Raw genomic sequence first — 288358 nt, forward strand, 5'->3', positions numbered from 1 at the left:
GCAGAGAAGGAAAGGTACTCTGAGAGAAATCTGGTCAGAGTATAGTGAGTACAACCTAGGGTGAGGGCAACAGGGCAATCAAGAAGGGCTTCACGAAGGAGGTGACTTTCCAGCTGAGCTTTGAAAGAGGAGTGATATCTGCATTTTAACAAGAGCTTCAAGTGGCTATATTTTGAGGAGCACTGTTCTAGGATATGAGTCCTCCTACCTGGCCTTCTCTTGAGGACTAGTTGAAGGTGTCCTTCAAAGTCATCGTTAAAATTCATTACAAGTCATGGATAAAGAAGGTGTGGTAGATATATACAATGGAATATTACTCAGCCATTAAAAAGAATGAAATAATGCCATTTGCAGCAACATAGGTGGACCTAGAGATTGTCATACTGAGTGAAGCAAGTCAGAGAAAGAGAAATATCGTATGATGCCTCTTATAGGCAGAATCTAAAAAGAAATAGTACAAATGAACCTATTTACAAAACAGAGACAGACTCACAGACTTAGAGAACGATTTATGAGAACAGACTTATGGTTTCCAGAGGGGAAGGATGCGGGGAAGGGATAGTCAGGGAGTTTGGGATTGACATGTACATACTGCTGTATTTAAAATGGATAAGCAACAAGGACCTACTGCATAGCACAGGGAGCTCTGCTCAATGTTATGTGGCAGCCTGGATGGGAGGGGAGTTTGGGGGAGAATGGATACATGCATACGTATGGCTGAGTCCCTTTGCTGTGCACCTGAAACTATCACAACATTGTTAATTGGCTATACTCTAATATAAAATAAAAACTTAAAAAAATTTATTACAAGTCAGACATAGTTTGCTTATTAACGAATGGCAAACTGCACCTCAACCATGGCCTGCTTTGCCAACTCATCTAATAGCTGCTGTTTTGTTATCTGGGCAATGTTTAACAACTTTGGGAGGGACTTTCTTTTTTCCTTAACAACAACAAGAAAACCTTTTTATTATGTAAACTTTCAAACATATTAAAAAATTAACAGAATAATGTAACAAAACTCCACGTTCCCATAACTCAGCTTCAACAACCACCCATTAGTGGCCAATCTTGTTTTATCTATATCTCCCATATTATAACAAAGCCATTATAAACTTTTATCAGTAAATTAAAATGTTTTCTTTTCTTTTTTTTTTTTTTTTTTTTTTGCGGTACGCGGGCCTCTCACTGCTGTGGCCTCTCCCGTTGCGGAGCACAGGCTCTGGACGTGCAGGCTCAGCGGCCATGGCTCATGGGCCCACCCGCTCCGTGGCATGTGGAATCCTCCCAGACCGGGGCACGAACCTGTGTCCCCTGCATCAGCAGGCAGACTCTCAACCACTGAGCCACCAGGGAAGCCCTAAAATGTTTTCTTTTACAGGAACACACAGATTATCATCTTGTACCTCTAATAATCTAGGACTCATTAGATTGAAAGGACCTACTGAAAGGATCCTAACAGCAGTTTAAACTCTATGTTCCCAAATACCAAATGTCAGTGGCCACCCTCTGCCACATATTGGGGAAACTTATGAAAGTAGCCATCCAGGCAAGGGGCTGCTTGGGTGAGGCGCATATCTAAAATTTATGGGTATTGGGGCTTCCCTGGTGGTGCAGTGGTTAAGAATCCGCCTGCCAATGCAGGGGACACAGGTTCGAGCTCTGGTCCTGGAAGATCCCACATGCCGCGGAGCAACTAGGCCCTTGTGCCACAACTACTGAAGCCTACGCGCCTACAGCCTGTGCTCTGCAACAAGAGAAGCCACCGCAGTGAGAAACCTGTACACCGCAACGAAGAGTAGCCCCTGCTCGCTGCAACTAGAGGAAGCCCGCGCACAGCAACGAAGACCCAATGCAGCCAAAAATAAATAAATAAATTTATTAAAAAATAAAAATCTATGGGTATTTATAATAGAGCTTTCCAACAAAGCTGACACAATTCAGGCAAGGTCTCTGTCACCTGAAACCATCTTAACACTCTTCAGAGCTTCAAGCACAGGAATTCATAAGAAATAAGTCATAGGTGTCCATAATATTAATAACCTATTTCTCAGATGACAATGATGTGGAAAGAGCCACAGAAAGAAGAGAGAAATCACACTGAGAGACCCAACGAGCTACAATATTTAGAGCTTCAACGTGTAAGCAATGTAAGCCTCCTGGGTCAGCTACCTCGACCAAGATCTGTTATTTCCAAGTTCTGCCTTGGTCACTGAAAACAACAACAAAACCCAAAACAAACAAACAAAAAACCATCAAACCCCCCAAAAAACGTACACAAAAAACACCCCCTTCTAAACCTACTGAAGTCCAGTTGAAACACAGCGTTGACGGATGAGCCCTGGTAGATAGAAAGAATGCCCAGTTTGGTTTGTCTTTCATCCTGTGGATATTTACTTTCTTTTTGACCACAGACCTTGTCTTCTAGAGCAGGTGTGGTCAGGCTCTGGGCAGGACTGTGGCTTACTGTGCCAGCCCATGTCCAGATAATGGATTTTGACAATGGCTTCAGATCAATCATCCATTATCAACTGCATCTTCTGCTGGTTTATGAGACCTGTTGCCTTGTTTTGAGGATTTCTCTTTGCCTTTTTTTTTCTGTGCTGGAGCCATTTTCTGGATCCTGTGTCTTTCTCTTTCCTGATTTACTTCCTTGTATTCAGGGAGCACATCCTCCCATAGCTTTCTGAGAAAAGGTATATGTCAGATGTTTTTTTGAGGTCTTGAATGTCTGAAATTAATATTTACCTTTAGACCACAGCAGTTATTTATTCCAGTGACACATTTACTGGTCACTGTTTTTATTTTTTATCAAATTTTGCTAGTCTCAATAAAAACAGAAAAACTGCTACTGCTACTGGAAATGGTAACGGCTTGTATCCCTAAAATATCTGCATCATCATCCTTATTGAGTTCACCATCATCATCATCAATACTTATGAGTTCTAGCTGTGTTTTAGGTAATGCCATGAAACCATTTAACTTCTATCGTTTAATCTCCACAACAGCCCCTGAGTTGGTACTGTCACAACCCTTAGTTTACAGGGTTGAAAAATCAAGCCTCAGAAAGATTGAGACAGCTGCATGAAATCACAAATGTAGCAAAAAGCACAAAAGGATTTGAACCTCGCTGGTTGGTATCTAGACAGATTCTGTTGGTGTGAGGGACAAGTTCTGTTGGAAGAAGGCTTATAATTCACCTAATTAAAACTCATTGGCTATTTTGTATCCGTACTTTGAGTGACTGAATTGGTTCAACTATGCAAAAGACTGTATCATAACATCATAAAAAATGGAGGCTCGGCATGGACTCACTTCCAGTCTCTTGAGCCAGGCAGCAAATTCCAGCTACAAAACCAACAGGCTAAATTTGCCAACACTCCTGCAACTTGCCTGGAACCTCTTTTCTTCCAGAGGGCAGAGACCTTGCCGATCTTATTTACCACTTGACAGAGGTAAAGGAGTATACCAATGCCTGGAATAGAACCTGGCATATAATAGGTGCTCAATAAATATTTGTAGGATGAGCAAACATTCTTTCTCCAGGGTAAAAGCCATGTGGATAGTCTCCAGCATTCTATCTTTCGGATGGAATAAACAGAGATAGCCAGGGATGAGCGGGACCACAATGCATGAGGCCTGAAAACCACCCTGGGCTTTACTTTCCAAGCCATGTGCTGCATCTGTGTGGAGGAAGGGTGCCATTTTCAAATTCACATGTGCAATGGGGGCTGGCAATGGCCCAGTCTGGGGGAGATTCTTGAGATATGTGTCCCTGAAATTGAGTACAGTTAAGTGCACTGCAACAAACAGACTTTCAGTACTTGGGGGAAGCAAAGACTTTCATGTCCCTGCCTCTGACAATGCTTGACCCACCAGTGTTTCAGTACAACAAACCATATTGTACTGATTCTCATGGGTGGTGCACTGCCTCACAACCAGGACTCTGTTAGCTCTGCACGGGATGGTTAAAAGAGCACAGATGCCCACAGCTTGAAGAACACTCTTCTCCAATGTATATTTTTCAAAGTAGTTTTATTATCCCCTAGCACCTACTTCACCTCTGCGATTTTACAGAAGACTTCTCAGGCTTGGTTTAATAAATAAAGATATCGATTGTTTTGAGATTGCTGGCTCTTTTTACAGTTCTGGGAACTAGTTATACGGAGCCTTGTCAGTATGCATCATCTCCCAGTGTTTACTGATCGGGATGCTATTGAGTTTGGGGTAGGTCAGTTCTTCATTCCGGTGACAGCCTCCAGCACTGTAGAATATGAATACTCTTAGCCCCTCCCCAAATGCCAGTAGTGCCCCAAATCACTGAGATACACAAATACTCCCCAATATGTCCAGGTGCTTCCATGGGGAATAGCATCACTATTTAGTGCCTCAATTTATCACAAATTACAGATGAGTAAGATCTGAAAATAGCCAGGATTGAATATCACAAGACTCCCTAGGGAAAGAACACACCTGGCATTTGGTGGGCCACCTTCCTCTTACACACCCTTCCACTTCCTCTTCATCCTTTGGACTTTGGAGTTTTTATTATGAAACCTGTCAAATCAGGATGTGCACTGTTTCAAAGGGAAAAAGCTTCCAGTACCTTAGAGGGAGTGCAATGAGGAGGGTGTAGGAAGCTGTTTCTAGAATTTGGATTTCATTAATTCGATGTTCTGTTTGTTTTCATACATGGCATATGATGTTTCCAGATTCCAAATCTATCCATCTGTCTATTATTGCCCGTACCTAGCACAAAGCTGGTGGCTTGACACGCTTTTCTTCTGTTTTATCCTTACAACAGTTTTGCCTCCACTTAAAACACCTTTTACATTCTCATTTTCTAGGTGAAGAAACCAAGGCTTTGAAAGGGTATGGAACTTGGCCATAGTCAACTTTCTGACTCCAGTGTCTACTTTCTGACAACAGAATGGACTCTTGCTGTAAATCTAGTGAAAAAGTCTTGGTGGAGGGAATGGGGATGAGGGGGCCAGAAAAAGCTTTCTATTCGAAACACGTACAAGTCTTATCCCCCAGGACACACCAAGTAGCATCGCTAGCGTCCAACCTGTCACCACCCGCTGGAGTTTTAGCTCATCTCAGATGAATGTGGGGTGCGGGGAGCCTTTGCAGGCAGTTGGGAAAGGGGTAAATCGGCTGTCGATTCATTAATAAACCAGGACAGAGTGTGGACACCAATACCAGCCAGAGAGTCTGCTGCTGCCTGGAGAATGTGGCTGCTGCATCCTCCACCCTGCTTTGCTGCCAAAAAACAAAAAGAACCCAAGACCGGATATCTTGGGAGAGGAAAGGAGGAAACTGGCTGGTTGGTCCAAAGGAACCTGAAACGGTGGTCCCGGGGCTCCAGTACAGGATAGAGCAGCAGGAGTAAAACAGACATTGTGATCCATTAACACCATTCATTCAGGCATTCATTCAGGCATTCATTTTGTAATATTTATTGGGCATCTACCACCTGTCAGATTCTCTTCTAGGTAAAGGTACAGCAGCAAAAAGCAAGCAACAAGCAAATATCCCGGCCCTCAGAGAGCTTATATTCTAACAAGGGGACACACACAGTAAGCACATTAATAAGTGAAATAATATATCAGATGCAGACGAGTGCTCTGGGCAAAAACTATCGGGGAAGGGAGAATAGAGCTTGTGGGGGTTTGATTTTAAACAGCGATCAGAGAAGCCCTCAGCCAGTGACAAGTGAGGAAAGATCTGATACCTCCACCATGCTGGGCACTGTGCCAAGCGGGTCACACTTTATCTCATTAATACAACAACCCTAAGACATATGGCTTTGATTATTCTCATTTTACAGACAAAGAGACTGACGTTAAGAGAGATGCATACAGCTAGTCAGTACATGGTGGCACTGGGATTTGAACCCAGGTAGTCAGAACTTCAGCGGCTGAACGCTTGAATGTTGGTGCAGATAGCGTACAAACGGGGTCTGAGAGAGGGCAAGCTGCGCGTGCAAATGAGGTCTTCGCGTGTACCCACGAAGCGAATACGGAACCACCCACGGGCAAGTGAGGGCGGGCTTGAAGGGGGGAGGGGGGCGGCGGCTCTTGATCTTTACTGAGCTGAATCCGGACTCTCCCGGGTCTGCGGCTGGAGAGTTCGGTCAGGAGAGGTGGGGAGGGAGCTCAGTGCAAGGGTTGTCCCGGGACAGTGCCCGACCAGCTGCTCCAGTCAATAAGGTTAGGACCTCGCGGGCGCTCCTTGCCCTCCCGGTGGGGTTCGCACGGAGCTCCTACCTGGGCGGAAGAGGGCGGTGGAGGCGAGCTTCGGAAGGGGGGACTGGAACGGTCAGAGAGAGGCGCGCAGCTCGGGAGGCCAGCGCAAAGGGCGCGCGGAGCTGCACGGGGCGCAGGAGTCCCCAGTGGGTTCCCGGGAGCTCCCAGGCCGTAAGACCCAGCGGTGGAGGGGCGCCTGGGAGCCCTTGGGGGACACCAAGAGAGGCGGGCATAGGGCCCCGCGCAGGAAGTGAGAGAGGGACTACGACATGCTGGGGCAGAAAGAGTAAAAGGTGTGCTCGCACACTGCTGGTGAGAGGGGCACAGGGGTAGCCCAAGAAAGGCCTGGAGAGCGGGCTTACTGGAGAGCGGGGTCAAAGGGTGCCGAAGGGAGCCAGGCAGAGGGAACTGGCGTAGGAAGAAGTGCGAAGGGACGGGAGCCGCAGAGAGGGCGTGCTGAAGTGTGGGACCAGGGGCCTAGAGGACATCGGGGATCGCCTGGGGACCCTCAGAGAGTGGCGGAGGCGGCGCTCCGGCGCGGCAAAGAAAGGACTCCGCGCTAAAAGACAGAGACAGTGCCACGCCCTGGAGAGGCCGAGCCCCGGCGGGGCGAAGAGCGGCGCGGAGCCTGCGTGCTCAGGGGACGGGGCGTGCTGCTGCCTGTGAGGGTGGCGCGCTTTGAGGCTCCAGAAAAACGGGTTGAGAAGAATCGGATGGGTCCCAGGAATGTCGGAGGAGGCCGGGAGAGAAGCGGGAATGTCCGGGGAAGAACCTCCCCGGGACGGAGAGAATGCACCACGGGCGCTGCTGGAAGAAGTGAAAAGCGGGCCTGGGGGAGGCTTGGGCCGGGCTCTGAGAGCCACAGGGAGCGCAGTGGCGGCGCTGATGGTTGGGGGGAGAGTGCGGAGAGCCCGAGAAAGGTGAGCAGGGGCTGCGGAGGACAGAACACCCCCGGTGCACGCGGGGCTGTGAGGAAGGGAGCGGCCGAGGGCGGAGAGTGCGAAGAGTCCCCAGGAGCGGCCCCCAGGAGGGGCTCTACACGCCCAGGTCTCTCCTCCCTGGCTGCTGCGGGCCCTCGTTCACTCACCATGATGGAGAAGACTAAAGCCACGATGTTGATGGGGTACGCGGGGCAAAAACACGAGACGATGGCGAGCCACAGGTAGTTCTTGGGCATGGGCACGTCCTCCTCGGTCTTGTCATTCTCAGTGTTGGCCTCGGGGCTGCTGTCCAAAGCCCTCTTGAAGTCCGAGCTGGGAGCGGACTGAGACATGGGCGAGGCGCACGGTGCAGGGAGGCGGTCGGCGCGGTCTGGGGCTCTGGCCACGGGCTCCCGGTGAGTCGCTGAAAAGCCAGCGGCGCGGGGCTCCAGGGAGACGTAACCTCACCCCTCCGGCGCCCTTCACTTGCACCCGCCTGGCCTCAGGGACCCAGGCCAAGAGCCTCCGCAGGAGAGGGAGGGAGGGAGGGAGCGAGGGCGTGGGGGAGGAGATAGGGAGCCCGCCAGCCTGAGAAATAGGGGGAAGGCACTCCTTGACGACACACCCAGGGCCCAACAGGCAGACACCCAGACTCACACCTAAGAGTCCAGAGTAAAAGGAGGCTCAGGGAAGGGAAAGCAAAGACTCTACATTGTAGACTGGCTGACCTACAGGCTGAAGATGACCAGCTCATCTTTTTAAGCAGCTGAATTTGAATACATTCAGCGTCACAGCAGACGACACAGCTCTATCCAGTTGGCTATCCAACCCTACCGAGGTGCCCAAAGACTTATTACTTCCTCTTGACTTTAAGGATTAGCTTCCCCTGCCCCATCCTCCTTCTTCTAAGACTTTGAACATTGAGCCCCACTGATTTCCTTAACAGGTGGGCAGGGAACAGGGTGCTCAGTTTGGGGCCGAACCCTTCACACACTGCACAGGGGGCCTCTGGAGACTGGAGTGGAGTGTAGACAGGCAATGGGCACCACCCGGTCAGGGCCTGCCCCGGTGCCCTCCACTTTCCCCCAAGCGTGGAAACAAGGAGTCCTTCTCCGCTCCACTTTCCCACCTACAGGAAAGAGAGAAGCAGATAGATCTAACTAGTGTAGACAACCCAGGTGGTTACTGGGATGGAAAGGAGAGACAGGGATCCACTTTGGGAACTGGGGTGAGGATAGCAATCATACCAGTATCTGGGCAATTTACGAAAGACGGTATGGACCAGAACTGGGGCTCCGAACCCAGATAGAGCTGGGAAGTCATCACATCTGAGTTGACTGACCTCAGGAAAATTCCCTCACCTGACTGAGCTCCGATTTTTTCATCCAAAAGAGGCGGAATAATGAGAGACCCTGCCTTACAGGGATGTTGTAAAGACTATGAGACTGCATGTCCAGCCACGTGATCCTAAGGGCTCAATAAATGTTAGCTATTATTAGAATGATATTTCCCCCAAATATAGTCGTTATACAGTATCTCAAACCCAATATCCCTTGTTGCAAATATTTCATGAAAAATCCAGATAGTCTCAGCTGGCAGGGTCACAAAGAAGTGCAAATAATTTTAGTGTGTAGAGTCTCAAAAAAAGTTGCTCACACCATCATACGGAGAGATGAGGTGAGAAAGTATTACTCATCTGCTTGGCTTTCCCAGAACATCACTTGATTATCTGGGATGCTCTCACTCATTTCATGGGCCACAGTGATTTGAATATCTACCTCCCTCACTGGACTGCAAACTCCCTGAGACAGGGAACTGTCTCGCTCATCTTTGTGTCAGCCCTTGGTACAGTATCTGGTATTGTGCTTAGCATAGCTTGCTGGGTGAACGTATAAAGATGAAACATCACCTATATGTGGAATCTAAAAAAAAGATACAAATGAACTTATTTACAAAACAGAAACAGACTCACAGATACAGAAAACAAACTTATGGTTCCCAAAGGGGATAACAGGGGTGGGGTACGGAGACAGAGATAAATTAGGAGTTTGGGATTAATGTATACATACTACTATATATAAAATAGATAAATAACAAGGACCTACTGTATAGCACAGGGAACTATATTTGATATCATGTAATAACCTATAATGGATACTGAAAAGGGATATCTATCTATCTACATATCTATCTGAATCACCTTGCTGTACACCTGAAACACTGTAAATTAACTGTACTTCAATTTTTAAAAATGATTTAAAAAATGATGAAACAGTACAACAGTACCTTTCCCACCATGCCTTCTCCCCCATTTTGGTTGGTTAATCAAGTGAGAATAAGCCAGAGAACTAGATTCATCTACTGAGCTCTCAAGTAAGCCTTCACCTTGGCTGTTACCTCTGCCTGGAATGGTGTTCCCCAAGACTGTCACATGGCTGCTCCTTCTATGCCTCAGCTGTCAACTGAAATGTCACTTCCTCAGAGAGACAGGGAGCTCTTTAGGTTTATCTAGTGTAGGTCCCCATAATTATTATACATTTTACCAGCTTTTTTTGCGGGGGGGGGGTGACATGTATCACTATGGTAATTTACTTTGTTTACTGGTTTGCTGTCTGTTCTTTCTCGAGACTATAAGCTCTGTAACCTGTTCAGGGCTGTGTCTCCAGCACTTAGAATTGTCCTGGTACGTACCAGGAATGCAAGCAGTAGTCTTGAATGAATGGATCAGAATTACCTGGGAGAAATGAAAAATGATTTCCGGATCTTGACCAAGATCTATTTGAATTAGAACTTCCCAGGGTGGCACCCCAGAAATCTGTATTTTGAATGCCTGAGAAGTCCGTATTTTTAGAACACTCCCCAGTGATTTTGACGGAACGGAACGTTTTCCCAAATCCCAATACGGTCTCTAGTTCGCAGGATGTAGGTCTGGATCTTTAGTTTTTAGGTTGCCTCTGGTGCCTCACACTCAGCATGTCAAATGTGAAAATGTCCTCCCCAAGAACCTGCTTCTCAAGGCTTGGTCCTTGGCTAATTAACCTCCTCCCCGGCCAATCCTCTCCCCTCACTATGCCCAGTTTCAAGGGCCTTTTTTTTTTTTTTTTTCATTTTCATTTCTCAAGGAGTACACCTAGCCTCTTCCTATCCTTCTTCCCGGACTGTATCCCTCCCTCTCCTCACCTTTTGTCTCCTCATTTTCAGAGCCCATCACCTCATGTATTTACCTCCTGAGAGAGTCCTTCCCTGACCATCATATCTAAAGCAGGCTTCCATAATCTTGTTCTCCATCCTTTTATCCTATTTATCTCCTTCACTACATTACCACAACCAGAAACTGTCCTGTTTATTTGTTTACTAGTTATTGTCTGTCTCTCCCACTAGAAGGTAAACTCACAAAAGCAGAGATTTTTGTTTGTTTTGTTCACTGTGGTGTTCCTCGTGCCCAGTTCCTGGCTCTTAATAGGTGTTCAGTAGATATTTGTTGACTCAATAAACTGTGCATGTAGTCATCCAAGTTAGGAACTTGGAGGGCATTATTACTCTCTTTCCTTCAGCTTCTACATGAACAATTCATCACACCCTACTGATTCCATGTCAAACATGACTCTTCACTCCATCCTTTTTGTTCCCATCCCCATGGCCAGTGTTCTAGTTGCAGCTCTTATCAACAATGGAAAGGCTCCAATGGTGGCTGTATGAGCCATATTTGTGATGTGAGCCTGGTGATATTAGTTGGTGTGACTAAGCCCAAGGATTGGGTACCAAATGGAATTTTGCTGTTTCAAGGTCATGAACTGCACCATCCACTCCAACCCACTTGTGTCATCCAGGGAAATACACACAAAAAAGGGGTTGTTGACTCAGCATAGCCCATCTCCTCTGTCAGGAAAACAACTGTTCAACACCGGTCCAGCACTCTGGAATCACCAAACATTTACTGAGCACCTACTGTGTGCACTCAATGCACTCCCTACATGCATCATCTCATTTAATTCCTACAGCACCATTTGTAAGATATGTGGAGAGGTTTCTTTTTTTTTTTTTTTTGCGGTACGCGGGCTTCTCACTGTTGTGGCCTCTCCCGTTGCGGAGTACAGGCTCCGGACGCGCAGGCTCAGCGGCCATGGCTCACGGGCCCAGCCGCTCCGCGGCATGTGGGATCTTCCCGGACTGGGGCACGAACCCGTGTCCCCTGCAACGGCAGGCGGACTCTCAACCACTGCGCCACCAGGGAAGCCTGAGAGGTTTCTTTTTACAGCTGAGGAAACCTAGGATCAGATAGGTAAACTATCTTGTATAAGGCCTTATAGCTGAGTGGAGGTGCCAGGATTTGAACCAGGTCTAAGATACTTGTTCAGCTAGCAGGTCCAGGCAAGAGAGGTAGTTTGACATCTCTGAAGTTTGCTGGAGTTATTATATTCTGCTCAGGGAAGATGGATTAATAGTTTGTTGACTGGTCTAAAATACAGCAGTGAAATCGCCATCACTTGAAACATTTACCATTAGATTGAAAAGAAGTGCCCATACCAGAAAGTGCAATGTATATGGCGTTGATTCTTGAGGGATGCGTTAGACCACTCAGTAGGGGTTTCTAGCTCTAATTTCCTGAGCTTCACTAATTTTCTCTTGAGAGGTCAATTTATTGCTCTTGAATGAACCCTACTGGCTGACTGCTTAATAATGTGGAAATACCTTCCCTCTTTTAAAAGGAGAGAAGAAAGTGACTTCCTAATAGCCAGCGTAGGAGAGGGAAAAAACTCACTCCAGCTTTCTAGATCCTGAGGTAGCAACTTACCCTTTTTGACCTTTGAAAACAGTTTTACTTCCAAATGTAAAACTAATATACCTTCATTCTAGAAAAGTAGGGAAATGAATAAAAGCGTAAATAAGACGAGATATCACCTATATCCTACCATCCAGTGTTAACCACCATGAAAATAAGGGAATATTTCCTTCTAATCCTCCTACACGTTATATCACTATTAACGTTCTTTGCAGCTATTTTCATAGTCTGCATCGTTTCCTGTTAATTAGATGGATTATTACTTATGTAACCATTCCCTGATAATTAGCTATTTAGGTTCTTTTTAGTGGGTTTCTGTTGTTACACAAAGCATGAAAAATGCTGTGATGGACATCTTGTGTACCCAGGTATCAGCATTTGTGATCGTTTCTTTATGACTCACGATTTTACAGGGTAGACGTCTGTCTTTGAAAGGCAAAGAAAACAGACTTGCTGGTTGAGAAATTATATTATAAGGTATGTACCAAAGGTAAAATTAAAATGTAGGCCAAGGAAACAATCACAGATTCAATGGACTACAGAAATGAGATGACTCAAATGAGATGAAATGAGATGGATTCAAAGAACAACTTCTCAGGCTTCCCTGGTGGCGCAGTGGTTGAGAGTCCGCCTGCCGATGCAGGGGACACGGGCTTCTGCCCTGGTCCGGGAAGATCCCACGTGCCGTGGAGCGGCTGGGCCTGTGAGTACCACAAAAAAAAAAAAAGAAAAAGAAAAAGAACAACTTCTCAATGCCAAATGTATCCCTAGATCTACAATATTCAATGGGGTGATGTTGAATGTATGCTTTTTGATGTTAGTTGTATCTAGGATTCCATAATAGAGGAAGGGAGGGAGAGGGAAGGCGGGAAAGAGAGAGGGAAGGAGGGAGGGAGGGAGGGAGGGAGGGAGGGAGAGAGAGAGAGAGAGAGGGAGGGAGGGAGGAAGGGGGGGGAGAGAGAGAGAGAGAGAGAGAGAGAGAGAGAGAGAGATTGATTGATTGATTGAGAATCTGCTGATCTGTGAAAATGCAAGAGAAAGGTTCCAGATCTTCAGGAATGGTAAGAAGTTGAGTACATTTGCTGCCAGATTCTGCATTAGTCTCAACTACCTGGCTTTAGCAGTCATAAAGTAACTGCTATGGTCTCAGGGCTTTGCTACAAAAGAACAGTGCCTTTTTGGCTAATATTATTAGAAAACCATTTACGTTTCCAATTTCCAACAAGTTTGATCCTCTCACAAGGGGGAAAAATGAGCAAAACAGGGGAGAGGGAGTATGAGGGTGAAACAGATTCTGTCCTGTTAATTTTTTAAACCACACCACCTTTTAATGAAACCACTTGAAGATGGAGGGGCATAAAACACAAACTCTCTGACTTAAAAATCTTTTTCCCATTCATCCTCCATTGTTCCAGAGAAGAACTGTATCCAGCCTATAATTTTATATATATATATATATATATATATATATAATAATGATATACACACATACATATGTGTACATATAGAGAGAGAAAATGCTGTGTTTTGGACTATACTCTGCAACTCATGGATGAACCTGCTATAAAAAATTAATAAACAGAAACTTCAACTAAATAGAGTTGGGAGACCAGAAGGGGGAGCCCTCATGCCCTGTGATGATAACAGTGCCCAACAGGAGGAAGAAAGATTCCTCTTTTTTCCTGGCAAGGACTCAGCCAATGACAAGCCATGGACTCTTTGTTTCCTAGAGCCCTCCCACTGCCTCTTCCCCTCTATAAAAGCCTTCTCCTTCCCTTGCCTAGTGGGGACTTGCATGTGGCTCGCCATGTTCGCAGGAGGTCTCCTGAAGCAGAATCACTTCCAAAGAATCTGGACTGCAAACCAGATTAGGTTCTGAAAGGCTGAAAACTGACCCGTGGAATGGCAGCCTGGAGTAATGGGTGGTGGAGGTGCTAGGGGTGACAGCTGAGCAGGCTTGATCTGGTGGGTATTAGGAAGACTGGAGAGTAGACAAGGATTGCACCTACATGTGGGCTAGAGAGCGAGAGCTGAGTCTCTATGTTTGGAGTGTATCATTTGGTGCACCTGAGTTAAGGAGACCAGATGTTCTGGTTTTGTCAACCTGTATCACACTTTGTCAGTTAAGTCTTCTTATTCACTCAGTAATATTTATTTGAGAAGCTACCACATGTCAGGCACTATTTAAGGTGCTGGGGATATAGTGGCAAACAAGAGAGCCATGATACCTACTCTGATGGACAAACAAATGAGATACTTACAATCTGTAAGGAAGGCAATAAAACAGGATAATGTGATAGTGAGTTGGGGGAGTGGAGTATTTTTTTAATTATATTTTTTAATTTTAAACTATTATTATATTGAGATACAGTTGATTCACAATGTTATATAAGTTTCAGGTGTACAACACAGTGATTCAGAATATTTACAGATTACACTCCACTTAGAGTTATTATAAAATATTGGCTATATTCCTTGTTTGGTACAGTATATCCTTGTAGCTTATTTATTTTATAGGTAGTAGTCTGAACCTCTTCATTCCCTACCCCTATCTTACCCCTCCCCTCTCTCCATTGGTAACTACTAGTTTGTTCTCTGTATCTGTGAGGGGAGTGGAGTATTTTAGATGGGGTAGCCGGAGAAGGGATGCTAGATACATTCTGTTGAACCCTAGAGCCACTCCCCACGTTTTTCCACCCTGTCCTCTGACCCCGTAGATTATCTTGAATGTTCTACATCCAGCCCAAGCAAATACGGCTCACTGCTTGTTTTTGTTAATAAAGTTGTACTGAAACACAACCACACCCATTCATTTATGTATTGTTCGCCTTTTCTCATGCTACCATATCAGAGTTGAGTAGTTATGACAGAGACTGCATGGCCCCTAGAGCTGAAAATAGTACCAACTGGACCTTTACAGAAAAAGTTTGCCAACTCCTGTTCCATTTCAAGAGGCTTCCTTGCCCTCTGGTTTCAGATGGGTTTGGTCAACAGGGAATCCTGGCAGGAGAACAGAGGGAGAGAGGAGAACGATTTCAGGGTATTTTCCTCCAGGGCTCTCTCCTTGCTTGAGCTTGGTTGCCTTGAGCTGGTGACTCACTGGACAGAAGGTCAAAGCCCCTCTGGGGGCAGCCCTCTCCATGGAACTCTCCTTTTGGGTCCCAGACAGCCCCTGCCTTCTTCCCTTCAGACTTAAGAGGGGTACCAACCCCTCTTTTGTTCCTGCGGTACTGCACTATTGCTCCCCACACCTTTGTAAACAGTCCTTCCTCTGATGTTCTAATGTGAATGTGTCAGTTGAGGAGTGCTGGGTCCAAGACTGACTTAGAAGGTCTCTCTGGGGAGGTGACACTTGAGTGGAGAGCTGATGGCTAAGGAGAAGCCAGACATTTGGAGAGCTGAGGGAAGAACATTCCAGGTAATGGGAATAGCACGTGCAGAGGCCCTGAGGTGGAAAACAACTCAGATTGCTTAAGAAACAGAAAGAAGCCCACTGAGGGTAGGAGAGGTAAGCAGGGCCAGACCACACAGGACCTTTCCAGCACTGGTAAGGAGTCTGGATTTCATTCTAAAACAACAGGAAGCCACTGAAGCCAGATTTTGATGTGAGCTGATTAATGCTTTTTTGTGCTGATCAGTTGCATTACTGAGTTGCTAGATACAGAGAACGATTAAAATTGCCTTTGGGAAATTTATTGGAAGGAAGATTTGTTTCATGAGCCCCAAAAAGAGTTAGACAACCAGGCCTAGGGACAGGCAGGAACTAGGGCAGATCTGGGGACCTTACCATTGGAGTCACTTCCTTCTCGTCTGTCTGTGTCTATGGATCAAATTCTAAACTCTTGGGAGAGAGAATCTGGCTTAGCTCAGGTCTAGGGTTCCAGTCAGTTGGTGGCCAATGTAGTGAAGAAGCCATCTACTCCTTGACTCATTCACAAACCCTGTGACAAATGGATGCCTTGTACTGTCATGTGTGCTGGGAGTGCATATAATGATGAGCTAAACAGACCTGTCCATGCCCTCATGGAACCTTTATTCTAAGGGGAAGAGAGCCCCTCCCGCTAGAAAAAAAAGCGAACAGGTTATTTCAAAATGCTCTTTGAGGTCAGGGCCTTTATTTGGCCACAGTTTTATACCTGGAGAATGAACAGCCTGGCACAAAGTGTTTAATAAATATGAGTGGACTGACAGAGAGATAATAGCAAAGGATTTACTTAAAAGAATGGTCAAGGAAGGCCTCACTCATAAGTTAACATTTAAGGGCTTCCCTGGTGGCTCAGTGGTTGAGAGTCCGCCTGCCGATGCAAGGGACACGGGTTCGTGCCCCGGTCTGGGAAGATCCCACATGCCGCGGAGTGGCTGGGCCCGTGAGCCATGGCCGCTGAGCCTGCGCGTCCGGAGCCTGTGCTCCGCAACGGGAGAGGCCACAGCAGTGAGAGGCCCACGTACCGCAAAAAAAAAAAGAAGTTAACGTTTAAGTTGAGATCTGTAGCATTAGAAGTAGGAGCAGGGTATAATCCCACCAGGCAGGAAGAAGAGCACGAGCAGAGGCTCCAAATGAGAAAGTGCTTGGACACACACACACACACACACACACACACACACACACACACACACACCACACACACACACACACCCTTAGAGAAAGGAATTGAGGTGAACTGGACATACTCTCTCCAAAGGGACATAATTCAACAAGTATCTTGGGAAATGGCTGTGACAATCTCTACTTCAGGGCCTCTAGTGGACCGACTGTAAAGTGCTTCAGTTGCCTTGTGAACAACCAAATCTCAGTAACCCTAAAAATGGGTTATTCGTAACTGATTTTAAGTGCTTCAAATTTGAAGATGGAACTTTTTTCCTTTCCACACTCCTACTTGTGGTTTCTGAAATACTTTGAAGCAAAAGCACCCGGACTTGGGGGTCACATGAGTTCCAGGAACTCTTGTGGACTGGATCCTTGCGATCCTTCAACCACAGTGGAGAGCATGCATTTTCATCTTTTCTGGATTTTTTTTTTTTTTTTTTTTTTTTGCGGTACACGGGCCTCTCACTGTTGTGGTCTCTCCCGTTGTGGAGCACAGGCTCCGGATGCGCAGGCTCAGCAGCCATGGCTCACGGGCCCAGCTGCTCCGCGGCATGTGGGATCCTCCCGGACTGGGGCACGAACCCATGTCCCCTGCATCGGCAGGCGGACTCTCAACCACTGCACCACCAGGGAAGCTCTGGATGTTTTTGCTCTTTGGTTCTCTGAAGCCCCTCTTCCCTGCCCTCTTGTCTTTTTGCCTCTGAGCTTCTGTACCATATTCCACTGGTTGAAATAATGACAGACACTTTCCCTAAGGCACCAATCTCCCACTCAGAGGTTGTACATCTGTCCTCTGCTCTTCTAAATAGCAAGGTCCAAATCATTTTACCTCCTAACTGCTCTCTGCCATTATCTGTACATCATCAGTGCTGATAACATTTACATTTCGTTCTATATCATAAAGAGAAATTAATTCTTTGAGGCTTTTCTACAAGTTAAATTGAAATCATCAACTGATAGTTTCAAAAGTGTTACATAAATATCATTTACTGCAGAGTCAAGTTGCGTGACTGGACTTATAGAGAAGGACTTAATCCTGTGTTATTACAGTTGTGTTCATCAAAGAAGATACAATTAATAAAAACTGGGTGGAGGGAGGCTTTGCGGGGGAGAGGATATAACATAACCATATACTATTGTTACTTTTACTATATGCCATCCCATTTCATCAAGTTCATCTGGATTCTGTGACAATATATTAAATGATTTACCTATTTTTTTAAGAGCCCCGACTTCCTGTTCTAATTTTTTTTTAATTGAGGTAGTTAATTTACAATGTTGTGTTAGTTTCAAGTGTCCAGCAAAGTGATTCAATTAGACATATATATATATATATATGTATTCTTTTTCATTATAGGTGATTCGAAGATATTGAATATAGTTCCCTGTGCTATACAGTACGTTGTTGTTAGTAGATTGAAATTTAAACGAATCTATTGTTGATGTGCAAGCTGGCAGATGAGGCCACACATCATTCAATTCCCTGTCACATTTATTTATTTATTTATTGGCTGCATTGGGCCTTTGCTGCTGCACGCGAACTTTCTCTAGTTTCGGCGGGCGGGGGCTACTCTTCGTTGCGGTGCGCGGGCTTCTCATTGCGGTGGCTTCTCATTGCAGGGCATGGGCTCTAGGTGTACGGGCTTCAGTAGTTGCAGCACACGGGCCCTAGAGCCTGCGGGCTCAGCAGTTGCGGCGTGAGGGCTCTAGAGCACAGGCTCAGTAGTTGTGGCACACGGGCTTAGTTACTCTGCGGCATGTGGGATCTTCCCAGACCAGGGATCGAACCCGTGTCCCCTGCATTGGCAGGCACATTCTTAACCACTGCGCCACCAGGGAAGTCCCTTCACAGATGTCATCCTGGGATTTGTTTCTACTGCACCTGCCTTACTTGCTACGGCTTTATAAAACACCTTGATATGTGACAAGACAAACCCAACCACCTTGCTTTCCTTCTCCAAAATTCTCTTGGGTATTCTCGGCCCTTTGTTCTTCCTTGTGAAATGTGTTTTTTGATCTCAAGTGCAGAGGGTAGAGTTAATAACACACTTCTGTTCATTTAACGTATTATAACTGGCCCATTCAAGGCGCTGCCCTTGTTTTATTTGTTGACCCCTCCATTCTCATATTCTTACTCCCCTTCCATGTCTTTCCCACGTGCCCTCACCTTAGACACACACTCAAATGTGTTTGACATATGTGCCTGGATCCATGTGTATCACGGTAAAATGGATATTATTTTGTGTGAATATGTGTTTATATGATACAAACAACAGAAATAGTTACTTCCTACTTTTTAAAAGTAACATCATGATTTTCAGATGTATTTATGCTGCTGTTTCTACTTCTCGTTAATTCCTTTGAACTGCTGCATAGTATTCCAAAGCATAAACCTGTATAGTTTATTGTTACACTTCCAGCATTGATGGACATCTAGTGGTCTTTAGCTCCCTACTACACAAACAGTGTTGCAATACACATCCTTATATACGTCACTTTCTGGTTGTGTGTGAGAGTTTCTATGGAGTATATATGTTCAGGGGAGGGGCTGCTAAGTCCTGGGGCATACATAGATTTGCTTTCACTAAATACTGCCAGTTTGGAATGACTGTACCTACTTACATTCCCAACAGCAATGGATTAAGATTCCTGTTATTACCTTACTTGCCAGTCCAATGGAAGTAAAGCCATACCTTACTGTTTTAATGTGCATTTCTTTGGTTACTAGTGAGATTGGGCCTTTCTTCATTTCACTGTCAGCCATTCAGGCTTCCCCATCTACAAATTGCCTGTCAGTATCCTTTTCTGAATTTTTCTTTTGGAGTTCACATATTTTCTTACTGATTTTAATTGTTTCTTTTATTTTCTAGATGTTAATCCCTTGTCAGTTTTATATGTTGCAAGCACCTTCTCTCAGGTTACAATCTACCTGTTAACTATGTGATTTTTTTTTAAACAGGAGCCTTTAATTTTGACGTTCTCAGAACGACCAGTTTTCCACTTACGGCATGAGATTCTGGATTTCATTTAATAAGTCCATCTTCATTTAGAGACTACAAAAATACTCTCTGACGATTGCTTATATTAGATTTCTGGTTCTACATTTGACATTTAGGTCCTCAAGGAATTTGGAGGTCCTTGTAAAGGTGTGGGTAGGGATCCACCTTCATTTCTGTCCAAATAATGAGCTAGTTTCCCCAAATCATTTATGATTATGGATTTGTTTGATAGCCAGTTCCTACACCAGCACTTCATGGTTTTTATTGCTATGAGTTTGTATGATGCAGTAAAATATGGTAGGGTGAACCCTCATCATCATTTTTATTTGCAAAATTGGTTTAGACAATTCATATTCACTTTTAAATAAGTCTCTTGAAACCCATAATGCACATATATTACATGGATAGGAACCAAAAACATAAAATTTCCAAGTCTTCCCTAATTTATACTTATTTAGGACTTCTTTTAGGTATTTTTATAATGTTTTATAATTTTCTTCATAAAGGCCTTCTATTTCTAGGTACATTACATTTTTTGTTGCTATTTGAATGGGATATATATATATTTTTTGACATTTTCTCACTGGTAGTTCTTGGGATATGGAAATTTCACTGATATTTATTTTACACAACAACCTTGCTGAACTTCCTTATTGGCTCTAATAGTTTACCTATAGATCCTCTTGTATCTTCTCTATAGTTAATCATATTGGTTGTAGATTTTTTCCTCTTTTTCTTAAGCATCGTTTATTCTTCTCGTCTGACTGGAGGGGTTAAGATCTCAATGACAATTTTGATTATAACTAGCAAGTTTTACTGTTATTGCTCCTGACGCTAACGGCGATGTGCCTAGAGTGTCATCAATAAACCTGTTTGTGGTAGATTTTTAAAGAAAATGTTAATCAATTCTTTTTATGAAACTTACGTTTTACAAGAAATTCAAAGTATAACTTTACATGTGTATCATTCAGGTTTGACCAAAACAGACTTCAGTAAACCTAGATAATTCAGAGTAATGTCTTACAATCAGTTGCTCTAGCTTTATTTATTTATTTTTTGGGGGGAGGGGATATCCTTCATTGCGTTAAAAAAGTTTTCAATAGTATTTTAAAAATCATTAGGAAGTGTTGGATTTATTGAATGCTTTTCCTGCATGTATCAAGATGATGTTTCTATATATCTTATTTCCTCATTTGCATTTTCTATTCTCATTTTTGGGATATTTTATTAGATGAACTTTGAATCTCCTGGGTTGTACCTTTATGTCTCTTAGCAAAATACCCTACTTTGCATCTCTTTTTCTCCTTATGTTCTGGAAGACTTTCTCAAAATTTTTCCCCGCTGTCCATTACATAAAAAATTTTAGGTAGTAACATTTTAAATTTCTAAGAGCGCCTTCTTATTTACTGATATCTTCAGAATGATTGGAGCCTATACTTATTATTATTATTATCTAAAAATGAATATCTTCTTGAATCTCTCTGAAGATACTAATAACTTTGAGGACATTTTCTTTTATACTTTCTTTTCATCGTAGGTCGGTTGTGCTGCTTTCCTCTTAGTTCTCATGTCTGGGGAGCTTTGGTTGTCCATTCATATTTATAATGAAATTGGTTAGCCAAAGCTAGCAGCTATTGTGGATTTCCTCCGCAATATTTCCAATAGGACTTCTCCCCTGAATGGAAGACCATTATCTTGTATAACCCTCATGATAACTATATTTGTTATCTATTACTGCATAGCAAATTATTTAAAAGTTTAGCATCTTAAAACAACAAATATATATTATCTCATAAATATGTATTATGTCACAGTTTCTATGGGTCAAGAATCTGGGTGTGGCTTAGATAGATAAACTGTCAGTGCCTCACAGGCTGGGACTCTAGCCGTCTCAAGGCTTGACTGGGGGGCAATTCACTTCCAAGCTCATTCAGATGGCTGTTGGTATGGCAGCTTGTTTCTCCAGAATAAGAGGGAAGAGGGAAGAGAGAGAGGGAGAGACAGGAGGGAGAGAGAGAGGGGGAGAAAGTCTTTTTGCAACCTAATCTCAGTAGTGACACACCATCATCATCATAGCTGTATGCTATTGGTTACAAGTAGTCACTAGATCCAGCACACACTCAAGGGGAGGGGATATATGAGAGCATAAATGCTTGAAGGTGGAGACCCTTGAGGGCCACCTGAGAAGCTGCCTACCATAATACCCTAGGTCCTATTATTAACTCCCGGTGAGGAACTGGGGCTTGGCAAGGTTAAGCCACTGGCCCAACATCCCACAGCCAGTGAATCACAGAGTTAAGTCTGGGACCCAAATGGATCTGCTTCCAAAGTTTGCCCTCTCAATTGCTGTGCCACCATCTTCCACAGTGTAGATGCATCCCTGGTGTAAATATAAAATCATATAAGGTGATACAGAGGGTCGCAGTTTGGTGCTAACAAGCCTTTAACTCCTCAAACCCTCATTAATTTCCCATTCAACTGAGACAGGTCTGTCCTCAGGCTCTAAGTCTTGGTAAGGCAATGGTATCTAGCTAGACTTTAATAACATTGTTTTCTTTTAATGGTGTTTACTTCCAGTTAAGGCAAGTAGAAGTGGCTATAAATTAATGATAGTGACATAACATTTCCTTTAAAAACATATCTTGGGGGCTTCCCTGGAGGCGCAGTGGTTAAGAATCTGCCTGCCAATGCAAGGGACGCAGCTTTGAGCCCTAGTCTGGGAAGATCCCACATGCCGCGGAGCAACTAAGCCCATGCGCCGCAACTACTGAGCCTGCGCTCTAGAGCCTGTGAGCCACAACTACTGAGCCCGCATGCCGCAACTACTGAAGCCCGCACACTTAGAGCCCGTGCTCCACAACAAGAGAAGCCACTGCAATGAGAAGCCCACGGACTGCGGCGAGCCGCTTCTGACCAGCAGAATGACGAGTCACCACATGCAAGATTCTTCTCGTATCACACTTTATTGGAGCACAGCTTAGTTGAAGAAAGATGGAAGGAAGACCCTACGCAGCAGAATATGGCAGGCTTTATACTGGCCAGAAGGTCCACACAACAGCCCTGGATTGGTGTGTGTCAGTACATGTGACAAAATATTGCTACGCCTACAATCCACGGGATGCACGCGTGGCGCCTTACGCGGCACTCCCGGGTAGTGCAAGCAAGATGCAACAATGTAACTTCGCCTTCCTCTGGACCAAGAATCCAGCTCCTTCCTGGCGGCGTCCCACATCTCCCCCTTTTTGTTTAAGTCCTTAGACCACACGACGGCCGCCCGTACAAGTCTTGCCCCCAAGGGGACATGGCTGTTCAAGGGCTATTGTCATGGGCGGCAGAAATCACCCTCCCATAGTGCAATGCTGCTTACAGCGCGGGGTGCAAGGGCTGATTTCGCAGAGGCTCCCACTAGGAGTGCAATGGCTCACGGCCATCCTGTGCAGGGGCAACCACTAGGACTTGTTTAGCAGGGAGATCCAGGCACCGGCAGGCTGGCCGTTTTCAATGGCCACCAAGGCTTGCATCAACATGATCTTTTGTGTATGTGACTTACGTTTCAAACGACACACCAACCATAGGCATAGTGCAATCCCCACTGCACAAAGGATGCCAAAAGTCCCCATGCCTACCCATTCTTTAAAGAAAAGAAAAGTAGAGGATAGCCATGAAGCAAAATTCCCAAAAGAAACAGGGTGTAACTCGGTAGTATTAAGATGAATAATCTGTAATCGTTGTTCAAACAGCAGTCTCTCTGCTTCTTCGGACCAATTGCCTTTTAAATATTCTCCAATCAGTTTACTTAGGTTCAAGCGTCCTACAATTTTATAGGGAGTAACACAAAGATGATTAAATTTAGCAACACAACCAAGCTGAAGCATATCATACAATTCTTCAAAGGCATCCTCCAGCAAATCCATCCGTTGATTCAAAGATAAAATGCCAGCATGTAAATGTGTATTAAAGCGATTCTGATTTTCTAATGCTAGCGACGTTTGCTTTACTATACCATTAATTACAGCAGCTGATTGTACCTGATTCACCATTGCTGCAGCAGCAGTGGCGGCCGCCGTCACAGAAGCAGTTAAGGCAATTATAAGTGCAGCAGTAATCCCAAAATCCCGCCGCTGCCTCACCAAATTAACTAATGGAAAAGTAGCGGGATCTGCCTTAACTGGAATGGGAACAAATGTAGGTATACGTAGTACTACAGCAGTCTGCACGATTGTTCCATTCCAACATTGTGAAATCCAGCAAGAAACGCCTTTATTACATCCTTCTGTATCATTAGACAATAAAAACATAAAAGGGGGTTGTACACATATCATAGCTGCAGGCTTGGAATAATTATGCAAAGAATTTAGTATATTACGTATTTTCAATTTATATATTTGACTTTTATTAGCTACCTTTAAATTAGCTAATTTAACCTCCCCGCTTACATTATACAAGGTGCCATTACTAGAATGAATCATGGCCAACGCAGAAAGATCCATGCTAGCGCCAGCATCATTAGTCACAACCCAAGAATAAAACGGCCACCCTTCAGAATACCAGGTAACATTAGAAGCATTACATTCTTTTCTGCCCGCAAAAGACTTTATATTAAATGATAATCGAAAACCATGGGCAACTTGCAACGATGCAAAATCCTTACCAGCACAAGATGTAAATACCGGAGGGAACCTAACATTTGGAACACAGGATAAAAAATTTAACGTATTATTTCCCTTTGGTCTGATTAACTTTTTTATTCCTTACAGGAATCACTCCATCATGATAAAATAATAAAGTAGTCACATTCATTAACTCTGAGCCATTTGCTCCATCACCTGAGCCAGATTGAGCACCTAAAGATATTTTGGATAAGGCTTCAGACAGCATATTAAACGGCATTGGATTATGTTTCAATGGATTATCCCAGGCAACAAGTCTTTTCCATAACAAGCCTATACAGCTTACATTCAAATCCCAACTAAAACAAAGGGTTCTATTAATTCTAACAGAACTGCCATTATATGATATCCAATCCATATTTTGTGGATCTATACAAGGAGTATGTATAGAGCAATCACTAGTATATAAAATTGGGAGTATTCGACTCTTAGCATGGACTGTATTCATACTTTAATATCCTTTCCTTTAAAAGGTGTAATGGCTCGGCGGCATTTTTTTGTACATTGTTCATAAACAAGTTGTTTCACTAGAGGCATCGCTTCATCCACATTACCAAAAATTCTTCCCGCCGCTTCCATCATCCGGGCTACAAAATCAGAAAATGGCTCTGTGCCTCCCTGTATTATTTTTGTTAAATTCCCTGACACTTCCCCTTTATTTGGGAGGGCTCGCCAAGCACGCATATTAATCTCATTTATTTGATTATAAACTTGTACAGGGAACACAGTCTGGTTATTTATCCACTGTCCTTGGCCTAGTAACATATCTACATTCCAGGCAGGCTGCCCATTGGCAGCATTTTCCCTTGCTTGACTATGAGCCAAATCAGAAACAATAGACTTCCAGTCTAAATATTGCCCCATCGTTAAACACGCACGAGCAATATCTTGCCAGTCAGTAGGGGTCAAGGCATTTCTTGTAAGCCGTTGCAAAAGCATAATAGTATAATTAGCAGAAATGCCATCTCGTTTGGAAGCTTCTGCAAGATCTCTAATTAATTTATGATCTATCATATCATAATATCGCTGGCGTGTAGCCGGGTCTTCAAATACTGGAAATGCATTGGACAAAGAAGAAAAAGGAACTTGGAACCAAGCCTCGCGGGGAATAAAAGTACTTTTCGGGGGAGGAATGGAAGGCGCAGAACGCCTAGGTTGAGCAGCACTCCCTAAGGCAGGGGACAAAGCCCCAAAAGGGCCATAATGTTCCTCCTCATATTTTGCAGCAGCTTCTGCCAACTCTGCAGCGTCAGCAGGATCCAACTCCTCATCCTCTGATAAATACATGGCTTGCAAGCCAGACAATAGTGGATACAATGATTCTCGCCCAGTCTCTTGGGCGTCTGGTTGTTTAGATTTTAACTTTTTCTTAACACACACTTTCTCGTTATTATCTACTAATTCTTTTTTTGTAGGCCTATCATCTGTAGCTTTATGACTGCCTGCTTCAGAAGCACTATCTTGATATGACCGCAAAACTTGCGTCGCTTGTTTCACTATGTCTGTACACTTTCCCTCCTTCAGACAAAATCGAACTAAGTTCCACAAAGGGAAAGTCCCACAGCACAGCTTACCCTCCTCATGAAAACGGTGCAAATCCTTTCCTAATTTCTCCCATGAAGGGATTGTCAAAGTACCTGAAACTCCAAACCATGGCGCTGCTTGATCTATATCATTCAGTAAACGGCCAATAGTCTTGTGAGATAACGTCAACCCCCGATCCCGTAGAAGTAGCTGTATCGGCTCATAAAAATTTGCCGTGGGGTTAACATGAGTATTCCCCATTATGTACTTGTACTGACCTTCACTAAAAGATTTACACCATTACACACACAAACAAGATAGCGCAAGGCACAAAAGCTACTTACCGGCAAGATTACCGGTTCACTCCGTGTGTCGAGTTCTGAATCGGTCCTCCATGCAGGGTGCAACGAAGTTCCCGGGTTTCGGCACCACTTGCGGCGAGCCGCTTCTGACCAGCAGAATGACGAGTCACCACACGCAAGATTCTTCTCGTATCACACTTTATTGGAGCACAGCTTAGTTGAAGAAAGATGGAAGGAAGACCCTACGCAGCAGAATATGGCAGGCTTTATACTGGCCAGAAGGTCCACACAACAGCCCTGGATTGGTGTGTGTCAGTACATGTGACAAAATATTGCTACGCCTACAATCCACGGGATGCACGCGTGGCGCCTTACGCGGCACTCCCGGGTAGTGCAAGCAAGATGCAACAATGTAACTTCGCCTTCCTCTGGACCAAGAATCCAGCTCCTTCCTGGCGGCGTCCCACAACGGACTGCAACGAAGAGTAGCCCCCTGCCTGCTGCAGCTAGAGAAAGCCCACGCGCAGCAACGAAGACCCAACACAGCCAAAAATAAAATATAAATAAAATACATATGTATCTTAAAAGTAGAAAATATGTTAAAGTAAAAATTTAAATAGCGAAGATGACACTCAGATATGGAAAACATAGCGAAGGTGGTCTGTGGATTACTCAAGTTTGGGAAATACTGCCTAAGTTATAATGCATCTATCTGAAAAGAACCTTAGGGATAATAACCGCATTCTTTTGGTTCAATCTTTTCCCACATTTTATAAAATGTGTAGAACGAAATTGAGAGAGGGTAAATGACTTCCCTAAGGGCACAAAGTCCCCATGATCACAGCCCAAGTTCCATGAGTCTTTTGCCAATGTTTCTCTTTCTCTTTTCCTTCTATTGTTTATCATCTTGAAACACTTTCTTTTTACTTTCCCCACTCCCACCCTACTATTTCCAATTCACTTTCCTTTAATCAGAGTTTCTCAAGAGCAGCAGTACTGACATTTTTGGTCAGATGATTCTTTGCTGTGGGGAACTGTCCTGTGCCATAGAGGCTGCAGAGCGGCATCCCTGACCTCTACCCACCAGAATACAATAGCGTCCTCACCTGCAACTGTAACAACCAAAAATGTCTCCAATGCCTCCTCGGAGGCAAAATTTCCTCCAACTGGGTATCACTGCTCCAAAGCAGTGGTTTTTTTTTTTTTTTTTTTTTTTTTTTTTCAGTACGCGGGCTTCTCACTACTGTGGCCTCTCCCGTTGCGGAGCACAGGCTCCGGACGCGCAGGCTCAGCGGCCATGGCTCACGGGCCCAGCCGCTCCGCGCATGTGGGATCTTCCCGGACTGGGGCACGAACCCGTGTCCCCTGCATCGGCAGGCGGACTCTCAACCACTGCGCCACCAGGGAAGCCCAAGCAGTGGTTTTTATTTCTACAAAACATTAGGTCCTGTTGGCGCTGCTGGACTGTAGATCACTCATTGAGTAACACTGCTCTAAACTACACAGCCTAATGAGGTAACCAATTTTTTCCTTCCATTTTTGGAGACTTGTGTATATCACAGATGAAATGCAAAATAACACTCCATTCAGTACAACATTTGCTATGAATTAAATTAGGTTTCCTATGTGGAAGATGAAGATTGCAGCATTACAATTTCAGAAGCAAAATTTTCCTGAGGGGGTGGAGACCACACATAATATAATTTTACCTCCTACACTTGGCAAATTAGAAATCAACTGGATAAATTAAGAGGAAATGCTTATCAAAAACAATCTTCACTATTTGTGTTATTTTGAAAAAAAAAGTAATGAGCCTTATACATGTTTAGCAATCGCAGTTTGAGAAAAGTTTGCAGAATGAGTACAAGTGAAGTGAATAACTCCTTAGTGTGTTGCCACAATCCACGCAAAGGCTAGGATGAGCTCAGACTCTTCCTAGGCAGCAGAATAACCATTTTTAATTGCTTCAGAGAGCTTCCTGAGATAGCTGCACATTAGCGACGGTTTGGAGTCTGTGTGTAAGCAGGAAGGGTTGTATTGCTGCCCTAAACGTCTTCAATTATACATGAAGGCGTGGGCTTTCTGTCACAATCCAGCAAAGCAGCTCTTCTTGGGCTCTTGGGGAATTTTTGTGCATTAAGGATTAAAACTTTCCTGGATCTTTTGGGCCAATGAAGGTACAACACTCTTGGTAAGGGAAAATTTTCTCTATGGTTCTTTTGAGTAAGAGTGAAAGTGGGTTTTAAAAATTCAGAACTAGTCAGTAGAGCCCATATTTGACCTAATCTTTCTTCTTTCTCTTTCTATCCCCATCGACTTCTTCCTCCCCTGTTCCTCTTTCCACTTCCTTCTCTTCGTTCTGTACCTTTGATCTTTTTGCTAAGTGGATATAGTGAGGCACACATGCTTTTCTTTTATGATTTGCACTCTGAAGTGCTGTGTTTGCTTGTGTTTTTTTTCCCTTACAAAAATCAGAACAAAGCAGCACAGTTCTAGGAAATGGGATGTGATGTTGTTTATCAGCTATAAGAATTTTCAACCATATGGCATTATTGGTTGACACTGGATGACCTCATTTCTTCAGGCAACCAAAGTTTGGAAGGGCAGAGTTCAGGCAAAGAAGAAAGAAGGTTCCAAATACTAGGTCTATCAAACTGGTATGTGATCATCTCTCCACTTCTGAAAGTTTCCTGGCACAGGCTGCTTATATCAGGAAGCTCAGGCTGGATAAACCTGACCTCTTCTTTGCTGCTTACCAGAATCACCTGGGGGAGCTTTCCAAAAGAGGCAGATGATTTTTAGCCTTGGGTTCAAATCCTAGCATCTATTTTTTTTTTTTAAATCCTCCCTTGAGACTCAGATGAAGTCAGCCTGGATCTGGTCCCAAACGGCATTTGGAACCAGTAAACTGGCAGAACTGAAAGGTCCCTTAGAAGAGCCTGAGGACTCCCTGAGATCCTCCATGATTTTAGGAACTGAGTTAGGTCAAGGCTCATGTCCATCATGTGGGAGAGAAGGGCAGCCAATAGAGTGCGGCCAAAGGTAGCATGGCAAACTCCTGGACAAGGCAAATTTCTGTTCCCCCACTTCTTTCTTTAGTGATTTTGAACAAGTCATCCAGTCTCCCTGAGCCTCAGTTTTCTTGCCTGTAAAATGATACCATCCCTAACAAGGTTGTTGTAGGGATTAAAGGAGATAATGCATGTCCAGTGCTTAGCAGGGCACCTGACACATGATAAGAGCTCACTAAGTGTTAAGTACTGGGAATGGAAAAAGGACAAAGTTATTTTTATCGAGAGGACTTGAGGTGGCATGAGATAAGCTAAAACCACTGGGATGCTTCAAGTTAGAGGATGAAGCTTAAGAGTAGCCATGATCCAAACCTAAACTCATGAAAGGGATAATGGAGAAGTTACTTGTTAACAAGAACGAATGTCCTTTCCTAGTTCCCAAATGCTTGGGAGAATTCAGCTTAAACCAAATGACAGAACATACCATTCTGGACACTTACTGAACTTCTGATACTCAGAGCCACACTGAACTTATTTTCTGTTCCTCTAAAAACTCTTGTTCTTACCTCAGGGCTTTTGCATATTCTGTTCCCTTCAACTGGATTATACTCTGATCTTCACATGGTTTTCAATTACATTTTTCAATTATTCTAATTATAATTGTTATTATTTACTTAGTATCCATCTCCCCACTAATACATAAGCTTCATGGTAGCAGGAACCTTCTTTCACTGCTGTACATGAGGTCTTAGTGCCTAACACATAGTAAACACTCAGTAAATATTGATCAGATGAAAGAATGCTGAATGAATATTGATCAAAATAATAAATGAATAAATATGAAGTGACAGATATCAAAGCCATAATTTTATAAACAATAAAGGGTATCTAGAGATAAGCAGTCAGACTGAAAGGGACCAGTGAGATGATTAACTCCAAAGCATGCATATTTACAGGTGGCGATATCTTTAGAGAGTAGGACCAGGTTTAATATTCCGATATCCAAGCTTTATACCACCATTTCCTTAGTTACCAAAATTTGGGCATGTATTCCACTGATCACAAGGATATATGTGAAGACAATGGAATTATATATTTGAAATTAGGACTCTGGCTATAAGGGTTGTCCTGACCTGGAAAATTGGAAATAAACGGCTATAGGTCAGTTTATCCTCCTACCACATATCATGACAATCGAAGTATTTCTTAGGGTGGTGGTTGTGTGTCTAAACGTGTTCTACAGGATTTGTGGACTGGTGAGGGTTAATTTCCAAAAGCTGACTGCATCTGACACTTGAAAGCCTCCTTGGCACTTGGAAAATTAGCCTCAAGGTTTAGTGCTGGAATATTGAAGATATCAAAGCAGTAGCCATAACATAAGTAGACTGTATTAGCACTAAGCTTGGCTCGCTGTGTCCCACTGGGGATGGCTGCACCCTCCACTTTGTTTCACTGGCTGAAGAGGAGGGGTCCAGGACCATCATAAATGCCTACATACTCTCTGCTCAGGCATCTGGGCTTCAAACCTTCTTTCAGAGAAGAGATGTTGTAACGGAGGCATCTATCATTCACTCACGCACTCATTCACTTACTTAGCACAGAGTGTCAAATGGGCTGTATCGTACCCCCCAACGCTTTCGTGTGTTGAAGTCCTAACCCCCGGGACTGCAGAAAGGGATGGTTTTTGGAGACAGGGTCTTCAAAGAGGTGATTAAGTCAAAATGAGGTCATTAGGGTGGGCCCTAATCCAGTATGACTGGTGTCCTAATAAGAAGAGGAAATTTGGACACAGATACACAGAGGGAAGACCATGTGAAGACACAGGGAGAAGCCAGTCATCTACTCGTCAAGGAGAGAGGCCTCAGAAGAAACCAACCACACCGACAAAGGAATTCCAGCCTCCGGAACTATGAGAAAGTAAATTTCCGTGTTTAAACCACTCAGTCTATGGTACTTTGTTATGGCCACCTGAGCAAACCAATACACTTACCCTATGCGTGACACTGAGGACACAGAGGTAGATAAGACCTAATTCAGACCTACGGGGAGCTCATAGCTTTGTGTTCCTGTGAGTTCAACTGGAGTCACTTTTTGTTTTTAAATTAATTAATTAATTATTTTTGGCTGCGTTGGGTCTTCATTGCTGTGCGCGGGCCTTCTCTAGTTGCGGCGAGCGGCGGCTACTCTTTGTTGTGGTGCACGGGCTTCTCACTGCGGTGGCTTCTCTTGTTGCGGAGCAGGGGCTCTAGGCGCATGGGCTTCAGTAGTTGTGGCACATGGGCTCAGTAGTTGTGGCTCACGGGCTCTAGAATGCAGGCTCAGTAGTTGTGGCACACTGGGCTTAGTTGCTCCCCAGCATGTGGGATCTTCCCGGACCAGGGCTCGAACCTGTGTCCCCTGCATTGGCAGGCGGATTCTTAACCACTGCGCCACCAGGGAAGCCCCCTGGAGTCACTTTAACAGTAATATCCAACTGGCCCTTGCCTCCACCTGCTCACCCAGAACTTCTAGAATACGGCAAGGGACCCTCCATTCCTGTGTGGTAGACCCTGGGGGCATGTCACATATGCTTGCAGACAGGTCTGCCAGCTATAGTCACTATATCGAGTCTCCTATGTACCCTCACTGCTGCTGGTCCCATTCTGAAACCCTGATTTCCATGCCAAAGTTGGTGCAACTTAAGCCTGCCAACAGCTGAAGTGCTAAGTGGTAACCTGCAATCAGTGAAAAAGTGGGGAGGATGTATTCTGTCTCCTAATTGTGAATTCAAGCCTCATAGCATCCTTTATGAAAACAGGATATTTAGTGAAGGGGGTGAGAAGGGGTCAGTATTCTTTTTTCACGTGGATATCTAATTAATATAGCACTGTTAATAATTTGTCATCAATCAAATGTCTAAATACATGTGGGTCTGTTCCACTGGTTGGCCTATTTGCCTCTCCTCACACAAGTACCACTGTCTTAATTTCTGTAACTACATGAGTCTTCTGCCTGAAGAACCTACTTTGTGTTTCTTTTAGTGGATGGATTCCTTCAGCCTTTGCTAACATTTAACTTTCATTGTTTCAAAATAATTTATTTTGAAATAATTTCAAACTTACGTAAAAGTTGGAAGAACAGCAAAAAAGCATCCATATCTCCTTTACTCAGATTCTCAACGTTTTAACATTTCACTTCATTAATTCATTATTCTTTTTCTTTCTATAATGTCTGTATGTGTGTGCAAACTCATCATTAGTTTTTATGAACCACTTGAATATAAGCTACAGATGTGTTGCCTTATCGCCTCTAAATTCTCCTGTGTGTATTTCCTCCAAACAAGGACACTCTCCTACGTAACCATCACACAACCCTTCAAGGAAGGAAATCAACCTTGATACAACACTGCCATCTCATCTACAGACCCTGTTCACATGTTGCTACCTGTCCCAACAGGTGGTCCTGATTGCATCTAGGAACATGCACTGCATTTTATCGTGTCTCCTTCAATCTGAAATAGTTCTTCAGTTTGTCCCCATCTTTTATGTCCTTGACCACTTTTATGATTTTAATTTTAAAATTTTTGTGGGGTTTGTTTTATGGACCAGAATACAATCTATCTTGGTCAATATTCCATGAGCACTAGGGAAAAAAAAGTGTGTATTCTACTGTTGTTGGGTGGAGTGTTCCATATATGTCAATTAGATCATGTTGGTGGACTGCATAGCCCAGATTTTCTATATCCTTGCTGACTTTCTTGTAGCAGTTCTGCTGCTGAGAGGGGGATGTTGAAGTCCTAACTACTACTGTGTATTTTTCTATTTCTCCTCTCATGTATCTTGAGGCTCTGCTGTTTGATATGCACATATCTAGAACTGTTATGTCTTCCTGATGAATCGATCCTTTTGTCATTATGTAATGTCTTCTTTGTTTCTAATTTTCTTTGCTCTGAAGTCTATTTTTTTCTGATATTATAGCCACTTCTGCCTTTTAAAAAAACTGTTTGCATGGGATATCTTTTTTCAGCCTTTTAATTTAACCTACCTACGACATTGAGTTTGAACTGAGTTTCTTGAAGGCAGGATATAGTTGATCTTGCTTTGTTATCCGCTTTACCAATCTGCCAATCTCTGCCTTTTAATTGGTGTATTCAGACCACTTAACATTTAAGACAATGAACTTAAGAACTTAAGTCTTCCATTTTATTATTTGATTTCTGTTTGCTTCCCTGTTTCTCATTTCTTGCGTTCCTGTAGGTTATTTGAATGCTCTTTAAGATTCCAACTTGATTTCTAGTGTTTTTAGATGTATCTCACATGGTTTTTGTAGTGGCTGCTCTGGATATTACTATCTACATATATTATAAATGATATGTGTTTATTATAAATTTTATCATACAAAGGATGTGTAACATTCAATTTACAAATAATTAAAAATACAATATTCTTTACTGTAAACTCCAAATATCCAATTAATTCTTACAGAATCCTTTTGTTGATTTTCACCAAACTCTTGTGTCCTCAGTCAATCTCTGATTGCACGGATGAATGAGTGTAGCTTTGACAAGAATGTTAGTTGAGCTTTTTAGTTAGTTTAGTTAGTTGAGCTGTAGGTTAATGAGAAAGGCAAAACTGAAAGGATGAAGACCTGTGGGAATTTCACTTATTTGTCAATGATGTGAGCAACTTTTTTTTGAATTGGAGAACAGTTTCAAATAGTAGTAGAATATCTCCTCCTTTTGTTATTCCTAATGTGCTGACTACTTTTAAGTTTAACTTGTATTACTATTTTTTTCTAGCTTTATTGAGCTATTGTTGACATGCCATGTTGTATCAGCTTAAGGTATACAATGTGATGGCTTGATATACATATATGTTGAGAAACGATTACCACGATAAGGCTTTCACACAGCCTTCAGCTCACTGGCAATTATCAATATACTCTCTATTTCTATGAGTTTGGCTTTTCGAGATCCCACATATAAGTGAGATCACACAGTATTTGTCTTGCTCATTTCACATAAATATAATGCCCTCAAGCTTCATTCATGTCATCCAAAACTTCAAATGGCAGGATTGCCTTCTTTTTTATGGCTGAATAATATTCATATATACATAGACACACATACATATCTATATGCATGTGTGTGTGTACACACACACACACACACACACACAACGTGCAGTCAAAACTCTGCAGACGGTTTCACAGTGGGCTTCCATATCTGCAGCTCTGCGTCTGCAGAGTCAACCAACAGCAGACTGTGTAGTACTGCAGTATGTATGCACTGAAAAATGGACCCACATTTCTGTCTATAAATGGACCCACATGGTTGAAACCCATGTTGTTCAAGGGTCAACTGTATAGATATAATCATTTGTAAAGCCTTGGGGAGTGTTCACATTCCCATATGACAGTATTTTAAGTCTATCTTTTTATACCTCATGAATAAAGTATTACTATTATGTTCACTTTTTTTTACACAATATTTTATATTTACCTATTTACCAATGTATTTGGTATTGTTCCTTCTTAAATTTCATATTTTCTTTATGGGCTTACTTTTCTTCTCTTTGAAATATATCTTTTAGAAATTATATTAGTGGGATCTCTTGGTAATAAACTATTCCACTTCTTGAGTTTTGGACAATGTCTGCATGTAGCCCACATTCTTGGAAGATGGCTTTGCTTGAGTGCACAAACTAGTCTGACAGTTATTTCTGCTTTGTATTCACTCACAGCTGGCTTTCCATGTTACTGATAAGATGTGTGCTGTCGACTTGTTTCCTTTACAAATGACCTTCTTTTCGTTCTGGCTGCGTTTAAGATCTTTGTGTTGCTATTTGTAATTGTACCATGATGCGTAAGTAAGAGCTTTATCTACTCTGGTTGGGATTTGCTGGGCTGATCCAGATCTCTATCTCCAGATTCATATCTTTTACTAATTTCTAAAAAACCACAACCATCATACCTTCAAATATTATGTTTTCCATTCTCTCTATTGTTTACATAAACTTTGATTAGATATTTGTTAGGCCCTCTTATCTTCTATGTCACTTAATATTTATTTCATATATTTTATCTCTATGTCTCCATGTGGCTTTCTGGGTAATCTATTTAGAATTTTTTAGTTCATCAATTTTCTATTTAGCTAGGTTTAAATTGCCTGTTAGTCCCTCCTCTGGGTTTTAAATTACAGATTAAAATAAAAAACTTCTAGTAGTTCCATTACCTTACTCTTCAAAATTTCCTGATTATCTAAGCAGGTTATTATTTCTCGTCCACTCTTTTTTTCCCCCCTTACATTTTGTTGATATATTATAAATTTTATTTTTTAATTAATGCACAGAAAAACTGGCTTTTGGGACTGTTCAGTCCTAGGAATTTAAACACATGTATAGATCTGTGAAATCACCACCACCACAAGTTTTCATCGCTCTGAAAAAAATCCCTTCGAGTCACAGTCTTCTCCACTGTTCCCACCCAATCCCACACTACCTGAAGTGTGAGGTGAGCCTGAGAGGATTTTAAACTAGTCCCCACTTAGTGTCCAATTCAGAGAGAAACTTACACTGATGAACAGCAAATCCATCTTGCAAAAGTTGTGTGCTCATCTTTCCCACAACATGGGGACAGGGCTGAGATGGAGACAGATTCCTGATGGTATCATTTGAACACCTGGATCCTGCTGTATCTGAAGCATCTACCTTTGGATTTTTTGGTCACGTGAGCCAATAAAATTTTCTTTTGGCTTAATTAGGCTTGCATTGGATTCTGTTCCACATAGCTGACAGTCTCCCCAGCAGTGATCTTCATTTATTCAAGAAGTTGGTTATTTTTAAAACTCACTTTTAAAAACTGTGGTAAAATACATATAACATAAAATTTACCATCTTAACCATTTTTTACGTGTACAGTTCAGTAATGTTAAGTGTACTGACATTGTCAGCCCTGGCAACATTCATCCTATTTTCTGCTTGTATGAGTCTGACTACTCTAGCTACTTTATGTAAGTGGAATCATACAATATTTGTCTCTTTGTGATTGACTTACTTCACTTAAACATAAAGTCTTCAAGGTTCATCCATGCTGCGGCGTGTGTCAGGATTTCCTTCCTTTTGAAGGCTGAATAATATTCCATCGTATGTTACACCACATTTTGCTTACCTAGTCGTCCATCGATGGATGCTTGGGTTGCTTCTACCTTTGGCTGTTGTGAATAGTGCTGCTACGAACATGAGTGTAAAACGATCCCTTTAAGATTCTGCTTTCAATCCTTTTGGATATATACCCAGAAGTGGAATTGCCAGGTCAAATGGTAGTTCTATTTCTAACTTTCTGAGGAACTGCCACAGTTTTCCATAGCAGCTGCACCATTTTACCATCAACCATGTACTTTTTTTTTTTTTTTTGCGGTACGCGGGCCTCTCTCTGTTGTGGCCTCTCCCGCTGTGGAGGCTCCAGATGCGCAGGCTCAGCGGCCATGGCTCACGGGCCCAGTCGCTCCGTGACATGTGGGATCTTCCCAGACCGGGGCACGAACCCGCGTCCCCTGTATCGGCAGGCGGACTCTCAACCACTGCGCCACCAGGGAAGCCCTGCTGTTTCTTTTGACAGGAGCCATCCTAATGGCTGTGAGGCGGTGTCTCATTGTGGTCAGTAAGTTTTTACCATGTGCCTGGCACTTTGCTAGTACAGCACAGCACACAGGCTTGGGGCTTGCGTGTATAACATACATACAAGTGACTAATTACAGTTCTGCAAATTGCTCTAAAGAAGTTACAGGGCCAGGGTGGAGTGGCTGACTAATTCCTGGAGGAGGGGCACCTCTTAAAGAGACGGTAGCTCACTCCCATGCATCCTCTTTGGAAGTGGAACTTTTCATGCTGCTCTCTTCATAGGCTTCTGGGGAGGTAGCCTTTCGGCTGCTCAGTTTTCAGAGCCCCACAGATTTTTTTTCTCAGCACACGTCAGCTTTTGGGACTGGGCTTTGCCAAACATCTTCAAAGGTCCCCAAAGAGCTCTTAACCTGGCAAACAGTTTTCCATCAATAAACAGGGCAGTGTTTCCTGCCCAGATGCCTGTTAAATCTGTCTCTCCCCCCGCCCCAGAGAGAGTCACTCTTAGCTGAATGTTCCCTTGTTGGGCAAGATGCTCTGTTGACCCAAAGCCACCCAGTTTTCTGTGATCCCATTTGCCAATTTGTGACCAGAAGCTGAATGGTCACTGAGGATGGGGAAAGGCAGCGGTAAATGGGGCCAGGAGATGTGGCAGGACGGCTGCTGTGTTTGGGTGCCCTTTCTGTAACTCCCTCTAAGACTCGGATGTTCTTTAATAAAGTGGCAGGATTGGACTTGATGATCCCTTCTTGCTTGGCATTTGGTGACTTTGAGAGATGGCTAGGTCAGCTATTTCAACGCTTTATTTAAAAAGAGATAATCAAAACTACAATGAGGTATCACCTCACACTGGTCAGAATGGCCATCAGCAAAAAATCTACAAACAATAAACGCTGGAGAGGGTGCGGAGAAAAGCAAACCCTCTTGCACTGTTAGTGGGAATGTAAACTGATACAGCCACTACGGAGAACAGTATGGAAGTTCCTTAAAAAACTAAAAATAGAACTACCATATGACCCAGCAATCCCACTACTGGGCATATACCCTGAGAACACCATAATTCAAAAAGACACATGTAGCCCAATGTTCATTGCAGAACTGTTTATAATAGCCAGGACATGGAAACAACCTAAATGTCCAATGACAGATGAATGGATAAAGAAGATGCAGTGTATATATATATATATATATATATATATATATATATTACTCAGCCATAAAACCAAATGAAATTGGGTCATTTGTAGAGATATGGATGGACCTAGAGTCTGTCATACAGGGTGAAGTCAGAAAGAGAAAAACAAATATCGTATATTAACACATATATGTGGAATCTAGAAAAATGGTACAGATGAACATATTTGCAGGGCAGGAATAGAAACACAGAGGCAGAGAACAGACGTGTGGACATGGCGGGGAAGGGGAGGGTGGGATGAATTGGGAGATTAGGTTTGACATAAATACACTACCATGTGTAAAATAGGTAGCTAGTGGGAACCTGCTGCATAGCACAGGAAGCTCAGCCCGGTGCTCTGTGATGACCTAGATGGGTGGGATGGGGTGGGGAGGGAGGTCCAAGAGGGAGGGGATATGGGGATATATGTATACATATAGCTGATTCACTTTACTGTACAGCAGAAACTAACACAACACTGTAAAGCAATTATACTCCAATAAAAAAAAGTAAAAAAAAAAAAGAGACATATAGTGGCTGATGTTCATAGAGTGACATCACCCACAGCTATGCTCAATACTTGGAAAAGTAGCTGCACTGTCACTCTCTCCTTTCCCACTCAAGAAAGTCCACTGGAAAGCCAAATTGTAAGTGTAATATTATTATAGTGAAACATACTTAACATAGCACCTGACACTTAGCAAATTCTCAAAACCACAGGCTTTTAAAAATTATTCTTATTTATATTTAAGGTTAACTGACAACCTGAGATAGCCAGACTACACCCCAGGAGCCAAATCCAGCCTGCCACCTGTTTTTGGATAACCTGTGAGTTAAGAATAATTTCTGAATTTTTAAGTAGTTGAAAAAAAACAACATTCTGTGACATGTGAAAACTGTATGAAATTCAAATTTTGGTGTCCATAAATAAAACTTTATTGGGATACAACAATGCCTGTTTTCTTACTCATTGTCTGTGACTGCTTTCACACTACAGTGGCAGAGTGGAGTGGTTGTGACAGATACCATATGACCCTAAACCTAAAATGTGCATTATCTGGTCATTGATAGAAAAAGTTTGCTGACACTTTCACAGACTGTAGTCTCTATTGGAATCAACCTCATATTTGTACATAGTTGTTGTATCTGTGAGGTTCAAGACCATGTCTATCTTGTTCACCATGGTCTTTCTAGTTCTGGATACAGAATTGATAGTCAATACTGTTGAGTTCATTGTATCCCAGATGTCCTGGGATTCTCCAACTTCCATTCATAATTGCATCACAATTGTTTGAGCTCTTCTCCTAGTTGATCCACTGCAGTTGCAGTCTTGTACCAAGCTGCCCTTCCCAGGTACTTCTGGGGGTTCCTGCAGAATGCTTCCCTGCTCTCCCTATCTGTCCTAAGGGCCTTCCTCTGGGCTCCCACTCCTAAGTTCTCTGTTGGGCATCTCTCATCACCTTAGCCCTACTTCATTTACGAGATGCGTGGAGGTGAGAGCAGGAAACTGTACCATAGAAAGGGTGACCTAGACCTTGAATCCTGGCCTTGAAATGTCCCAACTGGCCCCTCTTCTCCTGCCTCAGTGGGGTCAGCCTGTTTCCCAGAGTTGCCAGTGCTTTGGATCACCTCTCCCCCAAATCAGGGTTGAAGCTGCCAACTCCCACTTTGTTCCAGAGGAAGGAGAGTCTCTCCTTTCCTGCTGACACAGAAATCTCTTTAGAGAGACATCTCTGACCTTAATGAAGACCTTTTTAGAAGAGGCCTTTGTTTCTCCTTTGCTTAATTCAAAGGCCTCTAAACAAAATAGAAGTCTTGTCTTCTTCCTATGATGAACTCAACCTCTATCTCAGGAGCAACTGAAAAAATACTATGGCTTTAAAATAGGTGTGTCTTCCACTTTAAGACGAGAGGTGGTACAAAATATCATGTGAAAATGTCCAGTTTCACAGCACAAATGAATAAATGAATGAGTGTACTTTCTATATACACACATATATGTACATGGTAAACTATAATAATCTATATACTTTTATATATCATATATATTGTGTAGTGTATAGTACTGTATAAATACATGTACTTTTCTCTATACAGCACATCATGTAGTAAAATATATTTACTACATATAATAAACTACATACTAAGTTACTATAAATATTATTTTAAAACTTGGTACTATATGTTAGTGACCCATGACTATAACCATGACTATGCATAACTCGCTTCATAGGAATTCTATCCCAGGGGTGTTTAGCCTCTGGTTCAGAACTCTGGGACCTGCGTGTAGGTATTAATACCCAAAGTTGTAAGATGAATCTGAGTGTTTCACCAGCAAAGCCCATGAACAATTCCCGGGAAATAAAAATAGAACGTGGGTGATAAAATCTAACTGTTTTCCCCTTTGTGCTTAGTGGAGTTTCACTTGCTCACAGGGTACCATGTGCAGAGGCCTTGCACCCAGCACTTCAGACCAGAGTCCCTAGAGCGAAAAGGCTGTGCCCAACACCTGGCGTACCGTGTGCAGAAGTGCACATACGTGGCCCATAGAGAACAGTACCCGCCCCATCCGGAGGCCTTGCTGGGCATCGCCCCTGTCATACAGGGCCTAACTGACCAGGGCCTTATTAGACCAGGCCAATAAGCCTGTAACAACTGCATTCTCCCTGGAAAGAAACTCAGGGGGGAATACTGGATGGTATAGGACCTCAGGGAAATCAGTGAAGCCACCGAGGATATGCATCTAGTGGTCCCTGATCCCTACACCCTGCTGACCACTCTGCCGTCCACCAGGACCTGGTATTTTGTATTAAATTTAAAAGATGCCTTCTTCTGTATTCCATTAGCTCCAGAGTCACAGAATTTTTTGCTTTTGAGCAGCAGGACCCAAACTCACAACAAAAAGCAATACTGCTAGACAGTCCTGCCCCAAGAGTTCAAAAATTCACTCACCATCTTTCGGGAAATCTTAGCTAAAGACCTAAAAGATCTACATCCTGGATGTAGACATTCTGATAGCCAGCCCTACTGAGGAGGCCTCTGAGCTGCTCCGAACCGCTTAGCCAATAAAGGATATAAAGTGTCCAAGAAAAAGGCTCAAATATCACGAACTAGGGTGAGTTACCCAGGCTTCCTTCTCACAGAAAGTCAGAGAGGCCTATACCAGGAAAGGAAAGAATACACGTGCAGCCTCGTCCCTGCCAGAACTGGAAGACAGCTTAGGGGTTTCCTGGTGATGGCTGGGTTTTGCTGCACCTGGGTCCCTAACTATGATCTAATAGCTAGACCTCTGTATGAAAGGTTGCAAGGAAAGGATGATGATCCTTTTGAATGGGATTCAGAATGTGAAGGGGCCTGTCAAAAGTTGAGAAAGCAATTAGTTCAGCCCCCTGCCCTGGCCCTCCCACATTTAGCTAACCCTCTTAACCTTCATATTCACGAGAGAAGAGGAATTGTCATTGGGGTATTCACTCAAAACCTAGGACCCCTTTCTCAGGTGGTTGCTTATTTCTCTAAACAATTAGATCAAACTGCTAAGGGGTGGCCTCCTTGCCCACGGGCAGGGACAGCTGCTACCACTCTGCTACAGGAAGCTGAAAAGTTAATGTCTGGTCAACCTGGACTTCACATCAGGTTCAGGCTTTGGTTAAGTTCTAAGGGAACAGAATGTGTATCCTCCGGAAGGTTGATCCAAGCTCAGCCTATGCTTTTAGACAAGCCAGCAGTTACCATAAAAACCTGTCCCATGCAAAATCCTGCCACCCCGCTACCCACAGAAATGGGACCGCTTGGAACACGATTATATAGACACCATAGACATGATCTACTCCTGTCACTGTGACCTAGGAAGTGAGCCTGTACTAAACACCAAAGACGACTGGTTCATAGACAGGAGTCATTTTATGAGAGAAGGAAAAAGCCTGGTGGGATACACGGTGACCTCCCAGACCCAAGTCATGGAGGCACAAAGCCTTCTGCCCTAAAAAGCCAAGCCGATAGCCCTCACCCAAGCCTTAGAGCTCGGGACAGGGAAGAACTTCAATGTTTACACAGACTCCCAGTACGCATATGCCATCCTATATGCACACGGGGCTATCTGGAAGGAAAGAGCTATGCTTGCCGCAGAGAATAAACAGGTGACGCATGGCTTAAGCATACTGAAGCTCTTAGAAGCAGGACAGATGCCAAGAAAGGCGGCAGTGATTCACTGTGGGGGTCACCAAAAGTGGGTGCAGAGGTAATAAAGGGAAACAACAAGGCAGATTCAACTGCCAAAAGGGCAGCCTTAGAACCAGTAACTTGGCAACTACCCCTCATACCTCGAAGGCCAGATCCATCCAATTATTCTCCACACCACACAAAGGAAGAATTAGACAAAGCCCGAAAATGGGGCTTCAATAGAGATGGGGGTGGCTAGTTAATGAACATGAACAATACTTCTGTCCCCCAAGCCGCAGCTTGTCAAGCCATCATGAAGGTTCACCAAGTAACCCATTATGGGAGGGAAGCCCTTTATAACTGGTTAGTTGAGGTCATGGTAACTCCTGGCATGAAAGGTATAATCGGCCTGAGAGTTGAGACCTGCCCCATCTGCACAATGAAAAACCCAACACCAGACCCCCCAGAGGCCTCCAGATAAGAGCCATTCAGGCCAGAGGAACATTGGCAGATTTTGATTTCACTGTCATGCCCAGAGTACCTGGTAATTTCAGGTACCTCTTGGTGCTGACAGACACATTATCTGGGTGGATAGAAGCACTCCCCGCTAGACCTGAAATGGCAGCTGAAACAGCTAAGGCATTACTAAAAGAAATAATCCCTAGGTCTGGGGTCCCAGGATCCCTACAAAGTGATAATGGTCCGGCATTTGTGTCTCAAGTGACGAAGCGAATAACGAGTGCCCTGGGCATAAAATGGACTCTGCACTCTGCCTGGAGACCCCAGCCATCCGAGAAAGTAGCGAGATCCAATCAGACCTGAAAACAAACCTCAGCTGAGCTATGCCAGAAGACTCAAGAAAATTAGATTCAGTTGCTTCCAATTGCCCGGCTGGCACGCAGTTAGCCCCAAGGATAAGGTAAATCTAGTGCGTTAGAACTCACGAATGGTAGACCCATTCCCCATGCCTGAGAGAAGAGACACCTGAGCCCCCTTGAAATGGACCAACTCAAGTGGGCCCTCCGGGGGGAGAAAACGTGAAAGCCCTCATTGAATATGGTGCCCAGGTGCTGCCCGCACCCACCCACCTACGTGGCCCTGCACCCCCTCCGGCCAGGAGTCTGGGTGCACCTAAAACCCTGGCAAAGCGGCGGCCTCCAAGTCCAGCTCACCCCCAAGTGGACGGACCCCACTTGTGACCCCAATCACCCGTCTGCCCTTAAGTCGCAGGGGTCACTCCGGGGGGGCATCACGCTGGAGGGAACCTCCAGAGACAACCTGGGGCAACGGCCCCCCTTGACTACTCGCGCTAACCTCTCTCTGACCTGAAGCCTCTCCTCCGAAAAACAACCAAAGTGTGACCAGGGAGAGTCTGCCCCAACCGAGCCTCCACATCAGGCACAGTGGCCAGCAGGCTGAAGACCAAGAGCTTCATGTTTAGGAAAAATCTGACATGTGGCCATTACGCTCTTGCTAACGTCTGGGCCACGCACCCGCAATTGCCTGGCGTCCTTTGTCTCCAAGAGGTTAGACAAATGGGGGTCGCTCAGGGGCAAACAGTCAGGGCCGAGGCCTGCTCACCATCAAACACATCTAAAGGCGGCTGGGGGAGCTCTGCTCCTTCACCCAGGCCACGAAGACACCCAGCCTCGGCAGGAGGCAGTTACAGAAGACGCCCAGCGCCGGAAGAAAGGCAGACGAGCGAGCTGCCGCTCGCAGAGCGCAGGCACAGTTCCCAGGAAATGATAATAAAGTCTAACCTTTTTTTTCCTTTTGTGCTTAGTCTGGCTTCCCTTCCTCCTAGGTGGCTGTGTGTGGAGTCCTTGCTCCCGGGCCGCGTGCAGGACTGCTGCCGCCCGGCTCTGAGATCTGGAGCCTTGAGCAGCGCATGCGCCCGACTTGCGAGAACCCCGCCCCCTCCGCTGCCCAGGACCCTATAAAGCAGCCCCGCCCACGGCCTGGCGGGCTGCCGGGAGAGCTTGTCGAGGTGGCACCTCTCCATTCTTTGATCAAAGAATAAAGCTTTCCTTTGTTTCTGAACTGAATTCAGTCTGCTTCTATTGGCCCGAACAACACTGGGCAGGAGGACCCTTGTTGGGGCCCAACTCCGAAGGGTCAGAACAAGCGGTCTACCTGCCTCCATTCTTACTTTTCCGTGCCCACAGCCTGAGTTCCTTCTCCAACCTTAGCCAGCTCTGGTGTTTCATAATGATCTTCAAAGTCCTCAGGACCGGGGGCAAAGGAGGTGAGGGGGTGAGGATAGGACGAGCGTGGGTACAGATTGGTCACCTCCTCTTCCTGGAAACATTCTTCTGAGTGTATGCCCTACCGGTGGCAGGTTACTCTGGGCTCCTGCGTCTATGGGGGTGTGATGGCGTTAATAACATCCCCTGTACCGAGTGGGCACAGATGGACAAAGTGGGCACCCAGGAAGCTGGAGAAAGGCGAGAGACGCACTGGGTGGGTTCACAGGCTGAGCAAAGCACTTTGATGTTGTGCTAGTGGTGTCTGGCGTTAGCCTCTGACTGCGAGGTCCTTCTGGGGACCACGGCCATGATCAAGGAACCAGTGGCGTTGGTGGCGCTGGTGGTGATAGTATGGCCAGTGGTGAGAATGACACCTTTTAATGTCTTGCTTCTTTGCTATTTCTTCTTATGAATTCATTGTATACATTTTTTAAAATAGGTAAGAAAAAAAAGTGGGATCTCATCACTGAGCAACTTCGCTGGTATCTATAGAGCTTTTCCTATGGCTTGGTTCTAGGTTCTGGGAATAGAGGAAGAATGAAGGACTCCCTCCCTCCTGGAATTTATAAACAGATGAACAAATGGATCAGACATTTTCAGAAAGCGTTAAGGGCAACGAAGAAAATAAAATAGAGCATGGAAAGTAACTTCTTGGAAGTTTAGCTTAGAAGAGATGGTCATTATTCGCATCTTTACGTGTGTGCTTTTTCAAGGTCTTTTTTCCCTCAGTATCTGCCCTCCTGATCTAACTATATATCATCCACCTGAAAATGGGATCATGATGTACATTCTGTATTGTAACCTTTTTTTTTCACTTAATATACTGTGAACATCTTTTGGTTTCATTACTTATTCATCTGCATCTTTATTTTTATGGATGTAGAGCAATTATTCAGACAGGCTGTACCATACTTACATGACCCTTATGACTGCACACAGGTTGCTTCCAGTGTGTTGAAGGCATGATGCCTCTGGAATCTGTCCTTTTCCTTCCGTCATCACTGTCACCTCCCTGGCTCAAGCTTGCGCTGACCCCGGTGGACACTTGACCCAAGCTGGGTCAATTAGAGCTTTTCCCTGGAATTTGAAAAACCAGAACAGAGGAGAACAGCCTTGGGAAGGCCAGAAACCATACCGCCATCTGCGTTAAGAGGATGGCATGCTGCAGGATAGCTTACGGCTGATGCACAGACAGAAGTAAAGGGGAGGCACAGGAAGGGCCCCTGGTACCAGATGCATCAAAAGATCCAGATGCATCTTCGTCCATACCAGAGCTTGCTGTTTCAATCCTTCACTGTATTCCTTGAGGCAACAAATTTCTCTCTAGTCCAAGTGAGTCTGAGTTCTGTCGCTTGCAACCAACGTGCTGCAATTCTCGGAGCCTCAGCTTTCTCATTGAAAGTGATGACGATAACGCTTTCTTCATAGAATTGTTATATTTTAAAAAGATATTGCGGGCTTCCCTGGTGGCGCAGTGGTTGAGAGTCCGCCTGCCGATGCAGGGGACATGGGATCATGCCCCGGTCCGGGAAGATCCCACATGCCGCGGAGCGGCTGGGCCCGTGAGCCATGGCCGCTGAGCCTGCGCATCTGGAGCCTGTGCTCCGCAACGGGAGAGGCCACAGCAGTGAGAGGCCTGCGTACCGCAAAAAAAAAAAAAAAAAGATATTGCATACAAAGTGTTTAAGAGAGCACCTGGCATGTAAGTGCCCAATAATTGTTAACAACGATTATTATTTAAATCAGCACCCATGGGGCCTAGAGGCATTGCGGGTGCTCACTATAAGTCTGTTGAATAAGAAGAGAGTTTGGACTCTTCTTTCCGCTCTGCCCAAGACAGAAGGCTCATTCTTCATGACTTTAGTACCTCTCTGTCTTCTGTCCTTATTCGTCTCAGCCACGCCTCCTTCTCTGATGACAACCTGAGTTCTGAAGGTCCCTCACCATTTTCAGCCAGTTCTCACTGAAGCATCTCCCACCGTGGGGGCCTGAGACAGACGACTTTATTCCATGCTCCAAACACAGCCTCACCTCACTCCATTTCCATTTGGCTCCGGCTGGTAGACACCCAGTGCACAGCTCCAAGGCTTAATTGCATTCTGCTTGTATGTTGCCAAACACTAAAACCTTATTGCTGGAGTTAAGTGTTTTGGGAAACGGGCTGCACTATTTCCCCAACCGAGGCTTTGAAAAGTTGGACCTGCTGAATGAGCCGCCAGATCCCGCCTTGGTCTGATTGGCGCACCTGTACTTGCCAGGGAGGACGTATCGAAACACTCACTGTGAGCTCTGTGAATGGACTTGGAAGATGCCCTGCTCCTGCAACGACATGACCGGCACATAGTAGGCTCTCGATTGTTACCATAATATAAACACATTATGAATTATTCAAGACGCTAAAATATAATAGCAGCAAACACTTAAATCAGGGTCACACTGTGCCGGTGTTTTAAGCTGTGTATACTAACTCAATGGTTCGCAAACTCTGCTGCATGTTAGAATCACCTGGGTAATTTTTAAAAGCCCTGATGCTCAGGCCATACCTTGCATCAGTGAAATCAGAATCTCTGGGCAGCAAGAATTTTAAAAACTCTCCAGGTAATTCAAATGTGCAGTCAAGGGTGAGAATCAGTGAACGAACTCATTAAATCCTCACAGCAAGTTTATGAAGCGAGTACTGCTACTACCCACACTGTCTTATTGAGGACACTGAAGCACAACAAACAGGGTAAGTGACTTGCCCGAGGTCACACAGCTGACAAGTGTCAGAGTCAGGTTTGGAACCAGGCTATCTGGTCCCAGAGTCCATACTTTTAATCCTACAACAATACAACTACAACACTACACTACATCCTACAGCAGAAGCCTGAGTTTCTCCCCCTTATTCTCTGTCCCCATCCCACTGCCCGGGGATGTCTCATCCTCTCCTGATTTCTCCTGGGTGTTTCCAAAGGCTCCTCCTTGGTCTTCTCACCTTCAGTCTCAAGCCCTCTACTCCAATAGGATCATAATGCCTGCCACATGTGTAATTCTGAGTTTCCTATGGGTTACATTAAAAAAGTAAAACAAAAAATGGATAAACAACGTCCTACAGTATAGCACAGGGAACTATATCAAATCTCCTGAGATAAACCATAATGGAAAAGAATATTTAAAAAAAGATTGTAGGACTTCCCTGGTGGTCCAGTGGGTAAGACTCCGCGCTCCCAATGCAGGGGACCCAGGTTCGATTCCTGGTCAGAGAACTAGATCCCACATGCATGCCGCAACTAAGAGTTTGCATGCCGCAACTAAAGATCTCACATGCAGCAATTAAAAAGATCCTGCATGCCGCAACGAAGATCTTGTGTGTTGCAACTAAGACTGGCGCAGCCTAAATAAATAAATATATTTTTTAAATGTATTCAATATATATAACTGAGTCACGTTGCTGTACGGCAGAGACTGGCACATTGTAAATCAATTTTACTTCAATAAAAAAAGAAAAAGTAAAATGAAAGATGAAGTTAATCTTAATACAATATTTTATTTAACCTAATATATCCCAGATATTATCCTTCTGACAGGTAATCAACATTAAAAAATATTAATGAGATATTCTACATTTCTTTTTTCATACTAAATGTTCGAAGTCCTGAGTATATTTTCAGTTACAGCACAGCTCAATTTGCACCAGCCTCATATCACGTGCTCAGTACCCACAAGCAAGTAATGGCTACCATATTGGACAAGGTAGCTAAGGGCATAGAGCTTAAAAGTGCCCATCACAAGAAAAAGATAAAAGTAACTGTGTGAGGTGATGATGGGTGACATCTAGACTTACTGTGGTATATCAAATCATTACGTTGTATACCTAAAACTAATACAATGTTATATGTCAACTGTATCTCAAAAGACAATTAAAAATAGAAAAAAAGAAGCAGTATTGTAGTTTACTGGAAGACTGAGGATGAGAAGACGATGATGCCTTGATGAACCCTTTCATACTGTGGAACTCTCCTCTCCTCTTGGGTTTCCCGGCTTGACTGATACCAGACCCGTAGAGCCATTCTCAGTACAGACTGAGTGAAGGTTCCAGGGTCAAGCCACATCTAAATTACTAGTAGTGCTTAAAATAGACTTTAGTTAAGATAACTCTAAGTTCCGATATTTTCTTCTCCCTAATGGATCATCTAGTGAACGGCCACCCCTTCCAGCCCCTCACCCCACACTTTGGAGACCACGGAGCTGGGGACTTCACTTATCCAGCATCTCCTGTCACATACGGGAGGGTTGGCTCTGATCACAACCCCTACCTTACGTGTATTTATGCTCTTTTAAAGCTAAATTGGCACTTTCACACCTGCTGCAAAGCTGAGTGATAAAACATCTGTGTTCCTAGTCCGTCCTTTGTGTCTTGATTGGTGCCGTGGGGTTTAACTCAGGATTTTCTCTTAGCTTTACCTGCATGACGTATCTGATGTTAGTCTCTCCCACTACTGTCCCACCAGCCCTGTGAAAGGAAGAGCCCTTCTTCAGGGCTGTCTAGAATTTGGTCACACTCATACACGGATCCCTTTTCTCCTTTTAATTAGGAATCCTTTTGTTGCCAGTGAAGGAGACCAAGCTCAATCTGGCGGAAGCAGGCTTTATCCCCATGACTCAAAAGTTCAAAGGTCTGGCTAGATCCAGGTGCTCCCATGGTGTGACCAAGATTTGGTATCTCTCTCACTGCATTCCTCAGCTGTGTTCTCCTCTCTTTATTGGCAGTGTCCGTGTGGTGGCTTCCACAAGCTGTAGGCTTATTTTGTCCTTATTGTCAATAATGCCAGCAGAAAGCCCCTTTTTCTCGCCAGTTCCAACACAAGTTCAGGGGGTGACTTTTATTGGATTACTTTACATGTCCATCCCTCTGTTCCACTTCGGCCCATGGTCCAAATCTGTCCTGTAGTCTACTTTAGTGTGACCTCCAACCTCAGAAGGTTTTTACATTTTTAAAGGGCCACGTACATAAGAAGAATATGCAACAGATATGTACTATCTGCTCCTTTACAGAAAAAGCTTCTTCAGGGCGCATGGGGTTTTAAAAACTCTCATGATAACCACTCAGGTGGCTCAGTCAGGGCAGTGGAACAGAGGACCACCTGGCACGGGCTTGGCATACAGTAGGGGCTCAATTATGATTCTGATGAAAAGGCTCACAGCAAAATATTTCTCCCTGAGAAATATTTTTTGAGCTTGGGAGCTGGGAGGTGATGTATTGCCTCCTTCTGGTCCCTAATCTATTTTAGTAGTAAAAGAGCTTCCTTTGTTTGGATAAATACTCCTTGCCTAAGCTGTTAATGCTTGCTTTCTTCCTTTTTGGCAGGTTTTATTTTGCTGGAGAGCATGACGGAAGCATAATACTAATATATACCACTAGATGGCGCTACAGCTCTTGAGCAATAGGCTTTCCCAGAAAGCGGCAAGCAGGAGGGTGGAGTAAGTCTTGTAATTCCAGCATCTCCCCTGCCCAAGACAGACACGTTCTCCACTTGGCTCTGCCACTTGCTGCCCATGTGACTGTTGGCAAATGACTGTAAGTGTTGGCATCCTTACTTGTAAAATGGGGATTATAACAATGCCCACAACAGAGGGATGCTGTGATCATCAAGTAAGATGCAAACCGTAGAATGCAGAGTAAATGTAAGTTAATGAGACGCCAGGAGGCCCCATCATTAGAGCTATTCCTGGGACATGATTCCAAAAGCCAGATAACTTTCATGACATTCTTGTCTCATACAGTCAGGGCTGGGGCGTTAGAGGGCAGCAGCAGAAGGGAGGGAATTCAGAGTCAGCTGGACGTGAGTACAGAACACCTTTTGGAAGCTCCATTTCATCATCGGTAAAGCAGGTGAGCCCTGCCTTGCAAGATCACGAAGATGAAATAACACATGGCAAGCATTCTGCACAGTGTCTGGAGCGAAGCAGTCCCTCAGTCAATGCTAGGCTGGGAGTGGGCTGCTCGAAGCTTTTTGTGACCCTCAAGGGTCCTCAAGACCCTCCCTCTCCTCTCCTCTTCTAGCCTCTCCTCCCACTTCCTGCTTTAACAATCATGGCCCATAGGATGTTGGTGTCATGTTTCTATCCCTAGTGCTACCCTGTCTCCTGAGTTTTAAGTCCCCCGACTCGACTGTCCCACAAGCATCTCCCACTCAATATGCTCAAAACAGAACTCCTTACCTTCTTGTTCTGAACCTTCTTTTCTTCCTCTCCTCCTGGTACATTAAAGGCATCATCCTCCACCCCGTGCTCTGAGCTGAAAAACCGGACATGATTCCTGACATTCCTGTCTTCTGTCCACTTGTACCACGCCACACCAACTTCTGCTGATTCCACCGTTTAAATACCCTTCTAATACCTCCCCCCAACCACTGCCACCCACGGTCGCTGCCGTAGCCTTATCTCAGTGCCCTTCTCCCTGCCTCGTCCTCACACAGGCGTCTTTTTTTTCCTGAATGCAAATCTGATTATTCCCCTGCTGAAAATCCTTCCATGGTGCCCCATAGCCTAGAAGGCATCTAAAAATCTGGCTTCCACCTCCCTCCCCAGACTCCCTCTCTTCCCAACCCCTGCTCTGCGCTACCAACCTGATCTTACAGTCCCACCAGACGCGTGTTATTCTGGCTCCTCAGATGACATTAAGCTTCTTTTTGCCTCTAGGCCTTTGCCCTCCTCCTTTCTTCTCTGCTCCCCCTCACCCCAATTCTTACTGAATACAGAGAAGTTTAGGATCTCTTAACTTTGCAGACTCCTGACAGACTGCATCTCACCTCTGTACCCTAATGGCTGTCCCAGAGTCACACTAAACAAAGGGTATCAGTGTGGGTGTCATGCAGTCCCTCTGCCCTCCCCATCAGCCTTTGCTGACTCCATGTAAACTGTCTCCATGTAAACGCTCGAGATCAGGAGCTTGTCTGCTTTGGTCACTGCTCTACCCTCAGAACCCAGAACCCGGTTGATGCATGTTGAGCTCTTGATAAATATTCATTGAATGAGTGAGTAAATAACTGAATAGGTGAACGGATGAGTCAGATGTTTCTTAGACAGAAGAATGGTTCCAGTTCAACTCTCTTCCTTTCCACCCCTTCTGGATCATGGAGAGATGCTGGGCTCCAGCCTTTATGAGTGTTCTGATAATCGGGGCATAACCGCAAATCAAGTCCAGTTGTTTCATTGTTAATTCAGCTTGGCCATCAGTAACAGAGTTAAAATGACTACAGGTCCTATAGCTTAGTGAGGTTGTAGGGAAGCAGAAGATCAAGATGAGAAAAGAGGTTAAATGGCAATGAGCCCACACACATTTGGAGACGACAGGAAGTTAAGCTCCTTGTACAACCCAAACCAGCACAAGATATTACAAGGACTCTTAAGAACGAGATTTTCTGGCACACTATTTGCCTTGTTGGGAAATGCCCCATCCATCCACCCATCCACCCATCCACCCATCCACCCATCCACCCATCCACCCACCCACCTCTATCCAGGACAGTATATGCAAAGCTGAGAAATACACTCTAGCTCCAGTGGTGTGAAACGGGGATAACATCAGTACCTACTTAACCAAGTAATTGTGAGATTTAAATGATATTATTAGGCAATAATACCACCCAGCGCTGGGCCTGTTGTATAACAAAAACTCCATAAATGATAACTGTATGTTATTATCAGGATCTGAACACCACGCCCAAATTCCACAGCTCCAACTTTTTCCCAGCTGAACATCAAACATTCGACTCAATTTTATTATCTAGCATTTAAGGAGGAGAAATAGAGCGAAGGATTCTGGAGAGGGAGCAGGTAGAGTCAGTCTAGACCAGTGAGGAACGGAGGCTGGGAGACTGAGGCTGGCGTGCGAGGCAGGAGGGAGCTCCCACCTGGGAGGAGCTCCCTCTAGACGCTGGCAGGGTCATCTGGTCTCCAGATGCCCCTACTAGGTCATAACGAGTATCCATGAGAGTAGGTAGGAAACAGGAACACAGTGCAGACAGCCCTCCTCCACGGGGATCGCTGGTCAACCCAGGCCCACTACGTCTGGGCACTGTGGGGCCGGATGGGGACGTTGACTCGGTCCTGCAGCCAGCTGATATACTCCTCGTGAGGCATGTGGATGACGTGTTCTCGCACAAACTGAGGGGCAGACACAGTGACAGCCTCAGATCTGGTCTGAAAGCTAGACTCCATGCCCCCGCCCTCCCCAACAAGATCCTGGGAGGTCTGTGATTGAGGCTGTGGCCCCAGGATCCTTCCAACCCTTCAGGCATTCAGAATGCTTGGGGCATCACGCTGGGGATGGTCCTCTCAAGAAAAGGGTCTCTTTCCAGCTTCCCGGTTCAGCAGGCTAATGTTAAGTCCCTCATTGTCACCACTGACCCCAAGAAATTTGGAGAGAGCAGGAAAACCCAGTTGTCTGCATCTTTCTTTCCTTTCTATTCCTGAATATCTTTTAAAAAAGTCATTTGACCCTAAACTTTTTTGGGTTCATAGGCCCCCTTCGAGAATTGAGGACAACTATGGACTTGCTTCCAGGAAAGGGTTAAGACACAAAACATAGAGCTTCATGTAGATTCCAGGTTGAGAGACTCCCACACCCAAGTTAACAGAAGTTCTGTGATGTTCTCACGGGGAGTAGAGCATGCTAACCTTTATTAGCTAGGGCCACGAACTCAGCTCAGTGCAAGGGGAGCATCCGGGCCCCCTCCCCTCTTACCCACTCAGCGACTGCCTTTTCCACGGCCTCCACAATTGGCAGGGGGAATGCAGACCCCGTAACTGGACAGATGCCCTAGACTTAGTTTTGGAGTAGCCTGCCAGAGCCTCTCCCGAAAGAGCTTCCCAGGATGTGGGAAGTAGAGTCTGGGCGGATGAACTTGCCCACAGGGTCATCCTCCCTCCCCCACTCCTGACCTTGTACCCATATACACAACCCAGGTCAGCCTGTGGAAGGGCCAACCTCTCATGAAAACAGCGAGAGGACTGAGAATGCTACCCCTTGAGTCACTTCTTCACCTTGAGGCACTGAAAGCCCTATTAAAATGGACATGTGCCATCAGATATAGCTAAGGAGGTGACTCCACTGACACCTGTTAATACCTTAGTGTGGGCCGTCCCCGTCCCCATCTGCTGGCCCCTTTTGATGCCCTAAGGGAACTAGGAACTTCTAGGGTAGGTAGGGAAGGTAAGCCACTACTGCCAAGCCTTCAGTGGTTCCTCAGCACCCTCCAGATAAGACCTAAACCCTTAACCTGACCATCAGAGATCTGCACAGACTCCTCTTCAGTCCCCTTGGAACTGTGCATCTTCCTGTTCTCTTCCTCCCAAACCCACTGACTGCCGCTGAACAGGTCAAGCTTTGTCCTGCTTTGGGGCCTTTGCACCAGCTGTTCCCTCTTCCTGGCCTGCTCCTCCCCTTCTCTTCACGGCGCTGCCTTTACGTTGTTCAGATCTCAGCTTTAAAGTCATCTTCCCCAGTGGCTCTAGTTACGATGAGCCTCCTCTACGTTTACCTTAAGTCAGGGCTCCTCAGACTTTATTGTCCATACACGTCACCCGGCATCTCATTTAAATGTAGATCCTGAGCTGATGAGATACGCTTTGGAGCCTGAGATTCTGCATTCCTAATGAGTACCCACGTGAGGTCCATGGGCCACAATTTTAAGCTGCCAGAGTTAGAGTGCCCCTTTTTATGATCGCCAGTTATTGTATTCACATGTCCATTTATTTATGTCTCTCCAAAACCTCCAAGTTTCCAGGGGGCACCGTTTACACAGAATATAACGTCCCCTGGAGTTGAACAACCAAGGTCACGTGACAAGAGCTCTCCTATTAGATGATGAGTTCCATGAAGGCCTTTATGTCTTTTTAAAACTTTAAAAACTTAAACAGTGCCTGGATGTTGAGAGAGGAATGAATGAGTGTGCCGGAGGCACTGTGAGGGGGAAGGAGGGGGTCAGTACCTCGACAGCCACCGCGATGTCCGGAGAGCACAGCTCCCAGACCCTCATGTCCTGCAGCACCTTCAAGAGAACATGCGGCCGGATCCTCAGGTCCAGATTTTCCCCAAACTTCTGCAGTTTCGCCAGGATCTTTTTGGCAGGGCGGAAATTCTTCAGATCCTCAGGGAGTTTGGACAGCAGGTCAAAGTACCTTCAGTTCCAAGAGGAGAGGGTCAGTTAGGAAACTGCTGGGAGATGGGTCTGGGCACCACAGGGACCCCATCTCCACTATCTCTATCACTCATGTGGTGTCTCCAAGGCAGCGTCTGTCTTTATCTGGGGGACTTTCCTCCCCCCTCAATGTAAAGTGCCCACAGGTCAGGCAAGTCTTTACTTTTATGGATAGTAAAAGCTGGAGCACGATTTGCATCGCATTAAAAAAATTAAGGGCATGCTTTAAAGTGATGCGTTTATGATTTTTCTACCAAGCAGACAACGTGAAAAGTTACAAGAAAGGAAGAACGCTGGTATTCTGAAGCTTCTCTTTTTTTTTTGAAGGTTTTTTAATTTATTTTTTTAATGTCTTTATTGGAGTATAATTGCTTTACAATGGTGTGTCAGTTTCTGCTTCATAACAAAGTGAATCAGATATACATATACATATGTCCCCATATCTCTTCCCTCTTGCGTCTCCCTCCCACCCTCCCTATCCCACCCCTCTAGATGGTCACAAAGCACCGAGCTGATCTCCCTGTGCTATGCGGCTGTGAAGCTTCTCTTTTGAGAGTTAATCAAGCCAGGGAGGACACAGACACATCTGCGGGATACCTTCTAGGATGCAAGAGGCTCTCACATACAAGGTGCTGCTGCTGCGGGGGGGTGTGTGTGTGTGTGTGTGTGTATTTTCCGTGTCCCTGATAACGAGTAAGCAGGAGTCACAGCTTTGTGTATTTCAAGAATCTCTATTAATATGATGACAGCGTGTGAAGGTAGTCTGGGAATCCATCCTTGAGATGGTGGGAACGAGGTAGGTTCTAACCTGGGGGTTCAGGTGTGGGTGATGGCAGCAGTGGTACCTCATGAAAAAAAGGTTTTTTTCCCTGATTGCAGAAAAAGTTGAAGAACTTGATCCTCCATCATACATTGCGGCTGCCCATACTGCTTTCTATCTGTGATCTACGTTTAGATATTTATTCCTGTCTCTTTGTAAGCCCCCGCTCTGCATTATTAGCATTTTTGGAGGGATTCTGGGTGCGTTCTCAGGCTTCCCCATCTTACTCGTAGATCCTGATTTACTCATCCTGACAGGATGGAGCTTTGGGAAATCAGACTCCACTTTTTTATTGCTGCTAAGCATAGAGACAGGTCAGACAGAGGTTTAAAGCCTAACATCTCCTCGTTTGTAAAGCGGGGGGTTAATATGTACCCTTCGGGATTTTTGTGGGGAATAAAATAGATAATTTAGGAGAGTGTCTGCCATCCAGTAATCACTCGATTCCCACTGCTTTTTGTTGTACTTATTATCCCCCCTGTGCTGGCGCACAGGGGTCCTGGGATATGCCTGTCTGGCTTTGTATCTTTAAGAGTTAAATTATTTGGAGAAATATAGTTCTCCCCCCATAGACCTCAGAATCTGTAGAAGTTTCAGATTGGTTTGCCTCTTCTGCCTCTCTTATAGGAGATAGCTTGGATAGGATTTGCAAGCTGGATCAGACAAGGTAAATAGGAGAACACAGCTGGGTAGATTATGTGCCATTCGGGGACTGAGGGGTTCTTGCCTGGTTGTACTCTGGATATAGCCTGGTTTGGGGGGGTGGTGGTACTGGTGGCCAAGGACAGTTCTGGAGTGATGCCTCTCTGTGTCTTGAAGGATAATGGGATCAAAGGTCATTTTGTCACACCACTGCCCCCTTCACCCACTTCAGGGACTGTCTTATCTGGCTCTCAGGATCTTTACCAGTGCTGTGCAATTTCTTCTGCATCTCCTTTTGCCATGGAGATGTGGTGTCTCATTTTTGCTACATCCTTTTGGAAATTTGAGACAAGGTCAAAAGAACGGAACTTCTGGAGACCTCTTTCTTCTTGGCGCCTGCATCACAGGTTGCATGAGAAAGAGGAAGAAGAATCAGATACTCTTCTCCTTTAACCATCCTAGCTGCCCTTCGAGATCTGAGTTAAACACCTCTTCCTTCTTGCCGTCCTTCTTAACCCTCTCAGCCACTCTAATATACAAGCTGGCTTTGGGCACAAGGGCATACAGCTCTCTCCGAGGTCCTGAAATGCTCAAGTCTCGCTAAATCCAGTCACTTTCTAATCAGCCCTCGTTCTCTCCCTACTTTTGATTGTATTTACACGGCTCTCTCGTCTGTAAAATGAAGGATAATAACGATTCCTAGATCCCAGTGGTGAGGAGGAAATGACAATGTGGGTATAGTGCTGCGCTTGGTGCCAGACACGCAGTAGGTGTTTAACTCACGTTGGTTCCTCTCTTCCCCATTCCCTTTATCACTTGGTGTATATGTCCTATCTCTCCACAGAGACTGTATTACAAATATAACCATGTCCTCACCTATATATTATGAATTTCAATGGCTTTCCATTGACTCAGAGTAAAGTCCTCTGAGTGACTTGCCCTCCAAGGCGCTGGATTGTTCAGCCCCTACGACATCCTCCAGCTTTATCTCTATCCTTTCCATCCCTTTCCTCCCAGCATTTTACGGTTTGGCTCGTGAACAAAGACTCTGAGATAAAGTTCAGCCTCCACAGCTGGGTTAGGAAGGCCTTTTATGATCTGGCCTCTGTCTGTCTCTCCGCTTACCTTGTAAACAACCTAAGCCCCAGCACACCCGACTACTGGCAGTTTATGGCCCACTGTGCCCCTTCTTGCCTCTGGGACTTCGCTGTTGCTTCTCCCTGGAACTCTCTTCCCTCCTACTGTTCCTGTGTGACGGTTTAGGTTTGAATTCCACCTTTACTATTAATACTTAACCACTGTGTGGCCGTCGACAAGAGACATCTTTGAGCCCACTTTTCTCATCTGTAAAATGGGTCTAATAATAGCACCTACCCCACAGGACTGTTGTGAGGCCCAAGTAATAAAAACGAAGCTCTTACACCCATGTCTGGTACATAGTAAGTGCCCTGGAAATATCACCTATTTTTATTAAGCTGAAAATATTGTTTCCTCCAGGAAGACCTTTCTGATTTCCCTTGGACCTTTCTGTGTTCCCTTAGCCCCCTCCTTATTCCCATGCTGGCCCTCATCACCCTGTGTGGTAATCGCCTCTTTATTTGTCTGTCTCTCTCACTAGACTGGGAGCTCCCAGAAGGTAGGGGCAAGTCAACTTTGGACCTGTGGCCCAGAGCAGCTGGTCCCTCCACCCTGAGAGGGCAAGAGGGCAAAGGGTCATCAGGAAACCTTCGCTGAATGGATGAGTTCATTGGGGTGAAAATAGTCACTGTAGTCAAGGGGTCAGGTGGGAAGGGAGGCAGTGACCGGCTGGTTAGAATAGAAAAGAAAAGCTTCTAATTGTCTCCTGCTGCTTGGAAAGTCAAGTTCCAAGTCTCAGTCATGACGTTTATGGCTGGGCACGATGCAGAGCTCACCTACTACTTCTCCCTCCTCTTCAAATGTTCTATGTCCCTTCCTACCTCGGGAGTTTGTCTGTACTTTTCCTGCTGCCTGGAATGTCTCTCCACCTTCTCACCATACCACCAGCTCCTCTCCATGTGTCAGGGCTCAGCCTTAACACCATCTCCTTAGAGAGGTCTTCCTGGATTACCCAACCTGCATTAGGAGGACCCCATGGTTTCTCTCTCTCTCCGAGAACCCTGTTCTCTTACAGTATAGCATGATCATAATTTGTACCTATAAATTTATCAATTCAGTTATTTTGTCTCCGCCCATATTTTCCAGGAGACTACAAGCTCCCTGAGGGCAGGGAACAGGTCCTTCTTGTTCCCTGTTATAACCCCAACTTCTAGCATCTGGTGGGTACAGAGTAAGTGTCAGATGAATGTCCTTTGAGTGAACGGATATATGTGTGCCCTTACTTCATGAGGATTTCCATCTTGTCCTGTAGACAGAGGCCAGCCTCCTGGGCCACATTGTTAAACTTGGCCCTCAGGGCGTTACACACCCCACTCTTGCAGTGGATGATGTCACGGTTGCTGCGGCTGTGGACACAGATGAGAAGGGCTTGGGGGATGGAGCCCAAGGGACAGGCCCACGAGGCTGGCCTCCCCGGGCCCCAAGGTGCTCTGCAATAACACCCACCCAGGTTCTCCACCCTCACTCGAGCCTCCTTCAGCACTCCCCTGGAGGTAGGAAAGATAGATCTTCCCAAAAACATCAGGCTGGTGGGTCAAGCCTTATTAAACGAGCCCACAGAGAGACATCTGGTCTCTTCAGCCCAGCAGGTGTTAAGGACGGTGTGATGGAACTGAGAGTACCACCACTTCTTAGCCGTGTGGCCTCTGGCGAGACATTTCACCTGGCCGGGTTTCCGTCTGTTCCTCTGCAGAATGGGACACCAGCCCTGGCTCATAGGATTGGTTTTGAAGAATAAGCAAGATAATGAATACAGAATGCTTTGCCCAGCGCCAAGCATGAAGGAAGAACTTGCTGCCGTTGTCGGTCTGGTTGCTCAGCATCTTGGCCGTGAGCCCCTTGCCCTGGGAGTCCTTTGTCCTTCAGGTGTGTCTATGGCTTCAGGGAGTCTGGTGTGCACCGGGTTATTTCTACATCCCTGGGAAGATGGAGAGTTGCCACAGTCCCTCTTACCTGGCATCTTCCGCTGCCCAGCTGGCCTACCTTTTAGACTTCTTCTGGGGCACCTGGGAGTGGCTGTCTCCACTTGTACTGCTGGATCTGTCACTGAAACACAAAGGTTGGTTTCAAGTTGCCTGGAGCCTTATATTTCCAGAAAGGGTGACTTTAGGGCCCCCATGACACCTGCTGGCCACCAGGATTCAGGTGAGGGCGGTGGTTCTAATCGAGGCATCAGAAATAGAACACGATGTGCATTTCCCCCGCGTCTTGGCCTTTACTCCTACCGGATGCACTGCCTGGACAGTCCTCGTTTCTTCTCTACCTGCTCAGATCCCGCCCTGTCTCATGGCCTAGAGCAAGCTCTGCCTGCTCTGACTCTCCAAGTCCAGCTGTGGCCTCTTGCCTCTGCATATTGTTGGGAGGACACATTGTCTGGATCCCAGCTTCATCTGGATGAGATCGGTCTCTCCATCTGGAGGACAGGCTCATTTCGGACCCTCCCACCATCCTCCTCTCTGCACTTGTCAGCACTTACCCTGGGGCTGAGTGCAGACCTGCTCGAGGCGGGAGCGGGGGTGGGGGTGGGGGTGGGGGGTTGAGGGGGGTGGGGGGGGGTCGAGTCCTCCTGGGCACATTGTCTGTGGTGTTCCCGGCCCCAGGCCGCCTCCTCATTCAAGGCTGCTCTTCTCTAAGCTGGACCCTGGCGCTGAGCACCCACTGCACTCAACTCTGGAGGCAGGCAGAGCTGGGTTCAGAGCCCAGCCCTGGCGCTGCCTTCTCCCAGGCTGTGGATAAGCACCTCTGCTCTGGGTCATCAGTTTCCTCATCTGTCATCAGTCAACTCCTGGTCATCTGACCCTTTCTAGGTGGGGGTGGGGTGGGGGTGAATTCCTTAAGCAGCTGCTCCCTCCTGTGACTCTGCCTGGGTAGGGTCCCTAGATGGGGGTGAAGGTCTTTGCCCGCGCCCATCCCCCCATACATTCTTCCAGGTCCTCCTTCAGTGACCTGGGCCTGCAGCATCTTCTCTCACACGCTGCCTCCCTTTGTTTCTCTGAACATTTGAGAAACTGACTTGACTGCTTTATCTGTGTGACTCTAGAGGGTAAGACTGTTTTTCTTATCCCTATGATGTGTGGCTAACCCTTCCCTTCCAGCCCTGTGGCAGGCGGGGCTTCTTCAGGCCATTTCCCAGACCACTCCCCATAGGAAAGGGCCCCGCCTTTGCTGCTTTTCCCAGAGGCTCACTGGACTAGACCTAGAGACCTTAGGTCTGGCAGGTGATGGAGCAAGCCCTATCCCACCTTGCTGGGAAGCAGAGCCCTAGTGATAATACCCAGAAGGCCATGTGTTTGGATTCCACCCAGCTGCCCCAACCTCTGCTGCTGAACTCTCTGGGGGAGCAGGCTGGCTTTGACCTTCCTCCTGTAGACGGCTCTCTTCTAGGGCTGATAGTGTGACTTGGCGGGGAGGCAGGAGAGGAAGGAAGCAGTGTTATTAGCTGTGATAAACAAACCAGCAAACAACAACAAAAGACCCTTCTGCCTGTCTCAGTCTCCCCTCTCCTTGGCCCTCCTTGAGTTTCAGCCATACTGGTCTTTGCTCAGTGCCTCTAAGCTTCCTCCTGCCTCAGACCCTTTGCACATGCTATTCCCTCTGCTCAGAACACTATTCCTACTATTCCTTCTAGAGCAGGGACCGTAGGCTCTACAGGGGGAAGGGCATAGGAATCACCTGGAGAGATTGCTCAGAATGAGAATGCAGATCCCAGATCCCAGACACAGGCTAGCTAATTCTTCTTTCTTCCTTCAGGTCTCAGCTTAAATGTCAAATTCAGCCTTGGTTAGAACCCTGATGCTCAACATTCACCAAATCCTCCATAATCCTCCTTCAGAATGCTTTCCACAGTCACGATTATACAGCTACCTCTGTGGTGTTATTTGATAAACGCATGACTCTCCCATTAGAACAGCAGTTCTCAACCATGGGCAGGATGCAAGGGGTCCATGAACGCAGATGGAAAAAACAGCTTTTACCTCTTCACCCAGCCTTTCACAGAAATGGAAGTCACCACTTCTCCACATCACGTTAAAATTGTGGGAGAGATTTTGAAAAATCATTTACACTTGACACTAAAATTACAGTAGTTATTAGACCTGCTGCTAAGTCTTATTGTATAAGGTATTGCTAAAGAAGCTCACAGACGACTATATATCTCACGTTTGGTTGTAATATTGTAATCGATATTACTATAGATTTCTTTGTAAACCTTTGTCATTTATCGTCTGCATTTGAAAGCATTTTTTCTGAAAGGAGTCTGTAAGCTTCCTCGGATGGTCAAAGAATCTATGTCACAAAAGGAGTTATGACCCCAGACCAGACAGTGGGATCCACCCACGTGGTCAGACTGCTCCTGTCTTGTTTGCTGCTGAATCTCTGAAGAGCTGAGCACAGTTCCTGGCATACAGCGGGGACTGAGGAATATTCTATAGATGAATAAATGAATTGAGGGCAGACCTTTACCTCCCCCATTACAAGTCACCCAAGTAAAAAGGGAAGAGGTAGTTCTGTAACATACCCTCCCCACTTCATCCCTCCACTACCAGAAGATTGTAACTTCATGGTATACGATTATTGGGAAGAAATGGCTGAATACTCACCCCCAAGACCTGGGAGTTAAGGAACTTATTTCCAGGGAATAAGGAAGAAGATCCCCCTCCCTGCCCCACTTTCCACAGTCTGGTGAGGGGCATCTCTGCAACGCCACCCATAACTGTGCGGTGCCTCCTGACCCACCTGCTAGGGCCCCAGGCCTTCCTACCTTGATTTGCGGGTGGTCTGCATGTCTTTATAGGCAGAATCACTCTTGTTTTGTCTGAGCGTTGAGAAGATACTGCAAAGCAAGATGAGTCACTTAATAAGGCGCTGAACAAATGATGCTCCCCAAGGCACTAAACATCTGTGGGAGAGTGCTCCTTCTAGGGCAGGGACCCTAGGCTCTACAGGAGGGCATGAATCACCCGGAAAAATTGCTCAGAATGAGAATGCAGATTCCTGAGCCACACTCCCAGAGATCTGGATACATCAGGCCTGGAGTGGGACCCCAGAAGCTGCATTTAAAACCACACACACAGACTTCCGATGCAGGTGTGCAGGGAGCATGCTTCGCAAACCTTAGCATTTCCTGGCATACCATGAAATGACGCCTGCTTGAAGTGCCTGTTAAAAAATGCGGTCTCCTCTAAGGATTCTGATCCAGCGGGTCTGGGATGAAGACCAGAAATTTGTAGTTTTCACAAGCGTCCCAGCTGATTCTGACCTTCAGGGACATTTGTAAAATACTGCTAGAGGATTTTAAGAAAAGGTCATCTTCCTAGTGATGTTATGGTCTGAATGTCTATGGCCCCCCAGATTCATCCCAAGAGGATGCTGTTAGGAGGTGGTGGCCTGTAGGAGGTGATTAGATCATGAGGGTGGAACCCTGAGGACTGGAATTGAAGCCCTTATAAAACAGACCCTTGAGAGCTGGCTTGTTCTTTCTACACGTGAGGACACCGTGAGAAGGCAGCCGTCTATGAGGAACAGGGTCCCTGCCGGACGCTGATCTGCTGACACCTCGATCTCGGACTTCCTATCCTCCAGAAACTGTGCGAAATAAATGTCTCTTGTTTACAAGCTACTCAGTTATGGGATTTTTATTACACCAGCCCAAATGCCCTAAGACAGGTGACCAGAGCGCGGTCTGGCCCTTGAGGCTGAGGGCTGGGAGAGAAGGCTTTCAGGGGTTCCCAAGATCCCCAGAATCCTACGTCAGTCTTGATGGGAGCAGACCTGCTGTCTAAAGTGAAATAGGAATCTACACTTCTAAAGTGCGGAGGGCAAAAGCAAACCTGCAGCTTCCCCTGACTGTCTCTGGGCGGCTCCACAGAGAAGCCTTCAATATCTGCTGCCTTAGCAGGGGGTTAGGGAGATTCTTCTCCCAGAGGAATTGAAGAGGATGGGAAATTTCAACAGGTTCTTGCACTGTAACCGTGGTTATTTTATCATTACAGTGGATGCAGAGGCCACGTGATGAGTTCTGTGAGAACCAGGTTCTTGTGTGGTTTTGTCTTTGAGGACCTGAAGCAGGTCACTCCCAGCCATCCTTCTCCATCTATGAGATGGGACCATGGTACTGGGTACTGGTTAATCAACCTGTCTCAGCGAGTGGCTGCAGAGGTTCCACAGGACGCTGTATGTGAAACAAAAGTAACCACCACCACCACCACTGTCACCAATTTTTGCTTGCTTACAGTATGCCAGGCACATGCTAATATGTTAAATGCATTATCTCATTAAATGCTTCAAATGACTCAGTGACGTAGACATTATTTCCACAACAATAAAAACACTTTACTAGGAAATTATCATCTAATTCTCATTACAACCCTTTGGGATAGGTTGTTAACGAGCCTCATTTTACAGAATTGGAATCAGGTTCAGAGAGGTGAAGCAACTTGCTCAACAGCACACAGCAATTAAATCACGGAAATGGAGATTGACCCTAGTCTACTTGGTACCACCGCCAGTGCTTTGATGAAACACAATCTCATTTTACAGATAAGAAAGCTGAGGTTTAGAGAAAGGCTGAGGGACTTGTTCAAAGGCACTAGGTCTTGAACCTACGTCGGTCTGACTCCAAAGCCAGTTATTTCATGGCGTGAGTTCTTGCAAAGGAAGGAGCCTCTTGGAGCTGATGCTTCATCACTGTCATCTGTCTTTGACACTGATAAATCAGGCGCAGCGACCGGGGCCTTAAGGGCCAACGCTGTCTCTGAGAGCCTTCAACGCCACCCTCCAGAGCCCCGATGTGAGCTGAGGCAGCAGCAGCCAATTCATCATTAACAAGCAGAGGCGGGTGTGATGCATATGAACGTGCTTGGTGAACCGTACTTATGCTAATAACAATAACCGATAAGTCATAGCCGGCATCCCAGGAGGCTGAAGGTGACGATGAACCTCTCCAGTGCCTCATTTATTCTCAGGAAGTCCTCTGCTTACTCTTGGAAAGGGAACTTCAGCTCTAGCCTGCGTGCTCTCTGAGGCTTTTAGAGGCCAGAGGTCCAGGGGACAGGGCTTTCCGCCGGAAGGAGGACACCTCAGGTTCAAGTCTGACTCTCTGAGCCAATTACATTGGTTGCCGGCTTGAAACTTCAAAGGGTTCTTTTTGTTCCTAGGATAGAAATCAGAATCCTAGAGGTGGCTTCCAAGGTCCCCAGACAGACTTATATCTCTGCCCATCCCATCTGGGAAGCATTTCAGTTCCTTGAAGGTGCTACGCTCCCTTTGGACCATGTTTGCACATGTGCCGTCTGCAGTATTCACTCCCCGGGCTGGCTCTCCCGGCGACCCCCCAGCGACTCTGGCCGGTGAGCTCCTTCTCATGCTTCATCCAAAATCTCAGCTTAAAGTTTCTTCTTTGGAGGGAACTTCTCTCATCCCATCCCGGACTAGATCAGATGCCCCTATTATGTCCTCTCACAGGTCTGAGCTTTTCTTTCATAACACTTCCTGCAATAATTAGTACGGTCCATCCATATTCATAAATACTCACTAAAAGGATGAATGAATAAACCTCTGGGTTCCTGGGAAGCAGGGCAGCGGAGTGGATAAGAGAACAGTTTTTGGAATACGAAAGATTTGGATTCGAGATGCGGCCTTACCATTCGTTAGCCTCTCTGAACCTCATTTCCTTATTTGTAAAATGAAGACAACAGTACCTACCTTGTAGGGTTATTGGAAGAACTCAGGGAGGTGATACACATGAGCAAAGTACACGGCTCAGCGCTTGTCACAGAGGAAATGCTCAGCCGTTGGGAACTGCTGTCCTTTCTGTTATCACTATGATGCTGACATCCTTTATTTGCCCAGGTGTCAAAAGAACATACCTGGCCGCTTGTTTTTGCATCCCATCTGCCATTGTGACTGTTCTCTGAGCATCTTCCCGAACCATCTCCAGGAGCTTCTGCAGATCTGATGGGAACACAAGAGGTCACTGTCCGCAGGGTGCTCGTGAGACAGGACTGCGCAGGTCACGGCCCAGCCCCCAGGCCGATATCGCCTCTGCTCTGGCGTACTGGGGAGCCGGAGAAGGATGTGACCGGGGTCTAGAAGTCTGCAGGTTGTAAACGTGACTCGTCTGCTTCCAACCAGTGACTGGCCATCTCCTCTGGGACGACAGCTAAATTCCTCCCCGTGGCCTGTGAGGCCTTGAGGGTCTTGGCTTCTTTCTATTTCCTGTTTCATCTCATTCCTCCTGGCCGCAGCCCCCCTCCACCCTGCCCTTAAACACTCTTCTGTAGCCTGAGATAACTGTTTCCAATTCCAAGAAGAGATCAACTTGCCCGGGAAAACCCTCTCTGATCCCAAAGACCTGAAGCTCCAAACTGGCGATTCGCAGGCCGACTCTAGCTCGTAAATGTGTTTGATTTGATTTGATGTAGACGCTCAAACTTTTCGTAACTGGAAGTTTTCACATTACAAATCTGGGACTCCAGTTTCCCTGGAAAAGACTCTGAGGTGGGGCTCATCCCGTGCTGATGGGGCCCTTTAGAACTTCCAGTGCATTCTCCAGCTCCCCGTGCCCCCCGACTCCTCACTGCATTAGTTGATTTGCATATTCATACTTCACATTGTTGCTTTTTACACGATGTAGAGATATTTCTTTGTGCCTGACTATTATGGGTTGACTTGCGTCTCCCGAAAGATAATGTTCAAGCCCTAATCCTCAGTACCTCAGAATGTGAATTATTCATATTCTTATTTAGAAATAGGGTGGCTGCAGGCGCAACTAAGATGAGGTCATACTGGAGTAGGATGGGCCCTCAATCCAATACGACTGGTGTCCTTGCAATAAGGCGGGAGAGACACAAAGGGAGAAGATGGCCATGTGATGACAGAGGCAGAGACTGGACTGCTGATGTGTCTACAAGCCAAAGTGCCAAGGCTTACCAACAACTACCACAAGCTAGAATAGGCAGGGAAGGGTTCTCCCATACAGATTTCAGAAGAAGCATAGCCCTGCTGACGCCTTCATCTGGAGTCTAACCTCCAGCACTGTGAGACAATAAATTCCTATTGCTTTAAGCCAGGAAATGTACTTTGTTAAGGCAGCCCTGGGAATCTAATACATGGACACTCTTAAAAGTTGGAAAATAATATATATTTGGAGTAAGCTAGGTGCTTCAAGAAAAGTGGGAGAGTGGAAGCCCTAAGTGTTTTGTACAAATACAGATGGGCAAGCAGTTGGCACCCTGCTTGTCATACAGGCATCTCTGTCGATATTTGCTAAATAAATAAGCAAACGATTAAGGAGGGAAAAAAAGTAGGAAGGGGTTTGGGAGACTATGAGCTAGATTTGGAATATCAATGAAGGAAGACAGGGCCAACATGGACACCTTTCACTCTTTAGTAGGTGCCTGTAGTCGGCTCAAGGTCAAGTCCCAAAAGCCGTACCTGCAAGGGTGAAGGCAGTGCTTCCCAGCGCCATTTGTGTCCAACCTTGTTTGTGAATGCAAGTCACTGGGTGCTAGGGAAAGGGTGCTCCCGTCAGTGACCTGGGAGCCATCTAGGCTGTGACAAACGTCAGCATTTAGCCACTTTCCACTCCCCCTTCCTCATTCTCAAGTACTGATAGTTTATCTTCCCAGTAACTGGTGGGCATGATTCCATCTGACCTGGATCTGATCTTCACTTTTGTCTTGTCACGCCCACCTTCCCTACTGCCACGCATCCCAGAATCCTTGGGGTGTGTCCAGAAGCCTACTGATGAGGGAGCCCTGGATGCTTCCTCCACTTTCTTCCCTTCTCTTGGGGACCCAGCAGCACCATCTGACCACTCCCCCACTCCTGCCCCTACCTGGAAGCAAACCAGTCTAGTGGGTGGATACCAGCAAATGAGCCCAGAGACCTGGCACACTGGGCAGCTCTCCTAGAGGGTCCCCTATAAGGCTCCATGTGCCGTTTAATGCACCAAAGGTTTCTTTCTGCCAGTAATGCCTCTGGGCAGGAACGGTGCCCACCGACATCAAGCTCCACCCGTCACGTAGCTGAGGTTGGATATGTATGAACTAGAACAAAGCCTTGGGACTGTGAGGCCCATAGCTACCCGCCAAGGCCCATGTCTACCCACCAAGGCCCATGTCTACCCACCAAGGCCCATGTCTACGCTCCAAGGAAGGAGAGATTTCTTTGGAAAAGGTGCAGGTGCCACAGAATAGAGTCTCCCTGAGGAAGACAGTCTTGTGATGGATGTCCACACTCAGAGGAACCTGCTTAGTTCTCAGTCCCCAGGGCTATGGGGATGCCATTGCCCAGTGCTCAGAGATAACAGCATCCTCTGTTTCAGCGCCGAATCACACCCCTAAAGGAAAAATTCTAACTCCCTTCCTCCATTGCCCATCCCCGGCCTGTCTAAGAATCCCCCTCGAGAGCAACTATACGCATTTCTTCCTCTCTGTTGGGGGAAAAGAGAGGAAGTTCTTTTGTTGTATGGGGTTGTTTCGGTGGCGGAGTGGGGGGAACAGTAGAAGGCACAGGACCCCTCTTTTTGAGTTACTATTTAAGTGAGTTTCTCCTCTAACAGTTCCAAGACTGGAAGATTCAAGACTGGCAGAAGGAATGGTCTGGGCTTTGGTTCCTCCGGAATCCCCTGGCCATTGATTTGGGAAGGGACCGTTCCACAGAGAGGCCATGGCCTGCTGTCCCCAGCGATCTGTGTCCACAAAGACTTCATTATGCAGCCAGCCCTGGAAATTAAACCTTGGTCAGATGGCATGTCTCTTAGAATAGGATTCATGAATTCAGAATCAGTTGGAGGAGGTTTTAGAAGGCAATGGAAGTCTGGGAAATTAATCTACTTTTGTGAAGGCTCTGACAAATGCAATGGAGGTTAAGGTATAAATAGAGAAAAAGGGTGAAGAGGCTGAGGGAGAAGGACTTTCTCTCCTGGGTGTTGGTCTCTGGTGGGAATGCATCTCCCAGCCATTGCTGTGCACCTGCCGTGTGCCAGGTAGAAGGTGAGTAAGACGCTGTTCCACGCCTGAAGGGAGCTCACACTCCTTTGTCCTTTCTTTAGTAACAGAAATATATGTATGCATATGTACTTTTGTGTGTGTGTGTGTGTGTGTGTGTGTGTGTGTATACTTTTGTGTCTGTGTGTGTGAGGGAAGCATTTATTAGCCCAATTTCCCAACATGCTTTGTAGCTAGGTGTGCCCCTGTGACTAAATTCTGGGCCATGAGATTTTAGGAGAAATACTGTATGAAGCTTCTGAGAAGACTGCTTAAAACTCAGCTGGAAGTGAGCACTTCTCTACTTCACCTACTTCCTTCTGCTTCCCTCGTAGGATGTGACTCTGATGACTGGCATTCCAGCAGCCATTTTGGACCATGAAGTGATCCGTGGTGGAGAAGAAAGACAGAAGGAAGTAGGATCCCTGATGATCTTCTGGAACCACCCTATCTCTAATCTGTAAGAAAAATTAGTTTTTATCTTTTTTAAGCTACTCTTTTTCAGGTCTCTGTACCTAGCCAAAAGAAGTTCCTACCTGATACAGTGAGGTGTAGTTGTAAATTAAAATTAAGTACTTAATACAAGCAAATACAAAATACTAAGAGAATTGAGAGAATGAGAGTCAGGGAAAACTTTACAGGGGAGGGAATATTTGAGCTGGGTCTTAAAGGTTGAATAGGAGTCCATTCGACTGAAGGGTTGGAGGTGAAAGGGCACCACAGACAGAGGAGGGCATGAAAGAAGATGCATTGTTTAGGAGGAGAGAGTATTTTTAGTGAGGCTGGAGCACCTGGTATAAGGTGTGACATGGCAAGAGCGGAGCCCATTATAGGCAGCCTGGGACAAGATCAGATGCAGTGTCTTAGAGGCAATGGGGGGGGGGTCTCTGAAAGATATTAAGCTGGGAAGCACTACGTTAAGTTTTTAATTTAGAAAGTTCCTTCTGGTTCAACATGGACAAGAATCTGCAGGCAAGGGAGGGTAAGACAAGAAGCAGAGGTTAATTACGAGGCTACTACTGTCATCTAGATGAGAGATGATGAAAACTGGACCAGGGCTCCCCAGCCTAGGTGCCTACAGGGAGCAGATACCACAGGTGAGTGACAAAAGCTAGTGTGAGAAAAATCAAGCTGCTCTCTTGGTCCTTCATTTCCCACTTTTTCTAGAGACTTGGGTAAAGCATAGAAATTAAGTGTGACATGAGGGCCAGACTGCCTGGTTTCAAACTCTGGCTTCATCACTTATCGGATGTGTGCCTTTGGGCACATAACTTAACCTCTCTGTGCCCCAATTTCCTCATCTGCAAAAGAGGCAAAAAAAGTTGTTGTGAGGATTAAATGAGTATGTATATCTGTGTATATTCACATACACACACGCACACACACACACTCACATATACAGTGCCTGACACATAAAAGTCCTCTTAGGGTTAGTTATTGTATCATCATCATTATCATTCTAAGACAAACAAGAGGGCAAAGGAGATGATAAAGGGGCAAGCACTTGGCCAGCTGGGAGCAATGTAATGATTGGGAGTAACAGGGAGTGGTGGGGACTGTGGGAAACTAGAGAGCACATGCCCCACCTAAGAAGGGCAGCTCCAGTTGACTGCTGTCATGCAGGGTTGCAGGCCCACTGTTGCCACAAAGAATAACTTTTTTAAAATCAGAATTTTGATGTCCAATCTCTCAATCTTAAAAAGTCACTCCTACTTTTTTTTTTTTAAACAAAGCCTTGTGTGGTAAACAAAACACAGTCTGCAGGAACCAGCCCATGTGCCCCAATTTTCTATCTCTAAACTAAGACAAAAGCAATAGGATGAAGAGGGTAGGGTTCAAAAGAGCTTTGGGAGATGGCACTGGTTGGGGCAGGCAACTGGTTAGACTGAGAGTAGGAGTAGGGTGGCCGTTAGGGAAGGGTCTGTGGTGTCTCAGGTGCCTGGAGAGAGGGCACTATTCTCCCCTCCCCTCACTGCCAAGTCTCTTCTCCCTCTGGTCCCTCCTCCCTTCAGCTCTCAGGTTGCCACTGGGAGAAGCACACGTGAACTCTGGTCCCTCCTTCCTTCAGCTCTCAGGTTGCCACTGGGAGAACCATACGTGAACTCTGGGACTGAGACACTTCTTGAAGCTGGGGACTCTTCTCTGCTTGTCTTACTTGAGAGCAAGGTTTTCAGAGTTAAGAGACACAGCGTGGACACAACATTAATAACCACACACAGACCTTTGAAAAGAAAACCAGGTCTTGTTACCCCTACACTTGCAACCTTCCAGAGCCTTCCTCTTGCACTTGGAATAATTCTGAAGTCCTTACCTTGCTCTACAAAGGCCACGCATGCTCTCACCCCTGCATCCCTCCCCAGCTTCGTGTCTTCAGAAACTCAAATGTCAGGGCTGAGAGAGGCTTCCCTTGCCCACCCTGTCTAACCTAGCTCCATTCCCACCAATAGTCTCTCTCTAGCCTGAATCTTGTTTTATTATCTTCCAATCATGTATTATCTGCAATTGGCTTGCTATTTATGGCTTTCTTGTTTATGTCTGCTTTTTCCTTGTAAAATATAAGCTTGGGGAGGGTAGGTACTGTCATCCTCGGTTCCACAGTAGCTGCTCAATAAATACATTTTGAATGAAAGAAGGTTCAAGAAATCCAGAAGAGTCATACATCTGATGACGGTTTATCTCGGTTCCTCTCCATCTGCGATAATACTTCTGTTCAGCAAACAGCTTTTCAGGGCTTAGAACTTTTCTTGGTCTCCTGTTAGCAAGGGGGATGGTGGAAAATTTTCTCATTGGCCATCATTACTATGAGTCCTGACCACTTACTGAACTTTTGCACTTTTGCCCATTTCTGGCTTTGATAATCGGGGCCCTAATCAGGCTTTCTGGTTTACCTTGACCTTTTTTTTCAACCTCCTTGTATCTGTACTAAACCTGGTCCAGCTTTGGTTGCTATGGGCATTCTAGATTGTGTGAAAGAACACTGACTGAGCAGGCAGGCCTCAGCTTAGGTGGCACTGAGGGGACAAAGCATGTGGGGATATGGCAGAGAAGGTGTTTCATGCACCAGAGTCAGTAGTTCTGCAGTGAGCCTTCCTCTTTCATGCCCCTTTCTCTTTCTTCCTTCTGCCTTCTCCATCTTTCTGCATAAATCCTTTCTTTTCCTGTCTCCTTTTACTATAGAAGCTCAAGCCAGAAAGTCCTGAAAATGAACTTTTTAACACGACTTATGGAACCCAGTCACAATTCTACCTGGTGGAGGTCCACAGGGTCCCCCTAAAAGAGTGTGCAAAAACATGTATGTGTGTGTGCTTGAATTTTTTTCCTAAAGAGAGGCCCATAGTTTCCAACAGATTTTCTAAAGAACCTGTGTCCCCCAAACAGTGAACCACTGAAAAGGCTTGTTTCAGAGCGGGGGGGGGGGGGGGGGGTCACAGAGTGATACAACTTCCCTATATAAAATGTCCAGAAGAGTCAAACTTCCAGAGACAGAAAGTAGACTTGTGGTGGGAAAGGGGAGGGACTGCCAGTGGACATGAGGTTTTCTTTGGGGTTGACTGAAATGTTCTAAAATTAGATGGTGCTGTTGGTTATACAACTCTATAAATTTACAAAAAACCGTTGACGCGTACACTTAAAACAAGTGAATTTTATGGTATGCAAATTATACCTCAATAAAGCTGCTGGCACCGAATTTCAAAAACATAGTATGAAAAAATGTAAAATATCTTATCAATACTTTTTTATATGATCACATGTCGAATGACAATATCTTATAAATTGGGCTAAGTAAAATATACTATTAAAATTTTTTAAAAGAGCAGTTGATGACCATGGGCTGTCTCCCAAGGAGAAATGGTTCAGAGTAACCCAAGTTAGAGTATATTTCTGATCTCCACTGAGGGAAAGCAAAGGGGTCCATGGAGCCTGAACAGGGCTAGGGGACCTGTGTGTCTCCTTTACCTGAGTGGGGCGAAGGTGGAGCACATGGGGCTCTTGATATCTGGCTTCAGGGCAGAGTCAGGGCAGACTCGTCAGATCTAAGGAAGGACTTACTGACATGGAGAGGTTCTTCTTCAGGCTTGGCCGAAGACGATTCACTGTCCTCAACGTCCTTGCTGCCTGTCGCCTGGGTGATCACACTCTGGGGCTCATCTGAGCCCGGGTTCACGGAGACCATGCTGCTCTGGGGGGATGACCCTCCACTTGTCCGAGACAGACTGAGGGTGGAGCCTCGCCGGCTTGGTTTGTAGCTGGTGATGCGTGCTACAGGCACCTTGAATCTCTTGGTCTGAAGGAAAGAGAAAATAAAGAGGGATTTTAGAAAGGAAGGAAGGAAGGGAAGAATGGAGGAAAAGAGGAAGGGAGGGAGGAAAGTAGGAAAGAAAAAAAGCGAAAACCTGGCTCTGAATGTGAATTCCTTTTGGCTCTTTCCAAACACCATGAGACATATCCTGGGTCTGGAAAGACCTTCTGTCACAAATCAAGATAATTTATACACATGTGTTTATTGGAAGCGAGTTTGATGGGACTTATTCTACTCAGTGAGTGCAATGGTTGCCCAGGTAGTCACCACAGGAAGCCAAACATGTATTCCAATGATGTTGCCTTGGACGACAACGGTTTTTTACTTTTCTTTTGTAATAATCATCAGAGTTGATTTTTAAACTGGGGGAGGATGGGTCTAATTTCTTTAGCTGCATCTTGGTTTCGACCCCCAATTCTATGTATCAACCTTTTGTTCACCAAATGACACCTGGGGCTCAAAGAATAAAGATTTATGTTCACTGGGGTTTTCTGAAGAATACAAGATGGAGAAAACTCTAGGCTTGACTCTCAGGAGGTGCAGGTGAGGGATGCAGATTTGTCTGATGAGGGGGCACTCTTGGGTGGAGGGGGGAGGAGCCATGATGGAGGTGGGTGGGAAGACCTAGATGACAAGTCCTAGGAGGTGAAAGGGGGCAGGTAGGGAAAGTCCTGCGAGAAGAATGGGGATTTTTGGAAGGAGTCAGAGTGGACAGGTTACAGGAATGTGTGCGTGTCTGTGTGTGTGTGCGTGCGTGCGTGCACACACACCGTCTTGCATGACTGGTGTCACTTCAGAATGTACTGTGTGGGCTTATGTCTTCATTTAATTCATGCTTCATGTCTAACTTGCCCTAAGTTGCTCAGCTGCTCCAGGATAAGAGCTCAGTGAGGGTCTGGGCTACAGTTTACACTCCATTAAAAGAGAAACAATTTCATTTGAGAACATTTGAAATGAAAGCCCTTGGAGGGCAGTCCAAGGTCTTCTTTGGATGAAACTCATAGTGTGTGATACCCTAGGGAAGAAGATAAGGAGAAGAGGCAGCACTGAAGACCACACAACATTTAATAAATATCTAACAGGGTGGAGAGAATTGTTTTCAGCAGGACTCACTGAGAGTCCACTGTGTGTGATCAGAAGTAATGTTTTGATTGGCCACCTCATGGGGCCCTGAGTGTAGGTGGAACCTCCCTGCTCCGGAAGAGCGGAGGGATTTCTTGCTTGCACAGGGCAAGGGGAGGGTGGGGGAAGAGAGACGGAAGAAGGTTGTGGGGCTTAAGATGTGATATCTTCCTGGGAAGGCCACCTCCCCCAATGTATTCAGTGAAATTCTACACAAGTGACGAACGCTTCAGAATGTGATAGCCTGGGGAACTGGCGTTCAAACTGGGTTTAACCGGATCTCCAAGGGAGCATGGGAGTTACAAAATGACTGTGATAAAGAAAAAGCAAATGCCAAAAGTTGGCATGTTCTTCCCTTTGATAAATTAGGGGCTTGATGCAATGTCCCCTTTGTCCTGGCATCGCAACTGGACAAGAGCTTGCCAGACTGACAGCCCCTCTGCTCTCCGCCCCCAGAGGGAGAGAGAATGTCAGCGCTCAGGGATAATACCTGTAGAAGACAACTCTTCCTGTCTCACCTGGTACGACATGAATTCTTGACTCTGGAAACCACACTCTTTACATCAATGTCATTTTTGAAGGCTGGACAGATTGTGTCACCAGGGCAGCCTGGAGTCTTGCAATGAGCACCAGACTCAGAGCCAGGGGACCTCAAGGGGGCCCTGAACAGGTCACTCTCCCCTGCTTCCGTCCCCTCGTCTATACAACAGAGAGGACGGGCTGGGATGATCTCAGAAGAGCTTTCCATGCCCAGAGTTCTGTGTGCATCTTCCGTGCATTAGGATTTCATCCTGTGCTCCTAAAGTTGCCATTAATTAAAATTCAATTAAAAGCCACAGACAGGAAACCCAGAATGAAGGGCTGACACTTCTCATTAATTGAGAGTGGCGGAAAAATAAAATGTGGGGGGAAGATGTGACAGGCAGTTTCAGCATCCTGCTTGCCCTTTATTGAACTGACTCTCCCTGAATTGACTGAAATCCCCAAATGTTTCTTCTCTCTGTTTTGTATTTCACTCAGGAGTGGTATTAACTGGCTGCCGTGTTGCACCTCCTTTGGCAACAAAGGAAAAGATTTCCCTGAATGATTCCTTGTACTTTCTTAGAAGGAGGGATTTCAAACTGGTGGCCCATGGGGAGACATGTTCAGCTGCCCAGAATTCTACAGATTGGGGATATCTTTATATAAGAACTGAGGTTACTGGTCTCTCTTGAAAATGATAAGCCCTGGGTCCCATCTTCACATGGCAAGATGAGTAGAACTAAGCAGAGGTTCTTCCCTTTAGCTGTGCAGAATTCCTGTTTGCCACAGACCTCACCACTCCCTACTGTGTTACCCAGCCTGATTTTTTTCATTTATGCCATTTGTCCGGCTCTTAATGATCACTGCCTTGGCACTGACAAGCTCCACACATACAGAAGACTATCAGTTGCTGTGGAAGTTGACTGGAGCCTCTCTTTCAAAGTCCTTAATTTACAGGTGAAGAAACTGAGGTCAGGAGAGAGGAAAGGACTTCTCCAATGCCATGCAGTGAACAGAGTCACAGTGGCTAAACTAGGTCTCCTGATTCCTAATTCAGTGCTCCCTCATCCTCAGAATGGACCACACTGCAGCCCAGAGTTTGATCTGCAAACTCGCCCAGGGGGGATTTCAATTCAGTGAGAGTTCAAGTGCAGTGACTCACTCGTCCTTCCTCCAACTGTAGTTGTGACTATTCCTGAAGGACATTTTTTTAAAGGTTTGTGGCTCCTGCTTTTTCTGTGCATCTCTGGAGACAGATACACACGATATCTCCATAGCAACTTTCTGTGATAAAAACAAAGGCTCTCCTTCTCAGGGCACTTAGAAGTGCCCTGATGAAACAGCAAGAAAACGGTGAAACTTCATGAGGGGCAGTGATAATCCTACCAGAGAGAACATGCTTTTGAAGAGCTCAGTGTTTTAATAAACAGGGTTTAGTAAACAGACCCAGGATTAACTCTGGGCTCTGCCACTGCCCAGCTGTGCGGCCTCATGCAAATCACTTAACCTCTTCAAGCCCTAACTTTCTGCTCTCCTACCTGGAAATAAGAATACTGCCCCCATGGGGTTGGTTATTAGGAGGACAGGACTGGCTAATACACCTAAAGAGCTTCCTTAGCACAGAACCTGGCCCACTGTAATTCTGTTCAAGATTGGCTTCTAAAAATTACATAACCACAATAATGCTCAGCATTTTCACATTTTCAAAGTGAGATTGCATACTGTTTCCTGGGGTTCTTTACTAATGTAAAATAGATAGCTAGTGGGAAGCAGCCTCATAGCACGAGGAGATAAGCTTGGTGGTTTGTGACCACCTAGAGGGGTGGGATAGGGAGGGTGGGAGGGAGGGAGATGCAAGAGGGAAGCGATATGGGGACATATGTATAACTGATTCACTTTGTTATAAAGCAGAAACGAACAACAACAACAAAAAGAAGTGAGCAGAAACCAGCATTATATCCATTTTGCGGGTTGGAGCACAGGTTCAGCAAAAGTCTCATCGTGTGTTCTCTCAACTGCCTTTAGCTCTCTACTCTTGCCATTATTATTATTATGGTGCTTGTTTGTTAAGTGGATGAGTTTGGGGGTTTGGGGGGTTAGGAATGGTTTTGAGTGAAAAGAATAGACCTCTTGATTTTCTCTTAATAATAAACACACGTTCTAGTTTGTAGAAAACCCTGTCTGTTCAATCACTCACTTATTTTCTGACTGAGTTTGAAAGAAAAGGGAGAGCGAGAGAGAAAGAGAAGTGACTGTTACTGATTAAATGTAGACAGTGAGTGAATCCATTTCCTTCCAGTGACATCTTATGGGGCGGCTGCTCGGCCACCCCTTCCCTGCTGCGTGAGGTGGTGTCCAGCCAAACGACATTTCTTCTAAAATCCCCAGATAAGCATTTTAATTAAAATTTATAAAAACCATCCAACAGCACGAGGTTCTGACTTCCCTTCACTCAGAGAACCAAGTAGAAAAAAAAAAATCCCATCAGAGAGAAGACTGGCGAAAATGCCTCCCACCCAAGTTGGGGCTGGTAGCCAGGCGGCAGAGTCACGTGCTGACAGTTACCTTTGGGGCTGTGATGAAGCGCTCCCACCTCTGTCCCATGGACTTGTCCTTATTGATTTTTTTTATTGTGCTCTTGCTTCCACCTGGGTCCCTGAGTGAGAAACAGCTTAATGAGTTTTCCATTTCTAGAGCCTCAGTTTTACTACAAGTACTTTTAAGAAATGCAATAAAGAGATGATGGATGGTGGCTGTTCTCTGCTCTGATTTTTTCCCCCTCCTATACTCGGGAAGCAGTGGAAGGGGCAGTTCTTCAGAGCCGGGTCTCGCGAGTGGGAATCGAGGTTAGGAGAGACCACCGCTTACTGGGTAGGGACTGAGGGAGGTGGAGTGTATTTGTACACATTCCGCATCTGTTTGCGTTTCGGACTTGGGTCCTCTCATAGACTCCAGCGCAGGTCTGCGGTTCCTCTTGGGGGTGAATTAAAAAGCATGTTCATTTCCAAATCTCTGCCTGCTCTGGTGCCTAAGGGTCCCACCATCAGGGTCACTTCTGAGTAAACGCACAGAGAGAATTACTAACTTTGCTTGGGCGGGGGGAGCTTACAGGGTGCGTTGCACAATGAAAATCACTGGTTTGGAGTTTATTGAGTGAAAATTCTACACAATTCTACATGCAAGACGCTTCTGTGCATTCTCGCTGAATCATCTCAACAAAACCTTGTGATGCAGTCATTTATCATCCCATTTTACAGATGAGAAAACAAACTCGGGGTCTTAAGTCACTCATCCAGGTGCATATTCACAATGAATCTAATGACCCTCACTTGCATGGGTCCCGCCAGGGCCCTGTACCTAATTTTGTATTTTAACTTTGTATCCTTTTTCTTAAAGCGCCCCTCTCCCCAATTAAATAAACTGCAGGTTGCGTGAAACCTGGATCCTCCCTCATGGGTTGGAACTTTCTGGGTATGAGACTGAAGCCCCAGCAAGTTTGGATGGTGACATACCTATAACCCTTGATCAGAAACCCGTGGGACCGGATGTGTTGCCAAATTCAGAATCTTGGCATTTTGGAATGGAAATATGCTGCACGTAGACCATATGTTAACATAATCCTTCCAGTGGGGTCTCGGCAGCATCTTATAATCAAACACATTAGTATTTCTGCAGTGATATATATGAATATTTACACTAGGTGGGATAAAGACCATAAATAGCTTCAAGTCAAGTTCTGCCACCAAATCAGTTTGGTTCGTGTCAGATTTTGCTGTCAGATTGAGTTACGGCAAAACTGAGTTTTCAGAGCCTTTTGGATTTTGGACCTGTGGCTATGGGGTGGCGGATCCCTGTGGATAAGCAAGCTCTCTCAGCGACCTCTACCTATCTATGTATTGACTGACTGATCTGTTGATCTCTCCATCCATCCACCCATCCATCCATCCCTTTCTTTCTTTATCTCCTTTTTCTCTGCAGAAAGGGTTTTAGATGGCTGGGAGCCTTTAGATCATTTGGCTGGCTGTCATCCAGCGTAGAGGAGGGACCTGAGGGAATGAGATGGCCGGACCAGTTTGATGTGGGGAGGCACCAACAGGAGTCTAGACTTAGCAGGGGCTGCCAAGTGCTGGTGGTGGGGGGAGATGCTCAGACAGGAGGCAAAGGTGATCAAGATAAATAAAGCTCGATTCTTATGGCATGGGGGTCTGAGCCGCAGAATCAAAGGTTTCTACCAGCCCAGACGGGGAGGGGGATGTGTGCGCTCTTTACTGGCAGAGCCCTTGCTGGGCACCTACCAGCTCACAGCCACAAACTGAGAAATGCACACAGACGACAAGGTGAAAGTCAGGCTGGGGAGGGTGGGGTGAGAATGCGCCTCCAAGCTTTTTGTAAGACTTTATGTTTGATTACACAATAAAAAGCCCTCTGAATAATTAACAGTGAAGCTCATGTAACGTTGGTTCTGCCTGCCTCTCCCCAGAGTAATCAAATTAGGGAATATTTAAAATCCAGCTGGAGGAAGGAGCAGCAATACTTCAGTCCTATAAACAATATTTAAACTAGCGGCACTTTTGAAGTCTAATTTAAGGCTCACCAACTGGAAGCTTTAGTGTTTCCGCTTTGGAGCGTTTCTTTCAAGACCACAGGGCTTTTCTCGCTTTTCCCCTTTGCTAACGCAGCTCCTGCTGTGCCTCCAGCCTTCTTCTTGATGTTCAAAAGCAAACCCTCTTCTCCTTTTAAAATTAAATCTGGTACGGCCAAGCTTTCAAAATCTTAAATATTCAGACCCGATCGGGAAGATGGAGGTTTCTCGTTCACACAGACTTCCAAGACGACCCAAAATCTATTGTGACTTCAGGCAACAGGTTAAATGAGCTAAAAATGCAGCAAGGTCCCAGGGATCTTAAAAAGCCCTGAGCATCGTTCTTGCAAAGCCACTGATAAAGAAAGGGCCTGGTTGGACAGAATCCATCTCTCTGAGGTTTCACTTTCAGTAGCAAATAAACCAAAAAGGAGGATCGATAGGGGGAGAAAAGGCAATAACCCAAGCGTCGTCATCCACAGTGGGCTGACTGCACACTACTACACAGGCAAGCTGAAGTTCCTGCCCACGGCCTGGAGGGACAGTCAGGGCCCTTCACCCACCAGAGTCCCAGGTCTTCTCGGCTTCTTAAAGTTGGGGGTCGCTCCGTGACTTGCTTTGTTCAAAAATACTTGAGCGAAAGTGACACGTGGCCTGTAGGGCGATGCTTTAAGGGCCAGTGCTCAGGTCAGATTCCCTTTCCTGCTGGGTCCTTGGGCCACTATGGTGAGCAGAGTCCCGTGCGGTGGACACGTAAAGGGTGAGCGAGAAATGAACTTGCGCTGCGCTAAGCTGCTGAGATTTGGGGGTTGCTCATCACGGCAGCTTAATTGACCTTACCTAATTGATGCCTCTGATTTACTGTCTGTGTGACCTCAGGCCAGTCTCTCTTGAGCATCAGAACCAGGAAAAGGGGTGCACCTGGGTGGTTAACAATGGGTTTAAGAATCGGGTGGACCAGCTGTTTGAGTCCTCCGCCTGCCCTGCTGCTTCCTAGATGTGAGATTTTGTGTAATATTTACCCTCTCTGAGCCTCAGTGTCCTCATCTGTCAAATGGGGGAATATCAACTAAGTCAGAGGATGATTAGAGTGAAGATGCAATGAAATGGGGCTCGTTAGGAGCTTTCCAGGGTGCCTTGTATACACAACTGAATACAGCTGAACTATGAACAACACATGCTTTTTTCAATAGAAACCTTAATGTGGCTTGGAGGAGGGGCTGATGGTGGGCAAGGAGGCACTAGGGCACATCCGTGGGGGAGAAGTGGCTGTGATTTTGAGACCACATTTTCTCTCTGCTGAAGCTTTCTGGGGGATCCTATCTGCCAGAAATCAAGGGAAGAAGTCGTTGAGCACCGCTGCATCTCTTTTAACTGTACCGCCAAGCACATTTTGTTCCTAGCAGCCACTTGAAGACATCTATCCACAGCGGCAATCAGAGTAATTTTCTCAAATACTTCACTCTTTCTGAATCCGCATTCGCTCCTCAGGGTTGAAAGTCTGCTGGCTGGTTTAGGATGTGTTCACGTGTCCACAACAAGATGAGAGAACGGACGTAACTGCTGATTTTGCAGCAGGGAGGGAACAGAGTTCAAAGCTCCCAGGATCTCCCAGGCCAGGGTGCCCATCCCAACTCCTGAGTGATAGGTGCTCTGATGATCCTGCCACGTTTTCCCACTCCTGTAGAGATGTCCACTTGAGAACAGGCATGGAGGAATAATGCAATTAGGTCAGTGCAGGTAAAATCAGAGACTTCACTCAAACGTCACCTTCTCTGTGAGGCTTTCCCTGACGATCCAACTTAAAAGTCACCCCCCCCACCCTGTCACTATCACATCACCCTGTCAATTTCTTCATGACGCTTAATGCTATCTCAAGGAATCTTGATTATTACATGTTTATTATCTGTTGCTCACCTCCACATCCCTTGGAATAGAAGCTCCAGAGAGCAGGAATGTTGTTTTGTTTTCATGGGTGAATCCCCAGTAGTGCCTGAAAAAAGTGGGTTGAAGGAAAACGAGACTTTCTGGGGTCGGGGTGGGGGGAAGCATTGCTGCTAATGTGTTGTTCAGAATGATGCCGCCTTTTTTTCACAAGAGTGACAATCTGGCAAACACTTAAAAGATTTGGGGGGAATTGGTTAAGTATGTTGATAAACTCCACAGTCATTAAAAGAGGTTTTGACATGGAGAGATGTTTAACTTATTTATTAAATAACAAAAATTTAGTTGCAAAACAATAAATGTAGAACAGCCTTTTTTTAAAGGAAATTATATATTTAGATATCATATGATCTTGGTAAGTTGGGGTCCCTTTTGTATCCTGGCAAATAAATGAGTTATTCTTTTTTTTTTTTTTCTTGACACCAGAGTGTTCCCTAAATTAATTGAAGATTTGGGGGCCTTGGCTAGAAACAGGGGAAACAATCATTTAGTGGTTAAGTGCACATGCTTTGCATCTGGGCTACCTGGGTTCAAGTCCTGACTTCTACTAGCTGCGTAACTTGGAGCAAGTTACTTAAATTCTCTTTGACTCAGTTTCCTCATTTGTAAGTCAGAATGAGGCTCAATTAAGGTCATATATCCAGAGCAGTGCTTGACAAAGAAAGCACTCAAATGCCAGCTATTTTCCTTATAACACAGTAGCTGGATTTAGGTGACTGTGTCATATTTGAAAGGCTTTATATATAGAAAGGCATCTACATTTTTCTAAAGCAGGTGTGGGTTCTTTGTGCCTGAGAAGCCCAGCCTTTGAGCGTATGGACTCTCTTAATGAAAATCAGGATTTTCCACTTGGACTCTCCACTTAAGAGTGGGTCCAGGAGTTCCCTGGTGGCCTAGTGGTCACTGCCGTAGCCCAGGTTCAATCCCTGGTCGGGGAACTGAGATCCTGCAAGCCAAAAAAAAAAAAAAAGAGTGGGTCCAATGGTGTCTCTCTGGGACAGCCCGAGGCAGTAAGACATACCTGACTGCCCCAGCGGAGAGCACATGATTACCTGCCTATGGAGGCTCAAGGCTGCCTGGAAGGTACATCAGTAACTCTTCACTTCCCTCTTAGGCCCGGGGTCTGTCCTGTCCTGCCCCATTGGGTGGGGGTGAGTGGCACTGGGAAGAGGTGGCACTAAGGCTTGAAGTGCTTGCTTACACCGGGTCTTGTCTGTTTCTCTGTAAAGATCCATTCGTTTCTAGTCAGTCCTTGGAAAGTGAGTCTCTAATAAGAATAAAACCAGTAGAAGTTCACAACCCCTGAACCAACTCCAAAATCCAAAGGGTCTTGACAACCAAAAAACAAAATTAATAACCTATTTGGCAGCAAAACATGACCTGAACTGATGGGAGGCTATTGATGACCTTTATTTACCTTTGAGTATCCACTTAGTATAAATATTCATTCAGTTTTTTTCCTGCAGAAATATGTTTGATGATAGGGTGCTGCCCCAGTTCCCTCTGGGAGTAAGATATTCTATACGTTATATGTCCCATATTTCTTTTCTAAAATGTCGAAAAAGAAAAAAATCATCAGAATTCTGAAACCCAGCTGGTCCCAAAGGTTTGAATAAAAATCTGTGGGCCCTGATATATGAAACAAGTCTTACTTTGCCTAAACAGAAGCCTACATCTCTCAGAGAAGGGTAATTAGTACATTCATTATTGAAGGCTCAGTTTCTGCTCTGCGTGGACCTGATCATCTTGTCAATTGAAATAAACTCTCCTGCTAGGAGCAGAATTAATGAGGATGCTGGGAAATGATAATGTGTTTCAATTGCCACATGATGAAATTGGGAAGGCCTTTTTTCCTTTTATTTTTTTTCTAAATAAAGCAGAGACTCCGGTGCAACTAAGAATGCAATGCTAAAGTCTCTCATCTGTCCATTTACCAAACCATTCGCCAATCCATCCAAATATGGGATCTTCCTGCAGTGAACAAAGATCATCTGTTTGTAGCACGCTACATGCCAGTTAGTAAAGTTTTGCTGCCTGTAGAAAGCCCACTTTGAGGTGTTGAACCACCCCACTTTCTTACTATAAAATCCATAAGGGGGCAGGATTGGACCTACAGCCATCATAATGTCTGACAGAAACGAAACCTCTGGGATCTACAGGTCCTGGAGAATGGATGTTTCCTTCTGGAAAATGCATGGTGGGTATCAGGACTCAAGGTTTATGTTTCGAGCACTTTAATAACAGAAGATGCTTGCTTGACGGTGGAAACTCTGAGAAACACAGTCAGGGGAACTGAAGATGTGGTATTTTCCTCTTGGGGTCATTCCCTGGATTGCCCATCTTTGCAACCAGATTTTGGTTGAACTCACGTAGCCTTCCCCCCGCCCGCCCCCATCTCGTTGTATCTGTCCATTCGCTCAGTGAACATGGATCTCAGCTGTTGGTAAAACTCTGCTCAGAGGTTTATTTCTTCCCTAGCCCTAAGTCTCAATGGTATTGACAGTCATAGCCCTAACTGCTCTTTAAAATCGCGATTTTGATCTTGAATAGCTATCGTCTTCTCAGACATCAGGCTAAATGTTCTATGTGCTCTGTCTTGCTTAATCCTTACAAGAACTCTTCTGAAACAGGAACACATTTGACACAGGAAGAAACCAAGACCCAGAGATATTAAGTGACTTTGCCCAAGGTTACACAGCCATTAAGTGGCAGGGCCTGGACTCATCCATGTCCTTCTGAGGTCAAAGTCCTTGACCTTAATCACTCTACTCCCTCTGGACCTTAAAAAATGTGTTTGAAGATTTGGGGGAATTCACATTATGGCATAAGTGTGAAACATCATAAATAGGGATTAAGCATTAAAGAGAAGACACCCTTTTCTTACTAACTAAAAAAGAAAAAAATCTTTCTGGCACTTGCTAGGGAACATAACACTCGCCCTGCCCCCATCATTCCTAATTTTTTTTTTTTTTTTGCGGTACGCAGGCCTCTCATTGTTGTGGCCTCTCCCGTTGCGGAGCACAGGCTCCAGACGCGCAGGCTCAGCGGCCATGGCTCACGGGCCCAGCCGCTCCGCGGCATGTGGGATCTTCCCGGACCGGGGCACGAACCCATGTCCCCTGCATCGGCAGGCGGACTCTCAACCACTGCGCCACCAGGGAAGCCCTAATTTTTTTTTTAAATCAATCCCAAACAATGGTATGCTAGAGTCAGCTCATACTGCATCACAAGAACTACATTTGTGCATCTCTTCCCAACTCCAAGTTAGTAACATCATGGTGGTAAGCTTGAAATCAACCAGGGTGGGAGTATTTATACCATGGAAATCGGCATGGCTGCAAATCATGGTTTTTCCCTCTCTGGAGAACTGGTGATTAAACACTGACCAGCATACCACTGACCCCCAAGTGAAATCACCATCAGGAGCAAAGGGTTCACTGAAAAAAACAACCCCCAACAAATACTCTGACTTCCTGGGGGAATCATTCCTGGGCTGCATTTTTCCGTCAGGTCTGGCTGAGGTTCTGGTTGGTTGAGGTTCTGCTCTTACAGAGCTGGACATCCTCGGTTCTCTGATAGGATACTGTCCTGACGAGTCACAGGAAAACCTCCACTTGACTCAATGTAACCACTGTCTTTTTTCTTTTTTTGGATAACAATTTTGGGTCCCCTTATGGGCATATTTCTAAAACCAATCAAAGGAAATAAAGATGGTCCTTTTTGTCTTCTCAATCCAAATTCTGTATTATGTTCTTTCCTCAGTTTGGGAGAGTGGTGCCCAAATGTCAGAGGCAAGATGTCGCCGCTGGTAGCTCACTCAGGGAGATACAGTGCTTTTAGAGGTCCACTGGTTCAGGGGCCTTTCTCTTAGAATCTAAGTATCAACTGTGAAAAAAATTAGATGTTGCACGGACCCATAAATTCTATTTCTCAGAACCTAGCCAACAGAAATATTTTCAACCCGGCACAAAATATATGTGCAAGGATATTCCATGCAGTACTATTTGAAATGGCAAAAACTGGGGAACAACCCTAGTGTCCATTAGTAGAGAAATGGCTATCTAAAATATGGTCTGTCCAGACCAAAGAATACTCAAATATGAAAAGAATATGGTAAAAATGTTAAAAGAATGTGGAAGCTTTGCCTGTACCATGTTGGTAAACAAATGTTTGCTGGGCCAGGCAGATTCAATGGGACACAGGGTGGACTCACTCACTACACCCAGCCCGTGTTCTTTGCAGGCATCTCTGGTGATAGCTCTATTCCAAGAAGAGGCCCTCTGTTTAAATCCTGTTAGGCAGTTAGGGGGAAGGTCAAAGTTTCTTCCTGAGTCTTTTGGGCCTTTATTGTTTTTAGCTCAAAGTAATCCACATGCCAAAGAGACATTTTGGGGTGGCAAATTCTGCTCCCCTACAACCATGATGGAAAGATGTCCGTAAGACACTGTAAAAGGGGGAAAATCACATGCAGAACAATATGCAGAGCATGATCCCATTTCTGTTAAAAAAAAAAAAAAGTGTGTGTGTGTGTGTGTGTGTGTGTGTGTGTGTGTGTGCAGCATCAGAAAGGAGGCGGAAGGAGGAAGGACATACCTCAGACTTTAAAAGGATTTCCTCTAGGGAGGGGAATGGATTTGGGGCAGGAGGAGATAAAGGCTTTCACACTTTATATGCTTCTGAATTTTTTGGAAATTTTTAATAGAAATAGATTGTATTCATTTATTACTTGAGCAGTTTTGTTTTACACAAAAATAATGTGTGGGAAATGTTTTAAAGCTGTGGTTTTCAAACAAATTCTCTATGCCGCAAAGTATCTTGGAAGTAACAAGGGTGCCTTGGTTGGGGTGGAAGTGAGTTGCTCTCCCAACCTCCTGATTCATGTAGAAGGTCCATTTTGAAAATTTTTTTAAACATTATTGGGGTTTCTATTATTAAAAAAGGATTTCTGCTGCTTAAAAAAAATTAAAGTTATAAACCACTGCATCAAGGGGAACTGCAGTTTTAAATTCATCCCAACCAAACACATGGAATCAGTTGGAGTTACTGATCTATCAATAGATGCATGACTTATATTTCTGGTTACATTTGAGGTTAGTAGCATGGCTGGGGGAGGGGAAGGGATCCTTCGCCCCAAGGGGGAAATTGGGGGAACACTGGGAGGGCAGAGGATCAAAAGGGAGTGTGGCCAGGTTCCCCCTGCCCACTTGGGCCCCCAGGAACCCTGCTGAGATCCTGGGCCTGATCCTCTGCCCAAGGAGGCGGCCTCCAGCCACGCGGGTCCTGAGGGAGTGGGAGGGAGGGAAGGGGGAGCAAAAGTAAAGGCCAGACCTCTGGGACCAGCACCCCTGAGGGGTGGCTGGGGGAGGGGAGGAGTTCCTACACCCAGGGGGACCCACCCACGATTAGGGGTCTAGCGACGGGAAAGACCCTGGGGGAGATGGTGGGTGAGGGGCGTGAAGGAACGGAGGGGAACGGGGCCAGCGCTTTCCCTGTCCACTTAGGCACCGGGGAGCCCAGCAGGCTGGGTCTTACTCCTTTGCCCTGGGAGCCTCCCTCCTGCCACACAGAGCCCAAGCCCCACCCCACACCCCCACCCAGGGCCCCCCAATTTCCCGTGTCCCCTGCATCGGAGGGCGGACTCTCAACCACTGCGCCACAAGGGAAGCCCTGATTCTTTTATATTTTTATTTTTCCTAATAAAGCTTTTATTTTTCTAATTTTATTTTATTCTTTATATTTTGTTAGTGTTCTCTCCTTTTGGCTTGTCCCCCCCCCCACACCTTTTTGTTTCTTTTCTCTGTTGTGGTTTTATTTTACCTTGTTGCAGTTGTTTCAATTATAGTTTTATTTTTCCTAATATATTTTTATCTTTCTAATTTTATTTTGTTTTTTATTCTTTGATATTGTACTGCTCCTTTTAATTTTTTTTCTTTCTTCCTTCCTTTTTTTTTTTTAACTGCACCATGAAACTTGCAGGATCAGGTTGGAGGTCGGCCCTGAGCTCCTGTGGTGGGAGCTCTGAGTCCAAACCACTGGACTAACATACAACCTCAGACCCCAGGGAATATCAATCGTAGTGAGGCCTCCCACAGGTCCTCCTCTCAGCACCAAGATCCAGCTCTATCCAACTGCCTGCAAAGTCCAGTGCTGGACGTCTCAGGCCAAACAACCAGTAAGACAGGAATACAGCACCACCCATCAAAAAAAAAAAAAAATGAAACGCCAAAAAAATATGTTACAGACAAAGGAGCAAGGTAAAAACCTACAAGACCAAATAAATGAAGATGAAATAGACAACCTACCTGAACAAAATTCAAAGTAATAATAGTAAAGATGATCCAAAATCTCAGAAACAGAATGGAGAGAATACAAGAAACATTTAACAAGGATCTAGAAGAACTAAAGAGCAAACAAACAGTGATGAACAACACAATTACTGACATTAAAAATACTCTAGGGGTTCCCTGGTGGCGCAGTGGTTGAAAGTCCGCCTGCTGATGCAGGGGACACGGGTTCGTGCCCCGGTCCAGGAAGATCCCACATGCCACAGAGTGGCTGGGCCTGTGAGCCATGGCCACTGGGCCTGTGCATCCAGAGCCTGTGCTCCACAACAGGAGAGGCGACAGCAGTGAGGGGCCCATGTATCACAAAAAAAAAAAACTCTAGAAGGAATCAATAACAGAATAACTGAGGCAGAAGAACGGATAAATGAGCTGGAAGATAAAATGGTGGAAATAACTGCCAGGGAGCAGAATAAAGAAAAAAGAATGAAAGGAATTGAGGACAGTCTCAGAGACCTCTGGGGCAACATTAAATGCACCAACAATCGAATTATAGGAGTCCCAGAAGAAAAAGAAAGGGTCTGAGAAAATATTTGAAGAGATTATAGTCAAAAACTTCCCTAATATGGGAAAGGAAATAGTCAACCAAGTCCAGGAAGCACAGAGACTACCATACAGGATAAACCCAAAGAGAAACACGCCGAGACATATATTAATCAAACTATCAAAACCTAAATACAAAGAAAAAATATTAAAAGCAGCAAGGGAAAAGCAACAAATAACATACAAGGGAATCCCCATAAAATTAACAGCTGATCTTTCAGCAGAAACTCTGCAAGTCAGAAGGGAGTGACAGGACATATTTAAAGTGATGAAAGGGAAAAACCTACAACGAAGATTACTCTACCCAGCAAGGATCTCATTCAGATTTGATGGAGAAATTAAAACTTTTATAGATAAGCAAAAGTTAAGAGAATTCAGCACCACCAAAACACAAGGAAACACAAGAGAAGGAAAAGACCTACAAAAACAAACCTAAAACAATTATGAAAATGGTAATAGTAACATACATATTGATAATTACCTTAAATGTAAATGGATTAAATGCTCCCACCAAAAGACATAGACTGGCTGAATGAATACAAAAACAAAACCTGTACATATGCTGTCTACAAGAGACCCACTTCAGACCTAGGGACACATACAGACTGAAAGTGAGGGGATGGAAAAATATATTCCATGCAAATGGAAATCAAAAGAAAGCTGGAGTAGCAATTCTCATATCAGACAAAATAGACTTTAAAATAAAGACTGTTACAAGAGACAAAGAAGGACACTACATAACGATCAAGGGATGGAACCAAGAAGAAGATATAACAATTGTAAATATTTATGCACCCAACAGAGGAGCACATCAATACATAAGGCAAATGCTAACAGCCATAAAAGGGGAAATCGACAGTAACACAATCATAGTAGGGGACTTTAACACCCCACTTTCACCAATGAACAGATCATCCAAAATGAAAATAAATAAGGAAACACAAGCTTTGAATTACACATTAAGCAAGATGGACTTAATTGATATTTACAGGACAGTCCATCCAAAAACAACAGAATATACTTTCTTTTCAAGTGCTCATGGAACATTCTCCAGGATACACTATAACTTGGGTTACAAATTAAGCCTTGGTAAATTTAAGAAAATTGAAATTGCATCAAGTATCTTTTCTGACCGCAACACTGTGAGACTAGATATCAATTATAGGAAAAAAAACTGTAAAAAATACAAACAGATGGAGGCTAAACAATATGCTACTAAGTAACACAGAGATCACTGAAGAAATCAAAGAGGAAATCAAAAAATACCTAGAAACAAATGACAATGAAAACATGACAACCCAAAACCTATGGGATGCAGCAAAAGCAGTTCTAAGAGGGAAGTTTATAGCAATACAATCCTACCTCAAGAAACAAGAAATATCTCAAATAAAAACCTAACCTTACACCTAAAACAATTAGAGAAAGAAGAACCAAAAAAACCCAAAGTTAGCGGAAGGAAAGAAATCATAAAGATCAGATCAGAAATAAATGAAAAAGAAATGAAGGAAACAATAGCAAAGATCAATAAAACCAAGAGCTGGTTCTTTGAGAAGATAAACAAAATTGATAAACTATTAGCCAGACTCACCAAGAAAAAAAGAGAGAAGACTCAAATCAATAGAATTAGAAATGAAAAAAGGAGAAGTAACAACAGACACTGCAGAAATACAAAGGATCATGAGAGATTACTACAAGCAACTATATGCCAATAAAATGGACAACTTGGAAGAAATGGACAAATCCTTAGAAAAGTACAACATTCTGAGACTGAGCCAGGAAGAAATAGAAAATATAAACAGACCAATCACAAGCACTGAAATTGAAATTGTGATTAAAAATCTTCCAACAAACAAAAGCCCAAGACCAGATGGCTTCACAGGCGAATTCTATCAAACATTTAGAGAAGACCTAACACCTGTCCTTCTCAAACTCTTCCAAAATATAGCAGAGGGAGGTACACTCCCAAACTCACTCTATGAGGCCACCATCACCCTGATACCAAAACCAGACAAAGATGTCACAAAGAAAGAAAATTACAGACCAATATCTCTGATGAACATAGATGCAAAAATCCTCAACAAAATACTAGCAAACAGAATCCAACAGCACATGAAAAGGATCATACACCATGATCAAGTGGGGTTTATCTCAGGAATGCAAGGAGTCTTCAATATACGCAAATCAATCAATGTGATACACCATATTAACAAATTGAAGGAGAAAAACCATATGATAATCTCAATAGATGCAGAAAAACCTTTTGACAAAATTCAACACCCATTTATGATAAAAACTCTCCAGAAACTAGGCATAGAGGGAAACTACCTCAACATAATAAAGGCCATATATGACAAACCCACAGCCAACATCGTTCTCAATGGTGAAAAACTGAAAGCATTTCCTCTAAGATCAGGAACAAGACAAGGTTGCCCACTCTAACCACTATTATTCAACATAATTTTGGAAGTTTTAGCCACAGCAATCAGAGAAGAAAAAGAAATAAAAAGAATCCAAATCGGAAGAAAAGAAGTAAAACTGTCACTGTTTGCAGATGACAGGATACTATACAGAGAGACTCTTAAAGATGCTAACAGGACACTACTAGAGCTAATCAATGAATTTGGTAGAGTAGCAGGATACAAAATTAATGCACAGAAATCTCTTGCATTCCTGTACACTAATGATGAAAAATCTGAAAGAGAAATTAAGGAAACATTCTCATTTACCACTGCAACAAAAAGAATAAAATACCTAGGAATAAACCTACCTAAGGAGACAAAAGACCTGTATGCAGAAAACTGTAACACACTGATGAAAGAAATTAAAGATGATACCAACAGATGGAGAGATATACCATGTTCTTGGATTGGAAGAATCAACGTTGTGAAAATGACTATACTACCCAAAGCAATCTACAGATTCAATGCAATCCCTATCAAACTACCAATGCCATTTTTCACAGAACTAGAAGAAAAAATTTCACAATTTGTATGGAGACACAAAAGACCCTGAATAGCCAAAGCAATCTTGAGAAGGAAAAACGGAGCTGGAGGAATCAGGCTCCCGGACTTCAGACTATACTACAAAGCTACAGTCATCAAGACAGTATGGTACTGGCACAAAAATGGAAATATAGATCAATGGAACATGATAGAAAGCCCAGAGATAAACCCACACACATATGGCCACCTTATCTTTGATAAACGAGGCAAGAATATACAATGGAGAAAAGACAGCCTCTTCAATAAGTGGTGCTGGGAAAACTGGACAGCTACATGTAAAAGAATGAAATTAGAACATTCCCTAACACCATACACAAAAATAAACTCAAAATGGTTTAAAGACCTAAATGTAAGGCCAGATACTATAAAACTCTTAGAGGAAAACATAGGCAGAACACTCTTTGACATAAATCACAGCAAGATCATTAGAGAAATGCAAGTCAAAACTACAATGAGGTATCACCTCACACCAGTCAGAATGGCCGTCATCAAAAAATCTAGAAACAATAAATGCTGGAGAGGGTGTGGAGAAAAGGAAACCCTCTTGCACTGTTGGTGGGAATGTAAATTGATACAGCCACTATGGAGGACAGTATAGAGTTTCCTTCAAAAACTAAAAATAGAAGTACCATACCACCCAGCAATCCCACTACTGGGCACCTACCCTGAGAAAACTATAATTCAAAAAGAGTCATGAACACCAAAATGTTCATTGCAGCCACTATGGAGGACAGTATAGAGTTTCCTTCAAAAACTAAAAATAGAAGTACCATACTACCCAGCAATCCCACTACTGGGCATCTACCCTGAGAAAACCATAATTCAAAAAGAGTCATGTACCAAAATGTTCATTGCAGCACTATTTACAATAGCCAGGACATGGAAGCAACCTAAGTGTCCATCGACAGATGGATAAAGAAGATGTGGCACATATATATGCAATGGAATATTACTCAGCCATAAAAAGAAACGAAATTGAGTTATTTGTAGTGAGGTGGATGGACCTAAGAGTGTCATACAGAGTGAAGTAAATCAGAAATAGAAAAACAAATACCATGCGCTAACACACATATATGGAATCTAAAAAAAAAAAAAAAAAAAAAAAAGATGGTGAAGAACCTAGGGGCAGGACAGGAATAAAGACGCAGACGTAGAGAATGGACTTGAGGACACGGGTGAGAGAGTGGCGTGGACACATATACACTACCAAATGTAAAATAGATAGCTAGTGGGAAGCAGCCGCATAGCACAGGGAGATCAGCTCGGTGCTTTGTGACCACCTAGAGGGCTGGGATAGGGGAGGGTGGGAGGGAGATGCAAGAGGGAGGGGATATGGGTATATATGTATGCATATAGCTGATTCACTTTGTTATACAGCAGAAACTAACACAACACTGTAAAGCAATTATACTCCAATAAAGATGTTAATAAAAAAAAAAAAGACACACAACAAAACTTTGAAAGGGAAAACACAAAAACATGGAGAATGAGAGGAGTAAAAGGGAGCGGGAGAGGAGGAAAAAGAAGAGGAACAAATGAGGAATAGCGCTGGGGAGACATGGTCCAAGAAGGGAGTGGAGAGAAATCTAGCTGTGCTTCCAGGGCAGGGCTGGGCTAGCTGGCCAGTTTCTGTGGTGTAAATACTCCCAACGTGGCTGAATCATTTCAAGCTTCCGATGTAGAGTTGGGGAGAGATGCTGGGAGGGATGCTGGGGGGGCCGTCACCACCGCATGACCCGTATGACCTGGCTCCAGCTCACCCCCCGTTTGGACCCCACATAGTAGCACTCCTAAAGCAACCCACCCACCATGAAACAGCAGTAGGAGGAAGGGAACCCATGGGAGCGTCCTCCCCCACGGCCCAGTCTCTTGCTAGTTACACGGCAGGTGGAAGGGCTGAGACCTACTTCGGATTCCAGCAGGTGATCACGGGCTTCATGGTGTGGTGGGTGTGGTCGATAGTCAGGGCCTCCAGGAGCCAGTGGAGGGCACAGAGCTGGCGGAAGATGGGCTCGCTGCAAAGACAGAGGGAGGAAGCCCAGGGGGCTCCTGTTAGAACAACATTCTTCACAACAGTGGCGACAGAGACAGGAGTGGTGCTGGCTCCCGGCTGGAGAGCTGTCTCCAGGCTCCAGGAGTGTGGCAGCATTTCCCACGCACCAGCATTAAACTTTCCCAATGGGCTCCTGAGCTATTTATTGGCCCCATTTTACAGATGAGGGAACTGAGGCTCAGAAGAGGTGAGGAACTTGTGCATGTCACTGGGCCAGTAGGCGGCAGAGCTATGATCTGACACAAGGTGACCCTATGCCAGTTACTGGGGATTTGCATGCACAGTGGGAAGGGACAAGGGAGGGTGTCCCACAGGTAGAGGACTGGATTCAGACAAATGAGAGGACTGAAGGAAATGAACATCCTACAGGCATCCGATTCTTCATCTGATAAAAATACAATAAATACACTAGCAGGGTCCAAAACGTCCGGAAACACAGGAAACTAGTGTATTTATTGTACTTTCTCTCCACCCCAATTAACAACTAGACCCACTGCTTTAAATTTATAAATCCTTTGCCCCAAATGTAGCTGGATGTTGAGGAAAACCACATTGAACACATGATTTGAAAATGTAACTAAAACACCATTTAAAAATAGGTCTAACCTGTATTTTCTGATTTGGGGGGCATTCTGTATTACGATGAGCCAGGCATTGGGTAGGACACCTGACACATGTTATTTATTTCTCCCCAAACCCTGCCGGATAGGAATCATTATCTGAATTTTAGAGAAGAGGAAACTGAGGCTCAGAGAGGGGCCATCGGTTTGCTCCAGGTCACACAGCTTGTTGGTGGCAGAGATGGGGCCTGAATATCCCACTCAATGCTCTCGACAGCCCTATAAGAAGGGTGACTTTATTCCGTCCTCTTTGCAGACAAGGGACTGGGAGAGGTAGAGTTGCCTGAGGTCACGCTAGGATTAGTGAGGATCTGAACCCGCATCTGTTTAATCCCAGAGACGGTGCTTTTGTGGACCTGAGCTCTTACTGTTTGAGGTGCTGATGGGGCCAAATGAGTGGCCACCCCCAGAGCAAGGTCAGGAGAGGGTTAACCTGCTGCCTGCGTTCTTCCTGGAAGTGAGGGGGAGTCCTAACTAGCCGGCCCCTCCCTGCATGATTTCTCCTCTTACACTAATGGGTCAGATGCCTCCATTACCAACCTGTGTAATTGCTCTTCTCTGAAACTGATACTGTATTGATCGATACTCCCCAGGGCTCCTGGGCCTGTGCTCAGAGGGGCAGGCAGGAATCCAGCCTCCAGCTTCCAGGAAGGCCCCAGCTCAGAAGGTGGAGTGCGAGCCCTGGGGCTCAAGTGTGGAGCAGGCCCAGGCGTGTCCCGGAGAGCCCCTTGAGAGGCACCCATGTCACTCTGCTTGCAGGGGAGCTACCCCCATGCACCCCACACCTCCGCCCCCATGCTCTGGGGCAGCCGTGTCCACCCGTCTTAGGAAAACTCGAGTCAGCAGCTCTGTCTCTCTTTTTTCATCTAGAGCGCCTTCCTTCCTTTTTTTTTCCATCCACAAGTTATTTTCTAACAATAAGCAGCCACGCATCCCTCCCTTCTAATTTACAGGACCCGCAAGCCCACAGCCTTCCCAGTTCTGTGTCTTCCCCCTTTACACCAGCTTGGTCCCTACAGGTAAGTGCATTTCGGCAGCTCTGGGTACCAACAGTAGCAGTGGCTGTCCCATGTGCCCAGCCCTGTGCAGACACCTCCCTGTACCCTCACTGTGACCCCAGGCAGTTGTGAAAAGCCCAAGGAGACGCCCCCTCTTCTGTTCACGACTCAGAGCCCCTGCAGGCCTGGGCGTGCCGTTGTGTCCATTGCGGGTGGGGAGGGATGGGTAAGGGAGTTAACTGGTGAGGTGGGATGTGCTTCGTCACAGGGGCCGAGAGGCATGTGAGCATCAGACTCATTTCTGCAGGTGACAGGAACGGGCACAAACGTGGCCCTCTCCCTCCCTTGCTTAAGATCTTCAGACTCCCTAAACCATCTGCTGTGGATTGAGTTATGTCCTGAAGTTCATATGCTGAAGTCCTAATCTCTAGTACCTTAGAATGTGACTGTACCGGGGACCTTTAAAGAGGTGATGAGGTTAAAATAAGGCCAAGAGGGTGGGTCCTAACCCAATCTGACTGGTGTCTTTAGAAGAAGAGGAGCCGTGACCCACGGAGAGACACTGGGGTACACGTTCACAGAGAAAAAAGCGTGTGAGGACAGAGCGAGAACGCAGCCCTCCGAAAGCCAAGGAGAAACGACTCAGTAGAAACCAGCATGTGGGCCCCTTGATCTTGAACTTCCAGCCTCCAGAACTGTGAGAGAATACATTTCTGTTGTTTAGGCCACCCAGTCTGTGGGGTTTTGTTATGGCAGCCCTGGCAAACCAACACCCCATCACACGGGAGACTCCCATCCACCTCCCCAGCCTCGAGTCTCCTCTCTCACCCCTGTGCCGCCACCTGCAGCCTCGTGAAATTCTGCTCTGCAGCGCAAGCTCACTGTACATACTCTCTTTGCACTGGGTTAAAATCCTAGCTTTGCCATTTATTAGCTATGTGGTCTTGGCCAAATTACTTCATCTCCCTGAGCCCCAGTTTTCTCATCTGTACAATGGCAGTAATCGTTCTAGTGAAAGTGAGGTGAGGTGCTCGGCACTGTCCTCTGCTCCTGATACACATTCCCTTTCCTCCTCCTCTGCCTCTCCGTGATTGGGTCTCAGCTCGGATGTCGCCTCCAGCAGGAAGCCTTCCTTGATTTTTCGAGCATCCTCTCTCCGAGGGGCTCTAAAGCACCCCCCACCCTACAATGTGTCCCTCTGTCCCTACATTTGGTGCCCCTGCTGTCTTGTAACTACCTGTTTACTTGTCTCTGCAGCCCACAAGCCTGTGAGCTACAGAGTCTTGTCCATCACAGGTATGCACAGAGTAGGCTCAATACATTTCTGGTTACTGAATGGGAGATGGCGGGAATAAATTGGCTGGGATCTGACACTTTCCAGAGCTGATAATTTGGGCACAATTCTCATATGCACAACCACAGAGATAACAAAGAATAGTAGCAACAACAGCAAAATAACAATAATAGCAAACACTTCCCATAGAGCGCTTACTCTGTGCCAGACACTGTTTTAAGTATTCTACATCCATTAATTAAAGTCATTCTCATAACAACACTGTGAGGAAGGTACTATTAGTACTCCCATTTTTCAGATGAAGAAACTGAGGTCATATAACTTATCCAAGGTCAGAAAAGGCAGCAAACAGCAGAGCTGGAATCTAAGCCCAGACGGTCCGGTTCCCGAATCTGTGCTTTAATACAGTGTTGATGTCTCTTATTATAGGGTAGAGCCCTCACGCCCTTTTCAGCAGAAGAGGGTTTCATCCAATGGGTCTGGACCTTTTTTCTCTGCTTATAGAAAGTGCCTTACAACACCTGCACACAGATGTTTACAGCAGCTTTGTTCATAATTGCCAAACATTGGAAGCAACCTTTAGAGATGTATGGATAAATAAACTATGGTATATCCAGACAATGGACGGTTATTCAGCGTGAAAAAGAAACGGGCTACGAAGCCATGAAAAGCCGAGGAGAAACTTCAAAAGCATATCACTAAGTGAAAGAGGCCAATCTGAAAAGGCTACGTACTGTATGATTCCAACAATATGATGTTCTGAAAGGACAAAACTATGGAAACAGTAAAAGGATCAGTGGTTGCCGGGGCGGGAGGGGGAGAGGGATGAATAGGCAGAGCACAGAGGAGTTTTAGGGCAGTGAAAATACTCTGTATAATACGTGAGTGGGTGGACACATGTCGTTATACTTTCATCCAAACCTACAGAATATACAAAACCAAGAGAGGACCCTAATGTAAACTAGGGACTGCAGGTGACTAGGATGTGTCAGTGTAGCTTCATCAGTTATGACTAACATCCCACTCCGGTGGGGGATGTCGATAATGGGGGAGGCAGGAGAGAAATGGGAAATCTCTGCGCCTTCCCCTCAATTTTGATCTGAATGTAAAACTGCTCTAAAAAAATAAGGTCTTAATGAAAAAATACAGTGCCTCAAACCCGATGATCTCTAATCTAACATGCAGTGAAGCAAACTAAAAGAGAGAGACAGAGAGAGAGGAAGGGAGGGAGGAAGGAAGGAAGGAAGGAAGGAAGGAAGGGAGGGAGGGAGGGAGGGAGGGAGAAAGAAAGAAAGGGAGAAAGAAAGGGTCCCCAGAAACATGCTTGATAGAAATCGCTCCTTTCTCATAATGATTGTATGTCAGGTCAAAGCACAATACCTTGGATTTTGTCAAATTAAAAGAGAAAGCATTTATTTTCTTAAATGTGGGGCATAATAGATGAAAACGCTGACCAGGGTGCACAAAGCCTGCTTCTAAAACCCCTGTGCTCAGAACCCTGGGGGAGCATCTAGCAGTCAGTGCATCTGAATAGCCCTCTCTGTTGAAACCGCTGTACCAACCAGAATACGAGTGGGCGTCAACATCCCTGAGAAAAAAACAACGTTTTTTCAAAACTTTTACTAAGAGAAATCAGAAAATGCTACAAAGCACCCCATGCCGACTGCCAAGGGCAAACCCAGACAGTGGCTGCAGGCACTGTTTTGTCGCACAGTCGCTCAGGAAGGGCTGTAAGGACAGGCCAGCCATCTCTCAGAGGAAAGGAGGGGCTATCCTCCTTCCTGCAGACTGTGCCCCACCTCTTTTTTTAAAAAGATAAAGGTCCCGTCTTCCTTGGCATGACTGAATTGATCCCCATACAGTCGATTCAGAATCTTCAGCTGGTTTGGGGATCAATCGCACTGGGATTGAAGGGACTGACCAGGCTCGGATCCACCTCAGCTGACGTGAAGACTGAGAATTTGAGAACTGACCGGGCGGGCTCTGCCCGGATGCCTCTTGGCAGAATGATGATAAAACTGCTCGGATTCTCCCCTCCCCCCTGCATCCATGCACTTCCCACGGTGATTCTGCATCCTCTCACCAGGCGGTGGAATCTTTCTTTTCCCCGTCGCTTGCATCTGGGCAGGCCTGATGTCTTTTGTGGCCAGCAGAATGGGGTGGAAAGGTCCTTGGCCCGTTCTGAGACTAAGCCTCAAGAGGCGTGGAGTGCTTGGGCTCTTGTCCTCGGAACCCTTCCTGACAGCCACGGAACAAGCTCGGCTAGCCTGCTGTGTGAGACAGCGACAGTCACTCCTGTCGCCCTAGCCAACAACCAACCAACCAACAAACCAACAGGCCTGGGCATGAGGCCACCCTAGATGGGCCAGCCTCCAGCTTGCCACACACATATGCAAGCCCAGCCAGGACCAGCTGAACTGATGCGGACGAGCAGAGCCACCCAGCCGACCTGCAGACTTTGAACAAGAATAAATGGTTGCTGTTTTAAGCCACTCCACCTCGAGGTGGTCTGTAATACAGCAATAGATACCGATACAATCATCAAATGCAGCCAGAGCCTTTGAATAGCCAAGGAGAAGTAGGGGCAGCCTTCAATCTAGAGAAGGAGTGTGTGCCTCTGTCTGCAAATAAAACTTTATTGGAGCACGGGCCCATCCATTCACTGTAGCTTTCCTGTTGCGACAACAAGGTAAAGTACAGTTGACCCTCTGCATCTGTGGATACAGAGGGCCGACAGCACTACCCCATTTTATACTCATAAAAGATTTGAGCATCACAGATTCTGGTATCGGCAGAAGGTCCTGGAACCAATCCTCCGCAGATACCTAGGGATGACTGTAGTTGCGAGAGATACCATCTGGTTTGCAAAGCCTAAAATATCTACTGTCTGTCCCTTTAAGAAAAAGGTTGCTGATCCCTGGTCTAGGGCATAACAAAGAATAACAATCACCACTGTGATAATCACCACCATCACCATCGCCATCATCGAACAAACCTGATACAAAGGACTGACTGAAGAGTCAGGAGATCAGAATTCCTGTTGTGGCAGGTTCTGCCTTCTCTCTGGGCTTCAGTTTCCCCATCTGGCACTGAAGGAGGATGAGCAAGAAACTCTCCAGTCACTTCCACAGTTGATTTAAACCTCAGTTTGCTCAGACCAAAGGAAATGGGGGTGGGGCCTAGGAATACACACTCTCCCAGGCATCTCCTTATTTTGCTATCCCCGCACCCAAGCCCAGAGCCCCAGATGATTCAAATGCAAGTGAAAGCCTAAGAAACACTGATTTACACCATTTGGTTTCAGAGGGCTTGTCCATGGAAAAGGCAAAAGCGCAAGTGTTTCCATGGGACGTTATGAGAAATTGCAAAGACTGCTTTGGCAAGGAGACGTTTTAAGAACATCAAGCTGAGGCTGCCAGTTGGAATGTCCCCGAACGAATAAGTCTATGAAGAAGCCAGTCCTAATATTCATCAAAGGCAGATAGGAGGAAAGTATGGAGTGGGGCTCAGCAAAAGCTGAAATATTAGTAAGGGATAGGAATGTGTCCAAATACGTGGTGGTGGTGGTGGTGGTAGGGATGATGATGGTGATGGTGATGATGACGCCCATGGTGTTGGTGACAGCGCCATCTTCCACCCACGAACTAGGTGCTCTTATTAAGGATCTGCCATCTTGTCTTACAGTTTCACTCTTGCATTATTTTACTCTTCAAGTACATGAGACTTGGCTGTCCAAATATATCACTAGCTCCTCAAACGTAAGGCCTTGGGATATACCTTCTGTGTCGTGTGTGGTGGTGAGAGGTCAGGCTTTGCAGTCAGACATACTTGGCTTAAAACCCCAGGGCAGCAACACACTGAGCTCTGTGACCTTGGGCAGGCTAGTACACCTCTCTGAGCTTCTGCTCTCTCATCTGCAGGGATGGGATAATAATACACCTACACAAAAGGGCTGCTGAGAGGACTGAGACAGTGCCCACAGAGCAGTCAGTAGTGCTATTTTTATTGTGCACACTGTAGGGGCCTAATAAATATTTGACAAATGAGCAGACAGAATCCAGTGCACCATGTTCATTGGCCTAAAGTAGATCTTACGTGGGAGGGCTGGGGGTGTGGCTGTGATTTTGCCCCCAGGGGGCATTTGGCAATCTCTGGAGACATTTTGGTTGTCACAGCTGGGGAGGGGGGTGCTACTGGCACTAGGGGGTGGCGGCCATGAATAATGCTAAACATCCTACAGTGCACAGGACAGTCCTTTCCAACAAAGAAGTAATTGTCCCCAAACGTCAATAGTGCCAAGGTTGAGCAATCCTGCCTTACAGTCAATTTCTATCTCTGTGCCCGAAATCTCCCAGTTGAAAAGTGCTAACTAGTGAAAAAGAAAAAGCTGGGCTTAGAATTCTCTGGAACAGATAGGAGGGGAACAAGGTGTCAAGGTTTCGGAAAGCCCAAGTATTCTTTGGAGGGTTGGTTAGCCCCTGTCACATCACGCAATGAAGAGTTTGTGCCTGGGGTCGGCTCAGAAGGCGGCAGGGGCTTCTCTGGGAAATAGCTCCTTGAGTCTTGGGGAAAACATGTCCCCGGAGCCCTGGGTGAGACATCTTCTAGGCACACGCTGCAGACAGATTTTATCAGGCTTTGCAAACTATTTGACATTAGTGTGTCTGGTGTGGTAAGGGATGGAATGACTCAGTCCCAGCTGGATTGCCACTTAGCTCTAAGCCCCCATGTTTGCCTTCTGTTATTTTTATACACCACATAACACTGCTGGCCCCAGTCTCCCTGTCCCTTTTCAAGAGGACAAAGGAACAGCTCGACAGCTCCCAGCTGTTTGAGTCATTTGACCTTGGCTTCGCATGATAAGCAGATGAGCCAGAGGTGGGGCTACTTACACGTGAGCCTCAGGCAGCGAGGGCGCAATGATGCAGCTGTGCACGGGGGTGAACGGACGCAGGAGGACTCCCATCCCCACCTTCTTCATCTTCTTGTCCCCGTTTGCACTGAAGGTGAAGCAGAATGAGAGCAGCAGAGTGAGCGGGCAGGAGCTGTTTTAAATGCCCTCTTCTCTCGTCAGGGGTTGTCTGGCAAATATCACCGGGCACCTGCTGTGGGCCAGGCAGTAATTCCCGCTGGAGAGATGAAGGTTCTAGATGCAGCCAGTAAGCAGAGCATATTAGACCCCCTTCTCTCATGGAACACATATTCCCATGAAGGAGCAAATAAGATAAATCTGGCAGCTGTGTGGTATACTGGTATAGTAGACTAGCGGTCGGATATGTTTTGTTACCTGGCTAGACAAATATTTATGATGTTGTGGGACATTTGGTCTATGTCATGACTACTTAGTAGCAGGAAAGCCATTGACAGAATGTAAGCAATAAGCAAATGGCAGGGTTCCAATAAAACTTTATTTACAAAACCAGCCTGGGGGCTGGATTTGGCCCATGAGCTGGAGTTTGCTGACCCGTTCCCATCCCCACCCCCACTAGACAGTGATACGTGCTATGGGGAGAAAAAAGAGAAGGGGGCTCAGAAGGGCTGGGAGAGCTGGGGCTTGCAATTTTCAATAGAGTGATTGGGGAAGTTATCACCGAGAAGGTGACATTTGATAAAAATCTGCAGTGGAAGGGAGTGAGCCATTCAGATGTCTGGGGGCAGAGCATTCTGGAGAGAGGGAGCAACAGGTGCAAATGTCCTGAGGTGGGACTGTGTTTTAGAGATGGCAAGGAGGCACATGTGGCTGGAGTAAGCAACAGAGAGAGAGGGAGGGAAGGATGGAGAGAGAATGGGGGTCTTGCAGACCAGTGCGAGGACTCTGGCCTTTTCCCTCAACGAAAGTAAAGGACTCTGAGCTGAAAGAGGACATGATGTGACCAAGGATCCCTCTGGCTGCTGTTTTGAGAATGGCCGATGGTGGGAGTGGAGGGCAAGGAGACCAGTGAGAAGTATCACAATAATTTCAGCTTGAGAGAGGAAGGTGGCCGGCACCCAGGGTCCTAGCGACAGGGAAGGTGGGAAGTGGAAATGGCGGGTGCACACAGGGCAGGAACTGCCTGGAGTCAGCGGCTTTTATTTGCGGTCCTTTCCTTAAAGGGGCTTCTCCCAACTCTCCAGACTGCTGACTCACTGGCTGGATGAACCAGCCGTGAGACGTGGGGATCTCAAGCTTCAGACGTCGGCACAAGTGTGCCCTCAAAGATCAGCCATGACCAGGCGTACCTCTCTGGAAGCCCATCCCCTGCCTCACAGAGAATACAGAAGCTTCCTCTGAAGCCAAAACCATCTGGGGGAAGCAGGGGTGGGCGGGGGGGTGGGGAAAGGGATGCTCAGAGAGGAGAACTGCCCAAACAGGCGGTTCATCTTTTTTTTTTTTCTGTACGCGGGCCTCTCACTGCTGTGGTCTCTCCCGCTGCGGAGCACAGGCTCCGGACGCGCAGGCTCAGTGGCCATGGCTCACGGGCCCAGCCGCTCCGCAGCATGTGGGATCTTCCCGGACCGGGGCACGAACCCATGTCCCCTGTATCGGCAGGCGGACTCTCAACCACTGCACCACCAGGGAAGCCCAGGCAGTTCATCTTTGAAACCACTGGACATTTATCCAAAAAAGACTGTTTCAAAGTGAAAAATATTAAGTTACATTTAATACCACAGTTAAGTTTTTCTTTTCAACACCATCGTGGACTAAGTCATTTCAGTTAGAGAAAACGGGGTTTGTTTGTTTTTTCCTTTTTGGCATGCCTGGGTCACAGGGTATATATTTTTTGCCCATGACCAAATCTAGCCCATAGGCATGCTTTAATAAGCCTACTGTGTGCGTAATGGAATTGATTGTCTATATTTTAAAATTGGGAGATGTCACATAAAGATGGAAAAGCTTTGGTTCTTGAAGACTCGAAAGTTCTTGCCACTCTGAGTAAGAGTTGGGTGTGGCCCAAGGTCAAGATCGCTGCCCACTTTGCACTAGGTGGTGCCTCTTGGGTTGCCTGAGACTCAAAAACCCCTGGCATCTCAGTCCCAGCTTGCCTTACATATTTATGCTACCAGTGTGCTCCTTTAAAGCCTTGTAGTTTCTCAGCCCGAGGAGTTTAATACTGATTGAATCATTGACGGGTTCCCTGATTCATTCACGTCTACCTATATCTATGGAACATCTCTGCGCTGGGGGCTGTAGGTGCGGTGATGGAGACAGATCCAGCCCCTCCCCTCCGGAGCTTAAGAGCCTCCTGGCGGAGACGGGCTTTACACAAACACAGCTGTGATAAGGCTGAGTTGGAGAGTGTGTGGTGCTTTGACAGACCCAAACAGAGAATCTGGCTGAAATGGAGCCAGGGAATACTTCCTGGAGGGAGTTGTGTCAATTTAGAAACATGGGCCTCAAGTTTCTTCTAATGGGAAGGTGGCTTTATAGCCCCCATTCCCCTGGAATCTTGGCTTTCTGAGTGGCTGGGCCAATAGAATGTGTCGGAAGTGGTGTGATGCCAATTTCTGGGTCCCGGCTCCAGGAACTGGCAGCTTTTCCTTCTTATGTCTTGGGATGATCACTCTTAGCACCCAGGCACCACCATGCCGGGAGGAAGCTGGCAGCCTGTGAAGAGACTCATAGGGAGGAGGACCAAGACTGCAGGCTCTCAGTCCTGGATGAGCTCAGAGCTGACAGCCAGCCCCCAGGTGCCACCGTGTGCACGAGCTCTCTCGGAAGCAGACACTTTGAGCTGCCCCAGCTAGTGCTGAATCCCTCCCCACTTAACCCTACTCAGATGGCAGATTTGTGAGTGAAATAGATGTTTGCTGTCTTGAGTTAATAGGTTTTGGAGTGGTTGCTCACAGCAACAGTAACTGGAACAGAAGTAAATATTGAGCTGAGATCTGCAGGTTGAATGGGAATTCAGCAGGCAGAGGGCAGAGGGAGAGGCCCTGGGGAGGAGGGAGAGGGGGACAGTGTGGCTGGAGGGGAAGCCAAGGGCTAGCCCATCCAGAACCTTGTAGCCCCTGCTCAGACTTTTGTCTTTATCCGATACAGAATGGTGGCCACTGAGGATTTTAAACTGGGAGTGGTTTACATCTGGAAAGCTCGCTCTGGCTTAGCGTGGGGAAAGGAGCCAGAAGAGGTGGAGGCAGCCATTAGGAAGTCACCTTCCTCCTGGGAATTTGAGGACAATCTTGGGGTCACAGAGCTAACTAAAAAATAGGACCAGAATCTAGGTCCCCTGCTTTCCATTTCCACAGGCTCTTTATTCAACCCTAGAGCTGAGGAAACCACAAGCCAATATGTTGGCATGCCCAGGCTTACTGGCTCAACCCAGTGGTCTAGAATATGGGGAAATTAACCCAGCTATTACACGCCTTAATCTCTTCTTTTATGTCTCGTCTCAACTGCAAACATAAGACAAGTTCTACCCGTTGTTTTTTTCTCCTTTTTCAGCCGAACCTGCAGCTGAGAAATGAGGTCAATGAACACAGTGGGAAAGACTGCTTGCAGGCCGGAATCTTTGGGGACATGCTTGATTTTCTTTTTTCCCTACATAGTTTGTCAGACTTAAAACTTTGGTCTAAAAGAACTTATCCTATGGTCTTAGATCCAGAGGGGGGGAAAAATCCCTTTTGCTTTTAGAATGTGCAGGATCAAATACTGTGTTAAAAAAGCAGTTCTAAATGAACACTTGTATTTTTGATAATTCTGTGACTGGAATTATATTTATAGAACATAGCTCTTACATGTGAGATGCCTTCTAGCCTGCCTGGAAATTAAGATTTTTAGCCATAGATCTGAGGGTTTTAAGTAATTGAGGGCCAGAGAGATCAACTTCATTTCACTGCATAATAATAGCTAGCAATTACTAAGCACGTCTCATAAGCCAGGCTCTGTGCTAAGTGTTATTTCTTTTAATCCTCATAACAAATTTGGGAGTTTGGTACCATTCATAAGGGTGTAGAGAGAAGAGGCTCAGAGCAGCACAGCGACCTGCCCAAAGCTAAACAGTTGTATGGGGGAAGTCTGGGCTCGAACCCCAGCCCTGTGCTCTTAACCACTACTCCCTACTGGTAGGGATAATCTCCCAGTGCTATTTTATAACCCCTGCCGCCCCCACCTGCATTTGATGGCTATGTTGCAATAACAGCCTCCAGTTTTATTTTAATGACCAGCCTTGCACAGCTCATGGAATCCACTGGATAAGTCATAACCAGACCAATGTCCACGTGAGGAAAGATCTCATGCATATTTAAACTTATTAAACTTTAAATATACCATGTCTTGCACACTGAAACATGGATCGGAGAGGGAAGAACTGTGTTCTGTGACCATGGATTAAAAACCCCATGTAAACAAGGGCAACGTTACAACCAAACTATTTAAACAGTCACGGAAGGATCTTTACAGATGCCACCTTCCCCAGAGCCTATCTGTTTGCCCAATAATCTGGGCAAAAAGTTCCTGCGAAAAGAGCCACTAGTTCGTTCCTTCTCTTTATTCTAGAGAAAGGCTGCCAGGTGACTAGTGCCCCTAGAGGTACCAGACTCAGAGAGGGTCATCGAGGCTCTTAGATGACACTAACGGCAAAACTTGCGCTGAGCTCGTGGGACCTTCACGGAGAGGGTAAGAACCCCTCGGCTCACTGAGTGGCTTTCTCTGTAACCTGCGCCTCTTCAAGGTCCCGTGAGGACACTTCAGTGGGGTCCACCGAGTGGCTGGATGGAGGTGGCTCAGGTCATGACTTGCCTGCTTTTATTTTTTTTTTCATTCTGAAAATCATATTTCTGATTTTGGCAATAGATAACACCACCACACCCTCCTTCTCCAGCCCTGGCCTTTCTAACCAGACATGCGGGCTGCAGGATTTCTGGCGGGCTGATACAGATGGGTCTAACCATACTTCTTTTTTCGTCACCCACTGAACTCCCATTCAGCATTAAAGACCCTGCTCAGAAGTTACACTTATGGGGATTCTTTCCAGATTTCCTTTTCACCCCCTAAAGTTGAGCGGGCGGACACTGTGAAGTAATAGAAAAAATATATATATATATTGGTCTCTGCCCTCACTTTCTGGCACAGAGCTCCTAAAACCCTTGGAATTTCCTACGTGATAAAGAGTACCAGGGGCATCTCTTGTTTTAATATTTGGTCTTAGACCCTGGATCCTGACACAGAGCTCCCAAATCCCTTGGAATTTTCTGGGTGATAGAGGTGTCTTTTTCTGGGGAATGGGGCAACTCTTGGTGGGCTCCTGGATAGCTTTAGGATGGGGGCTGGTCGCCAGAAAGACCAAGCCATGATTAGAAGCTTGGACCTCTCAGCCCCACCCCCAGTCCTCCGGGAAGGGGAGAGGGGCTGGAGACTGAGTTAATGACAGAGCATGCCTATGTGATGAAGCCTCCATAAAAATCCCTGAAGTACGGGGTTTGCAGAGCTTCCGAGTTGGTGAGCACATCCAAATAATGGGAGGATGGCACTCCCCAACTCCACAGGAACAGAAGCTCCTGTGCCTGGGTCCCTTCCAGATCTCACCCTGTGTACTTCTTGATCGGGGTGCTCATCTGTACCCTTTATTATGTAATAACATGGAAAATGTAAGTCAGTGTTTCCCTGAGTTCTGTGAGCCATTCTAGAAAATTATCAAACCCAAGGAAGGGGGTCATGGGAACCCTGATTTATAGCTGGTTGGTCAGAAGTACAGGTGACAACCTGGGGCTCGTGACTGGCATCTGACGTGGGGGGGGGGGCAGTCTTGTGGGACTGAACCCTTAACCTGTGGGATCTGATGCTAACTCCAGGTAGAAAGTGTCGGAACTGAACAGGATGGTAGGATGCCCTGCTGGTGTCACAGACATTTGCTTGGTGTGGGGGAAAACCCCACACATCTGGTGTCAGAAGTATGAGTGTGATCATGGTGTGAGAGTAAAGGAGAAACACGTGGGAGGAGTGTTCTTCCTTTACAGGCACACTTCAGGGCACTGGAGGTCCACCCCATGGTACTGTGCTGTGGCACCGCATGCGGTAGGGACTGTCCTCCAATCCTTTTCATATCTCCGTGCCATCAGAAGGCCTGCACGCAGTAGGTCAGCTGTACAATGAGAACGGGCCTGGGTCAAGGTCGTCTCCCATTCTCACCCCTACACTTACTTGGAAGCCAGGATAAAGGTCCAAGACATAATGCACTAAGGGGCCATGGGTATTTTACTGAAGATCTTCTGGGGAAACTGAGGAATGGATCTACATGTCACACTATGAGGCAAAACCTCGTAAAAACCCTCATTAGACATCTCCGTTCTCTCCCACTGTTGGCTGCCTTTCCTCTCTTCTCTCCTCCGAAGGGTCCCTTCCGCTCACACTCTCGGCCCGTCTCCTGAATGTCTCCATTCTATCTGTCAGGGAAGCCTCTCTGCTCTTCCTGTCTATCTGCGTATTCACTTGAATACACTTGCTCACCAAAGAAAGCTTCTCCTTGGGATGCTGACTCCTTGGAAGGCATGTGGTGGGGATTGTAAATCATAGATATTTTCTCTAGTCTCAGAATGAATGAATGAGTTAATAAATGAATGCACAAATGGTAAGCTAGCTTACTTAGACCAACCCACTGGGTAAAAATAACCAAAAATGCTGGACAAAATATTTTTTTTAGAAAGAGTGGCAAAGGGACTTCCCTGGTGGTGCAGTGGTTAAGAATCTGCCTGCCAATGCAGGGGACATGGGTTCAAGCCCTGGTCCGGGAAGATCCCACATGCCGCAGAGCAGCTAAGCCCGTGCGCCACAACTACTGAGCCTGTGCTCTAGAGCCCATGAGCCACAACTACTGAGCCCGCAAGCCTAGAGCCTGTGCTCCGCAACAACAGAAGCCACGGCAATGAAAAGTCCGAGCACCGCAACGAAGTGTAGCCCCCGCTCACCACAACTAGAGAAAGCCCGCACGCAGCAACGAAGAACCAGTGCAGCCAATAAATAAATAAATTTTAAAAATAAATAAAATAAAATAAAAAGAGTGGCAAAGAGCCAACAGCGAAGTGGGAATCTCTCGGCCAAAGCTAAAGAGAGACTGGAAACCAGAGAGGTAAGGCGGCCTGGGAGCTGCTTTGGTCCTAAGGACATTTGCCAATTTAGAAAAGGTTAACTTTCCTTCTAACAGCTTCCCAGGGCAAGGAAAAAGCACAGTCCATGGTCTGCACAAATGAGGAATCAAAGAGAAGACCCTTCTTACAATAAGCTGGGATTCCCAAGGACCAGACTTTCAAGGGAAAGGCGACTAGAAATATACCAGCCCTTCATGGTCTCACACTCAGGGTTCCCACCAGTCACCAGGAACCCTGAGCTTTAAGAAGACCTCCAACCACTAGTGTTCAGCCCCCTCACCCCCCACGCCAGGGCCTCACAGACCAGAACTCCCTCCTTTTTTTTTTTCCTTTAAGTTGAAATTTACATAACATAAAATTAGCTGTTTTAAAGGGTGCGATTCAATGGCATTTGAATTGATGGCTGTACAACCATCTCCTAAATCTAGTTCCAAAACATTTTCATCAGCCCCAAAGGAGACCCCACACCCGTTAAGCAGTCATTCTCCATCCCCCCACTTCCTCAACCCCTGGCAACCACCAATCTGCTTCCTGTTTGGGATGAACCTCAAACAAACTATGGCAAGTGAAAGGAGCCAGGCACAAAAAGATCCCATATTGTATGGTTCCATTGGTAGGACCATTGTTTTTAAGACGTACACATGCATATTTCTTTACGTTAACGTTGTGAAGAATTTGGGAAATGGTGCATTACGTGCTGTGGATTCCATTTCCTCTTTAGCCGGCAACATGTCAATTTGGGTTCCTAAACGCAGCCCTAGCACAGTAACTCTCAACCTTGGCTTCACATGGGAATTATCTAGGGGAGCTTTAAAAAGTACTATGTCCGGGGGCTTCCCTGGTGGCGCAGTGGTTGAGAGTCCGCCTGCCGATGCAGGGGACGCGGGTTCGTGTCCCAGTCCGGGAAGATCCCACATGCCACGGAGCAGCTGGGCCCGTGAGCCATGGCCGCTGAGCCTGCGCATCCGGAGCCTGTGCTCCACAACGGGAGAGGCCACAGCAGTGAGAGGCCCGCGTACCGCCAAAAACAAACAAACAAACAAAAAAACAAAGTAGTGTGCAAACACATTAAGGGAACTCAGAATCCAAATGGGCTCTGGAGGTGGTTGGGCTGAAATCTGGGAAGGATCAGGAGAGGGCAGCATTTAAGCTGGGCTTTTAATGATTAATTAGAACCTTAGTTGGAAGAGTACTTAAGGCCCAGAGAACAGCACGGGAAAATGCCTAGAGGTAGGGACAAGCCTTGGAATGAGAGGGAAAGAGGCACACCTGGGGACCAGCAAGATCTCTTGGGTAGCTCTTGGCATTGGATGTGCGGACTGACATATGTAGTAGAAGATACCTCACTGTACCGGGAGGTGAGGCTGGCGAGGCAGGTTGAGCCAGACTAAAAGAAGCCATTAGACACCAGCCTAAGAAGGGGCTCCCCATGTGAGACAGCTGCCGCCCCTCAACCCAACCAGGCAGTGTTCCTTCACAGTGGTCCTTCCCAAGACCACTGGTGCCACGGTGATGGTGTCTACTTACGTCAAAAGAATATCCCCATACTGGACATCTGACATCTTTTTGGCTGGTTGGAATATATTTCTTCCTTCCTCTTTGAGTTTCTGAAGTTGTTGTTGCTTCTTTTTCAATGCACTCTCCTCCCTCAGAATAGTAAAGTAACCACGGCCAATCTTCACCCACTGAATCAAGATGCTGGAGAAAGAGAAAGAGAGAGGAACACGAGTTGGCTATCAGTGGAATGTCTTACTGTCTTGGGACTGAGACTCCATTGAAGGGCACTCTCGTGCCCAGTAGCAGGAGACCTCCTGCCTTTAGAATTCCAAAGCCACAGAGACCTGAGCTTGGATTATGGACCCACCTCTTACCAAAGACCTTGTACCAGTTACCTAACCTCTCCTGGTTTCGGTTCCATCACGCCACAAACATTTATTGAGTGCCTACTATGTGCTAGGCACTCTGCTGTGTCCACTGAAATGAGCATAATAATTGACACCCCAGAGAATTAATTTAATTGGCGGCATTTTTATTTTGTTTTGTTTTTCATGGTGTGTCTCAGATTCAGTGAAATGCGGTATTTGAGTTTCTTATACATATGTCACCGGAAGGTCACCAGCAATCTTTTTCTAAATTTAGACCCCGCTTCTCAGCTCACGTAACGTTTTCTGAATCTCTATGCTACACGACACATGTGCATCCCAGCCGGTCACTGGCAGGTACGGATCAGACATCATCTGCCCAGCCCATATTCTTGTTACAGCAAACTAGTCTCTCAGGTTCCTCATGTGTAAAATTGTGCAAAACCAAAGGAACGTGTACGCTGGTGGAACACAGTGAAACCAGATCACACAGAACTGGCCCTGGATTGTCCATTTGGGCTCTTATTTTTAAGTTTAGGGATGCAAGCCGTTGATCTGAGGTGGAATTCATATTTGAAACAAAAATGTGCTTCGGTTTTGCTTTCAAGCTTCTGAAATCCACTCATCAAAGAGCATCCTGAGGTTGCCGGATAACCTGATAGAACGAAAACCGTAACCAGGAGCAACCCCTTAATTTCACAGGGGACGATTTTCTGGATGCGGCACAAAGCAAATGCAGAGCTGTTCTGGGAGCTGGGGCTGACAGCAGCTGTTTTTTCATGGTTATGTTACTTCCCAGAGACTCCTCGCTCAAAACGTGGTTCATAGGTCAAGACTGACGTCACACACGCAGCACAAGGGTGTGAAATGGCATGACTCACATTATGAGGCTTTCTGGGCTCCAAAGCAGGTCTGCAATCAGCTGAGGGAGCGGGGGGGGGGGGGGGGGGGGGGGGGGGCGGCCTGGAGGGGGGAGGGCCGGCTTAGGGAGCGGGGGGGGGGCGGCTTAGGGTTTTCTGGGAGTGGGGCTGGGGTGAGGGGTCCCTTGTTTGGGTGTGGTCTCAACTTCCCGCCAGCACCAAAACAAGGAGCACCTTGGGTTTCTTATCAGCTTTTGCCCAGATGTGGGGCAGAGGGAATGGGGAGGAGGGGGGCGGGCAGCTCAAACGCTGTCAAAGGTCGCAGGTCAAAAATGGGGTCAGACTCTTCATTGCGTTAATTCACGCCCAATTTCAAATGTGTGTGTTTGCCTAAATAGCTGCATCATTATTAACCATTCAACAAAAATGTAATGAATACCCGCTGTGTGTCAGGAGCTACTCTAGGTGCTGAGGTACAGCAGCAAATCAAACAGCTCACAACATTCCTGTCCTCGTGAAGCTCCTATTCCAGGGGGTGGAGACAGACACGAAACAGCGTGAAGTGTAGGTGACACGCTAAGTTCCAGAGAGGAGCATAAAGCAGGGACGCGGGAGAGTGAGAGACAGGGGTGGGGCGTGGATTGGTGCCATTTTAAATTGATGGTCAGCGAGGGCCTGGCTGAGAAGGTGACATTTGAGGAAAGACATAAATGAGGTGATGGAGTAAACCATGCAGATGCCTGGGGGAAGGGAACAGCATGTGCAAAGGCCCTGGGCAAGTACAACTTTTCATCCAGAAAAGTTTCGCTTTCATTGAATAAAATGTTATGTGACATCACATAGTACAGTTTGTGCTCCTGAAAGATTATATTTGTCTGATTTAGATACTGGTCTTCTATCTAAGACTTTTGTTTCACAGAAAGGATCTGCTCTGAAAAAGGAAGGAAGGAAGGGAGGGAGGGAGGGAGGGGGGAGGGGAGGGGAGGGGAGGGGGAGGGAGGGGAGGGGAGGGGAGAAGGAGGAAAAGCACTGCTGTGTCCCAGACTGGGTGCTACTCTAGGAAGCAATAGATGTTACCACTTTCATTAAGACGCTCATCTCTAATAACTCCAACTAACATCCTCAAGCCGAACCCCAGCAATTGGAGAGGTCCCTCTCTGCCATCGGACCTCAGTGAGACTTCTCAAGCATATCCAGGGTGCTCCTGAGATGCAGCAAATCATCTGGATAAGAGGCTTTTTCAGTGAACGAGGCCATGTTGTGGTTTCACATCTGTGGCAGAACTTAGCCCTGTAGCTCAACAGTTCTGTGTCTGCCCTCCCGCGAGTCCCTCACTTCTGGGTGTGTGAGTTCACTTATTTATCCTCACAACAGCTCGACCTTGTGGGCACTGTTGTTATCATTTCCATCTGCAGATGAGGAAACAGGCCCAGAAAGGTGAGGTCAGAAAAGCTGGAAAGAAGCAGATCTGGGGTCTGAACCCAGGTGGTGGATTCCCCCGTGGGGTCGGACTACAGAGTCCGCTGGTTTGTAGGAGGTCAGGATGCTTCCACTGGGAAGTCTCACCAGCTTGTCCTGGAAATCCCTGTCCTCGACTTGGAGATTCTATAGGCCACCAGGTGTCCTTGGCTAACTTGGGTGGCTTGTCATTGACTGGCCCGGTGTTAGGGGCTCGCCTTTACCTGTTGCCCAGATTCTCTCATGGAGTAGAAGGCTGTCAGCAAGGCCCCTCAGGTCCCAGAACTGACCGTGGTCTTCAGAGGCAGTGGGTGGGACCGGCACTGAGAAGTCTCATGAGTGATAACTGCGCACAACAGGGGGAGGGGTTCCAGGGACCTGGAGCAGACCCAGGCAGTATGGTGGGCTTTGCGCTCTGATTTCACTGTGTAACTGAACAAAAGCCTTTGTCTTTCCCTGCAGAAACTGTAACCAACTAGATCCTGAAATGCAGGTGTTATGGACTGAATTGTGTACCACCCCGCAGCCCAATTCATAGGGTGAAGTCTCAACCCCCAGTACCTCAGAATGTGACCTTATTTGGAAATAGGGTCACCACAGATGTCATTAGTTAAGATTCGGTCATACTGGAGGAGGGTGGGTCCCTATGCCAATATGACTGGTGTCCATATAAAAAGAGGAAACTTGGGCACAGACACATAGGCAGAGAGAAAACCATGTGAAAATGAAGGCAGAGATCAGGGCAATGCTTCTGCAGGCCAAGGAATGCCGAAGATTGCCCACAAATCAGCAGAAGCTAGGAGAGAGGCATGGAACAGATTTTCCCTCTCAGACGCGAGAAGGAAGCAACCCTTCTGATACCTTGATCTTGGACTTCTAGCCTCTGGAACTGTGAGACAATAAATTTCTGTTGTTTAAGCTACCCAGGTTGTAGTACTTTGTTCCAGCAGCCCTAGTAAACTGTTACAGCATGATCAAATATCTAAGCCTACACTCATGCAACAGCCCAACTCTTTATTTGCTTTGACTGCAAGGGTTAACGAAATCCTTATTAAATTAATTTTAGGGCTTCCCTGGTGGCGCAGTGGTTGAGAGTCCGCCTGCCGATGCAGGGGACGCGGGTTCGTGCCCCGGTCCGGGAAGATCCCACATACCGCGGAGCGGCTGGGCCCGTGAGCCATGGCCGCTGAGCCTGCGCGTCCGGAGCCTGTGCTCTGCAACGGGAGAGGCCACAGCAGTGAGAGGCCCGCGTACCGCAAAAAAAAAAATTAATTTTATAATAAGTGACAGGCTGAAGGTCACGCCACAGTAAATAAAAGGGACCTGAATATTATGTCCCAGGCCCTGAGCTGGACACCTATTTTGTGTCAGATCCTGTTCTAGGCAGTTATGATGTGTCCGGTTCTGTTCAAGCACTGGCACTACAAAGGCAAACACATCCTCAAAGAATTCACAGTCTTCACCTCTGCCTCTAAGTTATCTTATTTCTATAAGAGTAGAAATTAAGAGGTTGTTAAGAGATTTATTTGACTTCTTTATGCCCTTATGCCAAAAAGGATTACGAGCAGAAAATTTTAAAAGTGAGAAGGGCAGGAGACATGAAAAAATAAGAAAACAGTATCAGGTAAGACAAGTATCGAAACCCACGATACATGAGCTAGTGCCCAGATTTGGCCCTCAGCATCCTAGCGGCCAGCACAAGGAGGGAAACACAATCCCTCATGTGATTCCTCATGACCATGAGATTTTGAAACAGCTGTTCAGGTGATGCCTAGCCATTCCTGGTGGAAGAAGAAGAGATTTCTTTCAAGGACCTGTATAGGGACGACACTGTGAAAAGCGAAGTCTGCAACAAACCTCTAGATGCGGGTAGCGATGAATGCTTGTCTTACTGATTGACTCACAGAAAAGCATCGGGGAGTTGGTGTTGGTAATTTGAGGAATCTAGCAAGTTTTCTGGTAGAACTGCAGCCCCTTTCAACCAAGGCAGCTGGACTCCTAGCGGTTAGATCTTCTGGAAAGACCTGGCTGAGAGATGAACAGAGGTGGTGGTGTGGGGGGGGGTGGGCAGGGGTTGTCTGGGCCCTCAGGTCAGACCCACCAGCCTATTCTGGGAACTTCAGGCTGCGGAGTGTTCGCTCCGTGCACCGTGAAGTGCTCCCCTGTTACTGCAGAGGCCCATTTAAAAACGCCTAGTATTTTAGCAAACCCCCATTTAATTCCCTGTATGTTCCCTCCATTTTCTTCATCATTATTGTTGATTACCAGGCTATTCGCCTGAAGGGAGCTATTTGCAGGGAAGAGCAGTCTTCATCTTTAAATCCACTCACCCGGGGCCTCCTGTTCACTGCTTTCCGTGATGTAAAACTCCCACGGCTAACGTGGCAAGAGGAACGATGGGGAGTCAAATAATTAACTGCGCCAGGCAAACGGAGGAAGAAGCGGATTATAAAATGGAAAGTTTCCTCTACCCAAAGCCACTTCCTCTTAACCAATGCATGCGGGTAGGTTTTCACATTTAAGGGACATGTGTTCTCTGTACATTCATCAGCCTGTGTGAGCTGATGAATGAAACATTCGCAATATGGCAATAGGAATAGTCTCAGTGGGGCTGAGCTGAGCCACACCGAAGGGGCAGGTTTCACTCCCAAGCACCTTCAGACCTGAGGGCCAGTGTACGCAGTGGTAAGCCTCGGAGGGGCCAGCCTCTTGGATGGGGTCTCTACTTTGCCACTCCCTTAGGCAGGTCTTAAACCTCTCTAAACCACAGCCTCTTCATCTCCAAACGAGGAAAAAAGTGATTCTTGCCTCAAAGGGCTGTTGGGAGGATTAAATGACAGTGGGTGTAGAGAGTTTAGTGTAGTGCCTAGTACCTAGGACTCAATGATTGGGCGCTACAATTATTACTGTCAACTCGCTTAACAGTGCTGAGAGGGTGGTGTGATCTGCAGTTGAGAAAATAGAGGGAAGAGGTTAAGTAAACGATGAGGGTCATAGTAGCTGGGAAGTAGCAAAGCAAGGGTTGGGAGCCAGCAGGGATGATTCCAGAATTTCTCTCTCCATCTGCATGCTGCAAACACAAGAATACTCAGAAGGAAGCTTTAGAGCTTCGAGTCTATGCATCTCTGGGCTGTTCTTATTGTGCAGAGTTCACCTCTAGGCCCACAGAAGAGAAGCTGGTGGCTTACACTTTCCTCCTTTAGAGCATGTTTTACCCAATCCAAGTCACCTCCTGTGGCAGATCAGGTCATCATTCAGCAAATACTCACTCCCTCCCCCATCCCCTACATTCAGGCGGGGAATGTTCTCCCAGCATCCTGACTTTGGACTTCACCATATGACTTCTTTGGCCAATGGGGTGTTAGTAGATACGACCTGAAAAGAAGCTTGAAATAAGCTTGCTCAGTTGGGTCCATGACAAGAAAAAAACCCCACTATTTCGCTGAACCCAGAAGAATAAGAAAGGCATGGAACAGACCTGAACCCAGCTAATCTCAACCTAAATCAGCCAAACCCCAGTTATCCCACAGACACATGAGCAAGGAAGAAATACTTATTGAAAGTCACTGAGTTTTAGGATAGTTTGTTACACAGCATTATGGTGAAAATCGCTGACCAATACATCATTTGTTATAAGAGGTGACATTATTTTATGAACTACAACGAAGGAAAAATCCATGCCAGTTCGATTAAGACATGATTGTACACTGCATCTCCAGTTCAGAGATGTTAAAATGTGGGAAAAAATGTGCCTATTCGATATAAAATATGGCATTAGGAAAGAAATTGCCTCAGACCTGAGAAAAGATGATCTGGAACAGAACCTGGAACATAAAGGTAATTAACAGCCCCTTCAGAGAAGTATCTAGCAATTTTCTGATATTCTCTGATGAGACTGAGAGTCCTTCTTGGGGTGTTAGATTTACCCCCACATCTGGCCTGCCAGACTTGTAACAAGGCTGTTAATCTTTACTAGTCATCCTACTCTTGAGTGATGCTATCCAGCTGTTTGTTACTCTAAGTGTGGTCCCTGGACCAGCAGCATTAGCAACATACAGGAGCTTGTTAGAAATGCAGAATCTTGGGCCCCCCTCACACCTCCTGAATGAGGATCTGCATTTTAACAGGACCCCTAGATGACTCATATACACATATAAGTTTGAGTTGCACTGGTCTAGCTGTCCTCTCCCTTCTGTTAAAAGATACTCTTTCCAGAAAGAAATCTTCGAACTGGCTTTATTAGAAGCCCAATTCCCTTCCTACAAGTTAGAAATAAAACTTTGACACACACTAGCAGTCAATTCATCTCAGAAAGTTCTTCAAGCACAGCTGTAGCAGCCATTCTCACTCTCTGAGGGCACTCTGCTTGTCATGAGTCTCCCATTACCTGAATCAGCAGCTCCATCCCCAGGGCCCCAGAGGAAACATGGAAAAAAACAGACAGCCCCAGCTCTTCACAGGGGCCTTGCAGGAAGCTGCGAGTACTGGAGAGTTGACAGGCAGCGAAAGAAATTCACGTTCCACCTTTCTATTATGGGGGGCATGGGATTAACCACCGCAAATCACTTTGTTAAAAATCAACAGCCCAGATGTACTTAAAAACAAAAAAACACAACTTTTAATGGTAGTATTGCTCTGCGTCCAGCTGGTTTTCACTCACATTTTCTGTCTCTGCCCGCAAGAAATATGGGACTATAAAGCCAGGAGAGCTTCCATGGGGGAGGAAGCATGACATTAAAATGAACAAACACTCCTGGCAATATCCGATTTCAGGGATGTCCTGCTCTCGCAGAAGGGAATTGCCTACATGGGAAATTTTCACTTAACAAATTTTACTGTTTTCCAATAATGGCAAATAAAACAGTTTCTTCCCAGATTGTGGAGGCTGAAGGCTTGGAGAACCCATTTCATCTGGCTGGCTCACGTCTTGCTTTGTCAGCTCACCCAGACATATCGATTTCAGAGGAGGAGAGGGCAAACGCGATGGAACGGAGGGATGGATCTGAAACACTATCCTGAAATTCTTGAATTTTCAGGCAACCCCTACAGGCAAATTAATAACCCAGCCCTAGCGCAAACGCACCAAGCAAATATTTTGCATTTAAGTTCCCGCATTAGAATGCCCTGTTTATACAATAACTTAATAAATCTGCCTGGCTGCCAAATGGACAAGAAGGTGAGAATCATTCATTAAAATGCAAATGCAATTGAGATGGAATTTGGAATACATTTATTACAGTAATTGAACTTCAGTCAACTGCAGGCACGACACAGATTCTGAACTACCTCTCAGACAAAAGGACATGTTGCGTTACCAACACCCCACCCCCACCCCAAGTTAATATCTTTGTCAGCATGCAAATTAAAGCCATTGCCTGAGGGCCAATGATTTGCAATGGAGGATTTCACTCGTCTTTATAGGACAAGATTGCCAGAGATAAAGGTCAACTGCATACACAAAAGATTGCTCTGGTAGCATATCGTGTGTACAGCCAATTGACTGCAAACATCTTCGGAGTGCTTACTGCAACTATATTCTTATTAAATCACATCTGAACATCTCTTTACTCTCCCTGGGTTATTTGCTAATTGTAATGCCTAACAATGGGAGATTCGCCAAGTCAGGATTTCACCTCTCAGATCAAAAGTTTCAGATGGATTTCTCTCCTGTCTGAATGACTCAGCCCAAAGACGAGGCCCAGTTCAAGGGTTCCTTTTAATCAGATGGAAGAGAGATGCTACTGAGACTGTGATAAAGACACAGCAAAACTGACTCGCAAGGGAGAAGTCGCTTTATCTGCTTCAGTTTTATTCTCTCTGGCTCCTTTGCAAAATTCATGTGGCATTTCTGAGGTCTGGGCAAACAGCGCACCTGCACCTAGCAGACGCTGTCTGAGTCGGAAGAAGGCACGGCCTAGAGTCTTTCTTTGGCCACAGGCCAGTCTTCCTTTGCTATCCAGAAGTGACCTTAGTGGCAAAATACAATTCATTTCACCTGTAAAATGGAGAGATTGCTTTTGTCCCCTTCATCCCCTTCATATTCATTAATTCATAATGAAGTGATGTCCACTCTATTTCCTAAATGTCACTAGACTGACTTCCTGTTGCCACCACCCTAGCCAGAAACCATCTATTACTCTAAGTAGCTTCCTATCTGGTCTTTCTCCTTCCCAATCCATTGTCCACCTGGCTGTCACAGGGCTCTTTCTGAAATGCAGACTCATTCCCATCAGAGTGTTCCAAACCCTTCAGTGGCTTCCCACTGCTCTCAGGATGAAGTTCAGACTTTTTACCATGGCAATAAGTCCCTCTAAGATCCGGGCTTTATCTCTAACTGTTAGGGGAACCACTGACTGAAACCGCCCACCCTGGCCAGGCACCATAGTAACCATTTGCGTGAGTTGTTTTACCACAGGAGGCCCTGGTAAGGAACCCGGAACTAACAAGCCGCCACCCACCGGAAGAATTCGGGAAAGGTCAAAAGGAGACGCCAGTCCCTATGTCCTACAAACCTCCCAGAATCCTCCCTGCTGGAATCCATCTTGGCTGAGTGATGCGCGCGCCACCAGGAAGGACCCGAGTCAGAATGATTGGCCAGAGACTGACCCAGAAACTAATCCTATCACCATAAAACCCGAGACTGCGAGCCACGTGGCAGAGCAGTCTTCCTGGGATCCCTTACCCTGCTGCTCTCCGCCCGGGCGCCCCTTCTCAATAAAATCTTTTGCTTTGTCAGCACGTGTGTCTCCTCGGACGATTCATTTCCAAGTGTTAGACAAGAGCCGACTCTCGGGCCCTGGAGAGGGGTCCCCCTTCCTGCAACATACCCCACTCATCCAGTCATTCATTTGTATCTCTCTACCCCTCAGAATCCTATGATTCTGCCTCTTCCTGTAGCACTTCCTCCCCCTTTTCACTTGCTGATTCCAAGGCTTTGGAAAAACTGTCAACTGTTGACCATTCAATACTGCTACTCCCTCCTTCCCTCCAGCTCTAGGCTAGGTCAAGTGCCTCCTCTGTGCCCTCACAGCTCCCCGTGTCCATGTGCTCCCCGTCACTGCACTCGCCACACTATATAGCAATTGCCTAATTCCTTGTCTGCTTCTCCCACTAGAATGCAGACTCCTTGAAGACAGTGCCTGATACAGAGCAGGCAGTCAGCATTTACTGGTTTTCCTTCCCTACCTCTCACCCTTTCTCCCAATGGCAGAAAGTGCCATTTCCTGAGCTTCCTTAGTAAAGACCACATTATCCTGGACATCAAATATCTAGATAAAAAGTCGACAAAACAAAACAACAACAAACAAAGCCACATTTTCCAGCTGCCCTGGCAGATAGGACAAGCCAGTGAGGTACAAGAGGAAATCGTTGGGAGGGACTTCTGGGAAAACTCTATAAAGGAGATTAACACAGCTGGGAGGCATATGCCCTTTGGTCCCTTTTTCCTCTTCTTCCTTCCTGCTGCCTGGAACTTAGCTACAATGTCTGCAGTGCCAGTAGCCATTGTGTGAGCATGAGGAAACCTTGCAGGTGGAAGCAAACACTAAGGATAGTGGATTAAAAGATAGAAGGAATCTGGGTACTTCCTCCAGAAGGGAAACCTCTTTTATGTGAGGGAGGTAAGCCTTTACCTTGTTTAAGTCATGGTAATTTCAGGACACTGTTTGCTAAGCAGCTGAATATAGACCCCAACTGACAATCTCTCTTAGTCTCTGTCTCTGTCTCTTTTTTCCTTGACTAAACTGTCATGATTATCACGTTTGAAATGCCATCATCTTGGCTAAATCACTGGCCGTGGACTAGGGAAAGATATTAGGAGAGGTTACTTTGGATCATGGGAAATGAGGCAAGGAAACTTTCAAGCATGAAACTGTTCTGTGAGAGGTAGGTCTGGGAGCACCTCCCCTGAGGGTGCCTGAACATCTGGGAAACACACAACAGGAGGGTCTGAGCCTGTAAGGAATGAAGGCTGGGGGCCCAGGGGAGTGGCTGCAGTTGGAGAGAAGCAGGTACTGTCTGGGGTGGTGGCAGGAGGCGCACAGTAATGACCTGAGCGGCACTGAGCTAGGCTCTCGATGTGCAGCTCTCTCCTCGCATCCACACACCATCCCTATGAAGGAAGTGCTCTTCATTTTGCTGTCGAGGAAAGCATGGCTCATAGAGGTCAAGGAGTAGTCTGACCAGAGGTTAGTAACTGGTGGAGCTGGAATTTAAACCCGGGTAGCCCGACTCCAAAGTGTTGCATGAGGAAAATGCGCTGGTTTTAGAAAAGGTCTCTTCTAGGTTTAACTGCTCATCGCTTCCTTGCCACTCAATGTCTGTGACATTGGGTGAGTCATTTTTACCTCTTTGAGATGCACGTTGCTCATCTGTAGCATTGGGATAAATTGATACCCTCCCAGGATATTGTTGAAACCATATATGTGAGGCAGTTAGCATGATGCCTGGCACATCGGAGATCTTCAATAAATGGTAACAACCACTGTTTTCATCATCATCATCATCTCCATGAAGCTATAAATGACTGCTGTTACAACAACTCTCTTGCTTTGCACACAGGACGGCCGTTTGGCTCCGAGCCTCCACAGGCTTCTGGGAAGCGGCACTTGGCTCACGTGTCAAGCTTAGGAGTTTCTCTCCTCTGAGGGTAGCGGCAAGAACAGTCTAATTAGACCACAATTATTTTGGGGTTCGGTCAACTGCATGACACAGTAATTCATAAAGGTCTGTGAATCCACTGTACGTAGTGGTGGTAGGATCAACGCTTGGTTGTCATGTCAAGTAATGAAATTTATGAAGCTAAAGGGCCAGGGAGTTAACCTCTGCTCTGCTGAATAAAAATTGACATGCAGAGACCTTCTAATTATTTTAAGTGGTTTTCTTTTCTGGGTTCTTCCTTTATTTCACCTCTATCTCAGACCTTCACTAAAGAAAATGAAGGGGCTTCCCTGGCGGCGCAGTGGTTGAGGGTCCGCCTGCCGATGCAGGGGACATGGGTTCGTGCCCCAGTCCAGGAAGATCCCACATGCCGCGGAGCGGCTGGGCCTGTGAGCTATGGCTGCTGAGCCTGCGCGTCCAGAGCCTGTGCTCCGCAACGGGAGAGGCCACAACAGTGAGAGGCCCGCGTACTGCAAAAAAAAAAAAAAAAAAAAGAAAATGAAGAAAGCAGGAAAGGAAGACAAAGAGGTAAAAGAGGAGGAGAAAGAGATGGAAAGAAGAATGTAAGGAGCCCACACCAGCCTGGGAGACCGGCTGAGGACAGGCGATGGTCACGAGGCCGACGGGTTTGGGCGAAAGTGGGACATTAAGGTCAGTTAGGAAGCCAGGTTCTAATTCTAATTCTACCAACAACTAACTGGCTGTGTGATTTAGGCAGAATAGTTAGCCTACTGATTTAGGGATAGGCATCACCCCACTGCCTCTATCACGGCTGCCATCACCACGAGAACATCAATAATTACCACGTGGCAATAATTATGAAAAGGCTTTAAAGTTACTAATCTCTCTAACTTCTAAAACAATTCTCCAAGGCAGCAATTAGCAGTCTTACGGCCCCATCTCACAGTGAGGAAACTGAAGTACAGAGAGGTTCAGTGACTTATGCAAGGTCACCCAGACGGGGTGCCGTGGAGTCTGGACTCGTATCCAGACCTGAGCCTGTCTTCCTCATCTGTCTTTTTGAGATAGTATTATCTTATCTGACTTGTGAAAGCTGAAAAATGAGGAACTAGATGTGAAAGCATTTTTTAGAAAGTCAGAGTACAATCTGTACAACAAAGCACAACTGGGTACACACATAGGTAAGTTGGTGACGAGTAAAATTAAGATGCAAAAACAGCTGTACCTCTGTGAATCTCTATGCGCTCTCTGCTAAACCCTCTGCCACCTTAGGCACCACTCAAGGAACTGAAAAAGGCATGACGTGTTTGGCTGGGGGTTTGGAGTCCAAAAGTCTTGGCAACGTAATGACTCAAATGTTCCTGCCTCTTCGCACTGCTCCCCTGATGGTTTGGTCCTCCACCAGGCAACAGAGTCAGCTTCTGAAACGTGAAGATGCACATCCTAGGGAGAGTGCACCACTCCGCTGTCCTCGCAGCTCCCCACCATCTGGCCTGGCTCCACCCTGCTTTGTCTCGGGGCTCTACGCTTCTGAGGGGCTAAGTAACAAAAGTTTTCCATCCTGGATGCCATGCCCTGAAATCAGGCTGCCGTTGCCTTTCCCCCGCCGTTCCCTCTTCACTGGCCTCCCTATCTTGGAACTCTTTTCCTCTCCAACCCTTTCCAACGTTGCACATCGTCTCCAGGCTTCCCAGTACAGCCTCCAGGGCTCTGCGCGAGCTGGACCTGTCCCACCCCCTTAGCCTCCTCCTTGCCCCCCTGATGCAACACCATCATGCTGCACAGCCATGCTCTGCCTCATCTCGTGCATTTGTCCCTCTGCTCGGAATGCCCTTTCTTCTTCTTCACCTGGCTAACTTCTGCTCATCTTTTAGAACTTACTCAGGTATAAACCCCACCCTGTGTGGAAGTTGCCTCTGCTTTTCCTGTGCCGGAGCAGGCACCTCTGGTATGTGCTGCCCTCAACTGCCGGTTGACTTGTTTCTGTCCACGCACGCCCTCCTCCTACCCCCACTACCAGACGGAGCTCCCAGAGGGCAGGGACAATTTCTAAATATTTTCTGCGTCCCCAGAACCAGCACATGGGGAGTCCTCAGAAAATATCTGTTGCCTGAATAACTAACCATTTGAAATTCTTGCATCTCTAATCTGAATTAAATACACACCTCCTTTGGGGCATGTACCAATGGCGCAACCCTACTCTGATGTGGCACGTTCGCATTCTCTTTGGGTGGAGTGGGTGTACGGAACCGTCTGTGCAGAAGCTGAATCATCCGAACAGGACAAAGATAAAGGGATGCCTTTGAAATTTATTTTTTTTCCATCTGGGAACCAGACTATAGCGGTGTTCTGGAAGAAGTGATCAAATGAAACAGGTTCCCCATGTGCCTCTCGGGAAAGTTATTTCTTTAGCTCGTAATGTGGTCTCTGACCTACCTTGTGCCCAGTGACCACAAGTGGTGCTTAAACCCCTCAGAGGAACACAGATCCATCCCTTAATACCAGGCCACACAATAGGCACACGTGTGCTTTGACTGATGGCACAAGTTCATGGACTTTGCAAGCTTTTGTGACCTCACGATTCTCACACACACACACACACACACACACACACACACACACCCTTGTTCTCACACACCATCCTCCTCCAAAATCCATCTCAGACCTTGTAAACATCTTGAAATGTAAGCACAGCGACAGCAACCTAAAATGGTCATTTTGTCAGAGGACGCTGAGCAAGGCTGCCGCCCCCACTGGTTCCTTTGTGGTTAAAAGGTGCCTTGGCCCAGGGCTACTCTTTAATTAATGTGAGTCAGCATTTGTGTGAGAGATGTATGCATCCCTTCTGGAAGAGGAAGAATAAAAACTCGCCAAGTGGCAACAAACCGTTCCATATGCATCCCAATTAGGGCGACTTCTGGAAGGGAGCAGAAGCCCCCATAGCTCTGGTTTCTAGGCAACTGCGATGAGGAGTTCTGAACCTCATCGGGAAGGGGAGATTGGCAAGTCGGCCTGTGAAGGAGTGTAATGTGCCTCTTGCTGCTCCCCTCACTTCCCCACCCCGCCTTTTGTCTATTTACCCCATCATATTAGAAGCAAATTAGAACTTGGAGGGGGTGTGGAAGAAGCTAACTATCCTTGAGTGCAAAAACCCTGGGGAGGATTAGGCTGTGAAAATTACCCTAATGATAGCCATCACCTACAGAGCACTTTCTGAGTGTCAGGCAGGGCCCCAAGGCCTCACACGTATTATCTCATTTAATCCCTACGAGAGCCCTGCAAGGCAGGTACTACAATTTCAAAGGCAGAGAAACTGAGGTTCACAGAAATGAAGCCACCTACCTAAAGTCACACAATGAGAAGGTGGCAAAGCCAGGACTTCCACTCTGGTCTGTCTGAATCTAGGAGTCACCGACATTTTTTTTTCTTTCTTTTTTTTAAGTATAGTTGATTTACAATTTTATATGAGTCTCTGGTATATAACATAATGACTCAGTAGTTTTATAGATTATACTCCACTTAAAGTCATTATAAAATAATGGCTATATTTCCCCGCGCTGTAAAATAGATCCTTGAAGCTTATCTATTTTATATATAGTAGTTTTCCTAACCACTGCCCTCTCCTGCCATCCATCAACACACAGAAACTTACCCCACCTGAAAAAAGGAGGCAGTTCGGCAATCAGTTTTCGGTTCTGAGATAAACTGGTTGAGTATTTGTTTTGTTTTTTAAAGAATGTAAGCCCCACCCTACAATGCCCATTACTACCTATTGTGCTCAATGACTAAATGGGATGGAAGGATTGTTCATGGACCAGTCAGTGTGGACAGAAAACATGCATCAGCAGAGAAACATAGGCTTTTTCTGGAGCACACTGGCAATCTCCAGAGAACCACCGGCTTATCATTTTGAAACAGACAACAGACGATGGAATCAGCACAAGACCACAAGCCTGTGAGCTCTTGACCCGTGTTCTTCTGCTTGACTGATGGTAGGGGTTACCTGCTGGAGAGCAAGAACTGCTCAGGAATTCACAACAGCTTCTTCGCTAAGTGTCACTATGAGGGGAAACTGCAGGGGTCTGAGGCGCGGTGCAGTTGCTGGGGGCGGTGTGTGGTGAAAGGCTTCCCTTCTCAATTCACAACTTGGGTCTTGCCTGCCGCCAGGAGGGGCAGCTTCTGATGGCCTCCTGGACGTGGGGCGGCCGTCTGCCACAGCTTGTCTTTGTCATGGGACATTGAGAGAGATCCCGGAAGATGCAAAACCTCTGTTCAGGACCACGGTCGGCCCACACCCCCAACCCCGGCCCCCATTTACCCAGGGTCTGTTGAGCTGCCTCAGTTTGAAAGATGTTCTGTTTACTACCTGATCCCAGGATTAAACTCTCATCTTCCTCTCACATTTGAGATGGCCTTACATCAATCCCTAGCCCAGTGTCTGAGACAGAGCAGGAACTTAGCAAAAGGTGTCTACAGTCACCCAACCTTCCAGGTCCCGTCCTGGCTGCAATCGTGTTGTCTTCCCTGCCAGGGATCCCTCCCCCAGCTCTATATCCTTTTTACCTGGTCGTTTCCTAGTCACTTTTCTAGACCAAACACTTCCTAAGGGTGTAAACTCAAAGAACCACAGAGGTATTGCAGGGAAAAGGTAAATGAGTCCAAACACACTCTTTTTAAGGCGGTATCTAGTCTGCAAAACACCATAGACACTCTTACCAATAATGTGGCCTGTGATCCCTTCTCCAACACTTCCCCGCTCCCAGGCCCCAGGGTCTGAGAGCTCTTGAAGCTCTTATTTTTATCTTTGTATAACTATCAATAAAGTGCTGTTCAATGGTACAACCCCACTATTAACACTGTATTCTACAAACTGAGCTTTTGGGGGGTGCCATTCACCCTGAAACATACATTGCAAATGGTAGCCCCTGGAACTGTGCAAAGGGGCAGCCCTGTTCTGAACATACACCACTCCTTTCCCCACCCCCGTCCTTGCATGGGTAGTAGGAGACCTTCAGAGAAAGTTCACTGGATCTAAAGGGTGCTTTTCAGCTAATGTGCATTTGGGGCTGTTTCAGGGCAGGGATGGAGATCCAGGTTCTTGCCTTCACTAGTTGTTTGGATTTGGCTTTATTTAATGGATTCCCGAATAAGCTCTTCTGATTTAAAGATTGTCTTGCAAAGCAATGTTCTAATTGGTTTCTTTTACTTTGCACACACATTCTGCCAGGAAACTCTTGTTTGGAGCTAATCTGACCCAGAACGACTCCTAAAGCTAAACACACAGTCAGATGTGCTGAAGGGCCAGGACATGCGTTTTCCTTAAATGGTACCCATGGGCCTGACAGAGCAGCGCCAAAACAGTCAGAATTTCCTGACCCTCAAAACTCCGTCTGTCTGCCTCATATGCAACCTAAGGGAACTTGCTGAAACATCATTCTCAGCACTTCTCAGCCTGTTTGATCTGACTGTCCTGCATTTTCTTGAAGTTCAGGGCAGAAAAGTGCTTCTGCAAGCATTCTTGCTTTGTTCTCATTTTCATGGGAAACTTTGGGGAGATAAAGTCCAGGTAAGTGAGTTTGTAAGGGGTCCTTCTAATCCCAAGGGAGATGGCAGTGTTCTGCTGTGATGAGGTTTGACTTTGGGAAAATGTCTCATTCCACATTACTGTCCATCTATTGAAATGATTTATGGGACGTATCTGGGCTGCTCAATAGGAAAAAAAAAATTGTGCTCATCTCTCTGTACGTTTTTCAACAAGAAAAAGCCCAGAAAACCTCTACGGTTATACACTAGGGTGGCTTCCCTCAGATTGATCAGGGAAAAGGCATCTTGGAGCCCCTAAAGGTAACCTCTCACATGCAGGTAGCCCTGATTGTCTGGGGGAAGGTTCCTAATCAAACACTATGGGATTTGAGAGCTATGATGGTGTGGATCAGTGAGACGTCAGGAAGAACGGCTAGTACGGTCTCTAAGAGCTTCGAGGACCTGTTCTCGACAGCGACACGTTGTGGCAGTGAGGGGCAATGGAGGACACAGCACCAATTTTCTCCCTCCATCTCTGGGTGTGGGAGGTAACCAATAAAGCTATTCATTAGACATTTCAAGGGGGAGGTGAAGCTCCTAGAGGGAGATACTTGACTTCCTGTGAAAAATCCATGTGATGGCTCCTATGGCTAGCTGGAAAAATATAAGAAGTGTGACTTAAATTTGTAGCCTCTCTATGCTAAAAAAGAGATGGTCCTTATGATGCAGCTGCTCATATTCTAAATGCTTTCTGTGTACTAATTTAATCTTAAAAACAATGTCTGAAAATTATCTAGCTCTTTGTCTCTCAAGGCAAAGGACAAACTACAGCACCCTAAGCTTCTTAGTTGTATGCTCTCCAGAATTTGACTTTCCTTCCAATCAGATAGGAATGAGAAAACTCTGGGTCCCCGCACAGGTGATAAGAAAATCTCTCCTAAAGAATGGACAGCTCTTCTGCCCATGGACGCCGCCAAGTAAGCATCGTTGACGTCTCCCCCCCGTCTCCACTGCCATCATGTCTAAGTCAGAGTCACCCAAAGAGCCCGAACAGCTGTGGAAGCTCTTCATCGGAGGTTTGAACTTTGAAACAACCGACGACAGTCTGAGGAGCCATTGTGAGCAGTGGGGAGCGCTCACAGACTGTGTGGTGTTGAGGGATCCAAACACTAGGCACTCCAGGGGCTTCGGGGTTGCCACATAAGCCACTGTGGAGGACGTGGACGCGGCCATGAATGCAAGGCCACACGAGGTGGATGGGAGAGCTGTGGAACCAGAGGGCCGTCTCAAGGGAAGATTCTCAAAGACCTGGTGCTCGCTTAACTGTGAAAAAGATTTTTGCCGGTGGCATTAAAGAAGACACTGACAAACATCACCTAAGAGATTATTTTGAACAGTATGGGAAAACTGAAGTGATTGAAATCGTGACTGATCGAGGCAGTGGCAAAAAAGAGAGGCTTTGCTTTCGTAACCTTTGATGACCATGACTCCGTAGACAAGACTGTCATTCAGAAATAGCACACTGTGAATGGCCACAACTGTGAAGTCAGGAAAGCCCTATCTAAGCGAGAGATGGCTAGTGCCTCATCCAGCCAAAGGGGTCGAAGTGGGTCTGGAAGCTTTGGTGGTGGTTGTGGAGGGGGTTTTGGTGGGAGTGACAGCTTTGGTCGTGGAGGAGACTTCAGCGGCCGAGGTGGCTTTGGTGGCAGCCGCGGTGGCGGTGGCTATGGTGGCAGTGGAAATGGCTATAATGGGTTTGGTAACGATGGAAGCCATTTTGGAGGTGGTGGAAGCTACAACGATTTTGGCAGTTACAACAATCAATCTTCAAATATTGGGCCCATGAAAGGAGGAAACTTTGGAGCCAGAAGTTCTGGCCCCTATGGTGGCGGAGACCAATACTTTGCCAAACCCCGAAACCAAGGTGACTATGGCGGTTCCAGCAGCAGCAGTAGCTACGGCAGTGGCAGAAGGTTTTGATTACTGCCAGGAAACAAAGCTTAGCAGGAGAGGAGAGCCAGAGAAGTGACAGGGAAGCTGCAGTTTACAATGGATTTGTGAACTCCGCCAAGCACAGCGGTGGCAGGGCCTGGCTGCTACAAAGAAGACATGTTTTAGACAATACTCATGTGTACGGGCAAAAAACACTATATTTGTGACTAAGTGTATAACAGGTTATTTTAGTTTCTGTTCTGTGGAAAGTGTAAAGCATTCCAACAAAGGGTTTTAATGTAGTTTTTTTTTTTTTGCGCCCATGCTGTTGATTGCTAAATGTAATAGTCTGATCACGATGCTGAATAAACGTGTCTTTTTTCAAAAAAAAAAAGGAATGGACAGAATCCCAGTGGCATGGTCAAGCAGCTGGAATGAGGTATAAACACCAGCCACCAGGAATACTGTGTTTCTTGTATGTGTGTTTAACACATGCAATCCAAGTGCCAGACATATGCATCTTAACTCATCTACCCGTCACAACGCAGTCTTATTAGCATCCTCATTTTACAGAGGAGGGCAATGAGATTCAGAGAGATTAGGTAGCTTGCCTATATTCAAACAGTCTGTCAGTGGTGGAGCCGGGATTCAGGCTGGTTCCAAAAGCCATGATATACTACCTGTCAATACGGTAGATCAGGGGAGGGTAGGTGACTGGAAAACTGGGTTTCAAGATGATTCTTGTTCTTACGCACTTCTGGAGTAGAGCCATGAGGAAATGTATGCCTGTTGAAATATACTTACAAGCATTAATTCTAGAATAGCAGGGTCTGAACTGCCTGCTGTCTTATTGTTATTATTGCTTTGTACTCCTGTGGGTCGCGGGCTGGACCAATGACCGAGCGCCACTTTTCTCACAGTGGGCTGCAGGCTGGTTCTTGGCCTGGCATCCTAAGTGTTGCTCCTGGGCACCGTACAGGTTCTCGGAGATGCGCTTGGCGAACCTGTGAGGTTTCTGACTTTGTAATATAATTTTATTTTATTTTACTTTTAAGTGAAATCGTAACTGCAAAGCGTCAGTTAATATTACAGAGAAGATCCAGAAGAAGACGAGGTCAAAGGCTACAGTCTGCAGAGAACAAATGGAAGTTTTCCCTTGCATTGACAGAGGTGACTGGATTGTAGTCTTTGGCACTGGGCTCATCCGAGTGCAAGCCATCAGAACGATCCCTTGTGGAGGGGCTGGGATTAAAGGGTGTACTGAGTAAGACAAAGATTTTATGTGAAGAATCCTGAAATGATCTCGCAGATGCAGACTGGGTCTGCCTATGGGTCAGTTGGACATTGCCAGTAAACTTGGGGGGAGGGTTTGTTTCATGACCATTTTTTGTTTTCATTTTGCTCTCCATAAACTGCTCTTTTGCGTTTGATGACTATGCTAAGGTGAAAAGGGCAAAAAGTCATGTCTGAGGTATTGTCAACCTCTTACACCCTGTTTTTTGTTTTTTTGTTTTTTTGCTTTGCTTTCATTTCTTATGGGAAAAGCTCATTTGTTTCAAGCATTTATGAACTAGCTCTTTTCAGCAACTGAAAGCCAGTATAAATCTAGAGGACTTCAGCTAAGGGTCAAGAACCTTAAAGCTGCACGCCCTAGGAATTTATCTTATGGAACTAGAGTATTAGAATGATGTAACTCCGAAGATGTCCATCTAAGCACTGTTTATATAACAGGAGAACAAATCAAAAACAACCAAGAAGTCCAATGATAGGAAATTGGTTAGATAAATTATGCTACATTCTTACACTGGAATATTATACAACCATTAAGATGGTTGTATTTGAGTGAATATTTGATATTAAAGACATTGCTATTTGTTTTAGATGTGATAATATTACTGTGGTTATGGTTTTAAAAAGAGTCCTTCTCTTCTTCTCTAGCCTTCTCTAGTCCTTCTCCTAGATAGTTGTTTGAATATTTACGGGTAAAATGATAAACGCTTCAAAATAACAGGGGAGGATGATGTGTAAATGAAACAAGATTGACTATAAGTTGATAATCATTGATCTGAGCAATGGGTACACAGAAGTTCATTGTATTGTTCTGTTCAAATACAGATACTTGAATATTTTCATACTAAAACGTTTAAAAAATGAAATTGTGGATGTGCATTTATTGACATGGAAGATGTTCATAATCTATTGCTAAATAAAAAATCAGGTTACCAAATGGAATATGCAAAATGGTTCTATTTTTTTTTTTTGGTAAAAAAATACACACGCATATATAAAAATACTGATAAAAGTTGACATACCAAAATATGAACAGGGATGATTCCTAGGTGATGTAATTGAGTGTGGTTCTATTACTTATTAATACCTACTTCTCCATATTTTCCAGTTTTTCTAAACCATCTTCTTTGTGTATTTTTAGAAGTTCTTTAAAACATAGGGCTCGGGAAACTGTTTGGCAGTATTGACTACAGCTGAGCCTACACAGCTCTGAGAGCCAACATTTCCACGTTTAGGTGTGTTCCCAACAGAAATGCATACACACGTTCAGCCAACAACATGCCTAAGAATGTTCACAGCCGCTCTCTTCCTAATAGCCCTAAAGCGGAAACCACCCAAACGCCCATCGATCCCAGAACGAGTATGTTACGCTACCTTCACACAATGGACACTGCCCAGAAACTGAAGGATTATAAACCCCAACTCTGCGAGGCAGTGTGGATAAATCTCAGAAATACAATGTCCAATGGAAAACAAACAAACAGATACGATGAGAGTGCCAACCGTACAATTTCACTTACGCAACGTTCAAAACAGGAGATACTAAATGTAAGTCCTAGAAGTGTGATTCTAGAAGTCCTAGAAGTCCTAGAAGTGTGAGTCCTAGAAGTCCTAGCAGAGTGATTTTCTTTGGGGTGAGATAGTGACTGGAAGGGCCGCAAGGAGGTTTCTGAGGGGCCTGGTAATGTTCCTTTTCTTGATGGGGTGTGGCTTCCAGGGGTGTGTTCATCTTGTGAAAATTTATTGAGCTGTAGGCTTAATGATTTGTGCACTTTCCTGTATTATGTTATATTTCAATAAAAAGTTCAAAAAAAATTACAGGGCTTAATGCAGGCAGCATTTGCGCTAAGTGGTGGGTTAGTGCTTTATTGTACAGTCTGTGGTGACATCCATTAGAATAATGGCTTGTTGAACAATCCCAATAGGAAGAGATTTCAAATTAATATGAAAATCCAGCACTAACAGCTGCAGTTGCACAGCCTCCGCTTACAAACTATCCATCCTCACTCCCCGCTCCTACCTGCTATCAGATTTGCTCCAATGGTCCCTTAAACACGGACCTTTGAGATTCAGAATCTGGGATCGGGTGTGACATGCTGGATCTCGTGCTGAGCTCTGCCTGTAGCCCCATGACTGGGGACAGGGAGAAATCCACGGGATCATAATCATACTGCACAATAGCTACAGGCACTTGGGGAACATGAAGGATGTAACACACGCAGCTACCATTTATCAAGTATTTACCATGTGTCAGGCACTGTTCTAAGTGCTTTATTAACTCATTTAATCCTCACAAGATCCCTGAGAGAGGAAGAAAGTATTTTTGCAGTCTCTACTCTGGGGAATCAGAGAAATTAGGAAGGCTGTTCTCCACTATGTGGCTTGTAAGCCACAGAGCTGGGATTTGAACCCCAGCAGTCTGGCTCAAAGCCTGCACGGACTCACATGACGGGTCTGTGCTTACTGCTCTGAGCTAGGTTTCCTCGTGGCTCAGCCTGGGCCCCTGATCTTTTCAGGATGCATCCCGCCACCTTCCATTCCCCCTGTCCCCTCAGACTGATGCCTAAAAAGAAAGCCAGAGGGATTCTGAAACATGCATTCATTCATTCAACAAAAGTATTTATAAACACCAAGTACATTCCAGACACTGTGCTGGACACTGACAATATATTTGGAGAAAGAGATATGGCCCCGGTTGTTAGGGAGCCTTTAATCTCGTGGTGGAAATGGGCATTATTCAAATAACTAAACAAAATTGCAAAATTATACACATTAAGCAAGAAGTACAACATGGAACAAAGGCCCTAGAGTAGACGTGAGTTCCAGCTCTGCTATTAACACATCCTGTGATCTTGGACAAGGCAATTCCTCTCTCTGGGCTATGGTTTCCTCACCTGGGACATGGGGGCCTTAGACTAGATGATCAATTCCCAAACTGACTGTGGTAGTCAACGCTACCACATCTGTGGGATGTTAATTTAGGATGGCTGCGCATGAGGACAAAACGTTCCATTGTCAGTTCAGCTGTGTTTTCATAACCTCTCTCTTCTTGTTATTCAAGCTTTTATTTCTGGACACATATTCCAGGGGATGCTGGGGTAGGCCACCCAGAATCCCCCTTCTAGACAGAGGCCCCCATTTCTCCAGGTGCTGGTGTCTGCTGAGGGCTCATAGCTGAGTGCTTTCCCGGGATCTGTCATCAAATAAAAGGAGCTGCTTCAATAAAGGGTATGCCCCTCCTTAGAGGAAACCTGCATTCAGCGACTGGTTCCTCCAAGAACAAAGGTCTGGTCCTCTCGCCTCTAAAGCTGGGATATCTCAGAATGGCCATCCCAGCTCCAGAGCTCCCTGCGGGATCATCTGAAGTTTGCACTGGGATTGCTTCTTAGCTCAACTTCTCCCTCTGCCCATCCTGCTGCCCTTACTTGCTTACAGGTGTTGCTCCTAAGAGCACTTCCCAATGAACAACTTGCACGAAAATCTCCATCTCAGAGTCTGTCCCAGGGAAACTGACCTACAGCAGTTAGGTGCAAGAGTGATCTTCAGAAGTAGATTCCAAAATGGGGTTTTGGATCAGTCTCCCAAGGCAATAGAAACAAAAGCAAAACTAAACAAATGGGACCTAATCAAACCTGTAAGCTTCTGCACAGCAAAGAAAACCATCAACAAAACAAATGGACAACTTGCAGAACGGGAGAAAAGATTTGCAAACAACACCACTGACAAGGGGTTAATATCCAAAATATACAAACAGCTCATACAACTCAGTATCAAAAAAGCAAATAACCCAATCAGAAATGGGCAGAAGACCTAAATAGACATTTCTCCAAAGAATACATCCGGATGGTCAACAGGCACATAAAATATTCAACATCACTAATAATTATAAAAATGCAAATGAAAACCAGAATGAGGTATCGCCTCACACTGGTCAGAATGGCCATCATCAAAAAGTCTACAAATAATAAATGGTGGAGAGGGTGTGGAGAAAAGGAAACACTCCTGCACTGTTGGTGGCAATGTAAATTGGTGCAGCCACTATAAAAAACAGTACAGAGGTTCCTTAAAAAACTAAAAACAGATCTACCATATGACCCAGCAATTCCACTACTGGGTATGTATCTGCAAAAAATGAAAACTCTAATTTGAAAAGACACATTCACCCCAATGTTCACAACAACACTAGTTACAACAGCCAAGACACAGAAGCAACCCAAGTGCTCATTAATGGATTGGCTTAAAAAATGTGGTACATATATACAATGGAATATTACTCAGCCATAAAAAAAGAATGGAATATTACCATTTGCAGCAACATGGATGGGCCTAGAGAATATTATGCTTAGTGAAATAAGTCAGACAGAGAAAGAAAATAATATATGATATCACATATGTGGAATCTAACAAATACTACAAATGAATCTATATACAAAACAGAAACAGACTCACAGACACAGAAAACAAACTTAGGGTTACCAAAGGGGAATGGGAGGGGAGGGAGGGACAAATGAGGCACATGGGATTAACAGATACACACTACTGTACATAAAGTAGATAAACAACAAGGATTTACTGTATAGCACAGGGAATTTTACCCAACATCTTGTAAGAGCCTATAATGGAATATAATCTGCAAAAATAAGATGGAATTTTGGAGCTGGATTCACCACCATCCACCTGGCAATGAGGACCTGATCCAGCGGCGTGCTGAGCCCAGCCACACCAGCTTGTGAGCGTGGACTGTGGACATCTCTTCCCAGCCGCACATTCAGTGCCATCACATTAGCAGCTTGCGGCTGGCTATGGTGCGAGTATCTACACCACAAAAATGAGTAAATACGACATATCAAGATTTTTTCCCCCACTGAAGAGTGGGGTGCTAAACACGGGCCAGCAAGCCACCCATCCCGTCTCCGGCAGGAGGTGCAGTAGTGAGTGGCCCTGGTAGGTTGCGGAAAGTGCAGCTGTCAGCACTCTCAGCGGGGAAGACGGGACCAGACACCCGCGGGCGGCGCTGCACGGGCTGGTGCAACATCTCAAGCTGTTGAGAGGTCTGGAGGAGGTGATGGTAACAAAGACTGTGGAGCTAGATGGCTGTTGTGCGGGGTCTACTGGTGCACCGGAGAAGGTAATAAAAGAGTGAGCGTGGGTAATCACCGATGCAAGGTGAAGCGTGAGAGCTAGAGAGCCTCTTGGCACATGTAACATTCCCTGTGACACAGTTATGATCCCAGTTATAACCCGTCATAAGATGGAAGTGGTACACCTGGAATCAGGCACGAGCAGGGTCAGAGGGCACAATTAAGGTGCGTGAGCGGTGGTGCGGACTCCTGTGTCACCCACCGGCGACGCTGCACCATCCTGGGCCTCCACTGCCTGACAGCACCCCCCAATAGACCACGGCACACACGTCTCCATCTGAGACTGCTTCCCTAGTGACCCATCCTGCGACACATACTAAACATCAGTGGATTTTATATCCAGACTTTTATCTAGTTGTTTTCCCTCATTCACGGTGTCTAATCTGCCACGTAGCCAGAAATGGAAGTCCATGGTTTAAAAATCAGCCGATGCTGAGCTATGTGCGTTTAAGTAGACTCCTTTACTACAGAACTTTACAGAACTTTGAAATTCTACTGTGAATTGGGAATCTCTGAGGTGGGGATATAGCTCACAGCATTTTCCAAACATAGGGGACCACAGAACACTTTTCTTCATAGTGCATCTTGTAGGATGGGTGCTCAGCTCAACATACAAGGGGAAACTTTGGAGAAGGTGACCTGTTCTCTTCAAGAGCTAAAATCCAGGTGTCTCCTAAAACCACTAGCTCCCTCTGCCCGTGGTTTGGGGGGACTGAGGTCAGCATTACTGCAGTGATACTGAAAATGATGGAAGAGTAACAGTTGTCACTCACTGTCAGTATTTTATCTCCTGGCATTTCCTCTCTGAATGTAGCTGATATAGACTCTCCCTCTGGTAAAAAAAAAAAAAAAGGGATGCAAATGAAACAAACTCTGACCTGCATAATATCCCCTCCGTTCCCTCCCAGCTCTGGGGAAGCCAAATATAGTGTGAGGTCTTTGTTTTAGATAACAGACCGTCTCTTTTTCTTCCTCTGTCTCTTAAACACACACACACACACACACACACACACACACACACACACACACACGCTTGTGTGCACGTGCACACGTTTAATCAATAAGGTAAATTCACCTTAGGACCTATTTACCTAAAAGTTTTGTAGGGTGGTGCAGAACTGAGTTAAATCATTTTTTTTTGCCCACAGGAGAGAAGCATATATTGTCTGTACTATGCAGGCTTCCCCTGAAATGGTAAGGAGCATGTTTTTGCATGGTCCAAGACCACTGATGTCTAGGGAACGGAAGATGCCAGCCTGAGGTCTTCTAGCTTGTCACACTTGGGTGGGACTCTGAGTTCCTTGGTCTTGCCTCTGTTTTCAGGTCACTGGAGGAGCAAAGGGAAGGAAGTGAAGCAGAACAGGAGATTTTACGCACATTGTCTCATTTCGTCCTCACCAAAAAAATCCTTGAAAGAAGGCATTGATTCCGTTCTACAGATGAGAAGTAGGTTTAGAGAAGTAAAATGACCAGGCTGAGGTCACTCAGCTGATGAGTGACAGGACGGGGTTTCTTTGCTTCCAAAGCTCATGCCCTTCATTGCTGCCCTTGAATATCTGCAGACAGTCTCAGGACAACCAGCTTAAAGACAACAACAACTACCTCTTTATTTATTTTTTTAACAACTACCTTTTATCGATCTACTCCTACATTCTTCACCCATATCTGCCCCCGCAAATCCCAACAACTATGTGAAGCAGACTTCTTATCCCTGCAACGCATCCCATAGATAAAGAAACCAAGCTCTACAGAAGTGAACTGATTCGTTCATGCCCACCCAGGTAATAACTGGTCAAGTCAATATTTGAACCCACAGCTGACTCCAAAGCCAGTGCACTTTCAACTATACTGTGTGAACCCTCCAAGCCTGGCTATAAGCCTGAGAACACTGCCTGTCACCTGGGAAAGGATTTCAGAAAACAGAGTTTTGTGCAAACCTTCATGTAACAAAAGGTTCAAGGGTTCAAGATATTTTGATGCTTAAATTTGAAAACATGGTCTTCTAGTTGAGTTCCTTCTTAATGTGGGATCCTCTGAGGCAGTCATAGCCATAACGAGAGAAATTAAACAAAGATCTCCACCCTCGGTAGAGAGTGGTACGAGAAAAGCAGAGAAGAAGACTTGCCCTAGAACTATAGTTAACTAGAGGTGTCAAAGACACACGAAGATACCAGTCACAAAGAAAAAGTAGGTACAGCCTCTGGGTCACGTTCAAGATGATAAAAATGCAATTAACTCGAGCCAGGTTCCTCCAGCCCACAGCAGTGACCTACCCTTTGGGTGTGCGGCTCTGTTGATCATTTCTGGGCTAAGGACACGGGGCCAAGCCCTTTCCTTCATGGAACATGCTGGGAAGTCATTAATGTCCACCCGCTGGCTGCAGGGCATGGGGATGATGTAATGTGGGGGAACTAAGGTCTTCTTTGAATGATTCATAAGGTACCATTCAGAAGGCTTAACTGTGCCTGCATTCCAAAGTATTGACCAGCATATAAATCCATGATGTTAAACAATTCTACGGCTTTGAGGCAAGTCTCAAGTCCGGGGAGGGGGCAGTGGGAAGAATCAGGCTTAAAGTTTGAAATGAAAAAGTTCTGGGCTATAGGCTACGGATGTGGAGGTCCTGGGTGTAGAGTGATGAGACGCAGAAGCCATTGAGAACCGTCAGTAAATGTCAGAGGTCAACAACAATTTTTCAACTGTTTAAATTCGCTGATTGAGATCAGCCTCATTTATGAAGGGATCTGAGTGAGGTTTGTTCTCCTGCTGGTCTCTTACACTCTCTCCCTCATTTTGGATTAACAAGGTGCCATATTATAGATACCAAAGTCTCCTTTTGAGTCTTGTAATTTATAGATGGCAAATAAATTACATCCTGTTTAACAACTCTAATCAATGGTGGCTGCCTGGAGTGATGGATTGAGAGGACTTTTGAGACCAAGTCTGGGCTCAAATGTAAAGAGTGCTGTGATCCATCAGTAATGTCTGCCTTGGGCACAGGAGAAAGGAATGGGGGTACATGTGCCACCCATCTAGATTTAACTTTTAATTAAATTATCCGTTTCATCTCTTTTTGTTTCAAGAAGAGAAGTTCACTCCACCTACCAGCTTAGACACAAACCATAAGCCAAAGGGAATGTCCCTTATTAAACGCCATTAACTCACAAAGCAGCCCAGCAACAGAGTGGGATGATAAAAGTGTCCCATTTCCTCTGGATTCCTCTGTCTTTACAGATTAAGAAGTCATTTTAGTCATCGGGGTCCTTGATTGCCAAGCTATTCCACTCAAGAGGGGTTTATTGTAAGGGTACCTATAGGGGTGATAAAGGGTTTGAAAACTCTTGTGGGAATCCAAGATGAGGAACTCAAAGAAGAATTGGAGATTTTCTCCGAAAAGAGCTTCAGGGACCTCAGTAGCAGGATCTGAAAGTCTTCAGGTTGAGTCTTGACATGATGTCGGGCTCTCTTCTCTTAGGCTGCTGTCTTCTCCTCTAACTTCCCACTCAGCTCCTTTATCTTCCCTCTCTTTGCCCCTCACGCCCTGCTTCCCTACAGCTCTCCACGCCTCTCTGGTCCCCCTTCCTCAGAGTCTTGTAGCTTCTCCCCTCACTGCTGCCTGCTTGACTCTTGACGTGGCTTCCGCTCTACATTCCCAAGAGGCAGACTCTGATTTGTACAAATTGACTTTTGGGAAGCTAGCTCATGTCTCAAAGGCTAGCTCAGAATTGGCTATCTGACTGTGGTCGACTGAAAAAAATGACCCCAAATCGCCACCCTTTTGCAAGGAGACTTTGCAGATCTTCCCATCAAGAAGTGGAGTCTATCCCCCAACCTTTTTTTAAAAAAATAAATTTATTTATTTATTTATTTTGGGCTGCTTGGGGTCTTTGTTGCAGCACACAGTCTTTCCCTTTGTGGCAAGCAGGGGCTACTCTTCATTGCAGTGTGCAGGCTTCTCATTGCAGTGGCTTCTCTTGTTGTGGAGCACGGGCTCTAGGCACACGGGCTTCAGTAGTTGTGGCTCACGGGCTCTAGAGCGCAGGCTCAGTAGTTGTGGCCCATGGGCTTAGTTGCTCCGCCCATGGGATCTTCCTGGACCAGGGCTCAAACCCATGCCCCCTGCACTGGCAGGCGGATTCTTAACCACTGTGCCACCAGGGAAGCCCCTCCCCCACCTGTAATCTGGGCTGGATGCGTGACTTGCTGTGGTCACAAGAATACGGTGGAAGTGATGTTTTGCCAGTTCTTAGCATAAATCTTCAGAGGCTTCACACACTCCCATTCTCTCTCAGAATCCTGCTATGGTGAGAACAGGCCTAACTGACCTGCTTGAGAATGAGACACCATGTTGTTAGGGCCAAGGCCATCCTAGACCTCCCTATGGCTGGTTAGCTTCCAAACCATAGGAGACAGCCCAGCCAAGATCAGCAAAGTCACCTCCCTAACCCTCAGCTGAGGACAGACACTCAAGGGAGACCAGCTGAGATCAGAGAACTTCCCAACTGAATTATAGACTCATAAACACTAATATATGTGACTGTTTTAAGTCACTGACTTTTTGAGGTGACTTGTTATGTGGTGATAGCTAACTGATACAATGACTGCAAGTAAATCTCTGAACTTCGCTGGGTCTCAGTTTTCTCATCTGAGAAATGGAACAAAAGGAACTTTCCTGCCTGTCTCAGGGAAGATTTTTAAGATACGATACAAATATAAACTTTAGCAAATATTTATTGAGTGGCTTCTCTATGCTAAGAACTGAGCTAGACCCTGGGGATTCCCAGGACAGACTGACCCTGTTGCAGGACAACATTAACACCTTCTCCTCCCAGCCACAGGCCATTCCCCAATAAGGCAGAGTGGACACTCCAGCTTGAAGGCAGTGGAAGAGGGAGACCAGCCTGATGGAGACAGCAACGGCCCAGCCATCTCATCAACTGGTTTATCCCGCAGATTTATATGTAAGCCATCTCCCTCACTCACTTTCTCTAAGTTAATGTACAGGGCTTCCCCTTTATTTTTAACTTCTAAGTTCCAGGGATGGACAACAGAATTAATTCATTCCATCACTAAATACTTGGGGACCATGACAGTGGACATGATATTTTCTAGGTTAGGAGACATCTTACATCCCAGTGAGGAAATAGGGCGGAACAGATAAAAACATGTTGATCCCGCCTTCTCCCTTGTCTCCCACATCTGATCTCATCCTGTGCCTCCAAACAGATGCCGAATCCACCCACTTCTCTCCAATTCACTGCTATTCGCCTGATCCAAGCCATCGACATCTCTTACCACAGCCTTTCTACTGGTCCCTATGTAGCCGATGGAATGTTCTTTTAAAGATCAGAGCATATCCTTCTCTTGTTCAGAACCCTCCAACGGGTTCTCACTGCACTTAGACTAAAACCCAAACTTTTCGCCACGGCCTGTGAGGCCTGAGGCCCTGTGGGCTCCAGCCTGTGCCCATCTCCCTTACTCTGGTCCAGCCACGCTGGCCTTCTTTCTGCTTCTCCAGCGTTTCTGGTTTGTCCCAGCTTTGGCACTCGTCCATCTGTTGTCCTCTGAAATACTCTGTTCAGGCATCACTGTTCAGGCGTCCGCCCATGGCCCCCTTTACAAAACCGCTCCCTCTGACCACTCTGTTTTGTTTTTGTTTTTGCAGTACCCGGGCCTCTCACTGTTGTGGCCTCTCCCGTTGCGGAGCACAGGCTCAGGACGCACAGGCTCAGCGGCCATGGCTCATGGGCGCAGCCGCTCCGCGACATGTGGGATCTTCCCGGACCGGGGCACGAACCTGTGTCCCCTGCATCGGAAGGCGGACTCTCAACCACTGCGCCACCAGGGAAGCCCCAATGTACATATCTTAATTAAAAAATACTTTACTGCTAAAGAAGGCTAACCATCCTCTGAGCCTTCAGTGAGTCCTAATCTTTTGCAAGAGTCACATCAAAGATCACTGATCACAGATCACCATCCACATATAGGAAAAATGGGGGGCTTCCCTGGTGGCGCAGTGGCTGAGAGTCCGCCTGCCGTTGCAGGGGACACAGATTCGTGCCCCGGTCCAGGAAGATCCCACATTCCACGGAGCGGCTGGGCCCGTGAGCCATGGCCTCTGAGCCTGTGCGTCCAGAGCCTGTGCTCCGCGGTGGGAGGGGCCGCAACGGTGAGAGGCCCATGTACCGCAAAAAAAAAAAAAAAAAAGGTGGAGGGAAAGTCTGAAATATTGCAAGAATTACCAAAATGTGACGCAGAGACACAAAGCGAGCAAACGCTGTTGGGAAAATGGTGCTGACAGACTTGCCACACACTTTCAATTTGTAAAAGACGCAGTATCTGTGAAGCGCAGTAAAACGAGCTATGCCTGTACATCGCCTTGCTTTATATTCTTCATAGGATATAGCCAACGTCCCCTGCCCCAATCCTGTTTACTTACTTGCGAACTTGTTTGTCTTTGCCCCATTTTAATGCACATCACTGTCTCTTATTCACTGAGGACAGGAATTTTGTCTACTTCGTGCACTGCCGTGTCTCCAATATATACAATGATGCCTGGTGTTTACCTGGTGATTCCTGGTAGTCAATAAATATTTGTTGAAGTGAATGAGCGCAGAAAAACTAAGGAGGGACGAAGAAGAAGTGTCTAACTTCATACAAAAGAAAAAGCTTCTTCCTTTGCCAAAATTCCACCTTTGTCATTTCTCACTGCCCTGCTTCAGCAGTCTATCAAATGCAGCTGGAAAGCAAAGTCTCAGACCTTGGAAACAGGTGCATAGTCTGTACCCTGCTGGGATCTGCTGGGAGAGGGGGCTAATTTATCACTGCTTATTTGCAGTTGCCAGTACATAACTAAACTTTGCCACAGGTATATCATAGCTTCAGGTTCAACATTTCAGTTGTTTTCATTGCAGAGATGTCTATTTTCCTTAAAAAAACAAAAAACAAACAAAAAACCCACGTGCAATAAAAAGTACCGGCAGCTTTGGAGGAAAACATGTCATTGATTTCAAGAGTCAACCAAGAACTGGGCACACACAGAAGCCCCAGTTGTCAACTTCTGCTCGGAGAAATTTGGGAAATGAGTGCACAGTGTGCTGCTTAGTGCCACCGAACATCTGGTGGAAGAGGCGAGGAGGACAGCTGTTAGATTTTTTTTTTTTTTTTTTTTTTTTTTTGCGGTACGCGGGCCTCTCACTGTTGCGGCCTCTCCCGTTGCGGAGCACAGGCTCCGCACGCACAGGCTCAGCAGCCATGGCTCACGGGCCCAGCCGCTCCGCGGCATGTGGGATCCTCCCAGACCGGGGCACGAACCCGTGTCCCCTGCATCGGCAGGTGGACTCTCAACCACTGCGCCACCAGGGAAGCCCATGATTTTTATTCTTTTTAGCATCATGTTAAATTGGCCATGAAACCAGGGATGGTACAATTGAATTATAAGGGGGCTGAAGTATTAAATAAAAATCAAGAGATAGTCAAGGTGTTTGGCTCATTCTAACACCTCCTTTTGGTGTTTTGGGCTAGATTCCAACAGGAGGTAAAGCAGATTTTAAAAATAGTTAGTGGAAAAGACAATATCTTCTTTGTTAACAATTCACCTCGTTTAATACTGGGTGATGGGCCAAGGGGTGTGCATCTCTTGGAGGGGTGAGTTCCCCTGGAAAACAGGTTTTCCTTCTGAAGGGGAATCTCTGGTTCCTTAAATGTCAGTGGGATCCAGGAGTGTGGCCAAATAGAAAGTTTTACTGTCGTTTCTTGCTTTCTTTCCTGTGGCTTTTCTGTCTGGCCCTTTCCACGTTGTCCTTCACGTCCAGCACTTGGACAAGCCGAGCCTGTCTGATGAGGATGTTAAACTCTAGCCATAGTAAATGTGTCTGGCACAAAGGACAGACTCAGCTTGCCAACTCGAGGATGGCAGAAAAGCCACTGTCTTTATCACCTTTTCATCACCCCTCTACTGAACCCCTCTAGATTAGTGGAAATTTCTACCTTGGTCATTTTGGGGCATGTCCCCAGAGTGCTGGTGAATGTTTAACAACCACCTCTCTGGAGGGACAAGTAAGCCCTGATTTGTACCTTTTGCTGATTTCTGCACCTAAGTATTCCCACTGTAGCTGATTTTGACCTACCAATATGATGTCAGTGAATGTGGAGCTGGAAGGAGATTTGCAGTAGCCCCCATCATACAGTATTTCCACCACACAGATACTATAACCAGAAATAACCTCAACTGCATAGCTAGCAGTAAAATGTATGAAATCATTAAGAAATGATGAGTTGCCAACATCACTAATCATTAGAGAAATGCAAATCAAAACTACAATGAGATATCAACTCACACCAGTCAGAATAGCCATCATCAAAAAATCTACAAACAATAAATGCTGGAGAGGGTGTGGAGAAAAGGGAACACTCCTGCACTGCTGGTGGGAATGTGATTTGGTACAGCCACTATGGAGAACAGTATGGAGGTTCCTTAAAAAACTACAAATAGAACTACCATATGACCCAGCAATCCCACTACTGGGCATATATCCTGAGAAAACCATAATTCAAAAACAGTCATATACCAAAATGTTCATTGCAGCTCTATTTACAATAGCCCGGAAATGGAAACAACCTAAGTGTCCATATCAGATGAATGGATAAATAAGATGTGGCACATATATACAGTGGAATATTACTCAGCCATAAAAAGAAACGAAATTGAGCTATTTGTAATGAGCTGGATAGACCTAGAGTCTGTCATACAGAGTGAAGTAAGTCAGAAAGAGAAAGACAAATACCGTATGCTAACACATATATATGGAATTTAAGAAAAAAAATGTCATGAAGAACCTAGGGGTAAGACGGGAATAAAGACACAGACCTACTGGAGAACGGACTTGAGGATATGGGGAGGGGGAAGGGTAAGCTGTGACAAAGTGAGAGAGTGGCATGGACATATATACCAAATGTAAAATAGATAGCTAGTGGGAAGCAGCCGCATAGCACAGGGAGATCAGCTCGGTGCTTTGTGACCACCTAGAGGGGTGGGATAGGGAGGGTGGGAGGGAGGGAGATGCAAGAGGGAAGAGATATGGGAACATATGTATATGTATAACTGATTCACTTTGTTATGAAGCAGAAACTAACACACCATTGTAAAGCAATTATACTCCAATAAAGATGTAAAAAAAAAAAAAAAGAAGAAGGTTGGACTAAATGACCCCTAATTCCATTCCAACACAAAGGCTCTACAATTCTAAGCCTTGTCGAAAGGAACCCAGCTATTTAGAGGCAAAGCCTGAACCAGAACCCATGTCTGTCCACTGCCAATCCAGAACTTACTGGAGAATGAATCCCAGTTTCTCTTTGCTGATGAGTCCACCATCAATTTGGATTTTTCAGCTCAAATCTTAAACATCTGTTAAGTATATAAACATCTTCATGATTTTCATGGGGAGAGGAGAATACAGGTGGAGGGCTGAAGAAGGAATAAAGTAAGAAGACACTTGGAACTCCCTTTATGCAACTGATATTTTCATTAGAAGCTAAAGAGTGTTGGGGAACCCAAACACTTCCACCCACCACCTTGCCAGGCCCTAAACTCCATGAGAACAGAAGCTCCTTTGTTCGGGACCTCACCCTACATATCTCTTCATCTGACTGTTGATACATAGCCTTCAATATCCTTTGTAATAAACTGGTAATCTAGTGATTATACAGGTTTCCTGAGTTCTGTGAGCCACTCTAGCAAATTAAACCCACAGAAGGGGTTGTGGGAACCTCTGATTTATAGCCAGTGGGTCAGAAGCGTGAGTAACAACCTAGGCCTGAAATTGTCATCTGAAGTGGAGGGGAGTCTTGTGGGACTGTGCCCTTAACCTTTGGAATCTGATACCACCTCTGGGGTAGACAGCATCAGAATTGAGTTGAATGATAGGACACTCAGCTGGTGTCAGAGAATAGACTGATGTGGGAGAAAACAACACACACACTGGAATTGGTGACCAGCATCCCTAACCATCCCACCAATAATGATAACCAAAAATGACTCCAGACATTGCCAAATGTCTCCTCATGGGAAGGGGGGAAGGGAAGAGAATCACCCGCAATTGAGAACCACATGTCTATAGGGATGTAGCAGGTTACTAAGGAAGTAAAGGAAGAGACTAACCTGAGTCCGTGTGGACCAGGGAATCTATTCAGACCTAACAATCAGTGCTGCAGATTGAACAGAGCTGCGAGCTAGTGGCAGGAGCAGGAGGGTGGCTGGAGGGCTGTGAGCCTCCTGACAGAAATGCCATGAAATGCCAAAGCCGGTGCTATAGGAACAAGGAAGGCTTAAACTGTGGCAAAGTAAGACTCCAGGGGAAAGTGAGAAGTATTTAAGTAATACCCTGAATTTGTTAATGTTTCCCAGAGTACTTTTATCCATCTTACTGGGTCCTTACAAGGTCCATGCAAGGAGGAAAAGGGCGAATATTGCTCTCCTTGTAAGAAGAAGAAAAAAAAAAAGAAATGGTGAGTTGCGAGTATTTATCACCTTTGTTTTAATATAATGTATTTAACTGTAAGTTTATATAAGTTAATTTTTAACAATAGCTGCGTTTAATAATTGGCTGTCAAGTTTCCTGGAAATTTAGCGAATCAGTTCTGGTTACAAGCTGGCTCACCACTGCTTGTTGCCCTCCCTGGACTGGGTTGAGTCTTGGTATCTGGAACCTACATAGATCAAGGCATGTATTGGTACTTGCAGTTATCAGCTCTCAGTCTACAGTATAAATTATCATGGAAACGCTCATTTCCTAGGCTCTAGAGATTCTGCTATGTTTTGAAGCCTGATTAGAATCATCGACCTCCAGGCTGGCAACACTCAGCTGGTAAGAACTGACATGGTCATAATGGCTGTGTACGGCCAGTGTCTGTTCTGATTGGTGCCCATGACATACAGATGAAACCTCACCTCTGATGCAACTTCCCTGCTGTACCATTTCTTCTGAAGCCTGGAACATTCCCTCTGAAACCTGGAATGTCCTTCAGGCATGACTGCGCAGCAGAGTACAAATCCCCGCTGGGAGGTGCACCCTCAGCTGTGCAACCCTCTTTCTTTGCTGCCTGCCCAGATGTTGCCCCACTCAGGTAACTCTGGCCTCCTGACACTACCTCTCGCCAGTCCCTGGGGCTCCCAAGTTCCCAAGGCATCAGCCTCAAAACCCCTCTAACCTGGGTTCAAACACTGTAGAGGCCAATGTGTCCACAACTAACAGAGGGGTCCCTGTGGGGATCATCTGTTGATTTTCAGGGACAAGTTCACATGCCATCTCTGAGCTCTGCTCTGAGCCCCATCATCCCCCCTTGGGCTGGGGACATTCTCTGCAGGATTATTCCAATGTTGACTATTATGTTAGTCCGATGCGGCTGTCATGACAGAATGGGTGGTCTAAACAACAGACATTTATTTTCTCCTAGTTCTGGAGGCGAGAAGCCCAAGATCAAGGTGTCTCTCCTTGGCTTGCAGATGGCATCTTCTAGCTGTGTCCTTACCTGGCCCTTTCTCTGTGTGTGCACATTCCTGGCATCCTTTCCTCTTCTTATGAGAACACCAATCCTATTGGATTAGGTCCCACCTTTCGGACTTCACTTAACCTTAATTACCTCTTCAGTGGCCCTCTCTGCAAATACAATCACGTTGAGGGTTGGGGCTTTGACATACGGATTTTGGGGGGACACAATTCAATCTGTAACAGCTACTGAGCACTTGAAATGTGGTTGGTCTAAACTGTAACAGCTACTGAGCACTTGAAATGTGGTTGGTCTAAACTGTAACAGCTACTGAGCACTTGAACTGTGGTTGGTCTGAACTGGTATACGTTCTAAGTGCGACATACACTGTGGATTTTCACCATTCACCATTTTTCATCACATGTTCAAAACAGACTATCAAGGATCTCAATACCTTTTTATATTGATTCCACGTCAAAGGACAATACTTCAGATCTATTTGGCTAAATAAAATATATTATTAGAATTACTTTCACTTGTTTGTTTTTTTTCCCACTTTTTTTTTTTAGTGTGGCTACTGAAAGAATTTAAATTACATGAACAGCTCACATTATGTTTCTGCTGGACACTAGGTGTCCAGAGCCCCTCTCAGAGCCGGTGCAGCCACCCTTCCTGTGGTCGGTGGGGAAATATTCTTCTCTGGGGTCCTATCCTGATGCCCCCCTTAGCCTCCTTCATCCCTTTCCTTCTCCCCCGTTTCAAAAGCCCACACCTTCCTGCCTCTTCTTGGGCTGTCATCCGTTCCGTCAAAGCTGTGTGGGGAGGAGATGCAGGTGCGCAGTGAAGGAAGAGCTTCCAGACCATGGAGGTGAGGAAGGAAGCATCTTGCTGTGATTCTTACCAGGGTCTGGCTCGTGAGATAAGCAGACCCTCCGCGCTGCCTGTATCACCCCTGCTTAGCGTGTCTCTTACGTGTTCTGTGTTAAAAGAATCTCCATCTCTTACTCCACCTTCAGTTGCTCGGCCAAAAGCCCCATTTATAACCCCACCTTGAGGAGAAAGAAATCCCACCTCACGCCAAGAGATGAAAAAAATATGGTCCTAGACCTCAGTTTGCTCACGCTATCACGCTATGGAGGAAGGAATTGATGGGGTGGAAAAAGATATGAATGGCATTGTCTTCAAGGCTATGGCACTTCTGTGCATTATTTCACCCAGTCCTTCTAACAACCTCATACTATATTCACTTTACAGTTAAGGAAACAGAGACTCAGGGAGGTTAAGTAACTCTTCCAGTATCGCCAGCTGGCAGGTCGCAGGACCAGTATTTGCGACCAAGTCGATCTGACTCTCGGCTACCACACTGTGGACGTGCAGTAAAAAGAGAAGAGTCTTCTGGAGCATAAGGGAACTCTCCTGAGCTGGATTCAGTCCAAGAAAGGAAAGCAGAGGGAATTCTAGGCATGGGACTGCCCTGAGCAAGAATGGGTAGGTCGGTCTGGAGCAGGTACTCCCTGAAGGGTCCAACCACGAAATGGGTCCCATCCCCAGCCCTTACAGGGCTACCCTACTGCAAATCTCCTGCTTAATGTTCAGCGTTGAGGGGCACTTAGACTCGGCAGACGCTCACAGGCGTCACCCCATAGCCTGCTTGTCCCTATCGGGCTGTCTGTGGGTCATTCGGTGCAGGGCTCACTCACCGGCTTCGTGTAAGGTCTTTCTTGAGGTTTATTACATCCTTCTGCCTATACTTGATGCTCCTCATTGGTTTGTCTGGGACCTGAGGGAAGTCAAGAAGTGAAAGAAGTGTTAGTACAACTGTTCCAAGCGGAGCCAGGCCGCAGGGGGCTCATGCATTCACGTGAGATGTCTGATCAGCTTGGAGGGGTCCTTAGGCAGCACAGCGTCCTTTTTTCCACCAAAAGAGAGGCCTTGTGGCACACGGGCGACAGCAAGGGCTTTGGAGACGGACGAACCTGAACTCTGATCCTCATTCTGTCTGGTGACCGCCTGCGTGACCTTGGACAAATTACTCAACATCTCTGGGCCCTAATTTCTTCAGCAGAAGAACAGGGGAATAATTCCTACTTTGTTGTGATGATTAAATTAATCGCTAAATTCCTGACTCATGGCAAGCATCTGAAAAATGGAAGCTTCTATCATGAGCATTAGACTCAAAGTAAAGCAAAAAATTAAATGTTGATAATCATTGTTGTAAAGTGGCACAGGTAGCTGATTTAGAGAGCTTGAATTCCGTCAATATAAAGATGCAAATGTACTTTTCCCCCGCCCTCACTGCTCCCCTAGCTGGATTTTAGGAGTGAATTATCCAGGTAATTGTTCATGGGTTCTTCTTTCCCTCTTCTCCATTCATTTGCCTTTCTTAGCCATCAGGGAAACCTCACAAGACTTAAATTTATTACTCAGAGGTGGCTATCAGGTCAATATAAAGAAGAGAGTTAAATTAACTATACTGGAATATAAAAGTCACTTTTCTCAGCTACCAATTTGGTGAACAATAGCAAGACTATTATCTGGATTATCGTGTCGTGAAATTAATTCCTGCAATATTGTTTTTTTTTTAAATGAAAGGAAATGACAAGAAATTATGGGAAAATGGATGCTCTCAAATGAAACTGTGGGAGAACACATTGTAATGACTTTTCTGAAGGGCACCTCCTCAATGCATACTAACTGTTGCAAAAGCAGGCTTGCCCTTGGTCTAATGATGCTTCTTCTGTCAAGCATCCTATGGGAACGTCACCGCACGGGCACAGAGGTTCATATCAACAAAACTGCTAAGATGCTGCTTGTGAGAGCAAACGCTTGGAAATCACAACTTCACAAGAGAAGACAGGTTCAATAATCAGGGTGCCTCAAAACGACAGAATACTATGCAGCAATTAAATGCAACGACAATATAATGATCTAAGCCTAGAGGTGCTGGAGGAGTTCTCTGAGGGAGAAGACATGTCACAAAGTAATAGGTATTGCATGATTCTTTGGTTTTGAAAAATGATCTGTTTGAATATATACATATCAAAAGATATGATAAGCTCCCCCCCCACCATGCAGTGATTCTCTACGGGGGTGGGATTATAGCAGATTTTATTACTTTTTCTTAGCTTACGTGACTTTCCCATTGCTCTGCAGTAAATATGAATCAGTTATGTAATAAACAAAAAGAAAAGATTTTTAAAAAATAAGTGGCAAGTGAAATTCGACCATGGCCGATCGGTGGCACTGTACTGAGCGTGTGTTCTCACGGCACAGTGAGGACAGTTCAGCTACTCACTAACAGGAATCATAGTAATGCGGACGTGTGGGAGGAGGTGTGGTGTTTTCTCAGCAGCCATCATCACCCACTTTCTCTGAAAATGAAATGGGGCTGTGGGGCCTTTTGAGTGGACTGTGGAAGGCAGGGGATGTAGCTGGATCAAAGCTGAATGATGTCTGGATGGATCTGGAGATTGTCATACTGAGTGTGGTAAGTCAGACAGAGAAAGACAATTATCATAGCTATCGCTTATATGTGGAATCTAAGAAAAATGGTACGAATGAACTTATTTACAAAACAGAAATAGAGCCACGGATGTAGAACACAAACTTATGGTTACCAGGGGAAAGGTGGGGGTGGGAGAAGGGATAAACTGGGAGTTTGGGACTGACATATACAGACTACTATATATAAAACAGATAAACAATAAGAGCCTACTGTGTAGCACAGGGAACTCTACTCAATACTCTGTAATGGCTTATATTGGAAGAAAATCTAAAAAAGAGTGGATATATGTGTATGCATAACTGATTCACTTTGCTATAAGGCAGAAGCTAACACAACATGGTAAATCAACTCTACTCCCATAAATTTTTTTTTAAAAATTGAATGATGTCTGTAGTGGGGTGGTGAGGATAGAGAGTGGGGTCTGGGGTGCAGGGAAGGGACTGTTACTAGCCTGCCTGATTCTCAGCCACTTTTCTCCTGGGTCACCCAGTACGTATCCTGTACCAAGCAGCTCGGGTTAGAGGTGGAGAATCTACGGCAAGATCCCAGAGTATCCCGTCTTGTTCACTAAATAAAGCATACGGAATACCAGAAAAGCACCTGGGATAGCCTTGAATAAGCTCAGCTAGACATGAAACAATAAAATCATTTATAAACTTTATCTCCTTAGCTATCACTAGGAATGACTTGCAGGTAATATTATCAAGCTTATCCCAATACACCAGGGTGTTTCAATCCCCTGGCTGAAAATTGATGGCAAATCTATCAGTTTTCATCCTGAGGGATGGTGAAGTGGGTGGAGAGACAGTCCTCCAAGGAGGCATATAAGGATCTCTGGGAGTACTTTTTAAAACTTCTGCATAATGGACACTGGCTTTTCTCACGCTCCCAGTATCCCTTCCCCCTCCCTCTTGATACTGGTTGGTTCCCTGGTTAGACTTCCTGCCCCTCAGAAAATACTTATGGTATCAGCAACAGGGTGGTCCTAAATGGCTGAAGCCAAACAGCAGAGCCCACCTCTCATCACAGTGACTGGCTGAGGGATGGCTAGTCACTGGGCTAATGAGATACAAGCAGACTTTTGCCAGGGGCTTCTAAAAAGCACGATTCCTAGATCTAAGGAACCATAGGCAAAGAAGTTCTCTTTCCTCATAGACTATGAACAGAGAAGCAGACACCTGTGAGGGTTGCTGGCAGCCATTTTGTGCCTAAGAGGGAGCCACCCTCCAGCTGAAGAAGATAAGGGGGAAGGCGGAGAGGACAGTCAGAGAAAAACTCGTCTCGACTCGTCTCGTGGTACCTTGTTGAACTCAACAAGTTTCAGTAGAACCTGGACTTTTCACGAACATTTCCTTTATTATTTCAATCAGTTTGAATTGGCTTTCCTTTTCCTTACAACCACAACATTTCTCTCTGAAACAGCTTCCTCCCTTGAGTGTGTCAAGGCAGCAACAGATCAAGAATTATTGCAACTAGTTCTCTTCCCCCTCTTGGGGATTAAGATCAGATGACCCCTATGCTGGTGCATTTTGCAGTGAAAGCGATGAGATTGGCCATGTTGAGATCAAACATTTGAAATCAAGGTTGTCTCTTTTTAATGTCTCTTTTTTTTTTTTTGAGCAGCCAATTAATTCCTTCTTTCAGAACCAAAGCAACTTTCTTCAGAGATGTTGTGATGAAAACACTTACGAACAAAGACAAAATAAACACACTCAAATTTCCTCGCTGTAATTTGAAAATCCATGACTGAAATGCCGCTTGATGTCAGTTGTGTACCCATCACTCTCCCAAATGTCTCAGGTTTCACCCCCTTCATGAAGCAACTATGATACTGTCTAAATTTCAAGCATTTCCCCTGAAATCTCACCTAATGATAGTTGCCAGTGCACCAGGGATTCACACTATTGTAAAACAGTGAGTTTGTATAGACTGGGATTGGTGCTGAACAACTTACAGCAGCAAAGCCAAATTGTGTCCTCAACTTGACATAAGACTTTAGCAGGAGAAGATCCACTCCACAGGTGCTGAACTTATGGCTGCATTTCAATGAATTCTCAGGAAACCATCTTCATTGTGACCATTGTTTAATGCCAATTGAAATAAGCCACTGGTAATAACTGGCATTGAATGAGGGAGCGCCGGTTGTCAGGATATTTACGAACACACTTTGATCTGGGCACAATGAAAAGTTTACAAAGCATCCAAGAATCACTATCTCTACAACCTTTCTGAAGGAAAGTTTCACCCTATGTATGACAAGGCTTAAAAATACATATTCTTTTCCTCTAGCAAATCTGCTTCTGTCCAAGGAAATCATGCGGCAAGGATGAAAAGATTTATCCACGAGGATATCTACCACAGCAGTGTGAGTAACAGTGAAAAACATCTAAATGTCCAGCAACAGGCATTGCGGCAATAAATTGTGGTCTATCCAGACAATGGTATATGATGATTTGAACTTGGTGCTACTATTTAATGTCGCTGTAGATGTATACTCACTGATTTGGAAAGGAGTATAATTTCAAGGGAAAATGCATGTCACAAATATAAAGAACTTAGATCATAGAAAATTTTAAGATATATATTCATAAAAATTTATAGACATTCCTAAAAAATGTATATCAACTGATATAAATTATGTTTTAAAATATTGACATATGGCAAGGTATATATGTAATAATATAACAAGCTGGAAGTAAATATAACAAATTGTTATCTCAGGTTTGAATTGTAGGTAAATAATAATTTTTTATTTTGGTTATTTTTTTTCTGATTTTAAAATAATTTACTTATACTGTCTAATAATAAGAATAGTGATTTTCATATTTGTAAAGCAATTCTGACTAACTCTATCAACATAAGCAAAATATAAGTTTTTAGTGTTGGTCTGAATGATGTAATTTAAAAGTATATTTTGTATATAAAAGTATATACAAAACAGAAATAGAGTTACAGATATAGAAATCAAGCTTACAGTTACCGGGGGTAAGCAGGGGGAGGATAAACTGGGAGACTGGGACCGATATATACACATGCCTATATATAAAATAGATAAATAATAAGGACCTACTGTACAGCACAGGGAACTCTACTCAATACTCTGTAATGGCCTATGTGAGAAAAGAATCTGAAAAAGAATGGATATACTTATATGTATAACTGATTCACTTTGCTATACACCTGAAACTAACACAACATTGTAAATCAACTATACTCCAATAAAAATTTTTTTTTAAAAAGTTTATTTTGGGCTTCCCTGGTGGCGCAGTGGTTGAGAGTCCGCCTGCCGATGCAGAGGACACAGGTTCGTGCCCCGGTCCGGGAAGATCCCACATGCCGCGGATCGGCTGGGCCCGTGAGCCATGGCCGCTGAGCCTGCGCGTCCAGAGCCTGTGCTCCGCAACGGGAGCGGCCACAACGGTAAGAGGCCCGCGTACCGCCACAAAAAAAAGTATATTTTAACACACTCTATCAGGCGGGGTACAGGCAGGAAGTCAGAGCTCATGCAAGATGGTTCAAGAGAGGGACTGTGAAATAGGGGCGCAGTTACAAAGGTGTCAGAAGAGCTGAAAGCCAAGTTAAGTGAGGGCAAGACATGCTAGAGATTTAACAAAAGGAGGAAGTCTGTACCCCCTCCAGGGCTGGAAGGACAAAGGGAAGAGGAAGCCTTCAAAAGCCCTAGAATTCGGCCACCTGGCAGAAGCTGGACTCACGGAAGACACGTAGTCTCAGTTGGAGATGCCACCAGAAACTGAGAGAAGAGGAGAAATATGCTGCTCTCTCTCTCTCCCCGCCTCCCTCTCCCCACCGCCACCCCAATTTCCTGCTCCACCTCCTATTGGCCGAACCTACCGGGAAGCCAGCTGGCAAGGGTGCCTGGGAAATGTAGTTTGCAAGGATCAGCTCCCTGTGGGGACCGGGAAATGGAAATGAGGGCCCGAAACAAACGGTTATGTTATAGCTTATGCAAATGCCTTGGCTCCAGGTGCTGACCAGCTACTTTTAGACCATAAAGCTGGTTCTCCCTTTAATCAAGGACCTCTTTGCAGACGATAACTTTGTAATCCCTTACCTTTTGATCCTAATCTCCATGGCTTAGATGCATATCCAGAATTAGGATCATTCTCTCTCTCTCAAAATCATTATCAAAATCCATGTTTCTAGGAAATGCAGAACCCTCCTACTTCTCCCAGTTTCTTTCCCCAGGAAGTACTGTATATTCCAGATCTTCAGAGACCACCTCCTCTTGCATCAAAACTCGTGTGTTCTAAGTCTCACACTTTTTAGACCCTTATCGTTGATAAACAAACTAATGCTAAATCTTTCCTCCCTACTGACACTGATTAAGGTGACTCCGTACCCAAGTAACACATCTGCAATACAACTCTACTTTTAAGATTATCATCTGGTTATGAAACTAATTAATGGATATCAGGAAAAGATTTTAAAATTAGGAGAAAATAAAAGCCAAATATAATCCCATCACCATCTCTTTGGATGTCCTTTGTTTCACTGTCTGTGACTACTCCCAGCCGGATTTCATAAAAGCAATCCTGGGAGACTTGATTTTAATTCTGTCTTTGCTTCCTTGGGTGCGCCATTGGTCTTAAGAGCCTTCGGTTCTTCCATTGCTTTGCAGAGTGTGGGTGATGCCTCCATTCTTTGTTTCCTGGAAACCAGGTCAACTCTCTGCCCTGTCCCTTCTACATACATCACGTGTCCTTTCTCTCATCTGTAAATGGGTCTTTGAGAGCAGGACTGTGAGAAATGCCGCAAGACATCCGGTAATGTGTCAGGTTAAAAGATGACAAATGTTGGAGGGGGAGGTGAGAGCAGAGACTCACAGTGGAGCCTTAGGTGGGGAAGGTTCTTGGGCAGGTACACTCACATCTAATATCCATGTACTGGGACTGTTTAAATAGTAGCATTTGGAAGTGATTTGGTATAACCTGACAGCTGAGAAGTGGGAGGTGACAGGAACGAATGTAAAGAGTTTTGTTGTCTGAAAGGCCCAGGGTGGAGTCCTAATTCTGTCACTTCGGTGTTGGGTAACTTTGGGCCTGTGAAGAGGACCTAATGGTGTCTACGATCACATTATCGTTCACCTACGTGCCATACACGATCCTAAGTGTGTTCTCATTTGAAATACATGATTCTACTTAGTCCTCGCCTCACTATTATTCTTCCCATAGAGGAGCAAACTGAGGCTTTGAAAGGAGAAAACAACATGCTATTAAGTGGCAAAGTCTGGAACTGAAATCAACTCAAGTAACATCAAAACATATGTCTTATTTTAGGGTGTTTTTTTTTGGTCTCTCTCTCTTTTATAAGTTTCAGGTGTACAGGAGCACTATAATTCAACATCTGTGTACCCTACAAAGTGATCACCACTGCAAGTCTAACTGCCACCCATCACCATACAGTTGACCCCCTTCACCTGTGTCCCACCTCCCCAAGCACCTTCCCCTCTGGTAACCACTAATCTGTTCTCTTTATGTGTTTGTTTTTGTTTGCTTTGTTTTTTTGGATTCCACATTTGAGTGAAATCATACGGTATTTGTCTTTCTCTGACTTACTTCACTTAGCACAGTACCTTTAAGGACCATCCACCTTGTGGCAAATGGCTAGATTTCATCCTTTTTATGGCTGAGTAGTATCCCATTATACATATACACCACATCTTCTTCATTCATGCATCCATCAACGGCCACTTAGATTGTTCCCATATCTTGGCTATTGAAGTGGAATATTGGGGTCTCATACTCTTAACTTTTTGAGGAACCTCCGTACTGCTTTCCAGAGTCCCTGCACCAATTTACAGTCCCATCAACCGTGCACAGGGTTTCCCTTTTCTCCACATTCTCCGATTCTTGTCTTTTTGATCCTAACCATTCTACCAGGTGTGAGGTGATATCTCATTGTGGCTTTGATTTGCATTTCGCTGATGCTTAGAGATGCTGAGCACCTTTTCAGGTACCTGTTGGCCATCAGGGTATGTCTTCTTTAGAAAAATGTCTATTCAGATCCTCTGCCCAGTTTTTAATCAGGTTTCGCTGCTGCTGCTGTTGTTGAAAAGCATGTGCTCTCAACCACTACTGCATTTTGCCCCCCGTTTTGACTAGCGGGGGCTAAACAAGGGAGAGCAGTTGCTAGCTATTAATTTACAGATAGTACCTCCAAAGCTTGCCCACTGAGTTTTGTTAGATTTTGTCATAAAAAATTTTATACGGCAGAAAATCAGAATGATTTTGTTGAAGGTCAAGACCAGAGAGGCAATCTTTGAAATCTCTGCTGTTCTCTTGTCTTTTATGAAAGAATGTTCCAAATCCATCTTTGTTACTTCTTAAAATGTGATCTACTTCCTCGAATCAGATTAAGATGGAAATGAATTCCTGCTAAACGTACTTGGGCTGATACAGATGTCAGCTGGCCATGCTCTGTCAAGTGGTGAGGCGGGGGAAGGGAGGCCACTGGAGAGGAGAACACTGAGGAACAGGCAAGACGATTCGCAAATTTTAGACTCATTATGGACAAGCTGTAAAGAACGGAGAGGCAGAGAGTGGGTAGGGTCCACGGGAAGACGTACACATGAGTCCAGAGACCTTAGCTTGCGTACTGATATTTAAGCTTTGGTGGTTTTATGATGGTGATAGACACTTTCCTTTGGGGAGAGTGAACGTTTTAGGCAGGTACCTACCTATGTAGGGATAACCCTGAACTAGTGACCTCATCCACACACAGACCTTCCAATTAAAATATGAAGTGAGCTACTGAATTCTTTAAAGACTCTCTGCAATAAACACAAGGTACATCCTTTAGGGAGTATTTATTATTTTTGAGATATAACTGACATACTAAGGTTCAGATGTACAACATAATGATTTGATATTTGTAGAGTTCGCTGGAAAATGTTCACCACAATAAATCTAGTTGCCACCATCACCTTACATAGTTACAGGAAATTTTTCTTGGATAAGAACTTTTAAGATGGACTCTCGTCATAACTTTCAAATATGTAATACAGTACTATGAACTACAGTCACCATGCTGTATAATCATTCTGCAAAATAAATGACCTGAACTCTTAAAAAATGTCAACATACGCATCATCTGGGGCCTCTGGGAAGCAAGCACTGAGACAGGAGTACAAGAGGCTTACTGAGGGTGAGAAAGAGAAAAGAAGGAGAGAGGAAGATTGGGTAGAGAGAGCCTCAGGCCACAACAGGCATCTCATGAAGTCTCAGCCAATGCAACGGGGAGCTCCTGAGCGAAGCTGACCCATTGATGGGACTCCAAGCGTGTGGCAGAAACGGCTCATTGACTGGGGGCTGCTGCGTTGATCCTGGCCTTGGCATGAAAGCTGCAGTGGATCCTGAAAGCACCACCCATTTTATAGAAAGAGAAATGGTAGCAAAGAGGAAACCATTCAAGGTCGCATAGCTGGTCAGCTGGCAGAGTCAAGACTAGAAGGCTGGTGCAATTGTTAATTTTGTGTGTCAACTAGACTGGGCCGTGGACTGTGCAGGTATTTGGCCAAACATTATCCTGGGTGTTTCTGTGAGGATGCTTTGGGGTGAGTTTAACATTTAACCTGATAGACTGAGTAGAGCAGATTGCCCTCTCTCATGAGGGTGGGCCTCATCCAATCAGCTGAAGGCCTACATAGAATAAAAGGCTGACCGCCCCCAGCAAGAGGGAGCTTCTTCAGCGTGACTGCCTTCCAGCTGGGACGTCAGGTTTTTTTTTCAGCCTTCAGACTCAAGCTGAAACATCGGCTCTTCCTGTGTCTTGAGCTTGGAGGCTTTTGGACTAGAACTTACTCCATCAGCTCTCCTGGTCCTTAGGCCTTTGGAACTACACCACCAGCTCTCCTGAGTCTCCAGTTTGCCCAACTGCAGATCTTGGGACTTGTCAGCCTCCATAAGCACATGAACTAGTTCCTTACAATAGATCTCTGTATCTGTATCTATACCTAAATGCATCCCATGAGTTCTGTTTCTCTGAAGAATTCTGCCTAACACACCCAGTCTCCTTGAGAAGGAAGACGAGTGTGAAGATGGATACTGGAGAAGCACACACAGAAGATGAACGTTCCGGTTAATAAAGGCAGAGTGATGTATTACAGAGGGTGAGGAGGGAGCCTTGGTGTGGGGAGGAGGCAACCGATATTCAGGGAAAAAGCACCAGTTTAAAGGACCGTGTCATTGGTTTTCTTCCATGGGATGCAACGGAACCTTCCTCTCCTGCTCTTCCGTGAACCCTCCAGTGAAATCCACGTTACGCACGAGCACCCTGGGAATGGGAAATGTGCTCTGAGGGACCTGGCAAGGTACTGAGCCGGGCGCCAAGGTGGGCCGGGTGGAGCAGTGCCCACCTGGCACCTGCCGGGTCCTCACCCAGAAGACTAAGAGGCACACTGGGTGCATAGGTCTTTGAAACCAAATGTGCCGAGGAAATGTTACTATTGTTGTCACTACGTCATGAGGATCTGGCATTTTGACAAAGTTAAATCATAAATTATAAAAGAAACATGAAGATTTGAGTGAGATTATGAAAATGTTGCCAGGTAAACTCATTAAGGGCAGGTTAAGGCTAACAACTTCAAGATAGTCATCAATGGCAGCGATGCAGTGACATAACGGTAGGTGGCGCCAAATGCCATAGCTTGCAATCAAGTCCTGGTTCCTCTCAATCTCTGCCTTTCTCTGCCTCCCTCCTCTTGCTCGATTGAAATGGAAACTGGCTGCCACCGTCAATGAGCCCCCATCAGCCCTGGGATTGAGCTGGCCTGCCAGCGGCAAATGTGCTATCCACCTAGTTTAAAAAAAAAATTTTTTTTTTTAAATCAAATACATTAATCTCATCAGCTCTTTTGAAAGACTAAATACGAGGGGCCAGCAGTCCAGCTGCTGGGCATTAACAGCCAATGGGAATCCATATGATGGCTGTCACTCAACGCCCCGAAGGAGCTTCAGGAAAAGGGTCCCAGAATGTAACAACCACCTTGCCAAAGGTGCTTCTATTTAATGATGATAACAGTGCCTAAATTTCCAGAACCTCCCTGATGTCTGGAAATGTGCTAGGCTAGAGATAGCAAATGGGCTCCAACTTGAGCGTCGGTTTCAATATACCCATTAGAAGCAGTGGCCGCCTGTAGCTCCCTGCGGTTCAAGCTCATCAGAAAAGAGTTCTGTGGTAGCAATGTCAGCCGTGGTCCCGGGAAGGAAAAGCAGCGTCGTGACACACGACTGCCAGTCCCATACCGGGCACTTTACGTGCCATTTCTCACTGAATCTTCACAACCACTCCAAAAGCTAAGTGTTGTAACTATTATTATCCCCATTTTATGGTTGAGAAACCTGAAACCCAGATTGGTTAAATAACCTGTACCAGAGGTCACCCAGCTAGCAGGAGTGAAACCTTGCAGGACCCTGTGGGGTTCCTGGGCATAAAAGTCTTTCTGTCTCCCGTTTCTTGATTACAGGAAATAGGCTTCATTCAGCCTCCAAGACCCTCCTTTGAATTCCAACGGCAGGGTCAAACAGCTGCTAATCAGGGAAGGGAGGGAGGAACCGTCAAGAAACAATAGTACAGCCCCGGCCGCCCCAAGGGGGTCATGGCTCCCCTCAAGGGATACACATAACGATATCTTTGAGCTGTTTTACAGGTACTGAAAGCCCCACTGGGTGGAAGAAGTTAACTGCTTGCTGCCCACAAGCAGGTAGACCAGTTGGAATCAGAAGGTTGATGATGCTGACTCCCAGTTACCTCATCATCAACCAATCAGAAGAATGTCCACGAGCTGATCACACCCTCCTCTTTGAACCACTGCTATAAAACTCCTCACTGCCCCCTCCAGGTCAGGACACACAGTCTCGAGGGCATTAGCCTGCTGTGGCCTCCTTTGCCTGGCAAAGTAATAAAGCTATTCTTTTCTACTTCACCCCAAACTCTGCCTCTGAGATTCAATTCAGTACAGAGGCTGGATTTCGGCTACAGGAGGAAGAAGAGGCCACTCTAGTTGATCACAGGGTGCTCTTTATTGCTGATCACACCACAGTTTTCTCCCTTTCTTGAAAATGAGACAAATTAGTCAATTCATCCTGGAGAAAAGAAACAAGTGGCGACCCAAGAAAATCTCCTTTCATATTGTCAATATCCGGGTGGAAAGAGTCTGTGGGTTGGGCTAAGGGGTTAAGTCCCCACGTAGCTTCAGCTCTTTTCTCCTTCCCTGGAAGAGGACCAAGTCAACATCTTAGCAAAATCCGAGCGAAGCCCCTGGAGGTCAAGGAAACCCAGCCCCACATTGCTCAATAACTGCTAACCTCATTTTCCATGTAAGAAGCAGAAGCTGAGCTGAGTTTAAGCCAGTGGTTCAGAGAAAAGAGCCCAGATGCAGAAGAGCTGGCTGAGGCCTGAACTCACATCGGGATGAGGCTTCATGTGACCAGGGCTGCTGCGGTATGAATTCTACGATCCTGTCCGCAGGGTGCTGTTCAATACCAAGTTACATGAGCCACATTACGAGGCTGGGTGCGGGGCAGGTGTAGCCCGGATATTTCTTAAATACCTACTGGGAGTTAGATACTGGCTGGGGATATGAGGCTGAACAAGACACCATCCCTGCCCTCAAGGAGCTCGTGGTCTAGTGGGGGAGACACGAATCAAACAGGCAATTCAACTACCCTCCAGTGGGGCTGGGGGGTTACTGCTCCAGTTTCAGACTGAGCTGAACACAGAAAGTGGCGGGAACAGTTTTTCAAACGGAAGTTACCATGAGGAATTGAAATGTAGAGTGTGACGGCGATGAAGGTTCTCTTGACATCCCCAAGCAGGAGGAAAGATGTCTAAAGCTTTAATGCTGCTGAGAAACCATGAGAAGCCACTTCAGCAAAATAAGCTTAGAGATGAGGGTCCTCACTATGAACTGAAAGTGAAGCATTGAGTTTTACTTCATTTCAGTTCAGTTTTTTAGTGGGTTTTTTTTGGGGGGGGGATGGAATAGGAAATATTTTCAAATGGTTTTAAAACATATAAGAGCGTGTATAGTTAAAAAGTATTATTTCTACCTTGTCCTCAAGCTATTCATTTCCCTCCCTGGAGGTGACTAAGTGTTACCAAGTTCTTGTGTATCCTTCCAGAGAGATATTATATACTTCAATAAACACACACACACACACTTCTTTTTCCACCACAAGCATTCCCTTTTCACACAAATAGCAGTACTGTTTGCACCCTGATCTCCCCCCAAAGAACAAATACATCTGGGAGGGTTTCAGAGGGCTGTGAGTGCGCGACGAGGCTATAAGCGAAGATGACGCCCAGCTCTTGAGTCTTTGGAGCTGGGTCCGGGAGCATGAGTGGGGCTGAGAGGCAGTTGTCTGATACATGGATGTGGATTGGAGCTTGGTGAAGGGGATGGAATTGGAGATTAAGGTCGGAGGTGTTGAATTAAGTGTCAGAGAGGAAGGCTGGGGGAAGAGAGAGAAATTGAGAGAGAGAGAGAGAGAGAGAGAGAGAGAGAGAGAGAAAGAGAAGGGACGGAGGGAGGAGGAAAAGGTCACAAAAGGGATGGATGGGGAGAGAGAGGGAGAGAGGAGAGGGGAAGGAAGGAGAGGGGAAGAGAGAGGAGAATAAGATTAGAGAATTAAGGACTGACACAAAAGGAAAACTGGCAAAGAGGCAAGAGTACCAAGAAGACGATGCAGAGAAGCCTGCCTGTCTGCGTGAATAAAGTTTTACTTGCACACAACCATTACCCAGTTGCTTACAGATTGTCTGTGGCTGCTTTTGAGCTCCAAGGGCAGGACTGACTAGTGGCAACAGAGACTGTATGGCTTGCAAAGACTGAAATATTTACTACCTGGCTCACTGAGCCCTGGTCTAGAAGAACGAAGCCTGCACTTCTTCATGGCTTACGTTGTGGCCATAGATTATTTTCGGAAACAAAACAAAAAATCCCACCTTGAAAGAAACAAGAGCAGCAGCTCCAAACCGCACGTCATCGGTGTGATAACGGTGCCATAGTGCCTAATTCTTGTCATTCTCTCTCCAGCCATGTTTGAGAAGGTTGGAAAGCTGGGAGTCACACACATTAGGGCTGGAGAATTGAGTCCATCACCGGGCTCCCCTGTGCAAAGGACCTAAAGGCAGAGAGGACGCCCGCCCCCCCCCCCAGTGCCCCGCCTTTCTAAGAAAATGGATATTGGGTCAACCCCCTGCCTTCTATGCTTACAAAATCTCAAATCGTATCTTTTCTCTTTTCCTAGTTATTTGCTGGCGTGAGAGCTGGAGCACATCTTGGTGATCATAATGACTATCGTTCATTCGTTAAGGGCTTACTGATGACCTGGAAGTGCAATGCCTCCCCTTCATTTCCACTGAAGGTTGACCTTCAGGAGAGACCCAGAAATTTTCCCGAAGTGTCACTGAAGCTCCTCCTGGTTGTCATAACTTGGGGGGGTGCATCTGGTGGGTAGATGCCCAGGATGCTGCTAGATCCTACAATGTGCAGGACAACCTTCTCCCATAAAGCTGTATCTGACCCAAATCGTCAAGAGTGCTGAGACTGAGAAGCCCCATCAGAGAAGACAAGTTTTATTTCTCCTGGAGATCCCAGGGCACCCGGCTTGTTGACGATCACGGTCTAGGTTCTGCCTTTTCCCTTCACCAGTATGTGTGGTGGGCAGCTTCCAGTGAGCCTCCTTGCATTTCCACCCTTGTCTAATCTCTTCTGCTGGAGGGTACGCTGGACCCAGTGACTCACTTCTAATGAACAGAATATGGCTTCTGTCTCGGGCATTCTCTCCTGCTCTGGGAAAAGTCAGCTTCCAGACTGTGAGCTGCTCTGTGGGAGAGGCCCACTCAGCAGGGAACTGACACGTCTAGTCTACAGCCAGCGGCCACCTGCTACCTGCCAACAGCGTCGTGGGTGAGCTTGTAAGTGAGCCCTCCCCAAGCTGAGCTTTGAGATGACTCCAGGCCAACGTGGCATCTTGACTGTGGCCTCCAGGGCCAGAGGCCTCTAGGTAAGCTGCGGAAACTGTGAGATAATGTTTGTTTTAGGGTCACTTGTTACACAGCATAGCTAACTAAGATATAGCCATAGAGGAGTAAACTCTCCATAGGAAACAATCGACGATTTGCATTATATAAACTCATTTAATTTCTCTTTAGGGTCTAGTCACTGCTTTTACCATGTATATCAGTCTCACCCACTGGCAAAGAAAAAGCATGGGCCCATTTCAGGATGTGAATTGGCCTGGGGAATGACCGGATTGCAAACAAGATAATTCCGTAACTGAGCTACCACAGGAGACAGTAGATTGTAGTATTGAAAAGCACAGATTTTAGAATCAGAGAGACCTGGATTCAAATCCCAGCTCTGCCACTTGTTACCTTTGGGTAAAAGCCATAAGAAATAAATGCCTATTTTATAGGTTAAAAAAAAATAAAACAAAAAACCCGAGGCATGGAGAGAGGGAGAGTGACAGATCAAGGTCACATAGTCAAGGAAACAGACCCAATGATGATCATTAAGTAAACAAACTAGTGAGTTGTTTGCAAAATAGGTAAATAGAAAAACAATCTGGGACTTTCTTAATTGATGTGTATACACCTATGTGTGTTTGGATAGAGACTATATCTTATAATTCAGATTTTCCTAGCGCACTTGGCAATCTGGCCTCTAGTGCTGCCATGCTCCACTCACACACACACACGCCCCACTTGGATGGGACAGTCATGCCAAGGGTAGTCAGAATATTCCCCTCCGTGGCCCCAGAGGCCCCCTTGGTGTCCCGTGCTGGGCCATGGGCATTGTTGTGACCAGTCTGGCACCTCTCATGATGAGCATACGTTTGTCCCCAGCTGTCCTCTGAGTGATATTTCCAGCCACTGTGTCCTGGACAAGTGCATCCAATGCTGCAAAGGCTCCCTATTGATGAAGGATCTTTACAACCATGAAACAAAACCGCAACTGTGATGCCTCTCACCACCTCTCAGTCTGCAGTATGTAGAATGCTCTAGTGTCGTGGCTTCAGCCTGGGGATCAATGGAGGAGCAAAACGGGCTGAGGTTCAGACACCAAGACTCTGTTTATGCTTACAGAGCCAAAAGGAAACCAGCAGCTCCTGTTTAAGACATCTGTTACATTCAGCTTACCTCTGTTACACTTCATATTCATATTCTGAACATAAAGTTAAAAACCACTGATTTCAGCAGTTATTATGCTTACATTGTAAATTGCGTGTTTCCTCTCTTCCTCCTCTAAATTTTAGCCTTGCAATTTGCGCAGGGAGCGTGACCTGGTCACACGGCATCTTTGGTCTCTGGCACAACAACAAACACAGAGTGGCTTCTTGGCAGTTACTGGTTGAGTGTGTGAGTGAATGAACGGGTGGAAAACACCACTGTAACATTTGTTGATTTTCAACGTGAACACTCAGCTCATAGACCAAGCCTGGAAAACAGTTACAAGTCCTGAACAGAATGCGGGTGTTATCGATCTCCACAATGTAAGAGCAGTGGTAAAAAAACACAAGAAGAGCCTATGAGGAGTTAACCTCCTCTGCTACAAAGTAAGGGGTCAGGTCAAAATACTCTTTAGGGTGAATGCAGCTATGTTACAAGTGTAACATAGTTGTTTTTTTAAGACAATTTTTTAAAGAACAGTTTTAGGTTCGCAGCAAAACTGAAAGAAAGGTGCAGAAAGCTCCCGTACCGCCCCCTCCCCCATCCGCAGCACCCGCCCTGCACTGGGTCCACACACGCACGGCTTGCACCATTATCAGCATCCCACACCAGAGTGGTGTTTTGTTACAAGTGATGAACCTACATTGATACATTAGCACCCAAAGCCCATCCTTACATCAGGATTCGCTCTTGCTGCTGTATATTCTATGGGTTTGGACAAATGTCTAAAGCCGTGTATCCATCCCAGTAGCATCATGCGGAATAGTTTCACTGCCCTAATAACATATTTCTAAAGTTACAAAATTACCCAGTACCAGAACTAAAGGTAGTGCTGTCTCGGGGCGGGGAACGGGAATCGGGAGTGGGCAGTACATGGGGATACAAGGAAGCCAGACCCTCATCTTTCATAGCAGAAAGCCATCAAAACCTTAAACGTATCAGCTGAGAAACAGCGGTAAAACTTAAATAATCTGGAGACACGGATCACGGGAAACAGCAACAATACGAAAAGTGTTAGACGTGGCTCCCTGGGGAATGGCATCAAGAGTGAGGTGTGGGCAAGGAAGATGGGCTCCTCTTTGGTAAGAGGCTTTCGGTGCTGTTTTTTCTTTTTAACTTGTGTACGTTTCACATTAACTTTAAAAAAAAAAACTTAAAAGAATTTGAGAGCCCTACTTGGAATGAAAATACAGAGACCTACTTTGTTTCCACGACAATCAACACAACAAGCCCGTCATATCCACTCTCATTTCAGAGTCAAGACAAAATTAATTTGGAAAAGAAAATACAACCCGGGAGCAGAGTTAGCAACCTCAGGAAATTCAGGGAATTGTAATTGAGTACGAATTATCTCCTTAATTCCTTCTGACCAAATCAATAACAACGCTAGGTGAGATATCACCATCACCACCAATGGGTATCAAGTTACTGAGAAACTAATTGGGGTTCAGACTTGTTGGAAAAAGAAAACACCTTCCTTCTCAGAGTTAGCAAACAGGGTTGGGGGGTGGGCATGAGCCGAGACGGGAGAAGAGTGTGGCTGGCAGCCTGGGGTGGAGAAAATTATGAGCTGAACCTGCATATTTTCAAATGTGAAAAGTCTGAACAGAGAGGGCTCCTCCAGAAAGGCGGAAGCATGGATGCCCTTGATGGTGCCAAGTGTTCATTTTCATGCTTTCCTGGGGCTAAACAGGGGAGAGGCCGGTTCGCTGTGCAAACCAGAGGGAGGTGAACCAAACACCACAGAGGTGGGTGAGAGATTATTTTTGTTTTCACAACACAAGATTCTACACAGGACGTGCTAAGATTTTTTTTTAAACCATCTTGGATGTGCCTTTGGGGGAGAAGTGGCGAGGAGCCTTGTTCCAAAGGGGTCCTGCTGGGCACAACTTCTAGATTTTTCTGGGACATGATAGTCGGGCTGGGGTCAGATCCTAGCTAGAGCTGAGATTCAAGGGTGCCCATTCGCCTAACCTCACGCAGACCTACCTGCCCCCACCCATGTTTGGGTTTCCTGACGGTTGTCTAGGGTTCCCTACTCCCCTCTCACGCTCTGTGCTTTGCTCCTGGCTCTCCTGCCCCTTGGACTTATCAATGAGTCATCCCCACTGTGCAGGACACACTGGATATTCTTTCATTCAAAGAAGGCTTACTGAGCCCCCCTTAGGGTGCCAGCCCAGGGCTAGGACAGACACACCCTTCTGGAGTCTCATGGGGACAGGCAGGCAATTAAGCCAATCACAATGCCATGCTATGCAGGCTGTGGGCGCATCGGATTCATCAAGGACGGAAGTGACTTCTCAGGCCAAGCAGAGTCTGGAAGGCTAGGAGGCTCTAGAAGAAGAGGAAGGAGGAAGGCGTTCCGGGCAGAAGTAACAGCACATGCCAAGACCTGTAGGTGACTAAGAACTTGATACTGAAGATGGGTCAGTCCAAGGGGAGCATACAGGTAGGGCAGAGGGTACAAAGTAGTGACGGAGGAGAGGCAGGCATAATAAGCTGAAGCTGGATTTACCTGTGGACTTTGGTTTACCTGAGGCAATTTCCTCTTTTGCTTAGGCCACTTTGATTTGGGTTTTCCTGTCATTTGCAATGAAAAGGGTGTTGACCATGAGGTTTGTTAGCACACTGCAAGTATTTTGTCTAGACGACCCCAGACACCCCAGGAGAGTTATATATACTATTGCCCTGTGGCTAAAGAACGCATGGGAGGTCGTTAATTTCAGAATCATCAGAGATCATCAGAGTTGAGAGATCACCCAACACAATCTTTCCAGCAGATGACAGACAGACAAACTAAAAACGGCCGACATTTACTGAGTGCTTACTTCGTGCCAAGCACTGCTGTAAACGTTTACACGCATTAACCCATTTCACCCTTGCAACACATTCTGTGGGACAGGACTGTTATCTCCATTACACAGATTAGAAAATGGAGTTGCAGAGAGGTCAAGTATCAATACACTTCCAGAGTTGCATGACAAGCAAGGGACAGAGGTGGGGTTCAGCTCCAATATGCAGTTTAGTTCCAAAGTCTGTACTCTCCCTGCTCCACTAACAGATGAGCAACCCAAGACACAGAGAGGCTGAGAATTTTCTGAAGGTCACACAGCAAAGTAGTAGAAGACTCAGGACAAGAATACACAGTAGGTCCTCACTTCCCAACATGCCACCCAGGGTCTTTGGCAAATACGATACCTCTTTGAGCTTTGGTTTCCTCATGCACAGAGCCTACTTCGTAGGGTAGTGATGGAGATCCACCACGCTAATGTGTGTCAGGTTCTCAGGACAGGGCCGGGTTTATGGGGCCTTCTCGATAAATGCTAGTTGTTAATGTAATTATTATAATTACGGATAATAAGCTGTGCTATTAATGAAGGTGTAAAATGCAGGTGATCTGCCACAGGACCATGCGCAAGTCGCTGAATTACAGGGGCCGTTGGTCCCATCTGTAAAATAGGGTTATTATCCAGCCTTTGCTCATGACACCAGAGCATTACAGGGATTAATTAGAAGTTGTATAATGTGTTGTGCTCTTTGATGCTCTATAAACACAGAAATGTGACGGTTGGATATTTATATAATCCCCATTACCGAAGATCTTGAATTGCTTTACTGATGTTAAAAAAAAAAAAATTCCAACTTTCCAAAGTGTATAAACTTGAGTTAAATAAAAGAAGACTGGGTTTTTATTATCTGCCAACAGCCTGGAAACTCAGTAGGACTGGGCATCTGGCCTCAGTGGACTGGCTGCTATGCCCAAGTCTTGGGAATGTAGAAGGGATGTGGACATCGTGGGGCTGTCTCTTCCTGTAGATTGGAGTTCCTCTGGGGCTAAGACCGAACCTTGTCATTTGGGATCACAAGCATTGAGCACAGAGGCTGACGTGCACCCAGCACAGGATAATCGCTAGGTGAAGGGAAGGATGATTGGATGGACGGCTGGAAGGCTGGATGGACAGATAGATGGATGGAATCCTTAACCTCTTGGTGGTGGGAGGTTAGGTACACCTGGCCCCAAATACTTGGGCCCCACTAGATGGGGAGTCACATCAGACATTGGAGAGAAAGCCACTCAGAAAGCATAACAAATTGGTATCACACAGACCTGGGTCACCAGCTGAGTGACCTTGGGCTTGGACTGAACCTCTCTTCATGTGAAAATGACAGTAATACCTGTTAGGATGCTTTGAGTTGAAAAGTAACAGGAAACTCCATGCACCCTTGCTTAAACAATAAGGAAATTTATTACTTCATGGAAGAGGGACTCCTGAGGAGAATCCAGGGTTGGCTTAGAAGTTCTGTAATGTCACCGAGCTTCCCACAGAGTCAACTGTCTATAGAATCAGCTTCATCCTTAGACATCTTCCTCTTGTGTTTGTAAAATGACTGCTGGTAGACGTCAGGGTCAAGACTTCTTTCCCAGAAGCCCCTGTGGCAAATCTACCATTCACGTCTTATTGGCCCAGATGGGCTTTAGGCTGGCCCATCATTTGGACGGATCACTGCCTAGGTGAATAAGATTACCATGACTAGACCTGTGCTGCTCAAACTGCGGTCCACGGACCAACACCACCGGCATCACTTGGGAGCTTATTACACTTGCAAATTCATGGGCCACAGACAAGACCAAGTGAATAAGGACCGCTGCGGGGTGGGGCCCGGGAATCCCCATCAGGCTGTCTTGGGGATTCCTACACCCAAGTCTGAGAACCACTGGGTTAGACAACTCAGCTGGGATGGTCGTTGGTGAGTCAACTACAAAATGTGGACGATAATGCCAACCTTAGGGTTGTCTTGAAAATATAAATAATAGATATGGAAAGGACTGGCACACAGTAGGTACCTAATAACTTTTGGTTTCCTTCTTTTCTTTCTTTCTCTAGTGATGTGTAAATATTTACTCTTCCCTTTAATTATTCCTCCCCTCCCCACCGCCCCTCAAGGTGCCAAGCATTCTCCCCAGGCTCTATGGTTTCTATGGAAACCAACGGTAGACTAATTTATACTAAAGTGGGAGTGGCTTAAGGTATGATTGAACCCAGTAGCATTTTCCCCCTGAAAATTGAGGCCAGGGAGTAGGCAATGCTAAACCCAATGGGATGCTTGGTAAGGGGTATAATTTCAGGTATGTACCAGGTTTAGTGTGTTGGGGAATGTTTTACGGCGGCACCAAGCTGCTCCACCCTCAGATTACACCCCTAGGTTACCCTAGGTAACCTCCTGCTCCGGCCACACGAGGGGGATCAGTTGGCTGATCAGGATGCCCAGAGGCAGCCAGGCTGGGGAAAGGCATCTGAGCACAGGAAGCCACAGGAAAAGGGAGGGGTAAGGTCGGTCAGGCTGATGGCATCCACTTCCACCCTGTCCTTGGCCCTGTGTCTTTAGAGTCTTGTTTGGGGCTTTAGGGAGGGACATAGCCCCTCTTGAAGCTTTGATCTTTGGATCTGCCAGTTCCAGATTCCCTTTGAAGAATAATAGTAATTAAATGGAAAAAACCCTACAAGAATTTTTTTTTAAAGGAAAAAAAAATAAACACACACACACACCCCCAAGCAGACACCAGATGAGATCTGGGCACGACAGGCTCTATTGGCAGAGTTTCCTGATTCAACAGCTGGTTCTGCATGTCAGGCTCAAAGGAAAAAAAGAAATTGGCCACTCCTTTGAAGGAACTTTATTCTGAATAAGCTGGAACCGAAAAGGTCCCTTCATCCCCAGAGAGGAAAAGCCTTCCTTCGAACAGATGGGAGGGCAAAAGAAATGTTGGCAGGGAGAAAGGCATTAAGTTGGAGCCCTGGCCCCTCACCTGACAGAAGGATGCCCTTCTGGGTCCTGTGTACGTCTCCTTTAAGCCCCCCACAGACTGGGGGGATGACCCCAGTTTGTCATCCAGGCTTCCAGAGCTGGTTCTTTACCCCAAGCTAGGGACATGGAGACTTTCTCTGGAAGCAGAATAAATTGGGGCTACTTGAATTGATGAAATTTCCACACCCCACTCCACTAATCCTATATATATATATATTTTTTTTTTAATGGAGGCATTTAAAAAATATTATTATTATTTTAGAAACTGCCTTTGGCATCACATGGCCCTGCATTCCAGTTCACCACAGTGTGACCCTGGGCAAGTTATAACCTCACTGAGCACCGATTTCCTCACCTGTAAGATGAGGACATCCAAAATACAGCTCTTCTTTTTAGGGACGTTGTGAGAATCACAGCTAATGAATTCAAGGCACCGCACATAGCACCTGGCATTTAGCGTGTGCTTAATAAATTCTGGTTATTAAGACAATTATGGGCTCTGTCAACAAGCTCCTTGGCTCCTGGAGGCCCTGTCTAAACGACACCTTACTAGGAAGAGCGAGTGTGCATTCAAACAGTAGTAAGAATAGAAAGGGATTCTTGAGACACACTGCCTGGTTATAAGATGCTGGTTCCACCATGTGATGGCATCCGTGACCACGGCCCTCAGTAAACAGAGGAAAAGGGGATGATTTGGTCTTTAAGGTCCCTTCCGGCAGGACTCGCTGTGTCATTATGTCTCCCTTCCCCTGCTTGGTCACAGGTGCATGTGAACCAGTCCCCGGGGTGGCGGTGGGTCCTTCTGCTGCTGCCGTCTCCAGGCCCCATTCTCTCTCTGTGGGACTGGCTTCCTGGCTAGTCCTGCGGGTTTCCACTGACATTCTTGCCTCTTTATGATCTACAGTGGGTTTAACAGCATCCTCTCTCCAAACTGTATGCCCACGTGGAACTTCGGAATGGGACCTTCTTCAGAAAGAGGGTCTTTGCAGATGTAATTAAGATAGAGTCATACTGGATGAGCGCGGGCCCTAAACCCAATGACTGGGGTCCTTATGAGAAGAGGGGAGGGCAGCAGAGGCGGCGGCCATGTGCAGATGGAGGCAGGGGGTGGAGGGATGCTGCCCGAAGCCAAGCATCGCAGAGGACGGCCAGCAACCACCAGGGCTGAGGAGGGAGCTAGGAGTGAGCCTCCAGAAGGAAGCAAGCCTGCCCACACCTAGGCTCTGAGCTTCTGAACTCCTGAGCTGTGAGAGAACAAACGTCTGTTGCTTTAAGCCGCCCAGTGTGTGGTAATTTATTACAGCAGCCCTAGGAAACTGACGCGCCATCTTTCCCTAAAACAAACGTCTCTACCACTCTCTTCAGGGGCCTCAAAGCAAAGTCCCGATTCTTCGTGGTTATTCTAGAGAGCCCTTCACGGCTGCATCTGCTGGTACACGCACCCTGTCCTCCAGTCTAAACACCTTTGAAGCATGCGTGCTCCTGGGAACAGGTCATGTCTCCTACAGGAGATGCCCTTTCTCTCCTCTCCCACTTGGAAAACTCCTGCTCACCCTTCCAGACCCAACAGAAATGTCGCCACCGCTGTGAAGCCTTCCCAAGCACCCCCTTCTTCAATCCTCCTCCCACTGGACAAGTTAGTTGCGTTTCTCTTTATTCCCATAGCACACTGGGCAAGCCTCTCTCCCTGGAGCACCGAGTTCATGCACTAAAGCTATTTGTCTGATGCATCCACCATTACACTAGTCTGAGCTCCCGAGACCAGAGGGTCTTATCTTTGTTAGGGACTGATAAATATTTGTTGGTTGACTAGATGACTCTTTGGGATGGATAATAAAGACGGAGAGAGCTGATATTATTTAACAGGAGATGCAACAACTGGGAGGTCACAGAACATATGCAAAGATGACCAGGACATGAAAGGTCAAGATAGGCTTCCCTGGTGGCGTAGTGGTTGAGAGTCCGCCTGCCGATGCAGGGGACACGGGTTCGTGCCCCGGTCCGGGAAGATCCCACATGCCGCGGAGCGGCTGGGCCCGTGAGCCATGGCCGCTGAGCCTGCGTGTCCGGAGCCTGTGCTCCGCAACGGGAGAGGCCACAACAGTGAGAGGCCCGCGTACCGCAAAAAAAAAAAAAAAAGGTCAAGATAACAACTTTTCCTAATCAGTCTTGGGGAGGCCAGTTGCCCATGTTGCCACGCATGCCATGACTTGGTCAGCCATGAGAAGTACGGTTTTGTGTAGAGCCAGAAGCCTTCCCACTCTGGGAGCTATCGGAAAGTGCAACTTTGGTTTTGGAGGGGGGATGCCTGGAAGAAGTTGGAGAGCGCCTCTGGCTTAGCAGGCAGCAAGGAGTATGGTCCTTGCGTGGACCACCACGTGGTGGGGGGATGCTAAGCACGTAGACCCCTCTCGCCATGAATTATCCCCTGCTTCATGACAGGCAGAGAGAACTAGAGGAATTGCACTTAAGAAGCCAAAGGGGACCCTTAAGAAGCTGGAGGGGACAAGCAGCAAGAGTGCGGACTTCAGCATCAGACATACATAGGCTTCAAATCCTCAATCTTCTACTGCCTGGTGGAGTGACCTTGGACAAGTCCTTGCAATGTGGTTGTGACCACGAGACAGTGTACATGGAGTGCCTGGCATGTAGCAAGCAGTTGGTGAATTGTTATCTGTTATTCTTTTTTTGTGTGTCTAGCAGGAATATTATTGATTTAACAAATGTTTTCTGGGGGCCTATTAAGGGCCTGTCATCATTCCAGGATCTTGGGTGCTCAAAAATGTTTAAACTCAAGATGCTTAGGGCTGTTAAACACTGTTTTTCGAGACCAAAGAAGGTGTGCAAACACTCTCTTCCTTGTTAATGTCTGACGGCTTCATTGTAGCCCGGCTGGACCAGAAAAGGCCATCTGCCCTTCCGTCACCCTGTCCACAGCTCTGAGGGGACTTTCATTAAATGAGTCCTTATTTCCTTGCCCGATCCCTTTGCTGAAAATGCCACTCGGAAGGGAAGCTACCTGACTGATGTTTCTTTCCTCTTGAAACCTGCCCAGGTGGGGACACAGGTACCACTTTGAAGGCTCTTTCCTAAACCACCAGGAGAAAATTCCATTTGCAAAACTTTTCTTGTAACTTGTTCTCTGAGGGTAAGCTGATTTATCATGTCTGTCTGCGTTTGTTCAAGATACATTTCAAAAGTCGTTTACTGTGGCTACGTTTTAAAAATATAAACATTCTCCCGGTTTAATGCGGGTACAAATCTCTAGGATGGACATTTTTGAGCCCGTGGTGTAGGTGGAAACTGAGACAAATTAAACACTATTTGGGAGTAGGGGAAGCAGAGCAAGAAATCACTTGCAAGAGAAAGAACGACTGCAGGAACTATAAAATGAGAAATACGCTGTGGAATCTTCAACACTATTGTGGAATGCATTTCCCCCTCCTCCTTGTCAAAGGAAAACATAAACCATGTTCCCTGAACTATGAGCCTAATCTTTGAAATGGCCCAAATCTCATTTGAATGAATACACGTGATTGAGTTTGTCTAACTAGAGGTTTAACGACCTGTAAAATGTGTCATCGGCACCTGGCAACCCTCAAAACTCTTATGCAGCACCTGCACCTCACACCATGAGGTCTGGGGTTGTGGGATGTTCAACTCAGTTTCCTTCAGGAGACAAAGTCAAGTGTTTGGAAGACAGAAATTTTGCACAAACATGAAGTCCATGTATTGTTGTACCCCAGTCTCATCAAAGAGCATGGGTGACTGTGGCCTGTGGCATTCTCTTGTTGATTGGTTGATTGACTGACTGATTCACCCATTCATCCAATAAATATTTACTGAGCACCACTATGTCCCAAGCTGTGTGCTAGGGAGCTTGGTGTTAGGGATAACAATGCTAATACCAGTCTTACTTTACTGAGTGCTTGCTACGTGTCCTGTGTTGGGCTAATTACTTGGCATGGATTCCCCAGTCCAGTTCCACCACCATCCTATAAGTTAAGTACCATCACTATCATCACCATTTTGAGAAAACCTGCCGAGACTAACCAGCCTCAATTCCAAACTCCCAAGAAAGAATCTGATTGGCCCAGCTTGGGTCATGTGTCCACCTCTGCTCATAGCTGGATGAAGAGGGTGGAACTGTGTCACCCAGTTCAAAGCTGGCTACAGTCCAGCAGAAGGTAGTTCTCAGAGAAGCAGGGTCTCTGGAAGCAGCTACCTTCCTCATGTATAGTGGTCTGCAGAGAATTGATATGGGGAGAGACAAAGGGTTGGGAGGACACCCTCAGGTCTCAGGTCCTGGGACCACTCTTAGGAGGCCCCACTGCACCTTCTGCCACTGAACTACAGGACATCCCTTGTTCTTAGCATAAATTCCCCACTTTTGATCAAGTTTCTCTGAACGTGTGTGCGTTACGTATGACCAAGAGTGCTTGGGTTACCTGATCTCGAAATCACAGATCTCTGAGTATTTTCAGAGCACTGTCGTGAGTTTTGGCCTCTGCCCTTTACAATACTGTGCCTTGCAGTGGAGTGAAGCAGTAGACGACACAGGTTTTGAGCTACCCACTGGCACGCTGCTGCAGGACCCCACTGTCGAAGGCTTCTAGGGGTGGCAACACCAGGTTGAGCAATTTCCCAGGGTTCAGAAGGGAGAAAAATACACCAGACCTTCACTTATCCTAATGCATAAAAGCCCCTTCAACCTACACGTCAAAATTCTCTTAGCTTTCTCCACGGGTATCAACCACAGCGACAATAATAACAATGACGACAGCTCTCATTCACTGACCCTTGCTACGTGCCGGACCCTATACCATGCACTTTGCACACGCTGCTCAACAGGACATGCACAACAGCCTTTCAGGTAGGGATTCTTATTGTTGTCATTGTACAGAGGCAGAAACCAAGGCTCAGAATGGTTAAGTAACTTGCCCAAAATCACACAGCTATGAAGTTTGGGAGTTGATATTCCAATCCAGATCAGTCTGAGACTAGTTCCAAGTTCTAACACTTACATCCAAGCCTAAAGCACTGAACTGTTGTCTGGTATTCCAACAATTTGATGGTTACTATCCAAGACCTCAGAATGTCTTCTATAAATCCTGAAAGCACCTCAACAGAATGTACAATGGTACAGCTGCTGTGGAAAACATGATGGTTCCCTAAAAAAATTAAAGCCAGAATTACCACATGATCCTGCAATTCCTCTTCTGGGTATATGCTCAAAAGAAGCTTATGTACCCATGAAGCTTATAGTCTGTTGGAAGAGAAAGATATTAAACAAACATTGATTTAGTTACTATGGTAAGTACCACAATGGAAAAGTCTAGTAAGCACAGCAAACAGTGTTACAGAGGGGCATTTGGAGGGAGAATTAGGGAAAGTTCCTTTGGGGAGGTGATATCTAAACTAAGACCCAAATAATGATAAAAGTACATTTATTAAGGGGGTTCTAGTAGCAGCTTGTGCAAGTGTTTGCAGGTGGGAGGATGCTGGGCGTGTTTAAGACACTATAGCCTTGTCCCCTGAACTGAGACTGGCATTATTGGGCCACTGCGTGTAACAGTGAGACCTCAGGAGTCCCCTCCCCATCTAGGAGAGGCATTTCATGACCTGTTTATTTTATGTATAAAAAGTAAGTGTAGTTACAGACTAAACAGAGGTATCTCCCTATGGAGAATCTACTCTTTCATGTGGCCACTTACGAGACAGGGATCAGGGTGTTCTCCTTAGTGCAGAGGCGAGAAAAGTACCCTTGTCTTCTCATTTGCATTTTCCATTTAGTTTACAAGTCCCCAACCCCCAACAGGAATGGGAGCAAAACCACTACCCCAAACAAATGGCAAGTTCGCTGTGCGTGCGTGCCCGTGGGGTATGTGCGTGCGTGCCCGTGGGGTATGTGCGTGCGTGCCCGTGGGGTATGTGCGTGCGTGCCTGTGGGGTATGTGCGTGCGTGCCCGTGGGGTATGTGTGTGCGTGTGTGATTTGTGGAAATGATGAGAGGTGGGGGACCCCACCCCATGAGACGCGCTGGCCCTGGACCTCAGACCCACTCTTGTCTGCAATGCCCTTCCTTTCTCCATTCTATATATCTACTTCTTTTCCAACTCTGCCTAGGACATTGCAGCTTTATGAGCACAAGTCGCATATTTGGGAGGTGACCCCAGAAAGCACAGTGAGCAAGTGAGACAAGAAGAGGAAGGTGTGCTAATGGGAAAGCAGGTTACCACTGTGGGCAACTGGGGCTCATCCCACTGGGACCATTGGGGGATAGGAGAGAGCAGGGCTCCGCAGACTTGTCTGGAAAGGACCACACAATAACTATTTGAGGTTTTGCAGGGTATGCAGTCTATTGCGCAACTCTACCCCTTGAAGTATCAAGGTAGTCACAGGCAGTATGTACCGCAGGTAAACAAACGGGTGTCACTGTTTTCCAATAAAACCGTATTTATAACAGCAGGTGATGGGCTGGATTTGGCTACAGAGATGTTGTTTGTCAACTCCTGGTACAGAACGTGCCTCAGAGTTGTCGTTTCTGAAGGCAGTGCAACCAGGTACGTATCCACGGACATCTGTCTGCCATTAGCGGGGGGCTGCTCTGGAGCCTATCACCTTCCTGCCCTTTCTGGACTGCCCCAGACCCCAGGTGGAGGGCCAGAGATGCTGCTGCAGGAAGTCATGGATGTGTGTGAGCCTGGGAAGAGCCAAGGGCATACAGCCCACCCCCCCACCCAGCCATGTGAGGACTTCTGACAATGAGTAAAACAAGGCTCAGAGAGGTAAGATGATGGGCCTGAGGTCACACAGCTTGGAAGAGGTCATGGTCAAAACAGAGCTGGAAGGACTTCCCTGGTGGCGCAATGGTTAAGAATCCGCCTGCCAATGCAGGGGACACGGGTTTGAGCCCTGGTCCGGGAAGATCCCACATGCCGTGGAGCAACTAAGCGCATATGCCACAACTACTGAGCCTGCGTGCCACAACTACTGAAGCCCGTACGCCTAGAGCCCGTGCTCTGCAACAAGAGAAGCCACTGAAGTGAGAAGCCTGCGCACAGCAACGAAGACCCAATGCAGCCAAAAATAATAATAATAAATTAATGAATGAATTAAAAAAACCCAGAGCTGGTCCCTATACTATTTGTGAGCCATGAGACTCTTAAAGGTGGACTTTTCATGTGGTGTTTCCAAATCGCATTTTAACATCTGTCAAGCCACTTTTGTCCTGAAGCACAGAGTTTGGAAAGCATGTCTTCATAACCTTTTCCTTGAAATGGAATTTCTTCCTTTGTTTGTGAACTGTTACAGAAACCCTTGAGAATCCAAGAACAGAGACAAATGATCTAAGTGTTCTTCATTCTTTCTTTTTTTTTTGAGACTGTCAAGAGAACTTAAATATTTTATTATATAAAGTTATTATTTATATATTATATAAATATATAATATATTATATAATATATTATATAATATATATTATAATATATAATATATATATTATTATATATATAATATATATATAATATATAATATATATTTATGTGTCACCTAGGACATCTCCAGCCATCCTGTGGCCATGGGGGAGGCATTCCCAACTCACTGAGGGTGGCAGAGCGTAAACGTGGAAAGAAAGCACCTGGGTCCGTGATGATGGCATGGAGCCCCTGAATTAACCATCTCTGGAACTTGACCGTTGGACTTCTTGTTAACATGGGAAAATAAAGCCCTTGTTGCTTAGCCACTTCAGTCTTCTTTTCTTTGAAGCCCAAAGTATCTTAATTGATATAATTGCTTCTTCCCTATAGAAATAGTGGCTCATATGTCCAGATAGGCAACAGACCAGCATTTTATTGTAGCAACATGTGTAACAATGAGATGTTAGCAATGTGCATCAGCAGGGACCTAGAAATAGAAACTATGGGTCCATAACACTACTGAATTCCAGGCAGCCAACAGAAACAATAAGGTTAGTTTTTATGCACTGGGTCCACCATGCAAAGATCTCCAAGATACATTCTTAAGTTTTAAAAAGTTCTGAAGTAATACATATGGGAGAACTCCATTTATGACAAACAAAATAATCCTCAAAATAAAATCTGTGTAAAGAGTCATACATATACAATCATACCTACAAAGAGAGGGGATGGGGAAGCCCCATCACATACATAAAAGGATTCGTCTCCAGAGGCTGGAGACAGACAGGAAGTGATACTCAAAGGAGATTTCTACTTTTTTATGGATTTTTGGCAACACTAGTGAATTTTATTTACGACCTTTGCTATTAAACATAATGTGCAGAAAACATCCCACATGCTCATTATAGAAAAATGTAGCAAGTGGCAGTACGGATGGAAGTTTTGTTCAGACCGTGCAAGCCAGAGGTCTCTTTTCTTTTTTAAACCATGATTTCAGGCTTCCTGGGAACAAAGAGAAACTTCTCCTCAGGCCCTCAAATGTTTTTCTTGTGTGTAGCACAATTACTTGGGCAGAGTTCAGTGTTTCTAATCAAAAGCTACTTGTCCAGTGGGCAATGTCACTTTTCCTAGCCTGTGTAAACAAGGCTTTGTGGGAACTGGGTTTGGGAGGTGGAAGGGCTGCATCATTTGAATTGGAGTGTGTGTGTGTGTGTGTGTGTGTGTGTGTGTGTGTGTGTGTGTGTGTGTGTGTGTGTGAGAGACAGAGAGAGAGAGAAAGAGAGAAAGAGGAGGGGAGAGGGAGAGAAAGGGAAGGTGGATGGGGTGCTGTCTACGTGATTCTGGAGAATTCTCCATAGAAAGAGCCACCCTGCGTCTCCCTGCACCAACTCTTCTCCCCCAACTACTTAGCACCATATGAATTCGACTTTTCGGAGGGGAGAGGCCTCCTGGGATGCTCAGATGGTCAGGAGAGCTGCAGGCACCGGCTGTCATAACTGCCTTCCCTTGTCTCCTACGTTTGTTTGCCTCTGATTTCTGGGGTGGGGAGCATTCGTCTCAAGGTCCCTGTCAGGCCGCCATGAAGTCACTGTTTTCTCTGACTGTGTCATTTCTGCAAAATCCTGGAGGGAGAATCCCGCAGGGTCTCCAGGGCTGGAATGCTGCCACTTGGTCACTGTGCCCAACAGCCCTCGAATGGCAGCTCTGGAGGGCTCGTGCCTTCACTGCCACTGCACGAAGTCTCCCCAGACTAACTGGCTCTGTTGCCCCCGTGACTGCCCCACGCTTTTCCAGACTGGGATCATCCTGGGGAAGGAACACCCGCTGGAGCTAATTTAGGAGATGAGGTCCAGCAAGCAGGTGTAACAAAAAAAGAACGGCGTAGGAAACATTTGACTTTCTGGAAATCACAATGGATGCTTCTCTAAGTGTATCGCTTGTATTCCCCGCCCTGCCCCTGCTCCCCCTTGGCGAGAGAGAAAAGCCAAACTCTTCAGACAGGATCTAATCGTCGTCTGAAATACACGGTTGAGAACGGGGGAGATTTAGGGTCTGCTGAACATGGAAGATTGAGGTGGGAGGGAGAGTCCTGGTGACCAGTTTCCAACGCTGTAACTGAATAAAGAAGATACCAGCGAGCCTTTGACAAAGCAACAAGAAACCAAGAAGCTGTCCCCACTTTGGTGACCAGAATTCATTCATTCAATAGATACCGGTGGTTGCGCCGTGCTGGGCACTCTCGGTGCTGGGGACCTAGTGATGAACCAAGCAAAGTTCCCATAACCTAATGGGGCTCCCAGTAGGAAAGAAATGCTGCACTCAGATTGGAGATGTGAGGAATGTTGAATAAAGGGACTATTTACAGAGGCGTGGGCAGGAGGCAAAGAAACCTTCATGGATAGCACAGCACCCTGGGGCCACAACAGCAGGGAGCCTTTCCCACTCTTATGCCTGTGAAGAGGCAAAGCAAGGGAGCAGTGACCAGAACCCAAAGAGCGTGGCCGTACAGACTTGGGACAGGAGCCGCGGTCCTTGGTAGAGACTCACAGCCCACCACGTCGACAGGACAGAAAGGAGATGGAGAACAAATACTCTGACCCGTGCCTCCTCCTGCCCTTTGACCTCTTAGTGGAGCCTCCTATTGGCTGAATCCAACCAGATGCCAGAAGAGGAGGCTGCTCGTTGACGCAGGCCACGAATCGCCCTCCCCGGGGGGCTGCGGAACAGGGAGGAGAGGAGGGTGGCCGGCCAACCTAGAGAGGCAAGTGGAATGTTTCCAGCACAGTCCCTGCCCTCGCGGAGCTTATTATACTCTACTCGGGGGAGACGGACAATGAATAAGCCAGTAGATCTCAGATACAATGTTGCCAGGACCTTCATTCAGCACTTCAGGCACCTCTGTGCAAATTAGAAAAAGCCACCCTCTCTCTGCACAGATGCAGCCCCTCGCCAGGGGACGTGGTAAGTGAACGCAGCACTGTCTGGGTATCAGCCCCCAGCTGCCTTTTGGGTCCGGGGGCTCATGTGGGACTCAACGCACAAAACACGATACCCCGAATGTCAAGCAGTCACGGTGTCATCAATTAAAAACTCAGAGGGGAGTGACAGAGAATGCGAGGCAAGGGGAGACAGTGGGGATTCTGTCCACATTTGTCATTGTCCCAAGGTCCCTCTGCCTTCCTGTTGGCTCTGCTGCCGCCGAGGGCCGCCGCCACGACCTAGGACAAGCAGCTTTTCTAGAGCGTAAGGCTTGTGTCACGCCGGTGACATGGTGACACGCTACAGACATGGCTGACGAGGGGCCCCAAGGAGGTCTGAATGGGCTGCTCGCCTAGAGCCAGCCCCGCTGCAGCCCCCCACCCCAAACCTCACAGGCGGGCAGAAGCCGGGGCGAGTCCCGCGCCGAGGTAGTCACTGGTGGGAGCCGCCTGGAGCTGGCAGGGGACGGCACGGCTGTCCTCCCCCAGCTCCGGCCCCCTGAACTGTAACGAGCAATTTGTCTTTCAACCTTCATCTGCTGTCAGCAGGGCTGACACCGACTCCGAGTATTAATTTCTTCTCAAACTGTCTTACATTGCAGCCAAGAGAGGGGCGAGAAGTGAAGTGGGATTTGCCGGATGCAGAAACCCATTGCCCAGCTGCTTTTGTTCGTGGTAAAGCACTGACAGGAAGATGAGGCCCGAGCTGTGGTCCTTTTCTTAAGAATCAGACGCCGGACCCCCAATGAAGCACCTTTCATTCTGTACCTGTGTGTTTGACTCCCTTCCTCTCCCTCATCTTTGCTCTGTCTCTTTAAAGTGGCCAGAGATATAACAGAGAAACCCACGCAAACTCCACACCTTCTCATCTGCCCATAATGCACTCACCCACGTCACGACCATGCCGTTTTCATGGCTCTTGTCTTTTTCAGACTGTGTTTTATTGGGGGAATCTGTGATTGGCAGAAACAGAAACATATTCATCCAACTCCAGTGGGGGAAACAATGGAAGCCAACGAGCAAGAAAGCTCGGCTCCTTGCTCTGTCTCCTGGACTCTTCAAAAGGCATGGGCCCTCACGTGCACCATTTCTCTACACACCTGCTTCTTTCTTCTTCCTCTCTGCAGCCTGGCTCCTTTTGCCCCCTTTTACAGAGCCAGTAAGAGCTGTGCCAAAATGGCGCTTCCAGCCCCGAAGTTCCTCATGTCCTCACTCTGTGGTCGCCTGGATCAGTATCCAAAGTCCAAATTCCCACCAAATCTGATTGGTGCAGCTTGTATCAGATGTCTTCCTCTGGTCCAATCATCTGTGGCTTGGAGGGTGGGGTTATGTGGTATTGTGGAAACAGGAATGTGGCTGGAGCCAGAATGACTTCTCTAGAACTTCCAGAAAGAGATGCTGTGCTGGCGAGAGCAGATCTGGGTTTAAACACCTATTCATGCAACCACTTCCAGATCTGTGGCCTTCAGTAAGTTATGTAATTTCTCTAGGCCTCAGTGTCTTCATCTGGCGAATAGGGGTGGTAAGGTTTCCCTCACAGTGTTTCTGGGTGGGCTGAATGAGTCAAGGGATGTCTGAACGTGGGTTAACGTACCTGGCACATGGGAAATACCTGGTAATTGTTACTCAGTGGAACACACCATATCCTCTGGGCACAGCTCCAACTTCATCTGCTGTGGTGGGGACAGGTCCCATGCGCAGTGGCAGTGTCCCACCTCCAGCACGTGCCTGTCCTCTTTTCTACTTCGTGTCTTGCTCCGGAGTCCCAGGAGTCTGCTGAGCCCACACGCAGGTGCAGCCCACACCTCTGGGGCAACCCCCTACCGATGGAGGATGCGGCAAGTGGATGAAGGCTCCGGCCTCCTGCTCTGCACGGGTTCCCCAGAGGGCTTGCCCTTCTCAGAGGGTTCCTCAAAGTGGGCCCCTGTTTGGTTTGTCATCTTTCTCTCACTTCCCCACTCTCCAGTTCCTGCTTCCTGGGATCACCTTCCAAATACCCTCCCTGCCCTCAAGTCCTTGTCTCAGGCTCTGCTTTTGCAGAAACCGAAATTAAAGCACGTAGTAAGTTTGTTAGTTGGTTTGTGGACCGAGCAGCTGCGTCTAGCGCTGTCCGCACCTCAGCCACGCCTGCACAAGCTCAGCTGCGACCACGCGGCTAGCAGGCCGGCCCGAAGCAGCCCCTCCAGGCGTAAAACTCCTCGACTCTCTCGGAGGAACGGCTGATGGGGAAGGAGAGACCGTTCCCAAGGGGCTGGGACATTTTGAGCTGCCTCATGGCCCAGGGGAGAAGGAAAGCTTCCTATTGGCATTGGAGGGTGAGTGGTGAGCCAGTCACAGCTCAGTGGCCCAGTATTTCCAGAGAAGCGCAAATGTGACCACACCACTGTTGTTCAGAAAGCTTCCAAGCCCTCCCCTCGCTATCAGGATCAAGGCCAAAATTCTTTGTAGCAGAGACCTCATGGCTAGCCTGAGTGCACCTCTCCATCCTCAGCGCCCACTGCCCCCCTCATCCTCTCTGCTCACCCATTCATTCATTCATACCTCACTGAATACCTGCTATGGGCCAGCCCCGCAGTATGGGCCGTCCTGGACCTCTGGGAGTCCCTCCTCCTTTCTCAGGCCTCAGGGCCTTCACAGATTCTATTCCCCTTGCCAGGAACACTTTTCCCTCCTCCCCTCATCAGTTATGTGCTCCCACAGCACTCTGCACCCTCTGTCACACCCTTCACAGTGGCAAGCCCTTGATAGGAGGCACACAGAGGGCAGAGATGGTGCCGTCTGGCTTCCCTTGGACCCGCGGTGGCCGGTGTGCTGCCTGGCACACATTAGGGCAGCAGGCAATGTCTGCTCAATGGGTGAGTGTTGAACAAAGAGCTGGAAGATACATCTCTGCCTCGTGGTGAAACACTGCAGGCTGCGACTTGAGCCCATTCACAGATTTTTTAAATTTTATTTTAATGACTGAAAATTGGCAAGAGAAAAACAATTGTGGCTCAAGTACCTGAAAACTGTATGTTTGCTGGGGAGGAAGAGGGGTGTGAATTTGCCTAGATAAGGGTCACGTAGGGTCTCTCCCTCTGTCTGTCTGTCTCTCTCTCTCTCTCATACACACACACACACACACACACACACGCTGTCGATCACTAATGATAAGGATGGACGATCACGCGAAGGTGCCAGCTGCCTGCAGACAGCCAGCCTGCTCTGTGTTCACTGGCTGCACATTCTTCTGACTTTAGCGAACTAGACCTCTTCTCAGAGGCTCTCTGGTTACAGCGTGGACATCCCCCCTTGTCACCTGTCTCAACCTCCCGTTGCAGGGAGAGATGAGAAATCCTTGTCATGGGCTAAGAGCGCCAACTCTGGGGACTCACAGAGCTGCTCAGGAGTCTGGGCTCTGTTGCTCACTGGCTGGGTGACCTTGAGAGAGTGACCTGGCCTCTCTGAGCTGCAGCCAACTGTGTGTAGAATGGGGTAGGGCTGTTGTGAGGTGCGGGTGAGAGGAGGCACGAGAAGCTCTCGGTTTGGTGCCCGGTACCTAGCAAGGCCGTGACAGACAGGGGCTCATAGCAGCTACCACCGGGTCTGAATGTCAGGACATCACACGGAGAAGCTGGCTTCCAAAGGAGCTACAGAATGTAACTCCAGGGATCATATGCATAGAAACAAATTCCCCTGCTGCCTTTGCCGGGTACCCACAACCTCAATTCTTCCCGTATAAGCAGAATAGCTTCAACAGGAGAAATGTTGACACACCAAGGGCAGGATTAGACCTTCAGGAACATTACAGCTCAGCGCACCACAGAGGCTCAAAAGTCCATGATAATTAATGGGAACCTTGAGCCAAAGACAGGGCAAGAGTAGAAACAGGAAACCGTGAGGACTGGGCGGGGGAGGGGGAGGGTGGGTTTGGTCCAGTAGGAAAGCACCATAGAAAATACACTGAATTTTTAACGGGTGCTGGTGGGGAGGAAAATGAAAGAAGCCTTTTTTATTTGAATGGGGCATCGCACTGATTACAGTAACAAAAGAGATGCATTGTGAAGTGGTGACCTCCCTGTGACGGGAGGTATGCAAGTGAAGTCTGCCTTACGTAGGGTACATCTGTGTTCCTCACACTTCGGTCATTTGCAAACCACCTTCAGGATATTTGCCATCTCTCTGCACCACCTGTATTATTAATTACTGAATAGTTGTCTTTAAATAGGCTCATTTAAAAACACAGTAAAGAGGAAGCTTGATACCAGCACTATAGGTGGAAAGCCATTACTGCCTGTCACAAATAGAAGGTAACCATAAAAGCAAATACAGTGAAACAAAACAATGTTATGCAATCCGAGCTTGCACTGTTGCCTGCGCAAGGCTCTGAGTTTGGGGGCCCTGCCCTCTCCTGGTTAAAAGGGAGAGTTACAAGGGTGAGACAAGTGTTAAAGGCAACTAGCACTAAAATGAGGCTTTCTCCTTTGCATGACACAAAAGGACAGAGGAGACCTGAAAAAAGACGACCTTTTCCACTATGTCATCTCATGTTATAGTCTGTGTAACGCCGAAAACTCATCTCACTGTCTGCTAGTGGTGTCTGTCTTTCCCTCAGGGAAACCTCCGGGAGAAGAATTCCAGCACCAAATCTGAGATTGGGTAAGAGGAGATCTAAAATCCATTTCCACTCTGAGATTTTATGACCTCATCATATCATTATACTTTTTTGATATGAATTTCTCACCCAGTAATGCTGATAAATGTTTAACAACCTGCTCTCCAGGGAGACAAAACAAAACAAAACAAAACCCTGATCTGTAGCATTTGCCAGTTCCCATGGTGTAAATACTCCCACCACGGTTGACTTCAAACTACCTTCATGATGTCACCGAATGCAGATTTGGGAAGAGATGAAGGCACTAGGCTCTGGGAGCCAGGATGAGCTGGAGCCAGCGCACGTCTGTTCCCGCCCACCGTGGTTGTCCTCTTAAGGACATGAAATCAACGGCATCCAAGATATTCAGTTCCAGTAGAGGGACACCTCAGAGAGATTGCAGGTTCAGTTCCAGACCACTACAATAAAGCCAATATCGCAAAAAAGCAAGTCACATGAATTCTTTTTTCCCAGTGCATGTAAAAGTCACGTTGACGCTATACTGTAGTCTAAGCGTGCAACAGCATTGGTATGTAAAACCAATGCTAACCATCATCTAAATCTTCAGTGAGTTGCAATCTTTTTGCAATAGTAACACCAAAGATCACTGATCACAGAACACCATAACAAATATAATAAGGAAAAAAGTTCGAAATATTTCCAGAATTACCAAAATGTGACACAGAGACACAAAGTGAGCAAATACTGTTGGAAAATGATGCCAATAGACTTGCTTGAAGCAGGGTTGCCAGAGACCTGTCAATGTGTAAAAAACGCAATGCCTGTGAAGTGCAATAAAGCAAAGTGCAATAAAACAGGTGTGCGTGTCCTTGGAAATCTGAGTGCCTCTGAGACACGTGGCCACCTCCTAGAGCCTCTGTGTGTGAGGTGGACTAGACTCTCTGCAGTCCGACTCCACAATCCGATTCCATTTATGCCCATTTGTGGGGTACCTTCCTGCCTGCATCCCCAGACATTTCACTAACCATCAGAGTTGGGCTTGACTTTCAAGTTGTCCACTTTATGCACATCTGTATTTAATTCACATCTGCATTTCACCTGCTGTACGTAGCTCTGCTTCATATCCAAGCAAGGTGTTGACTCCTGCCTGCTTAACTTTTAAGTCATGCCACAAGGATTATGACCCCCTCCAGCAGCTTCCCTGGGTCAGTTCACACCTGTCATCACCTTTCAAGGTCTAGCATCTCCCACACGTCAATTACCGTCTACATCTATATGCAGGTGAATTACTGTGCGCTGCTATGGCGCTTAAATCTTCATCTGATCTGTTTGCACATTTCACCGTAAATACTTTCAAGGAAGAACTAAGTGTAAATAAAATTTCACTGAGGGCTCACCATGCACCAGGCACTGTATGATTATTAGAGTGTCTATATCATAGAATTGCGGTGGGGATTAAATAAGATGTTAACCTCTGCCACGCTATGCCATGCTTTCTCTTTATTCCTGTGCGCCCGCAAAGCCCAGAACAGTGCTGTGGGTCCTGGGGGTCCCCAGCCGACACTCAGCAACGGCAGTGGGACTGCCAACGGCTCCAGACGCTAGCCCTGGCTCTTCTTCAGTTCAGCCCCGCCCTCCCAACACTTGCTGTGTACTCAGGCCACAAAGCATTGGAGTGTCCTCCACCTGGAAAATGATGTCCGATACATCATCACTTACACTTAATTGTGAGTGGCTTGGAGGACACCCGACATGGGGAGAGTTTACACAGGGCTATTATGTTGGCATATGCGTTTCATGATCTGTGGCCATCACAGCAACGGCTATTTTTAGCTTCCTAGCAAAGGTTTGGCAGTAGCTCCTGTTATGTTTGTTTGTTTGTTTGTTTTCTCTTCCCCACTTCAATGTCGGAATTGGCCACTGTCTGGTATGACCTGGCCAGGCTGAGCTGGGGGTTTCTAGAATGAATAGAGAACTGAACAAAAACAGTCATCTCGTGACCATGCGCTCTGGTCCCAGCTCCACCAGAATGTGTGGGCTCTGAGCTGAGCATCAGTTGGTACCGACATCTCGGATTAGTGGTTGACCATCACATACAGAGGGAGGATTCCATCAGTGGGCCTGGCTCTCCGCACGTGTCCAGTAGGTCCACAGCCTGCTGTCATGACAAGCCTGTGTCAAGCTTGGCCTGTGCATAGGGCCTTGCCTGTGATGTTTTCTAGGCATGTACCTTGAAGAGTTCGGCCAAAGAAATCAATTTTAGCAGCGCACTTGCCACTTGTTGGAGGGAGGTCAAATTTCAGCCGTGTCCTGGGAGGTAGGTGTCATATTTGTCAAGAACACAGACAGATCTAGGTTCAAATCCCATCTCTGACACTCATTAGCTCTAGTGCCAGTTACTTAATCTTTCTGAGCCTCAGTCTGTGTGTCTGTAAAATGGGACCAATAGCACCACCCATCACAGGGTTGTTGTAAAGGTTATTTGAGGCACTTAGCACAGAGCCTGCCATGCAGTAAGCACTCCTTTATGCTCCTTGGCAAAGCGTTTCAGAGCCTGGTTAACAGAGTAGTGACATCTGGTGGAGGAGAAAATGTGTGGAGGTAAAATGGAAAGACTTTGGAACCAAACTGTCCCGGGTTTGATTCCAAATTTCCCCAGTGCTAGCTGTGCATAAAAGGGCGGCGGGGCGGGGGCGCTATGGAAGGAATCACACTAAATAGTTAACAGCACCTACTTCTGGGGTAGGAACTGCTTTGGGATGATGGTCAAAGATGACATCAACCTTATTTATAATATCATAACCGTTTAACAAGGTTAATGTAGACACTGAGAATAATGGGAAACAGAACTGGTTATTTGACTTTCCCAGATTTTCGTGGGCCACAGAGACGAAGCTTTATGACAACTGGGAAATACTTCTTAGTCTACTGCTCCATCTCTTGTGACTTGGGCTGGAATACAGAGGGTAGAACCTCCATCCACGTAGTCTGGTGGCAGCAGGGCAAACGGCTTAAAGGAATGGAAGGGAGGACTGAAGCTGGACCAGACAAAGCCAGCATCCTGAAATGACTCTGGCCTCATACTTAGGTCAAGCCCCTGAGTGATTTAAGAGCACAGCAATGGAGCTGCAGACACTCACTGTCTGGACAGCCCCAGTGGTGACAGAGCACCGGGAGGGTCCTGGGCTGGCCATTTCCGCCCAGCGTGGGACTCCTCCGATAGGCAATCTGCGCTGAAGCCCTCCGCTGGGCTGGCCGAGATGCTCAGAGCTGCACTGCAGCCTGATGCCTTTCCTCCTCGATCCGCCTTCCCCCCCCCCCCCCCCCCGCCTCTCCCTAGCGTCAGACCTCATCACAGCCCGAGGGCTCACCCTGCTCAGTCCTGCTCCCTGGCCTTCTGAACCATCACAGGCATGACCTGAAACAACTCCCTTGCCCTTGTAACTCTGTCTTGGTACCTGCTCCCCAAAGGACCCAGGTAGACACGACTACCTATGTTCTTCCCGCCAGAGCGAGCCAGTTTCTTCATTCTGGTTAACTGGATCCCTGCAGGTGTGTGCGGGAAGGCAGGACAGGAGGAAGCAAGGTGGTCGAGGAATAGCCTCCGTTGCGTAAGGCAGTTAGGAAAACCCCATCCTTCAGCTCGGAGAGGGGTCCCTCCACTAAGCTGCCCTGGGGCAGCAGCAAGTGGGTTTCTCTGAAGGCGGCCATGCTTTCTTGGTCGTTGATGAAATGCAGAGAGGAAACGTGTCCAACACACGCATCCGGGCAGGGGGAGGTGCAGGCCCTCTTCCAGCACAGTCCCATTTCTTGGTATAATGTGACCTTTCCATCTGATTACCACTCTGCTCTTTTCTCCAAAGGAAAGCCAGGAGAAGACGTATTTTTAGGAGACAACAGGCAAGTTGATTAGGCAGCTCTACATTTGTCAGAACTTTACATTAAGAGCTCCGAGGGAGGGGGTGGCCATGGCAGGAAGGAGCCGTGGACTTGATTCATCTTGAAAACTGGCTTGGGGGCTTCTGGGCGTGCGTGCGCATGCGCGCGCGCGCACACACACACACACACACACACACACACACACACACACACACTCACTGCATTTTGCGTGCAGCAGCAGTGCATGAAATTTTAATGACACCCAAGTCACTTCCCTCCAAGGCTCCACTGCTGTCCATTTTGCTGAAAATGGTCTTTGCCGTGTGCAGGGACCACTCAGCTCAAAGAAGGACACTGCTCCCCGACTCCCTGAGCCCACGCCCCATTATTTTGACTGGTCTGATCCAACTCAGTCCCCAGTGGGCTCCCCCTAGAGAGGTAACGTGGGGCCCCATGGATACATTTCATTTGCACCAGCACGTTCTGTGATGGTTCAGTAGCGGAGGTGGAGGGACGTGGCCCAGGAAAGGCAGCCAAAGGGTTGTTTCAGGGGAAACTATCAGAAGTCAGGTGGGGACAAAAAAGTAGTGAGAGTGACTGTGTGTGGGCTGTGTTTGTCGCCTTCCCAACTCTGCACTCCACGATGTCACATTGGTAGCTTGAAACTGGCCACAATGGGAGGAGTATTTACACCCCAGAAACTGGCAAACACTACAAACTAGGATTTTTTTGTTTGTTTTGCTTTGTTTTTCCCAGAGAGCTGGTTGTAAAACATTTACCAGCACATCCTGGGGGGCAAAAACTTCTGTCTGGATAGACCCACTCCTAAGAGGCACTGTCCCTAAACCCCAAATCCCTTCATGGCATCTCCCATCACACCGTTTCCTTTGCAATTGTAATGATCTATGTATTTATTATTTCTACAGTGTTTCCTTTCCTAGCTCTACCACTTACTATCTCCGAAGTTGGGGAATTTGGTTAACCTCTCTGTGCCTCAGTTTTCTCATCAATAAAATGGGTATAAGAATAGCACCAAACCTTATAGGGCAGTTTCTTCATGGCTGTCATGGAGAATTGGCATAATACATTATATGTAATATTTTAGTACATCTAGTCTTGATCATATCCAGTGACATAGGCATTATTATCCACACGAGGAGGCCCCTAGGATTTTAAGTCTCAGAGTTGGTAGTGGCAGAGGCGAGATAGGAACACACGTCTTTTGGAATTCCAGAGCCTGGGTGTCCAACCGCCACCTTAAACTCCCCCTGAAGCTTCTGTCTTCTCCCTCTGGCAAGTCGGCTTCCCACCACTCGGCCTTGGGCAAGCCCTGGTGTTCTGCTGGGAGCAGGAAAAAAGGATGAATTTTTCTCATTTCCTTCAAAGAAAACTTTCTTGTCTCAGAGAGCGAGAGAGGAATTGGTTGAAGTTCATTTGGAATTCTGAGTTCATTATCCACATACTTAAAGCCTGTCTAGATGACAAATGTAATGTGAAAAATGGAGATAATCACCCACATGCTTGGTCTCTGCAGTGTCGGAACTGCTGTATTTTAGAAACATCTGGATGGCTGGAAAAGGAGCCAAGCCGAGCTTTTCTTAATGAGAACGTGTGGGAATGAAGGGGACCCCCCCCCCTCCATTTCGTAGATGAGGGAACCAAGATCCCCAGACGGGAAGTACCTTGCCTAAGGTTACATGGACTTTTGGTGGCAGAGCTGGGGTATAAACTCTCAGCGGTGTGGTTTCAAGCCCAACACACTGACTTTGGCAGAAACTGCTCAACATGGTACCAGGCACGGAGTTTCGCATGAATAGGCATGTCGTAAGTGATCTGGGAGCAAGCTACTCATGAAAATGCCTTACTCTGATAAACAGGGCTGCTCTGATGAAAACCTCCATCTGCAGATGAGGAAACTGAGGCTCAGAGAAGTTAAGCAACTTGCTTAGGGTCACACAGCTGCTGGTGGGGTTGAATAGGATTGGAACCCATTAGATCAACTGGCCACAATCACCTCCTCTTCGGCACCATAATAATGCAACTGTTTATTGAGTATGTGCTACGTGCCAGGCATATCATGACTAGAAAGGAACTGGAGAAGCATTCAGAGCTCCCCATTTAACACTGGGGAGTTAAAGTTGCTCCGGGGTTGGGTCAAGGTCAGCCATCTCACTTGCATTTCAGCACTTTGTAAAGACACCACCACCTGCTCTGCAGCTTAAACCTGACACTTCCCCCCCTCTGCCTGATTCCAAGTTTGCCGAAATTCAGTCATTCACATACAATCATAATCATAATCTATCATAGTATCCATGCACCACTTCTTTTACTATTAATATTTTTCTTTACATTAACATTGAACAAACAACCGTATCTACTTTAGTTCCTTCCTAAGCAACAATATCCACGACACTACGACTCTGAAGTGCTTGTTAGTTTTCCTGACGCACCATCAAAATTCACACATAATTATCAAGATTAAAGGTGGCTGTACATATAAAAATCATCCTTTGTACCCCTGGTGGCTTGTACCAGCCTCTAGGCAACATGGCCCGGGTGCTGTGTGAAGTCTACGTCACGTCTGCTGACGAGGTGGCCTGCCCAGGAGTGGGAATTCTTCAGCGGATGCTGAGGACTCAGCGCTTTCAAGAAACCAGTTGGGACCAACCCTGGGACCCTGGACGCCACGGCTAAGAGAGGGGGCGTGGCTCTCAGGCACCATTCTCCTTATGCATCAGCTCTCAACCTCAAGCCTCTTCAAAGGGTGACACTAAACCCCAAGCTTACAGATGAGAGCTCAGAGGCAAAGCGGCACCTCTGGCCAGAGGAGGGCCCTACCACTGAGCTCAGGCTAGCCTGACTTCAAAACCCAGACCCTGAAATACGATGCTTGGCCACCATCCTGGCCCCAGATGCCCGGATCTTGGAGGGTCCCTGGATGGGGCCATCACAGGAAATCAGCAGAAGCGCTTTTAATCGCAGATGTAGGCTTCAGCTGTTGGGGGTTTTTCCAGCGACAGGAAGGGGTACCCAGGCAGGTTCTGCAGGAGGGAGAGTAAAGAATTCCAAGGTGGTCTTTCTCTCGAGGTCTGGAGAAAAGCCTGCTCCTGATGAAATGAACGATCGCGAGCTTAGGAAGCACAGCTGCGAAGAGAAGTGGACGGATGCTGGGGTTTGTTTTAGAAAATCTAAACAGCAGCTTAGGAGAGTTCCTGAGATTCTGATGGGGGGAAAACCGAGGCCCAGAAAACCAAAAGTGTCTTGACCAAGACCTGCTAGCCTCTAAGGGGTAAATCTGGGATTCCAACCCAGTTCTGACTGTAAAGGCAGCTGTTCGCCTTGACACACAGGTCATTGAGTCATTCGTTCACTCACTCACTCACTCACTCATTCCACAGCTATTTATTGAGCCACTGCTCCATCCAGGCCTTGGGAATAAGTGGGGAAGGATGTTTGAGATTTGGGCTCTGGGGAAAATCCCTGGAATTTTCTGGATTTCAGCCCCTCCACCCCCTGCCCTCAGTGGACACAGGCATCACTTGGGGGTCTTGCATTTTTTTTTGGTTAATTATCTCAAATACCTGTTCTGCTGATGTAGACACAACCTCACGATCTTGCTCTCCTACAGAAGGAATCAATGCCCCCGCGACGGCTGCTTAATGAAGAAAGATGAGGACGTCCCAAGGAATGGATTCTCGTAGCGAGAGCCAAGGCGCCCAACGGCTGGAGGCATGTAGGCTCCAGGGCTCAGGCTGATTAAAAAGCTGCTCACATCTTTTAAACCAAACAGTTGGAGTGCAAGCGCTTTTGCTGAATGTCTCCACGCTGTTACTACCGAGCATCTGCATTTCAGCCTCTGAGTCCTGGGCTGATCGTGGGATGTCAGAACTATTGCTGAGATGGGCAGGGAGGAGTGGAATGCTCCACCCATGCACCCCTTCACAAAGATTTCAGACCTTCAAGTGCAGTTTTTTGGTTTTTTTTTCTGTATGCGGGCCTCCCACTGCTGTGGCCTCCCCCGCTGCGGAGCACAGGCTCCAGATGCGTAGGCTCAGCGGTCATGGCTCACAGGCCCAGCCGCTCCGCGGTATGTGGGATCTTCCCGGACCGGGGCACGAACCCGTGTCCCCTGCAACGGCAGGCAGACTCTCAACCACTGCGCCACCAGGGAAGCCCTCAAGTGCAGTTTTAGAGCTGTGTTGAAAAGACCCTTCTCTCTCACCCATCCCACAGCAAGGTGTGTTTGGGATTGTTGCCTTGTGAACGCAGTACACGGTTTCATCTTGGTGAAGCACTTCTTTTCTCAAGCGAACGTGGTGTCCTGGACCCATTCCTGAGCCTTAAGTGAGCACAGCAATTCATTATTATGACAGCTTAAGCGTCGGTCCCAAGTGTGGAGCGCACCACAGGCGTGCCGGCTGCCTGACATCTGGCAACTTTGCCAAGAACTTAACAACAATGCGTGATTATATCTGATATGCTTTCCTTAATTCCTTATGAATACTGTGGGCTGGAGAGAAACTGAACTTTAAAAATGGATTGTGTTGTTCTGAATCATCTCGGTGCGGGGATGGGGTGTGGGGCTGAGCCAGACACTGGGGGGGTTTCCGCAGGTCGAGTGACTACTGATTCTGACCGGGTCCCAAGCTGGGTCCGGCCGGACTTCCCCAGTGTCTGATAGAGAGGTTTGCGTCCGCATCCCCAAGCCTATTTTATTCATTTGTACCTGCCTGGCCCTTGAAGGCATTTATTCAAATCTGAGATCCCTGCTTTAAGGGAATGAATTAAGAGACATAAGTCTGGGTGACAGAGGCACTTACTGATGCCCTTGGCAGGGCTCTGGACTCCCATTTCATCACATTCATTCATTCAACAACCATTCACTGGCCCCTACTCTCTGCCAGGCCCTGTGCAGGGTACCAGGGAGGTAGGAGACAATAGGAACTAATGCTTGCTGATAATTACCACTTGCCAGACGCTGCTTCAGTTCACAACCCATTTATCCTCATAACAATCCCCTGAGTAAGTACAATTATTATCTCCATTTTATGGATGGGGACACTGAGGCTCAGAGAGGTGAAGTAACTTGCCTGTGGTTGCACAGCTGGTGAGCCCATGTTCTTAACTACCGCACACCACTGTTTCTCTGGCAAGGCTGAATCCCAAGGAGCTTACATTAGCTTTCAAAGATTCATCTGGCTTTAAACTCCTGCTGCCTTCTGAAGCTCGCCCGCTCTGCAGATTTGAGAAATGCAATTTGATGCAAGTGTTTTTTAACCCAATAAAACTGGAAAGCGTCTACCTCCCCCTGAGGAATGCCATTTGTCAGCCCTCTGCTTGCAATTTTCACCCCTTTCTGGGCTCAAAGGGAGACTCTTGGAAGATAAGCCTGGGAGCTTTGTGCATTGTAAATCTTTTGAAAACCTACACTGCAAGCGTTTTCTCTCCAAATATGGCGACTTCTCAGGCCTGGACTCGGCGTCCGTTCCTCCAGCAGAGGCGAGGAAGGCCCCATAAAAGGTCATGCTTGTGTAGTTTTCATCTCCTGTACAAACCTGCCTGCCCGCCTGGTTTTTATCTCTTGCTTCCCTAGTTCTGCAGCCACGAGTTCTATCAGCTGAGACGGTGCACTGGGATGTTGGTACTTTACCTTCCCAGGGTTCCTCCCCTGTCTCCAAAGAGAACAGGTTTTATTCCCCACCCCCACCCCGCTTTACCCTCCTCTAGGGTATGAATCAAGAAAAGCAAGAAAGAAGAAGAGAAAGGAAAAAAGAACTGCCACGTGATCAGGTGAACACCGGCAAAGGAGAAATAATTAGCGCTGATTAAATTTGGGGTGTTAAGAATAAAATGGCAAGTGAGTGGAGGCTAGCCTGAACCGGGAACAGCGATGCAACCTAGCCACGTTAATTAAGCGCAGGGAGTCTCCACGGAAACCCAAGTTGGCGACACTGATGAACTCATGTTAATTACATGGAAATCTCTGCTCTGCAAAATGGTGCTTGGGAAAGGGCAGGAGGAAATGGGCTCCACATGCCTTGATGTATTCACGCAAGTCAAGGCTTCTGTCGCCGTTGATGACAAACCGAATTTCAGGCGGTTTCTTTCATGGTAGCAAACTCTTAAGTTTAGAACTCTGAAGGCGTAATTCTTTCTTGGCTGGCAAAGAGTTATGCCCGGTGCCCCCCTGGTCACCCCAGTCCGTCTGTGCTCTCCCTGTACCTCTGCATGATCCAGCAACAAAAGGGTTAACAGCTGGTCCAGTGTCCTTGCCATACTGACTGCTGAACATTTTAATATTGTTTGCTCTCATCTTCAGCTATTACTAGACAAGAAAAGTGAGGCGCAGGCGACTGGCTCGAGGCTGTACAGCTATAAAGGGGCAGATCTGGAGTCTGAGCCCAGGCAGTCCTGCTCTAAAGCACCCTCCTCCTCTTTCCTCCATCTTCATCCCCCCATCTCTTTCCTCCTCCTTCTTCTTCTTAGCTTTATTGAGATATATTTCACATACCATACAACTCACCCACTTAAAGTGTACAATTCAATGATTTTTAGTACATTCTCAGATGTGTGAATATCACAGTCAATGTTAAAACATTTTCACTGGCTCAAAAAAGAAACTCTTTAGGTATCACTCCATTGTCCAACTCCTCAGCCCCTGGAAACCACTAATCTGCTTTCTGTCTCTATGGATTTGCCTATAATGATCATCTCATATGAACAGATCCTACAATACGTGTCCTTCTGTGTCCAGCTTCTTTCGCTGAGCATCACGTTTTAAAGGTTCATCTGCATCGTTGCATGTGTCAGTACTTCATTCCCTTCTTTGGTCAAATAATATTCCATTGATGGACATGCCACATGCTGTTTACCCATTCATCAGCTGATGGACATTTGGGCAGAGCTCACCTGTTGACCTCCACGTCGTATAAGCTTATTGAAGGTCACAGTTAAGGGTAAACCTGGGACTCAGACCCAGGTCTGCCTCTGTGGCTCAGGCACACAAAGGCTAAAATGGAGATCTCGTTCCACATTATTGAGGACAGATGTGACGCTCCTATAAGCTGAGTGCAGAATTTGGGGGAACCTGGGAAGTGTAGGATGTGGGATTATCATGCAGGGAAGGAAAACTGTATGATTCCACTGCATGTGGAATGAGGGGAAGAATGAGACTTGATGGCTCTTTCTGGAGAGGTATAAGGCTCTCGTGTGAAAGGTGAGGGATGGACGTACTCCGGAAGGTGGGAACATGGGCCTGAGTGACCTTGAAGAAGTCTCTTAGCCTCTCTGTGCCTCAGTTTCCTCATCTGTAAAACAGGGAGATGGTAACAGTGCCTACTCTTTAGGAATGTATGGAGACTAGGTGAGTTAATCTTTGTAAAAGTGGTTAGAACAGTGTCTGGTACACAGCAAGTACAAGGGTTTGCTATTTCTTCTATTATTACCTAGGAGGAGTCTTCTGGGGCACTCACCTTGATCCCACAGGTACAGGGAGGTGAGTCCCCCGAAGGCCGTATTTGTTGGAAAAAACATTCACTGGCCCACTGTCCTTGCTCTGGACCCCAGTTTTCCTAGCCATCAAATTAGGAGAATAGGTGCATGTATTCTAAGAACGTTAAGATTCTCTCTGACCACTCGGATTGCCTCTAGGAACATCCCCCTGCGCCTCCAGAGCACAGTTTCTTGGTCTACGTGGAGTGGGGCCTCTCAGGCCTTCCAGCATCCTACAGCCCGTTGCTGCTTCCTCCCCTGAGAGGTGTGGATGCAGCACAGAGCAAAGGGTAAAAACAAGGGTTTCAGTAAAAGGCAAAAGGGGTTACTGGCTCCGCATGGTTGACCAAATCTTTGAGCCTCTTCATCCTCAGTTTTCTTATCTCTAAAGTGGGGACAAGAAAATCATCTCCCTTCTATGGTTGCTTGAGGATGAAATGGGTGAGTGCATGGAAAGCACCTCAGTGCAGGCAGTACATAGGAGCAGGTAAGCTCTCAGTGCATCTCAGTCTATTATGGTTACTATGAGGCCAGAACCCCAGCGGGAGGCTTGGATCTTTAGAACCTTGCAATCTCGGCCCCAATGCCCTTCACTTATTAAGCAGACTGTGGTCCCTGCAATTTGTGAGTTTACTGGAGAGAGACCATCTCTGATCTTCAGCGGCTGTTAGGCCTGTGTGTTTCCCATCAAAGTGAGCCTCCGCCTGCATTCTAATCACATCCCCCAGTTAATACCATATATTTCTATGTAAAAGGGAACAAATTGCACACAGACAACACAGAATATGAAAGCTCCCAGCGACACTTTCATTGTTCAGGCCGCGTGCTCTACTCACGGCTTCTGAGGATACTAAGTTAATTGGCAGTTCCATTTATCTCACTTTGCAACTGATAGATCCCGCTGCCCTTTAGTCTGTAAACACATCTTGGTATTTCTCTGATCCCACTTTCTTCTAGCTCTTGCCTCTGACCACAAAACACACACATACCCGCGCGCGCGCACACACGCGCACACACACACACACACACACACACACAACCAAAATCTACATTTGTATAATGTGACACTGTGAGGGAAGAATGGATAAGATTTGATACATTTGGCGGTAAGGTCTCTATTTTTCTTTTTAAGCAATTAAGTAAATACAAATGAAAAAAATATAAAAAGTATGCTAGAGTGTTTCTTTTTCTTAGACATTTATTCATGTAATAAATATGTATATGTTTTGTAGTACCCATTAACATGCCAAGGACATGCATGTTGATGTTTCTCTAACCTTTTTCTTTCTTTCCATCTCCCCTGCAATCAGTCTAACCAGTGTTGACCTCAGGTTGGGGGGATGCATGAGCTTTGGAGCCAGAGAGAACTGGGTTCGAATCCTGCTTTACCACTAGGGGCGTCACCTACAAGTTTCAGCTTCCTGAATATCAGGCTGTTCATTGGCGAAATGGAGCTTACTACCCACTCACAGCTGAAATGAAATAACAGTAAATGAAATAATAGTAAATGAAATAATATTTCTTAAAATGTCTGTTATTTACAATAGTCAAGATACGACAAAAGCCTCAGTGTCCACTGATGGATGAATGGATCAAGAAAATGTGGTATATGTACACAATGGAATATTATTCAGCCATGAAAAAGAAGGAACTCTTGCTATTTGCAACAACATGGATGCATCTTGAGGGCATCAAGCTAAGTGAAATAAGTCAGAAAAAGACAAATATTGTATGATCTCACTTATATATGGAATCTAAAAAATACCCCCAAACCCAACTTAGAGAACAGATTGGTGGTCACCAGAGGTGGAAGGGTGGGTGAAATGGGTGAAGGGAAACAAAAGGTACAAACTTCCAGCTATAAAATAAATGCCATAGGGGTGTAATGTACAGCAGAGCAGCTATAAGTTAATACATATTACATATTTGAAAGTTGCTAAGAAAGTAGATTTTAAGTTTTTATTACAAGTAAAACAATTCTGTAATTATGTATGGTGACGGATGTTAACTAGACTATTTGTGATGATCACTTCACACTATATACAAATATCGAATCATTACGTTGTACACCTGAAATCAATACAGTATGGTATGTCAATTATACCCCAATTGAAATAAATAATTTAAAAACGTCTATCACAATGTCTCTATGTTCAGTAATGTACTACTTTTCATCTGCCTCCCATCTCCACTGAGTTTTCTGTTACGCCCCAGAGCCTGCCTCAGTCTTTCCTTGTTCACTCCCAGTCGCCCTAGATTCTTACGTTGAATGCTTCTTCAAGGAGCTTTTCCTGAAGCCCTGGAGTAAACAAGGTGTTCTCGCTGTTCGCTCCCCGGGACAGCCTGTGTTTGCCTTTCTGCCACGCTCATCATGGTTGAAACTACCTGTCCAACACAGATCTCCTCCTCTAGTCTGAAGCTTACACAAGGGCAGGGGCTGAGCTCTGTGTATCAATTATAAGACGTACCAGCGAATTACTCATAGCATTTCAGATATCAAAAAGGAAGAAAAACTGGAACCAACTCAAATGTTCATCAACAGGCAAATGGATAAACTCTGACATGTTCATCTGACGGAACACAATTCAACAATAAAAAGGAACAAACTACCGGTTTACCCAACAATACGGAGAAGTCTCAAAAACATGCTGAATGAAGGAAACCAGAGACAGAAGGAGTATATACTGTATGATTCAATTTATAGGAAATTTGAAGGCAGGCAAAACTTATCTACAGTGATAGCAAGTAGACCAGTGGTTGCCTGGGGCTGGGGATGGGAGGAAGGCATTGAATTCAAAGGGGCAGGAGGCAACTTTGGGGGATTATGGAACTTCCACCTTGACTGGGGTGCTGATTATGTGGGTACATACATTTGTCAAATCTCATTCAACTATAGACTTAAAATGTTCGCTTTTTCTTTTCCCCTTCTGGCTGCACCATGCGGCATGCATACCTTCCCGTGTCCCCTGCAGTGGAAGCACGGAGTCTTAACCACTGGACCACCAAGGAAACCCAAAATGTTTGCATTCTATTGCATGTAAATTATACCCCAAACGTTGACTAAAAATAAATGAATAAAACAAAAAAGCAAAAACAATTAAAGAAGGAAGGAAAGAATGAACGAGCAAACAAAACAAAACAGAAAAAAAAAGGAAGGAAGAAAGAAGGGAAGCAAGTTTCCTAGCTTGAATTCTCCTCAAGCTGGAGCTTGACTTCTAAGCAGGATGTGGTGGGTAGTGAAATCTTATCATTATCACTGGGTTTAAAAAGAGAAATGACAAAAATCGTATTTTCAAAGACACTGGAAAGCTGTGGAAATAAAAGGCTAGATGAACTAAAATTCCAGCAAGAGAAATGTCCTTCCTAGAAATTATGAAAGCCGTAAGACCATGGAGTGACATCTTTAAAGTGCTAAAAACAAAAACAAACCCCCTGCCCACCTACAGTTCTGTATCCAGTAAAAACATCCTTCAAAAATGACAGCAAGGGCTTCCCTGGTGGCGCAGTGGTTGAGAGTCCTGCCGATGCAGGGGACACGGGTTCATGCCCCAGTCTGAGAAGATCCCACATGCCGCGGAGTGGCTGGGCCCGTGAGCCATGGCCGCTGAGCCTGCGCGGCCAGAGCCTGTGCTCTGCAACGGGAGAGGCCATAGCAGTGAGAGGCCTGTGTACCGCAAAAAAAAAAAAAAAAAAAAAGAGCAAAATAAAGACATTACAGACACACAAAAGCTGAGGGAGTTTGTCAGCAGCAGTCATGCACTATTTAAGAAACACTAAAGCAAGTCTCCATCCAGGCTGTAGGAATCTGGTCCCAAATGGAAATAGGGACCCACAAGAAAGAATAAAGAGATCAGAAAAAGCAAGTATTCATTCACACTGGTAGAAAATTGACTGTTTAAAGCAAAATTATTAACTGTTTTATGGCCTTATAATAAATAGAGAAAAAAGCAACAACTGTAACAGAAAGCATTGAGAAACTTGATTTTGTTAAATTTAAGAACTTCTGCTAGTACAATTTACAACAGCCGAGACATGGAAGCAACCTAAATGTCCATCAACAGATGAACGGATAAAGAAGATGTGGTACACACACACACACACACACACACACACACACACACACACACACACTGGAATACTACTCAGCCATAAAAAAGAATGAAATAATGCCATTTGCAGCAACATGGAGGGACCTAGAGATTATCATACTAAGCGAAGTAAATCAGACAGAGACAGACAAATATCACGTGCTATCACTAATCTCTGGGTCAGCACTTGGCACACTATCTGGTATTGTGCTTAGCAGAGCTCACTGGGTGAGCATATAAAGATGAAACATCACTTATATGTGCAATCTAAAATATGATACAAATGAACTTATTTACAGAACAAAAACAGACTACCAGACATAGAAAGCAAACTGAAAAAAAGGAAGAAAAAAATCTCCCCTTTTCTCCTTTTCACACCTCTGGGGGTCAACCTCAACGTCCTTCTTAAATAAAAGCAAACACAGATAGATAGATAGACAGACAGATACAGACATTTTAAAAATTATAATTCTGGTCACTGTTCATATATGTTTGCCCAGGACAATCTCAATTTATACCTGTCGTGCCAGTGTAATTAATTATAGCACTCCCTTTCACCCTGAAAATTATCCATTTTGGACAATAAATTACATGACCACACTCATTATACTGTACATATAACAATCACCTCCCCCGTCCCGCACCAAACTATTCATAACAGTCATCTTTCTATGTCTGTACACATGGATCTAACGTATTTGTTTCAGTGGCTACATAATATTCTATAGGATGCATGTACATGACATTTTTTTAACTCTCCTATTGATGAAAATTTTACGTTGTCTAAAGTTTTAAAGGTAACATGATGAATGCTGTTTCTCAGGGCATGTGGTTCAGGTGTGGGCGACCCTGGTTCTCTGGGCTCCAGGGGTGGGCAATTATCCTGAAGTGGATAATTCAGAAATGGTATTTGCGGTGGTTCATTTGGGAAAGAGAGGTTTCTTTCTTCCTGCTGTTATTAAACCAGAGGAATTTAAGCCTGGAGCTGCTAATGGCCATTCTGACACTCAATGGAGACCTCTTGCCTTCGACTGGAACCACCATAGCTGGAAATAGGAACAATGAATATAGACAGGTAGATTCCCAATGACTTTGTCTAAGCTCCTGGATCCTGCTATAACTGAAGCCACATTCCCCTGGAGTCTTCTATAATGTGAGCCGCTAATTCCTTTTTTGTCTTCTTCTGTTTTCACTTGTGCAAGTTTAAGGTTTTTGTCAATGGAAGTGGAAAGACTTCTAACAAAATATAACTGTGATGAGCATCTATCTACCTACCTACCTATCTATCCTCAAAAACATATATACGTGTATATATATATATTCAAGAATATGTGTTCACCAGAAGACATGTACAGAAAACATTCACAGCAGCGTTTTTGTAATAGTTCCATCCCCTTCTCCCCTCAAAACAACACAACCCAAAAGTCCTTCGCCAGGTAAATGGATAAACTGTGGTACATTCACACAGTAGAATACCATACAGCAGTGAGAAGAAGCAAATGACAACTACGTGTGATAACAAACGCATCTCATAAACATAATGCACAAATGAAGCCAGATCCCAAAGAGCATATATTGTATGATTCCACTTATATGAAGTTTCAAAACCAGGCAAAACATATTGATGGTGACGGACATCAGGACGATGATCAACACCAGTGAGGAGGAGACTCATGTCTGGACGGCATCTTGAGGGAGCTTCTGGGGTTCTGGTAATGCTCTATTTCTTTTTTTTTTTTTTTTGGCGGTACGCGGGCCTCTCACTGTTGTGGCCTCTCCCGTTGCGGAGCACAGGCTCCAGACGCGCAGGCTCAGCGGCCATGGCTCACGGGCCCAGCCGCTCCGCGGCATGTGGGATCCTCCCAGACCGGGGCACGAACCCGTGTCCCCTGCATCGGCAGGCGGACTCCCAACCACTGCGCCACCAGGGAAGCCCAATGCTCTATTTCTTGATTTTGGTGAAGAAGTTGCATGGCTCTTGTCACCGTGTAAAAATTCATCAAACTGCACACCTGTATCTGTATACTTTTCTCTATGTATACCTCAAGAAAATTTCTGAAAGCATTGGCGAATAAAATGATTTGGAAAAAATCTAATAGTGGAAAAGGCTTCAGAACACACAGGTGAAAGCAAGAAATTGCAAAACTGGTCCTGATGCAAGATATTACCATGGTGAGAGGCCAGCTCTTCAGGCCTTTGTTACAGGCCCAAAGTGAAGCATCTGATGTGTTTGCATTTCCAGGAATCTAATTTCCGGACAGATACAGGAATCAAATGAAAAACAGACTAGGAACCAACAAAGGAGGAAAACCTGAGGGAAACTTTGGGGAAAGTTGACCACGGTGTATGTACCTGAAAGTTGGTATTGTATTAGGAAGGAAGAGAATTCTGGTCACAATCTGCACTAGACTTTAAAAAGAAATGTTCTAACAACTTGGTGAAAGACTGATAATGTGCTCATGGTCAAAGTCTCTAGAAAGAAACATGGTGTTAATTGGATAGGGGATGCTAGAAAATGAAATGTTGAATGAAATGAAGGAAATGGATACGAATGAATTAAATGGATGTGAATTAACAAATGTTAATGAAATGAACAAAATGAATAACTACACACAGTTCTAATAACAAAGCAAGGGGTGCAGCATCTAAGGAAACCTAGACTTCTACAGAGCTCCAGTGTTCAGATATTCAGAGAGATTTCACCAAAGATGGCAAGGAGGCCACGTCCCTGGAAATGAAGAGACTTCTAGAATATTTCCAGAAAACCTAAAGGCAAGAAGGAGTGGAAACTTTAAAAAATACCAAAAAGCAACACTTTTTTTTTTTTTCTATTTTGGTCAAGTCTCGCAGCTTGCAGGATCTTAGTTCCCTGACCAGGGATCAAATCCGCACCCACTGCAGTGGAAGCATGGAGTCCTAACCACTGGACTGTCAGGGAATTCCAGCAACACATTTTAAATAGGATTTGTACTGTTCAGAGCAAGTAGATGTACAAGGAGATAATAGGTCCTCTCTTTGGAAGATGCTGGATTAGTTTAGTCCACACATATTTACTGTGTGCCTTCCATGAGGCTGGCACATAATAGGCGCGCTGCAAATAGTTGCTGCGAATACTGAATTCAAAGATTAATGATGGGGCTTCCCTGGTGGCGCAGTGGTTGAGAGTCCGCCTGCCGATGCAGGGGACACGGGTTCGTGCCCCGGTCCGGGAAGACCCCACATGCCGCAGAGCGGCTGGGCCCGTGAGCCATGGCCGCTGAGCCTGCACGTCCGGAGCCTGTGCTCCGCAACGGGAGAGGCCACAACAGTGAGAGGCCCGTGTACCGCAAAAAAAAAAAAAAAGATTAATGATGGTCCCTGTGCCGGTGGCCCTCTCTGCTGGTGGTTACACAGACCTGTGAGCAGGTGTGTGATGAGGGCTATGACTGTGGAATCCCACAGAACTGAGGAGAAAGGAGACAAGGGAGGGAGTCAGAGGAAGCTTCCTGAATGGAAGAACTTCCTAACAACATCTAGGAAGGAAATGTACGTCTAAGTACCACAGCTACATCCAGCCAGCCCTCTCTCAGAGGGAGCTATCCGGGACTATCTTTATCCCCATTTTGCAGATGAGAAAACCGAGGCTTGGAATGAGAGGGGGTGGTTTGTCTCAGGTCAAACAGCTTGGGTAACAGCAGAACCAGGGCTCATCCGATGTCAGGTAGACTCCAGAGCCAGTAAACATTACCATCACGTCCTCCTGCTTTGGGTAGAAAGCTGGTGAGATGCCCTTCAAGGTTTCTCAACAACTCTACGATTCTAGGTGATGAGTTCCCAGCTTCAGAGTTTCTGGGGAATCTGTTGGTCTGGATTATACTGCCTCCTGAACACAAGAGACGAATTCCTTGGCTTTGGCTCCACTGGTCTGAAATCTACCTCTACTTGAATACCAAGCCGAAGTCTGAGTGCTTCGTGACCGTGCCTGAATTGGTGGCAACGGCTGCCGGTGAATTCACGCTTTGCACACAGCTGTGCTATTTCTGCCCTGAACCCGCTGAGTCTTTGTGGCATCTACTCTTTTTTTTTTTTTTAAATTCATTTGGGGCCAATAATATGCTTTGTTGAGAACCAGGCTTTATAAAATGAAGAAATCAGCTGCAATAACATTGTTTGGTCTATATTAATGAGTTGTAACTCGATATCAAGTTAATTATCAAAACAAACCCCTCATGTGCCCGAAGGCCTATGCTCTGTCTCTAGCTGAAAAGAAAGCCTCCCTTTGTTAAGGCAGAAAAGAAAACCTTCAGAAAGTGGTCGTTTATGCTGAAAAAGCCCCAACACACCCTTCACTGAAACTGCACGAATTGTGGTCCTGTCAGCTGGAGACACCGCGTGCTCTTTTGCTTTGCGCTTAAAACATTACCTGGACCATATTCTGCTGTCAATCTTACCTAACGATCTGTTTACCCGAAGCGCACCATTACGGAACAGGCTCCCATTACAGTCTAGGGCAGAGGAGAGAACATTAATGAAACCAAGAGTCTGCAGGGTTAGATGGCTTGGCAATTGCTCTGAACGTCTGCCTTCCCTCAGTGTCCAAGTGGCCAGGCTGTTCTGGCGTTTTTCTTTTTCTCTTTTTTAAACAGATGAAATTGCTACAATAATTAAAGAAGCTAAAAGGAAACATATGAAGAGCTAACAAATACTGTTAGGTGTCGCGATGCAAAGCGGAGAGGGGTGGGGAGAGCAGAGGGGAAGGAGAGGAGAGAGAGAGAGAGGACAGAGAGGGACATTTAATGCACAGCCTCCAAACCTGCAATGAAATAAAAACTGCTTTCTGCGGAGTGACATTTTTTGATTTTCCCTGAATGAGGGCTGGGTGCTTAGGGGCTGTCTAACCTTTGACCAACCTCCCCCTCCCCCTTCATTAAGGCCCCTACCATGGATTAAATCCAGGTCCTTTAGGTGCCAGAAGTGGCTCTCTTCCTTCACAGGCAGACAAGGAGCCATGAGGTCTGGCTTCCTTTCAAGTCAATTTGCAGTAGGACCGTGTTCCAATATCAAAAAGGAAGTAAAGGAACACCTTGTTCTGTGAGGAGCCGTGAGATGGCTGCATTTGATGTGACTTCTGGGGACAGCGTGACAGCCTCCCCCAGAACACTCCTGTAACTTCTGATGAGCTCAGAAAGGCTTCGGCAACGGGGAGGATGTGGGCTGGGGGAGCGTGGTCTGGAACTGAATTTGGGGGCTTGAAAGCGAAGCCAGCACTCCATCCCAGCAAATATTAGCAGGTCTGGGCACTGTGCAGAGAGGGAAAAAAAAATGGGACTTTGGATCCGGACTGCTCCGGTTTTGAGTCTCGGCTTCTCCATCACACAAGTCACTTTCTGTCTCTGAGCCTCAGTTTTCTCAGCTATGACAACGCCTTCCTCAACGGGTTGTAATGAGGCCTCACAGCAATGTTTGTGAATCACCTGGTGCACTGTGAGCTCTCAGTAAACGGTAGAATAACAAGTAAAATAGGTAATAGGAGAGTATAGACTGAGGATCCAAGATGCCATAGACATCAGACTCCAAATGAAGGTGAGAACGACCACCTGGAAGGAATTTCTGAGGTAGTGGTAGGAGAATGGGACCCTCGATTGGTGTCTACTTTGAGAATATGAAAACAGAGAGTGGGAAGGGAGAGAGGGATTTAGGAAGTGATTTCTTTGACAGCAGCTGCTGAGATGCTTTGAATCCTGACCCCAAAGGGAGGAGGAAGCTGTATCCTTCACTTCAAACCGAATAAAAGATCGGCCTCCGCGATGCTCAAGAGCTTAAAATGTGACCCCTGCAGCTAGGGGACCAGCAAGCTGGTCTCTGACACCCTCCTGGAAGACCCAGAGGACAGAGACAGGCTGGGGAGTGCTTCTGGGGCAGGTTGGAGAGGTGGAGAATAGCTCTCTCAGCCTTCGTTTCCTCACCTGCAAAATGGGGTTAACACTGCCTACCTCTTAGTGTTGTGGAGTGAATGGAACTGGACAATTCACGGAAGGGCTTGGCTCCTGGCACACACTCAGTAATCAACCAGTCATACCAGTTATTTCTATGATCATCACCATGACTAAATAATACCCCATATATGGAATTTCAAAACATCAACATCATTTTTAACCTCATGGAGGATACAAAGGCACGATTCATTTGACTATCCACAGGAAAACCTTGAGAGAATGACAGTTCACGAGGAGGTAGTTTTTCTCCGTACTGGACCATCTTTCTTTGGCAAAAGAAAAAAAAAAGACTGATGTTGGCATTATGCACAACATAACATGGGGGATTTATAAAGCACTGAAAGGTGGAATAACATTAATCATAGATCAATCTCAGTTATTATTTGGACCCAGTCTTTATGGATATTATCTTGAATCCTCACAAGATTTAATTACAGGTGAGAAAGCTTAGTATCAGAGAGGTGAAGCAGAGAGCCTAAGGTCACACAGCAGCTGAGCAGCAACAGAACCACGACTCAAAGGCTGGAATGATCCACGGCGCAGGTGCTATAAGTCAATGAACCCTGACACGGTCGTCTGGCCAGCCAAGGAAGCTCAACAACTATCCTTTATTGAGACAATTTAAATCTCAAGTCCTGGAGCTGCACAAAAAGGGAACAAGGAGGGTTATTTGTTTAGTCTGAGGCAGGAAGGGAAAAGGTGAGGAGGCTAGTTAGGGTTAAAGAATCATCCGGGCTGCCTAATCTAATTCCCATGGACGCTGAAGAATGCTCCCCCACTTCCAGCATTTTCTCATTCCCTATGAGAATGTCAGATTCATGTTCTCGCAGATTCCTTGGTATGTGTCAACAAGCACTGCTTCCTGAGTTTTGAGAGGACTTTTTTAAAAGGTCTAAAAATATCAGAGAAGCAGTTTGATTAGTAGAGGATGGAATCAGCCAATAAGCAATAGCAACATTAGGCGACAGCTATGTGCTAATTGCCTCTTGGGCATTTTCTTCAAGGGCTCTTGGAAATAATACACTTTAGTCATGTTACCCTTTTGGCTGCCTTTTCCTGAATGTATAAAAAATGACTGGCATGAGAGTCATCATCTCTGGAAATGTCAGTATTTAAATGTTTTAATACTTGATATTTTGGGGAGGTAACGGCTTTGATTCCTAAGTGGAAATATGAAGAGATAGCATTCAATGAGCACCTACTATCTGCCAGGGGTTTTTCTGAGCATTATCTCATTGATCCTCCCAACAATCCTACAAAGCAAGAATTGTTATTTCCATATGTGAGAAGGATACCGAGGCCCAGAGAGTAAGCTTGCCCACGGTCACACACACAGCAAGTGTTAGCATGCTATCCCAAGTTATGGTGCACCCAGCACATGCTGCGGCTGTATCTGTGAATAAAACATTTGTGGCCTTTGTCCAAGTGGAATTTACAGCTACCCAAGGGATGCATTGCCTCACTTGGCATGTGGAGCTATCCTTGGTCCTGAGAATAGAGGCTAGAGAATACTGAACTCCTACCCAGGGCCAGGCACTGTGCTAGGCTCTGGGTATAGAACTGTGAGCAAGGCAGGGTCCTTTCCCTCAATGAACTCCAAGCCTAGGGGCGGAATCGGACAAATAAACAGACAATTATAGTCGGGGTATTTTATTTTATGTTATTTTTGATAGAAGATACAAAATTCAGTAGGTCAGAGCCTGGATTCAGACTAAATCCATTTAACTAGATATTTACCCAAATTATTCAACCCAATTAAGCAATTTACCATCATCAGCATCTCAGCCACACACCCCCAGAACCTCACTCCTCATTAGCTGGGCCTGTCCTCCTCACCGTTTTATCCAGCAGGCCTTGACAGTGTATTGACCCAGCATCAAAATACGCCTTTCTTAGAAATGTGACTCTAATTAGAAATGGCTTATAAATCTTCATTGAAATGAGCATTATTTAGAATGATGCATCTAAACCACATACAGGGGTTCCCCCTCCCTGCCTCGTCCTTAGCTGTGTTTCTCTTCCAGAAAAGCTCACTGGCATATTTTAGCAAGAGCTCAAGAAAATGCAAATGTCCTTGTCTGTGGTCACGGGCGAAGCAGTCACATTCTTGTTTGCATCGCCTACAGCTAAAATTGCCACTTTCCTTTTTCTGCCAGAGCCTTTTGAATATACTCTTTAAAAACTGTGCCAGCAGACACCCCTTTTAGAGAGATACTTGCCTACTGCCCCTTCTTACTGCAGTCAACCAGGCTGATCTTAAGAGCACAGAGGATCTCTCTAGTTAGTTGGTCCTGGATTCAAATCCTAACTCCATCACCTACTTTCTGGGTATCTCTGGGCAAGTTACAAAACTGCCCCAAGCCTCAGCTTCCTAATCTCTACTAACAGGGACAATGACAGCATCTGCCCCACAGGATTGAGGAGTTAATTTTAATAATATATGCAGAACACAGCAGATGCACAATAGACGCTTAATAAGTGGTAGCCATTATTTGCTCTCTAGAGTCATACGGCAAGGAGGGAGCCTCCGAACTGCCATGTTAGAGTTCCTGGTTCTGCATATGAATATCAAGAAACTAGAGAGGTTAAGTGATTTGCCCAAAGTCACACAGCTAGGTAGGGAGAGGGCTGATATTTGGGTCAGAACTCCTAATTCTGGGCAAGGGCCACACCTACCCCACCACTGTTCAGCACCCTGGAAATATCTTGCCATGGAAAGCCATAGTCTGGGGGAGGGGACAATGTTCTAGAAGGAGGAAGAAGATGTAAGGCATGGCACCCTCCAAAACCAGTATGGCTTCCAAGTAGACCAAGTAATGAAAGATGAAGCTGGAAAAGTTGGCAGAGACCAGATCATGGAGAGCCTTTTAAACCTTATTAAAGATATTAACCTTCATTTTGAGGGCAATGGAGGGCCATTAATTGTTTTAACCAGGGAAATGACACTTGCAGTGAAAGAGAATGGGTTGGAAGAAGGTCAGAGTTAAGGTAAGGAGGGCAGTTAGGAGGCTGGTGGAACAGCCCAGGCTAAAGACGAGGGCATCCTGGATGAGGTAGCATCTTTGGGGAAGGAGGCAGTGTCCATAGAGCACCTGCCCTGAGGCAGCTGTTTGAACACAAGAGGCGATGGAGGGGGAGAGATCAAAGATGAAGCTCGGGTTTCTGCCTGAACAATTGGGTACATGATGGCATCATTTATTTAAATGGGGAATGTTTCACCATCAGATAAGCATTCAGCTGGGGAAAGGTATTCAGGACTTCAGTAGCCCTGTACTGCCATGGTTCTCAACCTGCGACGACTTTGGCCGCCAGGGGACATTTGGGAATATCTTGATGCATTTTTGGTTGTCACAACTGGCATCTAATGGCTAGAGACCAGGGATGCTGTCCATATCCTGCAATGCCCAGGACAGCCTATGGGTCCCAAATGTCAATGGGGTCAAGGTTGAGAAACCCTACTCTGCTGAAATTCAAATTCTTAAAAGAAGTAAAACATTAGAGCTTTCTGGTTATTGAAAGGTTTAATGGGAATTCATGGAGCTAAGTCCTCCCTAATGTGACAACCCTCCAGGGTAGAAACCTGGATAACTTTGTGCATGGAGAAGGAGAGTGTGTAAAGATTTATCTACCGGAGCTCTGTGGGAGAGCGTTTAGTCAGACAGGGTACCAAGAGAGAACTTGTTCCCTGGTGGAGGATGGCAATACACCCCCCATCCTGATGCATGAGAAAATAAGTTCCAGCCATGGTTCAGTGTCTCGTATCACCCCAAGTGCACATCCAGCCAACGTTGCAGATGCAGATCACATGGCTTCACTGTACCTTTCTTCCTATGATAGAACTCATTTCTATCTCCAAGCTCTTAAATATTTTTCACCTTTCTTTTTGGTACTTATTTGCCACCTTGACTCATGGTTATTTATGAATTTTCTCTCCAACAGAATTGTGGGTTTCTGGAGAGAAGCCCCCAAGTCTGATTCATATTAATGCCTCTAAAACATCTGTCACATATATTTAATAGACACCCCAGAAGGTGACCTTGACCCTGTACTAGGATACAATGGGACGTCACTTTGTTTTTTCTGCTACTGAGCTACAGCCAACCACGGACCCCTTGAAGCCCCTGACAATACTGAACCCATTCCAGAAGCCATCCCAGCTGTACAATCTTCCCACTTTGTGAAATCCAGAGATCCCAAGGCAATTCCAGGCTTGCAAGTAGATCACCAGACAGAGCTAATTTTTTTTTTTTTTTTTTTTTTTTGCGGTACGCGGGCCTCTCACCGTTGTGGCCTCTCCTGTTGCGGAGCACAGGCTCCGGACGCGCAGACTCAGCGGCCATGGCTCACAGGCCCAGCCGCTCCGCGGCGTGTGGGATCTTCCCGGACCGGGGCACGAACCCGTGTCCCCTGCATCAGCAGGCGGACTCTCAACCACTGTGCCACCAGGGAAGCCCCAGACATAGCTAATTTTTGAGTTATTAAATAAAACTGCCTACTGCATAAATTCCAACTTAGACAGAAGTACATTAGATCAAAGTTGAGCCCGCAAGAAATTTTCTCGGCAGAGTCTGAAAACAGGAATTCAGAAGGGAAAATGCCACCATCTCATGATAGAAGGTATCCTATTACCGGTGATTATGATTTTGAATTTAACTGTCAGAAAGATCTCTGAGAAAAATATGTTGATTTGTTCAGTCCAAGCAAGGTTTAATTGGCTTCTGTCAGATTTTATGTAAGTGCTACTGGCCACCGAACCCCACATGGATTCTGCAGCTTTTGAATTTTTTTTTTTTTGCGGTACGCGGGCCTCTCACCGCCTTGGCCCCTCCCATTTTGGAGCACAGACTCCGGATGCGCAGGCTCAGCGGCCATGGCTCACGGGCCCAGCCGCTCCGCCGCACGTGGGATCCTCCCGGACCGGGGCACGACGAACCCACGTCCCCTGCATCAGCAGGCGGACTCTCAACCACTGCACCACCAGGGAAGCCCTGCAGCTTTTGAATTTAACAGCTGATGGCTGAGTCGTTTAGAGGCTGCAGGAATGCTGAAAGGGGGCCAAGAATAGGTCTTTTTCTACAGTTGTGCAAAGGCTTGTCTAACCAGAGATTCTTCAAGCCCCCTGCTCCCCAAACGGTGAAAACACAGGAGGGTAGGAATAAAGATGGTGCATATTCCACTGTCTTGGCTCTCCATGTTATTCCCTGTATTTTTCAGAATTTCCGGAAGGTTGTCCCATGTTATTGTCTTTTCACTTCCTCGACACCTAGTATCATGCTTAGCACATCCCTGGAGTATATAAATATCAGGTGAATATCAGTAAATATCAGGTGAATGAGTGAATGTTTCTTTTGGCAGCCTCTACCCTTGCCCTGACCCCCACAGCTCTTTGATGGATTCTGTGCTGTTTTTTAAAGTACTACTGTGGGGCTTCCCTGGTGGCCAATGCGGGGACATGGGTTCAAGCCCTGGTCCAGGAAGATCCCACATGCTGCAGAGCAACTAAGCCCGTGCACCACGACTACTGAGCCTGCGCTCTGCAGCCCATGTGCCTAGGGCCCGTGCTCCGCAACAAAGAGAAGGCACTGCAAGGAGAAGCCTGCGCACCGCAACGAACAGTAGCCCCTGCTCATCACAACTAGAGAAAGCCTGCTCGCAGCAACGAAGACCCAACACAGCCAAAAATAAAAAATAAATTTCTATAAAATAAATAAATAAATAAAGTATCACTATGGACAAGTGCCCTTGACATTCCTAAGCAGTTGTGGTGCAGGCTAGGGGATGTCTCTCTTTTTTAGGTTACTGTATTGCTTGGGACCCCCAATGTCTGATTTTTTGTGAAGTCATTTGTGCCAGTTATTTTTGATTAGTCAGCCAGACACCCATCTCCAATACCTTCACCTGTCTCTTGTCCCGGTTTCCACACTCAGGTTAGATACACATTCTCCCAGCCATTCTTGCAGTTAAGAAAAGGCAGGTGACACTGCTCTGGCAAATGAGACATAAGAGGAAATATGCTGGGAAGTTTCCTGGAAATTAGGCAAACTTTATTTGCCTCATAAAAGGGGCAAAAATAGCTCTTACCCTCCATTTTTTCCTCTTTCTACTGGAATATGAATGTAATGGCTGGAGATGGGGCAGCCATTCTGTGACCATGAAGGAAAAGAACCTGCCAGCCCCAACATTAGCGAGGTCTTCCTGAACCAACGCCGGCAGGCATACAGCTCCAGACTGCTTATGTGAGAAAAATAAATTCACATTTGTTTATGTCACTGCTTTTCGGTTTTTCTCTTACTTGCAGCCAAGAATGATCCTAATTTGTACACAGGGTTTTCCTTTTTTCTTACTTCCTTCTGGTTCTCAATGGGATTCAAACATGAGCAACGGGACTGGGCTGAAAGTTAAATCCAAGGGACTTAAATCATGCTCAGGGCACTCGCTTTCCTACAACTAGGATTTTTTAACTGGGTCAAGCATTTCTGCCATCAGAATGAACTCTCTCCTGCAAGGCACTTTATCCTTCATAAAAATATACTCTCACACTAGTTCTTAAAAATATCCCTAGACTTGCTTCTTCTCCTCTACCCTTAAACTGGGACTTGGCCTCACTAATGAGGGACACCCCCTCTGTGCCTTTACAGTTAATACTCAGCTTTCTCCAGACTTCGTATCTGGGCTACGTGTTCACAATGGTAATGGAGGCACATGTGTCCAGTCAGAGAAGAGAGAGGAGCCTGAGTCATAATAATAACAACTGTCATCACTTATTGGGGAGTTCACTGTGTACCAAGTATTGTGCTCAGTATTTCAGATGCATTATTTTATTTAATCCTTCCAAAAGATGTATGTAGCAGATCCTATTATTATTCAGCCCATTTCACAGAACCTCATATTAGTGTCAAAGAGGGGAGTCGAGCCCACCTTGTCTGATTTCAAAGGCAGAGCTCCTACCTGGTCACTAGGTTTGCATCACATCAACTAGGCTCTCTGATGTGTTTCTTCTACCACTCCTCTCCCCGCCCTCGCCTCCCCATGCGTAGCAGCTGCCTCTTCGCAGATGAGTGAAAGAGCTCGCTTCATTTTGTCCGGCATAAAGAAAGCGCCCAGCATTCTTCCTCTGTCAGGAGGTAATGAACACACGCCTTCCCCGCACCCTGACTTATCACGGAGGGAGCCGACTGTCACATGGGCCTGCAATTAGACACAGCAGGATTTGCCGAGGCAAGCATCGCCAGTCCAGAGCGCCAGGGCATAAAGAAGACAAAACAAAACAAAGCAACAGCTTAAATTCTGCAATTGTCTCAATGCAGTAACAATGGAGCCAGAAGAAGCTCTTGGACAGAGAAAAGGGCTCGTTACTATTTTCCTGGCCTGAGTCACGAGTTATAATAAAAATGAAGGTGCAGCTGGCTGGGATTCTTCAGAACTGAATCTCAAGTGGTTGTCAGATCTTTTATTTTATTTTATATTCCAAGGTAATCATTGATTCAGTGCGGGGTGGGGGGCAGTCTCCGTGATTAGAGGCCAGAGAAATTACCCAGCACGGAGCCCACTTCGAACAAGGACCAATGACTCACCACTTACATCTTCAGGCCCCAAGCTCTCCTATCTGGACAAGGAAGAAAATCGTTTCATGTTGGCGGTGACGTGTATTGTGCTGGGAGTCGAGGTTTCTCTTGTTGGGGGAAACCTTTCCTTTTCTGATTCCGGGCAGACCAGCTGGATAGGGGGCTGAACTCTGAGTAACTCCATTCTCACCATAGGGGTGGTGGCAGTGGGGCGATAGGGTGGATGGTAGGGGACGGGGGTCAGTGATGCTCAGGCCAAGGTCTTCTCCGTACACAGGACTCTGCATAGCTTTCCCCCTTCTCCCTGAACCTGCCAACTTAACTCTCAGCAGAGAACTAGACCCTGGCACGCTTCAAGCCTCAGTCTACTCAGATGCAAAAGGGGGTAATAACTACACCTCTTCCACAGAGTCAATTAAAAGATCAAACCACACCATGTCATAATGGCTAACATTTCATTGTATTTACTCTGGGCCAGGCCCTGTTCTAAGAGCTTTACTCATATTAACTCACCTAATCCCCACAGAACCCTATGAGACAGAAGCATTTTTAGCTGGATTTCATCCATTCTAAGATGAACATTTTCTTTCCCCGTATCAACATCTCTGAAACTGGGGCGCTTCTTATAATTGAAAGTAGGTCCTAGTTTAATCAGTAGAGTTTTCTTTCTTAGTGGCGCTCACACAATATTGTGATGCCTCTTGAAACGGAAGATGTCTTAGATAAAACACAATGTGACTGTTTCACAGAGGAGGAAACTGAGGCACAGAGAGGCACTGATTTGCTCAAGGTCCCCCACATAGCTGAGTGTCAGAGTTGGGGGTCTGAACCCATGTTGTTTGCTGAAGAATCTTTTTTTTTTAAATTAATTAATTTATTTTTGTCTGCATTGGGTCTTCGTTGCTGCGTGCGGTCTTTCTCTAGTTGCGGCGAGCGGAGGCTACTCTTTGTTGTGGTGTGCCGGCTTCTCACTGTGGTGGCTTCTCTTGTTGCGGAGCACAGGCTCTAGACGCACGGGCTTCAGTAGTTGTGGCACGTGGGCTCAGCAGTTGTGGCTCACGGGCTTAGCTGCTCCGAGGCATGTGGGATCTTCCCAGACCAGGGATCGAACCCGTGTCCCCTGCATCGGCAGGCGGATTCTTAACCACTGTGTCACCAGGGAAGTCCCTTTTTTAAAAAAAATAATTTTTGTGAACCTCCTCTTTTAATCACTAAGCTAGGATATCACCAAAGCACCCAGTCTAGTTCCTGGCTGTTTCAGGATCTGCCCAAACTAAGGATGCTTCTTTCCTCTCTGCCACCAAGAGACAGAGCTTCTGTAAAGGATTCCACACCTTTAGAGTTTTTGCCAAACGCCGTTCCCGCATTTCCATTCTAGAACATGGAGGGGGTGTTCTAAGTGCCCCTCTCTTTTTTAGTCTCTTCTAAAGAAGAAAATGTGGGTCCATGATAATCTACACATGCCCTGCTCCCTCCCTCCCCTATGGCTAATCCCATTAGATTTCTCTTTTGCTTCCTTGGGCAACAAAGGGAAAAGGAACTCCCTAAACAGATTAGGGCGCCTGACTTAGGGCAGGCTAGAAGGTTTCCTCAACAAAAGACATTCAAGCAGGGGATTTGCATACATTATTTATACTCCTTCCATCGAAAAATCCCCATGAAGATGCCGTGCAAGGAACGGTCCCATCATAACATTAGTTACGATAAAGCAAGTTCCATCCCCATGAGAAGGAAAATGGCCAGCTTCAGTGGGCTGCAGGACCCTTTGGGGGTTTCCCCACAAGGGTCACCTATTACACCAGCGCACGGTGGACTCACAGGAAGTGGCATTACCACGTAGCCCAGCTGGCCTCACCTTCCTCCCCTAGAAGCCAGATCCTTCCTCGGATCACTCCTCACTGGACATTTACCTGGCTGCCTGGCCTTTGTTGCTCTCTTTTTATGTGGCATTCCTCTGTTCCCCACCCCTGCCCTGCCCCCAACCAACAAACCTGAAAACTATCTGAAGCCAGTGAGCACGCCTTACACCTTCCCTTTGCATCCCCCGTGGTGTGTGCTAACCACTATCACCGTCTGCTTAGCACGGTGAGGCAGGGAGGGCTTGAACTCGCGAGCCAGAGAACTCTGATCTCAAACCATTGCTCTGTGCCTTGCTGACTGGGTGTCCTTGGGTAAAGGACCTGTCCTCAGTGGGCCTTGGCATTGCCATCTATCGCCTGAGGAGGTGACAGTGTTCTGGATGGCTGTGAAATATCACATGTTAAGACTTGAGCTCAGAACCTGGCACGTGGTGAATATTCAATACACGCCAACCCTCATCATCACTATCGCCACTGGTATTAGTGTGTTAAACCAATAAAACTGCAATCTGTTCTTAGTGTGATTTACACCAGAAGTTGATGCTAATCTCTACATAGTTTCTTGGGACTGGCCACTTTCTAGTCAGTCTGCTTTAGATTAATCAACGCTTTACAGTAGCTCTAAAAAGTTGCAATTTCTGAAGGCGTGATACTTCAAATGTGGGCCAGGGACACCCTCGGGTCTTCATTATTTTCTAGCCGGTGAGGCGGGGGCAGCAGGATTTCCATGAGTTTTGTGCCTGAGGTCTTGTTTATCCAACAGCCCCTTGGAAGCCTGCTTCCCGTCTCTTGACCTCCTGGAGTCCTGCCCACCCTCCTCTCAAGAAAGAGATGATCATTTCAACCTCTGCATCTTCCTCCACCTTCCTCAATCTCTCTAACCCAAGATGGAAAACTCTATTGCATTTACTTGGCTACATGACCTCTTCCCTCTCCAATCTCCCCCCACACTCACCCCACACACGAGTCTGAGTTACCTGTCCTCTGCGTTCCCACCACACCCAATGATACAGCCCCAGCACAGCATTAATCATCCTACATTACAATAGTCTGTTTATCTCTTTTACTTCCCATCCCAAACAGACACACTACGATTGTGACGCTTTTCACAAGAGCAGGTATTGAGCACACAACAGAAATTCAGTACGTGTTTGCTAAATGAATGAAACCACGTAACGAAAATCTAGGAAGTGCTAACTACGTGTAAGACGCTATTCTCAGGAGTTTTGGACCTATCACTGAAGGTTCACAGCAATCCCATGAGCAGGTATTATGATACTCCCATTTCACAGACGGCAACACTGAAGCAGACAAGTTCCGTAACTTGCCCAAGGTCACAGGGCTGCCAAGAGGCAGATCCAAGGTTCAAGCCAGGCTACTTGGGTCCACCGCCCACATGCTCACACTCATCGCTGCTTCTGAAATTTCCACCTCATTCCTCGTTCCTTCCTTCCTTCCCTTCCCCCACTGCTATGCTGGTAAGTTTTTTCCCAGAGGGGGCTGCTCTGGATAAAACCCACTTCCGGGTAGCTTTCTGAGACAAAAGGAGACACGTGAAGACTGCATCTTGAAGAGTGAGCTCATTAAGAGGGCTGAGCAATGAGGGGTGCAAACAGCTGTGTCAATTCTTAAGCAATATCAACAGAAGCTCAGGAACGCTTTGGACCACCACGTAAGCACGGGTGAGTTTCTCTTCTGTGCCCTGACTTCCCCCCAGGCCCTCCTTCCTAGGGCAGGGCCTTGAGCCACAAGATATGCCACTGTACGTGGACCGCTGTGGGCCAGTAATTGCCTTTGACCCTCTCCCACTGTTCAGCTACCTTGGCCAATTAGTGGTAATATGGGCGTTTGCAGATACAATAACAAAGACACATTTAACAAAGACATAACAGGCCTGCCCAGTTGTGATCATTTAAAAACAGAAACAACTTGACTCTGACACTAAACACATACTGATTTTTCTCTGTCTTTCAAACCAACAACAGTATTTCTTGTCCCATATACACATTATCAAGTGTCAGCATCTCCATGAACAATTTCCGTATCTTACTCCTCACACTGTTTCTGCCTAGTTGGTGTTCCTGTTCTCATTTTGCAGACACGAGCAAATAAAGGCTCAGAGATGCTAAACAATTTATCTAATCTCAATAGCTGCTGAGACGCAAAGTCAGGCTTCAAACCCCAAAGTCTGACACCGTAGTCTCTACAAAGAGAAAGGATGTGCACATACCCTAAGCCCAGCGGATCTCCGAAAATAATTTCTTCGATGGCAAACCTACAATTCATCTTAATTTCTTCCTGATGTTCTACAGTGTCACTGCCGATTTATTCCATCACTTTGGAATTACTGGCTAATAGGATGGCCCAGCTCCCCGTTCTGGCTGGCGTTTTCAGTCTTCACGAGTAACCAACCACTGATAGCAACGGGGATGTTTCCCAACAATTTAATTACACTGTGATTCTTCTTTCCCCCCTGTCCCTTGTTGGTCTGGAGGCTAATTCCTATTTTTCGTCTTGAAAACACGACTGCTTTCACGAGAGAGGGGAGACTCACCTGCGTTAGATGATCTGAGGCATAAAAGGGCCAGAGGGCCCCCGAGGCAGGGGAACTCTGTATCTTCTTGGTGGCTGGTACCTTGGTCATCTTGGAAATCCTTCAGGCTTCCCTTTGTCCCCCAGGGAAGATGTGTGTGTGTGTGTCTGTGTGTTTTCTTCCAGAATCTTCTACCTCAGCAGTCACTGGTGTCAGGGGCTCCAGCAATTTCTCCCCGACTCGCAGGTGCTAAAGACACAGACTCCAGACAGGTTTCTGGCTGGGGAGGAACGGGAAAGCAAGTCTTCTGGGCTCCCCACCAACAGAATAAGGAAGTCCCGGCAGGGTGAAATCAGGCAAGCCTGGACTTACTTTTTAGACAGTCACAAACTTTCATGAGTTTTTCCCCGCTTGGGAAGGGGATATCTTTGTCTTCTAGAAACAAAAATAAAATATGAACTAAAAAAATAAAACTCCACTGACAAAGTCTGAGGGGGGCCTACGGAGAGGCCCGCAGACACCCATCCTGAGGCTGAGCGCCCGCGGAGTGGGAGCGAAAGCCGCGGCTAACTGCGAAGCCGCGGGCCCACTTGGTCGCCTGGCAACGCCACGCCCCGTGGAGGGCTTCCTCATTGGCTGGGTTTGGTGGGGGCGGGGTCGCGAACTCTCCCAAGCCGTTGGGTCCGTGGCTGGGAGCGGGCGGCTGGCCGGGGGAGCCACTTTCTCCAAACTCTGGTTTCTCCTCTCAGGCCTGAGGACCTTGACCCTTTGTCTCCGTCTAACTACAAGCGACTCCTTCCTTCCAAACTACCCTGTCCTGCCATAGCCCGCCAGTGATTTCTTGTGCCTTGGGGTGGGTAGATCAATGTGGGCCTTTAGCCCTGCAATCACTTTAACCTGAGATTTCTCTTCTTTATCCACCTGACACACACACCTATTCATCCTTCAAATCCCTCATACACACACACACACACACACATATACACACACACACAAATGTATACATACATACGTCTATGTGTGCATGACAATTAAGTGCTTGGAATGTGCTAGGTACTGTGCTAAGTGTTTTACATACATTAACTCAGTCCTCACAGCATGTCATTAAGGAAGGTACTTCCTTACCCTCTTTTACAGACTAGGAAACTGAGGCACAAAGAGATTGACATCTTTAAGGTCACACAGAAAGTGTGTGAACTGGAATTCAAAGCCAGACCTGTTTGATTCTAAAATCCAACCTCTTAATCAATAAGCCTCATGACCCTGGATAAGATGCCTAATGTGGCTGAAGCCTGGCTTCCATTTCTTTCAAATGGGGAAAAATAACTTTACCACAGGTGTCAAGGATTAAAACAGATCATTATGTAAAGGCTGAGCACGTGAGGAGTCCTAGTTAAGTGGCAACTGTTATTATTATGTCCTGACACCACATTCCCAGGAAGAATTAGTCATTTTTGCAGTGCAGTGTTCATTTCACACCAGATATTAATACTAATATTTATTGAGCACAGGCTCTGTGCCAGGTGCTCTACTGAGCACTTTACATTAACTCATTTAATCCTTCCAGTAGCCCTAAGGGGTCGGGTCCAGCTTGCAGATTGATTGCACGTGTTCTGATTTACACACTTTATCCTTGGCATTATTTCACACTGGTTCAATCTGACTATTATTTCTAACCCTTGAGCTGCTGAGGATTATGATGTCACCACATGATGACCTCACCTTCTCTTTAGAAGGCCTTGCTGCAAGATGACCCTCCAGAGAATACAAAAGGCCCAGCCACACAGCTCCAGGTGCTGATGCTTAAAAGTCGTTATTTTCCTGCCATTGTCCGAAGACTGAGTCTGACCTTTCTTTTTACAGGAAGTTTGGGTCTTCCTGCTTCCTTTGTGGGCAGCATTAAGCCATCAGCAAGCACTTTCAGAAGGATGCAGATAAACTGAATTGTGTTCAGAAGATGGGGCTGGGGATGAGAAAAACAAGATAGAATGAGAAATGTTCAGCCCCAAGCAGAACAAAGGGCTGTCTTCATACGGCTTTGAGGGACAGGCTTGGCAAAGAAAAGCTCATTAGTTTTGTCTGAGCCCAAAGAATAGGAAGAAGGTTTCGGCTCAATATGAGGAAATACACGGCAGAACACTGTTTTAAAAGGCGTGAGTTCTGGAGTCTGACTGGCTTGGCCACGGAGCAGCCTCGATGATCATCTCATAGGTCTATGATGAAACCAAATGGGTAATTCATGTGAAGAACAACGCCTAGCAAAATGGAAGTGCACAATTAATGTTAGCTCTTTTTTCTTTTGTTATTAACACCCACCTGTCAGAACCATGCAAGAACTGGAAATAGAAAGGGCTCTAGAATAGAAAAGACCTGTGTTCAAATCCTGGCTGTGTCATTTACTGGTAATGAGATCTTGGTCAAGTCATTTCACCTCTGCAAGCCTCAATTTCATCATGTACTACATATAAATAGTAATGGTGATGCCCACTTTGTACAGTTGGGAGGACTAAGTGAAATGATGAATGTATAGAGCCTAGTATCCAGCAAGGGCTCAAGGCATGCTGTTAGTAGTTCCCTTTTAGGTTTGTGAATGGGTATGTTCCATAGAGAGAGAATGAGCTCCCCAGCACTAGAGTTATTCAACCCAATAAGGTCACATTCTAAGGTCCTGGGGGTTAAGACTTCAACATATGAATTTGTGGGGAGACACAAATCAACCTATAACACTGAGCTGCCTCAAACTAAAAGCTCACACAGTGTTGGATAGATGTTGCCGTGTTTCCCTCAAAACTGTAAAATCTTCCTATCTTCTCCTGTGAATTTTCTGTGGCACCCTGGGGTGCCTCGGTGCACAGTTTGGGAACCACAGGGCTACAGGCCTGTTTTCTTTGAGCTGAGCAAACTTTTTATGCAAGAAGTTAACAACCACATGAGTAGACATAAAAATAACATCTAATGGGAGTTTGTTAATACCTTGCCTCCTGGCCCCTAAGGTAGGACATCTCTGGAGCATGTTCTATAGTCCCCCAGAGGTCCCCTTCAGGACTGCCTTGGGGCAGCCCCATTGCCTGCAGCAGTTGCCTGCTCACCAAGCACCCAGCATTAGCTTCTTCCCTTTTCCTGTTGCACTTTCCCACTCCCCTTCTGGTGCTGCCTGGATGGCCTCCCAAATATACCCAAATTCTTGTTCCGAGGTCTGCTTCTGGGGAACCCAAGCTAGGTCAATGTTGGCTGGGATAACCAGGAGGTCAGACTAAGTCAGGTCTGGAAATCTTCCCTCTTCCTCATCTCGTGACCTGGACTTGCTACCTTCTTGGGTCCCCTTGCCCCATAATCACCTCCTTACCTCTGCTCTCATGGATACATCTCTAGAAATTTCTGGATATTCTCTGCATCCCTTAAACACGCAGAGGCCAATGTGTTTTCAGATATGCAAATATATCCCCTAACAGTGAAATATTTGACAACTCAGATATGAAGTGATTGTTTCAATCTTAATTCCTGGTTGATTTATGCAAAATAGGAACTGAAAGACATGAAGCGACGGGTGTTCTCTCCTCCCAATTCACCAAAAAGAAAGGCATGTGAAGGGATTAAAAATGGATGTATCAAGTAGAAGAAAAATTTTGGAATGTGTCGGACGCCAGCTGAGGTAGCCGAAGTAAAATCTCCAAATCTGCTAAACACCTGAATTTCAGTCACTACTACACACGTCTGGCATTAAAAGCCTATTCGAAAAGTCATCATTTTCTGAATATCTTTAATATACTTGTCTGTGTTGCATCTAGCACCCAGAGGACTCCTTCTGGGTATTTTTACTGAAATGTCAGCACTGGATTTACAAATTATGGGGCCCAGGGAAAAAGTAAAACTTGGGGCTCCTGTGACACCTGGTAGCTGGCAATCTATTGGTGAATTGCTGCCGGGATGAGATATCGCTGGATAATGTCTATTTGCACTACGTCCCCGATTCCTATACCTCATTAGGTTAAAGAAGGATGACTGCCTGCTACATGGCCCCTTGGGGGCTCTATGGCCCCACCCCATCCCTACCCTATTCTCCAAATTACACCCCAGGGGGAGGGTGGTGAATTTGAATCTTTGTAAACAAAGAGAAGAAAATGCAACGTTAACCTCTCTTTCCTCCCCTTTCTCTTTAATTTGGTCCACCAGACCCAGCAACAGGGGATGTGGTATGGTCTGTAGGAATATTCTTCGTGAATTTCCCCCACTGGAGATCTAGGATGTGGCGGAAGCTACCTCCATAGATAAAGCTTTCCATTCCTACACTCTTCAGCACACCACCTGCTGGGCTGCAGGACAGATTGGCATAAGCGGATGATGAATCCCATTTTACCAAGATAGAAATTGAAGCTCTTGGGACCTAGCACTTTGTTAGTGGTGTAGGTTGCCTGAGAATCCAGGTTTTATGATTCCAAATTCAGCAGCCTATTTCAGCACTCTGCCACAATGGCTTCATGCTTCAAGGTGTGTGTGTGTGTGTGTGTGTGTGTGTGTGTGTGTGTGTGTTCGTTCACACAGCAGCACAACCTAGGGTTATCTCTGCAAGGCCCGCCAAAACAAGGGATTTCCAAGCCACCTGGAAGGTTTAAATTTCTCTAGCCTTCTGGGGGAAACCTTTCCTTTAACATCCACATAAGACATCTCCATGGGCGTGGGGAGAGGGATAAATTAGAATTTGGGAGTAGCATATACACACTACTATATATAAAATAGATAAACAACAAAGACCTACTGTATAGCATAGGGAAGTATACTCAATATTTTATAATAACCTACATGGGAAAAGAATCTGAAAAAGAATATGTATATATATGTGTATATATACATGTACACAAATATATGAATCACTTTGCTATACACCTGAAATTAACTTAACATTGTACATCGACTACACTTCAATAATAATAATAAGAAAAAAAGCACCAAAAAAAAAAAAAGAAAGGACATCTCCAACACCCACCCACCCCCATCCCAGGTAGGAAAACACTCCCCTGCCAGGTAGTCCCAAGATTTCCAAGTAGCTCACAATTTCCTGTTCAGCATGCACTCCACCCTGCTTCCTACCTGTATGGGTAGAACTGGGCGTCCTCCACACCCATGAGATATATTCAAGTCCTAAACCCTGGGTGCCTGTGAGTGCGACCTTGTTTGGAATAAGAGTCTTTGCAGAAATAATCAAGTTACAAAGAGGTCATACTGGATTAGGGTGGGCCCTAATCCTTTCTTACAAGAAGAGTAAAGTTTGGACATAGAGACAGAAGACACACAAGGAGAATTGTAATAGGGAACAACAAATCTGACTCCATATTAGATCTGTTTCTTTTACTTTAATCTTTGTATTCTATTTCTCTTGCTACAAGTTAATCACTAAAGGGATGTTGCCTTAAAGTAACATAATGGCCCATCTCCGAGAACCCTGGCCCCATGCCTCATTGTAAAACTAAAATATCTTTGTTCAGCTCACAGGAAACAACCTGACCCAGCCCACCTGTGAAGGGCTGCAGGGAAGAAGAAATTAACACATCCCCTCCTGAGTCGGGCACAAACCAGGAGATAGATGCAACCATTTATGGCCTTTTCACTTTACCTTCTCACCTCCCCCCTCTTTGTTCTATAAAAGAGACTCGCATCCAGAGCCTGGAAAGACGGTTCTCTAGGACATTAGTCCGCCATCTTCTCAGACCCCCGGCTTTCCAAATTAAGTCACTATTCCTCACCCCGACACCTCATCTCCCAACTTACCGGCCTGTTGTGTGCTGAGCAGAACAAGCTTGGACTCAGTGACAGAAGGCCAGGTGACAACAGAGGCAGAGAATGGGGTGATGTGTCTACAAGCCAAGGAAGGCTGTGCACTGCCAGCGATATCCAGAGAGGCAAGGAAAGATCTTCCCCTCGAGCCTTCAGAGGGAGCACGTCTTTGCCAATGTCTTGATTTTATACTTCTAGTTCCAGAACTGTGAGAGAATAAATTTCTGTTGTTTTATTGGGTTTTTTTGTTTTGTTTTGGTTTGGTTTTTTTGCGGTACGCGGGCCTCTCACTGTTGTGGCCTCTCCCGTTGCAGAGCACAGGCTCCGGATGCGCAGGCCCAGCGGCCATGGCTCATGGGCCCAGCCGCTCTGTGGCATGTGGCATCCTCCCGGACTGGGGCATGAACCTGTGTCGCCTGCATCGGCAGGCGGACTCTCAACCGCTGCACCACCAGGGAAGCTCTGTTTTATTGTTTTAATTCACCCATTGCATGGTAATTTGTTACAGCAGCTCCAGGAAACAAATACACCACCCATTTTGCTTCAGCTTCATTTCCCGTTGGCCCCAGTTTATTTATACCCTCAAAATGCTACTTTCCTAAACCTGCAGTACAGTAGCATTTTACTAAAGGTTGCAAATGGTAGAAGAAGACTGCACAGCTCTGCGGACTCAGTAACTTACAATTAAATATTAGGCATCACTGAATTTTCAGTTAAATACAAATAAAGTTCCCAGGTGATTCTAACACATAGGTAGGGGTAGGAACCCCTGCCATACATCCTGTTTGTAAGCTGCCTTTGCAAACATAATAAAATATAAACATCCTCCCATGTCTACAGATGTGTTTTTTAAAACATGTTTCTTTAAATGAGTGCTTGCTAAAATAGAGCTCCAGCGTGTGGCTGTCCAAGAGTTTGTCCAACCAATTCCTTATTCTTGGACAGGGACCAGTCTGTTCCTGTCCTGGATGTACAATCGGGTAGTTTCATTCGAACAGGATGATGTTTTGTTGATTGCAGAGACCTGAGATCAACATTAGCTGACCATCCACACCTCATTATGAGGGCCTGGTGCCAGGACACATAACCAAGACCTCACGTAGTAGACACGTGCCACTTTTGCCCGTCGAGAATGCACACTTCCAGTGGGGAACGGTCCTGCCCTGCTCTGATCACAGGATTCTTGTTAGGGTCACAGGAACGAGCTTATCACCCGTGCCTGGGCAATAATCCCATTTTCCCCTGAATACAGCCTCAGCCTCCCTGGACTCCCAGCTTTATCTCCTCCGTGTAGTGACTGCCATTCTGTTTCCCTGTGCTGCACTTTGGAAACCCTCACCAGTCAGCAAACCCAGGCAACTACAGGACTCACCTTGTTTTCCGTTTCCGGTCTCTCAGAGATTACTATCCTTTATTGCCTGATGTCTAATGTCTTAAAACCCTTGGTTTATATTTATTGTCTGACTTTTTTAGTGTCTTCAGGCAGAAGGGTGCATTCGACTCCTGTAACTCCATCTTAGCCAAAAAGTATAGGACTGTGTAGTGCAATAGCTGAAGTTAAGTACTCAACAGATAGATTTAACATATCAGACAGAAGAGCACAGAGATTATCTTTGGAGAGGAGCGGGGAATGGTGACTGGGAGTGAGACCCAGGGAGGCTCTATGCTGTTGATAATCTTCTACCTGTTGATCAGGGTGGTGATTCTCTGATTATGTTCACTTCGTGAACATTAAATGCTGTACATTATGAATTCTGTATTTTTCTGTATGTACGCTATACTTCAATAAATAAGTTTATTTTAAAATACATTAAAATTTCAACAGTAAGACAAATTTTCAACACTTGTGTGTGTTTTTTGTTTTGTTTTTTTTGCCCGTGCCATGCAGCATGTGGGATCTTAGTTCCCCGGCCAGAGATTGAACCTGCACCCCCTACATTGGAAGCATGGAGTCTTAACCACTTGACCACCACGGAAGTCCCTTCAACACTTGTTATTGAGGGCAGATCTTAAGAGTCACACCAGCATCCAATATGCTATGGGCTTTGGAGTCAGAGCTAGTTTCAAATCCTATGTCTACATTTACTATCTATGTCACCTGGAGTCCTGTCATCACCTCTACAAACCCCAGTTTCCTCTACTCATAAGTAATGGTAATACTTATAGGGTGCATATGAGGACCAAATGAGATATTTTATGTAAAAATATTCCAGGCACATAGTAGGTTGTACATAAATGTTAGTTTCAACTCAAATATCTATTAATAGGGAATTGGTTAAATAAAATATGTTACATTCTTACAATGGAATATTGATCAGTTGGTAAAAAAAAAAAGAGGTCATGCTATATGTATTTCTATGAGATGATCCAGATGTTAGTTAGGGCCCCAGGAAGACAGAGGTGACGTAGTCAAAGGGGGATAACAGAGGAGAGTTTAATTAAGGGGCTACTGCCAAAGGTGTAGGCAAAGTTAGCAGAAACCGACAGGGGATTGTGCAGTCATTCAGAGCTGGCAACAGTGGGGAGCTGTTACCAACTCTAGACCTGAAGGGACAAAGGGAGGGAGCAGTTAGCAGAATGAGAAGAATCTGCAGAAGACGGCTATCCAACAACAAAGCTGTAGCCTTCTGAAGGGGGAAGCAACCAACCATAGCAAGCTGGCATACAGGGCGCAGAGAGGGTGCCTTCCTCCTGCCTTCTCATCTGTTGTAGGTGCCTCCAATCTACAGACGGACTCCAACTGGCAAGACCCAGCTAGATGCTACAGGACAAGGGGCCCACTCGTGCAATTCATATAGGTCAGCTTCCAGAAGGACAGAGTACTGTGGAAAAGAGTGGAACATGGATTGGGCAGAAGTTGTGCAAATAGAAAACATTATTCACAATCTTCAAGTTGTATTAAGTTTTTTTTTTTTTTAAGGGGAGGAAAACGAGTATATCGTATGTTACCTTTTTATTAGAGAGAGAGAGAGATTGGAATGATACACAAGAAATTGTACCAGGGGTCACCTTGAAGTGGGGGAACAATAGCATGTGGGAGGGATTCGGTGTGGGAGGGTGCGTGAGTCACAGCCCAGCAGGACACACATGGCAGACTCAAGGCGATATGGAGACAGTTTATTTACAAAGGGACCATTTACACAGGTGTAGGTGTCATGGAACATAGGAGCAAGTGCAGGAACCAAGAGCTAGGATCAATGAAACTGTGGCCATTTCTAAGGGACAAGGGGAAGGAATGGTTACCAGCTCCTTGAAGGAGGGAGATCACATTGGGAGGGCTTCCTTGAGAGCAGTAATGACCTGTAGTTGAGGCATACAAGCAGTCTGAGGCAGCCTTGCAGGAAGGGTGCCCTAAACACACGCTGCTACTTTCCTCCGATCTCCTGCCAGTGCCGCCCATGGGCTCAACCCACCTAGAAGCCAGAGGGCATGAGAGCCTGTTGGTACCATAGAAGTGGATCTGGAGGGGTAAGCAGAAGACGCATAACTTACTTTACACTGGACAGGGTTTTTCACTGTTTGAATTTTTCCTACCCCATGCACAAGTAAAAGTAAATGTCAGTTCCCTTCCCCAGCGTGCACACAGAAACAGAGAAAAGTGTAATCCCCTGAAAAGAAGAGGGAAGGACAAATGGCTTCCTATTCCAGGCAAAGCTTGGGACAACAGTTTCTTCCTCAGGGGGCTTGGCATGCTACGCGAGGCTGCTAGATTGATCATTACCAAGATGAAGTTGAAATGCCCATATTTTTGTGTATCTGACCCCAAATGCATCTCTTCGCCCATGCTGCATTTCCCCCCTGCTTTTCTGAAAAGTGACAGCTAAGAATTTAGTTTACTACTATTGTTTCCTCTATCTCTTTCCCTCCTTCCTCGCTTACACCTCTCCCCATGTTTTCCCTGTAATTTCTTTTGATAACTTATAATTTTGAACTCACAATTCATCTAACCATTTGGGAGGCAATTTTCCTGCTCTTACCTTCTTCCAGCCATCACTGTTTAGACAGTCTGGGTGGGGTGGCCCAGTTTTCAATTTCCTGATAACATCTTCCTTGAAGAGACTTTCTCTGCCTTCTCTCTCTGGCTTTGTCCTCTGCTGCTGTCTGCATTCTGCTCAAGGACAGCCTCAGAAGTGCACAACTGTTCCTTGTCTTGCAGTCTCCTGACTTCTGGCACTTTGGTAGAAACTGTCTTTCTTTCTCTTAGCTTCAGTGACACTTCTTTCTCAATAAAATATGCTCTTTCACACAGGTGTTGAGGAATATGACACTTGGAATATATAATAGCTGTATTCTAACATATACCTTTATCAGACAGTAGCTAAAAGAAAAAAAGGAACTCACTGAAGTGGAAAATCCATTCAAAGGATTTGCGTATCTGCCAACCCCAAGCCATGCCCTCTCTGCCCTGCCCCTAACTATGTTTTCTGATTTTCTGAATTTTGTTTGCAAACTTTCTTCTCCCACTGAACAATCATGGAATTAAAACAAACCTTTTTCCTCTTACCTTTACAATAACACTTGTTGGTTGTGGGAAAACTACAAAACCCGAAGAATTAACCAAAAATAAAAGTGCTAATATTATTTGGTATATTTCTTCCAGATATTCTTTTGAGAAGGGTTTTAGAAGTGTACTTACTTTTCAAAATAAAAATAGGCTTTAAGAAATTTTTGACTGTAGGAGTAACATAGGTATGTTTATAATTAGATGCTAAAAAGTATACACATTTTATATATAGATTCATTTGTATTATTTTTTAGATCCACACATAAGTGACATTATGTAGTATTTGTCTTTGTCTATCTGACTTACTTAGCTAAGTATAATATTCTCTAGGTCCCTCCATGGATAAAAAAGGAAAAAAATGAGAATTAATTTTGTTCATAAGATAAAAAAGAGTATACATGTGGAGAAAAACTACCATAGTTCCCCTAGCCGGGGATTATTATTTAGTCTTTTGGTATATACAATTCCATATTTTTCCCAGATACATCTATATCTACATCTATATCTGGTCCCTTCTTTTTTGTCAAAAATCCGATCACATTAAATATACTAATTTTTAAAAAACATACTGACATCTTTCCCTGTCAGTGAGTACTGAGTTACACTATTAGCTTACATACTTTCGGTACCACAATGAGAAATACATTTTAAACTGTGATCCAGTACAGTGTATGTACAGTACATATATAATTGAGATAAAAGTTTCATGAACCACTACTCACCACTATTATGTATGACGTACTCTGTTATTTTCCATTTTATTCTCTTTCATTTTTAAAAAATGCTCGTTATGACCCAGTAAATTGATTTCAAGACCTACTAGTGGGTTGTGACTTGCATTTTGAAAAGCATTCTCCTACGTCACAATTTCAATGGCTTTTTTGTATTTTGAACTCCAGAGTTTACAAGTTGTGTGGGATCATAGAGGAGATCTTGTCCAGCCTCTTCTTTTTATATGCAGAGGAGTGAAGTTTTTACTTTCCCCATAGCTGGTACAAGAATTTCCCTCAGGAAATTTTCTTTGTTTACGGAAATACCTTTGTAACTGCTTGTAGAGGGGAAGCTGCTGTAAAAGGAGCAGCTGAACCACTTTCTGCAAGAAATAAACAAATTTGGGATGGAGAACATCGAGCCACATGTCAGAGAGGGTAGAAGCTGAGTTAAAAAAACAGAGGACTTTTAGAAACAAGAATATCAAACACCGAATTTCTGTTATTTGCACTGCTGTGCTGTAACCTCATCTACTCTCTCAAGTGTTCAGTAAGGCTTAATATTACTTGGGTCTCTTTCCACCAAGTGATAGAAATACAACTCAAATTGGATTAAGAAAAAAATAAGCTAGGAGTGTTTATTCGCTTATGAAATTGAATACACCAGGCATGGCTGGATTTAGGGCCTTAAGTCATGTCACTGACGTTTGGTATCTTTTTATATCTTTTCTTTTTCTCTTGGTTCACTCCCAGGTATTGACTCCCAATAGTTTTCTCTAAAAAGACCCAGGGCTAATTCTTATTGTATGGACTGGGACCATTTGACCATCTTTGAACCAATCATTGTGGCCAGAGGGATGGAATGCTCTGAGTGGCCAGGGTTGGATCACATGCTCACCCTTGGATCCAGAGATGGTGTCACATTCACAACTTCTTGGTTTGAGTTGGGTAAGGAGTGGTTTCCAGAAAATTGGGTTCACAGTGGGAGAATCAATGGTGGGAAGCAAACGTAATATATTGAATACATGCTCATTGACACAGTGCCTCACGGGAGCAGTTTGCTTAGTGGAGAGTAAGGAGCTGAATTCCGCATCTGTTTGCCCCAGTGTAGAAATGGACTCCCTGAGCAGCACATCAAGATGAGCCCTAAATAAAACTAAGAACAAAAGGAAAGTATTCCTGGCATTTCACAGAAATCTTGGGGAGGGCATGACATTCTTCTACAATTTGTACAAAAGGTATCCATACCAATCTTGTCTAGCTTTTAAAGGAAAGAGGATCCCTGAGGAGATGTGGATTGCATAAATGGGAAAACTGAGGCCCAGAGAGGTTCTGAGACCTGCCCAAAGTCACACAGCTAATTTTTATTCGAGCCTAGACTGAGCACAGTCTCCTGCCATGGCTCAGCAATGTTGTCTCCACATGACTCAAGCAGAATTCCCGCTTATATGCTGCTTACATCAAAACTAGAAATGTCCAAAAGCCTTGTTCCCCTGGCAGCTCTTACCCTTATGAGCCCCTCGCTTGACCTTGGGGCTGCCTGGGGGCTCTGCATGGACTTGGAAGGAAGAGCTTGTATGGGAATGGAGGAGTCAGGCTCCAACCTCTTTAGGAGACTGGGAACCCAGGTGTCTGAAAAGGAGGCTTAAGATGCAGGGCCTGGGACTTCCCTGGTGGTCCAGTGGCTAAGACTCCATGCTCCCAATGCAGGGGGCCCGGGTTCAATCCCTGGTCAGGGAATTAGATCCCACATGCCACAACTAAAGATCCCACATACCGCATCTAAGAGCCGGTGCAGCCAAATTTAAAAATAATAATAATAATTTTTAAAAAAAAGATGCAGGGCCCAACAAGAAAAGCAAACCAACTGGGTAGGGTCAGTGGAATAAGCAGGAACGACCAAGAGAAGATAAATGGCTAAAGAAAGGGGATAGATATTTATAACGTACTTCCTATTACCAGGTATTTTGCATATATTATTTTACTCAATCTTCACAAAATTTTTCATTTCAGGGAATGAAAGGGAAGGGGAGGGAAGGGAGTGGCTATCAGCAGGGGCCATGCTGTGAAGGGCTTTGAATTTGGTTGCATGAGAGAGTGAATGAATGAATGGAGTTTGTATCTGTATTACTTTATTGCTGTAACAAAGTACCATGAACTGGGGGCTTTCAACAGCAGAAATTTCTTGTTTTACAGTTCTGGAGGCTAGAAGTCCAAGATCAAGGTGTCAGCAGAGTTAATTCCTTCTGAAGCCTGTGAGAATCTGTTCCAGGCCTCTCTATCCTAGCATCTGGTGTTTTTAGGGCAATCCTTAATGTTCCCTGGCTTGTAAATGTATAACCCCGACCTCTGTCTTTATCTCCTCACGGCATTCTCTCCATGTGCATGTCTGTGTCTGTGCCCCAAATTCACCTTTTTATAAGGATACAATTACATTGGATTAGGGCCCACCCAGTATGACCTCATCTTTAATTACATCTGCTAGACCCTGTTTTCAAATGAGGTCACATTCTGAGATACTGGGGGTTAAGATTTCAACATCTGAATTTTGTAGTGGGGCGGGGGACACAGTTCAACCCATAACAACGGCTAAGTGGAATCTTGAGAAAAGCTGAATGTAGCAAATTTAAACAGATTACTTTAGGGCCTCTATGGTGATGTCACAGCCTCGCAGAAAAATCTCTCATACTCCTCCCGTTGAGACGTGGGGCCTCTGTTCTCTCCCCTGGAGCCTGAGACAGAGTATGGTGGAAATGCTATGTGACTTCCGAGGGTGGAGCATAAAAGGCCATGCCACTTCCACCTCGTTTGCTGGAACACTGGGCTGTACCTAAGAAGTTTGAACACCCTGAGGCCAGCCCTCTGAGAAGCACGTGGATACTCTCTGGCCAGCATTCCCAGCTGAGCCCAGTCCAAAAGTTATCCTGTTGAGACGCCAGACAGGTAAGTGAAAAAGCTATCTGGGAACTGCACACTCCAGCCCCAGCTGTTCTAGTCCCAGCTGGTAGAGGCTTCTGAGGTAAAGTCCCAGCCCTCGTGGAAGAAGGACAGGTAGTTCTGGCTGTGCCCTGTCTGGATTCTGAGCCATAGAATCAGTGAACATAAAAAATGTTTCTTGCTTTAAGCCACTAAGTTTAGGCTGTATATTATCAGCACCCTCCAGAGAAACAAGACCACTTCCAACTCTATCTCCATCTCTCAAGTCCAAAGGCAGCTGTAGGCAGAACTCCCTCTTTCTCAGGGGACATCAGTCTTTTTTTCTCTTGAGGCCTTCAACTGATTAGATGAGGCCCACCCACATTATAGAGGGTAATCTGCTTCACTGAAAGTCTACTGATATAAACATTAATCTCATCTAAAAAAATACCTTCACAGCATCACCTAGACTAGCGTTTGACCGAATATCTGGGTACCATGGTCTAGCCAAGTTGACACATAAATTAACTATTACATACTGGTTTGTTACACAGCAGTAGCTAACCAGAACAGCCCCTCGCAGCCTCTCAGCTTGCTGCTGCACTGTGTGACTTTCCAAGTGGGTGATAATAAGTTACATTTTCCAATTTTATTTGGCCAAATTTCCTGCCCTCCTTCCCTCTCCCTCCCCCTTTTAAACAGAGATCTTTCGGGTATGTTGTTCTGCAGATCACATGTTAAGAATCTTGAGTGTAGCAGTTAAGAGTCCCTGATTTGGAGTCTGACAGAATTAGATTCAGTTCTTGACTGTACTAGCTCCTAGCTGTGTGACCTTGAGTAATTTAGTAAACCTCTCTGGGTCTCAATATCGTCATCTATAAAGTAAGATAATCATACCGACCTTGGTGCTATTTTGAGGAGTGAATTAAATGAGCCATGGAAAGGGCTCAGTCCAGCACCTGGGCACACATTAAAAAAAATTCATTCATTCACGAGTAGGCCCCAGACTTTACCAGTCTGTGGTGCTGTATTTCCTTTTAAGATCTTCATTATGAGGCTCAAGCTTCCATCCCACTCAATTTCTAGAAGATTCTCCCCCCTCACTTTCCCTTTCTTCCTTTCTTTCTGTGTGTGTGTGTGTGTGTGTGTGTGTTTCTCTTCCTCTTTTTCTTTTCATTTGTAAAGCCAGGCTTCCCCCACCGGGGAGCGCATGCATGTTTCACAAATTCATCTTGCTTGTCCCTGCGGCCAGCCGCGGTTCTCTGGACCACTGCTTCACGTTTCCCACGAGGCACTGCTCCTGCTTTAGCTCCCCTCCTTCAGCCTCCAGCTGCCGCTCTGCCCTGCGCACCTCCCCTCAAGCACAGGACACACCTTGCTGCCCACGGTGGCAGCGAAGAAAAGGCTGCAACTTTTATGCTGACTTGACAGTGTTCCAGGGCGGTGGGAGGGGAGCGGAAGTGAAGTGTCGGCTTCTAACTGCAACTGGAGGGAATGTGCTCAGAGACCAGAGCCCCGACTCGCTGGACGCTTACGGACTCCGCCCCCCACACTGTGTCAGTGCACCCGGTGCTCAGGGCATTGCCTGCCTTGGGGTTCACACCTACCGCCCGGCCTAAGACCCACCTCTCCGCATCCTCATTGTCTGACCTCATTCCAGGGCGATGGGCAGTGAGAATTTCCACTGCCTTTAGGAACAATCTGGCCTGAATCATCAGGGAGATGATGTATGCCCTGTGGTCCTCTGTATTAGTCAGAGTCCCCCAGAGAAACAGAATCTATAGGATATATACAGTTGACCCTTGAACAACATGGATTTGAGCTGCACGGGTCCGCTTATATGCAGATTGTTTTCAGTAAATACATACAGTACTACATAATCAGTGGTTGATTGAATCTGCAGACGTGGAACCATGGATACAGAGCGCTGACTACGGGGCTTAAGCATCTGCATATTTCGGTCTCCACAGCGGGTCCTGGAACCAATCCCCTGCGGATACTGAGGGATGACCGTATGTGTACATACATGTATATATACGTGCAGAGATTTCTTATAAAGGATTGGCTCACGTGACATGGAGGCTGAGGACAACGTACCCAGAAGAGCCAGCCTGAAGGCCTCAGGTCCGGAAGAGCCAATGCTCTAAGTTCCAGTCTGAGTCCAAGTCTGAAGGCAGAAGACTGATGTCCCAGCTCCAGGAGAGTCAGGGAGAGACAGAGAGAGGGATAAAGAGAGTCCTTCTTCCTACTCAGCCTTTTCTACTCCTGAGGCCTCCAGCAGATAGGATGAGGCCCACCCACACTGGGGAGGCTGATCCTCTGACTCACTGATTCAAATGTTACTCTCACCTGGAAACACTCTCACAGCCACACCCAGAAGTAACGTTTCCCTAAGTACCTGGGCACCCCACGGCCCAGCCAAGTGGACACAAACGATTCCCCACCACGCTTCATACATCCGGGCCCAGCTGCCCATCGTCGGCACTCCCTGAGTTTGCAGGGCATCCACGGCCAGGCCAGTCCTCTGCCGTGCCTCCCCTCCACGCGAGGGCAAGTGAGGTCTTAGCACCGTCCATCCTCCGTGCACATCTTTACATGTTGACACGCAGCACCTCATCCCCTACAAACAGCTGCTCAAACAAGAACTCACACAAACTCCCCAGAACCTGCACTCATTTAAAGGCTTAGAACGTCTAAATCCACAGAAAGAAGGGACAAGTTGCCAGGGAGAAAGCCGGTTCATTTAACTCCCATGGAAAGAGAAGAGGCATTGGAATTAGTTGAACGTGGATTCAAATGCAAGTCTTGCCCACACCTTTGCAGTTTCTGCTCCTATGAAATGGGGACGGTCCCAGTCCCTGCTTTAGAGAGAGGTTGTGAAGATGACAGGACAAACACTTAAAAAGGTGCCTGGCACGTAGCACATCCTCAGCAAACGATGCTGCTGCTGTTATTACTATTTGCACTACTTTTAATATTACCAGATTAAAAGTAAAAGTACTACCAGAGATGTTGATGCCTTAAGATCAACAGGGCCACAATATTCTTGACCACAAGTCAGCAGGGGAGGGGCCCCTTATCCCTGTGATAAAGTTTGGAGTTGAATTGGAAATATTTTGAAGTCTGTTCTAGCAGCCTTTTGTTGTAAGGGAAGAAGCCTGGGTTTGGGGTTCTGACAGGTGACACGGGTTTGAACCACAGCTCTGACTCATTAGCCATGTCACCTTGACCAGGTGATGAATCCCTCCAAAACCTCTGTTTTCACATCTGTAAAGTGGGGATACTGATGTGGGTTGAGGACAGGAATGGCAACGATGTAGGAGAACTATGGAGCAGGGAGATTGTCACACTGTAGGTCCTCAGAATCTGGGAGCTTTTTAATATTGTCATTGTACCTTTTTTTTCTAGACACAATTCAACAACCCATAACGGACACTAAAGTGACCACTTTCAAGTTGCCCCAGGAAGACCGTGGTATGCGCTGCAATCCTAACCCCAGAGGAGTACTCTGATGGATATCCATTGTTTTTATCTGCCCAGCACCCATCTCCCTTTTTCTGGGTACGGCACCCCAATTTTCGGGGGGAAGGTGGGGAGTACTCACCACTCTGACAGCCTCAGTCCATATGGTTCAGATAGGACTGGCCCCATACTCCAGACACAGGCTTGGGCATGTGACCCAGGTCTAGCCAATAGGTATATTTCATCCTCCAGTGGCACAGTGACTGGTTCAGGTGACCCTGTGAGACTCTCTTCTAGGAGCTGATAGGTTGGGAGCTTGGGAGCAACAGGGACCATCTTTCCCATGAGAGAGACGCCAACACAGAGAAAGACAGGTGGGAGATATAGAGAGAGACGAAGCCTGATGACATACTTAAAGCCCCCGCATTGAGCTGCGCCTGAAGGTTGCTTCCTTGGTCAGTGTTTGAGTTCCAGGAGCCAACAGATTCCCTTTTGGGCTTAATGCCATTTTGATGTGAGGTTAAATGATTTGTAACCAAACACATGCTAACCAATGTAATTTCGCCCTCTCCCTGCTCCTGTTGACGTACCTGTCACTCCTGGTGGCCTGCAATAAGAACATTTCACCAGGAAAAGAGAATTTCTTTCAGTTTTCCTGTGTTGTCTCAAAAGAGCCTGGTTTACATCCCCAACAGAGATGCTTATAATTGGCCAATGAGAGCAAGGAGCCAGGGTGGCGTATGCATGCCAACAAATCATTCAAGCAGGCAAAACTCTTGGGGTTTTATAATTAGTGGCAAGGCCTAAGATTCCAGCAGGGGTCAGCAAATTAAAATTCTCCCAGGGGCTCAGGGATTCTGAATGCCGGCTTCTGATAATCTTGTTTATGTCCTGGGGTAAATAAATCCGTCTTTTGTTCTGTGTTATTCAACCCTCAGCACTGTTTGTAATTAAAGGGGTGGAGGGTGGAGAAATGAATGAGTTCTTTAATTGGCTCTGTCCTGGGTGACACGGAGTAAGACAAAAAGGGGGTGGCCTGCTCTGCCCTGGGAGCCGGTGATAAAACCTGGGGCAGCTGGTGATCAAGTGGCGAAGGGGCGGAAATCTGCCGTCATTAGTGTGATCAGTGAGCACAGGCTGCGCCTCCGCTGGTCTGTGCCAGGGTCCTCCCGAGACACGGAGAGAACCGGAGTGAATGTGTCTGGTTTCAGAAGTTATGCCACCCCTACCCCCAGTCACGGACACCCTGGCGGCACTATTACTCAGCCCACCTCCCACTTTCCTACCACCATGGCTCTAGGGGTGGGAGGATGACAAAATAAAGCAGACAGAATCCTACTAGATGGTCAGATAAAGAGAAAGCCCACTTACAACATAATACGATAGAAAGGGGATAATGAACACAAGTAATAACAGATGCGTTAGCTCCCATGGGTTGAGTGCTTTCTATGTGCCGGACGCTGGGTTGAGAGCAGTACACACATGCTTTCTTTTAATGCTCTCAAGAATCCCATGTTATTGGCATCACTGTCTGCAGTTTTGGAGGAAGACATGGAGACAGAGAGGTTAAGTGACTTGCCGGAGATCCCCTGGCTATGAATGACGAAGCAGGCGTTCACCTCCAAGCCAATCAGACTACAAAGCTACGCTTGTGATGACTGCGTAACGCCTCCCCAGTGCCTTTCTGGAACTCTGCTTTGTCCCTCTAGAGCTTTTAAAATTTTTTAAATCAAGTCTTGTACTCTCTCTGAGTCTCAGAGTCCCATCTGTAAGATGGGGACAACGACACTATTATGCAGCAGGGTGCGTGGATGCAAACAACGGAAACAGACTTTGGTTAATTTAAGCAAAAAGGCAATGTTCAGGAAGGATATCGGGAGCTCACGGAGCTCTGGTCTCTTCTGGTCCTGTGGAGGGAGAGGGGTCCAGCTCCCACCAAGAATCTCCCAGTGGGGGATTTTCCCCCAACAGGAAGGGTGTTCAGATGCTGAGTAGCTAAAATACCCTCCTGCCCTGACTTTCTAATAGGGCTGTGTGGTGATGGGTGTCTCAAGCACCGGGCATGACATGTAGTAAATGCCCAGTGAATGGTAATTATTATTATTATTAATAATAACTAGAAAGAGCCAGCTCAGCCTGTCTGCACGCTTGCCATACACATCCTGGGCTGCTTTTCCTGTGGGATGATTTAGATTTCCTTTATGAACAGAGACATATCCTCGAGACAGAAGGATGCTGGCATGTCTTCAGATTGGTCACTAAAGCGTGTCCTAAATTGAGAAGAAATCAAAACAGATTGCATCTAATTTCTCACTGTTCCAAGCAAGAAATTGCCTTTTTAAGGGAAACACCATGACTCTCAAGCTGTTTGCAAACACGGTGTTTGTCAGTGTCTTGTCTTGGGTTTGACTTGGATTTCGTCTTTAGATTGTCTGCCCCCAGGGGGTTAGCTGGGTTTTCAGAGAGAAGAGGCACAGAGAATCCACTTTTCTCACTTCTTCCTTATGGTATTAGGAGATTGGTAAGCTCTACTCTTCCCACAGTTGGCTGAATGGGTTCTTATGGGGAAAACATGGGCTTTGGAGCCAGACAGACCTGGATTCAAATCCTGACTCTACGGTATTCTGCTGTATAAACTTGGGCAAGTCACTTTATTTCTATGGGTCTTTGTTTCCTCATCTTATAAATGAATGGTCACTATTATTTACTTCCTAGAGTTTGCAGTGGGCAGCAGTAACTGTTGGTTTGGCTCAGGGCGGCTGCTGGCCTATTTGATACCTTTGTCTGAATTAGGAAAAGGCATTCCTTCTTCTAGCAGATGTTTCTGGGGCCAGGGTGCATGGCTTGTTGAGCAGAGCACAGGGGAGGCTTTTATTTCTTCTTTAGCCCTTCTGCTGGTGCCCTTGTATAGTGTGCGACCTGCGCAACTATTCACAGTGGCCCTGTTTTATCAACCTATTCAACTTTTTAACTTGTCTTCTAGTCTATCCTCAAGGATGGGAATATAACCCAATTCTGGTCAAATCATCTGACAACAGTGATTGGTCCAAGGAATGGTCATGTGACCCAAACAGTCCAATAAGAATTTTTCCCTGGGACTGATATACCCATGTTGGAAGAAAGTAGAACTTTATATTCATTGGGGAAATGGCAACCATGTTCCTCTTCACATGGAATAGGCCTGTTTATAGTAGGAGGAAATGTGATGAACAGGCAAAGACAAAGAGAGATAAGTAAAAATGAGAGATGGAGAGAGGAAGTTTCTGGAGCCAGTTTTGGAGGTTGGTTCCTGTGATTCTAAGCATTAATTCAGTTCTCTTAGTTCCATGAACCCAAATAATTCCCTTTGCATGATTTCCTTTTTGCTTAAGCTAGTGTGAGTTCGTTGTCTGACACTTGCAACTACAACCGTCCTGATAACTGGGGAGTTTCTATAAGATGTATTGTGTATGGAAAACCCCTCACTCAGAGTGGCATTCCATAAATAAGAGCTGTTATTATTGCCACACTGTATCACAGGGAATTCCCACCAATTTGCTTCTCTGGCATCAAAGGAGAAAGTGCTTTTTTAGGTCTGTGGTGTCAGATGTGCCACGAGCCCTTGATTTCATGCCCAAGGCAGACTTCCGTAACTCATTAACAGAAACTATTAATTGATAAGGCTATGGTGGGATTTTTTGGTGGTGTTCTGTTTTGGTTTTGTTTTTTTGTTTAGTCTGGGATGGTCTGAGTCCTCCCAACAGGTGCTACAGGCAGCTGCTGCTAATCATTTGGAAATGAAAGAGGAGATGAAACCAAACATTTTGATTTTAGGCAATTTATGGCAAAATCCATTACAATTCATTTTTGTAAGCCTCTAAGTTGTGGAAGCATGCTGACAGAGGTGAGAAAATGTTGCTTTAAATTAATGCCGGAAAATAAGGGACTCAGAATAGCACCAGAGAAGCCTAAATGGCTAATGAAGTTTGGCAGGTTTTTGTGAGCATGTGTAGGGCAGCTGGGTCAACAGGCAAGCGAATTCCCAAAGACAGAAGAAACGATTAGCTCAGCTCCGCCACTGCATCTGGGGTAAATCTCACTTCCTCCTGATCTTTTGGGGATGAGGGTGGTGGTGGGGATCTTGGTGAATTTTCCAGCCAGAGGAAGGCTTTGTGGTGGAATAGAAAAAAAGGAAAATAAATATGAACAAAACACTCCACATTTTTCTGCCCAGCACGGAGAAGTCCAAGATCTGTCACTGACTGCTGAATCTAAGGGAGCCTAAGGGGTCAAGTTCAATACTAGAAAATATAAGGAGATACTCTATTTCAAATGCACCTTATGTTTTCTAATGTGTTTTCACCGTAGTGAGATGTAGAATTTTAGGTGTTTGATAAAGGTGTATTATATAGATCCCTAGAGAAGCACCTGCTTATGTAGAATAAACCCACAGACAAAATAACCCCCAAATAAGTCTTCCATAACAGTTTTAAATTACTAATCACTTACTATATGCTGAGTTACTTTTTAACACACGTTATCATTAATATTTACAACGAACTCTACAAAATAACAAATTTACCTCCATTTTACAGATGAATAAACTGAGACTCAGGTTACTGAATAGAAGAGCAAGTTTTGTCACGTTATTTCTGCCCTCATGTGCCACGTGGCTTATATTTTTCTTTATAACAAATTACAAAAGTAATTTAAAAAGTAAGGATGCACATAAAGTTTTTTAAAAAAAGTCCCCTGGGGCTTCCCTGGTGGCGCAGTGGTTGAGAGTCCGCCTGCCGATGCAGGGGACATGGGTTCATGCCCCGGTCTGGGAAGATCCCACATGCCGCTGAGCGGCTGGGCCCGTGAGCCATGGCCACTGAGCCTGCGCGTCCGGAGCCTGTGCTCTGCAACGGGAGAGGCCACAGCAGTGAGAGGCCCGCGTACCGCCAAAAAAAAAAAAAAAAGAAAGAAATAGAGCATTACCAGAACCCCAGAAACTCCCTCAAGACACCTTCCTGACGAGTCTCCTGCCCTGCTTCCCTTAGCTCTGTCCCTAACCACTCTCACCCAGAGACCTTGTGGCCTGGCCCCCCTGTTCCCCTAAAGCACTCTGCCTCCCTTTCTTGCTCTTTCTGTAGCTTGCAGAGTTCTGAAATGGTTAAACAGCAAAAACAAAATAGGATCCGGCAGTCACACATGATGGGTTATTTGATCAGAATTCACAAAAAGTGTCCGAGTTGATCAGCTTCGCTCAACAGAGCAAATGTGATCAAATTCGGCCTGGAAATGATGCTGGCCAACAGCCGTCATGGACTAGAGCCACTGATTTCCTCCACGGACACTGCAGGGCTGATGGGAGCGACAACGCCCATGGCCTGAGTTAGCTGGTCACTCATCCATCCTCAGAGCAACGCTATGAGAGAGGATGGTATCGCTGGCTCCATTTTACAGATAGCACAGCTGAGGCCCAGGTAAATGACTCAGCAGAAAACTGACTTGGAGGAAACCGGCTTGAAACAAAAGATGCAGCTCTTCTCTTTGGCATTTTGGAAGTGTGTGAAAATGGTGGGTTTGCCCTGTTGGGAACTGGGGTGCTCAATGTGATTTTAACTTTAAAGCCAAAGCATCGTGGAAGAATTACTTTCCCTCAGGACCAACTCGGAGCAGAATTAGAGCATAAGGAGACGGCAGAAGGGACGAGAAGGGATCTTCTTATCTGATAATGAAAAAGTATTTTCAGCTCTGACAACGTCTACAGACCGTGGAACTAAGGATTTGTACCGAAACTGGAGCGCGTCATCAGTAGATAACTGATCTGACCATTTTTGCACTAAATTCTGTAAGAGAACCAGAACTGTCTGAACGTAAGTGTGATGAAATGAGAAGACATCAATGGGAAATGATGGGGATGATGGTACGGTGCTGTTTTGCTGGGTGCCACTGTAATCAGCATGTTAAATACAGTTATGCTTCCCTCAAACTGGGAGGTATAGGTATTTTTATCTCCAGGTTTCAGATGAGGAGACTCAGAGAGGGGAAGTGACCTGCCTGAGAGCACACAGCTAGTAAGTGATAGAGCTAGGATTCAAACCCTGATTTGTGTGAATTTAAAGCCCACTCTCCTTCGATCATATTAGCCCCAGCCCTGGGCTAAGTCCCAGGGATTCAAAGATGAATTGGGATACAGTCCTGCCCTCACAGAGCTGCACGTCTTGCAGGAAAAAGAAGCTAGCTCAGTTACAGTTCTTTGAATCTCGAATCAGGCACAGATAAAAAAGCACATCTCCACTGCTCTCCAGGGAAGGCAGTGAAGGCACAGGTCATCCCTTTATCTTAGTTCTGATTTATTTCATCAGCGCCTTCCTGGGATCTGAGATGGGGGCCAGCAGTTGGCTGTGCTCTGATGCTGATACAGGCAGCACCGAGTCCTGGCTCCCACCCCTGTGCTGTCCCCAGCCCACCCTGAGGTTTAGCTCAGGAAGAATAATGAGCAAGTCCCCTTCTCCAACTGCTGTCCAGTGGGAGAAAGCAAGACGCCCTCCCAGGAGCCGGCATCGTGAACACAGCGAATGTAGCCTTCCTGGAGCTCCTGACCCGCAGCTGTCATCTGTGGGGCAGAGGGCCCCCCCCCCACTCCGCCTGGTGACACAGACACTGCTCTCCATCACTCATTTCCTCTCACCGGGCCAGGAGCTGGTCCAGCCCAGGGTTGATCAGCCAGTACAAACACCCTGGGATTCACTCCGACCGTCCGCAAATTCTGGTTTAACCTTCCTCCGTACAACCAGCTGCCATTTATTCACGGCTTTTATTCCACATACAACACCCACAGGAGGCTTTCTCTTCATAACCTGCTTATTAAAAAAGCAGGGCTTGCGGGTGTACAATCCCAGCACTGGTCTCCCTGTCTCCGAATGAAGGTCGGACAGGCCCTAGAGCTCATCTGCTTATTTGCAGGTAATAAAAACATGATGCCTGTGATCCCCCAAACCATTTCAATTCAGTGATTAATACGGCCAGTCCAGGGCAAGGGTCAAAGCTCCAGGCTTCACTAACTCAGTGGAAGGTAGTGTCTTAGCTGCAGGCAGAAGCAGCCATGGGAAAGGGACACAGTCAGCTTTTTGAGTTTCCCCTAAGCGAGTCGTAATTCTGCCCTCCGACTCCTTCCCCAGCCAGCCGCCCTGCCCCTCCAAGGCTGGAGGGTAATGATGGGGAGAAAAAGGTCTCGCTTGACTGGGGCTGCTGTGAGCTGGGCTCTGCTGGCTGCCTCGCCCTCCTGGGCTGTTGGTGTGAACTTTGGGCCTCTGTCTCCATTGGCCTCCAAACATGACGAAACCTTTGTAGGAAGAAGAATAAAGACCTCCTCTGCCTTCAGATGCAGCCTCGTGGGTGCTCAGCTTGGCACGTGGATGCTGTCTTTTTTTGGCTGATTTTTTAATTTTTTTAACATCTTTATTGGAGTATAATTGCTTTACAATGGTGTGTTAGTTTCTGCTTTATAACAAAGTGAATCAGTTATACATATACATATATTCCCATATCCCCTCCCTCTTGCGTCTCCCTCCCACCCTCCCTATCCCACCCCTCTAGGTGGTCACAAAGCACCGAGCTGATCTCCCTGTGCTATGCGGCTGCTTCCCACTAGCTATCTATTTAACATTTGGTAGTGTATATATGTCCATGCCACTCTCTCACTTCGTCCCAGCTCACCCTGCCCCCTCGCCGTGTCCTCAAGTCCATTCTCTACGTCTGCGTCTTTATTCCTGTCCTGCCCCTAGGTTATTCAGAACCATTTTTGGATGCTGTCTTTTGCAAGTTAGAAAAAGCCTTCTCCTTCCGCGTTTTGGCAAGCCCGTATCAGCGTGCACACCTTGAGGGCGGATTGTGGCTGGAATTCTTCAAAATGCACCCTCTCGAGCCTTTCTTCACTGCGCCGAGTGTCCACCTGTCTGCGGTGACCCTGGGTGCACATCTCTCACCTGTGTTCCTCTGGCACCAGAGATGATGTTCCCTTCGGCCTTGGTTCTCTGTGGTCCGCCTCCACAGACTGGGTCTCATCATCCCTCCAAGAGGCCTTCTTAGGCAAAGTGTCTTCTCTCATATATCTCTAGGTCAGCTCTCTCTCTCTCTCTTCCCTTCGCCTTCTCCTCCACCAAGGCAAACACTGGACTTTGGTGGGAGCGCAGCTACTTGCCAGACTGCAGCCCTCTTCAGCCAGCTTTCCACCCCTTACACTTCTCAGGCACACGTCAGACTCCAGGCCACAGGAATCGGGTCTCCAGGGGACACAGATGGTGCTCTCAAGTGTTCTCCTCAAAGCTCCTCCCACTAGGCTTCAGGTCAGGGCAACACACCCCTCTCACCCCCATGGGGGTGGGGAGAATAAAACGTCACAGCACTCCATCAACTCTCTCTGAAGAAATCCTCCCACCAATTCCCTACTCTCTTCACACTTCACCTTGAACCCTCTTGTGCCCTTGAATCAGATGAGAGGCTAAGGGTCCCGAGGCAGGTTTTGACCATCTCCTTTGCCAGTCCTGCTGGGGGGTCTTATCCCTCTCTTCGGAACATGGGAAGACTTGGAACGTACTGTTTCATTCTTGGCTTGCTTAGGGGACCCAGTCCAAATTCAGACAACACGTCAGCCAGCAGGAGAAACCGTCAAGCGCCCCATCAGGACTTACTGCAGCAGAGCGGAAAGACCAACTTCCATCCGCCGGTATCGGCATCCAGGTGCCCGGGGGCTTTCTCTGAAGATGAGGCAGACCAGAAGTGCCAGGGAATGAGAAGCCCCTAGGAGCAGCCCTCAGCCAACGACCAGTGAGAGTGTATGTATAAAATTCCCAGATCCCTCACTCCCGAGTTGGGTTAACTCTGAGGCATGTGCTCTGCATGGTTCCAGAGTTCCCACAGTGGTCACTGGCTTGATAACAGAGTTCCAGAGTTCCCACAGTGGTCACTGGCTTGATAACAAAACCTTCAATGGCTTTCCTGACCTCATTATCCCACTCCCCTCATCATCTCCCAAATAATCGCATCTCCATCATCACTCAAATCTTTCTCTCAACGTCCCTTTCTGGTGGAACCCAAACCATGACACATGTAATATGTCTAGTCCTTAGAACAACCCTGATCTTCTCCAAATCTTGCGAGATAGATGTCTTCCTGTCTCCACTGAGGAAGCAGAGAGCCTAGGGGTGAAGTTGTTTAACGCATCAGTCATGGTAAGACTGGGATTCAATCTCAGATTCATATTTTTCCAAAGATCTGCTCTTTCTCCCACACCACTCTGCTTCCCAGCAGCTGTCAGCCATTCCCTCCAGCAAGTAAAACAAAATCCTTTCAGTGGCCACTGCTAGTCTCAGCGTATGTTCAATCTAGCACTCTCCCAATGTCCTCAACCTTAGTTCGAAATCATCTGCCCAATGCCATTCTTCACCCCCACCTCATCCTGTTCTTAATCCTCCCAGCTTCTAGTCTGAACTTGTCCTCTGGACTCAGCGCTGGGTGCTGTCTTCCTGGACCTTGACTTTGGCCCACCATCGAGCCCCACTGCTTAGAACTGTCTTGAGAAACACTCTCCCCAGTTGGGCTGAGCCCCAGGACTCCTCGTTGCGATGCGTTACCCATCACGGATGCTGTGCTGGTTGGTTCATATTACGACTGTCCCTGTAACGCCTCTTTCCTCTACGCCCTAAAAGTCCATATCCTTAGCTAGAGTGAAATGAACTGATACTCGTCACTCAAACTATGACAGCACAGCCACACAATCATGCCCGCTGGCTGAGCAAACTGAGAGTTTATCAGAGGAACTTGGGCACCACTGCTGGGAACTGGCGAAGTGGGAAGATTTTAATTGTTCCCAGGCTTGTGGCATCCACGTCATTTCCTCTAATGAGCACGCACGAAGCAGTGAGGAGAGATGCAGGAATGCCTCACAATGCCAGATGAATGGCAGCGCTCGCTCCACAGCAGTGCATTTGCTGATGTCTGGGAGACGGTCTCCGTGGATGCTAATTCAATTACGCTGAAACATGGGAGGAAATTGTCAGCCAAACTGCTGCCACACTGCCAAGCTGTACCTCGCCCGTGGCCCCAGCGCTGTTCTCTGCTGATTCAGCAGCAGACGGCCTTTCTGGTCCGAGAATGACCAGGGGCTGTGTTTTACTTGGTCCGGCTACCTGGTTCTTCAGGCAAACTCCCCATCCTAGACCTCCAGAGAAAATATTTTTTTGTCCATCTTTTCCTTGCTTCCTTTCTCTCCTAAAATGCCTCTTGTTATTCATTCACTGAACAACCACCAAAATCTGTGACAAGTTTAAAAGAGAATATATTATTCAACCAATAAATCTTATGGAATACGGTTAAGAATATGTGCTAGGCACTCTCCTAACCACTGAAAACACAGCAGGGAAGGAAAGGGCAAAAAAATCCATGTCTTCGGGAATTTTACAATCCTGCCCCACCTTCTCACGAGGTTGGATGATTGGGACAGCTTCAAGGTCTTTGCTTTCCAGAATCTGGGTAATGGTTGAATGTGACAAGTCAAAGGAGACACAAGAGCCATGTGAATTACAGGAGAAAGAGGCGCACGACAAGAGAAGGGTAAGGAACGCAAAACAGCTGGCATGGTTCAGGGTTTGGAGATTTTAGGAGGTTTTAGGGAGCTTCCACGATAGGAAAAAGCTTTTGGGAGTGGGCTACGGGAACAGCAGTGGGGAGAAGAAAGTGAATTTCAAGTTTTGCTCTGAAAACGGATTACCTCTGTACTCTGTGATTTTTTTTTTTTAAAGGGACTTAAGTAAATGCAGTTCTAAAATTGTTCTGTTTTGAAAGAAAAGCATCAATCAGTCAGCAAATATGTATTGAGTGCCTGCTATGTTCCAGGTATAAGATAGATGCAGTCTCTGCCTTACTGGGCTTGTGGTTCTGAGGGAAAGACAGACAGAGCATGTCAGAGGTACACATGAGAGGGATGAAACTTCACTGGAGAAGAGAGAGACATCTTTGCTGGGCAAGTGAGATTTAGGCTGAGCCCTGAGGGACTGCGAGTTTGTCAGGCAAAGAGAAGGGGATGCAGTACACGGATAGTCTCAGACAGAAGCAAGAGCTTCTGAGAGGCTTCGTGGAAGGAAAGAATGTAGTGGACTTGGCCAAAGCTGCCCCATCCAAAGAAGTCATGCTAGAAACTTCCCCACCAGACTCTTCTCAAGACCCAGTTTCCAGAAAGCAAGTAAAATCCAGTGTTCTCAGGGGAGTTTCTGCAGGGTGGACGTGCATCTGTCTCACTCACCTCCTCTGCTACTTCCTCTATGGCTGCCAACATTGCCAAGGAGGTCAGAGTTGAGGTCTTGCTGCTGGGGCCTTGGGCAGTCGAGTAAGATTGCTTTTTAGACTGGTTGTCTGGCTGTCAGAACTGGGGTTTCTTTGTATAGGGATCTGCACTGTGGTGGCTTCCAGACAAAAGCAGGCCAGCCAGGCTTTAGAGAAGCTACCTTCATTAGGCACCCAGTTCTGTGCTGAGTACTAGGAAACAGAAGTGAATAGCAGATATGGTTCAGTTCTTGCCAATGTCAAGGAAAAAGGCATTCACAGCATCTTCATGTCCTAGGAGCTACGACAGTATTGGTTTATAGTTTGCTCCCAGAGTCCCTCAGGGAGATCAAAGAGACGTAAGTTGGAAATATGGGCTCTACCAAGTAATAGCTATGTGACTTAGGCAAGTTAATTCTCCTGCATCTACACTGTCTCATCTGTAAAATGAGGATTATGACACCCATCTCAAAGGGCTTGTGGTGAGGATTAGAGGTCACCTGTGTGTCACCATCCTGATGAATAAGCAGAAGGGGATAGGGTGCAAGAAAGAAGCCTAATTCTTTTCTCCACTGTCCACTGATGAAGCTGGGGTGAGCTGAAGCTTTCTCTGCCCCTGGGTAAAATCTTAAACAACTTCCATCATTTTACTGGCCGTTCCCGGGTAATACAACATCCTGCACTCATTTTACCTCACAGAATAGTTCTGTCTCAGTAATTAAAATGCCTCCTCTTAAGTAACGGTTAAAACTCTGGGTTTCATTTAAAGTGAAAGCTTCTTCCAAACAAACCCACTGTAAAAAAAGACACATATGAAATAACTGGAGAAATATGAACACTGACTGAACAGTAGATGAAATTAAGGAATTCTTGTTAAATGTGTAATAGTAAATATGGTATGTGGAGATCTGTGTTGAATTACTGAAGATGAAATAACATGATGTATAAGATTTGCTTTTCAATAACTGGTGGCTTGTGGGGAAAGAGCTGGGGCATAAGTGAAACAAGGATGGCCAGGTTTATTTTATTTTATATTATTTCCCCTACTTTTATAAATGGTTGGAAATTTCCAGATTAAAATGTTTGAAAAAGATGTTAAAGCATGTCCTCCAGGCAACCGCATATGATTGGCGGGTTGTAAAGCACATAAGACTAGTAGGAATTGTTCATATCATAGACACTGTAGATCTATGTCTTAATAATAACAGATCTTTGGCCAATGGCGGTGGAATGCTGCTCTAATAAAATCAGTTTATGTGGGAGACAAACTCCTGTGATGACCACACCCCGCAATTAACTCCTGCTCGTGGTATTTACACCCTTTGTGATCCTCTACTCTTGGGGCTGGACAGAGTGACTTGCTTCTAGTTAATAGACGACAGTGAAAGGGATGGGATGCAACTTTGGAGATTTGATTTAAAAAGACTGTCTTCAGTGTGGCTGACACTCTCTTCTCTGCTTGTCTTTCTCGCTTGTGCCTAGTTTCTACACATCTACTCAACTCATGGGAAACTCAGGCGTCCTTGGCACCTGCTTCCACTGCTACCCTCTTCCATCATCCTGTGATCTTTTAAAAAAAGTTGTGTCGAAGCACAGTTGATTTACAATATTGTTAATTTCTGCTGTACAGCAAAGTGACTCAGTTGTACATATATATATTCTTTTTCATGATGGTTTATCACAGGATATTGAATATAGTCCCCTGGGCTATACAGTAGGACCTTGTTTATCCATCCTGTATATAATAGTTTGCTTCTGCTAATCCCAAATTCCCAGTCCTTCCCCCTCCCACCCCTCCTCCCCCTTGGCAACCACAAGTCTGTTCTCTATGTCTGTGAATCTGTTTCTGTTTCATAGATATGTTCATTGGTGTTGTATTTTAGATTACACATATAAGTGATATCATATGGTATTCTGTCTCTTTCTGACATACTTCACTTAGTATGATAATCTCTAGGTCCATCCATGTTGCTGCAAATGGCATTATTTCATTCTTTTTAATGGTTGAGTAATACTCCATCATATATATACACACACACACACACACACACATACATACATATATATATACACACACACACCACATCTTCTTTATCCATTCATCTGTCAATGGACAGTTTGTCTCCATGTCTTGGCTATTGTAAATAGTGCTGCTATGACCATAGGGGTGCATGTATCTTTTCAAATTATAGTTTTCTCTGTATATATGCCCAGGAGTGGGATTGCTGGATCATATGGCAGCTCTAATTTTAGTTTTTTGAGGAACCTCCATACTGTTTTCCATAGTAGCTGCACCAATTTACATTCCCACCAACAGTGTAAGAGGGTTCCCTTTTCTCTGCACCCTCCAGCGTTTATTATTTGTAGACCTTTTAATAATGGCCATTCTGATTGGTGGGAAGTGGTACCTCATTGCTGCTTTGATTTGCATTTGTCTAATAATTAGCAACAGCATCCTGTGATCTTGACAGGCTCCAGCCACAGACTGCTAATCTATACATTTTCCAGATCTGAGTCAGACTCTAGGCAACGCATAACCAACTAGAACTATCTCCTTGAAGTTTCTCTCACAAGTTGTGGCCAGGAGTAATTGCCTCTCCCCTTCCCAAGAGGGACTGAGACTTACTTCACATTGGAATACTTCCTCCAAAAACTCCTCTGCCCGTTTTCCAACTTCAACTTTTTTATACCCTGGAGGTGGGTGTTGGACCAAGGGTCACAACATTACTTTTGCCTGGAACGTTTGCAAGGCTGGCATCTTGCTTTGAAATGTCAGCTGTTTGAATATATTTTACTTTATGCCTGTGGGACCTCAGCTGAAACCAAGACCCAAAGCATCCCACTTTAACATCCTCTTGCGTACATGAAACAGGGACAGCGTTTCTGTTCAATAACGTTGGTTGTTATTTTTACATTGTTGTGGGAGATTGACTGCACTGATGGACCCAATCAATGGCCCTCCTGCAGCCACACTCTTTGCCACATGACTTTGTAGCCCCTCCCATCAGAGGATGGAGTCTATTTCCCAAGCTTTGACTTTCAGTTACCCTTGTAACTGCTTTCAATTGACTGCAACAGAAGTAGTATTATACCTCTTCTGAGCCTGGGATCAAGAGATCCTTCATGAATTTGGCTTTTCTTTTGGAACCCTTCTGCCGCCCTGTGAACAAACCTGTGGGTAGAGTGAGAGAGCACGTGGAGAAGAGCTGAGTCAGCCGAGCTGAGACATGTGATACCACCCGACCAAGATCAGCAAAGCCACCAAACTGTTCACAGAGATATGTGTGAACTTCACTGGGCTCAGCCCAGATGATCAGAAATGCCCAGCTGACCCGCTGACTCGTGGTGAAAAGTAATTGTTTGTTATTGTATGCCACTGGCGTTTGCTGATTGTTGTGTGGCATTACGGTGGCAGCAGACAGCTGATGCGATTGCACTGGGATAGCTAATGAAGGAGTCGTCTTTGAGCAGAGGGCCCTCTCCAGTAGCAGGTGGCAAAGCTGACGACCAGCTTGGCCTTGTCATCTGTATATATCTCTCCCGGAGGAAGACTGTTTTCCTTCCTTACACATTCTCAGATTCAGCCCAGAGAGATTCCTCCTGGGCTTGTCAAAACTTTCCAGAATTCAGTACCGCAAACAGGGCTTCCACTGGCAGCTTGTTAGCGTAATTGAAATGTGGGCGGAAGCTCATTAAGCTCCCTTCTTCAACATTCTTCCTTCCAGGCCCGGAGAAGCTGTGAGCTCTGTCACATCCCATTAGCGCTGTGTCTGGGTGCTTTCCACACCTTTCCGGGCGAATCAAACACACGGGGTCTGCATTTAAGGGAAAAGACATTTCTTCCCACGGAGAGGGGTATGTTCATGGAAATTTAAAGAAAAAGACAGCAAGAAGATCGAAAAATGCTTTGAACGTATAAGGAATCATACGGGTTGCTACTGCACATATTAAAAAAAACTAGCATTTGAAGTCTTCTCTGGATGTCACCATGTTTCCTTCTATTCTTATCTCATTCTGGCCCCCTACAAAAACCTGTTTTATGGAAAGCATTCTGCCACAATAGTAATAGTAATCATGATGTGAACTTTCATTGAGTATGTTTTATCTGCCAGGCTTTGTGCTAAGAGTTTTATATAAATCACCTCATTTAAGCCTGGGCAGGAAACTCCTTGAAGTCCAAAGCGGTGCTCGTTGTTTTCTGATATATACCCGGCTCCTAGCACAATTCTTGGCATCAGATGCTCCATAAACGTTTAGTGAGCAAATGAATGAATGACAGTCTTGTGCAGTAGACGTAATTATTCCCATCATTTAGATAAAGAAATGGGGGATGGACAAGTGACCCAAGTTACTACAGCTAGTAAGCGGTGGGAGGGGCTTAAACCAGGAAAGCCATCTTCAAGGGTTGCTGTTGTGACAATGACGTAAAGCAGAGAAGATGAACACATAGGAAATTACCTCATGCATAACAGGAACCCAAATGTTAGGCATCACAGAACCGAAAACAACCTGGGCTCAAATCTTTACTGCACCTCAACACTGGTGCCTCGCTTGTTTGAAGCCATGTGAAATTCAGGGTGTCATATCCCCCGCAATGGTGTTCTTGCAGCACTGGGCTAGGACTTCCAGGAAAGAAAGTGTGGGCACAGGAACTAAACAAACTCATAGTTAAATGCTTTATATCAACAAACACCATGGGCTTGTACAAATCAATCCACAACAGTTAGCTTCAAAAAACTTTAACAACACGAAACCTGCCTCATCAATTGTTTTCAAGACACGATTAAGGTAAAGTTCAATAATGCCTGGCACTTGGTAAGCACTTAATAATAAGAGCTCATGATAATTCAAGCTTGCTGAGCACATACCGTGTGCCCGGGCTCTGCACGCACCATCTCATTTAATGTTCTCATCAAGTCTGTACGGTAGATACTGTTAAGTGTTCCACTTTACAGTTGAGGAAACTGAGGGGCAGTGAGGTTCAGCAATGTGCCCGAGGTCAAATATCTAGTAGAAAGGCTAGTTTCTCTTTGGACTGGACACACTCTGTGGAGGAGGGTTGTGAGGGGAGAACAAGGACCACTTTGACTGGGCTGGGGCCAAACCTCAGGCTGAGCATGGGCATTTCCCAGCATTGGCAAGCATTTCCCGGCATTTCCCGGCATTGGCAAGCAGCTACTCCTATGGCCAGTTTACAAGGTCTGACCCCTCTTGAAAGGCTTGCTTTGTTGATCTTCGGTGCAGAGAAAAGGGCACTCCTCCAACATCATCTTTAAAGCCGCATTGTGTTCTAACAACTACAGGAAGAAAACCCTCCGCGGAGGAGTGTTTAAAATAATTGTGCTCTGATCAATTTAATCTGAGGTTGGCTAGGTTTCACCACACTAGTCAACCCTGTTCTGTTGGTGGTAACTGGCTGGAACTCCTTCTGGAGGAGAATTTCAGCAAAAATCAATGTGCTTGATTAGCAATGTCTGCCAGGGGTAAAAGAAAGCTGATATAGCCATGTGTGCCACGTGTTACCAAACTTGGTTATTGACATGCTCTGAAGTGGTACTCTAGGAGGGCAAGCATACTGCCCTTTGCCAAAGTTTTTGGGGTGCACCTCACGAGTGCCTCCACATACCATGCACAACCATGCACAATTACACGTTTGCACAGAAAGACGTTGCTTTGTCATCTGAAAGGTCATCATATGAGTCTTACACATATTCAGATTTGTCATTGAACCTCCACCATGTGACCAAGCCTCCCTCTAGATCTTTTGTTTTTATTCTCCTATTGGGTAGGAATTATGATTTCCATTATCTAGAAGAGGAAACAAAGGTTCAGAGAGGTGAACTAACTTGGCCAAGGCTGCACAGCACCTAGTGCAGTGTGTGACGTCTAGTAGGCAACTGATGAGTTATATGTTGATTGATCAGCTAGTAAGTGGCAAAGCCATTTAAGCTGTAGGTTTTAGGCTTTGAGACTAATGCTTATTCCTTGTCATAGTAGATGAGGATCTAGAGCCGCTAGATGCTGTGGATGAAGAATGTCACCTGCCATGTCAGTAAACAAAGGATGCTGCAGCCATCAAGCCAGGAGCCACTGCAGCCGCCCAGACTGTGCACCCTGAGGGAATCCAGGATGGAAAAAACCCAGGATACTGGCCTTCGGCAGCAAAGGTGAAGATCAAAGGAATAATTTCAATGAGCCCAGACTCTTGCATCGTCCCATCCATAGAAAAGCACTAAATTCATTAACTTGAGATGTCTGGTTCTCCTTAATTAACAGTAATATTTGATGTTCCCACTACCTGGATTTTGTTGCAAAAACTCCTATATATCCTGGCTTCTCCCTTGCTTCTTTGAGGAGTCCCTCTGAGTGATCTGAGAGGCTCTCTTCAGGGCTTACGTCCTCAGAAAATCCGCCGAATAAAACATAATTCTTAACTTTTAGGTTGTGCATTTTTTTTTGCAGTTGACAATGCCATGGGGAATACGGAAACAAGTAGCTCAAGAAGCCTGCAGTATTAGTCCCTTTCTCCTCCCTTCCACCCCTCAGAGAGAATTCCAAAGCTTCTGGTACGAGAAAGGGTCACTGCATTTTGTTTAGCTACGAAGCACTAGATGGTAAATTGCCTGCTTACATTTTAAATTGCTGGCGCCATCAGATTCACTCTGAATACAAGTGCACCTTTTGGGGGTAATAGCCATTTTTATGCTGCTGATCTAGAAAAAGGAAATACGGCTCAGAGGGCAACCTGATGAAGGGCTGGGTAGAAGTCCCGAGGCTGACCTAGTCTAGAGAAAACCACGGAGTCTCTCTGGGCCTGTTTTCTCTGTGAGAAATTATATTCGATCTGTGTCTTGGTAACCACAGCAGGGGAGAGTTAAGAAAACCTAATAAGGAGTCTCCTGGCAAATAAAGTTCTGTGCAAAAACAAAATAATGAGAATGCTGCATGAGAAATACCCTTCGTGTTGGCAATAAGTCCCATCTATTTGTTCAGGCCTCAAAGCTCTTTCAAATCTCGCTTCCCGTGTGATCGTTGCAATAAACTTGGGACGCTGGCGAGATGGCGGGAACAGGTGGTGGACACGGAAGCCCGGGAATGTGACGTGATTTTTCCAAGGTCACACAGCCTAAAATGGGGCAGAGCCAAGTCGCCAATGCACTTCTAGCTGGGTCCCAGCTGCATCACTGCACCGCTGTGCTCAGAAGGAAAGGAGCCCCTCCTACCTGAGTCAATGTCTGCTGAACGGATGCAAGTGACTGAGGGAGACGGTGGTTGAATAAACCCCTGTAAGCCTTTCCAGGGACAATTTTGCTGAGTGTGTCAAAAGCCTTAAAAATATAAATTCTTTCTGGCCCCATTCATTCCCCTTCTTTAGAATTTATCCCAAGGAAATAGATAAGATATGAAAATGTGATATCCAGACACTCATATCAATATTATCTCTAGGAGCCAAAACGTTACATCTAACCTAAATATCCAACAGTAGGACACTGGTTTCAATAAACAAATAAATAAATTGTGGCACGCCAGGTAAATAGATAAATAAATTGAGTTTTAAAACTGTATTGAATGAATGAAAGTAAGAACGTGTATGGCGGCTTAGCTACAGTGGTGTTTATGGCCGATTTTAAAGGAGCAAAAAGAATGTAAATTGAAATGTCCAACAAGGGTTTGGGTTTTTTCAATGCACTGGAATCCTATATCATTTTTTAAAGTAAAGAAGCAGATGGATATTTGCGGACACAAAAAGAGATTCCTAATATAGAAGTGGACAATGCAGGAAAAAAGATTATATGCAACGTGGTCTCTCTCTTTTACTCTATATATCTGTAAGGATATATGCAAACATGTTAATAGGGGTTATCTTTGGATGATAGGGGTATATTTTTAAACAATAATAATTAGAATAATTCTTCTTATAGATGCTGATAATAATTCTTATCATTGTGTTCTTACTACGAGCCGTGTGTGTGTGTGTCTGTGCTCAGCTTACAGACCCGAACCCATTCTGAACACAGCACAGCTGCATGAGGCAGATGTTACTGCATGAAAGAGATAGGGACCCCAAGCCTGGGGCTGACCTGGGAAGGATGACAGAGAAAGGACAGGAAGATGTCTAACTTTGATAAGCATCCCCTCTGTACCGAACACTCAATACACATCATCACGCTGAATCCTGCACTGACTCTGCAGAGGAAATGTCACCTCCAACTCGCATGCGTGAAAACTGTAGCTCAGTGAGGCTGAATAACTTCTCAAGGTCACCCAGCTTGCAAGTGGCTCCAAAATGCACCGGGATCCATTGCTCGGAAAGTCTGCTTCTCCTTAACAACAAGGTCGTGGCCAAACCCACTGAGGCTGCAGGAGATTGGAAGGGCCTGTGGATCGCTGCGTCCAGCCTGGCTTTGCAGCGAAGGTGGAAAAGGAGTCTGGCTGGGAACCTTAATATCCTTGTACCAATCTCAGCTTCTGTCCTCCCGAGGAGTGGTGCCTTTGCAGCTCCCCAACCCTGCCTTTGACTTTGGAAACAAGACACGAGAATCACACCAACTTTGCAAAGCCGTGAAAACAGACCCCACGTCTCCATCTCGCTTGGTCACCTTAGGGAGACTGCTTCAGCTCTTGAAGCCTCAGTTTCCTTACCTGTGAAGTGGAGTTTATAATGCCCATCTTTATGGGGGTTTCATGAGGTTGGAAGTAATATTTGCAAAGCACCTTGCACTCTCATCGCTTAAAGAAGTGGTTTTTTACTCCTAAAAACGTAGAGGTGCTAACACTCAGAGAACATGGAGCTAGTGACAGGCTAGGCAGATCTGTATGTATTTTGGAGTCCCAGGGAAAAGCACTTCAAGTCTTCTTTGCCAAATTAAAGTCAGTTCCACCTTAAAATTCCCCTCTGCAAATGCTTTGAACGATGGTATTTGATTGATCATAACATCCTCAGACTCTCAGGCAGGATCTTTCCTCCACTTGCTCATCACTGCTGATTACTCAAGAAATTTTTATGTAAACAGAAAATGGTTCCTGCATAATTAGACCCATCCACCTCCCCGCTCCCCGCTTTTCCTCTGCTTCCAGCCTCCTGAAGTTGCCCTGCCATCTCTGAGGTTAATCAGCTGAAGGTCTATGCCTCTGCTGAGCTCCCAGGAGCCCAAGATGGCTGGGCTGGGGCAGGAGACCCTGGAGATGCTGCTGCCTGGGGCCACGGAGGCTGCGGAGAGGGAGGCAAAACGCTGCACCTTCCGTTTTTCCCTCTTGGTTTCCCACAATGCAGCCACCGTCCACGTGCCACTTGCTAACCATTGCACCCATCAGGAGAGACTCTCTTTTTAAACATAGCAGTCTTGTGCCCCATCCCTGACTTTGTTAGGTAACTCCAGATAGAAGGGATTAATCCTAAACTGAATTTTCTGTTTGTAGATTACATTTGAGTAATGTGTTCCTTCCATGGTAGCTCCTTGGACATACCCAGCATTGGAATTCCTGGTTTCCATCTTGGTCTCCCTGGCCCCCTGCTGATACCAAGCAGGACTCTGTGGGGCTCTTGGGCACAAAATCCTTTCTGTGTCCCCCATTTCTTTGATTACAGGAAATAGGCTTCATTCAGCCTCCAGGACCTTCCTTGAGTTCCAATCGGCAGGTTCAAACAGTTGTTAACTACGGAAGGGAGGGGATGCAAGACATGGGAGAGATAAACAGTCAAAAGAAACTATAGTGCAGCCTTGGGGCAGGGTCCTGGTTCCCCATCAAGGGATACAACAGTATCTTTGAGCTATCTTACAGGTACTGAAACCCTCACCTGATGGAAGAAGTTAACTGCACGCTGCCCACAAGCACTGGACCCCAGACCAGCTAGAACCAGAAGGTTAATGATGCTGACTCCCAATTACCTCATCACCAACCAATCAGAAAAATGTCCATGAGCTGATCACGCCCTCTTTGAACCATTAACTATAAAACTCCTCACTATCCCCTCCAGGTTGGGATATACAGTTTTGAGGGCACTAGCCTGCTGTGGCCCCCTTTGCCTGGCAAAGCAATAAAGCTATTCTTTTCTACTTCACCCAAAACTCTGTCTCCGAGATTTAATTGGACGTCAGGGCACAGAGGCCAGATTCGGCTTCACTTCCACCCTGACAGACTGCCCCAAAGACCTCCGTGATATCATTGGTGGCATGGAGTATACGATGTTGTCTCCTCCATTTCAGTGCTTGGCACAGTCCTGGGAATTAACAGATGCTCTGCTAGGGGACTTCAGGTAGCTCCACGGAGAAGGTGTGGGAGTGGTGAAAAGCAAGTCCACAGAGGTGTGTGAGATTGGATTGCTGGAAGTGTGGGCTTTGTGTTAAAGGTCCTGCAGGGTCCTAAGAGGAGGAATGAAATAACTAGGTTTGTGCTTTAGGAAGATCACTCTGGTTGCTCAGGTAGAGAATGGATGAATGGAGACAGGAAGACGAGGAAGCTGTTACAATAACACCAGAGACCGCAGCCTGGACTGGGGTGATGGTCCGGGTGTAAAAACCTCCAGGCTTCTGAGCCTCCTGTGCTGGACCCAGGTAGATGCCATTGGGAGATGCTCTGGGGACTGTCCCTATCCCCTGGGCCGACCTCTTAGATTTAGAACAGTCTGCAGACTGTTCCTCTGTGCTCTGATGACTTCTTGTCTGCTTGGGTGACTTCCTGTACACTCTGACGACTTCCTGTACACTCTGACAACTTCCTGTGTCTCTCAGCCAGAGGATAGCCTCCGGCCATGGCAGTGTGCTCGGTACCCCTCCAAAGAGGCAGGAGGTGCCCGGGGAGTGACATCTCAGGAGTGTCCCTCAACCAGTGAGGGACAGGAAGAGGTGTACAAAGACACCAGCTGCCTTGCCCTTCAGTGAGACAAAATTAAAACATGTTCTACACCATTGCCTCGAAGTAACTGGCTCAATAATGTACCTGTATTTGCCGACTTCCCTTTCTGGCTCATTTTCCCACTCCCTCACCAGGCTTCCTGGGACCATTCCCAAATAAGCTCCTTACCCTCAAATTCTCCTCTTTATTTTTAGAGGAACCCAAGGTAAGACTGGCATTTTATTATAATTTTATAGTATAATGAATAGATAAATATACATGCTCATTCATTTGTTCATCAGTCATGATATACCTTGGTACACTTTGCTGGTACCTCTATTTTTAATATCGATTCCCTTAAGAAGGGTAGACAGCTCTCTGGGACCCTAAGTCCTACTCAAGCTTTCTCAGGTACAGCATTTAGTCATTGACACTATTGCCATGAACAGACCCCAAATGCCAGGAGGAGGCATGAAAATTCCACTAGTTTTCAATTTCCAAAGTCAAGACGCAAAGGGTTCCGAGAAAATGAAATATCACCTCCAGCAGGCCCCACCTATCAGCCCTGGTCAGGGGCGTGGGGACAGGAGCTGCTGGTGGGCAGGGGTGAGGAACCCTCAAAGGTGCTATCATTTAAGCTTCCTTTGCCTGGGAGAGTGCAGATAAATTGTCTAAAGGGAGAGAACTTTATGACTGGTAGAGAGTTGATATTATTGCCTTTTTTTTTTTTTTCGCCCTAGAAAAATATGTTGGTCTTAAAAAAAAAGTGATCTTCAATGACCCCCACTTCAATGGCAAAGAAATGCTCCGTATTTCAAGTTTATGGGGAAATTCTGGAGCCATGCAGGGGAGCCCTGTGGCTCTTGACCAAGGATGACTTTGCTTCCAGGGCACATTTGGCAATGTCTGGAGTATTTTTGTTGTCACAACTAGAGGAAGAGTGCTTCCAGTGTCTGGTGGGGAGAGAGGTGGGGAGAGACCAGGGATGCTGCATGGCATTCTACAGTGTACAGGACAGCCCTCACCATAAAGGATTATCCAAGCCCAAATGTCAGTACTGAGAGACCCTGCCTTAGAGGAATCTCTGCATCCCAACTTCTATTTTCCCCTCCAGGCTTGGGGAGGGAAGAATCAAATCATGGGGCACTTCTGGGGGCATCAGCATGGGGCAGTAGAGGTTGGTGGAAATTCTGTGGTTGCCTTCGCTTGAGAGGGTAAGATGGCAATGGTGGTAGAGGTGGGCAAAGAGCCATTGGCACTGCCAAGGCCCTTGATTCAAGTTGGTTTCAACAATGAGAAGGTCTAACAGCAACTAAAGGTTAAAAAGGAAATCTGATATCATTACCAGAAATTAAAAACCAGAGTCACTTGCCATTATTAGAAGTTATCACAATACGAATCCAATGAAAGTAATCAAATATCATTCAGTATTGGGGAGCTGAACAGGCTGGGAATCAGGAAGCCTTGGGAAAGTCCCACTGCCTCTCTGGGCTGCAGTTTTCTCAGCTATAGAATGGGATCTAGCCAGAACAGTGTTTCTCATAGAGTGGTAAGGATACCACATTTTGTGCAAAGGGAATGATTTGCAGTTGTCCACAGAGGCAGCATCAGGTAACAATGAATTGCTTGGTGGGAAATTGATTTTTTTTTTTCAATTTCTTTTCAATCCTTTTAAACACAGCGAGGAGAAAGTCTCAGTTTTGGTGCTAACCCGTCTTTAACACTTTTAGAACACTTCCTAATTTCCCCTTTCACAAAAGAGGGGTCCATTGGGTCAGGGCCTTGATCAAGTCACCATACTCAGTTCTGTAACGCTGTATAATTTCACTGTATTTAATCTACAACTACCTTCTATTCATGTCAAGTAGTACTAGTTTTCCATTTATAGTGGGATTTATTACTTTACTCTTGAAATACACTTAAGTTATGCAGTGAATCAATTAAAAATATATTAAAATAAAAATGAATAGAGGGTATGTGAAAATGGAAAAGATTGTGAAATTAGCAGATGTTGTAATACAGCTCAGGGAGCGAAGCTATCCTGCTAGCAGTAACCTTAAAATTGCTCTATTTTTTTTTTAAATTGCAAAGTTAATAAGTTGCAAATAAATAGCAAACATCTGTGCTTTACCTATTATCTTAGAGTTACACAAGACTCTTGAAGTGAGCCAGACGCTATCAATGGATGCTTCCAGCTATATTAGCCACCCATCCCTCACTGGACTCATTTCACAATCTCTTTTGTGAGGAGTCTTCCTAGCCCTACAGTGCTTGGTACACAGTAGGTGCTTAATAGGTGACTGTTGGAAAAAATGCACACAACCAAGGAATCAGAAAGGAAGGCTCCACTTCCCAGTTATTAGGGACAGAAAATCCATCTCAAACTGGCTTAACAAAAAAAGTCTTACTCAGAAATGAGGTGGGCTGTGGCACGTCCTAGTCCAAAGGTTCGTGCTGTAATCTGGGCTGTGACTTCTCCTCTCTACGATGTCCTCAGATCTGCCATCCTTCCTGTCTTTGTCCTCAGGAGGGCTTTGCCTCATGTAGCAAAATTAGCTGCCCGAGAACCCACATACCCCAAAGCCAGGGGAAGAGAGTATCTTTTCCCCAGCAGCCCAAGGAAATGTTCTGAGATTCACTCCAATTAGCCAATGACCATTTGGGGTCACATGCCAACCTTAGAATCAATCACTAAGGCCAGAGTGATGGAATGCTCTGACTGGCTTCTCCTAGGTAACATATCCCACACCTGCACCTAGAGATGGTATCATCTTTCCCAGAGCAATATGGGCCCCCAGATAAGAATTAAGAGCCATTGGGAAGGAGTAAGGGGAGGAAACAGATGCTGGGACAGCATGGACACACGATGGATGTCCGCTCGATCCATGAATGGCTGAAAACACTGAGAGAGACTACTCTGGTTCATGAACTATTTGCTATTTGCCATGACAAGAATACAAATGAAGGGGAAGCATTTAGAAACTTACAGAGCAACTGAACATTTCTACAGCATCCATGTGTGTGATAAGAAGACTGATCTTGTCGAATAGAGTGTAGACCCTAAGTACTGACTTAGGAAGGATTGGGAAAAAGAATGTCTTTCACGATAGACAATTTGAGAAGCACTAATTTAGAAGCTGTGCCTCGTGGGTTGGCCACTGTTAGCAGGTTGGAAAGTCTGAGCTGAAATTCCTAAGATTCATGCAATATGACTGGGTACAGGAAATTGAGAAGTTTGTGTGTAAATCAGCCTGACACCAAGATATTATAAGCATCCTGATTCATCTGGAGCTGTTTCCAGACACCAACAGGTAGGTTTTATGGATCACAAGATGCCAAGAACCTACAAGAAGAAAACGTCAAGGAAATGAAGATGATTGAGAATGAAGTCCACACTTTCAGGCTTGCTCCTTTCGTCTATTCTGACAATGTCTTTGCTACCTTTTACGGGATGTGCACAGGTCACATACCAAGGAATCTGAGTGGTATCAATCATCTAACAGGAATATTGGAAGATTGAAGTAAAGTATCAATGCCTTCAAAATTAACAGTCAATGCTATTTTCAATCTTGAATTGTATACCTAGGAAAATTGCCAATCAAGGAAGAAAGACATTTTCATACCTTCAAAGTATTCAATATTTCCTAAGTACCTTTCTCAAAAAGCTCCTAAAGGTTACAGCAAAGCAAATGAGTTTTCCAAAAAAAGTGGCGGGGATCTAGGTATTCAACTCAGGAGAGAAGTTAAAGCCCCAGGATAATTACAAAAGATAATACCAAGTCAACAGCCATGCAGCAGGGGCTTGAAAAGAAACCAGTTCCTTTGGAAGGATGAGAATGGAGAGTCCAGGGAAAGAGAAGGAAGAGGAGGAAGAAGAGTAGAAGAAAGTAAAGCGAGGAAGGAAGGAAAGAAAGCAAAAGAGAAAGGAGGAGGAAAGGGAGAAAGGAAGGGAGGGAGGAAGTGGAAGATTACATGTTGCATTTGAGCATGTGGAAAAATGGTATTAAGATTTCTGTATCATAGCTGTAGGTTTTAGGAAGAACTAGTGGTGGGAACTTAGCAAATAAAAACAAGAGGCAATTACTATCTCCAGGAAAAATAAAAGGTTAGAAAATAAAGAACGTGTAATCATAGTGCAATACTTAGCTAAGGACTGAATTTACATGGTTCTAATAATGTTAACACTGAACAGTGGTTTAAACAAAAATTGAGATATTGTATAGAAGATATTTTATGAAACGTGGGGGGCAGAGAGGTAGAAAAAGAAAGAAACTGGGGGGTGTCATTAAGAGAATTAATTATCTTCCATAATAAATAATGCTTACAATTGACAACCCAATAAAAAACAGTATTAGTACATCACTTAAAATATGGAGGTAAGTACCAGAAAAGACATCCCCAAATAGCGAATGGATTTGCCTTGGCAGAGCAGGCCTGGGGAGTGATATTTTAGAATGAGGCAGAGGGGACTGCTGAAATTTTGTTATAACTTTTATAATAAAGTTTGGCTTCTAACGATACACATGTCTCATTTTTGTCAAAATAAAAAAGTAATTTAATTTTAAAGCATCCCCTCCAGCTGTTGTTTGGACCAGAGACTGTGGGGGGGGGTAGGGAATAGAAGGAGGGGAGCCAGTATCATCGTTGAGTATTTTACCTCGCCAATGAAAAGGTATAATCTCTTGGGTTTTGTTATTTCACTTTGCAGCTTTATTGCTCAACCAGGAGATGGAAACTACAGAATTTATTAATCTGCTTTATTAACAGGCTTGGTATTTTGCCACCTTGGTCAAATCTGGGGTCCTGCCGTTACTGAGTTTTCTTCTCTGTTACACTTCTCTCCCATTTCAGCAAAGATGACTGCAACGGGAACAGGAAGAATTGAAATTCTAGTCATGTCTCTCCTCAGTTCGGTCTGATTTTCAGAAATTGCAGTAGATCAGTGGCACTGAAAATTGCCCTATTTTTTTCTGGGGGTGTTGGTTTGGCTTGATGAGAAAGCAAAAACAAATGGAGTTTATAAATGTAACTAATCAGGAAGTTAAAGAGAGGTTAAACCTAATGGATTAATCAAGTTCCTCTGGGAAGTGGGAAGAAAAGGTGGGAGGGAGGGAAGAGGGAGTGATGGGGCAGGCTTTCGTCCAGACTGATTTAATAAGCCTTCCACTGGAGTCAGCTCTTCGAGCGTCTGGGGCTTCCCCCCACCCCCTCCTCTGTGCTTTCTTGTTAGACAGTTGAGAGCCACGCAATAGTAGCAGTCTGGTGTGCTCAGTGGAGAGAACAGGGTACCAGCTGCTCATAAAATTTCAGCTCTAATGTCTGATTCTGCCACTTACTAGTTGTGTGACCTTAGAGATATTCCTTCCCCCTTTGAGCCAATGTTATGCTCATCTGTAAAATGGGGTAAGTATTCCAGTCTCCCCAAATTATAAGGCTTGTAAAGGTCGACAGAAGAAATATAGTAGAGTGCCAGAGGCAGAGATGGAGAGGAGAGAGTGACCAGCACCCACAAGGACCTTGAAGAGGGAGGTGCATGTCCTGGGTTGGGAGAGCAAAGGGGCGAGTGGTATTACAGGAAGCTGGGGGGGGGGCGGTCAGGGCTAGAATATGACAATCAGTGTAGATGACATTAAGGATTTTCATCTTTATCTTGAAAGCTATGAAAAGAACGATTTCAAAGATGGCAAGGGAGTTTGAGATGATTAGATTTGTGTTTTGAGATGATTCGTTCCACATGTCCTTCATATCACAGTGGCTCTCAAATCTTTAGCTCTGGCCCAAGCCTTTTCCCTGAGTTTCATACTTGTAAACTCAACTACCTGTTAGACAACTCTCATAGCTGTTCCCCCAGGCACTCAAACTCAGCATGTCCCAAACTGAATTCATTACCTTCCTCCCTAAATCTGACTCTCCTCCACCACCCCTCTACCTTCCTTTGTCTCTTTGTAAGTGGAAGCTGTGACAGAAACTGCTAGTTGCCTCCGAATAATCATTCTCCCTTCTCAGTAACAGAATCTTGAGCAATCTGCCTAGGAAAACACTACATTACATTTCCCAGCCTCCTCACAGCTAGCTGTGGCTACATGACTGAGTTCCAGCTGATAAGATACAAGTGGAAGCTTTGCTACCAGTAAATCTCTTTAAAGGGGCTCCATTTTGTACTTTCACTTGTTCTCCTTCTTATACTCTGAAATGCAGGTGTGATGGCTGGAACTCCTGCAGCCATGTTGGACCCTGAGGCTAGAACAAATGTGACAGGATGGTAGAACAAACGGAAAGAACCAGGTTCTCTAAATATTGAAGAGCCTCCAAACAGCCCTGGACTGCCTATCTCCAGATGCCTTTCACCTGACAAAGATTCTTCTTTCTTGTGTAAGCCACTGTAGTTTTGGGTTTCCTGTTACTCACAGCTGTATCTAATTCTAAGTGACAGCCAGAATCCTGGGATTCCTTTCCTACATCTAATTTATACCAAGCCCCGTCTCCCAGCTATCCTGGCTCCAATCCATCTCATTTTATTATTCCTGTTTGAAGCACATCATCTCTTACCAGTATGACTGCAATAGCTTCCTCGCTGACTCCCTGCTTTTAACCTCTCCCCACTGACATGCATGCCCAACAGAGTTCCACATTTTAATTAAGCAATCTTTCTAAAACTCAAAATGGCTGTGTTACTTCTGAAAAATCATGGAATCACGGACACTCAAAATACAGAGTTTAAGAGGTCATTTAATCTGGATTTTTAAGGTTTGTTTTGCTTGCTGAAAAAGGAAAAGCAAATGGAGTTTTCCATGTGCCTTTTGCTATAATATATAAACTATTCCATATATAAAATGTAGAAGCGAACTTCTCTGGAGAAGACCCACAAATGTCAGCAGTTTCTCACAGGTGTTCACCAAAAGTTAAAAATCTCTAGTAAGTCTAACCTCCTCATTTTTTATTTATTTATTTATTTTTTTTGTGGTACGCGGGCCTCTCACTGTTATGGCCTCTCCCATTGCGGAGCACAGGCTCCGGACGCGCAGGCTCAGCGGCCATGGCTCACGGGCCCAGTCGCTCAGCGGCATGTGGGATCCTCCCGGACCAGGGCACTAACCCGTGTCCCCTGCATCAGCAGGTGGACTCTCAACCACTGCGCCACCAGGGAAGCCCTAACCTCCTCATTTTATATTCAGGAAAACTGAGGCCCAGAGAGGTTAAGTGACATGTCCATGGTCACACAGAAGTTCAGTGGCAGAGCTGGAACATAACCTCCTGTTTTCTCCAAGCAAGTGTTACCAACTGGAAGCCAGTGAAGATGCTGAGGCCTCATACTCCTCTCCTTGAGGACTGAGTGCCCGTTCTCACTCAGACTACACAGACTGGATTCACATTGATGAGGCTGTAATTTGTACCCGTGAATAACAGGAACTTTAACAGAGTTATTAATTATATACATTTCTGTTTACAGGAGAATAATACTGTTAGCCCCATTAAACACCATTATCAATGCATAATCTAATAATTTCAACATAATGAAACTAATATATTTCAGAGGAATAGAAGGAAATAGTCTACACTTGGCACCAACTGGATTATTCTAAGCTAGGAAGTCCTTGAGGCAGCGATAATAATTGTTCTGATTTTCACCACATCTACTTGGTACAGTGCTTTACACTTTACATATCATTTTCACATGCCTTATTACCTTGTTTCATTCTTCTAGAAACGTGGAGAGGGAGTAGGGCAGAGAAAACAGAGTGTACTGGTTGGGAATATCTGGGTTGCAAGCAACAGAATGAACATCCAACCTACACTAGCTTTAGGAAAAAAGAAAATGGGGGGTGGTGAGATTGCTGGCTCACATAACTGAATTACCCCGGAATGTTCTGATTCAGGAATGGTTTGATCCAGGGGTCCGTGCTGTCATTAAGTTTCTGGCTTTGTTTCTGGATGATTCTCTCTGCTGCTTTGTTCGCTTCATCCTCAGGTTGACCCATAGTGCCCTCCTATTCCCATATCCTCACATTACAAAGCCCAAAAGGGAAACAGAGGAGTTCTTGTGGCAGGTCTCATGGAGGGCAGAGCACTTGTCTGTCTCAGAAACGTCAGAAAACCTCTCCTCATATCTTATTGGTGTGACTTAGATCAGGTGCCCATCCTTCAACCAATCACAATGGACGATGGATACAAGCACTTACTGGTTTGAGCCAATCAGGACCCATTCTAGAGCAGAGGGTGGGATCAATTCCACCAAAAACAACAGAGCTAAAGATGGTGGCGGTGGGGGGAAGGTACCCACAGGAAAATGTGAGTGAGTGTTCTTGGTGGGAAAGAGGGAGGTGGTCTGGAAAAACAAACTACGGTGTCCGTTACATCGTGGACTGGAGAGGTTAAGAGCCATGCCCAAATGACACACGGATTCTGACATGTGGGATGAGACATAAATTCAGGGTTTTTGTTTCAAACCTTATACCATCAACACCATTGTCTAGAAACCTGAAGAATTTTCCTACTACCATTCGTACGTATCTACCAGCTCTGTTCTTAGCAAAACACCAGAAAACTCGTGACCATTATGCTGAGCCAGTGACTTCCTGTCCGTGCCCAATCAAAACAAAGAGCCCAAACATCAGATAATAAAGGAAATGAGACTGAACTTGGCATTGTCCTGATAAATACGAATTCCCTTCAATTTCACAGGAAGTAGCCAGACAGAAGCAAGTTCACATTATTTTTATTCCTGGCCTCACACCCTTGTATATAACAAGTTGACCTCAGTTTAAGGTCAGCAACTCAGTTCTTTATGTCACATATCAAATCACTGTGACTATCGCCTCCCCAGTCACACTGCTTTTTCTAGGATTTCAATTCATTTATGTATGACTCACCTACTACTACAGAGCCTGAAACTAGCCAACAACACATGTAGCTCCCTATGAGGCAGGTGGAGTAGCATTTCTATTTCACAAAGGAAGGCACTGTGACTCCAAGAGCTAAAGCCACTGTATTAGAATAAACTATTCTTTCCCTCCTGGGTGTATTCTTAACTACTCACACAGGACGCTTCACTTCTGACACTTCTGGTCACCAAATGTGTGTGGGTTTTTTCCCCACACCAAGCAATTCTCCATGACACCCACTGGGTGTCCTACAACTGAACTCAATTCTAACCCTACCTACCTGGAGTAGAGTCGATCCCATGGGTTAAGGGCTCGGTCCCACCCACTGTTTGCATCCCAAGTAGTAGGTCCCCAGATTCCTCACAACCTCTGTCAGACGTGGCTACTAACCGGAGGTTCCCATGACCCTAATTTGCTAGAGCACCTCACAGAACTCAGGAAAACACATTTACCAGCTTATTAAAGGATATGATAAAGGACAGAGATGAACAGACACATAGGTTGACGAGGTCTGGAGGGCCCTGAGCACGGGAGCTTCTGACCCCGCAGAGCTGGGTGTGTCGCTCCATTACGTGGATGTGTTCACCAACCTGAAGCTCCCCCAAATTCCATAGTATTGGCTTCATCACGTAGGCATGATCAATCATTAACCCCACTGCCAGCCCCCCTCCTCTGGAGAAGGGGCTGGGGGCCGAAAATTCCAAGCTTCTAATTACGGCTTGGTCTTTTGGGTGAGCAGTGCCCACCCAGAGTTGCCTCATTAGAACAGAAGATGTTCCCAGTGTTATCACTTAGGACATTATGAGGGTTTCAGGAGCTCTGTGCCAGGAACCATGGAGCAGAGACCAATACATCTGTTTTCCATCATCTCACAGTCACTCAACCAATAAGTGCTGGAGGCCCTTCCATGTGCGACTCTCACATGCTACACTCTACCAGGCACCCGATACAAGGACACATCCCGGTCTCCTCTGGAAGCACGTGGAAGCTGCTAGGTTGGAAAAGTCTGTCCTGCCTGGATCTGATGTCAGAGCCCCCTTCCCTGTCGCCCGTCACTCATATCCAGGAATGAAAGCCTTGAGCGAGAGGCTTTAACAGGGCCACCTGCTCAGGACACAGAAAGTACCGACAGGAAACATCTGCTCTGGAAACACCGGTGCTTCTGTTGATTGAAATGGACAAACGGAAAGGCTGTTCCCGAGTCTGGGGACATTGTGAGCTGGGGGGATTACGGTATTACCAGCTACTTCCGGCAGAACTAGAGATGGGAGGACGTGGGCAGCCAGAAGCTTATCCCAGGCCAACTGGGACCCTCTTGGTCCTAATAATAATCAATCGCTGATAAATACTGTGCCGTGAAGAAGCTTGGGGGAGCCTCTGGGGTGTTTTGCCAGATGGGTAATTGAATTCCCTCTGGGAGGAAACAAGCGCTGCTTGGCTAACCCCGTTTTGGGTGGCGGTCTCTAGGTCAACTTAAGGTAGAAAAGCCAAACCCGCAGGACATCTTTACTTTGTGTGTGTGTGTGTGTGTGTGTGTGTGTGTGTGTTCATGAGTGCTTGTGGCTGTGTGTGGTTGTATGTGTAACATTGAATCATATCACAGAAAGACTGTTCATTTCACATAGAACTTATCACAAGTTTCTTTGAAACCCTAATTCCCCTCACCCCAGGTACTTTAAATAGAATTTGAGTCACAAAATCAATTCGGGTTGATTTATCTACAGACTTCCTTCCTCCTCCCTTCCCTTTCTTCCTCCCTTCCTTTATTCCATCCTCTCATTTAACAAACTTTAGTTGAGCCCCTGGTGTTAGTTGTCAGAGGTGAGTAAGGCACAGTCTGCGGGGTGGGGATGGAGGTTTATAGCAGCGGTTTTTAAATAGGAATGGTTCCCACCTTCCCAAAGGGGACACTGGGAAATGCCCAGAGGCATTTTTGGTTGTCAGGACTGGGGAGGGAGGGGGCGCTACCAGCACCTAGTGGGTGGAGGCCAGGGATGCTGTCCCACATCCTAGAATGCACAGGACAGCCCATAACAATTATCCGACCGAAAACGTCAGTGGTGCTGAGGTTGAGAAATCGGATCTTTCATATGGAAGATAGAATAGGACTCACTGCGTTCAGTCCCGGCTCTGCCTGTCGCTGTCAGAGGACCTCAAGTGAGTCTCTTGACCAAGTCCCTTGACCTCTTTGAGTCTCGGTGTTCCACCTGTCAGAGGGAATGAAAATAGTCCCCTCTCAGTAATGACTGAAGGGAGTCTGGGCATAAATCATACTGTTTAGTACCTGGTACAGAGAAGGTACCCAAGAAACAACAGCCACTTGGCTTCCAGGGTCTAAAAGGTACCAGTGGGTCCTGGTGAAATTGCAAATGTATCAAGGGGAAGCCCAAAGGGATTGTCATGCTCTTTTCCCTTCCTGGTATTATTGTAACCTGTAGCTAGACACTGATTTGTACATTTAATGGTTCAATGCCCCCATCCCCTGATCGACCGTCAGCTCCATCAAGGCAGGGGCTGTGTTTTCTGTTGTTCCTTTTCTATATTCCCAGCACCCAGCAGTGTCTGGCCAGGTGGTAGCTATTCAATAATTGGAGCCCGATGGCCTGAGTTGAAATCCTGGCTTTTCCACTCACCAGTGGTGTGAACTTGGGCAAGTTACTTAACCTTTCTGTGCCTCGTTTTCCTCCTCCGTAAAGTGGGCAAGTATCTACCAGACAGAGTTGTGGTAAGGGTTAAATAAGCTACCATATCTGTCTAGGGCCTGGCACCTGGTTAGTGCTTATAAGAATTTATTATTATTATTATTACCATCATTACTATCTTGTTTTTACTTTAGTGAGTGCCACTCTGGCACCGGATGCCAGCTCACAGGGGTAGACCTTCCTCTGCCTTTGAGGAGCGTTTGTTTCTGCGAATCATTTGGAGAAAGAGCTGAATTTGCAGAGAAGCTGGCAGCTCAGCTAAGCAGAAAAGTAGAAGCCGAAGTGATTTCTGGTGGGAGGTTCACGGGCCGCTGGGTCACCCAACAGCTTCTCTCTCTCACCTGGAAGAAATGAGAATTGATTGGAAGCTCGTCCCACCTGAAAAGGTCTGTCGGCAGCCAGAACTGGTACATTGTTGTCAAGGATGCTTTTGGTTTTTGGTCCAGGGAGGAAGCAGTTCATGATGATTTGCTTTTCCAGGAAGTGAGACTGACTCCGTGGGAAGACAGAATGAGGTCCCAGACGCCTGCCGGATTTCACTGCTCCCCTGACAAGCAGGAAGACAGGACAATCGAGGGGCAGATAGGAAATGATAAACAAGGAGAGGAGACCCAGTGGGAACCAACCCAGCGGCTAAGGGGAGGCTGGGAATACGGGGCAAAAACTGCGAGCGATCAGAGAGGGAGGAAGAGAGGTTTAGAGCTGAGAAGACTGACAGCAACAACAACGGCAACAATAATAATAGCTACTGTGAATTGAGTGCCTACTGTATGCTGTGGGCACTTTACACACCCGAGCTCAGTTAATGCTCATGATGCCATTAGCTCATGTGTGTCAGGCCTCATCCACCTGTGGGTGATGAAAAGGTCACGCTTTCTGTATTCACGCATACATTCACTCATTCACTCAACAAACGTTCACCGAGCACCTAGCGTATGGCAGGCACTGTTCCAGGCACCGGGGATACGGCAGAAAAGCAGACAGACCAGCAGACCACACTCCCCGCCCTCGTGGAGCTGTCGTTCTCCTGGGCTGAGGGTCAGCCAACAATGACAGGCAATTACATCTAGTAGTCAGGTGGTGAGGGATGCTGTGAGGGAAATAGAGCCTGGGGTGGAGGTGGCGCGTGTAGGGGTAGGGTGAGGTTGAATTTTAAGAAGAGTGGTCAGGAAAAGCCTTTCTGAAAAGGAGACATTTAAGCGATGACCTGAAAAAGGTCACTGGTTAAAAGTTCCTGTGTTGATTCCAGCAGAGGTGGGTGGGTGAGTGGAGGGGCTTCCCACACCACACTGAGCGGTTCTCAGACGTCAGCAGGGCGTCTGCTGACTCAAGGCCTGGGAAATAGCATCAGATTCCACAGGGTTGCAATTGCAGGGTTCAGGCCTACAAGACCCCCAACCCCACTTCAGATGCCAGCCAAAAGCCTGGGCTGCTGCCTGCGCCTGTGACCCGCGGACTGTTAATCAAAGGTTCCCACACCTTCCTCCTCCGGTTCGACATATTTGCTAGAGCGGCTCACAGAACTCAGAAGCATGTTACTTACTAGATCACTGGTTTATTATGAAAGGACGTAACTCAGGAACCGCCAGGTGGAAGAGACACTCGGGGCGCGGAGTATCCACGCCCTCTCCGGCTGCACCGCCCTCCCGGCATCCCCGTGTGTTCTCCAACCTGGAAGCTCTCTGAACCCCATCCTTTTGGGTTCTTCTGGAGGCTTCATTACCTAGGAATAACTGCAGGACTCACTGGCTGTTGGCAATTGATTCAACCTCCAGCAACTCTCCCGGACGCTGAGTGGCAGGACTGAAAGTTTCAACCCTCTAATTACAGGATTGGTTTTTCCCGGCAACCAGCTCCCATCCGTAGGTGGGGTTCAAGCCACCTTCTTAACATAACAAAAGACACCTTTGTTGATTTCATCACTTAAATTCTGAGGGTTTTTAGCTGTGTTGGAAATAGAAAGACCAAATATGTATTTTTTATTATAAACCACAGTATCACAGGTGAAAAGTGAGCCAAGTGCATATTTTGGATAGAGTATAACAGAACGAGAGCAGCAAGTGCAAAGGCCCTGAGGTGGGAGCGTGTGTGGCATTTTTGGGGAGGAGAAAGGAAGCCAGCATCCAGGAGCATAGGGAGTTAGGCAGACAGTGGTGGGAGGTGGGGCGGAACAGGCACAGGTGTTGGATCACGTGAGCCTCATGGCACTGTAAGGATTTTGGCTTTTCATCCGAGTGAAAGGGTGATCCATTACAGAGTATCAAGCAGGGAAGTAACTTCATCTGACGGGTTTCAACAACAACTCTGGCTGCTGTGTTGAGAACAGTCTGTGGGAGGCAGGGGAGGAAGCAGGGGACCAGTTAGAAGGCTGCCGTAAGGATCTGGGTGACAGATGATGGTGGTTCGGACCAGACAGTAGCAGCGGGGCTGGTGAGAAGGGCTGGGACTCTATAACCAACTTGGTTGTCCCGAGGCCAAGCCTACTTCTGTAGGATACTTCCAACACCCTGTCTCGTCCCACCCACATGTCCTCTCACCTGTGCCCAGAAGCCCCCAAGACAGATGCACTCACCACCTGGCGTCAGGCTGTTCTCCTGTTCGGGTTTCACATGTCCTCAGTCACTGCACCCCTGGGAGTGGTGATACCATCACCACTGTGCTCATTAGGACACAATGTCCATGCCAGGGAGTCACCTCCCTGTGTCCCCAGACCTTCCGGTCTTGGGGATGCAGGATGGGACCATGGGCCTTGCAGTGGTGAGGAGACAGGCCAAGGCCTCACACCGGTTTGCTTGTGTGCCCCCGGGCATGAAGACTTCATCGATGCTTCCGTCAGCTTCTGGCCCTCAGTTCCTCTTGCCAGAGGACTTGGGCTCAGATGGGGACCAGATCCCTGGCCCTGTTCTCCCTCTGTATCCCCAGTGTACCTCCCCCTGCTTCCTTGGGTGCAAACATAACAGATTCCAGAGGATAGCCCTGAGAGAGAGAGAGAGAGAGAGAGGGGGAGGGGAGGGGGAGGGGGAGGGGAGGGGGAGGGGAGGGGAGGGGGAGGGGGAGGGGAGGGGGAGGGGGAGGGGGAGGGGAGGGGGAGGGGGAGGGGAGGGGGAGGGGGAGGGAATGTGTACATGTTGAAGAAAGCGGTGTGTGCCAGCTCAATGTAGATGTTACTGTCCCGTTTTCCAGATGAATCACTGGAGGCTCAGGGAGGTTAAGCGATTTGCCCAAGGCCATCGCTTGCATTCAAGTCTCCTAGTACTTCCTCTTCTTTTGCAATATCAAGACCCCTGCCCCATACTGCCCATGTTCCCCCCCAAATCCAAAATGGCACAGTATGATTGGATAATGGAGCAGAGTATTCAAAACTGAATCTTTGTATTTAAAATCCTGGACATACTGCGGCTGCATATGTAGTAGCCCTTTGTTCAGTCACTCAATAGACCTTGACTGAGCACCTAATAAAAATCAAGCCCAGAAGCGCGCTGTCTCTTGTGGGAGCTGGAGCAGTCAGAGGTCAGTTCATTTCATCCTGGGTATTGGGAGAGAATTCTGGGCTACTTACTCCTTAAGAGGAAGGGATGGGACCACAAATGGGGTTGACTCCCCACCTCACTGGTGTCAGGGGTGGAAGCAACACCAGAAAAGCAGTGCTGTCGCGTCAGGCAAACCAGGGTTTGAATCCCACTCTCACCAGTGACCAGCTGGGTGACCCACATTCCCTCAGGTCCCTTTAGCACCGACACACCGGTGTCTGACACAGGGTAAACACTCCATAAATGACCCTTACTGTTGCTGGGTTGGCAAAGGAATTTGAGGACAGAAACAAACTGGAGAATTCTGCCCCAAGGCCCCTTTGTTGGCAGCATCAGTTTTAGGGGAGGCAGGAAGCTCGTAAGTATCTGGATCAGGACACTCTGCCCCCAAAAGGGTAGCAGACAGAGCTCCTCAAATCACCTGCACCCTTAAGCCCTGCCAGAGAAAGTTTCCCCAAATGCAGGAACCTAAAACCTTCCATGGTGGCTATAGACTTGGCAACTTCACTTTTCCAAACAAGGGCAAAACCGGCTCTTCAACTTCAATGCCTGGGGGTGAAGTCCGACACGTTTAATACCTTTCTAGGTGATGAAATGGATTGTTTTTCTCAAGACAAAAGAAAAAGAAAATCGAGATTCACCATGGGGTAGGGAAGAGGTGGGCAAGTTTTGATGATACAATAGAATATTTGAAATCCTGGCAAACTAGGGGAAAGGTCACCAACCATCTGTCCACTGACCAGACTGGAGCTACCTGGCAGTTTGGGGATCCTGATCTATTATCTCTACAGACTGTAAGTTCCCCGAGGGGAGAACCACGCCTTTGAAAACTTCTTTTCCCCATAGGACCTTGAAAATAGTTAGAAACTTTATGCAGAGACAGGCAGGTTCCTGTTAATACCAACAGCCAACGTCTACTGAGTACTTGCTCATTCCAGGAACCATGCTAAGGGCTTAATCTCCGTAAACGTTCAAAACAAACAATAAAAAAACCCAGATGGTGCATGCTATTATTACCATTTACTATAATTACCATTTTATAGACGATAACACTGAGGCTCAAAGAGGCTGGATAAGTAAGCCCAACGTCACAGACGGGCTCTTCAGCTTCAATGTCAATGGGCGAACAGTTCAGTGAAAGAATGAAGATTTCCCCTCCTCAGCATGCAGAGGGTTAACTTAGAACCTCAGGCTGTCAGCACTTCTCTGATCTTGGCACTAATTATGTACAGAAATCATCTTGCCTCTGCCTTCTAATGAAAACGACGGTACAGAAATGGAATTGATCATGATATGTACTCTGAGTGTTGTTTTCTTCTTTAAAAGACTACCTCAATTTCCCCCACTTTTCATTTTCCCCTCTCCTTACCAGATAATCAAATATAAAAGTTATATTAACCTACCAACCACTTCAATTAAAATGCTCATCCAAAATTTGAAAACCATTAAAAAACCCATTATCTCAGTTTTAACGTTCTCTGATTCCGTGTCTATTTTCTGCCACAGCGCAAACGGCAGGTAACATTATCACAGTAGGTGCCTTCTAGAAAGCAACGTCTCATTCTTTGCCAGTCGGTCCCGAGGCTGCTCGCCCGGCACGGGCCTTATTAAAAACCCACACGCCCTGGTGTACTTCAGTCATGTCCAAATGCATTGAAATAATTGATTGTTTTAATGAGTTCTCCATCTGTCTCATTTTCTTCTGTCTTTCTCTACTCAGGAGTGGGTTTCAGAGAGAGGAAAGGACAGATCCACTCTTGGGAGGTTATAGACTGAAAGATGGGAGGGTCTCTGGCTTGGATCTGTTGCCTGGGGGGTTCTGCGTTCCCGTGACGAAATTAGAAATGGTTTTCCCTGGGACTTCCCTGGTAGTCCAGTGAAGAATCCGCCTTCCAATGCAGGGGGCGCACGTTCAACCCCTGGTCGGGGAACTAAGATCTCACATGCCAGGGGGCAACTAAGCCCGTGTGCCATAACTACTGAGCCTGCGTGCCACAACTGGAGAGCCCATGTGCTGCAACTACTGAGCCTGTGCACTCTGGAGCCCACACCACAACAAAAGAGCCCATGTGCCGCAACTAAGACCCGATGCAGCCAAAAATAAATAAATATTTGAAAAATCTAACTGTCCAATGACAAAGAATTATATCAACTAATGGCATATCCTAAGAATGCAGTAATATTCTGAAGTCATTTAAAAGTATATTAGAGAAGAATATATATTGAATGAGGAAAAATGATACCATATTGTTAAAGAAACCAAATAGAATACCAAATGGTATGATCCAAGTTTTATGGGAAAAAAGTATATGGCTACGACTTCATGAAAAAAAAAAAAGACTGGAAGATTATATGGTCCTCTGAGAAAATGAGAATCGGTCATTTTTATACTTGCTGAGCTTCTTCTGTTCCAAATTTGTTCTCCAGTGATAGTGCATTAATTTTTCTGTTCAGAAAACAAAAGTTGTTTCCAAAAGGAATACCTGTGAATTATAGCAGGAAATGGAGTGGGAATATCTGGGAATTAAAGCAGGTTTAAGACCTTTACTCTCAGCCCTGGGTTCCTATTACTACCCTGTAGTAGTAAGAGTTGATGCATTACTATATATGATATATATATAGTAATATATAATTAACCAGAATGACTACCACCTCTCACCATTCCCTGGCCTTTTATCCAGACCTATATAAGGTGCTCTGGCTCAATTTTTCCCAGATCTGACAAGCCACATAAGAAAAAGCACTGTAATTGTTTAGTTAACAAATGATGGAACTCCGACAGAAACCAGGAATTAGTTCAATAATTGGACAACCTTTAGCTGTAGGCGAGGATGGAGTAGTGGGAATGGGAATATCCTCCTGCCTGAAACAACCAAAAAATTGGTGTAATATATGCTACAATGATTTTCAAACTACCGGCACTCAGGAAACAAAGGACAGTGATCCCTGAGGGGCAAGAAACAAAAAGTCAGCCCTAGGTTTGCATTCCTCCATGAAAGGATTTCCAGGGTGCAGCATAGGGAGGGGGCCTGGTGGACTCCCTGAAATGAGAAGACATTGCTGAGAGTCTGGGGAACCCGTGGTGGCTAGAGTTCCCAAGTCAGAATCTGCAGAAGGGTGCTATTCAGAGAGAACTTCAGAAACCGTGGAGTTCTAATCAGCCCATGCATGTGAGCAAACGACCCAAGGCTGGGGAACCTTCTGCAAGGAGTAGAGATGACGGTGCTGGGTGTCTGGACCAACATATTAGTACAAAGGTGGAGAAACGGTTCTAGACGAAAACAGAAGAGAACACTTTTGTGACCCTGCTTTAAGCAAAAATTTCTTAGATATGACACCAGAAGTACAATCTATATAAAGACAAATCAGACTTCATCAAAATTAAGATCTTCTGCTCTTAGTTAAAGCAGCCCCAACAGACTAAATACCACGGACTGGGTGGCTTATAAAACGCAGAAACTTCTTACAGTTCTAGAGGCTGAGCCGTACGAGATCAAGACGCCAACAGATTTGCTGTCTGTTGAGGACAAGCTTTCTGGTTCATAGCCCACAACTTCTCGCTGTATTCTCACAGAACGGAAGGGACGGGGAGCTCTATGGGGTCTCTTTTTAAGGGCACTGATTCCACTTATGAGGGCTCTGCCCTCATGACCCAATTACTGCTAAAGGCCCCACCTCCAAATACCATCACTCTGGGAGTTAGAGTTTCAACATATGAACTTTGGGGTTGGGGAGGAAAACACCCAGTCCGTTACATGTTCTTCAAAGGCACTTTTTTTCTCTCTCATTTTATTACAATGAAGTTTAACAGAACAGAAAAGTCACATGACCTTGGTGGGTCCAAAAGGCACTTTTAAGAGAATGAAAAGAGATGCCACACATATCTGGAGAAAACTGTAATTCGAAAAGATACATGCACCCCGATGTTCATTGCAGCACTATTCTCAATAACTAAGACATGGAAACAACATATATATAATAGAATACTACTTAGCCATAAAAAAGAATGAAATAATGCCATTTGCGGCAACATGGATGGACCTAGAGATCATCATACTAAGTGAAGTAAGTCAGACAGAGAAGACAAATATCACAATATCACATGTGGAATCTAAAATATGACACAAATGAGTCTCTCATTTGTGTTATCTACAAAACAGAAAGACTCACAGACATAGAGAACAGACTTGTGGTTGCCAAGGGGGCAGGTGCGGGGGAGAGGGAGTTTGCGATTAGCCAATGCAAACTATTATACAGAGAATGGATAAAGCAACAAGGTCCTGCTGTATAGCACAGGGAATTATAGTCAACATCCTGTGATAAACCATAATGGAAAAGAATATGAAAAAGAATGTATTTATATGTGTAACTGAATCACTTTGCTGTACAGTAGAAATTAACACAACATTGTAAATCAACTCTACTGCAATGAAATACAATAAAAAAATAGAGGTGCCACTAATAGACCGGAAGACATTATTTCCAAGTCATGTATTTAATAAAGGATTTGTATTCAGAATATATAAAAACTCTCAAAACTCTACAGTAAGGGAAAAAATCCAATTTAAAAATGGGCGAACTGTTTGAATAGACAATTCACCAAAGAACCTATAGAGGTGGCAAATCAGCACATCAAAAAAAGCTCGGCTTATTGAGTCATTACTCATTAGAAAAATGCAAACTAAAAAAACAATAGGATACCACCGAACACCTATCAGAATGGCTAAAATTCAAAGGGCAGACCTTGACACGTGTTGGCAAAGACTGGAGAAACTGCAACTCCTAAATGCTGCTGTTGGGAATGTAATATTGACAAACTGACTTCCAAAATACTCGTACTTTTCTTAAAAAGTAAATTATACCTATGATATGATTCAGCTATTACACACCTAGCTATTTATCTAAGAGAAATGAAAGCTCATTTCCATGTAAAGATTTGCACCCAATGCTCATAACAGCCTTATTTGTAATAGACCCAAACTGGAAACAACCCAGATGTCCATTGACAGGTGAATGGGTAAACAAACTGGTATATACATATGGTGAAACACTACTCAATAGAAAGGAATGAACTGCTCATGCACCTAATGGAGATGAATCTCAAAATAACTGCCGAGTAGAACCAGGGACACAAGAATTGTATAAAAATCTAGAAAAAGAAAACTTAGAAAGCAAGTCAGTGATTGCCCAAGGCATGAGGTGGGAGGGAAAGATTAAGTGAGACAGGAAGAAACTTGGGGGGTGATGGGTATGTTCTTGACTACGGGAATGATTTCACTGGTATAAATATATCAAAGCATCAACTTGTACTCTTTAAATATGTGCTGTCTGTTGCATATCATACCTCAGTAAAGCTGTTAAGAAAAGTGAATACACAGATTTTTAAAAATTGAACTGTCAAGAAAATAATTCTGGCTCCAAGCATGTCTGAAAAAAAAAAACTTAAATGGTATCTTCTTTGGGCAACTTGTCTCTCCCAGAGAGAGGCCTGCCTCACTTGGTCAACAGGGTTGCCATGACTCCTGGACTCCATCCTTCTATATTCAGATCCAGAGCCAAGAAAGCATCACCTCTTCCCTAGAGGTCCTCACAAAACTCTGAAGTGTACTCTAACTGGACCAGCCCAGTTCACGTGCCCATGAATGCATGTGGGCAACCAATCACTAGAGCCAGTGAACCATGATGCTCTGATTGTCCCAGGCCTGAGTCACGAGCAGTGAGAGCAGGAAAGGATCCCATTTCTTAAAACAATTCAGGGTTGCAGTCACAAGAAGCGTAGTGGATATTGTGGTGACCGCAAGAACGCGCCTCTTGGATCTCTGTGTGCAGGTAGCATGATGAGTCGAGGGCCTCAACTGCCATGCTCTGAAATCCATCACCGTGTTTGTGCAGAGGCCACACTTCCCTCGGGCTGCTCCCAGCCAGCAGGTGAGTGCAGAAGGAATCCCAAGGCAGAGCCTTTCCTGGGAGACACAAGGCTCTCCTGACAAGTCATGATGGCTCAAGGACTCCCTAGTGGTCTTGCTGAATGGCTTATGCATTACGTCTAACACGCATCCATTCGCCCTTCTTTCCTCCTCTCTACCCTTCACCTGTGCCAGCTCCCTCTCCACCCTCCTCAAAAGCATTTCCCCTAATAAATCTCTTGCACGTTTAACCCCATTTTAGCATCTGTTTCTTGTAAGACCCCAATTAACACAGATACCAGGAAGACACCTAACACATCTCTACCTTTAGTCAAAAGTTCCAGGGTTTGCCAAATCAGTTCTTATCCTGTATCTTATTTGACTTGCAGCCTTGGTTGGAGAAACTGCTAGGAACACAAAAGCCTTGAAGTGGACATAATAGGACTGACTTATGGGTGGTGACCCTGCCATCCATTGCAAGCACTCAGTGATTCACAAAGCACTTTAAGATACAAAACTTGATCTGATCTTCACAAAAGAGCAGTGAGGTGGGTGGAGCTATTTGATATTAGTCGTAAGGAGGTTGATAGGGAGGTCAAAGTGAATTGTTAAAAGTCCCATAGATCCAAGTCCCTGCTGTGCTGAAGAATCTTCAGTGGGGGCTTCCCTGGTGGCGCAGTGGTTGAGAGTCCGCCTGCCGATGCAGGGGACGCGGGTTCGTGTCCCAGTCCGGGAGGATCCCACATGCTGCGGAGCGGCTGGGCCCGTGAGCCATGGCCGCTGAGCCTGCGCATCCGGAACCTGTGCTCCGCAACGGGAGAGGCCACAACAGTGAGAGGTCCGCGTACCGCAAAAAAAACAACAACAGAAAAGAATCTTCAGTGGTTCCTCATTGCCTTCAAGATAAAGACCAAGGTAGTCATGTGACGCACAAGGGCCCTGTGACCTGGCGCTAGAGCCACGTTCAAGGCTCCAATAAAGCCACAGGCTATTTGGCCTCTTGGCCTCTGCATATTCTGTTCCTTCTCCTTCAAACACTTTCCATACCCTCCTCTGGTATCAACTACGCACCCATACTACTACTACTCTCTTCCTATTGAAAATCTGCTCTTAAAGACTGGGTCATGTATTCCTTTGAGGCCCCAGATCCCTGTTCTTACCCATTTCATAGTGTAATAGGTAAGAACCTTTGTATTCTTTTTTTTTTTTTGCGGTACGTGGGCCTCAAGAGGGCAAGAGAACAGCCGTCTTGAGTGGCCTGACCTCACACTTCACCTCCACACACCCTGCACGACCCGTACAGTCTAGGTCCACCTCTCTTCCACGGCTGCCCTGAGGTCAGGTAGATAGAGGTGCACTGCAACCGAACATCACACATGCGATAACAAGTAACAGCAGCTAACGAGCATCAGGAGTAAAGGTACCGGGACTTCCCTGGTGGCGCAGTGGTTAAGACCCACCTGCCAATGCAGGGGACACGGGTTCGAGCCCTGGTCTGGGAAGATCCCACATGCCGCGGAGCAATTAAGCCCGTGCGCCACAACTACTGAGCCTGCGCTCTAGGGCCCGCGAGCCACAACTACTGAGCCCACATGCCACAACTACTGAAGCCCACGCGCCTAAAGCCTGAGAGCCGCAACTACTGAAGCCTGTGCACCTAAAGCCCGTGCTCCTCAACAAGAGAAGCCACCGCAGTGAGAAGCACGTGCACTGCAAGGAAGCATAGCCCCCGCTCGCCGCAACTGGAGAAAGCCCGTGCGCAGCCATGAAGACCCAGCGCAAAAATAAATTTATTTTTTTAAAAAAAGAGTAAACATACCTAGCGTGCTAAAGAGTAAAATTCGCCTAGAGGTGGGTGAACTTTGGAGCCAGGTGTTATCGGGTCAATTTTTCACGCACATCCAGAGGATAACGACAGCATCTCGCTGCAGACACAGCAAATCAGATTCATTTCATAGTGAGGCCACCACTGCCCCCCCCCCCGCCCCCGTCTGAGAGCAGACTCCCTCCACTCAGACTCGGAGGAAATGTAACATGTTTAACAGGCACGATACAGGGGAGGTCATGACCGTTAGGCAGAATACAGCAGTAACAGCGCTCTGAGATCACACCGCCCCCGCCTGCGATTTCTGTACTGGCCTGCAGTGTCGTGTCACCTGTCCACTGGCAGTCCCCAGAGCTGGTGCCGAATACTGGAGGGGAGGCATAATGGTGCCTTTCCCCAGTAGGGGCCGGATTAATTACCTAAGTAGTCTTAGGTGGGGCCAGGTAGACAACAGGTGAGATCTGTAAGTCCCTTTCTAAGCTTATTCCCCACCAGGCAGCAAACCCAAACCAGCAGGGTCTTACCTGCCAGTCCTACGCCATTTATAATGTGTCCCTCTGCGGGTAGGTCCTGTAGGCAAAAGTGGGTTGTCCTGACAGTTGGCAACCGTTGGGTCCCTTGGTGGTCAAGAGCTGAACTCAGATTGTGTTGACTAGTTGCCTCTGGGTTAATATGGCATAAACACTGGGACGATGCTCCTGAGATGTTCAGTCACAGTTCATAGGGCTTGAGTCAGCCTCCTGGCCCACATGTTGAGAGCACGGGTTTCCTGCCTCAGACGTTAAGTACTCCGTTTATCTTTTCCGTAAGCCCGGCAGCGGTGAGGTTGTAAGGCTGGTGGAGATGCCAGTGGATGTCATTTTTATCAGCTCACTCCTGGACTTCATGGTCCTTGGTCGATGTTGACGTCCATGGGGGTCCTTATTTTGTGCACAGCTGCTCTAGACGGCCCCCCCAGTAGTGGTCTTTCTGTGGTGCTTGATGACTCGGGTTGGCCTTTTGTAACGTCTCCCACCTGTTGTAACGCACTGTGGACGGCATGGAGCTGTGGTCCCATCCCGTTATACTGCTGCTCTGTGCCCTTCCACAGCCGGACCAGAAGCCCAAGGGTTCTCTTGTTATTTGGCCATTACCATGTTTTGGATAACTGGCCACTTCCAATTCACAAGCCTTTCCCTGAGTTAATATCCCTAAAGCCTGTGTCTCTCACAGTGTAGTGGTGGTGGGTCAGGGGTAAGCTTGTCTTCCCGGACCAGAAAATATGCAAGTACGTAATAGGTGATCCAGGTCCTTGCGTCCTGTCAGTGTTCACCAGCCATCCCCGGGCAGTCAGATGAGCCACGAGCGTGGGGCTGCTCCTTTTAAACTAGAAGGAGACTCCAAGGTGAACAGGATACCCTCAATATAATGGAAGAAAAAGACACTTCCCATGGTGGTCAGCTGCCACAAGGCTCCATGCACGTGCTAGCGGACGGCCACCTTGGGGTCACCCTGCAACTTTCCATTCCCCATCCTTATTTCCTGACCTCTTGGGTGTTCACGGGGGTTTCCTTGGCCTCCTGGCTGGCCAACTATTGGACTGCACCCCGCAGGCCTGCAAGCCCAGCTTCGAGACCGCAGAGAGAGCCTGGAGACAGCGACAGAGACATCAATACTTAATGACAGGGGATCTTACGCATCCGAAACGAAGGGTCCAGGAACGACATCCCCTCCATGTACAGCAGACAGCAAGCAGGATGTGGGAACAACGTTTGCTAGGCGGGGGAGGAGGCTACCATTTACATGGGGAATTGGCGTCAGGTTGGCTCGTCAGTTCCCAGGGAAACCAGCGGCTGGGGCAGGGGGCAAGCATGTAGGCAATTACTGACTAAGCCCTACAATGAAGAGGATTGGATAGTCATGTGAGTGAAGCAGGGGCTGGTCAAGCAGGGGATGGCCGGGAAGCAAGAGGACGGCCATCTTGAACAGCCTGGCCACCCAGAGGCCCACCCGCGCCAGGGAGGGCGATCTCCTGAAATGCAGTCTACTGATGCGAGGCGAATCTCATCCAGACATACCCTCACAGACACACCTGGAATGGCGTTTGGCAAAATGTCTGGCCACCCAGTGGCCCAGTCAAGTTGACACGTAAAAGGAACCATCACATGGAATAACTGTCCAAGGTTGTGTGACAGCATCGGTGGCAGGGCTGGAGAACAAGTCGTCTCCAAAGCTCTTCTTTTTTTTTTTTTGGCCAAGCGGTGTGATACGTGGGATCTTAGTTCCCTGACCAGGGATTGAACCTGTGCCCCCCACATCGGGAGTGCAGAGTCTTAACCGCTGGTCTGCCAGGGAAGTCCCTCCAAAGCCCTTCTTACACAGCCATGTCGCTATCCCCATGGATAAGGCAACCACAGGGTGGTGACCCCCTGCCTGATCCATCTGGAGCTTCTGCATTTCTTGAGGACATACTAAATGCCAGGCTCAGGCTCTGTGCTTGGCATTTTACTTATATCCTCATGGCCTTGGACTGTCCTGGTCTCCAGATGCATGGATATTGGTTGAGTGAATCAATCCCATTTGCCAGAGAGGATCACTCGCTTATTATAGAGTTCAAACCTGGGACGGACTCCACGGCCACACCATCCTTCTTGAAAAGCCCTCTTCCAAACCCATGACTTTGCCCCTGCAGAGGCTGCGGGCTCAGCAGAACTTAACATCTCAGCTCCCCAGGGAGCATTATCCGCTGCCCGGAGCAGATTTCCCCAGAGGGTCTCAGTGCTGCCGAACAGGCAGGCGAACAGACCGGGTGAGGAGCCCTGGCACGTACCTTGCAGGTCAGCTGGCATCTGATCTAGACTCTTCTTCCCCAGTTTCTCCAGATGCACAGGGGTCTGCTGGGTCTGCGATGCCAAGCGGGAGTGCTGTTAAGGGGATCTGTATTCTTTTCTTTTCCTTTCTCTCTTTAACTTTCAGCAGCAGCTCCTCCCCCCTTCATGGAAGGTTCCAAGAGTCTCAGACAGGCGTCAATATTGACAGAAGAGGCCCCACAGCCCAGCAGGGGATGCGGTTTCAAAGAAGTAGCTGAGCAAGCTCATTAGGGTGGCTTCTCGGCACACTGTGGCAGCCCCAATTACTTGGTTCTGAGCAGCATGAATGTGGATCAGTGAGAGGAAGGGGGCTCATCTGGATTAGCTTGTTTTTAACACAGAGACCGTATAGAGGAGGACTTTAAGGACACTAGTTTTGCAGTCAGAGAGGCCTGGCTTCCAATCCCATCTCTGCTCTTTTTGCTTTGCTACCCCTGTGACGCTGGGAAAGGACATTCGCTGCTCTGAATCTCAGTTTCCTTATCTGTAAAATGGGCATCGTGATAATCAGTACTTCAAGGTGCGCTGTTAGGATCACGTGACAATGCATTTAGCACAGGGCCTGGCCCACCACACGTGTTGCATAAATGCAGCAGTTCCTGGTGTTCTGTTTAGAAATGGTCACATCCAGAGGAACTGGCCTTCTTCTGAAGAGCGGGGAAGCTTTTCCCAAAGTCTCCTGCAGATTTCCCCTCACGGCTCATTGGCCAGCACTGAACTCTGCTAACTCCTGACCGTATCTGAGGACATCTTTCCCAGCCTCCTAGTTTTACAGTTCATGAAACCGAGGCCCAGAGAAGGTGGCATAGCAAGTCAGTGGCAAAGTCAGACCTGGATCCTAATGCCTAACCCAGAGAGGTTTTCATCCCCCTATAACACTTCTCTATCAGTGCTAAGATTTCCAAGCCTTTTTACTCAATGTATTTGTCAACATCTGCAACCGATTTCCTGAGCGCAGGCAGGCAGGAGCCCTGGGCAAAGCCTCTTTCCCCTTCTCCTCTCTTTATCTTCCAGTCCAGGTGAGCGGCTCAGTTAAGTCTTGTACTCTCCAGCCAGCTCAAGATCATCGTGTCTGTCATGCAGAGAAGAAAATGGGGACGAAGGAGAGAAGCCCAGAGCGGCATCTATTCAACTAGTCTGCACAAGGACCCCTAGCAAGAAAGCCAGGCTTGACTGAGGGGACACACGATGCGGGGTGCTACGGAGACTGGAGGGGAATGTGGTCCAGCTTCACCTTCCCCGGGCCTCCTGCTGGAAGGCACGTAGTCATGCGGAAAGCCCACTGCCGTCGCACCAGAAGCCTCCCCTCGTTAAAATTCTGGGCCATGGTGTCTTGTATTAAAGCCGATATTAAGCCATAAAATGTAATATGTTATGACACCATAAAATTCAGTGTAATTGCTATAGAACCATAAAATGTAATGTAACAGGCGCAGTGTCCATTACACTGCTTCACAGTCTAAAGCAGTTAGCTTCCACTCTGCTTGTAGACAAACAAACAATTCCTAGTCATTGCTAACTCTGGGGAAGGTATAGGAAAATCCACGCAGATGAGCATGAATTGTAACACAAATGCCAAGGGAGGATGCAGTGGGGCGCAGAGGCACCCTCCAGGCTTCGTAGGAAGACAGAACCGAAGTGCCAGTCTTGTTCAATAACATCTAGATCAGGGGGGCTTCCCTGGTGGCGCAGTGGTTAAGAATCCACCTGCCAATGCAGGGGACACGGGTTCGAGCCCTGGTCCGGGGAGATCTCACATGCCGCGGAGCAACTAAGCCTGTGCACCACAACTACTGAGCCTGCGCTCTAGAGCCCCCGAGTCACAGCTACTGAAGCCCGTGCGCCTAGAGCCGGTGTTCCACAACAAGAGAAGCCACTGCAATGAGAAGCCCGCGCACCGCAACGAAGAGTAGCCCCCGCTTGCCACAACTAGAGAAAGCCCGTGCGCAGCAGCGAAGACAAAAGGCAGCCCAAAATAAATAAATTAAATAAATAATAATAATATCTAGATCAGGGACCTGAAAAGCAGAGCCAAAGATGGGGATTCGGGCTAGATTTCTCCTGCAATCACGTGTGCCTAGGTCCTGCAGAAGGACCACAAAGCTGCAGCCAATCTGGGCCTGGGAGTTGGAGGAGGAAAAAGAGGAGATCTGGCCTGTCTGCTGCCCACGAGGTCCCAGCAAGGGGAACCACCAGATCCGTGACAGCAGGTGTGCGTTGCAGCCGGGCCTGAACTGACGTTGACGCTCTGAGCATAGACATGGCTGTTTGCTGCTTCATGCCCACTTTCCAGAGCGCACCCCAGCTCCTCTCGTGGCCCATTCGAACACAGAGCCCTACAGGGAAGGGAATCTGGGGCAAAGGTTTCCATTCAACTAAGATGACATGATGTAAGGTGATCATGGGAAGGGAAGGCAGAGGGAAACGGGAAGTGGCATCACAGGCGGTGAGCCTTACGGAAGGGAAAGTGGGGCGGCCTGCGGGCGCTCCCCCAGTAGGGACCAGTGTTGTCTAGGGGCTCAGGCAGAAGGAAGTGATGGATAAGGTGAGGAGCGAAGGAGAAGCAGTTAGCCAGGTGAGAAGGGTGTGGTGGAAGAAACTGGTGTATGGAGAAGAGAGAGGGGGGAGGAGGGAGGGAAAGCGGGGGAGAGAGAGAAGGAGAAGCAGAAGCAGAAGAAGGGGGAGGAGGAAGGGGAAGGGAGAAGGGAAGGAGAGAGAAGCAGGTTAAGAGAGAAAGGGACAGGGCTTCCCTGGTGGCGCAGTGGTTGAGAGTCCGCCTGCTGATGCAGGGGACATGGGTTCGTGCCCCGGTCCGGGAAGATCCCACATGCCGCGGAGCAGCTGGGCCCGTGAGCCATGGCCATTGGGCCTGCGCGTCCGGAGCCTGTGCTCCGCAACAGGAGAGGCCACAACAGTGAGAGGCCCGCGTACCGAAAAAAAAAAAAAAAAAAAAAAAAAGAGAGAGAAAGGAACAAACAGTAAGAGACAGTGAAAGAAAGCTGCAAAGAAGGTATCAGAGAGAGGGAGAGAGACTGGAGAGAATTAGGAGTATAATAAGAGCATGTGTTTAGAATGTGGAATGGAAGAATGGTGTGAGGTGGGCTGGAGAAATAATCAGGGACCAATAACATATAAATACACACAAACAGAGAGGGAGAGAGAGATCCACACACCTCCGTAGATAATCTACACTGTAAGCACCCGGTCAACACATAATAGGCATCCACACCCGTTCCTACAGACACATGCACACAAACACATACAATTCCCCAACGAATACTGTCCATCCCCTCACACCCCAGGAGGCAACAGGGGTTAATTCTGGTCACATCCTGGGCAGGGACGTTCTCCAAGATCCCGTGTGTGGTGTTTCCCCCATTGGCTGAGCTGGTGGGTGGTGCGGACGCTCAGCAGACCACAGCCATCCTGCGGTCAGTAGCTCTAGTCAGGGGAAAAGATGGTCCTTTCTGACAGGACATCAAAGCCTGGAAGCGTGGGCTTGGCTTCCAGGGGCTTTAAGAGGAGGCCTTGCTTCTGATGCATTTTTCAACTCGCTTCACAGTGTTATTAATGAATAAAACAGACCAGAAAATCGGGAGGAAATGAGGCAGCATAAAGTCCCCGCTGTGAATTCTGATCAGGCACCCAGAGAATCAGTGAGCAGGAGGGACACAGAGCTGGAGCCAGGGAAGCGTGGCTGGGAGAGCTGGCGCTGGAAAGCCACACAGAACAGGATGGACAACCAGGGACCACGCTGCATGACTCAGTGTCTGCCTGCGAGAAAGAGCCACGTGGAATGCAGACCTAGGGGTGCCTGTTGTATAAATATTTGCGTCCAAGTAAATGGGAGAGGGGATCTAAAACCCCAGAAGCAAATGCTAAGGTTTTCTCAGGCTAGAGGGAGATATATTTTCTCCTGCACCACCGTGCCCCCTGCGATCTCCTTACTGAGGGTATTTTTTTAGGGAAGGGAGAAGCACCAACAAATTTACTATGAGACAAATGAAAGGACCACCATGGTTTCAACATTTCTGCTAAGTCTTAGTGTTAAGATGGAGGCCTGGGCTAGATGTGTCTTCCTTTGGTGAGGATGTACCACCAAGAATTTTGAATGACGCCGAGGAAGGTCCAGGAGCTTGTCTGCGTTAAAGATTGAGAAAAGATTCATTTGCTTAAGAAAATAAAATCAAAGTTTGCAGGTATTCTCTGGTATTGGGGAAGTTGGCACAAAGTATGTAGATCAGGGGGCGTGAGAATACATAAACAGAAAAGGTATCAGGCAAGGGACCTAAGGGGAAAGCCAATCTGTGAACAGTTCCCTGCAAGGTCTTAGTTAAGGAGCTTTAAGGATGGAGATGGTGAGTATTATATTTTAGGTTGTTTCCTATTCCACACTGCGTTGTAATTCACTCCTGATAGCCCTAAATCTTCCGTGTATCAGTTGAGGTAAAGGTTAAGCTGCTGTAACAAAGAACCCCAAAATGCAGTGGATTAAAGAAGACAGAAGTTTATTTCTTATTTGTGAAGGAGTCCTGACGGTGTGTGGTCTGGAATACGCCAGACTTTGCTCACATCCTCATTCGGGGACCCAGGTTCTTTCCCCGGCTTGGTCTTTGTCTGCATGGTTAGGCTGCATGCAAGCACATCTCTATGCTTTTGTATACAAGGGAAGGGAGAAAAAGAACGCCGTGCACAATTTTCTTTTAAGCAAATGTGGCATTAGGGCTTCCCTGGTGGCGCAGTGGTTAAGAATCTGCCTGCCAATGCAGAGGACACAGGTTCGAGCCCTGGTCCGGGAAGATCCCACATGCTGGGGAGCAACTAAGCCCGTGCGCCACAGCTACTGAGCCTGTGCTCTAGAGCCTGCGAGCCACAACTACTGAGCCTGTGAGCCTAGAGCCTGTGTTTTGCAAGAAGAGAAGCCACAACAATGAGAAACCCACGCACCACAAGGAAGAGTAGCCCCCACTCACTGCAACTAGAGAAAGCCCACGTGCAACAGCGAAGACACAACACAACCAAAAAACAAAACAAAACAAAATAAAACAAAACAAAAAAACCCGTGGCACTAGTAAACCCATTGCTTCTGCTCACATTCCATTGGTTAATTCCATCTTGCCCCAGGGGAGGCTGGGAAATGTAGTCCCCAGCTAAGCAGCCATGTGCTCAGCTATTACTATGGAAGAAGGGGAGGATGAAAATTGTAAGAAAACTGGCCGTTATCTACTGCAGTCTTGAACCTGGGCTAAGCCACCATAGTTTCTTACTGGATTATTGTAATAGTCTCCCAACTGCACCCTTGGTCCCTTCATTCTATTGTTTTTTTCCCCCTCCATAGATTTCTTAACCTATTAAACACATTTTTTGACTACTATGCTCAGCCAGCTTTGAATTTGTATTATCACACAAAAAATTGTATCTTAGTTTTTGACTTTCAGTCTGTTCTGAAAGCAACATCGGGAAGTGCTGCAAAAAGTTATTCACTGCTCAAAATGCTCCAGGGGCCTCCCCTACGCTCTGAGTAAAAGCCAGAGTCTTTGGAACTGTTTACCAAGCCCTGTATGATTTCCAATCCCCAACCACTTCCGACCTCACCTCCTCTCACAGCCCCCCTTGCTTACTACCTCCAGCTACACTAGTCTCTGTCCTCCTCTAACACGCCAGGCGCGCTCTCACTTCAGGGCCTTTGCACTTGCCGAATCCTCTGCCTGAACCACTCTTTCGCAAGACATACACGT

The 288358-nt window shown here is 46.1% G+C and overlaps 2 protein-coding genes and 1 pseudogene across 11 annotated transcripts in view; 1 reads left to right on the forward strand and 2 right to left on the reverse strand.

Annotated features, from left to right (window-relative positions):
* TMEM233 (transmembrane protein 233) overlaps positions 1–8902 on the reverse strand; it is a 39331-nt gene extending 30429 nt beyond the window's left edge. Inside the window, exon 1 of the mRNA XM_033837897.2 lies at positions 7336–8902. Coding sequence (XP_033693788.1) covers positions 7336–7521 — 186 coding nt within the window. The 5' untranslated portion in view covers positions 7522–8902. The remainder of the gene's footprint in view (positions 1–7335) is intronic.
* A 16922-nt stretch (positions 8903–25824) lies between these two features.
* CCDC60 (coiled-coil domain containing 60) lies at positions 25825–218176 on the reverse strand. 10 transcript variants are annotated; one of them, XR_004521429.2, is made up of 15 exons: positions 217456–218030; positions 147249–147328; positions 108904–109074; positions 100206–100313; positions 92256–92363; positions 76502–76592; positions 72043–72277; positions 64870–64954; positions 61764–61835; positions 58988–59050; positions 58228–58350; positions 56132–56263; positions 54196–54385; positions 50423–50498; positions 25825–46540 (listed from the first exon to the last, which is right to left on the reverse strand). XR_004521429.2 is itself a non-coding variant. In XM_033836915.2 (14 exons), exons 1-14 carry the CDS (start codon positions 217543–217545, stop codon positions 46499–46501), a joined length of 1590 nt encoding a protein of 529 aa, XP_033692806.1. In that variant the 5' UTR covers positions 217546–218031; the 3' UTR covers positions 25825–46498. The 10 variants fall into 10 exon arrangements, 9 of the variants coding, with proteins under 9 accessions (XP_033692806.1, XP_073646195.1, XP_033692805.1 ...); XM_033836915.2 differs by lacking the exon at positions 50423–50498 and having other exon boundaries at positions 217456–218031; XM_073790094.1 differs by lacking the exons at positions 25825–46540; positions 50423–50498 and adding an exon at positions 51799–52369 and having other exon boundaries at positions 217807–218025.
* On the forward strand, positions 126717–127735 carry LOC117307611 (heterogeneous nuclear ribonucleoprotein A1-like; annotated as a pseudogene).
* Positions 218177–288358: the final 70182 nt, after the last annotated feature.

This window comes from Tursiops truncatus, chromosome 13 (genome assembly GCF_011762595.2).
Source record: "Tursiops truncatus isolate mTurTru1 chromosome 13, mTurTru1.mat.Y, whole genome shotgun sequence".
NCBI classification, from domain to species: Eukaryota; Metazoa; Chordata; class Mammalia; order Artiodactyla; family Delphinidae; genus Tursiops; species Tursiops truncatus.

Coding starts and splice junctions, on each gene's coding strand:
- CCDC60 (XM_033836914.2), bottom strand. CDS start 217,545: ATGACCAAGGTACCAGCCACCAAGAAGATACAGAGTTCCCCTGCCTCG. Junction 64,955..72,042: donor AGAAGAACCTCTCCATGTCA/GTAAGTCCTTCC, acceptor TGTTCCCATCAG/ATCTGCAGAAGCTCCTGGAG. Junction 52,370..54,195: donor ACATCGCGGTGGCTGTCGAG/GTACTGACCCCC, acceptor TCTGCCCCTCAG/TTTGTGCGAGAACACGTCAT.